This window comes from Mobula hypostoma, chromosome 11, assembly GCF_963921235.1.
Source record: "Mobula hypostoma chromosome 11, sMobHyp1.1, whole genome shotgun sequence".
In the NCBI taxonomy this organism is placed as follows: domain Eukaryota; kingdom Metazoa; phylum Chordata; class Chondrichthyes; order Myliobatiformes; family Myliobatidae; genus Mobula; species Mobula hypostoma.
In genome coordinates, this window is record NC_086107.1 from 93,865,468 (window position 1) to 94,138,658 (window position 273,191).

The 273,191-nt window shown below is 43.4% G+C and overlaps 2 protein-coding genes across 5 annotated transcripts; both read right to left on the reverse strand.

Annotated features, from left to right (window-relative positions):
• Positions 1–18,896: 18,896 nt before the first annotated feature.
• Positions 18,897–122,547, reverse strand: emc10 (ER membrane protein complex subunit 10). 4 transcript variants are annotated; one of them, XM_063062538.1, is made up of 8 exons: positions 122,416–122,516; positions 114,740–114,854; positions 96,188–96,254; positions 92,561–92,673; positions 90,269–90,367; positions 59,854–60,035; positions 53,697–53,790; positions 23,999–24,160 (listed from the first exon to the last, which is right to left on the reverse strand). In XM_063062538.1, exons 2-8 carry the CDS (start codon positions 114,848–114,850, stop codon positions 24,014–24,016), a joined length of 813 nt encoding a protein of 270 aa, XP_062918608.1. In that variant the 5' UTR covers positions 114,851–114,854; positions 122,416–122,516; the 3' UTR covers positions 23,999–24,013. The 4 variants fall into 4 exon arrangements, with proteins under 4 accessions (XP_062918609.1, XP_062918608.1, XP_062918607.1 ...); XM_063062539.1 differs by lacking the exons at positions 23,999–24,160; positions 114,740–114,854 and adding an exon at positions 18,897–19,218 and having other exon boundaries at positions 122,416–122,547; XM_063062537.1 differs by lacking the exon at positions 114,740–114,854 and having other exon boundaries at positions 122,416–122,547.
• Positions 122,548–125,540: 2,993 nt separating this feature from the next.
• Positions 125,541–239,162, reverse strand: mybpc2a (myosin binding protein Ca). The gene is made up of 31 exons (XM_063062541.1): positions 238,979–239,162; positions 221,575–221,838; positions 221,461–221,487; positions 218,027–218,059; positions 207,522–207,599; positions 199,315–199,463; positions 196,573–196,690; positions 195,196–195,238; positions 192,329–192,385; positions 191,447–191,616; positions 189,770–189,902; positions 185,914–186,038; positions 182,447–182,552; positions 178,940–179,106; positions 176,178–176,343; positions 174,459–174,565; positions 172,923–172,952; positions 171,786–171,928; positions 166,017–166,176; positions 164,399–164,503; positions 163,268–163,456; positions 159,933–160,067; positions 157,447–157,614; positions 153,581–153,669; positions 149,121–149,316; positions 142,657–142,796; positions 140,926–141,085; positions 139,333–139,469; positions 134,975–135,161; positions 128,953–128,991; positions 125,541–125,727 (listed from the first exon to the last, which is right to left on the reverse strand). The coding sequence occupies exons 1-30, from the start codon at positions 238,998–239,000 to the stop codon at positions 128,981–128,983; spliced, it is 3,615 nt and encodes a 1,204-aa protein (XP_062918611.1). The 5' UTR covers positions 239,001–239,162; the 3' UTR covers positions 125,541–125,727; positions 128,953–128,980.
• Positions 239,163–273,191: the final 34,029 nt, after the last annotated feature.

Here is a 273,191-nt window from a genome sequence, read left to right on the forward strand (position 1 = left end):
AAGTAATGGATACAGTCCAGCCAATCATGGGTAAAGCCCTTCCCACCATTGAGCACATCGACATGGAGCATTGTTGCAGAAAAGCAGCATCCATCATCAGGGACCCCCATCACCCAGGACATATTCTCTTCTTGCTGCCGCCATCAGGAAGGTACAGGAGCCTCAGGACTCACACCACCAGTTTAGGAACAGTTATTACCCTTCAACCATCAGGCTCTTGAACCAAAGGGGATAACTTCACTCACCCCAACACTGAACTGTTCCCATAGCCCATGGACTCACTTTCAAAGACTCTTCATCTCATGTTCTCGATATTTAATACTTTTTGTCTATTATTATTTTTCTGTGTTTGCATATTTTGTTGTCTTTTAAACACTGTTTGAACTCACTAAATGTACTTTGATAATAAATTTATTTTAAATGTTGAACTTTACAGACTTGTGGTTCTACATTCACAAGGTAAATGAAGACAAATCCAAATTTGTATCCAAATGCAAATTACCAACAACATCATGTTCCTAAGCATAACAAGTACATGCAGCAGCTGCTTAATATCTACGTCCTGTACCTAATAAAGTGGCCACTGTATGTATGTTTGTGGACTCCTGCAGTCGTAGCCCATCTACTTCAACGATCGATGTGTTGTGCGTGCAGGCATGTTCTTCTGCACACCACTGTGGTAACCGTCAACACAAGGAAATCTGCAGATGCTGGAAATTCAAGCAACACACATAAAAAATGCTGCTGGAATGCAGCAGGACAGGCAGCATCTCTAGGAAGAGGTACAGTCGATGTTTTGGGCCGAGACCCTTTGTCAGGACTAACTGAAAGAAGAGATAGTAGGAGATGTGGAAGTGGGAGGGGGAGGAGGAGATCCGAAATGATAGGAGAAGACAGGAGGGGGAGGGATGGAGCCAAGAGCTGGAAAGTTGATTGGCAAAAGGGATACGAGGCTGGAGAAGGGAGAAGATCATGGGACGGGAGGCCAAGGGAGAAAGAAAGGGGGAGGGGAGCCCAGAGGATGGGCAAGGAGTTATAGTGAGAGGGGCAGAGGGAGAAAAAATAGAGGGGGGGGAATTAAATAAATAGATAGATATTTAAATAAATAAATAAGGGATAGGGTACGAAGGGGAGGTGGGGCATAAACAAAAGTTAGAGAAGTCAATGTTCATGTCATCAGGTTGCAGGCTAACCAGACGGAATTAGGTTGGAGGCTACCCAGATGGAACTCTCTTACTATCTCTTCTTTCAGTTAGTCCTGACGAAGGGTCTCAGCCCAAAACGTCGACTGTACCTCTTCCTATAGATGCTGCCTGGCCTGCTGCATTCACCAGCACTTTTTATAACTGTTGTAACCGTGGTTTTTTGAGTTGCTGTCACCTCCTTGTCAACTTGAACCAATCTGGCCATTCTCCTCTGACCTCTCTCATTAAAAAGTGCCCACAGAACTGCTGCTCTCTGGATGTTTTTTTGTTTTTCAAACCATTCTCTGTAAACTCTAGATACTGTTGCGTGTGAAAATCCCAGGAGATCAACAGTTTCTGAAATAATCAAACCACCCCATCTGGCACCAACAATCATTCCACTGTCAAAGTCACTTAGATCACATTTCTTGCCTATTCTGATGTTTGCTCTGAACAACTGAACCTCTGCATGCTTTTAAGCATTGAGCTTCTGCCACATGATTGGCTGATCAGATATTTGCAATAACAAGCAGGTGTACAGGTGTCACTAATATAGTAGCCACTGAGTGTATGCCTTTCAAATCCAAGGACGACAGGAATCATCAGGTGAAGTATGGAAGCAGTTAGACTGTTTTCATCACTTCCCTCACTGTGCTCTTCTTGCTAATGAGGCAAAGTAAAAATTCAAGGGCCTAGATACTGAAACTAATTGTCAATGGAAATTGTCAGTGTTGATCACATGGGTCTGGGAATAACACACTACATTTTCATAGAACCATAGAACCATAGAGGGCGTGGATTGACACGTGGAATTATGATGTTGTAGCAATTAGTGAAACTTGGCTACAGGAGGGGCAGGACTGGCAGCTTAATATTCCAGGGTTCCGATGTTTCAGATGTGATCGAGGCAGAAGAATGAAAGGTGGGGGAGTAGCATTGCTTGTTAGGGAAAATATTACAGCAGTGCTCAGGCAGGACAGATTAGAGGGCTTGTCTACTGAGTCCTTATGGGTGGAGCTGAGAAACAGGAAAGGTATGGCCACATTAGTGGGATTGTATTACAGACCACCCAATAGTCAACGAGACTTGGAAGAGCAAATCTGCAGAGAGATAGCAGGCAACTGCAGGAAACATAAAGTTGTGGTGGTAGGGGATTTTAATTTTCCATACATTGATTGGGACTCCCATACTGTTAGGGGTCTAGATGGTTTAGAGTTTGTAAAATGTGTTCAGGAAAGTTTTCTAAATCAGTATATAGAGGAACCAACTAGAGGGGATGCAATATTGGATCTCCTGTTAGGAAACGAATTAGGGCAAGTGACACAAGTCTGTGTAGGGGAGCACTTTGGTTCCAGTGATCATAACACCATTAGTTTCAATTTGATCATGGACAAGGATAGATCTGGTCCTAGGGTTGAGGTTCTGAACTGGAAGAAGGCCAAATTTGAAGAAATGAGAAAGGATCTAAAAAGCGTGGACTGGGACAGGTTGTTCTCTGGCAAAGATGTGATTGGTAGGTGGGAAGCCTTCAAAGGGGAAATTTTGAGAGTGCAGAGTTTGTATGTTCCTGTCAGGATTAAAGGCAAATTGAATAGGAATAAGGAACCTTGGTTCTCAAGGGATATTGCAACTCTGATAAAGAAGAAGAGGGAGTTGTATGAAATGTATAGGAAACAGGGGGTAAATCAGGTGCTTGAGGAGTATAAGAAGTGCAAGAAAATACTTAAGAAAGAAATCAGGAGGGCAAAAAGAAGACATGAGGTTGCCTTGGCAGTCAAAGTGAAGGATAATCCAAAGAGCTTTTACAAGTATATTAAGAGCAACAGGATTGTAAGGGATAAAATTGGTCCTCTTGAAGATCAGAGTGGTCGGCTTTGTGCGGAACCAAAGGAAATGGGGGAGATCTTAAATAGGTTTTTTGCGTCTGTATTTACTAAGGAAGCTGGCATGAAATCTATGGAATTGAGGGAATCAAGTAGTGAGACCATGGAAACTGTACAGATTGAAAAGGAGGAGGTGCTTGCTGTCTTGAGGAAAATTAAAGTGGATAAATCCCCGGGACCTGACAGAGTGTTCCTTCGGACCTTGAAGGAGACTAGTGTTGAAATTGCGGGGGCCCTGGCAGAAATATTTAAAATGTCGCTGTCTACGGGTGAAGTGCCGGAGGATTGGAGAGTGGCTCATGTTGTTCCGTTGTTTAAAAAAGGATTGAAAAGTAATCCTGGAAATTATAGGCCGGTGAGTTTAACGTCAGTAGTAGGTAAGTTATTGGAGGGAGTACTAAGAGACAGAATCTACAAGCATTTGGATAGACAGGGGCTTATTAGGGAGAGTCAACATGGCTTTGTGCGTGGTAGGTCATGTTTGACCAATCTGTTGGAGTTTTTCGAGGAGGTTACCAGGAAAGTGGATGAAGGGAAGGCAGTGGATATTGTCTACATGGACAAGGCCTTTGACAAGGTCCCACATGGGAGGTTAGTTAGGAAAATTCAGTCGCTAGGTATACATGGAGAGGTGGTAAATTGGATTAGACATTGACTCGATGGAAGAAGCCAGAGAGTGGTGGTAGAGAATTGCTTCTCTGAAGGAGGCCTGTGACTAGTGGTGTGCCACAGGGATCAGTGCTGGGTCCATTGTTATTTGTCATCTATATCAATGATCTGGATGATAATGTGGTAAATTGGATCAGCAAATTTGCTGATGATACAAAGATTGGAGGCGTAGTAGACAGCGAGAAGGGTTTTCAGAGCCTGCAGAGGGACTTGGACCAGCTGGAAAAATGGGCTGAAAAATGGCAGATGGAGTTTAATACTGACAAGTGTGAGGTATTGCACGTTGGAAGGATAAACCAACGTAGAACATACAGGGTTAATGGTAAGGCACTGAGGAGTGCAGTGGAACAGAGGGATCTGGGAATACAGATACAAAATTCCCTAAAAGTGTCGTCACAGGTAGATAGGGTCATAAAGAGAGCTTTTGGTACATTGGCCTTTATTAATCGAAGTATTGAGTATAAGAGCTGGAATGTTATGATGAGGTTGTATAAGGCATTGGTGAGGCCGAATCGGGAGTATTCTGTTCAGTTTTGGTCACCAAATTACAGGAAGGATATAAATAAGGTTGAAAGAGTGCAGAGAAGGTTTACAAGGATGTTGCTGCGACTTGAGAAACTCAGTTACAGAGAAAGGTTGAATAAGTTAGGACTTTATTCCCTGGAGTGTAGAAGAATGAGGGGAGATTTGATAGAGGTATCTAAAATTATGATGGGTATAGACAGAGTGAATGCAAGCAGGCTTTTTCCACTGAGGCAAGGGGAGAAAAAAACCAGAGGACATGGGTTAAGGGCGAGGGGGGAAAAGTTTAAAGGGAACATTAGGGGGGGCTTCTTCACACAGAGAGTGGTGGGAGTATGGAATGAGCTGCCAGACGAGATGGTAAATGCGGGTTCTTTTTTAACATTTAAGAATAAATTAGACAGATACATGGATGGGAGGTGTATGGAGGGATATGGTCCGTGTGCAGGTCAGTAGGACTAGGCAGAAAATGGTTCGGCACAGCCAAGAAGGGCCAAAGGGCCTGTTTCTGTGCTGTAGTTTCTATGGTTCTATGGTTCTGAGCCACCAGGGTATCCCTGCACACAATACAGCTGTACGGCTTGATCGGCAGAGATGTCACTCACTCGGTGTGCCAGCCAGAGAAGTGCTGATTGGGTTGCAATTTTCAGGGGCACTAACCAATAAACCATTTCACCCTCCACTGAGATCATAGCTAATCTTCTGTCTTGATGACGTTTCCCCACTCTATCCCTCAGTTCCCAGAACGATATCCTCGTGCTGCAACGCTGCTAGAGGGCTGACTGTTAAATCGCAGTTCAATTCAGCCACCGTCAGTAAGGAGTTTGCACGTTCTGTTCATGACCGCGTGGGTTTCCTCCCACATTCCAAAGGCGTATAGGTTAGGGTTAGTAAGTTGTGGGCATGCTATACAGGCGCCGGAAATGTGGCAACACTTGCGGCTGTCCAGAAGAAATCCACATTGAATTGATCTGATGCAAAATTATGCATTTCACTGTATGTTTTAACGTACATGTGACAAATAAAGCTAATTTTTCTTTTTATTCCAGAAGATTCAAAAATCACTCATGGTTTTGAACTAATTTAAGAGAATTCCAAAGGTTTGTCACCGCGTGGATGAAGAAACCTGTCCTTCAGTCAGTCCAAAACAACTGACACACACACACACACACACCTGGAGGAACTCGGCAGGTCAGGCAGTATCTATAAAGGAAAATAAGTTGTTGACAATTCGGGCCAAGACCCTTCATCAGGGCAATGAAAGGTTTCTGCCTCAGTCGTCAACTGTTCATTTCCCACTATACATGCTGCCGCCTGACCTGCTGAGTTGTGTATGTGTGTGTGTGTGTGTGTGTGTGTGAGATAACATGCATGATAACAGTCTTTACCTCAAGGTAGGGGATTTAGGGTAAGAGAGGAAAGATTTAAAAAAGATCGGGGGGGGTAACTTCATGGGGATAATGATGAGTAAATGGACAAGCTGCCAGATGAAGTGGTTGAAGCACTTGGATATATATGTGGATGGGAGGGATATGAACCAAATGCAGCAAATTGGATCTAGCTGGTCACCATGGGCTGGATGGGCCAAAAGACCTGTATCACTCTATGACTCGAGTAACATACTGTTTGCTGAGGTACAGAAGCCTGAAGACACACAAAACATGTTTTAGGAACAGCTTCTTCCCCTTTGCCATCAGGTTTCATGAACCCATTCATGCTACCTCACTCTTTGCACTGTTGATTATTGTAAATTATAGTCATTATTTATGTACCGCTGCCACAAAAGCACAAATTTCACGACATATGTCAGTGATATTCAGTTGCCAAGTCATCGGGCATATATAAGGCAGAGGTTGATAGGTTCGTAATTAGTAAGGACATCAAAGGTACAGGGAGAAGGCAGGAGAATGGGAATGAGAGGGATAATAAATAATCTGCCCAGCTCATGGACTATCTGTCCCACTCCCATCAGGGAGGAGGCTACACCAAGACCACCGCACTTTAAAACAGTTACTTCCCCCAAAGCTGAGGGGCTGATCAACACCTGCACCCATTAACCCACCACACAACTACTTTATCATTTCCAGTCAGAGTCACCTTATGTACAGATAATCCTGCAGCCAGCATCAGTTTATGTACATACAGTCCATGTATAAAAGCTAATCTTCTGTATTTATATTTCTTGTGCTCCTTATGCTCATTGTGACATTTTTTCCTGCTGCATCATGTACTGGACAGTGCCAAATGAAAAGATCTTCAATCTTGAAATCAGCCATGATGGAATGGCAGTAAAGGCTCAATGGGCCAAATGGCCTAATTCTGCTCTATGCTTTATGTTGGCTTTCAATGGCTTGTGTATGTGCACACATGGGTTCCTTATAGTTTCAACTTCAAACCCAACATTTAAAAATGACTAGTTTTTGAGTTTATCACTGAGCTTTGTCTGGAGTCCCTGCCACTAAAGCTCATTTCCATTTGCATCAACTGCTCTCTCTCTACTCCCGTGACGGCTCTGTGACACCTTAGACTCTAAATGTCAAAAGAGTATGCACAAAGATAAGACCATAAGAGTTAGGAGCAGAATTAGGCCATTTGGCCCATCAAGTCTTCTCTGCCACTCGATCATGATTTATTTGCCCTCTCATCCCCATTCTCCCGGCTTCTCCCTGTAACCTTCAACACCCTTACTCATTAAGAACCTTAATTATACTCAATGACTTGCCTCCACAATTAATTCCACAGATTCGCCACCCCAGGCTAAAAAAAACCTCATCTCTGCTAATATGATGAATTGATACCGAGGCACTGGGCCTACTTCAGGGATTCTGAGCTAAGGACTCAATTTGGTTTGAAATGCTGTTGCTTGCTCCTATTGTTTGCATGATTTGTGTTCTTTTTTCTCTTACTCTGAACATTGGGGGTTGGTCTTTTTTTAAATTGGGTTCTTTCGAGTTTCTTACTTTTGTGGCTTCCTGTAAGCAGACAAGTATTAAGGTTGTATAATTTATACATTCTTTGAAAATAAATGTACCTTGAATCTTGAATCTTTGAATCTAAAGGGACATCCTTCTATTCTGAGGCTGTACCCTCTGTTCTTAGACTCCCCCACCATTGGAAACACCTCCATGTCCCACTCTATCTAGGCCTTTCAATATTCAGTAGGTTTCAATGAGATCCTCCCTCCCCCTTATTCTTCTAAACACCATAGGGTACAGGCCCCAAAACCATCAAATGCTCCTCATGCATTAAACCTTTCATTCCTGGGTCACAGCGATCTCTGTTCTCTTCTCAGCTGATGTTCATTGCCACAGTATTCTGCAGGGATGCCCAGATCTTCACAATCCGTTTTAGAGTTGGTGCAACCAACACCAGAACTGGTGCCAGCCCAACAATACTGTCATGTAAACACGGCCTCAAGTTGAACTCTGATCCCAGAATTCAGAGAATTAGGCAGTACAGCCACTCTTTCCCTATTGCATGCAGATTAATTTTCCACAAACTTTATTTTTCCAAAGAATGTCCAATTATTTTTTTGAAAGTTACTACTGAAACTGTTCCCTTTTGGGGTCATGCTTTCCAAGCAAAATAGTTTGTTGTGCTAAAGGAAACTTCCTCTTCTCCCCTCGAGTTCTTTCCTAATTATCTTAAATCTGTCGCCTTCAGTTTTCACCCACTCAGTGGAAACAGTTTATTCTTAGTTACTCAAGAGCCAACATAATATTAAACACCCCAAACATTTCACCAATTCAATGCAACACACACAAAATGTGGGACGAACTCAGCAGGTCAGGTACCATCTATGGAGGGGAATAAACAGACCATGTTTCGAGCCGAGATCCTTCATCAGCATGAACATTGATTTCTCCTTCCCCCCTGTTTTTCTCGCCTGTTTTTAAAGCTCTTAATGATCTGGGACCAAGGGTACATAACAGAATTTGTTTCAATTTATAATCCTGCAAGAGCCCTCAGGTCTTCTCCGGCCGGTCTCTTAAATTTAACCAATCTCCTTCAAAAGATAACTGCCAGGTCAACTTTTTTGAACTACACTCCGAAACTGTGCAATTCAGTGCCTAAAACTATAAGAGATGCACTCAGCTGACACTTCTAAACATCTCCTCAAAATCTATATTTAATCTTGCTTTTAACTGACATCGTTTTACTTCTATTTTCAAGCTTGCACTTCATCCCACTGTAAAGCGCTTTGAACTGCATGAAAAGTGTATCAAGCAGTAGTAAATCAAGGCACCTGGTCTTGCTGTGTTGTCTAGATGTTTTGCCACTCATCCAAGAGGCTTCTTCAGTCTAATCCATGGTGAGTGGTTTTCCAGTTTATAAACTCTGTGAGTTGTTTGCAATCCTAACATCTCGACCCGGGCATCTCCACAACAGTTCACACCTCCTTTCATGCAAAGATAAAACTAATGACCCTTTCATTACCTCCACGACTCTTCACAACCCTCATGTGATTGCTATATCTTTAAACAACTCACAGAGTTTATAAGCTAGAACACTACCCAGCATGGATCAGAACCGAAGAAGCCTCTTGGATGAGTGATGAAATGTTTTCTAGATAACACAAGATCAGTTGCCTTCATTTACTACTGCTTGATATTCAATGATCTGGATGACTGAGAACCTTCACAGACGTGTATGAAAAGTGCTCTATAAGTTATTATTATTATTATGACACCTTCACATTATTTGTCCACCTGCATTGCATTTTTTCTATCACTGTAACACTGTCTACTGGATTCAGTTTCTCTTTTCCTGTTTGATGTACTGATGTACTAATGATCTGTATAGATGGTATGCAGACAAAAGCTTTTCACTGTATCTCGGCACATTCAACAAAAAGACAACTACTGTTCTTTCCATTCCTGAAGATAATACATGGATAGAGATTAGCTTTGTACTGCAAAACGTACAGTGAAATGCGTCATTGGTGTCACAACAAACACAGTCCGAGGATGTGCTGCACGCAGTCCACAAGTGCTGCCATGTTTCTGGAGCTATCCACAACTCACTCACCCTAACCTGCACAACTTTGGAAAGTGATAGGAAATCGGAGCACCTTGAAGAAGCCCACGTGGTCACGGGGACAGCGTACAGCAGAAGGAATTGAAACTGTATTGCTGGTGCTGTAATGGCATTATGCTAACTCACTAAGCTACTCTGCTGCCCCTTCATTTCATTTAAATCCACTGTTGAATAAAAAGATCATCAACCATTGAATTCTAGGAGGTGAGGAGAAATTAGTTAAACAAAGGCAGAGTCAGAGATCACACCATTTTCAGGAATCCTTACAGTCTCACTGTGTGCTTTAGCCACACAGCATCCTTTATATCTGACTTCAGTGGGAAAACCACTGAACTTCAGAGTTGGATAATTGTTGGGAGAACAGAAGGTAGAACAAAACAATAAATTTCACAACACATATGACATATGTGATAATAAACCTGATGGGACTAGAATACAAAAGCAAGGATGCAAGGCTGACACTCTTTTTAAAAGCACCAGTGAGGCCTCACTTAGAGTATTATGCACAGCTTTGGGCCCCTATTTAAGAAAGGATATGGTGACATTGGAAAGGGTTTGGAGGAGGTTCACGAGAATGATTCTGAGAAAGTAAGGCTTATCTCATGAGGAATGATTGATGGCTCTGGGCCTTTACTCGCTGAAATTTAGAAGAATGAGGGGGATCTCAATGAAACCTATTGAATGTTGAAAGCCCTAAAACCGAACCCAAGGAAAACCCTTGTAATGAATTAGATTCAAGATTTACCCAATGAGGGTTTAAAGATACGTCCAAATCTCGTAACCAAAATTTCAAATATCGAATATTAATTGCCCAGTAATAAAATCTGAAATTCGGGAGGGCGAGCCCCCACTCCTTTTTAGATTTCTGTAGGTACCTTTTACCTAAACCTAGGATTTTTATTCTGCCAAATATATGAGGAAATTTTTGAATCTACGTTATCAAAAAAAGATTTTGGGATGAAAATTGGAACCGATTGGAATATATACAAAAATTTGGGCAAAATGATCATCTTAATAGCATTAATCCGACCAATCAAAGACAAAGAGATTGGCGACCATTTGGTAAATAAAAGTTTAATCTGATCAATTAAAGGTAAAAAATTAGCTTTAAATAAATCTTTATATTTTTTCGTAATTGTTATCCCTAAATATATAAATGAATTAGTAACCAATTTAAATGGTAAACATCCATAAGTAGGTACATGCTTATTTAAAGGGAATAATTCACTCTTATTAAGATTCAATTTGTAACCAGACAAGTTACTAAATTGAGCTAACAGATCTAAGATAGCAGGAATTGACTTCTCCGGGTTAGAGATGTATAACAACAAATCATCTGCATATAATGATAATTTATGTATTTCGTTTCCACGGGTAATACCAACAATATTTGGCGAGTCATGAATAGCAATTGCTAAAGGTTCAAGAGCAATATTGAATAGTAAAGGACTAAGAGGGCAACCTTGCCTAGTACCACGAAAAAGACGAAAAAAAGGAGATCTATAATTATTTGTACAAACCGAGGCTACCAGGGAGTAATATAACAATTTAATCCAAGATATAAATGTCAAATTAAAATTAAATTTCTCAAGAACATTAAATAAATAAGGCCATTCAACTCTGTCAAAGGCTTTCTCAGCATCTAAAGAGATAATACATTCCGGGGTAGTAAATGAGGGGGTATAAACAATATTCATTAACCTCTTAATATTAAAGGATGAATAGCGATTTTTAATAAATCCGGTTTGATCCATAGAAATAATTTGAGGTAACACCTTCTCCAAACTAGTTGCTAGAATTTTTGGAAAAATTTTAGAGTCTACATTCAGAAGAGATATTGGTCTGTATGATGCACAATCAGTAGGATCTTTATTCTTTTTAAGAATTAAGGAAATAGAGGCTTCATAAAACGATTGTGGTTATTTACCTAAACTGATTGCTTCCTTGAATATTCTAGACAACTTAGAAGAAAGAATGGAGGAAAAAAATTTTTTAAATTCCACTGTAAACCCAGCCGGACCGGGTGCTTTACCGGAATTCAATGATGAGATTGCAGTTATTATTTCTTCCTCTGAAATGGAAGTTTCTAATGATAGGGACTCTTCGGTTGATAATTTCGGAAAACTCAATTTACCTAAAAAATCATGCATGAAATTAGAATCATGAGGAAAATCAGAGTGATATAAAGAGGTATAAAATTCTTGAAAGGTTTGGTTTATCCCAACATGATCAACTGTGAAAGTATCATCCTGTTTGCGAATCTTTGTAATTTGACGTTTAACCGAATCAAATTTCAATTGGTTGGCCAGTAATTTACCTGATTTATCGCTATGAATATAAAAATCACTTCTAGTTCTCATTAATTGATTTTCAATCAAGGATGTTAATAATAAGCTATGTTCCAATTGGAGTTCAACTCTGTGTTTGTACAGCTCCTTACTGGGAGAAATAGCATATTTTTTATCAACTTCTTTAATTTTATCAACCAACAAAAGTATTTCATTGTTAACACGTCTTTTCAAACCGGTCGAATAGGAAATAATCTGACCACGGATATAAGCTTTAAAGGCGTCCCAAACAGTTCCATTGGAAACTTCTTCCGTAGTATTAGTTGAAAAGAAGAAATCAATCTGTTCCTTTATAAATTTGACAAAGTCCTGATCTTAAAGCAAAATAGGGTTAAATCGCCATTGTCTGCTAGTACAAGAGGTGTCCATTAACTTGATGGAAAGTTTCATTGGAGCATGATCTGAAATAACAATACTGTCATAATTACAATCAACTACATATGGAATCAAACGAGAGTCAATCAAGAAATAATCAATTCGGGAAAAAGAATGATGAACATGTGAAAAAAAGGAGAATTCCTTATCATTTGGATGTAGAAATCTCCAAATTTCTGAAATCCCAGAATCCAACATAAAAGAGTTAATAATAGTAGCCGACTTATTCGGTAAAGCCGGACTACCTATGGATCTGTCCAGCATGGGATTCAAACATAAATTAAAATCACCGCCGATTATTAACATATACTCGTTTAAGTTAGGAAAGGAAGTGAATAAGTGTTTAAAAAATTCAGGATAATCCACATTCGGAGCGTAAACATTAACCATAGCGACCTTTTTATTAAAAAGTACCCCAGTAATTAACAGAAATCTGCCATTAGGATCGGAAATAATGTCTTGATGAATAAATGTAATTGAAGGATCAATAAAAATTGAAACGCCTTTAATTTTGGCTTGAGCATTTGAGTGGTATTGTTGTTCTTTCCAAAACTTAAAGAAACATTGATTGTCCTCTTTCCTTACATGAGTCTCTTGTGCAAAAATAATATGAGCATTCAGTCTTTGGAACACTTTGAAAACCTTTTTCCGTTTTATTGGATGGTTTAAACAATTTGTATTCCAAGAGACAAAATTAATAGTATGAGCCATAATTGAGAATTAACCCTTTGGTGAGTAAGGGGTTAACCATAATGTGAGCTCATGAAATCGGAAGAGGAATACATGATTAGAGAGTAACCGGAAATCTCGACACTGCGGACATCTTTGTAGTTCTGAATCAGCCCAATAGAAAAAATTAGAAAAGAAAAAGACTATCCCATCCCCCAACCCCAAGAACCCCGAACTAAGCCAAAGAAGGCTGAAGAAAGCTCTAACTAAAACTAATTCTAACCCCATTTCTGCAGGGGGCAACTCCAAAAATATGTGTTAAATAGGTGACCTCCCAGAGACTAATATATGTAAAAAATAACCAGTATAATAATTAGTCTACATAGTAAAAATTACTAAAATATATGAAATAAAAAAAACTTAGTCAATAAGTGTAATTAGTTATAGACGAGTAAATAAAAAATCGCTTCCAAAAGGAGAAAAAGGATTATGGGAAGAAGAAGCATAAAAACATGGCGTCCCGAAAAAAAAAGGTTATACAAAAAGAAAGACAAGTCGCCATTTTAATTATGCAAAAACCAAAAACAGGAAACATATAACTAAAAATGATCGTCGGATCAGATCATTAATGAAAACGAAAAAGGAAAAGTTAAAACAAAAGGTTAACTAAAGGTTAACTTTTACTTCTTTTAAATTATATAAACAAACGAATAACCCAATAGTTAAGCATACTTTACGTATATGGTTTCAATTCCGAAGATTTTTTGGGTTTAATCGATTTATTCTAGCAAGTCCCATTATATCAAATTTTCTTTTTCAACCTTCCACGATGGATCAAGCTTGCTTTGATTGGAAAACCAAAGGTATAATATCTTTTCGCGATTTATTTTTGGATAATTGTTTTATGTCTTTTGATCAACTCTCTAATAAATATAATTTACCCAGATCTCACTTTTTTAGATATTTACAGATTAGAAACTTTTTAATTACTGTTTCCCCTAATTTTCCACACCCATATCCAACGGACATTTTGGAAAAAAACTTAGATTTAAATCTCTCTCAGAAAAGTGTAATAGCAATTATATATAATATAATTATGAATTTATGTCCTGATGCTTCTAATAAAATTAAAGCTGACTGGGAAAGAGAACTTGAGATTAATATACCGACTGAAAAATGGGAAAAAATTCTTCAGTTGGTGAATTCATCCTCTGTATGTGCTAAACATAGGTTGATACAGTTTAAAGTAGTGCACAGGCCTCATATGTCCAAAGATAAACTATCTCGTTATTACTCTTATATTAATCCTATATGTGACAGATGCCATTTCGAGATAGCTTCTTTAACCCACATGTTTTGGTCATGTCCCTTGTTGGCGAAATATTGGAAAGATATTTTTGATACTATTTCAATGGTCCTAAACATAGACTTACAACCTCATCCAATTACTGCTATCTTTGGACTACCAATGATAGACTTAAATAATTTAACCTCTTCATCACGAAGGATGATTGCATTTCTTACTTTAATGGCTAGAAGGTCCATTTTGTTGAATTGGAAAGAGATTAACCCTCCTAAGGTATTTCATTGGTTTTCACAAACCAATTGGTGTGTTTGAATTTGGAGAAAATTAGAAGTGCAGTTTATGACCCTTCCATTAAGTTTGAAAAAACTTGGAGGCCATTCATTCAGCATTTTCATTTGATGTAATTTGATCATTTCCAAACTTGTTTTATCTCTCTGTACTGTTGTCGGAGGGGAATGGAGTCGTCGACACTAAGGTTTTCTTCTTTTCCATTCTTAAGTTGTTAGTTTTGCCCAAGTCTTTTAGTTTAGTTGATTAATTTTGTTTTTCTTTGGGGATGGGGTTTGTTTCTTTTTTGGTTTTGTTTTTTTTTCTTTTTCATGATTTTTTTTCAGATTTTTTTTTATTTGTATTATCCGTTGTCAGTTCTACATGATTGGGAGCTTTGTTAACTCACACTATTTGATTTCACAATTACTTTTCCTAAGTGTAACAATATATCTCCTACTATTTGTATTATTGCTATGTTTTGTTTCTATACTTCAAAATTAATAAAAAGATTGAAAAAGAAAAGGATGTTGAAAGCCCTAGATAAAATGGATGCGAAGGGGAAGTTTCCTATGGTGGGGATGTCTAGGACCACAGGGCACAACCTCAGAATAGAGGGAAGTCCATTTAGAACAGAGATGAGGAGGAATTTCTTTAGCCAGGGGGTGGTGAATCTGTGGAATTTGTTGCCACAGGTGGTTGTGGAGGCCAGATCATCAGGTGTATTTAAGGCAGTTGTTGATACGTTCTTGATTAGTCAGGGCTTGAAAGGTTATGGGAAGAAGGCAGGAGAATGAGATTGAAAGGAAAATGGATCAGTCATGTGAAATGGCAGGGCAGATTTGGCCTAATTCTGCTCCTATGTCTTGTGGTTTTGTGAATCATATTTTGGGATGAGAGGGAATGTGCATGGAAAATTTGGATTCAGACCCATTTATTTATCACCTGTACATGAAACATACAGTGAAAAGCCTTTTTTGCATTCACAACACAACCCAAGGATGTGCTGGGGGAACCACAATGTTGCCACACATCTTGGTGCCAACACACCACACCCACCATGCTCAGCAGGAAGGTGGCCTCAGCTCTGGTGCTAGTGGATACCGAGGACAGACAAGCTTGCTCAAACACAGCAACATCTTGTGCTATACCGCAGAGGTGCCCAGTTGCTGTGGAACAGGATCCTTACTACCTTTTAAAAGGTATTAAGTCACAGGGTAATTCAGCACAGAAATAGGCCATTCAGCCCATTTGGTCCATGCTGACCTTCTGCCTCATTCCATCAACCTGCATCCAGACCCTAGCCTCACCCGCTTGCCTATCCATACTTCTCTTAAGTGCTGCATTTGAAAGTGTATCTACCACACTTGGTTGTATTTCCAACCACAGTCCATCAGCACAAGACATGATCAAGGTCACCAGCAGCTCAAAGGGAATACTGTCAGCAAAGTCACTTCCTTAGGAAAATTAAGACTTATGTCAGCTCTCCAAACGGTACTTTCCTTAGATGGCAAATTCTCTCTGCATCTGAGAACCATTCAGTCCAGTTCCAGGCAGATGGAAAGGATGAAAGCTTTTGTACCCCTAAAAGCAGGACACACGATCTGTCCAGTAATTGATAAGTATTTAGATGTGAACATCATTAGCAACCTGCCCTGATCCAACGAAACAGATACTACAGCCAAGAAAGCTCACCAGGGGCCTCTACTTCCTCAAAAGGCTAAATATTGAAAATTCACTTTATGTATCACTTGAACATCAGAACATCGAAATATATAGTGGAATGTGTCATTTGTGTCAAAGGCCAACACAATTCAGAAATGTGCTGGGCTACAAGTGTTGTCACGCTTCTGGTGCCAAAATAACCTGCCACAACTCACTAACCCTAAACTGCAAGTCTTTGGAATGTGCCAAGGCAATTTAAGAAAGGGCTAAGAAAATCCGTATGCCCCTGTAGACCCTCAGTAATATTTATTACCGTGCGGTGGAGAGTATATTGATTGGCTGCATCAGGGCTTGCTATGAAAACACCAATGCCCTTGAACAGAAAATCCTACAAAAATATAGTAGATACGGCCCAGTCCATCACAGGTAAAGCCCTCCACACTATTGAGCACATCTACATGGAGCACTGTCACAGGAAAGCAGCATCCATCATCAGGGACCCCCAGCACCCAGGATATGCTCTCTTCTCACTGCTGCCATCAGGAAGGTGGTACAGGAGCCTCAGGACTCACACCTCCAGGTTCAGGAACAGTTATTACCCCTCAACCATCTTCACTTGCCCCATCACTGAACTGTTCCCACAACCTACGGACTCACTTTTAAGGACTACTCATCTCATGTTTTCGATATTTATTGCTTATTTATTTATTTTTCCTTTCTTTTTGAATTGGCATAGTTTGCACACTGGTTGTCTGCTCTGTTGGTGTGGTCTTTCACTGAGTCTATAATGGTAATTGGATTTACTGAGTATGCCCCTAAGTAAATGAACCTGAGGGTTGTATATGGTGACATATGTACTTTGATAATAAATTTACTTCAAACCTTGAAACGTAAATAGAGCAGCCAGATCTTGGAGTCTGAGATCATAGCTCACTACACAGGTTGATCAGGTGGTTAAGAAGGCATATGGCATGCTTACCTTTATTCGTCAAAGCTCTGAGTTCTAGAGACTGGAAGTTGCGCTGTAGCTTTATAAAACTCCAGCTAGGCCACATCTGGAGTATTGCACACAGCTCTGGTATTCCCATTATAGGAACGATGTCGAGGTTTAGCAGGATGTTGCCTGGATTGGGGGCATGTGCTATAATGACAGGTTGGACAAACTTGGGTTCTTTTCTCTGGAGTGACAGTGGCTGAGGGGAGATCAAAAGAGGTGTATAAGAGGTATAGATAGAGTAGACAGACAGTATCATTTTCTCAGGGTTGAAATATCTAATGCCTGAGGACATGCATTTAAGGTGAGGGGGGTAATTTTAAAGGAGATGTTAGAGGCACTTCTTTTTTAATATACACAGTGGTGGGTGTGTGGAATGCGCTGGCTGGGGTGATGGTAGAGACAGATACATTAGGGATTCTTAAGAGATGTTTAGATAGGCACATGAATGTGAGGAAAATGGAAGAATGTGGATATTGTGTAAGTACAAGGGATTAGTTTAGTTGTCCATTTTTTTGGTTCGGCAGAACATTGTGGGCAGGAAGGCCTGTTCCTGTGCTGTACTGTTCCATGTTCTCTGAAAGCTGCCAACATAATCAAGCCCCATGCACCCTAGACAATCTCCTTTCTTCACCCTTCCAAGGGACAGAAGATACAGAAGTGTGAAAACGGGCACCACCAGGATCAAGGACAGCTTCTACTCTCTGTTCTAAGACTCCTGAAGGGATGTCTTGTACAAAAAGATGAACTCTTGAGGTCACAGTTTACTTCATCAAGACGTTGCACTTTATTATCAACCTGCACTGTGCCTGTAACACTATGTTCTGCATTTGTTTATTGCAGTTCCCTTGTACCACCTTGATGTAAACACAAGAGATGCTAGAAATCCAGAATAATACACACAAAATGCCAGATGAACTCAGCAGGTCAGGTAATATCTGTGAAAAAAAAATAAGGAATCAATGTTTCAGGCTAAGACCCTTCAGCAGAAGTCCTGTTGAATGATCTCAGACTGAAACATCAACTCTTTATCCCTTTCCATAGGTGCTGTCTGAGCTGCTGAGTTCCTCCAAAATTGTGTGTGTATGTTACTACCTTGACGTACTTATTGTTTGAAATGACCTGCATGGATGGCATGCAAAACGAGGTTTTTCCACAGTATCTCGGTATAGGTGACGTTAACAAGTCAATTACCAAAGGCCAATGGCATGAACTTCCATACACACTCACTGTCACCAGAGTCACAGTTGTGAAAAGTTTAACTGATTTCTCCCCTTCCTATTCTAATTTACACCCACACCAGAGCTGGTATCTATATTCTGAAGATGTGGAAGGGTTTGAGTCCAATTCTGATAACCAACTTGTTCATACACATCTCCAAAGATATCTCAGAACTTTAAGCTCACCCTAGTTATTGTACATTGCTCATAACAGATAGAAGGTCTGTCTTCTAGAGAGACAATAATATAGATTAATAATCACATCCTGTCAGCAATAAAACTCTAAGTCACAGGAGCAGAATTAGGCCATTTGGCCCATCCAGGCTGCTTCATGGCTCATTTATTATCCCTCTCAGCCCCATTCTCCAGCCTTCTCCCTGTAACCTTTGACATCCTTACTAATCAAGAACCTATCAACCTCCATATTAAATATACTCAATGACTTGGCTTCCACAGTCATCTGTGGTAATGAATTCTACAGATTCACCACTCTCTGGCTACAGAAATTCCTCCTCATCTCTGTTCTAAAGGGACATATTTGATTTCTGAGGCTAATTTCCATTAGGTCAACACACCAACCATCAGAGTTCATTTTACAAATACCCATTATGTTTCAACAGTGACAATACTGGGTTTTCACTCTTTATATCTGAGAATCAGCAAGTGAGGAATAGGATAGAGGTTCACCTTGAACCCATTATCTTACCCTGACCTTGTTTAAACTATAGTACTCTGGTGGCAGCTAGTGGCCGGACCAGAACTCTGCAATAAAGGATCACAAATGAGTGGCAAGTCATTTTATTTTAAATCAACATTATAGCTCAGCTATTCATACTTCATTTTGTTGCCGTGAGTTTTGAATTGTCCAAATCCCGAGAATGTCAAAACCTCTGTCCGGCAAATAATGTGTATTTACAACATGCCACACTCCTCCGAGAAACTGCTGAACTTCCGATGCTTCCTCCCGCCTGCATTTATCACCGTCCACCTCCACCTGAGCCACCACCACCGTTCCCTCCGTTAGGATCCTGTGCTCCCGACATCATCAGGAAAATCACAATTGGAACGATGTACATCCACTGTGAAAAGCAGAGACAGAAAGCAGATCATTTTCAGGCTCACCAGATTATGAAGAGGCATCACATCCTTTCAGTGAGTGAGAGGAAGATCAGATCACTGAGGTAAAATAATGAGCACAGATCTGTCCGGGATTAGACCTGTAGCTAGAGAGAAATGTTGTGCCAGGATGTAGAGCTGGGCTGAGAAGTTCAACATGGATAAGTGTGAAGTGATTCACTCTGGAAGGTCAAATTTGACGCAGAATACGGGGTTAATGACAGGATTCCTAGCAGTGTGGAGGAACAGAGGGATCTTAGACTCCATGCCCATAGATCCCTCAAAGTTGCTGAATAACTCGATAGGGTTAAGAAGCCGTATAGTGTGCCGGCCTTCATTAGTCTGGGGATTAAGTTCAAGAGCTGCAGGGTAATGTTGCAGCTCTATAAAACCCTGGTCAGCCCACACTTGGAATACTGTATTCAGATCTGGTCATTATAGGAAGAATTTGGAAGCTTTAGAGAGGATGCTGAGGAGATTTACAAGGATGCTGCCTAGATTAGAAAATGTCTTATGTCTTATGAGGATAGGTTGAGCAAGCTATCTTATAATAATAATTCACCCCAGGTGAAAATTGCTAATACAAGGGGCACAATTTTCAAGGTAACATACAAAATGCTGTAGGAACACAGCAGGCCAGGCATCATCTATGGAAATCTCTCAAATGATTTCTTGATTTCCATAGATGTCGCCTGACCTGCTGAATTCCCCCAGCATTGTGTGTCTGTGCCTGGATTGAGTATCTGCAGCATATCCTGTATTTATAATTTTAAGATGACTAAAGGGCATCAGAGGTAAGTTTTTTTTTGAAAAAAAAGAGCGGAGAGTATGTAGAAGACGTTGCCCAGGGGTGCAGGGTTGATGATGGTAACAGATACATTAAGGATATTTAAGAGACTCTTGGATGTTAGAAAAATGGAGGGCTATGTGGAAGGGAAGAATTAGATTGATCTTAGAGTAGGTTAAAAGGTCAGCACAATATTATGGAGCAAATAGCCTGTGATGTTCTGAAACCATGGTAGGAGAGAAAGCATGCACATAGTCAAGGTCCATCCTCGTGATTAAGGAATCTGCACGTCCAAAAAGATGCGATTTTGGAAAGAATTTGCATCTCTACGCCCCCCACCCCTTGATAATTGCAGGCACGGTATTTATTTGTGGCTTAACAGAAAAGTGCTGTAGCTTTTAAAAAATGATTTTAAAATGGCTTCCTGCCCACTCGACATGCAAACATCATCGTTCTCCCATTTCACAAGGACCAACGAGAACCCCAGCCATCCTGAAGAAAGAAGCCAGGCATATGTCCAGTTTTCATTCACACCGTGGAAATCTTCAAGAGGCCGTTCCTCAAGAAGGCAGCAATCAAAATCAGAATCAGGTTTATTACCACTTACATATGTGTTGAAATTTGTTGTTTTATGGCAGCAGTGCAGAGCAATACATAAAATTAAATTACTTCAGGATGCAAAAGAAATATATCACCATTCAGGACCCTCACCACCTAGGATGTGACCGCTTCTCATTACTACCATCGAAGTGGAGATACAGGAGCCTGAAGACCCACACTCAATGATTCAGGAACAGCTTCTTCCCCTCCACCATTAGATTTCTCACTGGTCTATAAATCCATGAACACCATTGCATTTTTCCCTAACTTTAGCACTGTTTGCTTTTGTAATTTGTGGTAATCTTATGTCTAAACTATAGCTGCAAAACGAATATCACGTCATAGGTCAGTGAAAATCAATCTGATTCTGATGTACACTGCAGTAAAAAGGGGGAAAAATCTGCAGAGAAGCTGACAACTCGGAAGGAGGACTAATCTGCTTCCTATCCGGCAATGATCCTTCCAGTACATCTGGAGGTACAAGAGACAACAGATGCTGAAAATCCAAAGCAACAAACAAGAAGATTGAGTCACCCACATCTGTGAAGAGAAATTGACAGTTAACATTTCAGGTAGAAACCCTTCATCAGGACTGGAAAGAGGGGAGGCATAATATAAAAAAGGTGTTGGGGGAGGGAGAAAGGAAGAGCTGGCAAGGTGGATCTAGGTGAGTGGGGAGAGGAGTGATAACAGGTGAGGGGGAGTGGAAATGATACAAATAGCTGTGAGGTGACAGGTAGAAATGACAAAGGGCTGAAGAAGATGAAGGATGAGACGAAGGATGCAGATACACCAGGGACCTTTAAGAGTCTCAATTCAGACACATGCGTAAATGAAAAATTAAGGCCTATGTGGGAAGGAAGGGTTAGATTGATGTTGGAGTAAGTAAAAAGAGCCTGTACTTTGCTGTAGTGCTCTATGTGCATCCTAGTACTTGAATGTTCCATATTCTACAAATCTGATAGAAGAGACAAGTGGACCATGGAATAAAGAGATGTGGGAAGGGGAACCAGTGGGAGAGATGTCTGGATGATTGGCGAGTTTTCTTCCCAAAGCACCATAACCCAATATGGCCAGGCATAGGAATGACAAAGAACTGTCTCCCCTCATTCCCCACAGACATCAGAAGCCTAACCGCTTCCACAGACTGTCCCAACAAAGTCGAACATTATCCTCACCAAGTTCTCTCTGAGCAGGAATTATCAGATGGCAATTTGTAGCAGGAGCCCAGATAATTTCTTTCTCCTTTCTCTCATGGTGAGCAACTGCAGAACCGTCACAGATAAGTACTTGTAACACGATCCAAACATGAGTCGGTGATAAGGAAGGCAAGTGCGATGTTAGCAGAGGACTAAAATATAAAAGCAAGTATGTAATACTGAGACTTTATCAGGGATTGGTCAGACTGCACTTTTGAGCCCCTATCTAAGAAATGAGGTACTGGCATTGGAGAGCGACTGGAGGTGGTTCACGAGAATGATCCTAGGAATGAAAGGGTTAATGTATAAAGGGTCTGGGCCTGTATTCAATGCAGTTTAGAAAATTAAGCAGGTATCTCACGGAAAACTATTGAATATTGAAATGCCCAGAAAGAGTGGACGTGGAGAAGATGTTTCCTATAATGGACCAGGAGGCATAGTCTCAGAATAGAAGGACGTCCCTTTAGAACAGAGATGAAGAGGAATTCTAAGCCAGAAGTTTGTGTAGGGAATGTTTTACATAACACCATTAGTTTCAAAGTAATTATGGAAAAGGATAGGTCTGATTCTCTGGTTGAAATTCTAAATTGGAGAAAGGCCAATTTTGATGGTATCAGAAAGCATCTGGCAAGTCTGGATTGGTACAGGTTGTTTTCCGGCAAAGGTGTACTTGGCAAGCAGGAGTCCTTCAAAACCAAAATTTTGAGAGTACAGAGTTTGTATATTCCTGTCAGATTAAAAGGCAAAGATAACAGGCCTAGGGAACCTTGGTTTTCAAGAGATATTGAGGCCCTGGTTAAGAAAAAAAGAGGTACATAGTAAGTATCGGCAGGCAGGAACAAACAAGGTACTTGTGGAGTATAAATAATGCGAGTGAATACTTAAAGGAAATCAGGAGGGCTAAAAGAGGACATGAGGTTGCTCCAGCAGACAAGCTGAAGGAGAATCCTAAGGGTTTCTACAGATACGTTAAAGCAAAAAGATTGCAAGTGACAAAACCAGTCCTCTGGAAGATCAGAGGTAATCTATGGGTAGAGCTAAAAGAGGGGGGAGATCTTAAATGGATTTTTTTGCATCTAATTTATGTGGGAGATGGACACAGAGTCTACAGATATGAGGCAATGCAGCAATGAGGTCATGTTTTTTTTTTACAGAGGACGTGTTTGCAAATTAGGGTGGATGAATTCCTAGGGCCTGACAATGTGTTCCCTCGGACTCCTTGGGAGGCTAGTGCAGAAATTGAAGGAGCTCTAGCAGAGATATTTAAAACATCTTAGCCAGGGGTGAGGTGTTGAATGGTTGTAGGATAGCTAATGTTGTTCTGTTTAAGAAAGGCTTAAGAATAAACCAGGAAATTATAGGCTGGTGAGCTGGACATCAGTAGTGGGAAAGTCTTGGAAGATATTCTAAAGGACTGGATACATAGATATTTAGATAGATGGGGACTGATCAGCAATGGTTAACATGGGTTTATGCATGTTAAGTCATGTCTAACCAATCTTATGAAGTTTTTTAAGGAAGGTTCTGCACAGGAAGTTCGTCAAGGAGGCTCAGTCACTTGGCATTCAAGATGAGGGATAATATATCAGCCATGATGGAATGGTAGAACAGACTCAATGGGCCAAATGGCCCATATCTGCTCCTGTGGACTTTACAGCTCACCGTTGTGCACTTCCACCAGATGTTTCTAACCTTCAGCATCACCACAAACCTATCTTACACCTAGCTGATTCCCTGCAACATCATGAAAGTGATTAGCCAAATTTATTACTGAGGTTGACAAAGGTAATTAGCTGCTTTTTTTTAATATCAGAGATGACATAGTCAATGACCTGAGGATGACATTTCAAGTGTCAGTAGGATAATAGATACAATCCAGAATCAGTCAGGCTCATTTACCAGTTTCACTGGAGAAAGATTTCAAACCAGTGGTTTCACAGGGGCACTCAGGAGTGAGTGTACCATAACTCTTTGTCAGACTCTGTTTCTTTTTAAGAGGTGGCTTGATGACAAAGGCCTTCAAACAATTCACCATCACAAGAAGCCATTTGATTTCCCCTACACTCCATTGCTAATTTATTAGATACACTGCTCATTAATGCAAATAGCTAATCAGCTAAGCATGTGGCAACAACTCTATGCATAAAGACATGCCGACAATGGTCAGGAGGTTCAGTTTTTATTCAGACAAAACATCAGAATAGGGAAGATACGTGATCTGAGTGACTTTTGACCGTAGAATGATTGTTGGTGCCAAACAGCATTGCTGGAGTATCTCAGAAACTGCTGATCTCCTGGGATTTTCATGCACAACGGTCTCTAGAGATTATAAAGAATAGTGTGAGAAACAAGAAAACATCTAGTGAATGATAGTTCTGTGGACGAAAACACTTTGTTAATGTGGAGTCAGAGAAGAATGGCCAGACTAGTTCAAGTTGACAGGAAGGCGACAGTAACTCAAGAACCACGCATTATGAAGGTGGTATGCAGAAGAGCATCTCTGACCATACAACACGTCAAACCTTGAAGTGGATAGACTACAGCAGCAGCAGACCATAAACATATACTCAGTGGCCACTTTGTTAAGTAGCCCCGGTATCTAATAAAGTGGCCACTGAGTATATAGCATTGGCACCGTCGCCATGTGCTAGTGGAAAAATGAGTTTTTAAAGTACACAAAGAACATTTAAAATTAATACATGCAAGATAAAAATGTTAAAGTTTAAAACCACAGGAACATGGGAAAGATCCTGGTCCTCCACAGGTTTATGTTCTCGGCTTCCTACTCTACTCCCTTTACACTCATGACCACCTGGTCAAATTCTGCTAGAACTTCAGTTATAAATTTGTAGATGATATTAGGAAGGAGACAAAGAGCTTAGTGACATGGTGTCATGACAACAAGCTTTCACTCAACGTCAACAAAACAACAGAGCAGGTCATTGACTTCAGAGGGTGGGGTGGGTGGTCAAGTGTACATGCCCTACATCATCAGTGCTGAGGTTCACAGGGTTGAGAGCTTCAAGTTCTTAGATGTAGACATCCCCATCATCCAAACACATTGATGTCGCAGCCAAGAAAGTTCACCAACACCTCTACTTCCTTAGGAGGTCGAAGAAATTGAGCATACCTATCCACATACCAAGATTTATTACCTTGAATGGATCTGTTGTATGATATGATGGTCTCTTGGCCTCACAACCTACCCCTTTATGATCTTGCACTTTATTGTTCACCTGCACAGAACTCTTTCAGTTGCTACTACACTTGTGTTGTTATTGTTTTACTTTATTCTAACTCTATGTAATTATTTGACCTGGGTGAACAGTATGCAAGACAGGCTTTTCAATGCATCTAGGTACACATGACAATAATGAACCAATTTCAATAGCACAGCTTGGTATGGTGATTCCTCTGCCTAAGACCAGAAGAAATTGCAGAGAGTTGTGAACACAGCCCAGACCACCATGAAAAGGAGCACCCCCCCCCCATAGACTCTGATACAATTCCCGCTCCCTTGGGAAAACAGGCAGCATAATCAAGGACTACCTCTTCTACCCACTTCCATCAGGGAAAAGACACAAAAGTTTGATAGCACATATTACTGGGCTTAAGGACGGCTTCTATCCTGCTGTTGTTAAGACTCTTGAATAAACCTCTTATACAATAAGGATGAACTCTTGATCTCTCATTCTGCCTTGAATGGACAAGCCACCTTATTTGTTTCTCTGTATTACGCTTCCTGTTACTGCATTCTGTTTCTTTCTCCTTTCTTTGACCACCTTGATATACTGATGTTTGGAATAATCTGTCTGGATGGCATGCAAACAAAAGCTTTTTGCTGTACCTTGGTACATGGGACAATAATAAACCATTTACCAAGCTTCTAATGGCAATATTTAGAAAATGCAAACACATCATCAACACAACACCAACCAGTCTCCCAGTTCAAGCGAGCACACTAATTGTGACTCTTGTGGCTTTAAAATTAAGATTAGCTTTATTTGTCACATGTATATTGAAGCATACAGTGAAATGTGTCATTTGCATCAAATCAAATCAGTGAGGATGGTGCGGGGCAGCCCACAAGTTTTGACAACCTTCCAGATCCAACATACAGTAATGTGCAAAAAATTTTAGGCATATATAGTATACAGTTAGGGTGCCTAAGACCCTTCAGTCCTGATGAAGGGTCTAGGCCCAAAACACCAACAGTTTACTCTTTTCCATAGATGTTGCCTGACCTGCTAAGTTCCTCCAGCATTTTGTGTGCATTGTTTTGGATTTCTATCATCTGCACATTTTCTCGTGTTTATGCCCAAGACTTTTGCACAGTTCTGTATATTATGTCTTTCCAGTTACTAAATAACATTTAATACTACTGAGCTAATACAAAGTACTCTCATTTCTGTTTCCCAGTCACCTTACTATTTTAATCCAATATACAGTACTGTGCAAAAGCCTTAGGCACCCCAGCTATATGTGTCTAAGACATATGGACAGTACTTAGCATAACCACAACTCACAAACCCTCACTGTATGTCTTTGAACATATTTACACTGGAGCTGTAAAGCATTACACTACCATGCAGCACCAACATGCATTTTAAAATCACAAATCACAACCCCCACAATAAATGTTTACTGGCATATTTATGACATTGTTAACAAATAACAGAGCCCATTCCAAATTCTTGGAGGACTAAAGATCTTCCTCAGCTTTCAAATCCCATCATCTTTTTCTATCAAGTAATTTCAGGGAATAAGAATTCAAGGCCCCCCCCCACCCTCATGTCAAGGTGACCCCTATCATTGTCCTCTGGATTCTTTCACCCATTTCCAAAATGCAGTCAGTCAAGTACCCACTGAGCCTCTTTATTCAGCATTTTGATATCAGTCGGTGGTCAGTCACCTCGAGGCAAGGTCAATCAGATGGTAGGCAGTCACCTTGGCAAGGTCAATCAGTCGATGGTCAGTCACCTTGGCAAGGTCAATCAGTCAGTGATCATTAAGTAGCCAACCAATCCAGAGCAAGGCTGCCTCATAACCCTGTTCATCATTCCCATAGGGAAATGATCCACTGACATAACCTTCAAAGCTTCGTAACTCAGAATGGCTCATAAAGCTCTATAACCAACAGCGTTAAAAATGAAAGGAACACAAGGCCGTATTAATCAAAATATTTTCATTCATCATCTCTCCTGAAGCACCTTGGTGACCATTTACCACGAGTGTTGACACTCGAGCCAGCCTCCTTGATCTTAGTCATAGTCATACTTTATTGATCCCAGGGGATATCTTAAGTAATGTTATAGTTGGGCTCCTCCCTGTTTTTAATTAAAATCCATACGGTATCTTTCAGCAAATAGAAGCCAATCAGCAAACCTTTGTCAAATCCGTCAGGAAGAATACAGGGTTAAGGAGTTATTATGTCAGGCAGTGGAAGGGGGACATACAGATCAGAGCTTCCTTGTACATAAACAATCTTCTACTTGGATTTACAGTTTTCTGATCATTGGTGAGAAATAAGCAGTAAGACAATTCAGAACCGTTTTGCTCACTGCAGTTTTGAGCATGCGGGCCGGAGATGCCAGAAACGGCTGCGAGTGAAAATGAAACAATTTCACTACTTCAACAAGTTAGAAATTATGAAGGTATTGACAATCATCTTGAATGATACAATGAATCTAAAGATTTGGAGGATGCATTGTCTAAAGCATTGTATGAAGACAGTCCATTATCTGCACTAGCTGTCTGTGCTGATTTTGTTCATTTAAAGTCAATCAAAAGAACACAACAGATGAATTTCTCTGTCAATAACTATAAAGAATACAGTTCTATAGTACAGTAAAAGTATTGGTAGCACTCTAATTGTTCTGTTATTTCATTTAAAAACATAAATTGTTACTCAGTTAAACAGAAGTTTGTCTTTTTTAAACCTTTTAACTATTTCCATGAAACTTCGGCTAATTGGGACAGCCACTTAATTGGGCCAAAATGTACTGGTCCCAATATGTCCCAAAGAAACAGAATCCACTGTATATGGTGACATATACATACCTTGATAATAAATTTACTTTGAACTTCCTGGTGGCCACTTCGGTGTCTGGCCCAAGTGCTACATCATGCTGAGGTTCAGCTGTTCACAGAGTTGCTGAGAATGAACCAAGCCTTGTTGGACGTTGCCACACTACCTGTCCCTTGTGGAAAAAAATCCTGTAAAATAGCACCTTTGACCACAAGTCACTCAGGCAATGGTTAGCCAAGAACATCCTAAAGATACTGTGGGAAGACACAATGGGCCTTCCGGGATTGCTCCCTGAGCATCCTGCCTTAATTATTTGCGACAATGCTTCTGCACCAGATTTTGGCAACAAGCACCAAGACCTCACTTGTCTGGTAGGCGAGAGGCACCTACCCATTCCACAACTCCTGCACAGTGGTAAATTCATTTGCAATGCATATAGCTACAGTGTAACTCAGGCAAATGTCCACAACTTTGTGGATTGTGGATTTACCAAAAAAAACCTCAGGAAAAGAATGTAAGGATCCTTGTCAAGAAGCATCATGTTGGATTAGGGTGTTAAATTCATATCTTCCTTGTAATTCCCAATGCTTGCTTATAATTTTTATCTGAACACCTACATACATGCAATTGTTCAGTAAACTTTCTAGTAATTGTAGTATAGCTGACACTGTATTTTCTAGAAACTTCTCAGTTTTTCTGCAGCAGGTGTCACACAACTTGAACCAGGCTATTTCCTAGGTTAATTATTATCACTGAATGTTTTATCTCTAGTCTGAGTATGAGACACGATGACTTCTTTTTCTTTGCTTTCTTTTCTTAGTTCATTTATTTTTTTGTACTTGTAACACTTTGTAATACTTCATAAAACTGCTGTAATCACCAAGTTTTATGCGTCATTCTTGACTTCTGAATAACTGCTAAATATTATAACCACGTCCAACAATTCCAGCAGCAATACAACAGAGGATTCACTGACTGATATGCTGTTCGAAAGAGTGAACTGCTGGAAGGTCATCAACACAGTGAAAAACAATTTTTGATCAGGCCGAAACCTGTTGGTCTTCCAGTGCGGTGAGATGGCCACATGTGAACTGGTACCTTCAGGCTGTAGGAATACATGCTGAGGAATGAACCGAAGTTCAGTGCAGCCAACACATCGTAGGGAAGGACTGTACTCCAAATTCCTGCTGCCACTGGGTACCAAGTGGTTGGATCCTATCTAACAGGCCCACAAACATTTTAAGGCTACACCGTTCAGAGGCCATGAGTGTCACTGCCATGTCATATCCAGAATATAATAGAATGGACAACAGTACAAATGTAAAGAAAGCTATGCAGTTTTTTTTGTGTTTTTATGAATAAAGTTTATCTTTGAAAAAAAATCAAGGATATCTTCAAGAGGTAGTGCCTTAAGAAGGCTGCATCCATCGTTAAGGACCCTGTGTACATTCTCCCTGTGACCAAGTGGGTTTCCTCTGAGTTCCCTAATTGCTCCCACATTCCTAAGACGTACAGGTTAGGGTTAGTAAGCTACAGGCACGTTATGTTGATGCCGAAAGCACAGCGACACTTGCACATTCTCCGACTGTGTTGGTTGTTAACACAAATGACATATTTCACTGTATTTTTCAATGTTTCAATGTACATGTGACAAATAAAGCGAATTTTTCTGTCTCTTTATATAGACCAGTTATAATAAACCTGACTCTGAAAAAAAGGGTAGCAGAAATTATAGATGATCAGTTCTTCTCCGTATCTTTGTCCAAAGGCAGAGAATTCAATGGAAACATCCAAATGCAGGAAAATATGGACCAAAAATCAAACATAGCACCTCCAGTCTCCATGACCTAACAATACCCTTGACACACCCAACCAGAGCTTATTTTAGTGCTTTCAAATGAATGTTGTTAGGATCATCAGATCAAAACCAACTCAACTGAAATCCAGCAAGCTGACAAATGCCTTGAGATACCAGATGTTATTTCTCCCAATTTTAGTTTTGAATACCACTCTGACATTTAAAATGAGTATTGATATTTAAACCCTAACCATCAGCTCAAAGTGGCAGGGTCCATTGACACTGAATCTCCAATAACGAGATCAAGAATCAGAATCAGGTTTTATTATTACCGGCATGAGTCGTGGAATTTGTTAAATTAGCAGCGGCAGTTCAATGCAATACCTAATGTAGAAGAAAATAATAACAAATAAATCAATTACAGTATACATATTGAATAGATTAATAATCGTGCAAAAACAGAAATAATATTTAAAAAGTGAGGTAGTGTTCACGGGTTCAATGTCCATTTAGGAATCGGATGGCAGAGGGGAAGAAGCTGTTCCTCAATTGCTGAGTGTGTGCCTTCAGGCTTCTGTACCTCCTACCTGATGGTAACAGTGAGAAAAGGGCATGCCCTGGGTGCTGGGGGTCCTTAATAATGGACTCTGCCTTTCTGAGACACGAGGGATCATTTTCCCAATGCCACATACTAATACCCTAACCCTCAGGTTAGTTCTTCTTTTGTATTTCTAAAGAATAATAACATTTACATGGACAGAAGGGGTTTTAAGGGATGTGGGTCGTAAGTGGGCAAACAGGTTTAAGATGGGGAGCACCACTGCTGGGCTAAAGGGCCCATTTACATGCAGTATTGCTCTATGACTGTAACACTATTCACAGCCTGAGATGGATCACCACAAAGTTAAACATTACAAATATTTAATTTGTAAAAGTCCACATAATTGCAATTGCTTTCAGGAAGTTATTTTTAACTCAGCTCATCCCTGTTTAAACACCTGATTCCTGCAGATATACAAAGGTCCAGGTGGAAACCATATTTCTCTGTATGCAGCTGAGACATAACCACCAGGAACATGCCGACTCAACTCCTGGTCCGTGGGGAATCTTACTGACTCCAGCAGGGACAGTATGATTAACCTTAGTTCCTATCAGTACAAGTGTGAAATTACCAGCCAGGGGTCTACAGAGTTTCAAGAGCAGAAGATTGGGCTCCCCTTCCAGAGCTGGGTACAGTCTCAGTCAATGCCAAGATGCTAAAAAGTGATTCTCAATATTTCTTAAAGCTAAGTATTAACTTTATTTGTCACATGTACATTAAAACATCAAAACATACAGTGAAATGTGTCATCTTGCATCAAAAAACCACAGTCCGAGGATGTGCTGGGGCAGCCCACAAATGTCACTATGATTCTAAAGCCAATATAGCATGTCCACAACTCAGTAACCCATACACCTTTGGAAAGTTGGTGGAAACAGGAGCACCCGGTTTGTAAGGAGACCATACAAACTCCTTACAGACAGAGGCGGGAATTGAACTCAACACACTGGCACTGTTAAGTGTATACTAACTGTTACACTACTGTGTCGAATTATTTGATCACTTAGCCATTTAGTGCTGCTATGTGCACATGTAGAGGAATGGGGTGATAAAAGTAAAATGCTTGCTTATCACTGTAACAGGCAGGTAAGATAAGTCATAGCTTGAAACTCAAAAGAACATGTCAATTTCTTGATTGTTAACAACAACTCAAGCTGGAGAATGTTATGGAACAGAGGGACCAAGGAATACAAGTGCACAGTTCACGGAAAGCAGCATCACAGGCACAAAGAAAGGAAGATTTAAAGATTAGCTTTATTTGAAACAGAGTGAAATGCTTCATTTACATCAATGAGCAACACAGTCCAAGGGTGTGCTGGCAGCAGTCTGAAAGTGTCGCCGTGCTTCCGATGCCAGTCCTGGCATGCCCACAACGTACTAACCCCTAACCTGTACAGTATGTCTTTGGAATGTGGGAAGAAACTTGAGCACCCTGAGGAAACCCACACAGTCACAGGAAGAACATACAAACTCCGTACTGGGCCGCCAGGTAATAGAGTGGTGAAGGAGGCACATGGCATGCTGGGCTTCATTAGTCAGGGCACTGAGTGAAGTCAGGGAGTTATGTTGCAGTTGTTGAGGCCACACTTGTAACAGTCTGTAAGACTCAGGGGTTCCCCGCCTTCTTTTTTTGCTATGGACCCTTACCATTTACTGAGGAGTCCATGGACCCCAGGTTGGGAAAAACTGGGTAAGTCAATGTCAAATTTATTATCACATGCATGAGCATATGTAGGTACAGGTGCAATGAAAAACTTACTTGCAGCAGCATTCACAAAAAAAACATTGAACATTAAGAAGTTGTGGCCATCCTGGAAAGATGCCATTAAGCTAGAAGGATGTTGTTTGGACTGAGTCACCGGGAGAGCTTGTGTAGACTAGAACTTTCTCCTGGAATGTAGGAAATTGAGAAGTGACACGACAGCAGTGTATGAATCAGAACAGAGTGAAGGCCCATGGTCTCTTTCCCAGAGAGGGGATGCTAAGATTAAGAGAGTATAGGTTTAAGATTAGAGGAAAATTTCAAAGGGACATCAGGGGCAGCTTCTTCACACTGAGATGCTATATTCATTTAGTTGAGATGTCATGCACAATTCCCTCAGTGAATATAAAAGATTCCATGTGACTGTTCAAACGGCAAGTAGTTCTGGTGTCACTCAAATAAAACGACCACTAACTGTTATAAAGCCATAAGACATAGGAACAGAATGGTTATCTGGTGGATTTGAACATTACAGCATGCGGGGCAATTCTTGGTGCACTTAGATCATTATTTTCCTACATTAGTGGTTGCATCAGATAAAGTGACTGTAAATGCTGTATTATCTGTGAAATGCATTAGGATTCACTGAGATCATAAAAAGTGTTACACAAATCCAAGTTCTTTCTCAATAAACACACCACCGTTTGCCCCGCCTGTAAACAATTATGCAAGTGCAAAGAATGTCAATGTTTTTTTTAAACACATGCTTCTTGACAACATTTTTTTCTTCTAAAAACTGAAGTTCAAAATAATTATAAAGGTTTCAGTCTCAAGTCATCCATGCCTTTCTTCAAGAGAGTAATGATGCTCGAACACTCCTGGCAATGTCAGCCAAGATCAAACTTTACTGTAGTGTTGCTGCATGTCATTAGTTTTTATTCAGACCACTTATTTTTGATAGCTGTTTTATTTTTGCTTTTACCCCTCCCGGTGGCACCAATTATTGTTGGAAGTATATACTTCACAAGGGGCAGCTGCCTTCTCCTAGCTCAGTTAGAAAGCTGCTTGTCACATCGAGGGCTGACTATTCCAACCTAGAAGGAATGCTAAATTCTCAAGGGTCAGAAGCAGCAATGGAATTTCTCATTACCCCATCCTGAACCCAAAGGCTGCAAAGGCATGCTGTAGCATTCCCAAACACTGCCTCAGCCAAAATCCTTTAACTCTGCAAAGACAAGGAAGGCACAGGAGTGTAGCAGTTAGAGTAACTCTATCACAGAGCCAGCAACCCGGATTCACTTCTGTTGCTGTTTGTAAAGAGTTTTACGTTGTCCCCGTGGGACCACATGGTATTCCTCCGGGTGCTCTAGTTTCCTCCCACATTTCAAAGACAGAGGTTAGTTGGTTAATTGGAGGTCATCGGGCAGAAGCTCAGGAACCCTACCACCAGGCTTAACAACATTAGTTATTATCCTACAACCACCATGCTCCTGAACTGGCAGGAACAACTTCACACACACAATTCTGAACTGATTTCACAACCTACCGACTCACTTTCAAGGACTCTACAGCTCATGTTCTTGGTATTATTTATATTTTTATTTACACAGGTTGTCTAATTTTGCACATTGGTTGATTGTCAATCTTCATTTATGTATAGATTTTGATAAATTCTATTGTATTATTTTACTTTCATGTAAATGCCTGCAAAAATACGATTCTCATGGGAGTATATGGTGACAGATATGAATTTTGATGATAAATTAGCTTTGACTTGGACAAAGGTGTAATTGGGTGGCACAAGCTCATTGGGTCAGAAGGGCCTGCTACCGTGTTGTATCTCTGAATAAAATTAATTCATAAAATCAAGCATTCTCGCCTGCAAGTTCCACTACTTAGCTCAGAGCTACACAAGCCAATCAGGCAGCTCTTCTTTTATTTCTGGCCTGCAATTTTTTTTCTTTTGAAACAGTAAATTATGCCCTTCCAAGGGGAAATTTTAACTCATATATTCACCAGGAGAGAAACGAGAAAAAAAACATCAGGTACCCTGCAGCTCCATGCCTTTGGAGTATACTGTCAAAAGCTTCCTGGGAATAGGTTAGATAAGAATTCTTAATCTTCCTGAACACCAGCCAGGTGAGCAAACCACAAATCATTCACTCTGAAATTTGAATAAATGAAATACTTTCCCCCAAGCTTGTTGATATCTAACCAGCAGGACAACTACTTTCTCTTATGACAAAGGACAAAAGAAAAGGTTGTTCACAGATAATAGGTAATATTCTACTGAATTAAGAACCCTCACCAAAGGACATGCCCTCTTCTCACCACTAACACAAGACCATAAGAGATAGGAGCAGAATTAAGCCATTTGGCCCATTCAGTTCCCTCCATCATTCTATCATGGCTGGCTGATTTATTATTCTCCTCAACCCCATTCTCCTGCCTTCTCCCCATAATATTTGATGCTCTTACCAATCAATCTCCATTTTGAATATATCCAATGACTTGGCCTCCACAGCCATCTATGGCAATGAATCCCACAGATTCACCACACCCTGGCTACAGTAATTCCTCTTCATCTCCACCATCAGAGGGTAGGTACAGGGGCCTGAAGGTGCACACTCAATATTTTAGGTAAAGCCTCTTCCCCTCTGCCATCAGATTTCTGAATGGTCTAAGAACCAATAAATAGGACCTCATAATTCCCCTTTGTCACCATTTATTTATTTCAGTTCTTCCACTGTAGTAACTTGTTACATTTTGCACTGGACTGCTGCCACAAAACAACAAAGTTCTCAATAAATATCAGTGATAATACAACTCATTCTGACTCGGACTGGACATGGAGGGGATGTTTCCAACAGCGGGAGAATCTGCTGGATTCACCAGAAAGTGGTGAATCTGTGGAATTCACTGCCACAGATGCTGTGGAGGCGAACTCACTGGGTGTACAGCGGATCACGGTTAATTGGACCATGGATTAATCTGGGCAGCCACCTAATTGGGACAACTCTTAAAAACAAACTGAAAAAACAGCTGAGATTCCCTTCACTTATTTGGGACACTACGCTACTCATTTGGGATAGGAGACTGTTACTGCACATTTTCTAACTAATGTCAGTTACGTTGCCATCAGACAATACACTGTGCTTTGAGCGAACAGTTTTCAAATAGCATAACCTCATGTTTGTGTTCAAAAAGCAGTGATTTTTGTCACTGATAGTTGGCAAGAAATAAGCAGTAAGACAATTCAGAAACACGAGGAAATCTGCAGATGCTGGAAATCCAAGGCAACACACACAAAATGCTGGAGCAACCCTCAACAGGTCAGGCAGCATCTGCGGAAAGGAATAATCAGCCTACATTTTGGGCTGAGACCCTTCATCAGGACTGGAACTCTTTTGCTTACTGAGGTTTCAAGCATTGAGGCTGGGAGATGTCAGAAATGGCTGGGAGTGAAAATGAAACGATTTCACTACTTCCAACAAGTTAGGATTCATGAAGAATTTGAAGGTATTGACAATCTTGAATGTTTCAATGAAAATGAAGATTGAGGATGCAATTATCGAAAGCATTGTTTGAAGGCAGTCCATTATCTACACTAGGTGTCTGCACTAATTTTATTCATTTACAATCAAAAGGACATGTCAGTATACACTGAATTAACTTCTCTGTTGATAATTATTAGGAACTAATACACAGTTTTATAGTAGTTATAGTTTTAGTAGTGCTCTAATTTATTTTGTAGGGTATATGGGGTATTCCAGGAGGAGCAGCTCACTCACCTTTGGTTCCCACCTGTGGCTCCGAGTAGCTGCTTGCATGCGACAGCAGCCACACCCTGGTACACTACTTCGACAAGGGGGCTGAAACAGTTGAGGGTAGCCGGCAGCCTCATACCCCGGTGAGATAGGAACACCCATCCTAGCACGCAAAGTCAGCTCTGGAGGACTGGGCAGATGAGCTCTACAGTGAGATCCAACAGCCAGGAAGGCGGTTCTATGAAGATGGCATGATAAGGCACAGAAGGTCCACTACATCCAAGGAAGACCCTAGTTTGTGACACTTGTTCGCATCGCTGCACCAGGACTTCTGAGGTTGAGAGAGTGGAAGTGCCCCAGTGCAATTTTTTTTTCACTTTAAAAACTCTCCTGCACAGGTTTCCAATCATCGTCAGACACAAAGGACATCACCAATTTATTCCGTATTTAATTTAAATACATCAGTTGTTATCCAATTAGATGGTAGTTTATCTTTTTTTTGGCTAATTGGGGCAGCCACTTAATTAGGCCAAAATGTACTAGTCCCAATGTGTCCCAATTAACCGGAACCCACTGCATTCAAAGCAGAGGTTGATAGGTTCTTGATTAGTAAAGGTATCAAAGGTCGGAGTGTGCAGGCAGGAGAAAGGGATTGAGAGGGAATAATAAATCAGCCATGATGGAATGGCAGAGCAGAATCGATGGGCTGAATAGCCTAATTCTGCTCCTATGTCTTGTGGTCTTTTAAGAGTCTGACATTCTCAGGCTGGTGAAATCATCAATGGACATCCCTAAACATTCAGCTTGATTAGAAAAACTTGAATATAAAGCTAGCCTCTTTAAAAGGTGCCCATGAGCTTGTCAAGATAATTGAAAGAATCAAAACAGTTCAATATGGAAGGAAACTTGATATGGTCCACAACCGTCTAATGGCGCACACCAAAATGGTCAACTCCCTGTAGTCTAGAAAAATACTCAGTTGTAACAAAGCACTAAACATCATTGTCAAGATGATCTATACTTCATTGTCTATACTTCTTGCTGTCTGTACAAGATGTCTATATTCCTCAGTAAAGCACCCACTCTGGATATTCTCTCTTCTCCCCGCTCTCATCAGGCAGAAGATACAAAAGCTGAAAGCATCAGGCTCTGATTCTGTCAGAAAGGACAGCTTCTATCCTGCTGTTATAAATTTATTGAATGGTTCCCCTGGTATGGTAAGATGAACTCTTGACCTCACAAATTACCTTGTGATCTTGCACATTACTGTTTACCTGAACTACACGTTTTCTGTAGATGTTACACTTTATTCTTAATTCTTGTTTTACTCTTAATTTATTGTTTTACCTTGTTCTACCTCAATGATTTCATCTGTATGAACAGTATGCAAGGGCAAGCTTTTCACTGTATGTCGGTACATGTGACAATAATTAACCAATTTCAGCTTCAGAATAGGCAATGTATGCTGTCTAATTTTTTGGAGGAGAGAGAAATTGAATATAAAGCAAAAATGTATACAATAATTATAGCGCAAAAGATGGCACTGACCAAAGTTTATACTGGCTGAATACGTCAATCCCAGAGTCCCACACTCCTTCCCCCTTACCTAACCTTTCAAACTCTCTCCTTTCAGTTACTTATCCAGATTTCTTCTGAGTGCTACAGTTGCATCCACCTTCACAACTGCCTCCAGTTCCTAACCATCCACTGCATTAAAATCTGTCTTGTCATTTTAGGATCTTTATACAATTACCTTCCTTCCTAGTTCTTAATCCCTTCGCCAACATTAACAGTTTTTCTTTATCTCCTCTTGTCTAAACTCACATTTATGCCTCAACACACCTCCTTGTAACTTTTTCTGGAGAATAACAGAAGAACCCCAGATTTTCTAATCCATCCATAAAACCCTCAAATAATAGGCAAATCTTTTCTGCACCCCGTCCAAAGCCTTTACAGCTCTAAAATGTGGCAGCGAAAATGAGACATAATACTCCATTGGTGATTGATCCAGTGTTTTCCACAGATTACTACACGGAGTAAACATCATCAGGTTGAAGACTTTAATGAGATTAAAAAATTAACATGTTACAGCAACATTATTATATTTACATCGATTTTTTTCACTACAATATTAACTGGAAAAGTACTTTGAATGAAAATCACTTAAATGTCAGTGGAATTAAAGTTGATCTCATGTCTTTAAGCAACAAGTTTCAACCCAATTATAATAGTCATCAAGATCATTTCCCTGTTTTTTGACTCAAACCCACAAGATGCGTTTCCCCCCCAGCCCTCTCTTCCCACTTTCTATCCTTTTCCGGTGCCTGGTGCCCCTAATTTTGTTAAATAACTCCCTCCTGCCGCTCATTTCTGAAGGGACATTTTTATAATCTGAGGCTCTGTACTCGGTTTCTAGACTCTCCCACTATTCTCTCATTCTCTCCAAGTCCACTCTATCTGGGGTTTTCAATATTCATTCAGTTTCAATGAGATCCCCCTCATTGCTCTAAACTCAAGCAAGTACAGGCCCAGAGCCATCAAGTAATCCTCATACATGAACACTTTAAGTCCCGCAATCATTCTTGTAAACCTCCTTTGGACGTTCTCCTATGCCAGCACTTCCTTTCTTAGATAGGAGGCTTAAACTGCTCACAATACTTCAAAGATGACCTGACTAATCCCTTGTAAAGTCTCAGCAGATTTGTGCCAGCTGCACTCCCACTTGCCTTGCAATGGCGGCCAATTGAACTATAATCAATACTCGTAATGGACTAAATAACTCAGGAACAACAGTTACCTTTAAGGATATCTGAATACTGTCATGGTTTATCCTAAATCCAACCAATTGAGTAATGTCACCGTGAGCCAATGAATGAAGGTATACAAGCTCATGTACTGGGCTAGCTTGTGCCACACTGGAAGCAATTTGAAAAAGAAAATCATTTAAGTGTGCTCGTGTCAAACACATGATTTAAAGTCAAATGATTCTTGGGATTTTATCATTTCTATCATATGAAGCACAGAAATTACATGGAAAAGCAGAAAAGGAAATGAGCACTCAGCCACATCATTTGATGGAGGCTATGGATCCGAGCGGTCTCATCCATCAGAGACAGGACGCTGAACACTTCTTGAGCTAGTTGGTTTAGATCACAGATATATCGAAAAAATTATTTGGCAAGTCCCACACCAGAAACTGTATGCTAGATGGACCTTGAACACTTAAACTTACAAAAATTTGGACTATTACTTCCCAGAAGACTAACCCCTTGGGCCTTATGGTGCAGAACCACAAGTTTCCATGATGCACAATTTAGACTTGGGATGATAGGTTCTTGACTAGTAAGGGCATCAAAAGTTACGGGAGAAGGCACAAGAATATAGTTGAAACGGATAATAAATCACCCATGATGGAACAGACTCGATGGGCTGAATGGTCTAATTCTGCTCCTATGTTTTAGGGTCGAACTGCCTATATATATCCAGCAAGCAAAAAGATTTCTTAATGACAGGAGCTGTTAAAAGAAGCCGTTGACTACAGACTGCAAATGAGTGTCTAGACAGAAGCCACTTTACATGTCATCTTGCTGAAAATTAACGTTTCTAGCCCACAGCTACAGATTGCTGAGAATCAAAAGACAAGGTCCCAACATTTGGTGTAAGGGGAAATAATCATTTGGCCGTCATAAAAACGCGAACAGCACCTTCACTTGCCACTGCACACAATCTCCTGAAGGCAACTGGGAACCACCATTACTTTGCAGACGTCATGCTTGCATTCCTAGTTCTCGAGGTGCTTTGATGGAATTTGTAACCATGAGAAAGATGGCCCCGCCCAGAATTAAATGCCACTGCATGAAAGAAAACAGAGAGAAAGACCAGCTCATCAAATTCACAAATACAAATGGCGCAAAAGATTAGGCAACAGTGAAGCAACATCAACGCGTTGGTTTACGAGAAGCAGCTTTTACAGATGGTCTTTTTCCTTCTCCACCTGCAGTGTGCACAAACTCAAGAACGTTTCAAGCTATTCCATTGTATGCTTTGCAGATCACAATACTTCCAGAAATGCAGAAGACCTATGTGAAACCCACTGCAAAAGTTACCCACATCATTGCATACAGGCCTGCCCATTCTTAACCTTTCCAATAATTTCTTTCTTTGAGTTGTTAAAAATGTAGTATCAGGTACCTTGCACACATGGATGGACCTAGGTAACTGCTGTTGGCAGACTGACTTACTGGGATGCACAGTTCAACCTACATGTACTGCCACTGAATTCATCAAACTGTATTCAGGTAGATTCTCTATCCCACAGAGTATTAAGTTACTAACTGTTCTTTCCTAGATGCTGTTTTAAGAAGCATCTCTGCAGCACTACAGGGCACTGCACAATATGCACAAACTGCAAAAGCTCTCTTGTTCAGGTAGTGAAATAAATTCCATTATCACTTTGCAAGTCATGAGATTCGATCACACGAGTTAGACATCTATTGATAACGTGTCATCACGGCACTAAGATGGTAATATAGCCAAGCTCAACCCCCAAAACCAGATATGATAGCTACAATTTCATCTTCAACAAGATTAACATCCTACTCAAAGTAGCAAGACAGGAATTCAGAAGGGAACATCTGAAATATTCACGTAGCATCACCAGTTGTAACTTTTATGCCGTAGTTCCATATGAAAGTGAATATCAACCATCCATTCACTTCCATAGATGCTGCCTGACCTGCTGAGTTCCTCCAGCACTTTACATGTGTTGCTCTGGATTTCCAGCTTCTGCAAAATTCTTGTGCTTATTAACTATCCACTTTCTTTCCATATTATTCAGACCTTCCAAAATATTTGGCAAAGTTTACTTTTATGGCTATCTCTCTTTTCCAATTAGTGAATCATTTCAAAATATTACTTTCCCACTTAAAATTACAGGCACTCAGAGACAAACCCAAGGCATTCTGAGCAAAACCAGAAGTCCATGAGCCAGTCCTCACTGGAGGATCAGAAGTGGAGAGGATTAGCAACTTTAAATTCCTAGGTGTTATTACTTCATAGGATCTGTACCAGACCCAGCATGTAAGCGCAATTACGAAGGAAGCACGGCAGCACCTCTACTTCCTTAAGAGTTTGAAGCGATTTGGCGTGACATGTAAAACTTTGACAAACTTTATAGATGTGTAGTGGAGGTTATAATGAATGGCTGCATCATAGTGTGGTATGAAACACCAATGAGTTTAAATGGATAATCCTACAAAAAGTAGTGGATATGGCCCCATATATGATGGGTAAAGTCCTCCCAACCACTGAGCACATCTGCATGAAACACTGCGGCAAGAAAGCAGCAAACATCATCAGGGACGCCCACCACCCTGGATGTGGTCTCTTCGGGCCGTCGCCATCAGAAGGTACAGAAGCCTCAGGACTCACACCACCAGGTTCAGGAACAGTTATTACCCCTCAACCATCAGGCTCTTGAACCAAAGGGGATAACTTCACTTACCCCATCTTTGAAATGTTCCCACAACTAATGGACTCACTTTTCAAGGACTCTTCATCTTATGTTCTCAATATTTATTGTTTATTTAATTACATTATTTTTTTTTCATTTTGCATTTGCACAGTTTGTTGTCTTCTGCACTCTAGTTGAACGCCCTGGTTGGATGGTCTTTCATCGATTCTGTTATAGTTATTATTCTATAGATTTGTTGAGTATACCCACAAGAAATGAATCTCAGGGCTATACATGGTGACATATTTGTACTTTATTAATAAAATGTACTTTGAACATTGACAATTCCTTCCTCACCACTAATGCTCCTCGATCCTCCCTAGTTCCTCCAGAAGGTTGTTTGTTGCTTCTGAAATTTGGTAATGTACAGGAATAAATTTGGTAGAACCAAGTCGAGTCAAATAAACAAAACAGGGACATAAAAATTAAACAAAACTGACAGGAAGTGTTAGAACATGTTACAGACTGCTGCTAAGAGGTTATCATTTCAATTGCTGCCACTTGAAGCAGTGCAGTGCATTTCAAAGCACTGGGCCATTTGTTGCCATAATACATGGGCTTAGAAAAAGCTGCACAGGGTTATAGACCCAGCCAGCACATTCATGGGCACTAGACTCGCCTCCATTGAGGATATGTTCAAGAAGTGATACCTCAAGAAGGAGGCATCCATCATTAAACGACTCTCGCCTTCTATGACATGCTCTCTTTTTAATGCTTACAGTACTGTGCTAAAGTCTTAGGCACATAAGGTGCCTCAGACTTTTGCACAGTACTGTTTTGTCAAGGTGGAGCAGAGAGCAAGTTTGTATATATGGCAGAAACAAAGACTATTGGGAATGACAAGGGTGGAGTGCCTCTGGAGGGGCATGGGACAGACAGTAGAGAAGGAGTGCCGGGGTGGAGAGTGTCGGGGTGGCGCGGGTACAGACACACCCAGCCCTGAGACACCAGAAAAGGTCTTTTGATTCCAAACAACTGGTTTATTGATCATTACAGAATGTCTCCCAGGTGCTTCCCACTCCCTCCCCTCTCCCTTCCCCTTTTCCCAACCATGATTCCACTCTCCCTGTTCCCTTCCCACTCTCAGTCCTCAATAGAGACCCATATCAGAATCAGGTTTATCATCACTCACATGTCATGAAATGTGTTTCTTTATTGCGGCGGCAGTACAGTGCAATATATAAAATTACTACAGTACTGTGCAAAAGTCTTAGGCATCGTATATACCCAAGACTTTTGCACAGAACTCTGCATCAAGGTGGTGGTTTAGGAGCCTGAAGACACACACAAATCTTTGGGAATAGCTTCTTCCCTTCTGCCATCAGATTTCTGAATGAGTCCTGTACCCATGAACACCACCTCATTTTATGCTCTATTTTTGTACTACTTAAATTTTTAAATATATTTCTTATTGTGACTTATAGTAATATTTTGTATATTGCACTGTACTGCTGCCGCAAAACAGCAAATTTCACAACATATGTCAGTGATAATAAGCCTGATTCTGATATGCTTATATGGTTCTTATATTATTTCTGGAGTTAACTTGGAATCTGTGGATTGATAATACCAATTCTTTGACTGGTCTATCCTAATCCTAATGATTGAAGATTCAGAATTTTGAAGGAATGGGATATCTACAAACACAAAACACAAAAATACAGTCTCTATTTGGGGATCAACTCAAAGATCTCAAAAAATTACATCACACCGGCTTCCATGAGTTGAGAAAGAAAAGTGTCTGTTTCTAAATTACCTACTTGAGGCTCAGTAGAATATATCGTGGTAAAAGATATCTCAATAAAATTTAATTTTAAACAAAAGGCAAATCGAGAAATGAAGTCCAGCCCACGCGCAGGGCTGAAGGCGTTAGTAGTGCCCGAGGAGGGCTCTTGCCAGACAGGGATGAGCCTACAGCAACTTTACCAGTGAAGATGTTGTATTCCACTCACACTTATCGGTATGTAGTAGTAGCGAACTGCCTACAATATTTTACTCCCTGCACTGGGATTGGAGGAGGGAAGTAAAAAATATAGCAAATGTTAAACTCTGCAGGTTCTGCAGATGTTGGAAATCCAGAGCAACACACACAAAATGCTGATGGAACTCAGCAGAACAGGCAGCATCTATGGAAGGGAACAAACAGTCAACGTTTCAGGTCGAAACCATAAGAGTAGGAACCGAATTAGGCCATTTGACCTATCACGTCTACTCCACCATTCTATCATGGCTGATTTACTTTCCCTCTCAACCCCATTCTTCTGCCTTCCCCCTGTAACCTTTGACACCCTTACTATCATAAGACCCTTCATCAGGACAAAATACATCAGATTTAGTAAATGTGATCTTTCTGCAATGCATAATCAAATAACAATAAGTTTTATATTAGCAGTCCAAGAAAAGGAATAACTGTTGACCAGGGTGATCAGGGCAAGGTTCCTAGACACTTTCCTACTGGTTAACAAATTTCAGGCAACACACATCAAAGTTGCTGGTGAACGCAGCAGGCCAGGCAGCATCTCTAGGAAGAGGTACGGTCGACGTTTCAGGCCGAGACCCTTCGTCAGGAGGGCTGAAACATCGACTGTACCTCTTCCTAGAGATGCTGCCTGGCCTGCTGCGTTCACCAGCAACTTTGACGTGTGTTGCTTGAATTTCCAGCATCCGCAGAATTCCTCGTGTTTGCGGTTAACAAATTTCAGCTTCTTCCAACATCTAAGTAAACAAAAAGCTCAGAGGTTTCCGTTAAACTTTGGTTGAAACGTTGAGAGCACCCCCTCAGATATACCTTAGCATTAAAAAGTCTCTACAGAACCAATCTTTTCCCTCAAGGAAAAAAAATGTTTTTCTCCCAGCTCAAAGAGTCTGGACCATTCTCCAAGGAATCAAAGCAAGGTTTCTGGGTCCAAATAGTCCAGAATATCCAGGAAAAGATAACAGTCAGTATTCAGGTGGAAGAAGTCACTTTGACAACCAGGATGGGCTGCCAATCTCAGTCTATGCTGTTTCTTAACACGGACAGAGCAATTAAATAATCTCATCACTCTTGGGTGGGAAGATAGAGCCAGAGTACCCCAGTCCAAACCATTAACATGTCAATCAGCACTGGAACAGCATGCTTGGATGTAGAGCCAATACTCACTTAGCAGGAGCAAATGCACAAATGGGGTATCAGTAACACAGCACGAACAGACACCTTCAGAAGTAAATGGACAAGCAAAAATCATTCTCTCACCATCTAATATTTAATCAGAAAGATGACTGAAGAAAGCCTCCAATACAAAAACTCCAAAAGCCTAGAGATTAAAACTGAGTGTTATAAAAATAAATAAAGCATGACAATATGATCAGAACTACAACAGTCTCAGGAGAAAACGATTCCTAAAACTTAATGAACTTCACCACTGTGGTTTAACACTTAAATCTACTCTTAAGTGTATTACAGCTTGGAACATATTCTCAGCTGCTGTTTGTGCTCCATTTAATCCCACCACCCAGTGAATACATTAGTTTCTGGTGAGCAGGTCAGGTCACTTTCACAGTAGTAGTCAGCAGTTTGAAACAATTCTCAACTCAGAGTACAGCGAAATCAATGAGCTTTCCCTGCTGACAACTCTTTAAGGACATTGTGCCGTGAATTTGTTTATTTGTGTTGAAGGATTGTGTTCATACAACCTCCTTGGAATTCCTCACTATAACATCAGGATTCTGTTTCCCCTCTTGCCAAGTTTGGCAAATAAGTAAAATTTATAAACCATGAAGATCCATGCTGAGTGACAGTCAATACTTAAGGCTACAAATGGGGCATATTACTGACCAGGGTCCCCGCTCCTGGCCAGAACCAAATTATTCCTGTGGGTAAGCATGTACTCATGGAGTACGGAGATTGGAATATCCTGCTGATAATATGAGGCAGAAACTATATAAAGGTATTCCCCTGCTTTAGTGAATGGGAAAGAAAATGGCTGTGATATATGCATGCTTACCCATGCCAGGAATCAGACAACTGTTTGTTAAACACACACCTTTCACCTAGGTATTAAGAAACATTTAAAGAGCCACAATACCGACATTCAATTCAATCCCAACTACCTTTAGGAAAACTTATACAAGCCAATGGAGACCATGTAAGATAACTCATGCAGGTATTTCATCATAATCTACATTGATTCAGACCTCGTCCCATTACTGGCCTCAAAGACAATCTCACTTTGACAGCATTCTCAAAACACTAATTTCCTTTTTACAGTCATAGAGTCATAGAAAAGTACAACACAGAAACAGGCCCTTTGGCCCATCTAGTCTGTGCCAAAATATTTAAACAGCCTACTCTCATTGACCTGCACCCAGACCTTTTCTCATTGTTACCATCAGGTAGGAGATACCCGAAGGCACTCACTCAGTGATTCAGGAACAGCTTCTTCCCCTCTGCCATCCGATTCCTAAATGGACATTGAAGCTTTGGACACTACCTCACTTTTTTAAAATGTACAGTATTTCTGTTTTTGCACATTTTAAAATCTATTCAATATACGTAATTGATTTATTTGTTTATTATGTTTTATTTTATTTATTATTGTTATTATTTTTTTCTCTCTCTGCTAGATTATATATTGCATGGAACTGCTGCCACTAAGTTAACAAATTTCACGTCACATGCCGGTGGTAATAAACCTGATTCTGACCTAAGCCCTCCACACTCCCATCATCCAGGTACCTATCCAAACTTCTCTTAAATGTTGAAATCAAGCTTGCATGCACCACTTGCGCCAGCAGCTCACTCCACATTCCCATGGTCTTCTGACTGAGGGTTCCCCCATCGTGTTCCCCTTAAGCTTTTCACCTTTCACCCTTAACCTATGACCTCTTGTTCTAGTCTCACCCAACCTCAATGGAAAAAGCCTACTTGCATTTCCCTATCTATACCCCTCAATTCTATCAAATCTCCCCTCAATCTTCTGCATTCCAAGGAATAAAGTCCCAATCTATTCAGTCTTTTCTTATAACTCAGGTCCTTCAGTCCCAGCAACATCCTTGAAAATTTTCTCTGCACTCTTTCAAACTTATTTACATCTTTCCTGCAGGTAGGTGACTAAAACTGCACACAATACTCCAAATTAGGCCTAATCATCTTATACAATTTCAACATAACATCCTATCTTCTGTACTCAACACCTTAATTTATGAAGCCCAATGTACCAAAAGCTTTTCTTAACAACCTTATCCACCTGTGCCACCACTTTCAATGAATTATGGACTTGTATTCCCAGATCCCTTTGTTCAACCGCACTCCTCAGTGTCCTACGTTCACTGTGCAAGACCTATTGTGTTGGTCCTACTGAAGTGCAACACCTCACATTTGTCTGATTAAATTCCATCTGCCATTTTTCAGCCTATTTTTCCAGCTGGTGCAGATTCCATTGCAAGCTCTGATAGTCTTCCACACTTCCCACTACACTCCCAATCTTGCTGTCATCTGCAAATTTGCTGAATCAGTTAACCACATTATCATCCAGATCATTGATACAGATGACAAACAACAACGGACCCAGCACCAAACCCTGCAACACTCTATTAATCACAGGCTTCCAGTCAGAGGCAATCATTTACTACCACCCACTGGCTTCTCCCACGAAGACAATGACTAATCCAATTTACTACCTCATCTTGAATGCTGAGCAACTGAACCTTTTTCACCAATCTCCCATGCGGGACCATGTCAAATGCCTTACTGAAGTCCACGTAGACAACATCCACTGCCTTGCCTTCATCAACTTTCCTGGCAAGTTCCATGAAAAACTAAGATTGGTTGGCAATGATCTTCCACACACAAAGCCAAGCTGACTATCCCTAATCAGTCCATGTCTATCCGAACACTCATATACCCAGTCTCTTAGAATACCTTTCAATAACTTTCTCCACTACTTGCGTCAGGCTTCCTGGCCTATAGCTTCTTGGTTTATTCTTAGTGTCTTTTTTAAGCAACAGAACATCATAAGTTATCCTCCAACCCTGTGGTACCTCACCTGTCGCAAAGGATGATTTAAATATCTCTGCTAGGGCCCTTGCAATTTCTGAACTTGCCTCCCACAGGATCCAAGGGAACACCTTGTCAGGCCCTGGGATCTATCCACCCTAATTGTCCTCAAGACAGTAAACACCTCCTCCTTTGTAATCTATATAGGTCCATGACCTTGCTGCTGTTTTGCCTCACTTCTATAGACTCTGTGTCATTCTGCTGAGTAGATACTGATGCAAAGGATGTATTTATGAGCCAACTAAATAACTTAGCACTTCTGCATTTTCCTGGGAGATTTGGCATGGATGAGAGCAGAGCATAGATACAGCCATCACTGGGAGTGTGCGCTGTGTCAATTCCTAATGGCGGAACACAAACCCGTGGTTGGCTCAATTATTCTGTACCGATTAAAGCACCGAACATGAGTAAAACTGTAAAGGACAAGAGCTGAAATTGAACAGGTGTTCAGCGACGTCTGCTGTGCTCGACAAGTCTCTTCTCACTGCTGCCAGCAGGCGGAAGGGGCAGGAGTCTTGGACTTGTACTGGACGGGCTTCACGTGCATCAGCGCTGAATATGCTCCACGGCTGTGGACTCACTTTCAGGGACTTTGCAGATCATGTTCCCTGTGTTTTTGTTTACTGATTTTTTACCATTTGGGTGATTTGATCAAGGCGCTTCAGCGCTGAACTGACTCTGCAGCTGTGGCCTGCACTCATCAGCACAGAGCTGAACTGATTCTGCGACTGTGGCCTGCAGACTTTGGGCTCCTGGTCCGGCTCAACTTGCCTTAGCGCCTCCATGGCTGTGGACTCACTTTCAGGGACTCTGCAGTTAATGTTATTTGTTTACATGCTTGTTATTTTTCCCCCACACATAGGGTGTTTGATGGTCTTGATGTGTGGGTTTTTTTTTCCCTCCTTTTTTCCTCCTGCAAGATGGATCTCAAGGTTGTATACAGCATACATACTTTGATAATAAATGTACTTTGAACTTTGAATGTACTTTAACCAGTTCTGCCCAATTTTCCAGGGCTCACTGTCATAGCTCGGCGATGCTGGTTTGCTGTAGTTCTGGGCAGCTGCTTGCATCTATAGCAATTGCAAGTCACTAATCCACTTCGTAAGAGCAAAACTTTTCTTTTTTACCCTGCACTCTAATTGGCAAATATCTAGCTCCTAACACTATCAGAGCCACAGAACTGTACAGACCCTTCAGCCAACAATGCTGTGCCGATCTTCTAACCTACTCCAAGGTCTATCTAACCTTCCCTCCCATATCACCCTCTATTTTCTTTTCATCTATATGCCTATCTAAGTCTCTTAAAAGTCCCTGTTATACAGTGCCTTGAAAAAGTTTTCAGCCCACAGAACTATTTTCATATTTTACTGAGTCATTTTCAAAATTTTGAAAATTTAGGGGATTTTGAGCTAATGGACAAAATATTGTCCATACCAAATCAAAAGAAAAATTCCAAAACCTGCCAACAATTTACTAAAAATTAAAAACCAAAATTGAGAGGCTCAAAAAGTGTGCACCCTCTTTGTAATTACTATGCTAATTTTCCTTAGGTGCAATATATGGTATTACCTTACCAACTCACCCAATTTTTGATGTAGGAAATTGGAGGATCATCTGTTTTCAATGAATTGATAAGAATAAATACCCCCTCTGCCTGTGAGGTCCAACAGTATGGTAGATTTTCAACAGACCAAATCAAATAAAGACAAAAGAGCATTCCAGACAAGTCAGGGAAATGATAATATATAAGCACAAATCTAGGGAAGATTATAAGACCATCTCAAAGTCACAGAACATACTTCAGAGCTCAGTGCAGTCCTTCCTGAAAAAGTGGAAAAAATATGAAATCACAGCCACACAGGCTGCCCCTCTAAACTTCAGTCACTGAAGAAGAGGCTACTGTGACACCAACAATTACTCTGAGTAAGCTGCAGAAATCAGTGGTTGCAACAGGAAATGAAGTTTATGGCTCCACAATCTCTAAAGCCTTGCACAAAAACAGGTATTCATGAAAGAGTGGCAAGGAAGAAGTCCTGGCTAAAAAAAAAGTATTTCCTTGCCCGTAAAGACTTTGCAGAGCGTCACTTAGAAAATACCGTAAAGATGTGGAAGAAGGTCTTGTGGTCGGATTAAACTAAAGTGGAACTTTTTGGCCTCAACACTAAGCGGTACATGCGGCGTAAATCTAATACTGCGCATTAGCCAGGTAACACCATCTCTACTACAAAGTATGGTAGAGGGAGCATAATGCTATGGGGATGCTTTTAGCAGCAGGGACTGACAACTGGTCAGGACTGATGGAAAGATAACTACTGCTAAATACAGAGAGATCCTAGATAAAAACTTGCCAGCTTCTGCCAGAAAGCTTAAACTGGAGAGAAAGAAGTTCTTTCAGCAGGACAACAACTCAAAGCACACTCCCAGAGCAACCATGGAGTGGCTTCAAATGAAGAAAACTGATGTCCTTGAGTGGCCTAGTCAGAGTCCTGACCTTAACCTGATCAAAGATTGCTGTCCACCGCAGCTCCCCAACCAACCTGGCAAAACTTGAGTAATTTTGCAAGGAGGAATGGACAAATTGTGCTCCATCACGCTGAGCAAAGTTAATAAGACTTATCCAATAAGACTACTGGCTGTAACAGCTGAGAGAGGTAGTTCAGCTATGTACTTAGCAAGGGGGAAATGAATACTTTTGTACCGCTGACATTTCAGTTTTTGTATTTTTAGTTTTCCATACTTTACAACTTTCCCTGGTGTTTGTGCTCTGTGAAAAAAAGGATTTCCCCTTACAGCACCTCCTAAGTAATATGACAATAATGCCCTCGCACTAACCAGATGAGATCACCAATTCCTCAAATCAGAATTAATACAATATATACATTAACATTGTGCCACTGGACTTGATAGAGGACAAATATTAAGCTTATTGAATCTCAGTGTTCAGAAGATCACAAGCTTGGTTAAGAATGTGCCAAACTCATTAGCAATCAATGCACTTGGCACTTTGTACAATTATTACTTGGATCATTGTACAATTAGACGTATGGAACTAAAAAAGTACTAGATGCTGGAAATCTAAAATAAAAAACAGGAAATACTGAAAATGTTTAACAGTCAGGCAGCATCTGTGTAGAGAGAAACAGCATTAATGTTTCATGTTGAAGAGCCTTCAATAGAACTGTCCTTAAGCGTTATTCCAAAACTAGGGATATGTGTTTAGGGTGAGAAAGAAAAAAATTAAAAGGGACCCGAGGAGCAATTTTCCACACAAAGGATGGTGAGAGCCTGGATTAAGCTGCCAGATGGAGTGGTTGAGATGGATACAGAAGTATTACTGTAGAAGCAATTGGATAGGTACATTGAGGAGAGGAGCCTGAGGAATATGGGCCAAACTAAGGAAAATGGGACGCTGGGTAGACAAGTAGATATGGATTACTGGGTCAAAGGGCCTCTCTCCATGTTGTACCACTCTGTGATTCTATTAATCATTCTCATGCTGCCTGATCTTCTGAGAGTTTCCAGCAGGTCCTGCTTTTAGATTTCCATTTGGATAAAGCTGTCCCTTGATTAAGGGCTAACATGCAGTGCTCACAGATCCATGGTTATCTAGTGACAACTGATAACATATGCTGGTGGGTGGAAAGCAGAGGGGATTCAGAATCAGATTCAACAGTGATGCTTCCAGTATGCTTGTTCCCACTCCAATAATCATAATCATCAATTCATAATTTAAAAGATTTTTCAAAGATCAGTTTTATTTGTCACATACAATATATAAAGTGAAATGCATCATCCGTGTCACATCAAATCAGCGACGGTTGTGCTGGGAGCAGCCTGCAACATCATCACATTTCCACCACTAGCATCGTTGGCTCACAACCCTAACATCTTTGGAATGTGGGAGAAAACCCACACAGTCACAGGGAGAATGCCCATGACTCTTTACAGACAGCAGCAGAAACTGAACCCTGATCTTACAGCTGGTACTGTAAAGCATTATGCTAACCGCTACAAAAACCTTGCAAACCTGTTTTCTCCCACCTTCTTCCCCATCAACCTCTCCCACCGTTCAAAATATATTTTTAATTAACAAGGATCATGAAAAATTATACTTGAAGAATGACTACTTGGACAATGCATTAGAGAAATGCTGAAACGCACAGAACCACTCCAGCATTGAAGAATCAGTATCAAAGTGCAACACTTTACAAACAAGAGAAAGTCTGCAGATGCTGGAAATCCAAGCAACACACACAAAATGCTGTAGGAATTGGGTAGGCCAAGCAGGATCTATGGAAAAGAGTACAGTCGATGTTTTGGGCTGAAAGGTCTCGGCCCGAAACATCGACTGTACTCTTTTCCATAGATGCTGCCTGGCCTGCTGAGTTCCTCCATCATTTTATGTGTGGAACATTTTACTGTATGTTTCGAGTTTATTTTATTTTTTTATTTAGGGATATAGCACAGTAACAGACCCTGTATGAACCCACGACACCCAATTATATATGTGACCAATTAACCTACTAACTCATATGCCTTTGGAATGTCAGAAGAAACTGGAGCACCTGGAGGAAACCCAAGCAGTCACAGGGAGAACATACACACTCCTGACAGACAGCAGCAGGAATTGAACCCAGGTCACTGCTGCTCTAATAATATTACGCTAACCACAATGTACATGTGATAAATAAATCTGAATCTGAGTTCTGAAACAAGGCAAATAGAAAATCAAGAATCAAGAATCTACAATTAATATAAAAAAGCAAACCCAGTACTTAAAACTTTAAGTGCTGCTAATAACTCTTCATAATTTCAGATATTATTATCCAAATGGGGTTGTGGTCACTACAACAAGAGCACCAATCCAGGAATAGGTCCAATTGCTAAAAGCAGCTAAGAGAAGGACTCCAGGTGGAGACAGATTTCCATCAAGCTTCTAGTTTCAGCCACCTGAATAAATGCCAACATCCTGAGAGTCAAAAGAGGTTTCCAGCAGTAATGATAGAAGATGGGCCTATCTATCTACATCTGACTATACTACCAAAGAACTTGCTTAGGGTGATTTTCACCACAATCAGCGCTAAGTCCTGAAGAGAGGACTCATTAAGAAAAAAAGCTATTCAGTTTTCAAAATTCTCTCCCACTCATGTTGACTCCATTCAGATTGTTGGACTGGCCTTCCTATTTTTATTCATAATTTACTTTCTTCCTTTTCCAGTTATCTTCAATTTTATCTGCCTATTAGTCTAAATAGTTACACTTTGCTTAGTATCAAAGAATGCAATTAATTATCTTATCCCAAATGACAATAACACCTTAAGAGATGCCTCAGTCATCAGAAGTATTGCAGCAGCCTTCACAAGTTATAGGAATGTATTATTTTTTTTTAAAGTTCCCCCCCCCCTTTCCTTTGCTATTTCCCTCATTTCTCTCATTTTCTAACTGATGTGTGTCAAGTGTCCTTGGTTATAAAGATGAAGATTGGTTTTATTTGTCACATGCACATTGAAACATACAGTGAAATGCATTGTTTGAGTCAACAACCAACACAGTCCAAGGATAGTGCGGGGGGGTGGCCTGCAAGTATCATCACACTTGTAGCACCAACTCACTAACCCTAACCACAGGTCTTCTTTTAGAATGAAGGAGGAAAGCAGAACACTCAGAAGCCCACACAGTCACAGGGAGAACGCACAAACCCCTTACAGACAAGACAGCAGGAATTGAACCCTGATAAGTGATTGCTGGCGCTACAAAGCATTGCGCTAACCACTGTGCTACCATGCTGCTCTTGGTTAGGCAGAGAGAACAGATAGAATGCAACAACCCAACAAAATTATTAGAATATTTATTCCTCATGTGCATTGTACAAGTATTCAACCTTTGTAACTATGTGACCATGAGTAGAACCACAACCAAGACCTTGCAAGTCAACAGCCAAAATCCAAAGCCCCATTAAACCTCAGCAATCAGGAACTTTGTACTATTTATGATACACTATAAAGTTATACAATCAATCATGGGACCAAGAGAAATGTTACCTTTTTTGTTTAAATATGTGATTGTAGTGTGCTTCAATAAAGGACTAATGGTCTATGGGGTATATTTAGGAAGAAAAAAGATACTGGCCTTTATTTCACCACCAGTTCATAGACCAATTGCTTGATCTGTGCATATATGAATGGTATCACACTCTAACTTTGTTAGATAATAGATATCAAGCATGAATATGTGGTTCTGTATAGGATATTAATTTGTAATATCACGCTAGAATTTTGTTAGAGGAAAGGTACAATAATTCTGCAAAATTAATACATTTCATTTCACCACACTCTATATATATATACACACACACACGCACACGCATATACACCAGTTTATCTGTTTTCTCTGAAGGAACAACTTACGTATTTGGCGATGAATGACTTCTGCTCCTGCGGGTTTTTGGCTTTCTGAGCCTGTTCATGCTCCAGCCGCTCAATAAACGCTGCAGTCTCTGGCCTACAACAGAAGATTCAAGATTTAAGACTGCTTATTGTATTTCTTCAGTGCACAAAGAAACATAAGCATACAGGATTAAGAAACAAAATTAAAGCACAATAAATGTAAAAGGAATCCTAGAAAACACAGTGTACAAGTAACTATATATACACACTGTCTGATTGAATGTACATAGGATGACACTAGGTGATTTGTATGACGTGGAGGAGAGGGGTGTAATGGGGTGGGATAATGGGTAGAGACGTTGCTCAGCTTGGGGAAAGTAACTGTTTTTGAGTCCTGGTGTGGACGCTGTTTAGCCTCTTCCAAGCTTGGCAGTAAAACAATCTGATCCATTCTAATATGGCACAGTAGCGTAGTGGGTAGTGTGACACTTTATGCCAACTGTAAGACTGGGGTTCAGTTCCCATTGCTGTCTGTAAGGAGTTTGTATGTTCTCTCTGCCCTTGTGTGGGTCTTCTCCAGGTGCTCTGGTTTGGTCCCAGATTCCAAAGAAGTATGGTTAAGGATTAGTGAGTTGTGGGCATGCCATGTTGGCACTGGAAGCGAGAGGGTACTTGCAGGTAGCCCCCAGCTCATCCTCACTGATTTGATTTCACTGCATGTTTTGAACATACATGTGACAAACAAAACTAACCTGAAATCTTTAATAATTTAAAGACTATGAACGATGATCAATTGAAAATGTGGCTAACAAAAGAACATTGTCATGGTGTCAAAAGATCAGGCAGGTAGGCAGAGGGGTGGCTCTGTTGGTTAAAAAAAGAAATTAAATCCTTAGAAGAGGTGAAGGAGGATTGAAAGATATAGAATTCTTGTGGGCAGAGTTAAGAAACTGCCAGGGTAAAAAGACACCGATGGAATAATATTCAGGCCTCCAAACAGTAGCCAGGATGTGAGGTACAAATTAAAACAGGAGATGGAAAAGGTATGTGAAAAGGGCAACAGTCATGAGGGATTTTAATATACACTAGATTGGGAAAATCAGGTTGGTGCTTGATCGCAGGGGAAGGAATGTATAGAATGCCTATGAAATGGCTTATTAGAGCAGCGTGTGGTTGAGCCCAGTAGGGAAACGGCAATTCTGGATTGGGTGCCATGTACAGAAACACATTTTATTTGGGAACTTAAGATAAAGGAACCTTTAGGAGACAGTGATCATAATATGATAGCATTTACCCTGTAGATTGAAAAGGAGAAGTTTAAGTCAGATGTATCAGTATTACAGTGGAGTAAAGGGAATTACAGAAGTATGAGAGAGGAGCTGGTCAAAGTTGATGGGAAGGGAACACTGGCAGGGATGATGGCAGAGCAGCAATGGCTGGAGTTTCTGGGAGCAATTCGGAAGGCACAGGATAGATACAGCCCAAAAATGAAGAAGTATTCAAAAGGGAGGATGAGACAACCGTGGTTGACAAGGGAAGTCAGATAAGACAGCATAAAAGCAAAAGAGAGGACATATAATTTACAAAAATTAGTGGGAAGTTAGAAGATTGGAAAGCTCTAAAGAACCAACAGAAGGCAACTAAATAAGCCATGAGGGGGAAAGATGAAATACGAAGGTAAGCTAGCCAATAATACAAAAGAGGATACAAGAAGTTTTTTCAGATATACTATATAAAGTATAAGAGAGGTGCGAGTAGATATTGGACAGCTGGGAAATGATGCTGGAGAGATAGTAATGCAGACAAAGAAATGGTTGTCAAACTTAATAAGTATTTTGCATCAGTCTTTGCTTTGGAAGACACTAGCAGTATGCCAGACGTTCTAGAGTGTCAGAGTGCCAGAGTGCAAAAGAGTGCAGTTGCTATCATTAAGGAGGAGGTGCTTTAAAAGCAGGAAAATTGGAAATGTCACTCCACTCTTTAAGAATGGAGGGAAGCAGGAGAAAGGAAAATATAGGCCAGTCAGCCTGACCTCAGTGGTTGGGAAGATTTTGTAGTCCATTTTTAAGGATGAGGTTTCACAGTACTTGGAAGCACATAAAATAGGCCTAAGTTAGTATGAATTTCTTAAGGGAATTCTTGCCTGAGAGATCTGATAGAATTCTTTGAGGAAATAACAGGCAGGATAGACAAAGGGAAGTCAGTGGATGTTGTTTAATTGAATTTTCAGAAGGCCTTTGACAAGGTGCCGCACACGAGGCTGCTTAACAAGAGCCCATGGTATCACAGGGAAGATACCAGCATGGATAGAAGATTCACTGACTGGCAGAAGGCAACGAGTAGAAACAAAGTGGGCCTTTCCTGGTTGGCTGCAGGCGAATAGCAGTGTTCCACAGGAGTCTGTGTGTGGACCGCTTCTATTCACGTTATATTTAAATGTGTTGTATGACACAATTAATGGCTTTGTGGCTAAGTTTGCGGATAATACGATAAGTAGAGAGGTAGGTGGTGTTGAGGAAGCAGGGGGTCTGCAGATGGATTTAGACAGATTGGGAGAATGGATGAAGAAGTGGCAGATGGAATTGAGTCAGGAAGTGTATGGTTGTGCACTTGGGTAGAAGGAACCAAAAGCGTAGAAAATTCAAAAATCAGAGATACAAGGGGCTTAGCAGCCCCCGTGCAAGATTCCCTAAAAGTTAACTTACAAGTTGGTCCAGTGGTAAGGAAGGTAGATGCAATGTTAGCATTCCTTTTGAGGGGACTCGAATATAAAAGCACTGATGTAATGCTGATGGTTTATAAAACATTGGTCAGACTGCACTTGGGAGTATCGTGAGCAGTTCTGGGCCCCTCATCTAAGAAAAGATGCACTGGATTGGAGATCACCCAAATTAACGAGAGTTATTCTGGGAGTTATTCTCCTTCAACTTGTAGACTTTAGCAATTCAACAGCATAGCCAAATGATTTAGAAGAATGAGAGAGATCTCATTGAAACCATTGAATATTGAAAAGCCTGGATAGAATGCATGTTGAGAGGATGTTTCCTATAGTCAGGGGAGTCTAGGACTAGAAGGCACAGCCTCAGAATAAAAGGACATCCCTTTAGAATAGAGATGAGGAGGAATTTCTTTAGCTAGAGGGTGGTGAATGAGTGTTTGATGGTTCTGGGCCTGCACCTTGGCAAGTTTAGAAGGAGGAGGACATAAATCATTGAAATCTACCAAACATTGAAAGGCGAAATAGAGTGGAATTGGAGAGGATGTTTCCAATAGTGGGAGAGTCTTGGACCAGGGGTCACAGTCTTGGAATAGAAGGATGTCCCTTTAGAATAGGGATGAGGAGGAATTCCTTAGCTAGAGGGTGGTGTATCTGTGGAATTCATTGCCACAGAGCCAAGTCATTTGGGTATATTTAAAGCAGAGGCTGATAGGTTCTTGATTAGTAAGGGTGTCAAAGGTTACAGGGAGAAAGTAGGAGAATGAGATTGAGAGGGAAAGTAAATCAGTCATGATGCAATCAGTTATGGTGGAGTAGACTCAGTGGGCCAATTCACCTAATTCTATTACTATGTCTTATAGTCAAATAGTTTTTAAAATTCAATGAAGGTTTCTGTATCTATCACCCTGAGCTTTAAACCCAAACACCAGACCAAGGTTTTGTCTTTTTCAGCTATGTATTGCTTCAAGTAATTATTTTAAATCTATGTCCCTTGTCTATAGATGGTTTTGCTAAGGAAAATGTCCTTGCCATCTACTCTAAGTCCCTTAATAAATGTTATATACCTCAATTAAATATTCCTTTAGCTTCCTCCAAACCAAAAGCTAAGAAACAATCTAATTACCCGATCTTCTTTGTTGCTAAGGCTCTTCAAACCAGGCAACATCAATAAGTTTCATATTTCCTGTAATGAAGCAATCAATCAGCGCACTGAATCCAGTGAAATCCTATCAGTCCCATTCCACCAACTATTCCTGACACTTTATCCCCTCTGGGATTAACATAGGATTAGCATAAATGGGTTATATATAGTTAGCAAATACTTGGTGGGCCGAAGGACTTATTTCTATTCTCTCTATACAGGTACTACTTCATTAGGAGTTTGAGGAAATTTGGTATGTTGCCACAGACTCTTGCAAATTTCGAAGGTGGAGAGTATTGTGACTGGTTGCATCACCGCCTAGTATGGAACCTCCAATCCACAGCATCACAAGCTGCTGCAGAGGGTAATAAACTCAACCAGTTCCATCACCAACACAACCCTCCCCAATACTGAGGATAGCTCCGTTGAGGATCCAAAGGCAATGCTTCAGGAAGGCAGCAACTATCATTAAGGACCTTCACCATCCCGGACAGGACTTCGTCTCATCACCACCATTTGGTAGGACATACAGCTAACTGAAGACCCACACTCAACATTTTAGGAAGTTTCTTCCCCTCCACCATCATATTTCTGAATGGTCCGTGAACATTACTTTGATATTCCTTTGATATTTGTAACTGAAAGTAATTTTTACATCTTACGCTGTAATACTGCTGCAAGATAACAAATTTCACGACAAGGTGACTGGACAAAAGTATAAGAAAGATGCCAGAGGTAAAGTTATTACACAGAGAGTGATGGGTGTTAGGAACACCTTGCCAGAAGTTATGGTAGAGACAGGTACATTAGGGGCATTTAAGAAACTTGTAGATAGGAACATGGGTGATAAAATAATGGAAGGCTATATAGGAAGGAAGGTTTAGGTTAGAGTAGGTTAAAAGGTGGAACTATATTGTGGGTCTAAGGGCCTGAACAGTGCTGCAGATTACTATGTTCTATACATCAGTGATAATATATCTGATTCTGATCCTAACTACCCCAATTCTCCAATCTAAATGGTCTTAGGAGAGACATTTAATGTACCAGCATGTCTTGGGGTGTGAAAGGAAATCTGAGCATCTCGGGAAACTCATGGGGTAAACCCCAGACAGCAGCCCAAGTGAAAACTGAAACCAGGCTGCTGGAACTGTATAAATTAACTTATCTGCTGTGGCATTATGCTCTCTCTATATTCTTCCTAGGACTAATACTTGGGAAAAAATTCCAAATGGAGTTTAAACTTGGGGGTATCAACCTCATTTACACGCATTCCTCAGTCCAATTCATCGACGCTTAGCATGGGTGACACAGTTGCAAAGCAGGTAGCGTAACGCTTTATAGCACTAGCTGCAAGATCGGGGCTGAATTTCCCCCAACTGCCTGTAAGCACAAAGGGTTTCCTCTGGGTACTCTGCCTGTAAGTGAGTGCTTGGGTTTCCTCTGGGTACTCTGGTTTCCTCTCATCTTCAAAAGATGTACAGATTAAAGTTAGTGAGTTGTGGGCATGCTATGTAAGCATCAGAACCATGGCAACACTTGCGGGCTGCCCCAGGAACAATCCTCGGACCGTGCTGGTTGTTGGCACAAACAATGCATTTTACAGTTCATTTCTGTGTACATGTGACAAATGAAGCTAATCTTCCTTTTTACCTACTCACAGCCTCTCAATCAATTCTCTTTTCCAAGGATATCCAAAATGCAACAGGAACAATTTGTATATTTTTCAGATTCACCCTATAACGTTTTATCTGTGTGATAAAGTTCAACTTGCTGATCACTCTTAACTTCCATATTTTCAATTTTTAACCACCAGACAACTTATTTAGATACAGCCTGAACAGGCCCTTCTGACCCAATGAGCCACATTACCTAGCAACCAGTCATGGGACAACTTAAAATGACCAATTAATCTACTAACCGGTATGTTTTTGGACTGTGGGATGAAACCGGAGCACTGGAAGGAAATTCACACATTCACCGGAAGAGCATACAAACTTTCTTAAAGCAGACACTGTAACAGTGTTGTGCTAACTGCTACACTACTGTGGTACCCTTAACTACCCACTGCCTCCCAATCAATTCTCTTTTCCAAGAACTTCAAAATTGCACCAGAAAGGATTTGCACTTGTTCCAAATTCACGCCATGACATTTAATCTGTGTGAGCAAGTTCAATTTGCTAACCCTGATCACTCTTAACTTCCATATTATCAACTGTTAGTCATCAGACGACTGAAGAATTCACTTTTTCAAGCAATTGATTTGAATCGATACAAGGAAAATAAGCATAAAGAAGCAACACAAACAAAAGAATACTCACGCAGACGCAGGAACGGGTTGCATGAGGTGTACAGTTGTGTTAAATAGTTCTAAATCCACATCTTCCACCTCCGCTCCATTGCAGGACCCGGGGACAGTTACTATGGAAACACCGATTATATTGCCAGACACATCTGTGTTAACAGTGATCACATCAGAGAGGTGAGACTCAACCAGAGAGCACTAAAGAAAGAAAATTAAAATGAAGACAGAGCATAAGCAACTGTGTAGTGGAATAACAAAAGCATCATGAAATGGTTTGTACAGAACATAAACCTCTCACAAAAGCACCTTACATGTGTCACCATGAGGCTGTATATTTGAAGTAAGACATTCAAAGACCACCTTGGGTCTTTTCAATACCATTTAATGCCCACTCTTCTTGCTTCCACCCTCACCATGGATTCACTACTCGAAGCTTTCGAAGCTTTTTGTTACCTCTAAAAACATGGCTGATCTCTGCAGAAATCTACACAGATGTCCTTAGTATCCACACAGTCACATTCTTAAGACAGCAATATCTATAGGAACCAGAAGCCTTGGCCTATTCTGTTTTATTTCCCATACATACAGTCGAGATTAACATACTACTGACCAGACACTGAAAGCTGAACCTCCTGGTGCATATGCCTTAGATCTATACCTACTACTATGTCATCAAAGACTCGAAAAATTTCTACAAATGTACAGTGGAGAGCATTCTGACTGGCTGCATCACCACCTGGCATGAAGGCCCCAATGTACTGGATCAGAAAATGCTGCAGAGGGTTGTAGACTCAACCAGCTCCATCACAGGCCACTAGCCTCCCCACCATTGAGGACATCTTCAATAGTAGTAGGTAGCCATTGATCCCAGGGGATCATGGGTTTGCGCCTCTGGTGGACTGTGTCCTCTCCAGGGCACAAGCCTGGGTGGGAAGATTTGAAGAACCGGCTATTGCCCATGCAGCAGGTTCCCCCTCTCCACGTCACTGACGAAGTCCAAGGGAAGGGCAAGCGCCGATACAGCTTGGCACCGGTGTTGTCGCAGAGGGTGCCAGAGTGAAGTTGTAAACAACATCAAACTGCCTTAGGGACCCCGGCTCTGGATTTCTTCTTTGAGGTTTACTCCCAAAGCCTTTCCCACGGGTGGGCATGGCCGCAAGGCAGCGTCATCACCCAGGACAAGCCCTCTTCTCGTTACTATCATTAGGGAGGAAGTACATGAGATTGAAGACCCACACTCAGTGTTTTGGGAGCAGCTTCTGTCTCTCTGTCATCAGATTTCTGAATACTACCTCACTATTCCTCTTTTCTACATTACACTGTACTGATGCCACAAAATTTCACAAAGCATTTCAGGAATAATAAACCTGATTCTGATTTGGCCCTCTGAGTCCTACACTGTCATCTGGATGAGCTAATTTTGCAGATATCTCCATAACAATCACTCCTGGGGATGGATGCTCCAGGTATCTCCAGGACTAACAAATAGTCAAACACAAGGTCTATTTTTATCGGCTAAAATATTCCCGCCTTACCTTACGCAGTAAAGTAGCATAAAATGGCAGCCAGCAAACCAAAACAGAATCTAACTTGACTATCAGTTAGTAGCTACAAGGAAACCTTGTGCATGCCATTTCAAATCAAAAAGAGCATTTTAAAAACACTATTAAATGTTCACGAGGATGATTTATAGTGCTCATGCAACCATAAAGGAGGAGTTAACAGGTCTCCTTACAGATTGTCTAAGGATGTGTCCCTGAAAATATTATGAGAGCCACTAATTAACAATGATGGAATAAATTATAGTCCGATATGCTTGGTAGAAATATTAATGATATGTACTAGTTTACTTTCCTAGTTTTGTGATATTTGCACATGATGAAAGGCAGAACCACGCAGGAAATCTGAAGCCGAATCTTTGCAGAATCAGTGGAAAGAGCAGATGAGTTAATGATGCAAATCGTCACCCTTTGTTATGACGGTTTTGTTACGAGAGCACAAAGGTTATGAAGGCTTCACACTTAGCGTATTAATCTAATGAGTCTCCCACAGATGTTTTCAAGTCAGCTAAGTATATAAATCATTTTCTTTATGTGGTGTGCTGTTCCACAAGATGAGAAAGATAAAGAGAATAAATCACAGTCCTGTTCTTGCACTGTTTATAAGACATACTTAATTCCAAATATCAATTTTTATCTAATTCTTAAAGTTTACTTTAAATTAGCAGGAACATTAAATAATGTGCATGTATTAAATAAACACTCAAAGTAAATTTATTATCAAAGTACATATATGTCATCATATACTACCTTGAGATTCACTTACTTGCATCCATTTACAGGAAAATAAAGAAATTCAAGAGAATTTACCAAAAACTACACATAAACAAAGACTGACAAATAACTAATTTTCAAAAGACAAATTCTGCAAATAAATAAAAAAGATAGAGAATGCAAGTAATTAAGAGTCCTTGAAAGTGAGTCTGTAGTCCAGCATTGAAGTGAGTGAAGTTATCCACACTGGTTCAGGAGCCTGACGAATTTAGGGTAATATCTGGTGACATGGGCACTAAGGCTTCTGATGGTAATTGTGAGAAGGGAGCATGCTGGAAGTATTGATGATGGACGCTGCTTTCTTGTGACAGACTGTGTAAAGAGGATTTCTTCTATCATTCAACACATATTGTAACTGATGAATATTAATGCAATAAAAGTCAGATGCTGGGCTTTCGAGTACCATTTCCATGGCTTTTGAAGAACACCACAGAAACCACATATGGTTCACTCAGCTATCTGATGTCAGTTAAAATGAGGACATCTAATCATGACAGTCAAGAGCTTTACAGTTCCTCACTGCCCACAAACCAGAACTTCAGCCACTTGGCCAAAGTGCAAGCCTCAAGTGTAAATTGCTTTAAAGGTTCAGTCGAAACCTTATCTTGCATACAGATCAATTTATTACACCGTGCACTGAGAGCTTCAGCAATGGCAAGAGGCTCATCAGGCCCAACAAGCCCACACCACCCAATTACACCTATGTGACAATTACCCTACTAACTCACTGGTTTTTGGAACCCAGGTGATCTTAAATTCCCACCGCTGTCTGTACAGAGATCAGTGGCAATTTAACCCAGGCTGCTGATGCTGTTATAGTGTTATGCTAAACACTGCGCTACTACTTCCTTTCTTTTCAAATCTTTTCATTGTATATATAGGAAAAATAACATGAGTACATCGAAGTAACAACACTTACAATGCCTCATAAAAAACCCACCATCTTAAAGATTGAAAACAAAATTTTGTGATTAACAAAAAAACCTACTGAGCAGAAAAGTGAGAAAAAAAAAGAGAACCCATTAGGTGTACAACCCCGGAGCCATGCGTCATACAAAAAGCTTCTAAAAATAAACATCAAACCGCCAGCAAGAAAAGAAAATATACTAAAAAATTTACAATTAGATCGTGGAAAAATTATATCAATTAACTCAAATGATAATAACAAGCAAATGAGCCCCATCTTTTCTCAAAATCAAATATAGGTTCAAAGGTTCGACTTCTAATTTTCTCCAAACTAAGACATAGCATCACTTGAGAGAACCATTGTGACAAAGTGGGAGCTGATATATCCTTCCACTTCAACAAAATGACCCCCCTAGCTATCAATGTAACAAATGCAATAACATGTTGGCCAGACACAGAAATACCATGAATATTTTGAGGAACTATTCCAAAAAGCACAGTTAATTTACTAGGTTGTAAATTAATTTTAAGTGCTTTAGAAATTGTTAAGAAAACCGACTTCCAGAACTGTTCCAATACAGAACAAGACCAAAACATATGTGTCAGTGTAGCTATCTCAGTTTTACATCTATCATAATGACTATCAACATTAGGAAAGATTTTAGAAAGTCTCTCCTTTTTCAAATGATAACGATGTACAATTTTAAATTGAATCACTGAATAGCTAGCACAAATTGAAGAAGAGTTAACCAACTTCAAAATCCGCATCCAATCCTCCGTCATAAAAGTCAAATTAAGTTCCTTTTCCCAATCTTGTTTAATCTTAGACAAAGGATGTTTATCCCATTGTAATAGTAAATTATAAATTCTTCCAATAAAACCCCTAATCAAAGGATTCATACTCGTAATAGTATCTAACAGGTCAGCCTCCGATATGTAAGGGAAATTGCTTAAATATTTTTATAAAAAATATTGTAAAAAACACTGCGCTACTACTAATAACAGAATGCAGAAAAAAGTGTTAATTACAGAGAAAGTGTACTGAAGGTAAACAATAAGGTGCAAAGTCATCTTATCCAACCACCTTGGACATTCCATCCAAGCCCAGAGTTCACAAACATAAGTGCTTATTTTCCTGTAAATGCCTGCAAGAAAATGAATCTCAAGATAGTATGTGGCGATATATACATACTTTGATAATATATTTACTTTCGACTTCTGAACTTCAATCCTGCGCTTCACCTTGCTTTCCTGACTTTACCCCAGATCTCTAGATATTTAAAAATCTATTAAGCATAATCTAAGACACCATACGTCAAAATGTCAGCACTGCAGAAAAAGAACAATGGCAGCGGACCAATTACGGAACTGATTCCAAGATGCGAGTTAGACCAGGGACAGATTTTCTGAAGAAATGAAAAGACCAGCAACCTGATCTTTGACAGAGAAGGTGACCACATCAGAAAAAGGTGATGGCATCCAGTAAGGACTGCAAGGACAGCTCCAATATCTGGATTCAATATGTAGTCCAACGTCTTCACTACTAATATGGCAGTCTGGAAATGATATATAGTAAGAAAATACAAGATGCAGTCTGTGAAACATGTGGTAAGCTAAATATATCTGGATGGTAAACAGAATTGTAATTACATCACCCTAGAGGGGCAAGGGAGACATGCTGCTCTAATCAAATAACATCTTTGGAGACTATGTCCCCTATATATCAGATTTCAGAAACAATTCATCTCTCATTGCATCACTAGAGCTCACGTATGCTCCAAGCCAGAGCCAAAGAACATGGAAACAAGCCATTTGGCCCACCACATCTATGCTGACCAGTAGGTAAGCAACTATAATAATCACATCGCCTTTGCACTTGACGTGCAGACTTCTATAGTGGCACACACAAAATGTTGGAGGAACTCAGCAGCTCAGGCAACATCAACAGAGAGGAATAAACAGTCGACATATCAGGCCGAGATCTTTTTCACACGGTGCATGTGGCAAGGTATACAAACAATAACAGATTACATGTTTACCTTACACATCAATGACAGCGAGACCTTCCTTCCTGAAAGACTGAACGCCTTCTGCGTATGATTTGACACAATGAATGATGTTCAAACTTAATTATCATTCAACCCTAGATCAATAACCATGAAAACAGCCAAACAAAACAGCGTTCTTCCAGGCCATCAAGGAAAGCAGCCCCTCACCCCACAACGAACAGGCACCCTGTCTGGCTGCAGCTAAGGTGAAGCTGATTCTAGCCACACAAAGCTGCAGGGCCAGACAATATATCCATACGGGTGCTGAAGGATCGTGCAGCCAAGCAAACAGTGGTCTCAACAGTCCTCTTTAACATATCTTTGCAACAAGTCCACTGTCCCTGTAGGCTTCAAGGCAGGCACCATCATTCTAGTGCCCAAAGGAACCATGGTAACTGGCCTAAACGATTACAACCTAAAACACACAAAATGCTGGAAGAAATCAGCAGATCAGGCAGCAACTATGGAAATGAATAAACAGACAATGTTTTGGGCTGAGACCTTCATCAGGACTGGAAAGAAGGGGGAAGATGTCAGAATAGGAAGGTGGGGGGAGGGGAAGGGGTCAAGCTAGAAGGTGATAGGTGAGGTCAGGTGGGTAGGGGAGGGGAGATGAACTAAGAAGCTGGGAGGTGACAGGTGGAAAAAGCAAAGAGCTGAAGAAGGAATCTGATAGGAAAGGAGAGTAGAGCATGGGAAAAAGGGAAGGAGGAGGAGCACCGGCGGAGGTGATAGGCAGTTGGGACCTGAATGGGAATGGAAAAACAGAAAAGGAGGCAATTCAAAGCAACTTTATTATCAAAGAATATATATATGTCACCATATACAACCCCAAGATTTATTTACTTGCGGGCATACACAGTAAATGGAAGAGACAATAGAATCAATGAAAGACTGCACCCAACAGGATGGACGAACATAATGTGCAAAAGACAACACTGTGCAAATACAGTGAAAAATAGAGAAAAAGGAAAAAAAAAGATAGCTAAGTGAGCATAAACATCGAGAACATGAGATGAAGAATCCTTGAAAGAGAGATCATAGGTAATGGAAACAGCTCAGTGATGGGGCAAGTGAAGTTATCCCCTTTGGTTCAAGAACTTGACTGTTGAGGGGTAATAACTATTCCTGAACCTGGTGGTATGAGTCCTGAGGCTCCTGTACCTTCCTGATGGCAGCAACGAGAAGAGAGCATAATCTGGGTGTTGGGGGTTCTTGATAATGGATGCTGATATCCTGTGATAACACTCAGTGTAGATGTGCTCAATGGTGGAGAAGGAGAATGGTGGGGCTGGAGGGGGGATAAATTTCCGGAACTTAGACAAATCCATGTTCATTCCATTAGGTTAGAGGCTACCCAGATGGAATATGAGGAGTTGCTCTTCCAACCTGAGTTTGACCTCATCATGGCAATAGAGGGGTCCACGGACAGACAAGTCAGAAAGGAAATAGGAATATAGCCTTCTATACCTAAGTGATTCAAGGGCTCGTCTGAACATTTCTTAACTGCTGTCAATGGCTCTGCTACCACCAGTGTCTGATAATGTGTTCCAGATACTCATCTGTCTCTGGTGAAGGTTTGCCCCCTTATATCCACTCTGTATCACTTCCCCCTTTCCCTGAATCCCCTTAACTCTCTCTGATATAAAGGAAGGTTTACTGCAGTCTACTTATCTATAGTCTTCAATCATGTCCCCTCTTAACCTCCTCCGCTCCAGGGAAAGCAGACATAACATCTACAGTCTCTCCTCAGAACTGAAACCCCAGCAGACCACCTCTGTAAACTTGCAAGTGGAACAAGTGCTACAACTGTCCCTACACCTGCTCCCTCACTACCATTCAGGGCCTCAAACAGTCCTTCCAGATGAGGCGACACTTCACCTGAGCGTCTGTTGGGGTCATTAATTGCATCCGGTGCTTCCAATGTGGTCTCCTTTATATCAGTTAGACCCAACGTAGATTGGGAGATTACTACACCGAACACTTATGCTCCATCCGCCAGATAAAGCAGGATCTCCCAGTGGCCACCCATTTTAATTCCACTTCCCATTCCCATTCTGACTATGTCAATCCATGGTCTCCTCTACTGTTGCAGTGAGGCCACACTCAGGTTGAAGGAGCAACCCCTTACATTCTGTCTGGGTTGCCTCCAGCTTGATGGCATGAACATTGATTTCTCAAGCTTCCAGTAATGACCACCCCTTCCCACCACCCCCCCTCTCCATTCCCCATCCCCTTCTCCCTCTCCTACCTCATCTCCTTGTTTATACTCTCTGGTGCTCCTCCCCCTTTTCTTGCCTGCTCTCCTATTAGGTTCCCCCTTCTCCAGCCCTGTATCTCTTTCACCAACCTACTTCCCAGTTCTTTACTTCAGCCCTCCCCCATCTCGGCTTCACCCATCACGTGTTTCTTCCTCCCCTCCCCCCAGCTCCTACTCTGACTCATCTTTTTTCCTCCAGTCCTGAGGAAGGGTCTGGACCGGAAATGTCGACTGTACTCCTCTCCATAGATGCTGCCTGGTCTGCTGAGTTCCTCCAGCATTTTGTGTGTGCTGCTTGGATTTCCAGCATCTGCAGATTTTCTCTTATCTGTATTCTCCCTCACAACTTTCCTATAATTTGCAGCAACCAGAACTGCACACAATGCTCTAGTTGAGATCTGACTGATACCTGATGCATAAGACACTCCCATTATTCATTTCTGCACCTTCAACTCTTTTCCAGAATCCATCATGAGGCACAAATACAACTCTCCAGTGTCCCATCCAAGTTACTACTCCTGAAAGGAACTCAAACCGGTTGTCAGCAGTATTCTCCAAAAGTGATTCCAACAGAGCAAAGATCCTACCAGCTGATGCCCACACAATTGCACTTTCCACAAGTGACCACTAGATAGCAATCACGAGTAGCAATGGAGACAGCTCAGGCAGAGATCTTTCTTCAGAGTGAAACATAAAGAAGCAACCTCTATTAGCTTTATTTGTCACATGTACATCAAAACATTTAGCCTAAAGCATCATTTGCATCAAATCAAACCAGCCAGGATTGTACTGGGCAGCTCTCAAATGTGGCCATGCTTCCAGCGCCAACAAAGCATGCTCACAACCCAATGACCCTAATCCAGGAGTTCCTAGTTTTTGAAAGGTGGGAGGAAATGGGAACACCTAGAAGAATCCCACACAGTCACGGTTAGAACATTCAAACTCCTTACTGACAGCAACAGGAACTGAACCCTAATCACTGATGTAAACACGAGGAAATCTGCAGACGCTGGAAATTCAAGCAAACCACACACAAAATGCTGACGTCCTGAAACGTCAACTGTACTTCTTCCTATAGATGCTGCCTGGCCTGCTGCGTTCCACCGGCATTTCGTGTGTGTTGCCTAATCACTGATGTTGTTAATCACTGCACCAACAGCTACTGTACTGCTGTTTCTGAGGGAAAACACAAGCAATCTGACAAGCCCGATCTACAGATGGCACAATAATAGCGTTACCCTAACCCCTATGCAACCGTGCCGCCATTGTTGAAACAAGAGATTTTCTATCTGGCACTACGCTGCTGGTTTATGCTGGGGGAATGGAAAGGAATCCAGGTTACAGATTCAGAGCATAAACTCTAAATGAAAAACTGCTGAATGGAATATTTGCAGAACTATGGCTATATACTTTAAAAGGAACTCAAAATGTATTTCAAGGGAAAAATAAAGCTATTAATTCATCTCCATTTTTGGTGTAAAGAATTTGCTCCATCACATAGATGTGCTCAATGGTGGGGAAGGCTTTACCCGTGATAGTCAGTCATAGTCATACTTTATTGATCCCGGGGGAAAGTGGTTTTCGTTACAGTTGCACCATAAATAATAAATAGTAATAGAACCATAAATAGATAAATAGTAATATGTATGGTCTAGGCTGTATCCACTACCTTTTGTAGGATTTTCCATTCAAGAGCATTGGAGTTTCCATACCAGGCTGTGATGCAGCCAGTCAATATTCTCTCCACCACACATCTATAGAAGTTTGACAAAGTTCACAAGCAACAGAGAAGATTCACCATAGTCAGACACTACTCTTTAACTGCCTTCTCAGCCACCAACTGATTTAGTTAAGGTGGGGCCATGAATTCATACTGTTGTTTGTCCATTAATCACTCCTCCATCTATACGAGGGTATTTCATATAGTATTTTATTTAGTATCTTATCAAATGTTTTTTGGGTATCCACACATAGTACAACCTGTCACGCAGTCATAAATCAAAGAATACCACAGTATAGAAACAGGCCCTTCAGCCCATCTAGGTCATGCTGAACTATTAATCTGTCTAGTCCCATTGACTTGCACCCATACAATAGCCCTCCATACCCTTCCCATCTATGTACCTCTCCGAGCTTCTTTTAAATGGTGCAATGAAAGCCACATCCACCAATTCCCCTGGCAGCTTGTTCCACACTCTTACCACCCTGTGAGTGAAGAAGCTCCCCCCTCATGTTACCCTTAAACATTTCACCTTTCACCCCTAACCCAAGGCCTCTAGTTCCAGTCTCACCCAACCTCAGTGGAAAGTAGCTGCTTGCATTTGCCTCATCTATACCCCTACTGATTTTGCATACCTCTATCTAATTTCATTTCATTCTCCTGTGCTCTGGGGAATAAAGTCTTAACCTATTTAAGCTTTCCCTCAAAGTACTAGAATGATTGTAGCTGCCTTGAAGTCTACAGGGACAGTGGATGGTTGTAAAGATATTAAAGATGACTGTTAAAATCTCTGTTACCTTGGTCCTCAAGTCCTGGCAACATTCTTGTAAATTTTCTTTGCACCCTTTCAATCTTATTGATATCTTTCCTGTAGGTATGTAACCAGAGCTGGACACAGTACTGCAAATTAAGCCTCACCAACTTATTATACAACTTCAACATAATATTCAAATATATCTTGTACAATTTATTAAACATGATGTTCTCTTAATAAAAATATTGCTGACTTCATCTAGTTACATATTTTCAGTGACCTGTCACTACAGCCTGTCGATATATCCACCAACATCTATACAGAGTTTGCCTCTCTCTCCTTCCTTAAATAGCAATGTGATATACACTTTCTAATCTGCTGGAATTACTGCAGAATCCAAGGAATTTTCAAGATCACCAGTTACACATCCACTATCCCCTCAGCGACCTTTAACTGAATCATTTTAGGCCATTATGTCCAGAGAATTCCTCAGGTTTCTTTACTGATACTAAGTAATTCTGCCCATTCTTGTTTTACCGTTTTACTGCACTGGTCCTCTACAGTGAAGATGGAAAATACTTAATGCTTCTGTTTCAATAACGTCATCCATCTTGATCTCCATACAATGCAGAGTTATGTTTTTTATTTCTATCCTTTCTACAGAGCTGTACTAACTCTTACTTTATTTAATATCACTTGTTACTTTACTGCTTGGGTGGCGGGGTGGAGATATATCTCTACCAAAGGCAGAGGTGTAGTACCTGCTTAGCCTCCCTGATCAGGGTCATGTGAAGCCATAGGAGCAGGTGCTGGGTGGTCGTATGAGCAGCTGGTGCATGTCATAAGTCCTGGTTATGCAACCACTGACACCAGGCAGACAATCTCTCAAGAGTATTGATAATGGCTGGGGTCACCCATCTTGTATAGACACTGTCCATAAGGCAACAATGGTAAACCACTTCTGTAGAAAACTCTGCCAAGAACAATCGTGGTCATAGACCATGACCACCCACATCATACAACGCGACATAGAATGATGATAATGATGGTGATGATGACTTTACTTCCATAATCATTTTCTCCATTACTTTTTGTTGGTTAATCATTGTTATTTACCATACTCCCAATTCTTTAGCTTATGATTTGTTTTACTCCGCCATCAACATCACAAGAATCAAAAACAGGTTTATCATCACTGACATATGTCATTAAATTTGTTATTTTGCGGCAGCAGTACAGTGCAACACATAAGAAAGGACCAAAAATCAGAATGCATTAAAATACTATATATATTGGATTCCAGTTAATTGGGACATTTTGGCCCAATTAAACAGCTACCCAAATTAGCCAAAATCTCATAGAAATAGTTGAAAAGGTATAAAAAAGACAAACTACCATTTAATTGAGTAACAAATTATGTATTTAAACTAAACATAGAACAAATTAGAACACTACCAATGTTACTACAGTACTATAAAACTATGACGTAGCTCCTAATAGTTAAAAACGGAGGAATTCATCCAGTGTACGCTGCCATGAATAGGGTGCTCATTTACCAGACACTCAGCTCTCACCTGTGGCTCCAAGTAGTTGTTTGCAAGTGACAGCATCGGCAGCCCAAAACACCATCTTAAAAGAAGGGCTAAACCAGGTGAGGATAGTCGGCAGGCCTCAAACCCGAGTAAGATAGGGACATGCCTGTCCTAGCATTTGAAGTCAGCTCTGGCGAACTGAGCCGCTAAGATCAACAGTGAGATCCAACAACCAGGAAAGAGATTCTGTTGCTTCGTGAAGAACAAAGGGCATGATAAGGCACAAAAAAAAGGTCATGGCTATCCAATGCAACCAAGGAATGCCACAGTTTTGGACAACTACTCATATCACTGGATCTGAACTTCCAAGGTCGAAAGAGCGGAATTGTCCCGGTACGACTTTTCCACTTCAAAATCTCTCCTGCACAGGTTTCACCTTCATGGCCGGATACGATGGACCAACAACACGTTGTCTTGTTCTTTTGATTCATTGTACAATGCTTCATACAGCGTTTTTGACGATTACATCCTCCAAATCTTCATTTTCATTATAACATTCAAGGTGATTGTCAATATCTTCAAGTTCTTCGTAGTTCATAACTTGTTGAAGTAGTGAAATTGTTTCATTTTCACTCCAAGCCGTTTCTGGCATATCCAAGTCTGAATGCTTGAAACCACAGTGAGCAGAACAGTTCCAAAATGTCATACTACTTGTTTCTCACCAACTATCAGTAACAAAAGTCACTGCTTTTTGAACAAACACATGGAACTGACCCTATTTGAAAAATGTTCGCTCTAAGCTCAACGCAGTGTTTAACAGCACACGAATGTACATGACTGACGCTAATTAGAAACTTCAACAACAGTCTCCTGTCCCAATTAAGTGACAGTCTCCCAAATAAAAGGGAATCTCAGCTATTTTCTCAATTAGATTGTGTTTTTTTTAAGGGTTGTCCCAAATAAGTGACTGCCCCAATTAAGTTGTACCGCTGTTTAAAAAGAGTGCAAAAAGGGAGGTGGTGCTCATTGACCGTTAACAAATCTGATAGCAGAGGGGAAAAACCTGTTCCCAAAACACTGAGTCTGGTTTTAAGCTTCTATACCTCCTCCCTGATGGCAGCAATGAAAAGAGGGCATGTCCTGGATGGTAAGGGTCCTTAATGATGGATGCTGCCTACTTGAGGCATCACTCCTTGAAGATGTTCTCGATGATGAGGAGGCTAACATCTATGATGGAGCTGGCTAAATTTACAACTCTGCTGCATTTTCTGATCCTGTGCAGTGACAGGCCCCTCCATACCAGACAGTGATGCAACCAGTCAGAATGCTCTCCACAGTACATCTGTAGAAAATTTGCTGGAACCTTTGGTCACATATCAAATTTCCTCAAACTCCTAATGAAATACAGCCTCAGCTTTAAATTTAATATCCTTCTCAGCTAGTCTTGGAAGTATTACTTTTCTCATGGGGTTTCCATTTCTCAATGAAATATACTTCCTTTACTAAACTCTGGGGCATGGCAACCATCAATACCTGAGCTTGTGCCGCAGTCAAGAATGGCTAATTAGCAAAAAAAAAGCCAAGATTTTTGATTTCTGTTGCCTGACCCTCCACTTGAATTTACTCACAAAACCATATAGGATGATACAGCAGGTGCAAGCAAAGCTGCTCATTAACATCTTGGCAATTCTCTTCATTTGTATTGCATTTTGTAAATTAGACCTTTATAAAATATAATTACAGTTGCCAATTTACAAAAGTCACCAATGTTTTCGTCTGATAATGATTCAAAAGGGTATTTGTCATAATCTATACTTCAGCAGGGACGAGAGGATAATAACACACACAAAATTCTGGGCAAATTCAGCAAGTCAGGCAGCATCTACGGAGAGGAATAAACAGTCAACATCTTGGGTCGATACACTGGAATGGAAGGGGACAGCAGCCAAAATAAGAAGGTAGGGAGGGTGTGGGGAGGAGTACAAGCTGGCGTGTGATAGGTGATACCAGGTGAGAAAGAAGGTGGATGGATGGGGGCGGGGGGGGGTGATATTAAGTAAGAAGCTAGCCGGTGGTAGGTGGAAAAGGTAAAGCACAGAAGGAGGAATCTGACTCGGCATGGGGATGGGAACCGAAGTGATTGGATTGAGAACGGGGCAGTTGGTATACAAATACGTGCAGTGCGTATTGTGACTGTGAAGAAGGACAGGCAGATGACAGGGCAAATTTGCAAACAGTGGGATGAGATGGAATGCAATATGGAAGCAAAATTGAAAAAGGTGATGAAAACAGGACTGAAGGTGCTATATTTTAATGCAGGTAGTATACAGAATAAAGTAGATGATCTTACAGTGCAGTTTGTGATTAACAAATTTGAAATCACTGAGTTGTGGTTGAAATAAGATCATCTTTTGGAGCTTAACATCCAAAGATACACAGTATCGAAAGGACAGGCAGGTAGGCAGAGGGACAGGCAGTTCTGCTGGTAAAAAATGAAATCAAATTCTTAAGAGAGAGAGGTGACATAGAGTTGAAAGATGTAAAATCCTTGTGGGTAGAGTTAAGAAACTGCAAGGGTAAAAAGACCCCGATGAGAGTTATATACAGGCCTCCAAACAATAGCCAGGATGCAGGGTACACATTACAATGGGAAATAGAAAAGGCATCTAAAAAGAACAATGTTACAATAGTCATGGGGGATTCAAATAGGCCAGTAAATTGGGAAAATCAGGTTGGAGGTGGATCCCGAGAGAGATTTTGTAGAATTCCAACTAAATGCTTTTTTAGACAACCTTGTGTTTGAGCCCACGAGGGAAAGGCAGTTCTGGATTGGGTATTGTGTAATGAAACAGATTTGACTAAGAAGTCTAAGGTATAGGAACCCTTTGGAGGCAGTGATCATATGAAAGAATTCACCACATATTGAGATGGAGAAGCTAATGACAGATGTATCAGTATTACAGTGGAGTAAAGGGAATTATAGAGGCATGTGAGAAAAGCTGGCCAAAGTTGATGGGAAGAAGACAAAAGCAAGGTAGTCCTTCCTTTCTTCATAAATTGATAAGAGGAGAATGAATTCCATTCTTTTTTCTTTCTGTATTATACATTCTATATCAAATTTATACTTTGTAGATCAACACCATGTGAGATTCTGATATTGTTTATTTTACCTTCTTTATCTACTGTTACTGACATACATATCAGAGATATTCTCCTCGTGCTTGTATACCCACTTTTTTTTAAATCAATAAAAAGATTGAAAAAAAGAAAGGAAGAAGACAAAAGCAGGGATGACAGCAGAACAGCATGGCTGGAGTTTCTGGAAGCAATTCGAACAGCACACGATAGATACATCCCAAAGAAATATTCCAAAGGGAAGAAAAAGCAACCATGACTGGCACGAGAAGTCAAAAACAACAGAAAAGCAAAAGAGAGGGCATATCATATAGCAAAAATTAATGGGAAATAAGAGAATTGGGAAGCTTTTAAAAACCAATAGAAGGCAATTAAAAAGCCATAAAGAGAGAAAAGATGAAATATCAAGGTAAGCTAGCCAATAAAATAAAAGAGGACACCAAAAGTGTTTTTCAAATATATGAAGAGTAAAAGAGAGACCTTAAACTTCTTAGACCACTAGAAAATGATGGAGTGTTAGTAACGGTAGACGAACTTAATAAGCCTTTTATGTAAGTCTTCACTATGGAAGACATCAGCAGTATTACTAAGGATGAGATTTTGGGGTACTTGGAGGGACGTGATAAAAACAGGCTAAAATCCTACTCTGAATGACAGAATTGATGATTTTCTAGTCAAGTTTGCGGACGATACAAAGATAACTGGAAGGGTAGGTAGTATTGAGGAAGCAGGTAGGCTGCAGAAGGACTTGGACACGTTAGAATGGGCAAAGAAGGGGCAGATGGAATATAGTGTAGGGAAGAATATGGTCATACACTTTTGTAGAAGGAATAAAGGCATAGAATATTTCCTAAACGGAGAAAATTCAAAAATCTGAGATGCAGAGTGATTTGGGAGTCCTTGTACAGGTTTCTCTAAAGGTTAATTTCCAGGAGGAGTTGGTGGTGAGGAAGGCAAATGTAATGTTGCCATTCATTTTGAAAGACTAGAATACAAAAGCAAGGATGTAATACTGAGGCTTTAAGGCATTGGTTAGACCACACATGCAGTATTGTGAAGAGTTTTGGGCCCCTAATCTAAGAAAAGATGTGCCATCATTAGAGAGGAAATGATTCCAGGAATGAGTTAACATATGAGGAATGTTTAATTGCTCTGGGCCCCTGTACTTGCTGGGGGTATCTCACTGAAACCTACCAAATATTGAAAGACCTAAATTGAGTTGATAGGCAGACAATGTTTATATAGTGGGGGAGTCTAGGACCAGAAGGCACAACCTCAGATTACAAGGGCACCCATTTAGAACAGTGATGGGGAGGAATTCCTTTAGCCAGAGTGGTGAATCTGTGAAATTCACAATGGAGGCCAAGTCATTGGATATACTTAAAGTGAAGGTTGATAGGTTCTTGATTAGTTGGGGCACAAAAGCTTATGGGGAGAAGGCATGAGAATGGGGTTAAGAGGGATAATAAATCAGCCACAATGGAATGGTAGAGCAGACTCAAATGGCTGAAGTACATACCTAGTTATGCTCCCACGTCTTGTAATCTAGGATCTTATGGACCATGGGAGAAAGGGAAGGAGGGAAACCAGAGGCGAGTGATATGCAGGTGGGGATAAGGGGTAAGATGGGAGCCAGAATGGGGAACAAAAAAAAACAGAGAAAGGGAGAGGGAGATATTACCAGAAGCAAGAGAAATAGGTGAGATTAATATTTGAGAGGGTAAAGGTTAAAAATTCCTTGCATAGTTCATAAGTGGTATTTTCGATATACCTGAATTTTGTAATCAGGTACACAGGGAAAGGTAAAGTTACACCTGGGCCAGAGAGAAAGGGAGAGAAAAATCAGCCTGGAAACCAGTGAAAACAGCTGCCCAGAAAACCCAACTGAAGACCTAAATACAGTATTTCGATACCATTCCTTCTCTACACTAAGAGTAACCTGTAATACCAGTTCACAATATTCACTGCCTGCTGTCGGTTGTTAACTCCCAATATAAAACAAAATAATTATTCATATAATTAAACATTTTGGGCACTGTTCAGCCACCTTTAAATGTCTACAGCATGCGAATAACATGTTTACTTTATGTTTTTCTTGCGAATGCTGCTTATCTGATTCTGTGTGCCTGTGATGCTCCTCCAAGTTAGTTTTTCATTGCACTTGTGCATTTGACAATAAACTCGACTTTAACTTGTCTGTTTGATATAGTTGATATATATATGAAGATAACAATGAAATGACTAATGTGAAAACATATATAAAAGCTCATATATATGAGATTAAAATTTAAAAATAAAAGATTAACTTTTTTGGCATATGTACATAAACATTGAAACATACAGTGAAATGCAATGCCCACATCAACAAGTCTAGCCATGCTTCTGGTACCAACATAGCATGCCCACAACTTACTAATCCTAACCCAAGAGTCTTTGGAATGTGGAAGAAAGCCCACATGGTGACAGGAAGTACGAACAAACTCCTTATAGACAGCCACAGGAACTGAACTCCGATCACTGGCACTGTAAAGCGTTATGCTAACCACTAGCTTAAATATAGTAAGACATCCAATAAGCTGACTGATATATAACTGTACAAACATAATAAACAAGCAAATTTCAAATGCAAAACCTACTGATGTTATATTGTGTCCACCTACTGCATCTCCACAGACTATTTGCATTGCATCTTTAGCCTTGCTATTATGTTCTTTAAATAACCACATTACCTATCAAATTCTGGACCAACTTGTCAGTCTTAATTATTTTCTCTTATGATTTTTCTCTCCTTTCAACTGTCCATGTAACCTTTTAACTGTATATATGTGCCTTAACCTGGACTGAGATATGCTGTTAGTGATACTGTACATCGCCAGCAGTGCATAGGGATAAACAGTTTTTTAAAATAAGACCATTAGGGGGAGTCACGTGGGTGCCGGGCAAGATGGCTGCACGTTAGCAGATCTCCGACAACCCACCATGAAATTCTATTAATTAGAGCATATTTATCCTGCTTTGTCTGGATACAGCTGTATTGCAGTTAAAAACTGTTCATTTTTTTTCACTAAAAGGGCTAATAACAACTTTGAGAGATAATTCTGTACGATGCCGTAGACCTAAGAGCACTACAGCGAGCCACGTGGCTACAAGACAGAGGCCACAATCTGAAGTTCAAACCATGCTAACGACACAGACGGACCAAGGCTCCAACATGGAGAATTTACTGGCTGAAGTTAGTCGTATGAGTTCCACTCTACTCGTGGTAGCTGTTGATGTATCTATGATTAAGGAAATGACAACGGAGTTGAAGAACTCCGTCAATGCCATTCAGGAGAGGTTGACAGAAACCAAGGGCCACCTCTCTAGTGTGGAGGACACCACTGTGCAACTGGTGGGTGCCAGCGAGCAGAATAATAAATGCTTGCACCTGTTGTGGAACCACGTCAAGGAGCTTGAGAACTGGAGCGGACGTAACAACGTCAGGCTGATCAGTCTAAGGGAGGGTGCAGAAACAGGCAGTCTGATTTAATGTGTGTAAAGAATCATGTCCAAAGGATTTGGCATCGAACTGAACACAGAGTTTGAGATTGAGAGGGCGCATCTGGCCTCCGCTCCCAGGCCAGGCAAGGATCCCATTCCGCCCCCCCACCGCCACCCCAGGCTGGTCCTAATGTGATTCTCGCGCTCTTCGGCCAGAGAGGAAGTGCTACAATTGGCCAAAGCAAAGAGAGGAGTTGAGTGGGAGGGATGCAAAGTTTCCTTCTTTCCAGATATGTCCAGAGAATTGGCTGAAAAATGGAGAGCATTTACTATGGCTTGGAAAATGCTGCAAAAAGTCAACATGAGGTACACACTTGCTTATCCAGCAGTTCTACGCTTCACGTGAAAAGGAAAGAACAAGTTCTTTACTACTGCTGCAGAAGCAGAGAAATTCATTCAGAAAAACTGTGGCACTGGCATTGACTGAAAGACAGGATTTGATCACAGTAATAGGTGGAGATAACTTTTTACGTATAACAGAGTGGGTGGGGAGCTGGATGAAGTGGTCTGATTAGGCTGAGGCTTGCTAGCTGGCACAGCACTTTGCGGACCATATCATGTGTCTTTTTCTTTTCTGTTTCTTTGTGGAGCTTATCCTGCCTGTTTGTTTTTATTTGTTAGTTAATCTGGCAGGAATATATTATTTATATGTTTTTGGGTTATGTTGGTTGTTTACTTGTTGTTTGAGAGCGCAGTATTTGCAGTGTTTTTTGGTAATAATTGAGCACGGGGATAGAGTACAGCAGGGTTTTTTTTTGGACTATTTTTTTGGAGTTATTGCATTCCAGAATCAGCCATCCGGGAAAATGTATATTTTTGCACATATGTACATGAAGTTTAGGACATGAAAATGGTTAATTTCATATCATAGAATATTAATGGGTGTGGAAACCCAATCAAGAGGAAAAAGATATTATCATACCTTAAAGGTAAACAAATTGATGTTGCATTTGTCCAGGAAACACATTTTAAAGATGTTGAAGCACTGAAATTTAGAAGAGATTGGGTGGGCCAGGTATTCTATTCATCACTTAATAGCAAACAAAATGGGACAACGATTTTAATTAACCAAAAACTTAATTTTGTATTGCTTGAAGAATTTAAAGACAAGGCAGGCAGGATAATTTGTATAGATGCACTTATTAATGGGGTGAAAGTAGTACTTTGTAACATATATGCATCTAATAAGGAAGACCCAGACTTTCTTAGCAAGGTGAACGAAATTTTAGGCACCAAGGAAGAAAAATAATTTTAGCAGTAGACTTTAACCAAGTAATGGACCCTGTTATTGATAAAAGCAAATTACAGACATCACCAGTACCCAGGGACAGGGCTGCCTTACCTCAATTTATTGAGGATATCGGTCTGGTGGACATATGGCGATTGGTGAATCCATCCAGAAAAGAATATACATTTTTCTCTCATCGACATAAATCCTACTCTAGAATATATTTTTTTCTAATATCCAACTCCATTGTTGAACAGGTGATAGACTGTAAAATTGGCCGATAGCATTATCAGACCATGCACCCGTTGGAATTCAAATTGATTTAAATACTGAAAGAGGAAGGAGGGGAATGAATACTATGCTGTTAAAAGATGAGGATTTCAGTGATAAGCTGGCTGAGGATCTGACTTCGTTTTTTGAATTGAACGCAGGGACCACAGTAAAGCTGTCCTCGGTATGGGAGGCATCCAAGGTGTATATAAGAGGAAAATTAATAGCACAAACATCTAAAAGGGAGAAAGAAAGTATGGAGCAAATAAAAAATCTGGAGGCAGAAATAACCACATTGGAAAAGGTTTTAGCAAGACAATATACCAATGATTTTTACAAAGATCTGTGGAATTTGAAATTCCAGCTAAATAACATATAACAAAGAAGCAGAATATGCATTATTTAGATTAAAAACAAGTTTCTACGAAGGTGGTGACAAAGCTGGTAAGCTGCTGTCACGATATTTAAGGCAGCAGAATATGAATAGTGTTATACCTGTAATTAAGAAAGGGGATACATTAGTGTCATCATCTAAAGAAATAAATGAAGTCTTTCGACAGTTCTATGAACATCTATATGCATCACCGTTTAACCATGACCAGGAGCTGAATCAGTTTTTTGCTAACATAAAATTGCCTACATTATCCCCACAACAAGCTGAGTCCTTGGATGCCCCAGTCACTGAGGATGAGGTCAGACGAGCTATTGTGGCTATGAAAATGGGGAAATCTCCAGGTATGGGTGGCTTCCCAGTTGAATATTATAAGAAATTTCTGGACATATTGGCTCCTATTCTAATAAAAATCTATTCAGAAGCACTTAATTTGGAATCTTTACCGAATACATTTAATGAAGCATTAATATCGTTGATCCCAAAAAAAGGCAGGGAGGCAACAGATCCTTCCAATTATAGGCCTATAAGCTTAATTAATGTGGACTGTAAGATACTGACTAAAATACTGGCTTTGCGATTAGAGAAAGTATTGCCATCTATAATTAATACTGACTAGGTTGGCTTCATTAAAGGCAGATCCTCAACTGACAATTTAAGGAGATTACTGCACTTAATATGGCAGAACTCCCCAAGTAGTATCCCAGTTACTGCCATCTCCCTGGACGCCGAAAAGGCCTTTGACAGGGTTGAATGGAGATTTTTAACCACAGCCTTGTCATTCTTTGGGTTTCGCTCTATCTTTAAATAATGGATTAGAATTTTGTATAAAAAGCCTAAGGTTGCACTTATTACAAATGGTATCATATCCCCATTTTTCAACATCTCACGGGGTACACGCCAAGGCTGCCCCCTCCCCCCACTGTTATTTACGATTTTTTTGGAACCACTGGCAATCATGATTAGAGCAGATCCAAATGTCAGAGTGAAGGGAGCATAAGCTGATGCTATAGGCTGACGATAGTTTATTACTGATTCGGGACCCTTCTAACTCCTTACCCCCACTAATGAAAACAATTCAATTATACTCTGAGGTATCTCATTATAAAATCAACTGCAATAAATCTGAGGCTATGCCAATGTCAAAATTGTGTTTTTCAAACTCAGTATCTAATTTCAGATGGGTGCCAGTTGGAATGAAGTATCAAGGGGTCAAACTTAGTCAGAATTTGGATGAAATAATTACTTTAAATTATGACCCATTATTGAGTAAGATAAGAAATAATCTGGATAAGTGGGGGGCACTGAGACTGTCACTCTGGGATAAAATCAATGTAGTTAAAATGGTCATTGCACCTAGTTTAACTATCTTTCTATGATGCTTCCTTTAAATATATCAGATTTGATCTACAAGCAGTACAACAAAATTATCAGGGATTTTCTATGGGATAAGAAGAAGCCCAGAATTAATATGAGTAAGATGTGTATGTTCAGGGACATGGGTGGACTCAGTCTACCAGATGTCAGGGCATATAAATTATCCTTTGATCACTTTGGAAAAATAAAGGTATTAATTCTTTTTTGGATTTATTTAAAGATAGATTGATGTCTTTTGAACAATTAATTGATAAATATTCTCTTTCATACTCACACTTTCTGCAATACCTTCAAGTTAGATATCTTTTACAAAAATATTTAAGTAATTTTCCTTAAATATTGGAGGCTGTCCTGTTAGATACTATTATGAGTACAAATCCTTCAATCAAGGGTTCTATTGGAAGAATTTATAATTTATTATTACAGTGGATAAGCGTCCTTTATCTACGATTAAACAGGATTGGGAAAAGGAACTCAATTTGACTTTTATGATGGAGGATTGGATGCGGATTTTGAAGTTGGTTAACTCTTCTTCAATTTGTGCTAGCCATTCATTGATTCAATTTAAAATTGTACATCGTTATCATTTGAAAAAGGAGAGACTTTCTAAAATCTTTCCTAATGTTGATAGTCATTATGATAGATGTAAAACTGAGATAGCTACACTGACACATATGTTTTGGTCTTGTTCTATATTGGAACAGTTCTGGAAGTCGGTTTTCTTAACAATTTCTAAAGCACTTAAAATTAATCTACAACCTAATAAATTAACTGTGCTTTTTGGAATAATTCCTCAAAATATTCATGGTATTTCTGTGTCTGACCAACATGTTATTACATTTGTTACATTGATTGCTAGGAGGGTCATTTTGTTGAAGTGGAAGGATATATCAGCTCCCACTTTGTCACAATGGTTCTCCCAAGTGATGCTATGTCTTAGTTTGGAGAAAATTAGAAGTCGAACCTTTGAACCTATATTTGATTTTGAGAAAAGATGGGGCTCATTTGCTTGTTATTATCATTGGAGCTAATTGATAGATTTTTTCCACGATCTAATTGTAAATTTTTTGGTATATTTTCTTTTCTTGCTGGCGGTTTGATGTTTATTTTTAGAAGCTTTTTATATGACGCATGGCTCCGGGGTTGTACACCGAATGGGTTCTTTTTTTTCCCCTCACTATTCTGCTTAGTAGGTTTGTTCTGTTATCACCAATTTTTTTTTTCAATCTTTAAGATAATGTCTTTTTTGAGATATTGTAAGTGTTGTTACTTCAAAGTACGAGTGTTATTTCTTTTGTATAACAATAAAAAGATTTGAAAAGAAATTATCCTTTGAAATGACCAAGTTAGCTAAACATTGGGACAGGGCTGATGTTGACTTAGATTGGGTAATTATAGAACAGAGCCTGGCTGCACCACATTCTCCCCTTAACATCCTCTCACAACATGTGGAAAACAAGACCAATCTAAATCCTATACTATTTCACTCAAGGAGTATGTGGAGTACAATTCATAAAGCTTGTAGAATGTCACATTTAAACCAGTTATACTCCTCGCTCTGGAATAACCCTGAGATACGCATTGGAAAAAGAATGGTGTATTGGAAAGAATGGAAGATTGAAGGTGTAAATACAATACGTGATCTCTATGAGAATGGGATTTTTATGTCATATGTGGATTTGCAGAGGAAATACAACCTTGTAGATAAAGGAAATTTTTGGAAGTATTTGCAAATAAGACATTGCGTTAGTAGCATACTCAAGAACGATGACCCACAAAGTAACTCTTTAACTGAATACTTTACATTACCACAGGAAATTCATAAAGTATCAGCGTTTTATAAAATGTTCAAGCATTCTGTGGGTGAATCGTGTAACAATCTCAAAGCAGTATGGCAGAAGGATCTTGAAAGTGATATTGAAGATAATGAGTAGTCTGATATTTTATCAAATGTGGGTAGACATATTAGGGAAGCGAGAGGGAAAATTATTCAATATAAGATTATTCAATATACAGATATTATTGAACACCAACTAGACTCCACAAAATGGGGATTGTTGATAATAATTTATGCTGGAAATGTAAAAATGAGGTGGGCACATATTTTCACATGACTTGAGAGTGTTCCATGGTTCGTCCATTTTGGTGTAAAGTTCTTGATCTGTTGGGGAACTGGTCGGGTTCCACACTGCCCTTGTGCCCACGGCTTTGTCTCCTGGGTGAAAGGACAATGATACCTAATGTAAACAATGACAAGTTCACTATTTTAAAGGTGGGTCTCATCACAGCTGAAAGAATTATATTGCAAAACTGGAAAAAACCCAGATGTCCCACTGTGAAGGAATGGACTACGGAAATGATTAAGATTTCATTATAAGAACACATGTTGGGAAGAATTAACAGTGAGGGAAAAGTGCAAGATGCGTGGGATCAATTTTGGTTGTATGTTAATTTAAACAAATTAGAACTTCTTTATGTTTCTAAGTTGTACTTGTTTTCCTGTCATGGGATGGCTGTGTAAATATGCTGTACTCTATCTGCTCTATAACATGCTCTGCCACTTTGTAAAACAAGAATAAATAATAATAAAAATTTGAATTACAAAAAAAAAAGACCATTAGACATGGGAACAAATTAGGCCATTCAGCCCTTCAAGTATGCTCCACCATCCATCATGGCTGATGTATAATCCCTCTCAACTCCATTCTCTTGCCTTCTCCCCATAACGTTGACACCTTTACTAAATCAAGAACTGAACAGCCTCTGCTTTAAATTTACCCCCTCCATTGCCATCTGTGGCAATGAATTCCAGACTCACCAACCTCTAGCTAAAGAAACTATTTGTGTTGCCATAATTTCACGGATAAGAACTATGAACTACGTATGTTAGACGTGAGTGCTGGCCAAAGTCAAAGTCCCATCTTCAAATCACTCACCACTAAGGTTTAGTCCTATCTGTGAACCTTTTCAGTTCCTGCTCCAAATCTCCAAATTTGTGGCATCAAAGCTGAAGAATTCATGATAATGGAACAATGATGTGTCCCACTGCAGATTAGTGTGGATAACTTCACTCACCTCAACTCTGAAATGATTCTGCAATCTACAGACTCACTTTCAAGAACTCTTTAAGCTCATGTTCTCAGTATTATTTATGTTTTCCACACAATTTGTCTTCTTTTACACATTGGTTGCTTGTCAGTCTTTGTGCACATGTAGCGTTTCATTAATTCTATTCTATTTTTTTATTTTCCTGTAAATGCCTGCAAGAAAATGTATCTCAGGGTAGTATCTAGTGACACATAGCTTGATAATACATGTTCTTTGATTTTATTTCTCAAGTGCCAAACAAATTGACTTTGAAGCCACTGACTGTTTCCATCTTGCAAGCAGCAAATTCTTGCCCTTACCTATTTTAAGTTTTAAAAAAGGTTTCTGTCATATTTTAGCTGAAAATTTAAATCTATGCCCCCCTCCCCCTATCCTAAACTATCTGCTAATGGAAACAACATCCTTGCATTTATACCACCAAAATTTTGAACACTTGTCAATTCTCCTATCAAGTCTCTTGCTCCAAGGAGAACACCAGCTAGCCCAAAGTAATCTTATAGCAGAACTGCCTCACTGCCCATCTAATAGACCCCCCTGCAGCGCCAGAGCATACACATCCTTCTTAAAGTGCAGTTACCAGAAATGGGCACTTTGCACATAACTGTTGTCTTGGTTGAACTTCGTGGCTTTTGCATTCCTGCCTCTACTCACCAATCCCAGGACCTCCTTTGCTTCACTAGATCAATAGAGGAATACAATTTCTAAGGAACAGCACCAATCTTCATTCACTCCCCACAGACATGATCAAGACAGAGATTAATAAATTATATGTTTGTGACAGACCATCAACAGATTCTTAAGATACAATGGAAATCAAGGCATATAGTATTTGCATGTGAAAGTGGAATTGAGGTATCAGATCAGTCAAGGGGCTGAATGATTTACTCCCACTAATTCCTATAGTCCCACTAATTTCAGCTCTGGTTGCCTCGTTATGATAATAATAACCTATATAGAGAGAACTTTTCATATAGAGGATCTACAATGGGATAAAGTACAAACATGAAAATAAAAGACAAAAAGAAGTTAGTTAAAATCAAGCAACACACATCAAAGTTGCTGGTGAACGCAGTAGGCCAAGCAGCATTTGTAGGAAGAGGTGCAGTCGACGTTTCAGGCCGAGACCCTTCGTCAGGACTAACTGAAGGAAGAGTGAGTAAGGGATTTGAAAGTTGGAGGGGGAGGGGGAGATCCAAAATGATAGAAGACAGAAGGGGGAGGGATAGAGCCAAGAGCTGGACAGGTGATAGGCAAAAGGGGATACGATGGGATCATGGGACAGGAAGTCCGGGAAGAAAGACAAGGGCGGGGGGAACCCAGAGGATGGGCAAGAGGTATATTCAGAGGGACAGAGGGAGAAAAAGGAGAGTGAGAGAAAGAATGTGTGCATAAAAATAAGTAACAGATGGGGTACGAGGGGGAGGTGGGACATTAGCGGAAGTTAGAGAAGTCAATGTTCATGCCATCAGGTTGGAGGCTACCCAGACGGAATATAAGGTGTTGTTCCTCCAACCTGAGTGTGGCTTCATCTTTACAGTAGAGGAGGCCGTGGATAGACATGTCAGAATGGGAATGGGATGTGGAATTAAAATGTGTGGCCACTGGGAGATCCTGCTTTCTCTGGCGGACAGAGCGCAGATGTTCAGTAAAGCGGTCTCCCAGTCTGCGTCGGGTCTCGCCAATATATAAAAGGCCACATCGGGAGCACCGGACGCAGTATATCACCCCAGTCGACTCACAGGTGAAGTGTTGCCTCACCTGGAAGGACTGTCTGGGGCCCTGAATGGTAGTAAGGGAGGAAGTATAAGGGCATGTGTAGCACTTGTTCCGCTTACACGGATAAGTGCCGGGAGGGAGATCAGTGGGGAGGGATGGGGGGGACGAATGGACAAGGGAGTTGTGTAGGGAGCGATCCCTGCGGAATGCAGAGAGAGGGGGGGAGGGAAAGATGTGCTTAGTGGTGGGATCCCGTTGGAGGTGGCGGAAGTTACGGAGAATAATATGTTGGACCTGGAGGCTGGTGGGGTGGTAGGTGAGGACCAGGGGAACCCTATTCCTAGTGGGGTCGCGGGAGGATGGAGTGAGAGCAGATGTACATGAAATGGGGGAGATGCGTTTAAGAGCAGAGTTGATAGTGGAGGAAGGGAAGCCCCTTTCTTTAAAAAAGGAAGATATCTCCCTCGTCCTAGAATGAAAAGCCTCATCCTGAGAGCAGATGCGGCGGAGACGGAGGAATTGCGAGAAGGGGATGGCGTTTTTGCAACAGACAGGGTGAGAAGAGGAATAGTCCAGATAGCTGTGAGAGTCAGTAGGCTTATAGTAGACATCAGTGGATAAGCTGTCTCCAGAGACAGAGACAGAAACAGAAAGATCTAGAAAGGGGAGGGAGGGGTCGGAAATGGACCAGGTAAACTTGAGGGCAGGGTGAAAGTCGGAGGCAAAGTTAATAAAGTCAACGAGTTCTGCATGCGTGCAGGAAGCAGCGCCAATGCAGTCGTCGATGTAGCAAAGGAAAAGTGGGGGACAGATACCAGAATAGGCACGGAACATAGATTGTTCCACAAACCCAACAAAAAGGCAGGCATAGCTAGGACCCATACGGGTGCCCATAGCTACACCTTTAGTTTGGAGGAAGTGGGAGGAGCCAAAGGAGAAATTATTAAGAGTAAGGACTAATTCCGCTAGACGGAGCAGAATGGTGGTAGAGGGGAACTGATTAGGTCTGGAATCCAAAAAGAAGCGTAGAGCTTTGAGACCTTCCTGATGGGGGATGGAAGTATATAAGGACTGGACATCCATGGTGAAAATAAAGCGGTGGGGGCCAGGGAACTTAAAATCATTGAAAAGTTTAAGAGCGTGAGAAGTGTCACGAACATAGGTCGGAAAGAATTGAACAAGAGGTGATAAAACAGTGTCGAGGTATGCAGAAATGAGTTCGGTGGGGCAGGAGCAAGCTGAGACAATAGGTTGGCCAGGACAGGCAAGGTTGTGGATCTTGGGTAGGAGGTAGAAACGGGAAGTGCGGGGTGTGGGAACTATAAGGTTGGTAGCAGTGGATGGGAGATCCCCTGAGCGGATAAAGTCGGTGATGGTGTGGGAGACAATGGCCTGGTGCTCCTTAGTGGGGTCATGATCGAGGGGTAAATAAGAGGAGGTATCCGCGAGTTGTCGCTGTGCCTCAGCAAGGTAGAGGTCAGTACACCAGACTACAACAGCACCCCCCTTATCGGCGGGTTTAATAATAAGGTTAGGATTAGTGCGGAGGGAGTGGAGAGCAGAGCGTTCCAAAGGAGTGAGGTTGGAATGGGGACAAGGTGCGGTGAAGTCGAGACGGTTGATGTCCCATCGGCAGTTAGCGATTAAGAGATCCAGAGCAGGCAGAAGACTAGAGTGGGGTGTCCATGAAGAAGAGGAGGGTTGAAGACGGGAGAAGGGGTTATCGGTGGGGGTGGAAGAGTCCTTGCCGAAGAAGTAGGCTCGGAGACGGAGACGGCGGAAGAAAAGTTCCGCATCGTGGCGAACACGGAACTCGCTGAGGTGTGGGCGAAGGGGGACAAAGGTGAGGCCCTTACTGAGGACAGAGCGTTCTGCCTCCGACAGTTGAGGGTCGGAGGGGATGGTAAAGACCCGACACGGATGAGAGCTGGGATCAGAGGCGGGAGGAGGGAGGCTGAGGGTGTCAATGGAGAGGGGAGGGTTGGGGTGAGAGGAAGATGGAGCCTCTGAGGGCCCAGGAGTTGACGGTGGGATCTGAGGAAGAAGGGGCTGTGGAGTGGTGGTGGGGGAAGGGGAGACGGAAGTCACAACAGCAGCACATAAAGACCCGGCCTGGAGTTCAAGGCTGGCGTCGCAGTTGGTGGTTGCGCAATCGCTGTGAAGGTGTCCATGGTCGTTGCTGGAGTCCGGGTTTTGAATATGTCCATGGTCGTTGCTGGAGTCCGGGTTTTGAATAGTTAAAATCAAAATTAAATAAATAAGTTTTGAGCTGGCGTATAAAAGTGCCAACTGAGTCTGCATCCCTTATTGTTTTAGGTACTGAAATCCACAGTTTAGTTCAAAAAAGCTGACTTGCCAATTATCTTTTGAGGGAGATTGCTTAGATTTAAGGCAGAAGTTGTTCTGAGTGCTCGGACAGTACTATAAAATGAAAGGGATTCTGTGATGTACTCTAGTCCCAGGCCATGGAGAGCTTTAAAAAAAACATGCAAGAGAATTTTAAAATTAATTCTAACAGATCTTAGAAGCCAATGCAAAGTAGCTAGTACTGGAGTAATATGCTCCCCCCATCCTAGTTTTAGTAGTCTAGCAACAGTATTCTTATAGGAACGATGTTGAGCTTTAGAGAGGACACAGAGGAGATTTACCAAGATGCTGCCTGTATTGGAGAGCATGTCTTACAAGGATGGGTTGAGTGAGCTAGGGCTTTTCTCTTTGCAATGGAGGATGACAGGTGATTTAACAGAGGAGTACAAAATGATAACAGGTATTGAGTGGATAGCCAGAGACTTTTCCCCAGGGCGGGAATGGCTAATATGAGGCGATGTAATTTTAAGGTGGTTGGAGGAAAGCAAAGAGTGGATGTCAGAGGCAAATTTCTTTTTGTTACACAGAAAGTGGTGAGTGCGTAGAATGTTCTGCCAGAAGTGGTGGTACTGGCAGATACATTAAGTGCATTTAAGAAACTCATAGGTAGGCACATGGATGAAAAATGGAGGAGGGAAGGGTTAGATTGATCTTAGAGTAGGTTAAAAGGTTGGCACAACATTGTGAGCTAAAGTTACCTGTATTGCATTGTCATATTTTATGCTCTTATACACTGTCCATTAATTCTCCAATTAAAGGAGATGGACAGATTTACCAATATTCTCGCAGAATTGCAAGAGACACAAGAGAAGCAGATGCTATAATCGGGAGCAACAAACAATCCGCTGGAGGAATGCAACAGGTTGAGCAGCATCAGTACGGGGCAGAGGTTCAAGAAATTATGGAAGTTTCAGATCATAATTAGTAGATTTAAACCTAAAAGATAATTTTTTTTAAAAAAACAAATGGTTAGCTACTGAGCCTACTTTAGAATAGAGGTGCGGAGAAATTTCTTTAACCACTGGGTGGTGAATCAGTGGAATTCATTGCCACAGACGGCTGTCAAGGCCAACTCATTGGGTATATTCAAAGCAGAGGTTGATAGGTTCCTGATCAGTAAGGGTATCAAAGGTTATAGAGAGAAGGAAAGAGAATGGAGTTGAGAGGGATAATAAATCAGTCAAATACCTAATTCTGCTTCCATGTCTTACTGATGTAGTGCAATAAAATTTCACCGTTGTTGAGTCAAGGGTACTAATACCGTAAACACAGCTAGAGGAATCCAACCAGAAACTCACCAAGTAAATCAGAGTTTTCTGTGACCACAGCCATCTTTCCACACTCAATGTTCTCCTTTTATGCTACCACTTCCCACCCTGACCCACACCAACTAAAATAATTTGTCAAGGATTGACACAAAATGTGCTCAACATAATGACAGTTAGTCAAATTTCTCCTTGTATTACGGTGCTTAAAGCAAAGGGTGATGAGAGCTTCACTGAACTGAATGTTCACTGATTGTTAATGCAAATGACGCTATTCACTGTATGTTCCGATGTACACGTGATAAATAATCTTGAATATTGATCTTGAAACTACCATGTACAATGGAAGTTGCTTCTGAAATAAGTTTCAGATGCCAGGTCACAATACAACTAGACCAAAAGATTTATTACAATGTTCTGAAATATTCTGCAAACACTCTTTGGGTGAATTTGTAGCTCATGTAATTTTATTGATGCCTACCACTCGAACAAAGGATGATACATAATCCAAGGTGGAGCTCTCACTGCCTGGCTTCCTTGGGATTCTAATTCGGTACAACCCGTCTGTACTAGCCATATCCTGCAGAATGAAAGACATACAAATGTTAAAAGATAAGAAGATTAGCTTTATTATCACATGTATATCGAAATATACTTTGTTTGTGTCAAAGACCAACACAGTCTGAGATGTGCTGAGAGTTGCCATGTTTCCTGCAACAGCATAGCAAACCTATAAGTTACTAACCCTAACCCATACGTCTTTGGAATATGGGAGAAAGTCAGAGCACCCAGAGGAAATGCACATGCCACAAGGAGAATGCACAAACCCCTGACAGATAACAGAATGAACTGAACCCCAATTTTACAGCTGACACTACAAGGTGTTATGCTAACTGCTAAGCTACTGTGTAATCATTGGCAAATGATATCCAAGTTAAAAACTTGATTAATGAAAACACTTTTGGAATTGTTAGGTGGTACTCCTTCCATTGTTCTTGTAGTATGTCCCAATGCAGAATTCCTGTTCTCAATGCATCCCAAGCGCTCCTCTTCCACTTTGGGCAGATTCTCAGGGGACAATAGAATCGTCTTCATAGAAGCTCCAAGCACATCTTTGAATCATTCTGCTTGCCCACTAATCTCCTCCCACTACAAGGTTCAGAATAGATGAGGCACAAGAGACCACAGAAGCTGGAATCAGGAGCAACAATTAATCTCCTGGAGAAAGTCAGTGGGTTGAGCAGCATCTGCAGAAGGAAATGTCAACGTTTCAGGATAAAGCCCTGCATCAGGACTGAGACTGGCAAGGGGTATAAAATGACAGAGAGGTAGTGTTAAAGTAGGTCTGTCCATGGCCTCCTCTAGTACTATGACGAGGCCAAACTCAAGGCAAAGGAGCAACACTCATATTCTGTCTGGGTAACCTCCAACCTGATGGCATGAGGACCAATTTCTTTTATCTTCTGATAATTTCTCCCTGCTCCCTCCTTTTTTATTCCCTCTCACCTCTTCTCCTCAGCTCCCTCTAGTTCTGCTCCTCCTTCCCTTTCTTTCATAGTTCATTCTCCTGTCCTACCAGATTCCTTCTTCTTCAGCCTTTACCCCTTCCACCTATTCCCTCACAGCTTCTCACTTCATCACCCCCTCCACCAAACCACCTTCTCCCACACCTGGTCTCACCTATGGCCCTGTACTCCATCCCTTCTCCCCATCTTTTTAATCTGGCTTGTTCTCCCTTCCTTTCTGGTCTTGATGAAAAGTCATGGCCTGAAACGTTGTAAGTTTATTCCTCTCCAAGGATTCTGCCAGACTTGCTGAGTTCCTCCAGCATTTTGTACGCGGTGCTAAAACAGGTGATCTTTTCAGGAGGCTGGCTTTGGGCATGCAAATAACACGGCAAAGCCAATGAGTTTAACTAGGACCTCATCACTGGTAAATGCAAAACTATAATATGCTTACCTTATTCACTTGATCATACCATCAATACCAACATCAAACCTACAAACATCTGTAACTTTGTGAACTTTAACTTGGAAGGCCAAATGTATAATTACCGAAAAGCATAAAGCTTTGTAAATGTAAACAAAGATCACCTAGCCATTAAATAAAATTCTAGACTGAGTATACTGAGCAAACAATCAACATAACAGTGTTTAACATATTCGTCACGTCCAGAAACTACCTTTTGCATAATATACCCACAAAATCATGACCAGATATAGAGAAGTTAACATGGATAACAAAATTATTTTCCATGCATCTTTATTGCTCTTTAAGAAAACTATTATCAATGGAGTTCAATTCTGGCATCATCTGGTAGGAGCTTGTTATGTTTTCTTCATGACCAGTGTGGGTTTCCTCCCAGTGCTCCAGTTTCTTTTCACAGTCCAAAGGTATACCCATTAGTAAATTGTCCTGTGATTATTCTAGGGTTAAATGGGCAACACAGCTTGTTGGTCTGGAAGAGCCTGTCCTAGATTGTATTTCCACATAAACAAAAAAAAAATAGGTACATATAGCTCGATGATAATTAGTCGCCTAGCAATTTCTGGGCTCAGTTATACTACTTAATGTGCATAGTCACAACATGTTAACTTACTAACTAAAGGTTTTAGTAATGCTTGACACTATGATAGCAATAAAAAAAAATTTAAAAGCTAATCAATAACTTGTAGGGAAAATAAAGAAAAGTTAAGGCTAAAGAAAACAAAATGCATATTTGCTTATTTGAAGCTACTTCTCTTCAAGAATCCAAGGACTTGGTATTACTTACTCTGAGTTTGATCCTTTCATCCTCTGTCAGTTGCATCTGGTTTAGAGTGAGGACATTTTCACGGCCTGGTCTCCATAGAAATGAACCTCTTTTTTTATATTGCACGCTATCATCTACAATGAAAAGATAAATCTTTATTGCTCTGTGATGATCTATAAACAAAGGGTATCTGAATTTATTGACTTCAAAATATTGCTCTTGGATTCTGAACAGCAACGATAAAAATGTTGGCTGAAACTTCCCCCATCCAATGACTGCTCTCACAACAGAGGACAAAGCTCACTCATCATAAACCACTAATGCAATCACACAGTAATAAGAGGCCACTTCAAGTATTGAGTCCATACCAGCTCTTTCAAAGAGCAATTGTTAGCACCACTGTCTGTTCTTCCCACATTTTGGCAAATTATTTCCCATTCAAAGATAGAGATTAGCTTTATTTGTCACAAGTACATTGAAACATACAGTGAAGTATGTCTTTTTGTCACTGACCTACACAGTCTGAGGGTGGCTGCAAAGTGCCGCCATGCTTCCAGCACTAATAGCATGCTCACAACTTACAAACCCGGACAAACACGTGGGTCTTTCGAACGTGGGAGGAAACCCACTCGGGCACAGGGTTAACGTACAAACTTCTTACAGACAGCAGCAGGAATGGGACCCATGATCACAATCACGATCACTCTCACTGTAAAGCATTGCGCTACCTGCTATATTACCCCTACTAATACACATATTAATGCAATTTCTTATCATGGCAACTACTGAATCACGTCCATTAGATACAGTGGTGTTAGAAAGTTTATGAACCCTGTAGAATTTTCTCTATTTCTGCATAAATATCATCTAAAATGTAATCAGATCTTCACATGTCTTAAACTAGATAAAGAGAACCCAATTAAATAAATAACACAAAAAACATTGTACTTGCTCATTTATTTATTGAGAAAAATGATCCAATATTATATGTATTTATTGGGAAAAGTATGTGAACCTTTGCTTTCAGTAACTGGAGTGACCCCTTGTACAGCAGTAACTTCAACCAAACGTTTCCATTGACTGTTGATCAGACCTGCACATCAGCTTGGAGGAATTTTAGGCCATTCCTCCTTACAAAACTGCTTCAACTCTGAGATGTTGGTGGGCTTCCTTGCATGAACTGCTTGCTTCAGGTCCTTCCACAACATTTCTATAGGATTAAGGTCAGGACTTTGACTTGGCCATTCCAAAACACAAATTTTTTTCTTTTTAAACCATTCCGTCCATTGTTGATTTACTCTTGTCTTTCAGATCATTGTCTTGTTTCATTATCCAACTTTGATTAAGCTTCAGGTGACAGACTGCTATGCCTGGCGTTCTTGATATAATTTTGAATTCATTGTTCCCTTAACGATTGCAAGCTGCCCAGGCCCTGAGGCAGCAAAGCAGCCCCAAACCATGATGCTCCTTCCACCATGCTTCACACTTGGGATGAGGTTTGGGTGTTGGTGTGCAGTGCCCTTTTTCCTCCAAACACAGGAATGTGCATTTCTACCAAAAGGTTCAACTCTTGTCTCATCTGTGTACAGAACATTGTCCCAGAAGTGTTGTAAAACATCCAGGTGGTCTTTTGCAAACTTGAGACGTGCAGCAATTTTTTTTGGACAGCAGTGGTTTCCTCCGTGGTGTACTTCCATGAACACCACTCTTGTTCAGTGTTTTTCTTATAGTGGACACATGAACAGTCTTTAGCACGTTCTAGAGATTTCTGCGGGAGTTTTGCTGTTACCCTTGGGTTCTTTTTCACCTCATTAAGCTTTACACATTGAGCTCTTGGTGTGATCTTTGCAGGACGCCCACTCCTAGGGAGAGTAGAAACAGTACTGTTTCCTCCATTTGTAGACAATTTCTCTTAATGTGGACTGATGAACACTCAGGTCTTTGGAAATCCTTTTGTAGCCTTTTTCAGCTTCATGCATCTCTGCAATTCTTCTTTTAAGGTCCTCTGAAAGTTGACTTGATCAAGGCATATTGTACATAAACAGATCTTTCTTGAGAAGAGCAGGCTCTGTCAGTAACCTGACTATGTGTGTCTTTTTTTAAGGACAGGACACCTCTACACCCCACACCTCCAATCTCATCTCATTGATTAGAACACCTGACTCCAAATAGCTTATGTAGAAGGCATTACGCCAGAGGTTCTCAAACTTTTTCTAACAAATACATGTAATATTAAATCATTTGTCTCAATAAAAAAAATGAACAGGTATAACTTTTTGTGTTACTTATTTAATTGGGTTCACTTTATCTAGTTTTAGGACTTACATGAAGATCTGGTCACATTTTAGGTCATATTTAAGCAGAAATATAGAAAATTCTACAGCATTCACAAACCTTCTAGCACCACTGTAATACTGCCCAAACCTAACCAAATGCAGAATTATTTTTTAAATCCTTCAGGTTACGCCTTTCTTTCATCAATAACTTTAAGTTTGTGTTCCTTATGACATCTTCAGTCAAAGGAATGTTTGATACAGCAGTTTTTAGTGTATGAAGCTGCCAGAAGATGAGGATATTGATATTGGTTTGGTTTATTGTTTTCAAATATACCAAGATACAGTGAAATCTTATCTTGCATACTGTTCACACAGATCAGAGCATTACACAGTGTGCTTCAGCTAGAATAAGGTAAAACAGTAACAATGCAAAATGAAGTGTAAAAGCTATCAAAAAAGTGCAGTGTAGGTAAATGATAAGGTACAAGATCATAACGAGGTAGACTGTGAGGTCAAGGGTCCCTTGCATCATACAAGAAGTCCATTCAAGAGGCTGATGACAGTGGGATAGCAGCTGCTCTCGAGCATGGTGGTATGTGCATTCAGGGTTTTGTATCTTCTGCCCAATGGCAGAGGGGAGAAGAGAAAATATCTGCAGTGATTGGGGTATTTGATTATGCTGGCTGCTTTACTGAGGCAGCAAGAAGTTTAGATAGAGCCATAGAGGCGAGACGGGCGTCCGAGATGTGCTGACCTGTGTCTACAGTTTCTTGCAGACATGTGCAGTACAGTTGCCATACCAAGTTGTTATTGATCCAGACAGAACGCTTTCTATGATGTATTGATAAAAGCTGGTAAGAGTAAACAGGGACATGGCAAATTTCTTTAGCCTCCCAAGGTAGCAGACATGTTGGTGACTAACACGAGAGAGTCTGCAGATGGTGGAAATCCAAAACAACACACACAAAAAGCTGGAGGAACTCAGCAGGTCAGGCAGCATCTATGGAAATAAACAATCGACATTTGGGGCTGAGACCCTTCTTTGTGACTGAGGAGGAAGGGGGAAGATGCCAGAATAAAAAGGTGGGGAGAGGGGAAAGGAGACTAGCTGGAAGGAGATAGGTGAAGCCAGGTGGGTGGGAAAGGTCAAGGGCTGGAGAAGAAGGAATCTGTTGGTGAGCTTTCTTGGCTGCAAAATCAATACGGTTGGAGTAGGAAGGGCTATTGGAGGTGTTCACACCTAGGAACATGATGCTCTCAACCTCAATAGCATTCCATAGTATCCACTGTAATGACCTTAACCAAAAATTGTAACTACCATTACCCCATATTCATTACTGAAGGTCAATTCTCACCTGTGTTATAAACTTACCAAATTCAAATGAGTGCTCAAGCAGTATAGACACTCCTGCAATTTCAGAATCTACAACATCTCCAGGCTGAAAGAGAAGGAAAATAAATTAGTATGTATGCACTGGTGCAATACTGTACAAGAGATCATTCCCCCACTGTCTGTTCGGACACACCACCAGGGGCCATCAGACAGGTCAGAACCAAAGTGGCCAAACAACTCTAGAGCACAGCTTCTCAAAATCGATGCATGATAAATTAAATCTGAGTGAAAGCAAGGTTCTAAAAAGCAATAGATAAGCACCAGCAGGCATCAAATGGGCATTAATCCTACATTTTAACATTATGGGTAAAAAAAAAGTCTGCTAAGCTCTGGTCTTCTTGAAATTGATTCATTCTGTTCCAGTTTTTCTTCAAGCACTGACAATAGATACGCAGTCAGACTTTTTTTATTGGAAAAGATTATAGAAAAATACATTCAATCCAAAATATTTCATGTATTAATTATTTATTTTTACTTGGAAGAAGCTGGAGACTATGAAACACTATGTTGAGATTATAAACACAAAAGATTTTGCAGATTGGAAGTTTCGTTGATCACCGAGCTTGGGAAAATGTTTACAGACATTTCGGCTACAATCGAGAAGCCATTGTCAGTGCGGAGTTGGACCATCAACCGCACACTAATAATGGCTTCTCGATTGGAGCTGAAACTTCTGCAAACATTTTGCCAAGCTCGGCGATAAACTAAACTTCCAAAGAGCCAACCTGAGTTTTCCAGTTCTGCAGAAACTGGAAATTCAGAGCAACACACAAAATGTTGGAGGAACTCAACAGGTCGGGCAGCATCTACGTAGGGGAATAAACTGTTGAAGTTTCCGGCCAAGACCCATCATCGGGACTGGAATGGAAGGGAGAAGGAGCCTGCTGTCTGACCTGCTGAGTTCCTCCAGCATATTGTGTGTTTTGCATTAAGTTGAGTTCTTTGGAGTTAAGGAGAGAGAAAAAAAATGATTAACAAACAATGTCTTTACAGGTACTGGTTACCAGTTCCACTCAACACCCACATTCAGTTACACTAACTCCAATACAATGATTTATAAATGTGATTCCAAAGGATTCACAGAATTACAGAAATTTATACAACAGTTGAGCATTTGGCCTATCTTACTGATGTCAGCTGTAAGTGGAGCTAAGTAGGCTATCTCAACTTCACAGTACATTACCATAAAGCTGTTCAAATACTTAAGTACAGTGAGGATTTTTGCTTCAACTATCCTTTCAGCCAGATGCAACCACAGATCAAGTAAAAAGCTTGTTTTCTTCATTCTAACCCTAAGCCTTCTACGAATTAAATTAAATCTTAATTCCCTAGTTATTGATCGCTGTCATAGAGATTTACAGAACAGAAACAGGCCCCTCAGCCCATCTAGTCCACCACAAACTGTTATTCTATCTCGTCCCAGCGACCTGCATCTGGACCATAGCCCTCCATACCCCTCTCCATCCATGTGCTTATCCAAACAACTCTTAAAAGCTGAAATCGCATCCATATCCATCATCTCCACACTTGCACCACCCTTTGAGAGAAAACATTTCTCCTCAGGTTCCCCTTAAATATTTCAACTTTCACCCTTAACCTATGACTTTTAGTGCTAGCACCCAATCTCAGAGGAAAAAGCATGCTTGTATTTACCTATTTATACCCTCATAAGGAAATAAATTCATAAAACCCCATCTCAACCTTTCACAGCTTTATGCAGCTCAATGAAATTTACCCTCAATCTCCCTCATTCAAAAGAAACCCAAGTCTGTATCCTCAATTGTAATTCACCAGTCCTAGCACTATCACATCATTCTCACTGGTGTCCTGCATGGCTTTAACATTCAGCTGAGGGAGAGAACACAAAGGCTGCGATAAGGGTAAACGTTTCAGGAGCCTTTGCAAACACCTCTTCTATACGAACCATCACCTTCAGGAATCAATGAGCTCGGACTCCCAAAGTTTGGCTGTTCATCCAGAGATCATTGAAGCAGCTTATAGCACTGAAGTGGGCCTTTCAGTCCACCTTCACCATGCCAACCAAGATGTCCATCTGCAGCAATCCTATTGACAGCAATAGACTCAGGCCCTTCTACACCTTTCCTTATTTAAATACACAGGTCTCCTCTAAATTACTCCTCTCTCACCTTAAACCTGCGCCCTCTAGTCCTAGACTCTCTTACCCTGTATAAAGATTCTGACAATCTATCCCCTTCACAATCTTATAACCCTTACCTCATATATCCCAGTAGAAATAAGATACCAGCCTATGCAATCTCTTATAAGCATAACCTTCCATTCCCAGTGAATCTCTTTTGCACTCTCCATATTACTACCTCAATGTGGCAACCAGAACTGCTTGCAACACTCCAAATGCATTCTGAACAATGTTGCAGTTGTACAAAGCACAAAGCCCTAACTCTGATACTCAATTCCTCAGTTTATGACAGCATGCATACCACAAGCCTTCTTCACCATCCCATTCACCTGTTCAGTATTTTCAGGGAACTATCAATTTGTACTACAAGATGTCTCTGTACATCAATGGCTCCCAAGCTCCTGCCATTCATTCTATTTGTCCTACCAGAATTTGTTTTCCAAAGTGAATTGCTTCACACTTGTCTGGAATAAATTCCACATTCCACCAGTCCACCCAACTTTCCAGCTGATCTGTGTCCCACTACATCCTTAAGCAACCTTCTTTATTATCTACAACTCCAGCAATTTCCATGTCATCTGAAATTTACTCACCATATCCCCCATGTCTCACCCAAGTCACTTACAATAAAAGATCCCAGTACCAATCCCTGAGATGTATCATTTGTTAAAGATTGGCTGTCAGAAAAGCTGAATAAGTTAAGCCCATGTTCCAAAGTTATTGACCACTACCCATCCACCACTACCCTTTGCCTTCTATCAACCAACCAACTTCAGATCCGTTTTGGCAATACGTCTCGGATCCCTTATACATTAACTTTCTGGACCCGTCTAAGATGCAGCTCCTAACCAAATGCCTTACCATGCAAACCACATTTACTGCTCTACCTTCAATCTTCTAAGTTAACTCCTCAAAAACTCGGATTTGTGAGACAAGATCTCCCCTACACAAAACCATGCCCGACTCCTCCCAATCAGTCCCTGCCATTGCAAGCCAACATGAATTCTGTTCTTAATATCCTATCATTAATATATATTCCTTGGCCTAGTTTGCTCTCCCTAGTTATCTCACACTCACAAGACCAAGTTATATTTGCCTTTTTAAAAACCTACCCCCTTTAATTCATTCATTATTTAAGGCTTCTTTTCATTGACTACAGCTCTGCCTTTAATACCATCATTCCAAATAAACTGATTCCTAAGCTCCGGAACCTGGGCCTTAGCACTCAGATCTGCAGCTGGATCTTCAACTTCCTCACAGACAGGACCCAGGCTGTAAAAATAGGAGACAAGCTCTCCTCTACAATCACTCTGAGCACCAGTGCCCCACAAGGCTGTGTACTCAGCCCCCTGCTGTACTCACTGTACACTCATGCTTGTGTAGCCAAGTTTCTATCAAACTCAATATATAAGTTTGCTGATGACACCACAATTGTAGGCCGTATCTTGGGTAATGATGAGTTTGAGTAGAGAATGGAAATTAAGAACCTGGTGGCATGGTGCTAAGACAATAACCTATCCCTCAACTTCAGCAAGACGAAGGAATTGGTTGTTGACTTCAGAAGGAGTAGCGGACCGCACGTACATCAGTGGTGCGCAAGTGGAACAGGTCAAAAGCTTTAAGTTCCTCAGGGTCAATATCACAAATGACCTGACTTGGTCCAACCAAGCAGAGTCCACTGCCAAGAAGGCCCACCAGCACCTTTACTTCCTGAGAAAGCTAAAGAAATTTGGCCCGTCCCCTAAAACCCTCACTAATTTTTATAGATGCACCGTAGAAAGCATCACAACCTGGTATGGAAGTTGTCCTGTCCAAGACCGGAAGAAGCTGCAGAAGATCATGAACACAGCCCAGCATATCACACAAACTAATCTTCTGTCCTTGGACTCACTTTACACCGCACGCTGTCAGAGCAGTGCTGCCAGGATAATCAAGGACACGACCCACCCAGCCAACACACTTTTCGTCCCTCTTCCCTCCGGGAGAAGGCTCAGGAGCTTGAAGACTCGTACGGTCAGATTTGGGAACAGCTTCTTTCCAACTGTGATAAGACTGCTGAACGGATCCTGACCCAGACCTGGGCCGTACCCTCCAAATATCCGGACCCGCCTCTCGGTTTTTTTGGCACTACCTTACTTTCCCTTTTCTATTTTCTATTTATGATTTATAATTTAAATTGTTATTATTTACTATTGATTTGTACTCCAGAGAGCGCGTAACGCAGAATCAAGTATCGCTGTGATGATTGTACGTTCTAGTATCAATTGTTTGGCGACAATGAAGTATATTTACAAGTTCGCTTTCTTCCCAATGATCAAGCACCATCAATTTTAATATAATCACCAAATATTTAATCTACACCTCAAAAAACGATACTAAGTCCAGCTCCACTGTATCTCCTTTTTAGTATTACACATTATTCTCTATAACAGAGCCAAATTTAATCCAGCTTGCCATTTTCTGCTAGTTTTCACTTTCCTGATCAATCTACCATTTGTCAAATTCATGGATCAAAGCTATTTCCCTCATCAATCACCCTTGCTACTTCACAAAAGTTCAATCAAGCTAGAATTTTCCTTTAATAGATCCATGTCAATTGTCTTTGGCCATTAACTTATCCTGATGAAGGATCTCAGACTGAAACATTGACTCTTTATTCCCTTCCATAAATACTGCCTGACTTGCTGAGTTCCTCCAGTATTTTGTGTCTGTGTGCTCAATATCTACAGAATTTCATATATCTACAATGATACCTGGTTTTGATTTATGCTAGTCTCCAGAATTATTCCAATAATTCACCTTTTGTGAATGTCAGCTTGTAGTTACTCAGTCTACCCTTTATTGAAACCACTTCAGTGTTGTAATCCCCTACCACCACACCACAGTCACTACACACACACACACACACACACACAGTAGTTCACAGTAACAAAGATGACTATCTCCCCCACTGTTTTAGTTCAAGTAGAGGATGCTCAAGGGCAGAATTGATAAAACTCTCTTTTCACTCTTGCACAGTAATAATAGACATACTTTTCTTCTTCGAACATGGAAACACATTGATTAAGAAATTAGGAGAGATGATCCACAGTACCATGGGAAAAGGGCAAAAAGCTTCAAACCCACTTCATATCTCATTGACAGAGCATGTTAAGTCCCAACTTCAGAACTGCCGTAAAAAAAAATTTACATCAATTACTTAGGAAATACAGTTATCATGCAGAAAATGTGACATTAAACCTAAGGACTGAATCCCACCAGTAGCAATAACCAAGTAATAAACCACAAGAAATTTTGCCGATGCTGGAGATCCAGTACAACGCATGTAAAATGTTAGAGGAACTCAGCGAGTCAGGCAGCATCTATGGAGAGAAATAAACTGTTGATGTGTCAGGCTGAGATCCTTCATCATGACTGGAAAGGAAGACCCTTCATCTGTCTCGGCCTAAAATGTCAACAGTTCATTCCTCTCCATAGAATGACCAAGTTAGTTTTGTATAGTGCTACTGGTTGAAGGATAAACATTCCTAGGGCACTGAGAAAAATTCTCCAGCTGCTTCTCAAAATAACATTAATGGATCTTGAAATCCATTCAATACAGCAAACCTTGCCACAAATAGTGGATCACTTTCATTCTGTCCTGAAGTATCCAACTAAACTTTACACTCAAGTCTATGGAGTTGAGCGTGAATCCATGATGTTCAGGCATAGATTGAAAGCAGCTGTCACCAAGATAAACCCAATGCTGAATAATAAGATTTAAAGATGGATCTCTAGCCCGAAGACAAACTGTAATCATTAACCCAATCAGTGATGCAGGATGTTAAGCACAAATGCTGTAGATTAGCTTTATAAAGATAAGATTTGAAGATTAGCTTTATTTGTCATGTGTACATTGAAACATACAGCAAAATGTATCATTTTTTTTTGCGTCGACAGCCAATACAATCCGAGAATTGTGCTGGGAGCAGTCCACAAGCAACACCACACTTCAGACGCCATCACAGTATGCCCACAACTCAACAACTCTAACCTGTAGGTCTCCAGAATGTGGGAGGAGACCAGGGCGCCAGGATGAAACCCACACAGTCACAGGGAGTATGTACAAACTCCTTCCTAACAGCAGCGGGAATCAAACTTCAACTGGTGATCACTGGCATTGTAAGGCGATTACACTAACAGCTATGCTACCCCATGCAATAGTTTACAAGTATTCTTTCAATAAATGCATTTGAACTGCCAGTCAACCAATAAAGCCTGATGAGAAACTTAGTGATCAATTAAAAAGATTATAGAGGATATATTTTCAGCACCAATATTAAAATATAAAGCCCATGAGCAATTACCCTTGTGGTGATTTACTGCCATGTTAAAGTGGCCTTGTACCAGAAGTGATTACTCATTGTGAATCAAACAGTTTGCTCTTTATATTCACAGCTACATTTGTTTTGAGAAAAATGTTTTTGGAATGAAGCGAAATTGGAAAAATTCTGCCCATTTCAAGATAGGCCCAAATCTCAACAGGACAGAGCAGTACTCTCTCAAAGAGATTATATCTGTCACTAATGCAGATTTATTGGATGAAAGTACGCAGTATATCACAGGATGACTGCACAAAGTATGCTAAGACAGAAATGTGCAGGTTTTCTGGAAGCAAATGTAATACTTAATTTTATTTATGCCTTATTCTTAAGCACTTTTTGTAATCTGTGACAAAATCATTTCAGATGGTTCTAATTATGTATTCTGCCTCAAAGATCACCATGCCTTGGATTACGGTAATGAGAAGATGAAAAACTGACATTCTCAAGGACTTATGAGGTTCACATACAGTTATCTTTAAGAGAAGAACCTTTAAGAGATGATCATATTGAAAGGTCAAGCAATGATTTGGGCTGCCTCAGCTCAGTACAATTGTTTCAATTTATTCATTTATCACAACATGGAATTCACTGGCAAAGCTGGCGTGTATTTTTCATTTCTAATTACCCTGGGGAAACTAGCGGCAAGTTACTTTTTAAACCATTGTCATTTTTTCTTCTGAAGGCACTCTCACAATTTGACATTACTTTTCATTTCCCCCCTATCCAAACAGCAGGAAGAGAAATAACTATAATGCACAACAGTGCATGCAGAGGCAATGGTCTTCTGAGGCTGAGGTTCAAGTGGCTGCCAGAAGAGATTTTAAAGAGTTTCTCCACACCTAACAACCAGCACATTAAGGAATCCAGCTTCCCCTCCAAAAAATTAAAGATTAGCTTAACTTGTCACATGCAGTGAAATGTATCATCTGTGTCAATGACCAACAGTCCAAGGATTGCTCTGAGGGCAACATACAAGGGAGTCAGTCTACGCCAGCTTAATCAAAGACCCTTCACAGCTCAGACCATCTCTCATTCCCCTCTACCCTTCAGGCAAAAGATACAACAACCTGAAAGCGTCTATCATTAGACTCCAGGATAGCTTCCATCCTGCTCTTCTAATCTCATTGAACAGTCCCCTAGTATGCCAAGATCGACTCTTGACCTCAGTTAACCTCGTCATGACCCTTGCACCTTATTACCTGCACTGTTCTTTCTCTATAACTATAAAACTTAATTCTGCATTCTATTATTGCTTGTCTCTGTATTACCTCAATGAACTGTTGTAATGAAATGATCTGTATGGATGGTATGCAAGACAAGTTTTTCACTGCACCTCAAAACATGTGAAAATAATAAAACAATCAGCTAATTCTATATATATACACCAAGAAGATAACATTCAGACTTTGGGTGAATCATCTACAAGATGATTCAAGCTGTGCTGTGCCCTAAACCGCAAATTATTCCAACCCAATGCTAATTAATAAACCAGTTTTGATCATTTTCTAATACCTCTTGTAGATTAAAATGCTTGTGTGAATAAAATATTACTGGCAGAGATATAAAAATTAGAACATATCTATGAAGAAAATAGATAGCTTCGATGTCAAACTATCAAATAGATACAAAATCCAGAAACAAATTGAGTAATGTCTAACACAGGCATTTCCTAAGCTTTCATGATATCCAAAAATTAGCACTCATCTCTCCTCTTTGTACAGTCACAGAAGAACAGGCCCGACCAGTCCAAGCCAACCATGGCTGCCAGAAGCTATTTGAGGCACACACCATTGGGAGCATTTAATAGGTAGTGGGAGCTTATCCCCCATTACCACTCCCAGCTACAACAATATATAACAATAAGGTATATGAGCATAATTAGGCTATTTGAACCCATCAAGTCTGCTCCATATTTCATGGCTGATCCATTTTCCCTCTCAGGCCCAATCTCCTACCTTCTTCCCATGTTCCTTCATGCCCTGATTAATCAAGAATTTATCAACCTCTGCCTTAAATATACCTGATGACTTGGCTTCCACAGCTGCCTGTGGCAATGAATTCCACAGATTCACCACCCTCTGGCTGAAGAAATTCTTCCTCATCTCCATTCTAAAAAGATGACCCTCTATTCTGAGGCTGTGTCCTCTGGTCTTAAGATACCCCCACCATAGGTAACATCCTCCCCACTTCCACTCTATCAAGACCTTTCGACATTTGATGGATTTCAATGAGATACTCATTCTTCTGAATTCCACTACACAGAGATTCAGAGCCATCAAATGCTCCTCATACAACAAGTCTTTCAATGCCAAAATCATTTTCATGAACCTGCTTTGAACCTTTCCAATGTCAGGACATCCTTCCCTGCATAAGGCACACAAAACAGCTCATAATACTCCAAATGAGGCCTCCACCCGTGCTTTATAAATCTTCAACATTTCATCCTTGTTTTTATAATCTAGTCCTCTTAAAATGAACGCTAACATTGCATTTGCCTTCCTCACCACAGACTCAACCTGCAAATTAACCTTTAGGGATTCCTGCACAATGACTCCCAAATCCCTTTGCAACTCAGATTTTTGAATTTTCTCTCCATTTAGAAAATAGTCTATTCTTTTATTTCTTCTACCAAAGTGCATGACCATACACTTCCTGACACTGTATTCCATCTGCCATTTCTTTGCCCATTCTCCTAATCTGTCTAAGTCCTTCTGTAGCCTCTCTACTTCCTCAAAACTACTGCCCCGCCACTTAACTTTGTATTATCCGCAAACTTGGCCACAAAGCCACCAATTCCATCACCAAAATCATTGACATATAACATAAAAAGTAGTCCCAACAGATACTCTTGTGGAACACCACTAGTCACCAACAGCAAACCAGAAAAGGGTCCCTTTATTCCCACTCTTTGCCTCCTGCCAATCAGCCAATGCTCTATTCATGCTAATATCTTTCCTGTAATATCATGGGCTCTTAACTTGTTAAGCAGCCTCATGTGTAGCACCTTGTCAAAGGCCTTCAGAAAATCTAAGTACACAACATCCACCAATTCTCCTTTGTCTATCCTGCTTGTTATTTCTTCAAGGAATTCCAAAAGATTTGTCAGGCAAGATTTTCCCTTAAGGAAACCATGCTGACTAGGGCCTAATTTATCATGTGCCCCAAAACCACACTTTTAACAATTGACTCCAGCATCTTCCCAACCACCGAGGTCAGAGTAACCATAATTTCCTCTCTTCTGCCTCTCTCCCTTCTTGAAGAGTGGAGTGACATTTGCAAATTTCCAGTCCCCGGAACCATGCCAGAATCAATTGATTCTTGAAAGATCATTACTAATGCCTCCACAATCTCTTCAGCCACCTCTTTCCAAACCCTAGGGTGTATATCATCTGATCCAGATGACTTATCTACCTTCAGACCTTTCAGTTTCCCAAGCACCTTCACACACTTCTGCCCCTGACTCTCAAACTTCCAGCATACTGCCAGTGTCTTCCACTATGAAGACTGATGCAAAATACTTATTCAGTTTGTCTGGGGACTTCCGGTAGCGCTCATGGAGTGAAGTCGCGTTCTTGACTCGCTCCATTACCTCTGAGTTTTTTTTCTTATGATCAGCTATATTTTAATTAACCATTAAGGCATCAACTTTTACAATACTTTGAAATAAAGTGGGCTCTCCGATAACTGGATGCGTTTAAGGTCTGCTATGTCTAAGAATGGGAAAAACGGGAAGGATGGCAAACCTCCGGTTAAACCGAAAGGTATTGATTTCCCTCCGACTGAACCACCGGTGACTTTGAAAGCTATATCGGAGTTAATTCAAAGGGAAATTTCAACCTCTGTTACGGAGCTGATTCGTGCGGAAATTTCAATTAATTTCCAGAAAATTGCCGATTCAATCGATAAGATACAAACATCTATTACGGAACATCAGTCGGCTATACCTGATCTTCAAAAATCCACGCAACAAAGTGAGCTTAAGATGGGGAAAATCGAAGAAACAATTAATGTAATGAAGAAGAAACTTGACTTTCTGACCTTTAAAAACTCTGACTTAGAATCTAGAATGCGACGGCAGAATCTACGAATGATTGGGGTGCGTGAAGCTGTTGAATCTGATAACCCTATGAAGTATTTTTCTCAACTTTTAAAAGATGCATTTCCTACTGTATTTCCTGACCAACCACCGTTATTGGATCGTGTTCACAGAGTTCCATCATACTAGCCTAGGTCAGATAAACCTAGACATGTCATTTTACGGTTTCATTACTTTCAAGACAAGGAGAAACTGTTTCGATTCGTTCGATCTAAAGGTTTCATTGATTTTTTGGATCTTAAGTTCCGATTCGTGGAAGATTTCAGTAAACCAATCCGGGATCAACGGGTTCGTTACAGATCTGTGATGTCGGAACTCTACAAGATGGATTTAAGACCAGCGCTTCTTTACCCTGCACATTTAAGGATTCGTACGTTGGATGGAGCCCTCCGTTTTTTTGACTCTCTATCGGATGCCCAGAGTTATCTGGATCAATTTTCACCTTCAACATCCTAATTGTAATTTTTTAACTATCTCCGTTGATCGGAGGCTGTGAATTTGTCGGTCTTAATTTTTTTTTGCCCTATTTGGGCAGAAAAGTTTATTTTTGATTACTTAATATGGTTGCTAAACTTTCTTTTTAACTGCGTCATTTCTTTCTTTTTCCCAGGGGATTCTGGGTGGTTACTTCCTTATTGTCATTTTACATATTTCCTTTGTGGCCTTAAATTTTGTAGTTTTTTTTTAAATCTATTTTGTTTTGTAGGTTTTTATAACTAGTTTATGTTAATAATCTTATTTTTTTTTGTTGTTTTGTTTATTCATGGGTCTGGGGTTTATTGCGGTTTTTTTATATATTTTCTGGCTCTTATTCTGTTATGTGTTTATTTTAATTGAGTTATCTTTTTTTTATTCTTTTACTGTTTTATAATCAGCTGATCTTTTTTATATTTACACTCTTTTTTTAGGGAGCGTATACCGGAAGTCATGGGGGTAGTTTTAGTGCTTGCTTCTTTCGGGCTTGTCTGCGTTAGATTTAGCCTTGGGGTCATGGGGTGGGGGTGGTGGGAGGTGGAGGGAGGGAACGTTTTAGTTTTTTTCTTCTTGGGCTATATACATTATTGAAGTATTGGTTGCGTTCTTCTTCCCGGTATCTCTTGTATGTTCTGTTCCCTCTCCGGGTTCGTGGGTCGAGCCTATTGTCAATCCCCCTTGTTGTGGGTTGACTTTAGGGTTTATGGAGTCTATTATTAATTTTGTCTCCTGGAATACTAATGGTCTTAATCATCCTATTAAAAGGAAAAAAGTTTTTAAAGTGTTCCGGAGACTTAAAGCACAAATTTTATTCTTACAAGAGACCTATGTGCGGAGGGGGGACAGACTATATTTTTTTAAATTCTGGAAGGGATAAAAGTTTCATTCGAACTCCAATACTAAGATTTGAGGCGTCTCTATTTTTATAGACTCCTCAGTTACTTTTATACAACATGATATTATTTCTGATCCGAATGGTAGATTTCTATTGGTTAGTGGTTTACTATTTAATAAAAAAGTAGTTTTGGTTAATGTTTATGCTCCTAATATGGACTGTCCGGAATTTTATAAATCATTATTTAATCAGTTTCCGAATTTGAATGAGTTTTCATTGATCTGGGGCGGAGATCTTAATACCTGTTTGTCTCCAGCTTGGGACCGTTCGGCTCCTTTACGGACCTTACCTAATAAATCTGCAACTTTGATTAATTCATTCCTTTCTGATTCTGGGTCGACGGACATTTGGCGCTTTTTGCATCCTCAGGAAAAAGATTTTTCTTTTTTTTCCACATGTTCATCATTCCTATTCAAGAATTGATTATTTCTTTATTGATTCTCGTCTTATTTCCTCTGTGATTATGACTCTATAACCATTTCGGATCATGCTCCACTTAAGCTTTCTATTAAAATTCTGGCCAATATACAAAATAATAGACAATGGCGTTTTAATTCGCTGTTGCTTCAGGACTCAGACTTTGTTAACTTTATGAATGAACAGACTGATCTTTTTTTCACAATTAACCATACAGAGGATATTTCTGTTAACACTCTTTGGGACACTTTCAAAGCTTATATTCGTGGTCAGATTATCTCGTATTCTGCTGCTTTGAGGAAGAAGCAGAAGCAGGAGGAGTTGGTAATTGTGGGCAAGATTAAGGAAATTGATAAGAAATATGTTATAGCTCCTTCTGAGGAGTTATATAAACAAAGAACTGAACTTCAAATGGAACACAGTTTATTACTCTCGTCCTCGATTGTAAACCAATTAAAGAAAACAAGAAGTGAATTTTATGTACACAGTGACAAAATTGGCAAACTGTTGGCTAATCAATTGAAGTCTAATTATGCTAAATCTCAAATTAATCAGATTTATAACCAAAATGATCGACTGATACTTGATCATGTGGGGATTAATCAAACCTTCTGTGAATTTTACTCTTCCTTATATCAATCAGAGTCTCCTCGAGATTCTAAATATATGAATGATTTTTTAGATAATTTAGACTTCCCTGAGATTTCACAGGATATGGCTTCTATGTTAGATACTCCCATTACCATGGATGAGATTAAGAATGTTATTTTCTCTATGAATTTGGGGAAAGCTCCTGGCCCTGATGGGTTTACCGTAGAATTTTATAAATGTTTTGCTCCTTCATTAATCCCTTGGCTCTGTAGGGTTTTTGAGGCTTCATTGAAACTTGGTAAACTTCCTGAATCTTTTAATAGAGCGTCAATTTCTTTAATATTAAAGAAGGATAAAGATCCTGCTCAATGTGCATCTTATAGACCAATATCTTTATTAAATGTTGATTCTAAAGTTTTTTCTAAGTTATTAGCAAATAGATTAGAAAAAGTACTTCCCTCTATTATTTCGGAAGACCAAACGGGTTTTATTAAAGGTCGTTACTCTTTTTATAATATTCGTACACTGTTAAATATCGTTTATACTCCCTCACAAAATGTTCCTGAGTGTGTTATCTCTTTAGATGCCGAGAAAGCTTTTGATAGAGTAGAATGGCCTTATTTATTTAAGGTGCTTGAAATGTTTAATTTTAGCTCGAAATTTATATCCTGGATTAAACTCTTATATTATTCTCCTGTGGCCTCGGTCCGTACTAACTCTTTAAGTTCACCTTTTTTCCCTCTTTTTCGAGGTACTCGACAAGGTTGTCCTCTTAGTCCCTTATTATTTGATATTGCATTAGAACCTCTTGCAATTGCCATTCGAGAATCTCCAAATATTACTGGGATAACTCGGGGCTTAAAGTCCCATAAATTATCACTCTATGTTGATGATTTACTTTTATATATTTCTAATCCTCAAAAATCCATCCCGGCTGTTTTAGAGTTATTAGCACAATTTGGTCTTTTTTCAGGTTATAAATTAAATCTTAGTAAGAGTGAACTCTTTCCGATTAATAAACAACTTCCCTTATATTATAAATTTCCATTTAAATTGATTAATAATTATTTTTCATATCTTGGGATTAAAATTACTTGTAAATACAAAGATTTATTTAAGACTAACTTTTTACCATTAATAGACCATATTACTCAACTTTCATCTAAATGGTTTCCTTTATATTTAACTTTGATTGGTCGTATTAATGCAGTTAAGATGTTTTTTTTGCCAAAATTTTTATATATGTTTCAGGCATTACCAATCTTTGTTCCAAAATCTTTTTTTGACAAAGTTGACTCTAAAATTTCTTCATTTATTTGGCAGAATAAAAACCCGAGACTGGGTAAAATACATTTACAGAAAGCTAAGAGAGATGGAGGCTTAGCATTACCTAACTTTAGATTTTATTATTGGGCAATTAATATTCGACATATGAAATTCTGGTTACTGGACCAGGATATACTATCCATTCCTAAATGGGTAGTATTGGAATTACAATCTGTTCAGGGTTTTACACTTGGCTCTATTTTAGGTTCCTCTCTTCCTTTTGATTGGAAACGCCTTAAACAGGTGTCTAACCCGATAGTTAAATATATCTTGCGTATTTGGTTTCAATTCAGAAAATTTTTTGATCTTAATCAATTTGGGTTAGCGATTCCTATTTTAGGTAACATATTTTTTCCTCCCTCTTTTACGGATCGTGCTTTTCAAACTTGGAAGACTAAGGGTATTTCACGGTTTTTGGATTTATTTTTAGATGGTTCCCTTATGTCTTTTGAACAATTATCTAATAAATATAACTTATCAAGAATACATTTTTTTAGATATCTACAAGTTAGAAATTTCCTAAGTACTATACTTTCTTCCTTTCCAATGCTTCCTCCTACATACATTTTAGATACTATAATCAACCTTAATCCATGTCAGAAAGGTGCATCGGCTATGATTTATAATATTATTATGAAACTTAGGAAAGCTCCATTTGATAAGATTAGGGTCGATTGGGAACAGGAATTGGGGTTTACCATTTCCGTGGATGACTGGGGGCAGATTTTACAATTAGTCAATACTTCCTCTATCTGTGCTAAACATTCCCTAATTCAATTTAAAGTTGTTCCTAGAGCACATATGTCCAAAGATAAGTTAGCGCGCTTTTATTCTCATATTAATCCTTTTTGTGATATATGTCCGGGGCAGATAGCCTCTCTGACTCATATGTTTTGGTCTTGCCCTACTTTGGAAACTTTTTGGAGAGACATTTTAATATTATCTCCAAGGTATTGAATATAGATATCTCTCCTCACCATATTACTGCTATCTTTGGACTACCTAAAATTTCCAGTAATCTCTCCCCTTCAGCCCGTAGAATGATTGCATTTCTTACTTTAATGGCGAAAAGATGTATCTTACAACATTGGAAAGAGCTTAATGCTCCAACTACCTTTTTTTGGTTTTCTCAGACGATATTATGCTTGAATCTGGAGAAAATTAGAAGCAATCTTTATGACTCCTCATTTAAATTTGAACAGACTTGGAGATATTTTATTCAATATTTTCATTTAATGTAATATATACCCTTCTTGTTTTTTTTTACTGTTTTTAATGGAGGTCGGGATTGAGGACGTGATTTTAAGTTTAACTCTGTTTGGTTTCAAGTTAGCCCATTGCTTTGCTTTGCTTTTAGTTAGTTGCACGGTGGGTTTTTTTTTGGGGGGGGGGTTTCCTTTTCTCTATTGATATATATATAAAATTAGTATACTATTATGTTACCTTGGTATGTTATGTTTAAATTACATTGTTTGTAGTATCTTTTTTGTATTAATATCTTCTGTAATTTTATTATATTCTAACAGTGTATTAGTGTCTACATGGCTTACCTTTTTGTATACTTATTTAATATAAAGATTTAAAAAGAAAAAGTTTGTCTGCCATTTCCTTGTTCCCCCATTACTACCTCTCCAGTATCGTTTTCCACTTTTCTGATGTCAACTCTCTTTTACACTTTATATATCTGAAGAAACTTTTAGTATCCTCTTTTCTATTATTGGCTAGCTTTCCTTCATATTCTATCTTTTCCTTCCTTATGACTTTTTTGTTGCCTTCTGTTGGCTTTTAAAAGTTTCCTAATCTTCTAACTTCCCACTAATTTTTGCTCTATTATATACTCACTCTTTGGCTTTTATGTTGGCTTTAACTTCTCTTGTCAGCCACAGTTGTGTCATCCTACCTTCAGAATACTACTTTGGGATGTATATATCCTATACCTTACGAATTACTCCCAGAAATTCCAGCCATTGTTGCTCTGCTGTCATCCATGCTAATGTTCCTTTCCAATCAATTTTGGCCAGCTCCTCTCTCATGCTTCTGTAATTCCTTTTGCTCCATTGTAATACTGATATATCTGGCTTTAGCTTCTCCTTCTCAAATTGCAGGGTTAACTCTATCATATAATGATTACTGGCCCCAAGGGTTCCTTTACCTTAAACTTTCTTATCAAGTTGGGTTCATTGCGCAACACCCAATCTAGAATAGCTGATCCCCTAGTGGGCTCAACCACTAGCTGCTCTAAAAAGCCATCTCATAGGCATTCTAGAAATCCAGCACCAACTCGATTTTCCCAGTATACCTGCATATTGAAATCCCCCATGACTATCATAACATTGCCCTTTTGACATACATTTTCTATCTCCCATTGTAATTTGTAGACCACATCTTTACTACCATTTAGGGGGTCTGTATATAACATTTCAATCTACTGGTAAGTTTAATAACTACTGTAATTTCAAAGTAGTGATGAGCGTACCGTAAACTGTATTTTGAGATATCTGTAACAACTATAAGGTGATATGAAAATATTTGTGATTTATATTAGTGACTAAGTCACAGGTACCGTTAATATTACTATGGTTTGTTGCCTACATTCATAATTGAAGGAAATTATATTTTTTTCCCCATCCAAGATCATGGACCCCCGAAATCTATCCATGGACCTCCAAGGGGTCAATAACCTCAGATAAAGAAGCAGTCTTGAAGGATAGTGAACTGAGGAATTAGAAAGGAATCTGTATTTAAATTTAAATGAGTGTGGAATTAATACACTGTAGATAATCAAGATGGCAGTAAGTTGCAATTCCTCTCAAAGTCATGGCTCAGACTTGGTTATTTTTAAGTTTGTAGGGATGGTTTTGGGAACAAGGCAGCAGATAGGAGTCAAGTTTAAGAGTTTCGGGACAAGGATGTGAGGAGTCAAAGGTCAGATTACAGTTTTGTGATGTGGATGGGTGACAAAGGACATCCATAGATGACAGGTTGTCCCAGGTCAGTGGGTCCCAGGATAGGATTGGATGATTGTGTGAGCAGAAGGCATGAAAGCCTAGAGTTCGAGGTCCCGTCATCGGCTAGTCCAGGAGTTGATAACAAAGATTGGTCAATCTGAAGTCCAGAAGTCAAAGCCCAATGGCTGAAGCCTGAAGAATGAAGACCTGTCCTGAGGTTGGAGGACTGTCCTCTCTCCCACACACTTGGAAAGGGTCTTTTTTGGCTTTTGTTTTGTTGCTTGTTGTATTCTATTTTGTGTTCTGAGTTGTTCTGCCAAGCGTTATAGACGTGCTAAGTTGGGACCAGAGTGTATGGCAATACATGCAGGCTATCTCCAGCATATCCTTAAATTGTGTTGGTTGTTGACGCAAATGACGCATTTCACTGTATGTTTCGCTATACATCAGATAAATAAATGAATTTGATGCATGATGGTTGGCATTAACATGGTGGGCCACAGGGCACACTTCTATGCTCTTTAACTCCATGACTAATAACATGACTCTCTAAAATTAGTAAATGCTCTTAGACATGAGACTCCAGAATGAAGAGACAGTCGCCATCATACTGCAAATACAGAAAACCAAAGTCAATTCTCTGGTTTGAATTTTTATTTCATTTCTGTTCAACCAAACTATTACTTCAATTCAACATTACACTCACGGTATGTCCCAATAGCATTAATGTTGTTTTTCAGCTTCTGACTAGCAAGTCAGTGATATTTCCAAAGATGAATGGGCTTGAAACTTGGCCTGAGATGAGAAAGTTTGAGATTGACTGCTTGACATTTACAACTTAAGCAATTAAACAGTCTTTTAATCAAACAGAGATACCACATCAGACGATTTTTAATGAAAGCAAATATAAAATAGATATAAAATATGACAAATGTGGTGGTTTCAAAGTTCCTGTTCCAGTGACATGAAAGCAATCTAGCAGCCACTTTAACCAATACTCAAATCTTCTTCCATTCCTATCTACTCCTGTCTGTTATTGACACGCAATTCACACTGAATAACCAAACAACTAAATCAAAAATCCAAAGATCAATGTTAAAAATAACATGTTGTGCTGATATATCATGTAAGTTATTAACTTTTGAACACCAGGAAGACTGGAAGAGCTTTAGCTTTGTGAATAATTCAAGTGTACTTGAACTCCCAGTTCCACCTATTACAAAATCCAATACTATAAAGATTTAAAGATTTTTTTAAATTACCTTCAATTGACACAGGTACATCAAAACTTTGAAACAGTGAAATGCATCATTTTGCATCAATCGCCAACGAAATCCAAGGACGTGCTGGGGGCTGCCCTTAAGCATCACCATGTTTCTGATAAAGTATGTAAAACGGGTTAACACTTCGTTAAACAATAGCAGCCTGTTTTTCTGAGGCTACGTCCATACTAGGCCGGATAAATCTGTAACCGAAGCTTTTTCTCTTCGTTTTGACCCTCCGTCCACACTGAAATGGCATTTTCCTCCCTTGAAAACGGAGCTTTTCAGAAACGCTCTCCAGAGTGAATAAATCTGAAAAAGCCTAATACGGGGTAACCGGCTATTTTTAAAACGCTGTCATGACGTGCCGGAACAGATGGATGTGGCAGCGCGGCATTTCCTTGTTTTCTTGAACGCAACCTCCCAACACCACAACAACAATGGCGGACAGCTTCATGCATGTGTTGTTTACTTTACTGTCTATGTTAATAGCTTGTTTGGAGTTAAACATAGCCATCTACCACGTACAGGCAGCATATCTACGTACAAAAAGGCGTCCTTTGTGCTCACAGTTGCTGTGCAATGGATCTGCACAACGTCAACGCCGTTATCAATCGTACAAAGACCGGCAGTTTTGGAGATGACCCGGCCGAACCAGTGTGTGGTGGGAACGGAAATAGAACACCACCTCCATTTCGGTTGCTTTCTGTAGACGTGTCCTGTGCATGCCCAGTAGGAGAAGATTTGCCCAAATACCCGTTTTAATGTGGACAGAGGTATTTTCAAAAACGTCTAGTGTGAACGCCTATCGTTTTTACGCAAAACCAGTGTTTTCAAAATTATCCGGTCTAGTGTGGACATAGCCTGAGAGAAACCGCTGACAATCAACATGTGCTAATTTTGTTATTCAATGCTAAGCATTATTTCTTCTTGAAGGTAGCTAGCTAGCTACGGTTTCAGGATGCTTATCTCCATGTGCACTCATGCATAGAAATAAGACAACTCCAGCCTGTTGGTGTATGTTCTGTCCATTATGCCTGTTCTGTAATTTGACCTTCGGTACTGTCAAGCAATAGATAAGTCCGACTCCAGCTGGGTATGTGTGGGAGGGTACCTGAATGACTATATCTCTTCTGTAAGGGGAATTGTGAGTTAGTTGGTAAATCGGGCAGGAACAGTCACAGACAGACTGTTCCCATTTGAGCGACTAACTGAGCAAGCCCCGGATGCTTTGAATAAAGAGTTTGTACTTATACGGTCTCTGAGTGACTTATCCAGATTCAACTTCCACATTTCCAGTACCAACATAGCATGCCCACAACTTACTAACCCTAACCTGTATGTCTTTGGAATGAGGGAGGAAATCGAAGCACCCAGAGGAAACCCATCTGGTCACAGGGAGAACGCACAACCTCCTTACAGACAATGGCGGGAACTAAACACTGAATGGTGATGGTTAGTGTTAAAAAGCGTTGCATCAACTGCCACACTACCATGCTGTACCCCCACCAGGCTTTATTTTATATTGCCCAAGTTTAATTTTAGTAACTTCCACTCAGTACAGTCCATAAGAGGTGACTTAGCCAACAAGTATCCTTTGACTACAGATGGTATGTGCAGCACTTGCTGCTCATTGGTGTTGCGTAAAGATTCAGAAGACAGCAAATAGTTATGGTATTGCAATAAAAACAGAAAATGCTCAAAACACTAAGCAAATTAGGTACCATGCATGACAGTAAGCTCCAATAAAACATCAAGTCGAAGGTTAACTCTGATCCTCGCTACATTAATAGCACCCCATTTACATAGTATTTCCAATGGTTTGTGTTTTCCTTTCACATTTCCAGGATCTACAATGTTCTATATGCACACATGCTGTTTCTACATGTAAACCATAAGTCATGGTAGCAGAATTAGACCATTTGGCCTATTATGTCTGCCCTACCATTTGATCATGGGGATTTTTTTTTAATCCCTTAACCCATTCTCCTCCCTTCTCCCCATAACCCAGAGCCATCAAACACGCCTCACATGTTAACTCTTTCATTCCCGGAATCATTTGCATGGAACCTCCTCGGGATCCTTTCCAATGCCAGCACAGTTGCTCTGATAAGGGGTTCAAACCCTTCCTCTAATTCAGGCTACCCAAACAGGATAAGAAAGAGTGGAACTTGAAAACTTGAAAAAAATAACTATTTTAGTTGAACTGAAAGATGTAATCCCCAACTATTTTAACTTAATGTCTCATTTTTCTTTTTTTTAAAAATGTCCCCATTAGAAAACAGATAAACTTAAATCAAGAGTATGATCTTGCTGCTGTGACATGCCAATAACATTTAATCACAATGTGAAAATCCCTGAATGACGAGATGCACTGAGCAAGGTCACTCCGATAATCTACAATTCTGTTTTGCATATGAAAATCAATTGATTAAATAGAATCAAAGAACAAAGTGACATAGGGATATCCATTCCGTATAGCCTGTTCATGTCTATTTTCTTTAAAATACCAGAATTCTTCTCTTAAAACAATCACATTTTGAAGGTTATTACTGAACATCCTTCCAGTTAACTCAAGGCAATGATGTGTAATAACAAAGCCATAGATGGGAGTGTGAAGACAACTCATCTTGCCTCTAGTTCATTTTCCATTTACAATTACTTTTTATCAATGTCCACAGATCCTGATCCTTCTGCAAATGGAAATAATTTACACTTATTCACCCTCTCAAAATATTTCAGGCTTTGGAATGTGAAACTTTTTTATTTAAAAACAAGCCACACTGTTCTAATGTTGATCTGCATCTTTGATATAAAACCACAAGACATAGGAGCATAATTAGCCTGCTCAGCCATTCCATCACAGCTGGTTTATTATCCCTCTCACCTGCCTTCTTCCTGTAACCTTTGATGTCCTGAGTAAGAGAGAACCTATCAACCTTCACCTTAAATATACCCAATGACTTGGCCTCTGCAGCTGTCCGTGACAATGAATTCCAAGATTCACCACCCTCTGACTAAAAAAATTCCTCATCTCTGTTCTAAATGGATGACCATTCTGAGGCTGTGCCCTCTAATCCTAGACTCCCCCACCACAGGAAATATCCTCTTTACATACACTCAATCCAAGTCTTTCACTATTCAATAGGTTTTGATGAGATCCCCACTCATTCTTCTAAACTTGAACCAGCCCAGAGCCATCAAATGCTCCTCATCTATTAACCGTTTCATTCCCAGAATCATTCTTGTTAAACTCCTGTGCACCCTCTCCAATGCCACCACATCTTTTCTTAGGTAAGGACCCAAAACTGCTCACAATACTCCAAGTACAGTCTGACCAATGCCTTATACGCCTCATCCTTGTTCTTATAGTCTAAATTTCACACAGTGAATGCTACCATTGCATTTGCCTTCCTCACCACCGACTCAACCTGCAAGTTAATTATAGGGAATCCTGCAAAAAGACTTCCAAGACCCTTTGCACCTCTGATATTTGAATTTTCGCCCCGTTTACAAAATACTCTATGCCTTTATTCCTTCTACCAAAGTGCATAACCATTCCATTCCCTACTACACTATATTTCATCTGCTATTTTTTGCCCTTTCTCCCCAAGCCCTTCTGCAGACTCCCTGCTTCCTCAATACTGGCTGTCCCTCCACCTATCTTTATATTGTCAGCAAACCTGGTCATAAAACCATCAATTCCTAGATCCAAATCATTGACATGTAATGTGAAAAGAAGCGGCCCCAACACCAATCCTGTGGAACACCACTAGTCACCAGCAGCCAACCAGGATAGGCCGCCCCATTATTCCCACTCTTTGCCTCCTACCAGTCAGCCAATCTTCTATCCACACTAATATCTTTCCTGCAATACCATGGATTCTTAACTTGTTAAGTAGTCTCCAAAGCAGCACCTTGCCATTCCAGAATCCAGTGATCCTTGAAAAATAATTACTAATGCGGGAACAATCTCTTCAGCTACCTCTTTCGTCCACCTGGTCCAGATGACTTACCTACTTTCAGACCTTTCAGCCTCCCAAGCACCTTCTCTGTAGTAATAGCAATTACACTCACTTCTGTCCCCTGACACTCTCGAATTTCTGGCATTCTGCTAGTGTCTTCCATAGTGAGGACTTATTAAGTCCATCGGCCATTTCTTTGTCTCCCATTACTACCTCTCCAGCATCACTTTCTAGTGATCCAATATTCACTCTCACCTCTCTTTTATTCTTTAGATAGCTGAAAAAAACTTCTGGTATGCTTTTTCATATTATTGGCTAGCTTACCTTTGTATTTAATCTTTTCTCTCATTATGGCTTCTTTACCTGCCTTCTGTTGTTTTTTTTTAAAAAAGCTTCCCAATCCTCTACCTTCCCACTAATTTTTCTGATTTATATGCCCACTCTTTTGCTTCTTTGTCAGACATTGTTACCTTATCCTACTTCATCTTTGGGATGTGTTTGTCTTGAACCTTCCAAATTGCTCCCAGAAACTCCAGCCATTGCTGTTCTGCCGTCATCCCGACTATTGTCCCTCCCAATCAACTGTGGGCAGATTCTTTCTCATGTCTCTGTATTTACATTTACTCCACTGTAATACTGTTGCATCTAACTTTATCTTCTCCCTTTCAAACTGCAGGGTGAATTCTATTATATTATGATCACTGTCTTCTAAGTGTTCCTTTACCTTAAGCTCCCTAATCAAATCTAACCAGCAACTTTGATGTGTGTTGCTTGAATTTCCAGCATCTGCAGAATTCCTGTTGTTTGCTAATCAAATCTAGTTCATTACACAACACCCAATCTAGAACTGCCTTTTTCATAGTGGGCTCAACCATTCTGTAGGCATTCTACAAATTCCCACTTGGGATCCAGCACCAACTTGATTTTCCCAATTCTCTTACTAGCTCTTCTTTCAGTTAGTCCTGACGAATGGTCTCCGCCCGAAACATCGACTGTACCTTTTCCTAGAGATGCTGCCTGGCCTGCTGCGTTCACCAGCAACTTTTATGTGTGTTGCTTGAAATTCCAGCATCTGCAGAATTCCTCGTGTTTGATTTTCCCAATCTACCTGTATATTGAAATCCCCCATTACTATTGTAACATTGCTCTTTTCAAACATGCCTTTCTGTTGTGCAGATGTCTGTATATAATTCCAATTAGGCACACTTTACCTTGTAGTTTCTTAACTCTACCCACAAGGATTCTATATATTCCAATCCCATCTCACCTCTTTATAAGGATTTGATTTGTTTTTCAACTAATAGAGCCACCCTACCTCCTCTGCCTTTCCAGAAAATATGTATCCTTGGAGGTTGAGCTCCCAACTATAATCCAGTAAATAAATATCATTATCATTCTAGAAATTGCCCTCTCCCTTGATATCTTCACAAAGAATGGTACACTTCAATAGAAAAAAACGCAAACAACAGGAATTCTGCAGATGCTGGAAATTCAAGCAACACACATCAAAGTTGCTGGTGAACGCAGCAGGCCAGGCAGCATCTATAGGAAGAGGCGCAGTCGACGTTTCAGGCCGAGACCCTTCGTCAGGTCCTGACGAAGGGTCTCGGCCTGAAACGTCGACTGCGCCTCTTCCTATAGATGCTGCCTGGCCTGCTGCGTTCACCAGCAACTTTGATGTGTGTTGCTTACACTTCAATAGAGTTTTTTTTTAAATTTAGAGACACAATAAAATCACAGCCCCTTCTGGCCCAATGTATCCATGCTGCTCAATTACACCCAAGTGACAAATTAACATACTGACCCATACACCTTTGGAATGTGGGAGGGAACCCGAGCACCCGGAGGAAACATACATGGTCACAGTGAGAACATAGAAATGCCTTACAGACAGAGACAGCTGTGAACCCAGGGTGCTGGCGCTGTAGAAGTGTTACGCTAATCACTATACCACTGCGCTGCTCTGATCAGGGAAGAATACTACAGCGGCACTTAGAGAGGACATTGTAAAGGGCTCATCTGGTGATGCAACATGAGAGCTCAGGAACAAGGAGACACAATCACTACAACGGGACTATACTACAAGCCTCCCATAAGTCTGTATTGATAAGAGAGACAGAGATGCAAGCAAATTATGGAAAGACGTAAAAGCAATATGGCAGTCACCATTTTTTAACCTTAATATCCCCAATATTGACTAGGCCTCTCTCTCCAGACGTCAGAACTTTCTTTTAGAACACAGGGATTGGTAGTGCCTGAAGTGGTAAAAGCTGATACGTTAGGAGCATTTAAGGAAATCTTAAATACACTCAGTGAATATTTCATTAGCTACCTCCTGTGTCAAATAAAATGGCCACAGTGCAAGTTTGTGATCTTCTGCTGCTGTAACCATCCACTTCAAGATTCGAAGTGTTGTGCATTCAGAGACTCTCATCTGCACACCACTGTTGTAACGCATGGTTATTTGAGTTACTGTCACCTTCTTGTTAACTTGAACCAGTCTGGTCATTAGCCTTCAACCCCTCTCACTAACAAGATGTATTCACCCAAAGAATTACCACTCACTGAATGGTTTTTTTTTTTGTTTTTTTGCACCATTCTCTTTAATTTTTAGAGACTATTGTCGGTGAAAATCCCAGGAGGTCAGCATTTTCTGAGATACTCAATCACCCTGTCTCGCACCAACAATTATTCCACAAAGTCATTTAGGTCACTTTTCTTCCTCATTCTGATGTTTGGTCTGAACAACAACTGAATCTCTTGATCATGTCTGCATGCTTTTACGCATCGAGTAGCTGCCACGTGATTGGCTAATGAGATATTTGCATTGATGAGGTGTACAGGTGTAAATCAAGTGGCCACTGCGTGCAGGTACAAGGATAAAAGAAAAAAATGGAGGGTTGGGGGCTGTGTGGGAGGAAAGGGTTAGATTGATTGTGGATAGGTTAAAAGGTTGGCACAATGTCATGGGCTCGGGATGTACTGTATTATTCTATGTTCTGTGTTATGCCTGATTAACTTGACCACCTTTTTTTTTAATGACAAAGATGACTGATTAGGTCAGGGCAGTGGAAGTCATACCCACAGACTTAAGACTTCAAAAACTTTCCTTCATCATGGGCTGATCCAAAAGATTAAGACATATGGGATTCACGGAGACTTGGCAGACGGGATTCACAACTGGCTTGGCTGGAGAAGACAATATAGGTAGTGGTGGAAGGGTGTTCTTCTAACTCAAGCTCCAAGACCAGTGATGTTCCTCAATGACCTGTGTTGTTTATGTAATGTTTTAAATAAAAATGTAAATGGCTGATTCGTAAGTTTGTAGAGAATACAGTAATTAACAGTGTTGTGAATGGTGCAAAGGGTTCGTAAAAGACTCTGCAAGATACAGACCAGCTGGGAAAGTGGGCAGAGAGAAAACGACAAACGTAATTTAATCTGGACAGTGCGAGTTGTTTCTCTTTGGAAGGTCAATTGTGAAAGTAAGTTTGCCATTGTACATATGACAATAAACTTGTTTTGAGCCGCGTGTGGAGGGCACAGTACCCGGGACAGAGACAGCACCGCGCCTTTACCTGCAGCCTCTGCCTGTGTCAACTGCCTCACCTCCCGGCTGTCCCATTCCCCCCGGCCTCGGTCCCCGCGCCTCCGCTCTTCCTCCTCCCCACCCCGCCTCGGCGCCCCCAGGACCGGACTCTCCTCACTCACCCGCCGGGTGTTGCAGAGCCCGACGCCCAACAGCGCCAACAGCAAGAAGCCGCCCCGGACAACCATCCGTTCCATCACCGGGCAATTACAGCCCCGCGGCATCACGGGATTCTGGCTGACTATGGCAGAGGGCATGACGGGACATAGGAGGACCTTCTCCCTGGGAAGGAGTGGTGTTGAACGATGTTGGGGGCCCTAAATCAGCATATTCCGTCCCCCGTGATTGAAATATACACATCTCAGTTCTTCTTGTCACCCCCAACTCTTAAGTCATAGTCATGGTTATTGTCGTATGTACAGGTGCAATGAAAAACTTGCAGCAGCAGTCACAAAAAATATAAACATATTCATTTTTTTTCCAAGAAGGAACTATTAAAAGAAAAATAAATTTTAGTGCAGAGTGCAATTCCTCAGCACAGGTGCACCCATGAGGGAGGGAGGACGGGTGTGTGGGTGTATACCTATGATTGTGTGGCTAAGTACAACTCCAAAACCGTATGCCAGTTGACTGATGACACCACTTGTCATGTATTGAATTGGTAAGGTCAGTTAACGCAGTTTGACACTTGTCAAGTACGGTGAAGTACTTTGACAAACTTCTAATGATGTACAGTGGAGAGTTTCCTAACTTGTTGCATCAGAACCCTAGGTACAGAAAAGTCTACAGATAGTGAGGGATACAGCCCAGACAATCACAGGAAAAGACCTTTCCACCACTGAGCACATTAACATGACACAAGAAAGCAGCATCTATTATCAAAGACCCCTCACATCTAGGCTATGCTCTCTTCTTTCTACTACCCTTATGTGAGTGTAAGACTGAACCTTGCCACCGGGAATGAAAAAAGGATGGTTAGAATCAGGTATTTATAGTGTTTTAACAAATAAATAAAACAAAAAGGCATATAATTAGACAGATTTTAAAAAGTATTTGTGGTGGATGTTCCAAACACTCATTTCCTTTGGAGATAATGAGCTCTAACACTTTTGATTTTTGATACACTGATTGGACACTTTTAGTGGCTGACACGGGGCGAGATAAGCAACTGCTACATACTTGTTCTTGTAGAAACGTGGCTCCAGAACAACATCCACGCTCTATCAATCTTCAGGCCACGCCATTCAGGGTCTTGTGCTAATAATTATTCTGCGACTGTATGTGCTATCGTAAGTACATGTGAGCGTGTGACCGTATGCACTGTGTTTTGCACCTTGGCCCCGGAGAAACATTGTTTTTTTAGCTGTATATGTGTGCAAGATTGAATGACAATTAAACTTGAACTTGAACCATAAAAATCAGTGTGTGTGTGGTATAAAGGAGATTCAGCTTGTCACTGAACATTCGTACAAACTTCTACAGATGTACTGCTGGTCTGGTATGGCAACTCAAAAGTAAGAAGCTGCAGAAAGCAGTGGAATCAGCCCGGTACGTCACACCCACCATCATCAGTAGCATCTATGTGAGGCAGTGATTCAGGAAGACAGCATCTACCATTACCAAGCCAGAGACTTGGCTTCAATTCCCACCGCTGTCTGTAAGAAGTTCGTATGTACTCCCTGTGACTGCTTGGACTTCCTCCAGATGCTCCAGTTTCCTCCCACATTCCAAAGGCGTCTGGGTTAGTTGGTCATTTTGGGTGCAATTGGCAGGCACGGTCTTATTGGGCTGGAAAGACCTGTTACTGTGCTGCATTTCTAAATAAATAAGATGCCCATCATCCCAGCCATGCCATCTTCCAACAATCAACTTAAAATTATGCCCCCTTATATTAGTCATCATGTGTGGCGCGTAGCCAAGTGGTTAGGGCATTGGACTAGCGATCTGATGGTCGTGGGTTCAAGCCTCAGCCGGGGCAGCGTGTGTGTCCTTGAGCAAGGCACTTAACCACACAATGCTCCAGTCTACCCAACTGAGAATGGGTACCGGCAAAAATGTGGGGGTTAACCTCGTGAAAGACTGGCGTCCTATCCGGGGGGGGGGAGTCTCGTACTCTCAGTCACTTCAAGCCACGGAAACCGAGATAAGCACCGGCCTGATGGGCCACAAGGCTCGGGACAGACTTTAATCTTTAATAATATTAGTCATTCCCACCCAACTGAACAGTCAGATCATTCCAACAAAAATAAGCAAATGGTTGAGACGGGTACAATAGTATCACTTAAAAGGATTTGGACAGGAAACCTGGAAGGGCAGAGCTTGAAGGGATATGGGCCAAACGCAGGAAAATGGTATCCATGGTTGGCATGGACTACTCGGGCCGAAGGGCCTGCATCCATACTGTGCTGCTCTGTGATAAGATAAGAAGATGATAAGAGATATCGATCGAGTGGACAGCCAAAGACTCTTCCCAGAACGAAAATGGCTAACACCAGGGAGCAAAAATTTTAAGATGTCAGGATGAAAGTATCCACTAAGAGGACCACAACCTTCTCGTGGTTTGGAGGTTTGCGTGCCTCAATGACCCAGAGACTTTAGGCTTTAGCTCTTGGCAGGGTCACCCATGCCAAACAGGTCAAAGGGTAGAGGACTAAGAGTGGTGTACTGGTCCTCCAGGTTTGGGGGTTCAGCTCAGGGCTAACAACCTTAACTGGGAAAACTAAATTGTTATGGAAACAGCAATGAAGAATCCTTCTCCATCTGAGTGTGATGGTATTCCTGAGTCTCCACCTGGGACTTGCATGACTGACAGTAGTGAAAACCGAGAGGAAGCTTCTGACGTGATGAAGGAAGCCCTGAACACCGCCAGAGATGGAGGATCTTCATTGCTGCCCTAAACACCTGTGGCATAACAGTCAGTAAATAAGGATAAAAGTAAAGGGGGAATGTCACAGGCACTTTTTTTTATATATACAGGGAGTGGTGAGTGTGTGGAGGACTAGTGGTAGAGTCAGATACATTCAGAGCGTTTAAGAAACTCTTAGAAGATAGAAAAATGGAGAACTATGTGGGAGGGAAGGGATAGAATGATCTTGGAGTTGTAAAGTCGGCACAACATCGTGGGCTGAAAGGCCTGTACTGTGCTGTTTCTATGACACTGTGATGTCAATAGAATTGCCTTGCCACCAACCAGATAAGATACATGCTCAGAGACTGTATTTTCCAAAGATAGAATTAAACAAAAATATCAGTGTGTAATTGTTTTATTTTCCCTGAAAATATATATGGGCGACATGAAACAGCATTGTACTTCTGTCGTTACACAGATGAGAGTCGGTGCATCTGCTTCAGGGGGAAGGTTGCCGTTACTCCCACAATCCTTTGCTGCCACAAGAAGACCGTTGCCATGCATTGGAAAACTGAACTGAAGCTACCTGTGGGTCATAAGGCGAGAGGTCAGATCAGATCAGCTTGAGAGAACACACATATATTCCTTGTAATTGTTGAGAACTGGAGTGTAGGAGAATGAGGGAAAATTTGATCGAGATATAGAAAATTATGAGGGGTATAGATAGGGTAAATGCAAGCAGACTTTTTCCACTGAGGTTGGATGAGACTAGAACTAGAGGTCATAGGTTAAGGGTGAAAAGTGAACTATCTAAGGGGAACATGAGGGGGAACTTCTTCACTCAGAGGGTGGTGAGATTGTAGAACAAGGTGCCTGTGGAAGTGGTGGATGCGGGTTAAATTTAAGAGAAGTTTGGAAAAGTACATGGATGGGAGGCGTATGGAGGGCTGTGGTCTAGGTGTGAGTCAATGGGACTAGGCAGAATAACAGTTCAGCATGGGCTAGATGGGCTGGGTGGAGGAATCTGATAGGAGAGGAGAGAGGACCATGGGAGAAAGGGAATGAGGAGGGGCACCAGAGAGAGGTAATGGGCAGGTCCGGAGAAGAAAAGAAGAAAGAAGGGAGCCAGGATAGGGAATAGAAAAATCAGTTATAGAGGACCCTTACCACTACCAAAATCCCAAAGTGCTTGATAGACAGTTAATCAGATAAAAATAGCCATCGATTCAAAGACGGAGATATTAGGACTATCGGCAAGAAGGTGGATATTAAGGAATGCTTTGGAAGAAGAAATGGAAGGCTGGAGGCATTTGAGGAGGGAATATCAGAACTTAGAGCTTGGATGGGTGAAGGGGTGGTGGGCAACAGTGAGACACAGTGGGTCTGAGCATTAGCGTAACAATTAACAGCGCCAGCTTTAAGTCAGGGGTTCAATTCCCATCGCTGTCTGTAAGGGGTTTGTCTGCTCTCCCCATGACTGCGTGGGTTTTTTCCCGATGCTCCGGTTCGATCCCGCGTTCCAAAGACGTACGGGTTAGTTGTGGTCGTGCCACGTTGGCACCGGAAGCATGGCGACAGAGAAAGTGGCTCACCTGAGGACTGAGAGAAATTCAGAGTTCAGCAGAGGAGGACAAAGGGCTTAATTAGGAAGGGGAAAAAAGACTATGAGAGAAAACTGGCAGGGAACATAAAAACTGACTGTAAAAGCTTTTATAGATATGTAAAAAGGAAAAGACTAGTAAAGACAAATGTAGGTCCCCTACAGACAGAAACAGGTGAATTGATTATGGGGAGCAAGGACATGGCAGACCAATTGAATAATTACTTTGGTTCTGTCTTCACTAAGGAGGACATAAATAATCTTCCAGAAATAGTAGGGGACAGAGGGTCCAGTGAGATGGAGGAACTGAGCAAAATACATGTTAGTAGGGAAGTGGTGTTAGGTAAATTGAAGGGATTAAAGGCAGATAAATCCCCAGGGCCAGATGGTCTGCATCCCAGAGTGCTTAAGGAAGTAGCCCAAGAAATAGTGGATGCATTCGAGATAATTTTTCAAAACTCGTTAGATTCTTGACTAGTTCCTGAGGATTGGAGGGTGGCTAATGTAACCCCACTTTTTAAAAAAGGAGGGAGAGAGAAACCGGGGAATTATAGACCGGTTAGCCTAACGTCAGTGGTGGGGAAACTGCTGGAGTCAGTTATCAAAGATGTGATAACAGCACATTTGGAAAGCGGTGAAATGATCGGACAAAGTCAGCATGGATTGTGAAAGGAAAATCATGTCTGACGAATCTCATAGAATTTTTTGAGGATGTAACTAGTAGAGTGGATAGGGGAGAATCAGTGGATGTGGTATATTTGGATTTTCAAAAGGCTTTTGACAAGGTCCCACACAGGAGATTAGTGTGCAAACTTAAAGCACACGGTATTGGGGGTAAGGTATTGATGTGGATAGAGAATTGGTTAGCAGACAGGAAGCAAAGAGTGCGAATAAACGGGACCTTTTCAGAATGGCAGGCAGTGACTAGTGGGGTACCGCAAGGCTCAGTGCTGGGACCCCAGTTGTTTACAATATATATTAATGACTTGGATGAGGGAATTAAATGCAGCATCTCCAAGTTTGCGGATGACACGAAGCTGGGCGGCAGTGTTAGCTGTGAGGAGGATGCTAAGAGGATGCAGGGTGACTTGGATAGGTTGGGTGAGTGGGCAAGTTCATGGCAGATGCAATTTAATGTGGATAAATGTGAAGTTATCCACTTTGGTGGCAGAAATAGGAAAACAGATTATTATCTGAATGGTGGCCAATTAGGAAAAGGGGAGGTGCAACGAGACCTGGGTGTCATTATACACCAGTCATTGAAAGTGGGCATGCAGGTACAGCAGGCGGTGAAAAAGGCGAATGGTATGCTGGCACTTATAGCGAGAGGATTCGAGTACAGGAGCAGGGAGGTACTACTGCAGTTGTACAAGGCCTTGGTGAGACCACACCTGGAGTATTGTGTGCAGTTTTGGTCCCCTAATCTGAGGAAAGACATCCTTGCCATAGAGGGAGTACAAAGGAGGTTCACCAGATTGCTTTCTGGGATGGCAGGACTTTCATATGAAGAAAGACTGGATGAACTAGGCTTGTACTCGTTGGAATTTAGAAGATTGAGGGGGGATCTGATTGAAACATATAAAATCCTAAAGGAATTGGACAGGCTAGATGCAGGAAGATTGTTCCCGATGTTGGGGAAGTCCAGAACGAGGGGTCACAGTTTGAGGATAAAGGGGAAGCCTTTTAGGACTGAGATTAGGAAAAACTTCTTCACACAGAGAGTGGTGAATCTGTGGAATTCTCTGCCACAGGAAACAGTTGAGGCCGGTTCATTGGCTATACTTAAGAGGTAGTTAGATATGGCCCTTGTGGCTACGGGGATCAGGGGGTATGGAGGGAAGGCTAGTGCAGGGTTCTGAGTTGGATGATCAGCCATGATCATAATAAATGGCGGTGCAGGCTTGAAGGGCTGAATGGCCTACTCCTGCACCTATTTTCTATGTTTCTATGACACTTGCAGGCTGCCCCCAGCACATCCTCTACCCAAATGGCGCATTCCACTCTACGTTTTCATGTACATGTGATGAATAATGCTAATCGTTCTTTATATATGGGTGGGTAAATGGGACTGGTTCAGAGAGGCATCTTGGTCAACATGGATGAGTTGGGCCAAAGTGTTTGGTTCTGTTTGGCCCACAGCTCTACATCACAAAAAGAGTGAGGAAAATGTGATCGGGTGAACATGGGACGGTGCATAAAATCTTCACTTACCAAGCCGTTGCAATGCACAGAAAGCACCTTACTGGGGAACTGGAAGAGAATCAGAGACAGAAAACACAAATATTAGAAGTGTTTTTGGTCATTGTGAACTTCTTCTGTCCTATTCCAAGAGCACAGATCAAATTTAAGATCAGAGGCCGGAGTTTAAAAGAGGCAGCTTCTTCACCGCCAGAAGTAGTGGCTGAGGTGGGCATATCAGCAACATATAAGCACCGTCTAGTTAGACAGGAGAGGCTTAGAGGGCTCTGGGCCAAACGCGAGCACATGGGACAAGTTTAGATGGGAGCCGTTCAGTTCATTCAGCACGGAGAGGTTGGGCCAAAGTACTTATTTCCAAGTTGTATGCCTCTATGACTCTAAGTTCAAAGATTCAGAGGTTCAAGCTGCATTTATAATAGAAGCATGCATACAGAGTGCCACTGCGAGATTCACCCTTCGGCTGGCAGCCATAAAACAAGGAAATACCATGGAACCCGTTCAGGAAAACATCAAGTATCCAATGCACGAAAAAAGAAGAAATTAATCGAATGGCAAAAAGTGAGCAAACATTAAATGTCAAACCAGGAGTCCAGGAGTATTCAGTTTACTTCAGTTCGGTGTTGTGCTGCTAGCCGGCTGCAGGACACGGGGCAAAGCATTCTTCGCTGAGGTGCCTCACACCATATCAATCACCCTGATCAAACCCCTCAATAACAGCAGAGAAAAAACAGTAACCAGAATCCAGGAACACATGCGACATAGACCCCAAATTCCCCCCCCCCCAAAACAAGTACACAGCCTCTCTGATCAATCCATGCAATATGGATCCCAAGACTCCTGCACTTTCCTCGGACAGCAGCTAACGAGAGTGAGAGGAAGGCAGGCAGGCAGCAGCGAACATCCTCCACTCTCGTCCTCATCGACTTCAACCTTGCCTGACGCCTCAACTGAAGAAAAGCAGTGGAGTCCATTATGGGCTCGCACCCTCGATGCCTCAGTCAGAGCGAAGCAATGGAGTTGATCGTGATCCCTGTTGCCAGGCCGCGCACTCCACTCCAAACCTCACCGTTTTCCCTCGGAGACAGAAAAGCGCCAGATCTCCCAATCAGCCCGAAAACACACCATCAAATTACAAATCACAGGTTCCAGTCACACGCAGCTTTGTCATAGAATCACAAAGAAGAAGAAGTGAAAGAGAAATTTTTTGAACTACCTGCAGGACATTGGTCGCTTTGTTCACGGGCGCCATCTTGAACATGAATAGTTTACTTTGAAAGCTGAGTTTATTGTCACTACATACTGTATGTATGGTACACTGAGGTACAGGCATCACAGACAGGAGCAAGGCCTTAATCCAAAAATAAAAACCACTATCAGAGGAAAGTCCATGGTCATGCAAGAAGTGGTCCGTAATGTCCTGTTGCTGAGGTATCGTTAGGGTTGTGCAGGTCAGTTCAAGAATCTGATGGTTGAAGGGTAGTAGCTGTTCCTGAACCTGGTGTGGTAGGACTTTGGGTTTCTGTACCTCCTGCCTGACAGTGGCAGTGAGAAGAAGGCATGAGCCAGACGAGTACAGGTGCCATATTCTTAATATGGTGGCTTGTGTAGATGTTATCAGTGAGATCTTCCTGCCTGAACCCCTCTGATACCGGATCACTGCCTTAATCCCCACAGGACTGGTACGGAATGGGTTGTCCTGGTATGGAAACACCAACGCCCAAAAGCAGAAAAGCCTATAAAAATGGTGGATGCAGCCCAGTCCATCACCATTCATCACGTTCATGAGGAGCAATGCCCCAAGAGAGCAGCATCCATCATCAAGGGCCCCCACCACCCAGCCCATGCTCCCTTCCTCCTACAGGCATCAGGAGGAACAGGAGGTTGAGCGGATTATCGGCACCCAAATGCCCACCATTGAGAACATCTATCATAAACGCTGCCTGGGCACAGCGAAAAACATTATCAAGGATGCATCTCACTCTAACCATAGACTTTTTACTCTCCTCCCATCCAGTAAGTGCTACAGGAGCCTCCGCTCCTGCACTAGCAGGTACGGGAAGAGCTTCTTCCCTGAGGCTGTGACCCTGCTGACCCTCACATCACAGCGCTAAGCAGTATTGCACCCATATTGTACTGTCTCAGTACTTTTATATTTGTGTGCTGTAGCACTTACTTTTTATTCAGCTATTTTGTAAATAACACTATTCTTTGCATTTCTGGTTAGATGCTAACTGCATTTCATTGGCTTTATATCTGTACTCGGCACAATGACGATAAAGTTGAATCTAATCTAATCTAATCTAATTTATTATCCTGAACATTTATTACCCTTCAACCATCAGATTCCTGAACCAGCATGGATAACGAATAATTTAGAGATACAGCACAGAACAGGCCCTTCCAACGCTTCAAGCCACTCCACCCAACAACCCACAAGTTAACCCTAAGCCCAAGCACAGGACAATTTATAATGACCAATTAACTTACTAACCAGTATGTCTTTGGACTGTGGGAGGAAACCAGAGCACCTGGAGGAAACCCACGCACACACAGGAAGGAACGTACAAACTTGCTTACAGAAGATGCCAGAATTTCCAGGGTGGGGTTGAAGCGCTCAGCAGAGGATGGTGCCTGGAGAGGCAGTGTGGGAGGGCTGGTCAGAGGCTCGAAGTTTTCGGACGGAGTCAGAGTCGGCTGCGGTCGGGTGCTTCCAATGGTGCTGCATCGCAAGTTTGCGGCGCTTGGAGGTTCATGGCGGGGAGAATTTCTCCCTTCTGCCGCCTGCGTGAGATGATGAGGCTATCGGGACTTTGAGTCTTTTTTTTACCGTGCCCATGGTCTGCTCTTTATCAAATTACGGTATTGCTTTGCACTGTTGTAACTATATGTTATAATTATGTGGTTTTGTCAGTTTTAGTCTTGGTTTGTCCTGTGTTTCTTGTGCTATCATTCTGGAGGAACGTTGTATCATTTTTTAATGCATGCATTTCTAAATGACAATAAACGAGGACTGAGTGTCCTCATAATCTAATCTAATTGAACTCCAAACTTCGACAGCCCGAGCTGTAATGCCGCCGCACTAACCGCTACGTGCACTCACCTCAACTCTGAACCATTTCAGCCGTGACTCTTCAACTCAAGTCCTTGGTATTACTTATTATTACAAGTTGGGCACCCCTCATCTGAAAACCTCCAAAATCCAAAATTTTTTTGAGCGCTGGCATGACATTACAAATGGAAAATTCCACAAGGTGCTGCGAAGGTTCGCAGGCACTGGGCATGTCTCCGAACAGCACAGGCAGTTCTAAAGAGTGACCTCACATAACCTGAGTGGGGCCCTGTTGGCGACAGTTTGTCTTCAGCAGTCATCAGAGCCAGACCTTCGTGCATCACTCACAGTGATTACCATGTGGTTTGCGCTTGTTCTCCGCTCATTGCTGTGAAGATATTGTTGAAAATGTCACAAAAGCTTGCAGTTTCCCCTACAGGTAATAGTGAAAAGAAAAAGAGGAAACATTTTGTCGCGATGTTTATCTATAACACAGAAAGTCAAGTTGTTGGGCAAACTTGACAGCAGTGTAAGTGTGAAGCATCTGACAGAGGGGCATGTTGTTGGAACAACCACCATCTACAACCTGAAGAAACAGAAGGACAAACCGTTGAAGTTCTATGCTGAAAGTAATGAACAGAAGTTAATGAAAAATAGGAAAAAACAGCATAAAGCAAAAAGTGAAGATCTCGAACGTGTATTGAAAGAGTGGATTCGTCAGCGTCGGAGTGAACATGCCACTTAACAGTACGCTGATCATGAAACAAGCAAAGATCTATCACGACGAACTGAAAATTGAAGGCAAGTTTGAATATTCAGCAGGCTGGTTGCTGAAATTTGAGAAAAAGCACACATTAAGTTTTTAAAGATTTCTAGTGACAAAGCATCTGCTGATCACAAAGCAGCGGGGAAATTGAAGGTCTAGAGCAGCAAGCATTCATAACAGAACAAAAAAGCATGTAATTTAAAATCAAAGAAAGATCGCTATGACAAAAACCATTGTTAATGAGGCAGGTGACACTGGAGGAAACATTTTAAAATGTCATCCAGCGCAGCGCCTCCTCATCCTGACAGCATCCTCTTCCAGGTCCCTCAGCCACTTCTGATATTCCTCCTCACAATGATGTCAACGATGATGTACCTGCTCCATCAGGTTTCTCAGAACTGATGTACTTGCAGTGTTTGGAGCTGCACTTACCTTCTTTTGTAAGCGAAGAACACCACGATTTTTTGGTACTTACAAAGCATATTATTTTTGCATGAAATCTGAATTTCATCTCCACCTAAAATCCAATGTTTGAGTGCAACATGACCAGCATCATTACAGCGTTAAAAGTAAAATGTTGGCTCCCCCCCCCCCACAGTTTTCATGACATTTGCTTGTAATTAAATTTAATCCTTTGTTTTTATGTCCCACTTGGTGGCGCAATAATATCAGCGCCGGACTCTGGAGCGAAGGTTCCCAAGTTCGAATCCTAGTCAGGTTGAGCAACTCGAGCTAGCAACTCGGCCTCGTAAAAACAAGAATAGCTTGCTACGGAAACACCGTCACGACGGTGCCCCGATAACTCCACTGCCAAGTTAAGGGCTATTCTTCTTCTTCTTCTTCTTCGTTTTTATACTTTCCATAAACCCTAGGAAAATGCAAATCCAGTGTACTGTAAACTTTAATCAAAACACAGCATCGTAGGTGGAGACTGAAAGCCTGCTGACTCCCGATGCTGTTGTGCTGCTTTTGTTATCCAGCACACATTATACTCACGGCATGTAATCACTTTTACTGTACATATATGTATTGAACAAGTGTAAGGCTTTCCGGTAGCATATAAATTCAGAATTGGGAATGATGGCAATGCCAAGCAGCCACTAGTTAGTCCACCTAGGTGGCCGAGGTAGTGATAGCTTGCCTTTCTGATGATTCAATGTGCATGTTATTGTTTCGTGCACAAATTTACTATATAAAAATACCTTCAGGCTGTACGTGTAAGCTGGATACGTCATATAATGGATTTTGCATTTAGACTTGGTCCCATCCCCAAGTTATCTCATTACATTGATGCCAATATTCCAAAATCCAAACCCGAAATACTTCTAGCCCCAAGCATTTTGGATAAGGGGGGCTCAAACCTGTATTGTTATTAATATTAATATTATAATTTATTTGCACAGTTGCCTCCTTTTGCACATTGGTTTCTTGTCGGTCTTTGTTTGAATAGTTTTTTTTCATTGATTCTATTGTATTTCTTTATTCTACTGTGAATGCCTGTAAGAAAATCAATCTCAAGATACTATGTCGTGACATATACAGTGAATTCTAGTTAATTAAGCCATCAAATAATTAGGGCAGCTGCTTATTTGGGATAATTTGGAAAAACTAAGCGAGAAAGTAGCAGGGATTCCATACATTTATATGGGACACTATGCCGCTTAATTGGGACATGAGGTTGTTGCCAAATAGTTTCTAACTAGCATTGATTGTGTGCAATTGCGTGGCCTCTAGACCTTACACCATGCTAAGAACAAACAGTTTTTAAATAGCATCAGTTGCATGTGTGTTCAAAAAGCAGTGATTTTGTCACCGAGAGTTGGTGAGACATAAGCAGTAAGACAATTCAGAACTGTTTTGCTCACTGCAGCTTTAAATATTCAGGCTTCAAGATGCCAGATATGGCTGTGAGTGAAAATCAGATGATTTCACAACCCAAAACAAGTGAGGAGCTATGAGGAATTTGAAGGTATCGACAGTTACCTTGAATGTTACAATGAAAATGAAGATTTTGAAGATGCAATCATTGAAAGCTTTGTATAAAGGCAGTCCATTATCAGCACTGGGTGTTTAATTGGGCCAAAATGTGCTGGTCCCGAAATGTCCAAATTAACCAGAATCCACTGTATATACTTTCATATTTAAATTTCCTTTGAACTTTGAACTGTATTTATCCAATGGAGCTAATAGAGAACAGCAACGAGAGAAACTATTCGTACCTCTCACTTCAAGTTTGCATTCCACTTCATCTTCTCCCAGTTCGTTGACGGCCTTGCAAGTGTAGTTTCCACCATCAAAGGAACTAGGTTTGCGGATTTGAAGCGTCAGGACACCTTGGTTGTGTTTCATCAGGAATTTTGGGTCATCTCCAATCACCATCTTGTTCTTCATCCAGATAATCTTCGGCTGCATTGAGGAAAGTGAGTTGTGAAGACAGATCTAACAAAGCGAAGGAGTAGGCAGCAAGGCAGGATGGGAAGAAGGAACCACGGCAACCAATCAACCAACCAACCAGGCCCCTTTCATAGCCTCACACCACCCAAATATTTCCCTGCCAGTCCTGCATCCCTTCTCCCATTGGCCCAGTATATACTCAGTGGCCATTTTACTGGGTGCGGGACGTGCTGGGGAGGCTAGTGCCCGTGATGGAGCTGGGTGTGTTTGCAACTTTCTGCTGCTTTTTCCAATCCTGTGCTGTGCAGCCCTTTACCAGATGGTGACGCAACCAGTTAGAATGCTGTCCATGATACATCCGTAGAAACTCGCGAGAGTCTCTGGTGACATACCAAGTCTCCTCAAACTCCGGAGGAAATATAGCCACTGTCATGCCTTCTTTGTAACTGTATTGATATGCTGGGCCCAGGATAGATCTTCATAAATGTTGACACCCAGGAAGTGGAATCTGCTCACCCTTTCCACTGCCGATCCTTTGATCAGAGACTGGTGTGTGTGTTCCCTCAACTTCTTCTACCTGAAATCCACAATCAACACTTCTGACCTCTCATTAACAAGCCATTTTCACCCACAGAACTGCCACTCACTGAATGTCGCACCATTCTCTGTAAACTCTAGAAACTGTTCTGCGTGAAGATCCCAGGAGATCAGCAGTTTCTGAGATACTCAAACCACCCCATCTGACACCAACAATCAAGGTCACTTAGATCACATTTCTTCCCCATTCTGATGCTTGGTCTGAACAACAACTGAACCCCTTGACCACGTTTGCATGTTTTTATGCATTGAGTTGCTGCCACGGGATTGGCTGATTAGATTGGCGTTAACGAGCTGGAGTACTGGTGTTCCTAATAAAATGGTGACTGAGTGTAGTATTCTCAGTTCACCTACTCCAATCTTCCCAAGTGCACCAGCCCCATTGACCAGCACCTGGACCACAGTCCTCCATAACTCTCCCATCCATTTACTTATCCAATCTTCTCTTAAATGTTGCAATCAAACACCACATCCACCACTTCCACTGGCACTCCCTTCCACACTCGTGCCACCCTTCTAGTGAAGAAGTTCGCCCTCAGGTTCCCCTAAAATATTTCACTTTTCACCCTTGGCCTTTGACCTCCAGTTCTAGTTTTGCCCCAACCTTGGTGGATAAAGTCTGCTTGCATTTACCCTTATACCCCTCATAATGTTGTATACCTCTATTAGATCACCCCTCATTCCCTTACATTCCAAGGAATAAAGTCCTTAACCTTTTCAACTTTTCCCTCTAACTCAGGTGTCAAGTCTGAGCAGTAAATTTTCTCTATACTCTTTCAAGTTTATTGATATCTTCATACATCCTGATGGTAGAAAAAGAGACCTTGTGGCCCATTGAGTCTATCCTAGCCCATTCCCTATACTTCTGCCACCCACCTACACAACAGGGGCAAATTACAGAGGCGAATGGATCTACTAACCATGCGTCTGAGAGAAAACCAGGGGTCCTAAGAGAAACTCGCATGGTCAGAGGGAAAAGGAGAAGACGGGTGAGGGAGAGGGACAGTGGGCGTGATGTGAGATGCTAGGAGGTGATGTGTCTCTATTAAAGAGCCCTCTCCCTCACCTGTCTATCACCTGGATTCACCTCCCACCTGCCAGTCCCTGCTCCAGCCCTCCGTGCTTCCCGCGGCACGGTAGCGTAGTGGATGGTGTAACGCTTTACAGCACCAGCAACCCGGGTTAAGTTTCCTCTGCTGGGCGCAAGGAGTGTCTATGTTCTCCCCGTGACGGTGTGGGTTTCCTCCCACTTTCCAAAGATATATGGATTAGGGTTTGTAAGTTGCGGGCATACTATGTTGGCAACGGAAGCATGGCGACACTTGCGGCTGCCCCCAGCACATCCTTGGACTGTGCTGGTCATTGATGCAAATGACACATTTCACTATACGTTTCGATGTACAGGTGACAAATAAAGTTGATCTTTCTCTTCTTTCTTTCACCTATTTATACCATCCATCTCCCAACTTTCTTTTCAAAGACGTATTGGTCAGTGGGTTATTTGGTCACATGGGTGTAATTGGGCGGTGCGGGCTCGATGGGTCAGAAGGGGCTGGTACCTAAATAAAATAAAAACTCCAATTGCTGGAAATACTCAGCATGTCAGTCAAGATCAAAGTAAGGCAGGTCAAGGTTTCAGGTCCGAACTGGGAAGGAGGCAGAAGAGGTTGACTAAGACTGGGGCAAGGGGGTTGTCTCTGATAGGGTAAACCTGGGAGTGACCATGGGGATAAACTATAAACAGGGTTCTCTGGTCCGTAAGTGAAAGGGAGCAGTTAGCGAGCGAGAACACGGACGAGTGAATGTGGAAGGTGGTGAAATGCGGAGCAGTAACCTTCCTGTGTGCTCACAGCAGATGGACGGGTCAAGAGGAAGAATGTTGTGCCGTGAATGAGTGCTGGGGCTTCCAAAATACATTTACAGAGACAGTAAATTGGCCCCCTGAAATTCTTAGATACTCCATCAACCTGCAAATTCTTTTCCAAGTCCATAAAAAAATAAGACACAGGAGCAGAATTAGGCTACTTGGCCTATCGAGTTGGCTCCACCATTCCATCATGGCTGATTTATTAACCCACTCAACCCCATTATCCTGGCTTCTCCCCGTAATCTTTGACACCCTTACTAATCAAGAACCTATCAACCTCCGCTTTAAATATACCCAGCGACTTGGCCTCCACAGCTGTCTGTGGTAGTGAATTCCACAGACTCTCCACCCTCCAGCTAAAGAAATTCCTACTCATCTCTGTTCTAAAGGTATATCCTTATATTCTGAGGGTGGACTCCCTCACTATTGGAAACATCCTCTCAAAGCCCACTCTATCTAGGCTTTTTAATATTCAATAGGTTTCAAAGATATTATGCATCCAACATTGTCCTGAAATCTACTTACCTCTGTTCCTTTTCCATTGCAAGATCTTAGAGCTCCTTCCCCAACAGCACTGTAGGAACACCCTCACCACACAACCTCAGCAACTCAGGAAGGTGACAAATCTCAGAAAAGAAAGTTGGCCTTTCCTTAGCCCGGCCGTATCCACAGATCACAAGGAGTGCAACAGTCGGATGGCCTAATTCCGCTCTTGTGTCTTATGGTCTCACTAACGCGTGATTCTCAGACAAGAGGGCATAGTTTCACGATAAGGGGCCAAAAAAGGTAGAAATTTTCTTCCTGCAGAGTACTGAAACTCTGGAACTCTCCACTCCAGAGAGGCACGGAAACAATATAATCAGAAATAGTTAAAGAGGAGGTAGATTCATTTTCAGAACATTGGAGAATTGAGGACTACAGGGACCAGACACAGAGATGGTTCAGCCATGGTTGTATTGGAATGATCGGGGGGGGGTGGGAGGAGGCCTAATGGACCAAGAGGGCTACTCCTGCTCCTATTGAATTGTGTTCTGGTGAAAATACAGGAAGGAATTTAATACAAATGACTCTGCACAATAGGAGTATGCAGAAGCATGCTTAAACCAATATGTTTTACACTAAAGGCTGATTTATACTTCTGCGTCAAATCGACACCATAGGTACGGCGTAGCCACGAACCCTACACAGAGCCCACGCAGATCCCTACGCCGTAGCCTGACGCGCACCTCTCCCAAAAATGTAACAACGCGTTGCGGCAACACAGACCACAACAACAGTGATTGGTCCGCTTGGTAGCATCGCATTTCCTCCTACGCTGCAATAGCTTCCCATTGGGCGACTGAAGGGCAGGGAAGGAACTCTGGCTGCAATGCTTTCCATAAAGCTTTACAGACCTCCGAAATTATGGAGGACACATTTCGCTTTTATGAAAAAAGACGCTCGCTTTAAACTTGTTTACCCCGAGAAAGACTACCATGACCATGAAGCCTTGCGCGGGCAGGTGTGCGGGCATGCAGAGTGACGCAGACACACCAACGCTCAAGTATAAATGCTCGCAACGCTCATAGGCCACTTGCGTACGTTACGGCGTCCATCTGACGCAGAAGTATAAATCAGCCTTAAGACTCTCTTTACATGGGGCTCATTTTAACTGGTCCGTTAAACATGCCTTTTGGACTATTGCAGAGGCGGTATTGTTAGAATAAATAAGGTACTCACCTTGGGAAAGCCTCGAACCGAGCAGCTCAGCTTCGTCGTGTAACCTGCTACAACTGAACGATCCAGCAGAGGCTGGGTGAACTTGGGCGCGTGGCTAAAATCGTGCTCCTTGTACTCCGGCCTTATGTAGCTCTTGGCTGTGCCGCAAAATAGGAGAGAGTTAGGATCCAACTAGATATGTTTTTTTCACGCTCTCCAGTACTTTTCCACTCGCTGGGTGCCTGCTGCAGGGCTGGAAGTGGACGCTAACTCACAACACTAGGGTGGCACGGTAGCGTAACAGTTAACATAATGCTATTACAGCCCCAGTGATCAGGAATCATTTCCTGCCACTGTCTGAATTGAACAGAGTAGAACAGAACGTTATTGTCTTTGCTCAAAACAGTGAGATTTTGCTGCTACTCTTACAATACATGCGGGACGGCTTAACTTAAAAAACAACGTCCCATATTTACATGCAACAAGAGCCTTTCATAGTCCATAACTCTCAAAGGCGATTACCAAGCCAGGGTCTAACATTATTCAGCTGCACAGCAGCCCTTGGGTAGAAGCTGTTTTTAAGCCTTACTATCTTGACTAATAATCCCATTGATGTGGGCACGTGGCCAAGTGGTTAAGGCATTGGACTAGCGACCTGAAGGTCGTGAGTTCGAGCCCCAGCCAAGGCAATGTGTTGTGTCCTTGAGCAAGGCACTTAATCACACATTGCTCTGCGACGACACTGGTGCCAAGCTGTATGGGTCCCAATGCCCTTCCCTTGGACAACATCGGTGTTGTGGAGAGGGGAGACTTGCAGCATGGGCAACTGCTGGTCTTCCATACAACCTTGCCCAGGCCTGCGCCCTGGAGAGTGAAGACTTTCCAGGCGCAGATCCATGGTCTTGCAAGACTAACGGATATCTTTATTATCTTGACTAATATGTTACTATATCTCCAACCAGGTGGCAGGAGATGAAACAGACAGCATCTGGGATGGGATGAGTCTTTAACGATGCACTGAGAGTTGTAGATTGTCTCCCGGTCCGGTAGTTCAGTAGTTCAGTCCCATTGATGAGCTGAGCCATCCTAATCACCTCTCCCCATTTCCTCCCACTTTCCAAAGATGTACGGGTAGTGTTTTAAATTTAATATTTCAGCAATATTTGCGTAATCATGTTTATATATTGTTTGTTTAAGCATTCTCATTCATTTAAATAATTCATTATGGGTTATATGTAAAAAGACTTGAAGCGTATGCGTCATGATGCTACCACACGATATGTGGGCGCCTCGCTTAAAGTAAACCCAAGGTTTTACTCACATTTCAGACTCCTGTGTCGTCCTTTGTTTAATGTTTTGAAGTTACAGGACAGGGCAGGTCTGGGTTAGTAAGTTGCGGGCCTGCTGTGCTGGCACCGTTGGCATGGCAACACTCGCAAGCTGTTCCTCCCCCCCCCCAGTGCATCCTTGGACTGTGTTGGTTGTTGACGTAAAACAATGCATTTCACTGTATGTTTCGATGTACAAGTGACAAGTAAAGCCGATCTTTCTATCTTTAAATCCATGCAATTCATTATGGTGGTCAGCTACCAGAGGGACAACCGTGACACTTACATTCTTTCTGGATGAAGGCCGTGTCCTTTGAGACGCGGGGGCTATCACTCAGGCCACAGATATTCTCACTGAAGACACGGAAGTAATACTCATTACCCATGATGAGATCAGAGATGGTGCAGCCGGTTTTACGATTGTGCTCGTACACCGTGAACCATTCCTAAACGCAAAGGGTGGAAATATTTTTACTGTTTGTGCAAACCATCAGACCTGAAAAGGAGTTCAAAGTTCACTCAAGGTTTCCCCTCGACTGATTCACCTGTGATCTTCTTGAACAGATCTTGTGGACATTAAAGATGAGCTTTTGATCTCTCAGTATACCTCGCCATGTCCTTTACCCTTTACTGTCTACCTGCACTGAACTCTCTCCGTTACTGTAACATCCATACCTTTATGCGTTGAGTTGCTGCCACATGATTGGCTGATTAGATATTTGCATTAGAGAGCAGGTGTACCTAATAAAGTGACTGTTCCGTGTATATTCTGCACTCTGCAACTGTTTTCACTCTTGTACCAACTGATGTACCTGCAGCTCAGCACATTTCAGAAACTAGCCGCCCCTCTAACACTTCCTGCTACCACAGTAAAGCAGCCAGCATATTCAAAGACCCCACCCTCCCCAGACATTCGCTCTTCTCTCCTTTCCCATCGGGCAGAAGATACAAAAGCCCGAAAGCACATCCCACCAGGCTTTAGGACTGCTTCTAACCCACTGTTATAACACAATAGAACACAACAGTTTGATAAGCTGGACGATTGACTTCACAATCTACTTTGTCATGGGCTTGCAACTTAACGTCTGCCAGCACTGCACTTTCTCTGTAAGTGCAACAGTTTATTCTGCATTCTTTCACTGTTTTCCCTTGTGCTACCTTGATACAATGATATGATGAAATGATCTATCTAGAGGCCATGCAAAGCTAAGTTCTCCACCATATCTCGGTACATATAACAATTACAAACCAGTTTCCCAATTAGACCCATAGGGTTATACAGCACAGACACAGGCCCCGTAGCCAGACTGGCCCCTGCCACAGAGCAACACACACTAAAAAGCTAAAGGAACTCAACAGGTCAGTCAGCATCTATGGAGAGAATAAGCAGTTGACATTTTGATCCAAGACCCTTGCCCTGTGCCTTATTCTGATTGTCGAAAGCCATTTCCATTGTGATTGGTTAGTTTAGAAGCTGCAGCTGCTTTTCCCATTGGATAGAAGCCTGGTGCCCAGTTTCAAATATCCTGAGTATATAAAATTGTACATGGAAGGGGATTTCTCTCTTGGGAAGTTATGCTCTGCGCGCACTTTCAACCAAGTATGTTTGTTGAGTATTCCACTTTGTAGTGTCTGTAGCTTGGGGAACATGAATGTTTGATTGAATTTTTACTGTTTGTAAATAAATGGTTAATATATCTATTTGAAATCAGTGCATTTCCTGTCTCACTTGCCTAGACCCGCGGATCTGATTCAACATTACAACCCTTCATCGGGACATCTGTGTATCACTGCGTCTTTGTGCAGACAAGTGTCTGTGTCCTTGGGTTTGCGTGTCTGACTGTGTCAGTGTGTGCATGTGTATTATGACTGTTTGTTCTTCTCCGTAGATGCCACCTGACCTGCTGAGTTTCTCCAGCATTTTGTGAGTGTTGCTCTGGATTTCCAGCATCTGTCGATTCTCTTGTGTTTAAGCCATGGCTGTAATGGATGGCCATTCCCGGTACCCCAGACTCACCATGGTTTTCTTGTCAGCTTTCTGAATGGTATAGCCAATGATTTCAGAGTTTCCATCATCCTTTGGTGGTTTCCACTCTATGCCAGCATTGAATCCCCAGACATCTGTGATCTTCAGGGACTCCGGCGGTCCTGGCTTCTCTGAAATAATTTATGCAAAAGGGAATTCAAGGAAAAACTGCAGGCTGCTTCCGGGAATTAAATCTAAATTTCAAAGTGAAATTATTATCAAAGTATGTACAGTATGCGTCACCATGTACTACCTTGAGATTCATTTTCGTGCAGGCATTTGCAAGAAAATAAAGAAATACTATACAATTTATGAAAAACTCTACATAAACAAACCCTGACAAACAGCCAAGGTGCAAAAGAAGACAAATTGTGCAGATAATAAAAAAGTGAATAAATAATACTGAGAACATGAGTTGGTGAGTCCCTTGAGAGTGAGTGTGTGGGTTGTGGAATCAGTTCAGAGTTGTGGTGTGTGAAGTTCTCCACACCAGCTCAGCAGACTTAAGGTTGTAGGCTAAGGGCTGTTCCTGAAACTGGTGGCTCATTGTTGAATTAAAGCTGGCAAGCATGATGATCATCATATGGCCATTAGTGAGAAATCCCTCTACTTTCTACCATAACTCCTTTCATTGCATGTCTGACAAAGTACGAAAAGCCAAAGGTCATGATAAAACAGGTTGATGAGGTTAATGAGGCCAAGTTAGGAGTAACACACATCAAAGTTGCTGGTGAACGCAGCAGGCCAGGCAGCATCTCTAGGAAGAGGTATGGTCCATGTTTCGGGCCGAGACCCTTCGTCAGGACTAACTGAAAGAAGAGCTAGTAAGAGATTTGAATGTGGGAGGGGGAGGGGGAGATCCAAAATGATAGGAGAGGACAGGAGGGGGAGGGATGGAGCCAAGAGCTGGACAGGTGATTGGCAATTTGGATATGAGAGGATCATGGGACAGGAGGCCCAAGGAGAAAGAAAAGGGGGAGGAGGGGAAAACCCAGAGGATGGGCAAGGGGTATAGTGAGAGGGGCAGAGGGAGAAAAAGAAGTGTATTGCTTGAATTTCCAGCATCTGCAGAATTCCTCGTGCTTCCAAGTTAGGAGTATTGTGTGCAATTTTAATCACCTACCTACTGAAAAGTATTAAGAAGATTCAAAGAGTACAGATAAAATTGACAAGGATGTTGCCAGGACTCGAGGACCTGAGTTCTAGGGAAAGGCTGACTGGGTTAGGAATTTACTCCCTGGAGCTCAGGAGAATGAGTGGAGATTTGATAGAGGTGTATAAAATTATGAGTGGGATAGAGTACAGTAAGGTGGGTGAGACTAGAGCCAGAAGTCATGGGTTAACGGTGAAAAGTGAAATATCTAAAGGGACCTGAGGGGGAACTTCTTCATTCAGAGGATGGTGTGAGTGTGGAACAAGTTACAAGTGGATGTAACGGATATGGAGCCACACACATACAACTAGATCTTACTAGCTCTTCTTTCAGTTAGTCCTGACGAAGGGTCTCGGCCCGAAACGTCGACTGTACCTCTTCTTCGAGATGCTGCCTGACCTGCTGCATTCACCAGCAACTTTGATATGTGTTGCTTGAAATTCCAGCATCTGCAGATTTCCTCGTGTTTGCGTAACAGATATGGGTTCATTTTCAACCTTTAAGGGAAGTTTGAGCAAAATGGGAGGTGTATGGACAGCTATGGTCCAGTGGTTGATGGGACGAGGGAGATTAATACTTTAGCATGTACTGTTTCCATGATGGACAATGCATTCCTGAGGTACCTCCTTCCCTCCGCTAACCTGCAGGTCACCCTGGGCAATGTGCAGCATGAGACCAGGTGCTGGACGGTCGTATGAGCAGCTGGTGCATATCCCAAGTCCTGGTTATGTTTGTGTTGTTGTTGTTGTTGGATGCTTGAATTTGGATGCATTAGTCTACTTTTTTCTTAGCCGTTGGGTGGTACGTCTGTAGGATTCATTGTTACAGACAGCTGTGGAGAGCAAGTCATTGGGTATATTTAAAGTGGAGGTTGATTAGTCAGGACATCAGAAGGTGATGGGTAGAAGGCAGGAGAATAGGATTGAAGGGGATAATATATCAGCCATGATGGAATGGGAGAAAGGATTTGATGGGCTGACTGGCCTAATTTCTCCCCTATGTCTATCTGAAAGTCCCCATTGTCAGGTCATCTTCACTCATGTCTGCATCCTTCCTGATGGATTCAGCCAAAGGCTCTATACAACACCCGTACAAGACAGGGGAGAGAGGACAACCTTTTGTGACTCTTGTTCTTGCCAGGAAATTCAAGCATCCAACAACAACACCTGCTGGAGACGGAGCAGCAAATTCTAAAATGACAAGCAACTGTAACACAACCAGTCACCTGATCCATCATCCTCATCTGCTGTGCCAGTAAATCATCCTCTGGCCTTTTATGAATTTGACCTTTGGTGTTTAGATATCGTATAGATATGTATAGGTCACATTTTGCAAGGGTTATTGGAAATTGGGACTTGTCCTTTAAAGATCTTTGAATTACTCTGAAATATCCTTATAGGGAAAAGGAGGAGGTTCCTTTAAATGAAGATCTCACACCCCAGGCATTCTCTCCTCTCCCCCCTCCCATCAGATAGAAGATACAAAAGCCTGAAAGCACATACCACCAGGTCTTTCATTGGTGTTGTGAGCTGAACTTTACACATTGGGCTCAGTGCACAGGGAGGGGATGGAATTACTGACAAATTTCTGTAAGGTTATCTTGACAGAAAGAACATCAGAAGCCTGGCATCAGCCACGTTCTCTCGCGGGAGACAACGTGCTTACTGGAGACAGGGATTGTACAATTTTAACAGATGTGTGAATCAAAGAGTTTCTGCTCTAGAGACAGAATCTTATCTCAGATTTTAAGTAACAAGTCATTACAGATCAAAGAAACATTCTGATCCCTAAGATCTTTTACTTCCAAGTTTAAAGATTAAAGATTAGCTTTATTTGTCACATGTACATCGAAACATACAGGGAAACGTGTCGTAGGCGTCAAACCAAATCAACGGGGATTGAGCTTGGCAGACCGCAAATGATGCCAGGCTTCCAGTGCCAACATAGCATGCCTGTTACGCTAATCCATACATCTCTGAAATTTGTGAGGATACCGGAGCACCCTGATGAAACACAAGAGTGTCTTCCAAGAGGAGGTAGAGAGCTGGAGAAATATAGGGTGGAAATTCAGAGCTTAGAGCTTGGACAGCTGAAGTGTCCGTGTGGTAACGTACAAACTCCTTACAGTCAGCAGTGGTAACTGAACCCCAACCTTATAGCTGGCACTGTAAAGCACTGCACTGGCTGGTACCCTACCAAGCTATTCCACTTCAGACCACAAGACCATAGGCTACAGGAGCAGAATTAGACCATTTGGCCCATCAAATCTGGTCCACCATTTCATCATGACCGGTTCATTTTCCCTTGCAGCCCCAATCTCCTGCCTTCTCTCCATATCCCTTCAGTCCTGACCAATCAAGAACCTATCAACCTCTGCCTGAAGTATACGTAAAAACTTGGCCTCTCTGGCCGAATGTGGCAACAAATTCCACAGGTTCACCACTCTCTGGCTAAAGAAATTCCTCCTCATCTTCATTCAGAAAAGACACCACTCTATTCTGAGGCTGTGTCCTCTGGTCCTAGACTCTCCCACCACAGGAAACATCCCCTCTACATCCACTCTATTGAGGCCTTTCAATATTCGATAGGTTTCAACTATGTCACCCCTCATTCTTCTGATTTCCAGTGAATAGAGGTCCAGTGACATCAAACGCTCTTCATATGACATACCGTTCAATCCTGGAATCATTTCCATGAACCTCCTTTGTGCTCTCTCCAGTGTCAGCATTTCATTTCTGAGATGAGGGGCCCAAAACAGCTCACAGTACTCCAATACTGTTGTCCAACCAATCTTCAGCTGTCCAACCTCTCTCTGAAATCCCTCCCTATATCTCCCATCTCCTATTCCAAGTCACTCGGAACATTGTAAGCAGTTTTGGGTCCCTTATCTAAGAAAGGAGGTGATGGCATTGAAGAGAGTCTCGAGTAGGTTCACAAAAATGATCCTGGGCACAAAAAGCTTAACATTTGAGAAGTGTTTGATGGCTCTGGGCCTGTACTTGCTGAAGTTTAGAAGAATGAGGGAGGACCTCATTGAAACCTATTAAATATTGAAAGGTCTAGATAGAGTGGATGTGAAAAGGATGATTAATACTGAAGGAGTCTAGGACCAGAGGGCACAGCCTCAGAATACAAGCACATCCCTTCTGAACAGAGATGAGGAGGAATTTCTTTAGCTGGAGGGTAGTGAATCTGTGCCCAAGTCATTGGGTGTATTTAAAGCAGAGGTTGATAGGTTGTTGATTAGGCAGGATGTCAAAATTATAGGAAAAAGTTAGGTGCATCCTTTTGAAATGGAGATGAGGAAGAATTTCTTTAGCCAGCGAGTGGCAAATCTGTGGAATTCATAGCCAGAGATAGTGGTGGTGGTTAAGTCTTTATGTATATTTAAGGCAGAGATTGATAGATTTTTGACTGGCCAGGGCATGAAGGGATTCAGAGAGAAGGCAGGAGACTGGGTCTGAGAGGAAATGGGAGAGCAGACTCAATGGGCCAAATGGCCTAGCTCTCCTCCTATATCTTATGGTCTTACAGAAAGTGTGGTTGAGAGGGATAATAAATCAGCCATGATAGAATGGCAGAGCAGGCTCATTGGGCTGAAAGGCCTAATTCTGCTTCTATGTCCTACACTCCTTAAAATCTTCCTTCTGGTCAAGTGTACCTATATTCCCATCTTCAAATCAGTGTCTATTTTTATCTGATGAATTGCCTCTCTAGCATCTTGGGGTGTTGACTAAGATGAGGGTCCTGAGTAAATACAAGTGGTTATTATTATTCCACAAGAAATGCAAAGGTGTCCTTGGCAAGTGTGGAGTGCGGGAGCTTTAACAGAGATCGGCATGCAGAAATTATGTCAACTTTACATAAGCCACAGGTTTTGCGGCCTTGGGCAGTGAGTGTGTTGTCAGACACTGAAATAGCTCCAATTTTACTTAATCAACATTCCGCACATTTGATCCCTCCCTTTGGGTCTGGCTGTCCTTAAATCAATCCAGAGTTTTACATTCAATTACTTCATGTAAACAAATCCCTCCTGGCACCAATGTTCTGTCTTTGCCCTTTCAATTAAAGAGTCCTTGTGTCCTTAATAGAAGGTTAAATTTCCTCAAATACCTGACCTGCCCTCACATCTACCGCAGTTTTATTCCTTTCCAGAACATTTCACTTTTATCGGAACAGATCCAAGCCCAGAACAGTATTGTCAGTGATTGGGGTTCATTTCCCACTGCTGTCTACAAGGAGTTCGTATGTTCTCTCCATGATCTTGTGGACTTTCCCAGGGTGCTCTGATTCCTTTCCATGTTCCAAAGATGTGCGGGTTTGGGTTAATAAGTTGTGGACGTACTATGTCGACACCAGAAGCATGGCGCCAATTACAGGCTGCCCACAGCACATCCTCAGACTGCGCTGATAGTTGACGCAAAAATGTCTGGATGTTTCAACATACATGTGACAAATCTTTCATCTGTTTTCAAAAAAAAGGTCCTCATAAAAAATCAGCTCAAACATTTGATCTAGATTCTCTAATGCACCAAGTTCCTGACACAGCCACAACAAATAGGTGAGGAATAACTGAGGCTTCCCCAAGTAGAAGGGAGGGTCATCCCAGAACACCTGAATGTGTTCTTCACGTAGTTCCACACCTCTCCCTCTTCAAAACACTTCTCCATCCTCACCAACTCCCATTCGATCCCAGCCAGGGAACATTGGCTCCCAGATGGGAGCATTGCTTATATAAAATTGCTCTGCCAGCTTTTAGACCCCGCGACATCCACAGTCTTCATCATCTTCACATTCCCTGCTAATCTCCAGTCTTCATCACTTCAGGTTTGAAAGCAGATACGACAGTGGTGTGTAAGAGGCATTTAGACAGATAAATGAACATGCAGGGACTGGAGGGATATGAATCATATACAGGCAGTTACTGTAGATTCAGTTTAATTGGGCTGGCACAGACACCGGAATTGGCACCGATACTGTGCTCCAACTGTGCTGTACTCCTCAATGTTTTCATATTGCCCTGAATGGCCTAATTCTGCTCCTATGTCTTATGGTCTTACGGAACTGAAATAATATAATAAAGAAGTTAATTCTCTGTATGGGGTAGAGAGTCATGAAGTATCAACCACTCTGGTTTGTTGGTGGACTCACACAGATCTGCCCCTCCATCCCTTTATTTATGTGGGTTCAGAACCCAGTTAGGTGACAGGTCTCCAATTGCCAGTACTCCCACTATTGAACCTGGAAGGTCCCCCCATTGCGTTCCATAACAAACCGCTCCTGCCCAGTCGGAGGTACTCACCAACAACCCGAATTTTGATATTCGCCTTGTCAACGAGGCCTTCAATCTGGACGCTGAGCTCGTAGGTCCCCGAGTGGGCGCGCTCTGCGTGCCGGATGAAGAGGATAGTGTCCACGTCGCTGTTGCGGATGCTGATCTGGCTGGAGTCCAGTGGCTGCCCTTCCTTCAACCATGTGACCACAGGTCGCGGCTTCCCCTGGGGAGGTTCAAAGTTCAAAGGTTAATATAATTCAGGCAGTGAAGTTGCTGGAGTTCAGAAGAATGAGGGGGATCTCATTGAAACCAATGGATATTGAAAAGCTTAGACAGAGTTGGGGAGTCCAGGACTTCAGAAGACTAGAATGTTCCTTTGGGACAGACATGAGGAGGAATTCTTTAACCAGAGGGTGGTGGATCTGTGGAATTCATTGCCACAGATGGCAGTGGAGGACAAGCCTCTGGGTGTATTTAAGGCAGAGGTTTTTGCTCAGCAAGGGTGTCAAAAGTTACAAAAAGAAAGCAGGAGAATGGGGTTGAGAGGGAAAATATGGAACAGAATGTGGAGAAGACTCGATGGGCTGAATGGCCTAATTCTGCTCCTTTATCTCATGATCTTATGAATGGGCTCAACTAACAAGGAACTATTTTGTTCCCCTAACCCAGTCCATCAGGAAAAACAGCCACCTCTCCACTGACACTGCTTCAGGAAAGCAGCCAGCACAATCAAGGACTTCTCCTACCCCTGACGTCCACCTCGATTGTTTAGAAGTTTATTGTCAGCAATAAAATTCCTTGCTCATGCGAAGCTCGCAGAGTAAACAGTAAACATGGTGATAAAAATACAAACAACAGTTTTGCAGGCTGCACCAGAGAGATCATCTAACCCCAGTGCATCATTGCTTGGTCTGGTAAAAGACCACAAGAAATTTCAGAAGGTTGTGGACAGAGGTCAGTTCATCACAAAGAGCAGCCTTCCCCTCGTGTCTCTGTCTGCTCTTTGAGCTGTCTCAGCAGAGCAGCTACGTAATCAAGAATCCCAGATATTCTCTCTTCTTCTCCTCTCCCATTGGGCAGAAGATGCAAAACCTTGAGAATATGTACCACCAAACTCAAAGGACAGCTTCTACCCCATTTTGATCGGACTCTTGTGTGACAAAGATGAACTCTTGATCTCCCAGTCTACCTCCCTATGGCCCTCGCACCTCGATTGTCTGCCTGCACTGCACTTTCCACAGTACCTGGACCAAACTACAAGAACAAGGACAGTTAGGCTGGAAAACAGCTTCTTCCCTCAGGCTGTGAGACTCCTAAACACCCTGCTACCACCCAGTCCTCATTGTTTATGACAGCGTCAGTAGCAGTAAAACTGTTGTGCATTTAACTTTATGATACGTGCAGTTAGGTACATCTACAGAAAACCTTTACTATCTGTTAATATTACTTTATGTGTTATTTGTAATATACGTTCTGTGTTTTACACCTTGATCCCTCAGGAACACTGTTTTCAACTGCACGGTTGATTGATAATAAACTTGAACTTGAACAATAGCTTTACTAATCAAACTATCTTTCCTTCAGCCCCCATTGTCTCATGGTAGAGTTACACCCGGACAGGTGCGGCATTGTACCGCTGCACATTTAACTTTATGTCCAAATGTACATCTGCAGAGTATTTTCATTTTCTTTTTTTCACTTATTTAGAAAAACTATTATTGTTGTGTTAATATTATTTAATGTCCTCTTCCTTTCCTGAAGCCCATCACCCCTACTGGGGCATAGGCTGCCGACAGCAGCTCGTCAGAGTCCCCTGCCCTGGGCCAGTCTTTCAAGGTGAAGCCCACTGAAGGTCCTGCCTCCTCCTGGGATGAGGTCTCTGCAGCTTCAGTTGGTGTTTCTGTACCGCTGAGCTTTCATAGGATGGGGTTGCTAGCTCTATGCCTCAGCCTCCTCCTTCCCAGCTGGGCTAGGGAACCGTTCATACTTAATGTGCTGTATGTGGAATATGTTCTGTGTTTAGCACCTTGGTCCCAGAGGGTCATTGTTTCATTTAGCTATATACCTCTGTACAGTTGAATGACAATCAACTTGAATGTTCTCAGTAACTGGAACAGCATTCTGCTTTCTTTTTACTACATTTTTGCTTATTTATTTATTATTATTTCTTTCCTTCTATATTTGCAGTTTGTGTCTTTTGCATATTGGTTGAACGCCCAAGTTGATGCAGTCTTTCATTGATTCTATAATGGTTATTATTCTATTATGGATGCCCACAAGAACATGAATCTTGGGGTTGTACATGGTGACATATATGTACTTTGATAATAAATTTACTTTGAACTTTGATGTACTGATGTATGGAATGATCTGTATGGATGGTACACAAAGTTTTTCATTGACGATAACAAACTAGTTAGCAATTACTGCTCAGTTTTCCTGTCCTGATCCAGACTGGGTTAAGCTGGCATTGTTAAATCTAGCCTCTCATCCGAATGACATAAAGTGAAAGCTTAAGCAACTGCAGCTGGAGGAGGCATCTTGGCTCCTGTGGACCTCTCCAATACTGGATGAGGACATGGTTGATCTTCTACAAAACTGCTGTTTACCATCCCTCTGCCCATTTCCTTAACGCCCAATGTCAATCTCACTTTTTCCACAACTGACGACTGAGTGATATTTTTGGGTTGACCATCAACCTCCACAAAGCACTACCGTGAAGTGCTCCAAAGATTCGTCAGCTTCTGCACGAAGAAATTCCTCCCCATTTCAAGCTTAAATGGCCCACCCTCCATTTTGAAACTGTGACTCTCCAGAAGTGGAGTCTTTTTGAGAGGGTGCTGGAGAGGTTCACCAGGATGATGCCTGGATTAGAGGGCATGTGCTATCAGGAGAAGTCGGGAGTATTCTCTGCAGCAGTAGAAACTGGGGTTAAGATTATAAGATTATGAGAGGCACAAGTAGAATAGATAGCTAGTATCCTTTTCACAGGGTTAAAATGTCTAATATTTGAGGAACGCACACAAAATGCTGGAAGAACTCTGCAGGCCAGGCAGCATCAATGGAAAAGATTTAACAGTCGATGTTTCAGCCCAAGACCCTTTATTCGGACTGGGAAAAAAAAGATGAGAAGTTAGAGCAGGGATTCCAATTTTTTTTATATATCATGGGCCAATACCATTAAGCAAGGGGTCTGTGGACCCGAGGTTGGGAAACCCTGAAGTAGAGCAAGAAGGTGAGGCGGAGGGGAGGAAGAAGTACAATGTAGGAGGTGATAGGTGAAACCGGGAGAGGGGAGGGGTGAAGTAAAGTGCTGGGAAGTTGATAAGTGAAAGAGAAAAAGGGCTGGAGAAGGGGGAATCGGATAGGAGAGGGTTGAAGACCATGGGAGAAAGGGAAGGGAGAGGAGCACCAGGGGGAGGTGATGGGCAGGTAAGGAGATGAGGTGAGAGAGGGAAACAGGAATGGGAATGGAGAAGGGCAATTGCCATAAGGTCATGCCATCAGGTTGGAGGGTGCCCATAAACTTTCCATAGATGCTGCCTGGCCTGCTGAGTTCCTCCAGCATTTTGTGTGTGTTCCAGCATCTGCAGATTTTTTCATCTCAATATGAGAGGGTCTGCATTTATGAAGGGAGGGGATAAGTCTAAAGGAAATGGGTGGGACAAGTTCTTTACACAAAGAGGGTGAGTGACTGGAATGCGCTGCCGGGGTGGTGGTAGATACGACAGAGATGTTTAAGAGGTTCTTAGACAGGTGCATGGATGTGCGGAGAATGGATGGACATGGACACTGTGTAGGTAGAAGGGTTTAGGTTAATTAGTTCGGCACAGCATTGTGGGTTGAAGGGCCTTTTCCTGTGTGGTACTATTCTATGTTCTAATACATTCCCAGGATCATTGCCAGGAAAACCACCTTGCTCTGGAAGGTGACTGTTCTTTGCCCTGAGCCTTCCCTCCCTTTGAGAGCATGTCAGAGGCATGGGACCTCCACTCCCTACAGCCCACTCACCATGCAGACCTCAGTACCCCACACAAGGATACGGAGAGTGGATGAGACCCGGGCAAGTCTGGGCTGTGCTGGGCCAGAGCCAGCACGATCAGTCCAAAGTGATCATCGGTCTTCACATCAGCAAGGTCTTCGCCAGCTTCAGTGATGTAAAGGAGTTTACAATGATAGACCGTTCTCAGACACACACACACGAACATAGACACACACAGATGCACAAGAACACACACACACACACACACACACACACACACACACACACAGTTTGTTGACTCTTGAACCCTGGTTATTTGTCAGTCCTGTTGGGTGCGGTCTTTCATTGCTTCTATTGTGTTTTTGGGGTTTACTGTGTACGCCTGCAAGAAAACGAACCTCAGGGGTGTATGTGGTGACATGTACGCACATTGATACTAAATTTACTTTGAATTTTGAACATAGACACACAGACAAACACACAAGCTCACGCACAGATTACCCACCTGGAATGGGATCATAATATTTATTTGCTCACCCACTTTCTTAATGAGCGTGTGTCTCAGTACCCGCGGCAGCCAGATCTTGGGATGCTCTACAGAGTAAAACAAAAACAAATGAGGAGGGGTCAGCAATTCTGAGCAGCAACAGCTCAGTCCGGCCAGCAACACCATCGGTGATCAGACAGAACTCAAGCTTAACCAAAATCTCCACCCTCCACTGCCCAGTGGAGTCTCTCTCATCACTTGGTTCTCATTTTGCCTCCTGCAACTATCCTGTCGCTTCTAACATTCATTATTAACACTGCCAGTTCGGTGGGTTAGCGCGCACTCAGAAAATCGTGAGTTCGCGCTCCACTCCCAGTGTAATACTGAGGAATGCCACACTGGCTGAGGCTCCAGCCTTCAGATTAGACATTCGACTGAGACCTTTCCAGCTGGAAGACCATAAGATATAGGAGCAGAATTAGATCATTCAACCCATCGAGTCTGCTCCGCCATTTGATCGTGGCCGAACCATTTCCCTCTCAGGCCCATTCTCCTACTTTCTCGCTGTAACCTTTCACGGCCTGACTTATCAAGAATCTACCAGCCTCCACTCAATGATACACTCAATGACCTGGCCTCCACAGCCGCCAGTACCAACAAATTCCACAGATTCGCCACCCATTGGCTACAGAATTTCCCTCCCATCTCCATTCTAAATGGATATCCCTCATCTGTTCTGAGGTTATGCCCTCTTGTCCTAGACTGCTCCACGATAGGAAACATTGTCTCCACATCCACTCTATCTAGGCCTTTCAGCATTCAATAGGTTTCAATGAGATCCCCCTTCATTCTCCTAAATTCCAGTGAGTTCAGGCCCAGAGCCATCAAACACTCCTCATATGATAAGCCTTTCAATCCCAGAATCATTTTCGTGAACCTCCTTTGAACCCTCTCCACGTCAGCACATCCTTTCTTAGATAAGGGGTCCAAAACTGCTCACAATACTCCAAGTGAGGCCTCAAGACTAGAACGGGTGTAACGCTGAGGCTTTATAAGTGACTGGTCCAACCACGCTTATTGTATTGTGAGCAGTTTTGGACGCCACATCAGATGTGCTAGCATTGGAGAGGATCCAGGGGAGCTTTATGAGAATGATCCGAGAATGAAAGGGTTAACGTATAAAAGGAGCATTTGATGGCTCTGGTGCCTGCACTCACTGGAGTTACGAAGATTGATCAGAATCAGAATCAAGTTTAATATCACCAGCATATGTCATGAAATATATGCCATGAAATGCGAGGGGAACTCATTGAAACCTAACAAAAACTGAAAGGCTTAAATGAAGGGGATGTGGAGAGGATGTTTCCAATAGTGTTCACCACTATTGGAAACACCCACTGGGGGGGGGGGGAACGGTCTAAGATCTGTGGGCACAGCCTCAGAATAGAAGAACGTCCCTTTCGGAACAGAGATGAGGAAGAGTTCCCTTTGCCAGAGGGTGGTGAATCTGTGGAATTCATTGCCACAGATGGCTGTGAAGGCCAAGTCATTGGGTGTATTTAATTGGAGGTTAATAGGTTCTTGATTAGTAAGGGTGTCAAAGGTTACAGGGAGAAGGCAGGAGTACAGAGTTGAGAGGGAAAATAAATCAACCATGATTGAACGGCAGAGCAGACTCATTGGAGGTTGGCACTGGGTCCACCACTTTTCACATTATATGTTAATGATCTGGACAAAAGAATTGATGGCTTTGCAGCCAAGTTTGCAGATGATATGTAGATAGGTGGAGGGGTAGGTAGTGTTGAGGAAGCAGGGAGACGGTAGAAGCACTGGAATAGATTGGCTGAATGGGCCAAGAAGTGGCAGATGGAATACAGTGTAGGAAAGTCTGTGGTCATGCACTTTGGTGGAAGGAATAAAGGCGTAGACTATTTTTAAAAAGGGGAGCAAATTCAAAAATCAGGGGGTGAAAAGGAACTTCGGAGTCCTAGTGCAGGATCCCTTAAAGGTTAACTTGTGATTGTGCCGGGATGAGGAAGACAAATGCAACGTTAGCATCCATTTCAAGATGGTTAGATCCTTCGGAGTTCGCTGTCCAGGATGGTGTCGGTGGCAAGGCAGAGGTATAAGGATGAAGAGTCTCAGCCCAAAACATCAACTCTTTATTCCTTCTCCATAGATGCTGCCTGATTTGCTGAGTTTCTTCACGTTTAGTGTGCGTCGCAGACACCAAGATAATTAGCAAGTCACCAAAAGCAGATTTTTAAAATCTTTTTCAGTGATTCCACCAGCATACATCCAAGGCAGAGACATGGGAGTATGTTATGGATCATGGAGCAGGTTGAGGGGCTTTCTAGACGGCAGCACTTGCGTTTGGAGAGAGATGGTCTAAAGGAGATGTGTGGGACTAGGTTTTTTCTGCTCCCCACTCAGTGAGGAGCAGGTGCCTGAAACGGGCTGCCAAGGGAGAGTGGCGGAGGCCAATGTGATCTTCGTGTCGAAGAGACTGTCAGACACATGATTAGACGGGGAGTAGAGGTGACTTTTATGAGGGATTTGGACAGGCAGATCAACAGGGACGGAAGGGATTATAAACCATGTGCAGACAGAAGGGAGTAATCAGACTGGCATCAAGTTCAGAAATGGCATGGTAGGTCAAAGGCCCTGTTCCTGTGCGGTCATATTCCATGATCTTATCAGCTTACACCTAGTGTACCACACCACACAAATGTAACCTTGCCAATAATGTAAAAGCCAATCCCAAAATTTTTTTTCAGATATAACTATAAATAAAAGGGGAGGAGAAGATGGCGGCGCGATGCAGCGCACGCGCCCGCTCTGAATTGATATCGTATTTGTTAAATAGGGATCGTGCACAATCCTGATTTGATGGAGACGGACATGAGAAGCACGGAGGAACATCTGGAGAAACTTCTGAAGTGCCTGCTTCACTGCCGTTGCTACTGTGCGATCGAGAATCTCAGGAGGGGAAGGCCCCAAATCCTCAGCTTTGCCTATTGCCTGTTGCTGGGGCCGGGTCGAAGCGCTCGGCAGAGATGGTGCTCGGTGCTCGGTGTCGGAGGGTTGGTCAGAGGCTCGAAGTTTTCGGACAGACTTGGAGTCGGACTGTGGTCGGGTGCTTCCAGGATGCTGCATCGGCAAGTTTGTGGTGCAGGAAGCTCATGGCAGGGAGAGTTTTTCTTCCTTCTACCATCTGCATGAGATGATGGGACTTTTGAGAGACTTTGTGACTTTTTTTACCATGCCCATGGTCTGTTCTTCTATCAAATTACAGTATTGTTTGCACTGTTGTAACTATATGTTATAATTATGTTGTTTTTGTCAGTTTTTTTTAGTCTTGGTTTGTCTTGTGTTTCTGTGATATCATTCTGGAGGAACAAATTGTATCATTTCTTAATGCATGCATTACTAAATGACAATAAAAGAGGACTGCATGTCCTCATAATCTAATCTAATCTAATCTAAAATATAGAAATAAATATATATATATATGGGGTTGAATATATATGGGAATGAACAGGGTTGACAGGAATAATAAATCAGCCATAATGGAATGGCGAAGCAAACTCGATGGTCTGAATGGCCCCATTCTTCTCCTTTGCCTAATGGTCATACGGTCCCCTCACACAGCCGCCCCGTGTACCAACTACAGCGCACGTCAACGACCAGCTGAGTACCCTCCTGCCGCAGCTCCCACGGGACCACCCCCGCCAGCCCGCAGGGTTAGAGCCACACGTGCATGGGGTGTGGCGCCACCCACGAGCTCTGGCCCAGAACGCACGCCCCTCTTGGCTTTGGATGAGTCCTTGGCTCCAGGTAACGGAGGCGCCCTGCCCGGCTGTTTCTCTGCAAACACCACTTACGGACAATCTCGCGGATGGTCACCGGCTGAGACAGCAAAGCCGGCGGACTCTTTCCAGCGATGTTCACCGCCCGCACACGGAAGAAGATTTTCTCCCCTGTAGGAAGGTCCTTGACTGTGTAACTCAGGCGCTCCACCAATTCCGTGTTGGCGGCAATCCACACATCGGCTGCAGAGAAGCACAAGGTCCAAGATGAAAGTTTATCAGTTTACTGTCAGATGCACCAGGGTGCAGTGAAATTCCTTGCTTAGAGTGAATGATATAAGACATTGGTATAAGATGGCTTAAGACATAGGAGCAGAATTAGTCCACTTGACCCATCAGGTGCTCCGCTATTCCACCATAACGGATTTAATTTCTCTCTCAACCTCATTCTCCAGTCTTCCCTCTGAACGTTTGGCTTTCTTACGAATCAAGAACCCATCAAGCTCTGCCTTAAATATACTAAATATTGGTGATAAAAAACAACAAAACTTTTACAGATGCATCATAGAGAACATCCTATCTGGATGCATAACTTTATTTGTTTATTTACAGGACGTCGGGGTCACCAGCTATGCCAGCATTTATTGCCCATCCCTAATTGTCCTTGAGAAGGTGGTGATGAACTGCCTTCTTGAACCACTGCAGTCCCTGAGGTGTAGGTACACCCACAGTGCTGTTAGGGAGAGACTTCCATGATCTTGACCCAGCGACAATGAAGGAACGCCGATATGTTTCCAAGTCAGGGTGGTGAGTGACTTGGAGGGGGATTTCCAAGTGGTGGTGTTCCCAAGTATCTGCTGTTCTCACCATTCTAGCTGGTAGTGCTTGTGGGTCTGGATGGTGCTGCCTTAGGAACATTGGCGTGTTGTTGCAGTGCATCTTGGAGATAGTACACACTGCTGCAACTGTTCATCGATGGTGGAGGGACTGGATTCTTGTGGAAGGAGTACCAATCAAGTGGGCTGCCTTGTACTGGATGCTGTCAAACTTCTTGAGTGTTGATCGAGCTGCACTCATCCAGGTGAGTGGCGAGTATTTCATTACACTCCTGACCTGAGCCTTGGAGATGGTGGACAGGCTGTGGGGAGTCAGGAGGTGAGTTACACACCACTGGATTCCTAGCCTCTGGCCTGCTCTCATAGCCGTGGTGTTTGTATGGCTAGACCAGTTCAGTTTGCTATCAATGGTAACCCCCAGGATGCTGGATTATACTGTAAAATTATTTTTCCTTCAGTTTAGCTCTCCTACGCTTGCTTGTATTTTTACATAATTATTGAGTAAATTTTTTTATGAGACCAAGCTTGCCTGCATCATAGGACACAATGATCTGGGGTGAAGATACTTCTCTACCAAAGGAGGTGTAAGGTGGTTCTTCCCTCCGCTAGCCTGCAGGTCACCCTTGGGCAAGATGTAGCACCTGCCTAGCCCCCTGATCAGGGTCACGTGAAGCCACGGAAGCAGATGGTGGATGGTCGTACGAGCAGCCGGTGCACATCACAAGTCCTGGTTATGCGACCACTGACGCCAGGCAGACAGTTTCTGAAGAGTACTGACAGTGGCTGGAGTCACCTGTCTTGTAAAGACACTGCCCAGAAGAGGCAATGGGATGACAAACCACTTCTGTAGGAAAATTATATATGTCTGGGATTCCTGATGATATTGGCTGCTTTTCAGAAGCAGTGGGAAGTATAGAGGGGTTGCCGAGAAGATTTACTAGAATGCTGCCTGGATTAGACAGCATGTCTTATGAGGACGGGATGAGCGAGCGAGGGCTTTTCTCTAGGAGAATGAGAGGCAACTTGACCGAGGTGGTACAAAATGATACGAGGTATGAGTGGACAGCCAAAGAGTAAACAAAGACTGACAAACATCTAATATACAAAAGAACACAAATAATGCAAATATAAATATATAGATAAATAGATACATACAAACAACCTAAGCACATGAGTTGCAGGATCCTCGAAATTGGGTCAGTAAGTTGCAGAGTAGCACACAGAAAATGCTGGAGGAACTCTGCAGGTCAGGCAGCATCTGTGGAGAGGACTAAACAGTCGATCCTCTCAGCCAAAACGTTGACTGTTTATTCCTTTCCATAGCTGCTGCCCGGCCTGCTGTGTTCCTCCAGCATTTTGTACGTATTACTCTGGATTTCCAGCATCTGCAAAAACCTCTTGTTTTTCTGTAGGTTGCAGAATCAGTTCGGAGTTGAAGTGAGTGAAGATTTCCACGCTGGTTCAGGAGCCTGATGGTTTGAAAGGTAATAACTGGTTGTGTGTGTTATAATTACAGGAAAAATGCAGCATAGATACACAATAATGTGCAAGGGCCACAACGAGGTAGACTGGGGGGGATAAGGAGTTCATCTTTTAGCATATCAGAGTCTGATAACGGGGAGATTGAAGCTGCCCTTGAACTTGGTGGTTTGTGTTTTCAAGGATGAATTAATTTCAGGAGCTCGGCTCTGATTTAATGGAACAAATCAGTAGTTTGGTACTTACAGCCTTCCTTTGCATATTCAATCAGGTATCCGTCCAGCCCACCAGGACCGACCTTCTCCGGCATTCTCCACTTTAGCGTGGTGGTGGTGTCAGTCACATCCTCGACCACCAAGTGCGTTGGCTCACTGGTGGTGCCTTAAGACAGGGAACAGATACTTAGTGCCCGATTCACTGTGGTCACTTGCCATGGGCATCAAGCCATGGGACATATATTCATATCACGAAAACCAATTTTCCCCAGGATCAATAGAGTATGACTATGACTATTATATAGAACACAGAACAGTATAGGCCCTTCGGCCCACAATAGGGTTGCCAACTGACCCGTATTAGCCAGGACATCCCATATATTGGGCTAAATTGGTTTGTCCCATACGGGACTGCCCTTGTCCCGTATTTCCCCCGCTAAGGTAGAGCGTTCCTATGAAACCATTCATAAGCCGAAATGGCATAAAGCGAAGAAGCAATTACCATTAATTTAATTGGGAAAATTTTTTGAGTGTTCCCAGACCCAAAAAATAGCCTACCAAATCATACCAAATAACACATAAAACCTAAAATAACACTAACATATAGTAAAAGCAGGAATGATGTGATAAATACACAGCCTATATAAAGTAGAAATAAAATGTATGTACAGTGTAGTTTCACTTAACAGAATTGGGAAGATTAAGCCAAAACCAATTTGTAGAAAAAAATCGGCAAGTACATGCATACGCACATCATGTATGTGCACATCACGCATGCGCACACAGGTGCCCGCGCAAGGTTTCATGGACATGGTAGTCTTTCTCGGGGTAAACACAAGTGTCCCGTATTTGACTGCTACTTTTGTCCTTTATTTGGAAATGAAAAAGTTGGCAACCCTAGCCCACAATGTTCTGCTAACCTAGATATATCTACTCCACTATCAATCTAGCCCTTCTCTCCTATACAGCCCATGAACTATCAATTTTTCTACCATCCATGTGCCTAGCTATGAGTCCTGTAAGGCCCCTAATATACTTGCCCCTACCGCCACCTCCAGCACTCATGCACCCTTCACTCTCTCCTTAAAAAAAACCTCCTTCTGACATCCCCCCCACCATACTTTTCTCCGTTCAACTTAACAGAATGTCCTCTGGTCCAAGCAATACTGTACGATACAGGCCCTTCAGCCCATGGTGATAACCTAGCTCATCCCAATTTTCCGCATTCGGCCCTTATCCCTCATATGTCTTTCTTAAATGTTACTATTATACCTGCCCCAACCACTTCATCTGGTAGCTTGTCCCACATACTCACCACCTTCTGCCTCTCAGATCCCTTCTAAACCCTTCCCCTCTCACTCTAACCTAATACCCTCTAATATTGGACTCCCCTACCCCGGGGAAGGCTGTGACCAAGCACCTTATCAATGCCTCTCATATTTTTAAACATTTCTAAAAGATCACACCTACGTTTCAAGGAATAAAGAGCAAGCCTGGCCGACCTCTAACTCAGGCCCCCTAGTCCTGGTGACATTCTTGCAGGGGTGCAGTGCTAGCTGGAGCACACCGGAGCGCGTCCGGCACATCTTTAAGAAGAAAGCCGAAATAAACAAGCTAATTAATTAGGTGCCACCCAGGGTGATTTGAGTATCTCAGAAACTGCTGATCTCCTGGGATTTTTACGCACAACAGACTCTGGAGCTTACAAAGAATGGTGCTGAAAACAAAAAAACATCCAGTGAGTGGCTGTTCTGTGAGAGAAAAAATCTTGTTAAATCAATTGGTGGATTTTTTTGTTTGTTTTCAGCATCATTCTTTGTAAACTCCAGAGCCTGTTGTGCATAAAAATCCCAGAAGATCAGCAGTTTCTGACATACTCAAATCACCCTGGGCGGCACCTAATTAAATAGCTTGTTTATTTCGGCTTTTCTCTAAAACATGTGCCGGATGCGCTCCAGTGCGCTCTGGCTAGCACTGCACCCCTGCATTCCTGTAAACCTCTCTGCCCTCTTTCCAGTTTAACCATGCCATTCCTGCATCAGGATGACCAGACTGTGCACAGCACTACAAGTGTGGCCACTCAATGCCTTACAGTGTCTGTCCTTATACAGGATGACCGGAACTCTACACGGTACTCCAAAAGTGCATCCTCACAAACGACTTGTGCAACTGCAACATGATCTCCTAGCTGCTGTACTCACTTGGTGCCAACAGTGGCCCAAAGCCACAACTCATGAACTCCGCCAGAATGAAAACTCTTCCTGAACCACATAGAAGTTGTTCCACTTCATCACCAGATGCAGCCACAAAGAGACTGCAGATGCAGGAATCTAGAGCAGCAGACACATCCTGATACGGAGTTCCACAGAACACACAACAGTACGGCACTGTACAGGTCCTTCAGCTCACTGGCCTGTTAACCTACATTCACATCAATCTAACCCATCCCTCCCACATAGCCCTCCATTTTTCTTTCATCCATGTGCCTACCCAAGAGCCTCTGAAATGTCGCTAATGTATCTGTCTCTACCACCTCCCCAGGCTAAGAACTTCTTAAATGTCCCTAATGTATCTGTCTCTACCACCCTCCCAGGATAAGAACTTCTTAAATGTCCTTAATGTATCTGCTCCTACCACCTCTCCAGGATAAGAACTTCTTAAATGTCCTTAATGTATCTGTCTCTACCACCTCCCCAGGCAGGGTGTTCCATGCACCCACCACTCTCTGCGTATAAATCGTATCTCTGTCATCTCCCCTATACTTTCCTCCAACCACCTTAAAATTGTGCCCTCTTGTATTAGCCATTTCTGCCCTGTGAAAAAGGTGCTGGCTGTCCACTCTACTTACAGCTCTTCCCATGTTATACACCTCTATCAAGTTGCCTCTCATCCTCCTTAGCTCCAGAGAGAAAAGACCCAGCTCACTCAACCTTTCCTCATAAATCATGCTCTCTATTCTAGGCAGAACCCAGGTATTTTCCTCTGCACCCTCTCTAAAGTGCCCACATCCTTCCTATAACGAGGCAACCAGATCTGAGCACAATATTCCAAGTGTCATCTGACCAGAGTTTTATAGAGCTGCAACATTTTGTTACGGCTCTTAAACTCAATCCCCTGAATAATGAGGGCCAACACACCATATGCCTTCTTAACCACCCTATCAATTTGTGCGGTTACCTTCACACTGTTCCTCCACACTGCTAAGAAACCCGCCATTAACCCTGTACTCTTCCTTCAAGTTCAACCTTCCAAAGTTTCTCACTTCACACTTTTCTTGATTAAATTACGTCCACCACTTCCTATAAGACATTTGTTTGCCCCATCAGACACAGCCAGCCACCACTGAGATTCCAGCCCTTCACTCACCAATGGGCATGAATGGCCTTGAAGAAATACTTGGCGGAGAGATACCGATCCCGTTCATGGCAAACACTCGCATCTCATACAGACAACCCTCTATCATCCGCGTGGCCGTGAAGGTCAGCTCTTCCAAGGGATCGAAGTTTAACTTCATCCATCTCGAGCTGGTCTTCTTTTTCCTTTCCAGTAAGTAACCTGCAGGAGGAGAAAAGGAAGAAAAAATGTCCCTTTGAGGCTGGGGAGGATTTATGTCACGATGCCTCTCCCTTGCCCTCCCTGTAGAGCAATAAGATGGACCACTTGCTATGAAAGCTGGAGACCCTCCTCCCTTAGAAAATGGAGAGGCTCCTGTGTACCCATAAAGCTCGTGGGAATCTTTCTTTGACCAGTAAAGAGAAAGATAGAGAGATAAAGATTGGCTTTATTTGTCACATGCTCAAAGTTCAAAGTACATTTACTATCCATAAGACATAGGAGCAGAATTAGGCCATTTGGCCCATCGAGTCTGCTCTGCAAAGTATGTATACTATTTACAACCTTCAGATTTGTCCTCTTACAGACAGCCACGAAACAAAGAAACCCATGCAACCCATTAAAAAGACCATCAAGCACCCAAAAATAAAAGTACTTTTTGTTGAGTTCACTCAACAATAAAAAGTAAGCAAATAACATTCAAAACTAAAGTTATACCCACCACCCTCTGTATGAAAAAGGTGCTCCTCTGGTCCCTTTTAAGTCTTTCCCCTTTCACCCCAAATACCTGCCACTTCTTTTGGACCCCCCCCCCCACTCTGGGCAAAAGACTATTACCATCCACTTCATCTGTGCCTCCCATAATGTTAAACACTTCTATATAACCACACAAGCCTGTTCAACCTTTAGCTGATGATAGTTTACTGGTCATCCATCTGCACAGCCCCACCATCAGACCTGGTTACTGGTTAGAAAACTAATCATTGCAGAAATGGGTGCTTTATCTTCAGCTGTCTTTTCCATTGCTGGGAGACATCCCAAGGCCTTGCTCATCAAAGTGCACAAAGGCAATTGCTCGCAACTTATAGTCCACTGAAGGAAGGCAATTCCTAGCAACTTCCCAGTTCTTCATTGAAGTGGCGGGAACCTGGGCCACGTCTGTACCTGTAACGGGCTGACCACCATCGTACTTCGGAGCGTCCCATGTTGCTGTGCACCAGTCGTCTCCAATGCCAGTGATCCTGACGTTCTCAGGAGGATCGGGGATATCTGCAACAGAAAGGTATAATGCAGGAGGCCACGCACACACCAGTGGAAAATCATAAATGTTAAAGATTACCTTTGTTTGTCACAGGTACATCAAAACATACAGTGAAATGCTCACGTCAACAACCAACACAGTCCGAGGCTGTGCTGGAGGTAGCCCGCAAGTCTCGCCACACCTCTGGCGCCAATGCAGCGTGCCCACAACTTACTAACCCTACATGTACACCTTTGAAATGTGGGAGGGAACTGGAGCATCCGGAAGAAACCCATGTGGTCACGGGGAGACAGACGTACAAACTTCTTACAGACAGTGGTGGGAATTGAACCCTGATCTCATAGCTGGCTCTGTAAGGCGTTATGCTGAACGCTACTCGACTGTGCTGCCCCAAGAGCCCCGGATCACAACTGGGTAGAAGATACAGTACTGTGCAAAACTCTTAGGCACATATATATAGTTAGGGTGCTTAAGGCTTTTGCACAGTATTGTAGTAATTTTATGTATTGCACGGTACTGTTGCCGCAAAGAAAACACAAATTTCAAATAAACCCGATTCTGATATGGGTCTCTAACGTGGACTGAGAGCGGGAAGGGGGTAGGGAGAGGGGAGAGAGCAGAAAGCACCAGAGAAATATTCTGTTTTGGAATCAAATGACCTTGCTGGTGTCTCAGAGCTGGGTGTATCTGTACCTGGCATTTCCCCCCTACCAACTGCCCCACATCCCTCCCACCACTCCCAGCATCATTTGCTCCCGACAGATTTACAAAGTCACTCTCCACTCCACATTGACCAACAGTAGTGTGCAAAAGTCTTAGGCACCCTAGCTATATATGTATAGCTAAAACTTTTACAAAGTAATGCAGGTCGGCACAGATTATTTTATTTTTATTTAAAGACACAGAACAGTAACAGGCCCTTCTGGACCAATGAGCTGCCCCAATTACACCCATGTGACCAATTAACCTCTTCACCCATCCATCTTTGTAATGTGGGAGGAAACCAGAGCACCCAGAGGAAACCCACATGGTCATGGGGAAAATGTACGAACTGCTCTCAGAAAGCAGTAGGAATTAATCCGGAGTCACTAGTACTGTAATAGGGGTACAGTAACCACTATCCCATGGTGCTGCCCCTGGTTATTATCCTCACTGGAATAGATTTCAAAGCCCTGTTAACAGCCACATCCATGAGTCAGCATTGTGTTCTTGGGTTAAAGATAGTTACCGATTCATTTTAACAATCGCATACAAGCCAGGCATAGGACAAGATGCAGAGGAGGGCTGGCTCGTGGTTTAACCTCAGAGATTGCCAATGAAACAAATTTGTCAACAGTGGGAGTAATTAATAACCCTTTATGAGTGGAAAACTCTCAATTTTCATTCCAAAATTATCCTCCTGCTTCCAAAAAAACAAGCAAGAAATGGTTTGATTTGCTGGTCAATTTCACCCGTTTCCCTACCAGACATCGCAGCTTTTCGCCAAACCGACCCCGCCCCCTCGTGGTTGACAAGACGTACCAACAACTTTGAGGTAGAGGGTAGCTTTATCTTCGCCTGCTGGGTTCTTGACCAAAATGTTGTACTTTGCCTCGTCCTCCCTCAGGGCTCCTTCCAAGATAAAGCTGCTATGGTTCTCCTTGGTCTCAATACGGCAGCGTCCGTCTGTCTCTGTGAATTCCTGGGTGGAGATTAGGGAGAGGTTTACTTCAAATTCGGAATCTCGCAAACAGGTTTGTCATCACTGTCTAATATGGAACCACAGGAACAAGGAGTCACAGAGTTGGAGAGTCATAGAACATAGACATGGTCTTATGTTATACATACTTCAGCCCACAATATTGTGCTGATCTTTTAATTTATTCTAAGATCAGTCTAACCCTTCCCTTCTACTAGCCCTCCATTTTTCTACCATCCATGTGCCTATATGCTCCCGATGTATCTGCCTCTACCACCACCCCTGGCAGGGTATATAGAGTAACACAACACAGAATGAGGCCCTTCGGCCCAACTGGTGTATGCTGACCACAACCTCCTCTCTGCCGGTTGTGGTTGCCTGTGTTGAGCTCATAACCAAGCCCCTCCCCTCCATGTACCTCTCCAAATGCCGGCTTAAATGTTGTAATTCTACATGAAGCAAACTTTGTTACCAAGGGCAAGGTTACTGTCCATTACAAAACGAATCAATAAATAGTCCCCTCGATAGTGTAGCGGTTAGCACAAGAAGACCACAACCTCATCGTAGGATTTGGAGGCTTGCATGCCTCAGTGACCCAGAGAGCTACACTGGCTGGAGACAAGGCCTTGCACTTTGGCTCTTGGTAGGGTCACCCATGCCAAACAGGTCAAAGGGTAGAGGCCAGACTAAGAGTGGTCCACCGGTCCTCCAGGTTCGGGGGTTCAGCTCAGGGCTAACAACCCTGACTGGTAATATAAAATACTTACGGAAACAGAAATGGAGAATTCTTCTAATTTGAGTGCGACAGTATTCCTGAGTCTCCACCTGGGACTTGCATGACTGACAGTAGTGAAAACCGAGAGGAAGCTACTGACATGATGAAGGAAGCCCTGAACACCACCAGAGACGGAGGACCTTCATCGTTGCCCTAAACGCCAGCGGCGTATCGGGTAGTGAGCAAGTAAAGCTTGGGGCATCGGACTTCGGGGATCAATTCCAGCTGCTCGGTAAGAAAGTTTCTACGTTCTTCCTGTGCGTGTGTTTCCTTCCACAGTCCAAAGACGTATCGGTTAGTAGGTTAGTCAGTCATTGCAAATTGTCCTGTGATTAGGTTAGGGTTAAATCGGTGGTTTGCTGGGCTGAGAGGCTCGCTGGGCCGGAATGATCTATTCTGCACTGTATTTCGGAATAAGTAAATAATAGTGACAGAAGGGAACGACCGGGTAGTGTTCATAGGCCCATGGACCATTCAGAAATCTGATTGCGGAGGCAAAGAAGCTGATCCTGAACTGGTGAGTGTGGGTCTTCAGTCTCCTGTACCTCCTCCCTGATCCAGACCATATCCTCATTGTTGCAGGAGACTTCAATCATGCTTTTCGTTGTGTTGGCTTTATTTTGTTTATCTTTGATTGTGGTCTTTATGCTAATTGTGTGTTTTTTTTAAATGCTGCATTGGATCCGGAGTAACAATCACGTTGTTCTCCTTTATATTCGCGTACTGAAGAATGGCAATAAATGAGTGGTGAGTGCTCGTGGACGCTGCATTCTTGAGCCAATTGTGGCCCCTTGAAGATGTCCTCGATGCCGGGAAGGGCTGCGCCCATGATGAAGCTGGCTGTGACTACAACTATTCTCTATAGTTCAGTAGTCCAACTTAACATCAGAGAATTGTATACAATAAACACCCTGAAATTCTTTTTCTTCACAGGCATCCACGAAAGACAGAAGTGTGCCCCAAAGAATGAGCGACAGTTAAAACATAAGAGCCCCAAATACCCTTCCCTCCACTCCCTGTTACTCCGCTGTAGTGTGATTGACAGCGTCCGGTCACCAGCTCAGTCGCACTGTGCCACGGTGTTCGGGCACTACAGATTAAAACTTGCTCTTGGGACCTGGCTGGTGCCAGACCACAGAAACTGTCACCCATCACCTTGTTCTGAGCGAGAGAACTGTTGTTTTGAAGTGCAGACTGATTAGGGCACGTAAGGATTCCAAGAAACGTCAGTAACCCAGTTTTAGAGATGCTGCTGGTTGAGACTACAAAAACTACTTCGGTACGTTAACAGATTAGCACAGATCGCAGTTAACGTTGGATCTTAGTTAAACCTCATTTAGAATTCAAAGTTCAAAGTTCAAAGTAAATTTCCTATCGAAGTAATGTACATGTCACTATATACCACCCCGAGATTCATTTTCTTGCGAGCATTCACGGTACAACAAAGAAATACAATAAAATCAACAAAGGGGGGGGTCGTTGCTCGCTGCCGCTTACGCGCCGGGGGGGGAGCTGGGGAGGCACTTTGGAGTTCTCACGTTTAACTGTCGTTCGTTTTTTGGGGTATGTCTCTGTTTTTGTGGATGTTTGCAAAGAATAAGCATTTCAGGATGTATATTGTATACATTTCTGTGACATTAAATTTGACCTTTGAAATGCAAAACACTTTCAAACGACCAATGTGCAAAAGAAGACAAACTGTGCAAATAGAAAAAAACTAAGAATAATAAACGACAACATGAGGTGTTCAGTCCTTGAAAGGAAGCCCATCAGTTGTGGAATCAGCTCAGTGTTAAGGTGACATTATCCACTCACCTTAAATTGGCTTCTTCCCCTTCACCATCAGATTTCTGAATTGTCCATGAACACTACCTCACTGTTCCTTTTCTTTCTGCACTGTACCCACAAAATAATAAATTAGTTTACTGGTACAGATCTGTATTGCAGATTGAAAACCCATTGGACCGCGGAAGTGCTGGACAGCAGAATGCAGACTGCAGAGTTACCGAACCTCGCATGGAAACCTTCAGTCCAGCTCGTCCAATTTGAAAGAGTGCAGAGAAAATTTACAAGGATGTTGCTGGGACTTGAGGACCTGAGTTATGGGGAAAGGCTGAAGAGTGCGATGTCACCGGTAAATAAGGTCGTAGAGAGAGGTTTTTGGCACATAAATCAAAGTACTGAGTACAGGAGTTGGGATGTTATGTTGAAGTTGTATAGGACGTTGGAAAGGCCAGATTTGGAGTACTGTCAGCAGGCCAGGCAGCATCTATTTAAAAGAATATTGTCGACTTTCAGGCCAAAACCCTTCAGCAGGACTGAAACATCAGCAGAGTTTTGGCCCGAAACGTCGACTGTACTCTTTTCCATAGATGCTGCCTGGCCTGCTGAGTCCCTCCAGCATTTTGTGTGTGCTGCTTGGACTTCCAGCATCTGCAGATTCTCTCTCGTTTGAGATTGGGTTCGGTTAGAACCTAAAGTTATAGCTTAAAGGTGAATGGTAAATTATTTAAGGAAACCTTTGGGAGAACATCTTCACTCAGGAGCTGGTGCGAGGGTGGAATAAGCTTCCGGTGGAAATGGTGGACGTGGGTTTAATTTCAACACTTAAGAGAAATTTGGATAAGTGCTTGGCTGAGAGGGGTATGAAGGACCCTGGTCCAAGTGCAGGTCAATGATTCTAGGAAGATGAACAGTTTAGCATGGATTAGTTGGGCCAAAGGGCCCATTTGTGCTGTAGCACTCTAGGACTCGATGAATACAGATACTATTTGTGGAAATATTATATTCGGTTTCAATCATTTAACTGAGTTAAGGTGGCAGACCAGAACTTTCAAAAGTCTTGTCGGAAATGGCCAAGAGTTGATTCAGACATGGTTACAAAACTACTTTTGGCTGACCAGCTCAAATTTCTTTCTCTTCCCCTTGATGCACATTATAAACTTTGAGGGAAGTTCCACTCGCATTGCAGGCTTGGAGATTTCCCCGATCAGCCTGATGCAGCCACAGTGGTCAGTCAGGAGAATCCCCAGGGTAAGTCCCAGCGCGCTGCAATCTCGATGGCACTGCAGCGTGGTGGATAGCCTTCAACTTTGCGGCACCTGTGGTCGGGCTTCAAATCCCATCACTGCCTGTAAGGAGTCTGTACATTCTCCCCGAAACCACGTGGGTTTCCTCCCAGTGCTCTGGTTCCCTCCCACATTCCAAAGGCGTATGGGTTAGGGCATGCGATGTCGGAGCTGGAAGCGTGGCGTCACTTGCGGGCTGTCCCCGGTGACTGTGTTGAAACCACACGTTTCACCGTATGTTTCGATGTACCTGTGACAAATAAAGCTAATCTTTAGATCCTTAATCTTTGAAAATTGGCCCTTCAGTTGTGCCAGACAGGGCCATCCTAGGCCTACAAGTGGTATGAACAGTGGTCCATTCTGGACAAGCTGATTCGTGTGGTAGCAACTCCAGCTCCGTGTTACTAGCCCTCGGATTTGAGTCCCTCTTTAACGTCCCGAGCAGAGACGGTGATCTATTGGGAAGAATGTGTTTAAGCAAGACAGGCAGCATCTATGGAGGGGAATAAATTGTCGACGTTTTGAGCCATTATCAGTTAAGGAAGGAAAGGGGGAAGAAGCTGGGGGAAGGGACGGAGTACAAGCTGGCAGGTGATAAGGTGAGTCCAGGTGAGGGGGGAAGTTGGGACAGTGGGGAAGAGGGGTGAAGTAAGAAGCTGGGATGTGATAGGTGGAAGAGGTAACGGTTGCAGGAGAAGGAATCTGATAGGAGAGGAGAGTGGACTGTGAGAGAAAGGGAAAGGGGGTGGGGCACCAGAGGGAGATGATGGGCGGGCGAGAAGAGAAGAGATAAAGGGGGAGCCATAATGGGAAATGGAAGAGGAGAGAAGGAGGAGGGGAGAGAAATTAGCAGAGGTTAGAGAAATGAATCCCCACCCTAATGAGGTTTTTTTGTTCTCCCTCCCAGCTCGGATGAAGGGTCTCTGACCTGTAACGCTGACTCTGCTTTTCTTCCCGCTGATGCCGCCAGACCTGCTGAGGGTTTCCAGCATTGTCAGTTTTAAACACGAGGGATCCTGCCAATGCTGGAAATCCAGAGCAACACACACAAGATGCTGGAGGAACTCAGCGGGTCAGACAGCATCTACGGAGAAAAATAAACAGTCAGCATTTCGGGCAGAGGCACTTCAAGTCAAGTCAAGTCACTTTTCATTGACATTTCAACCATAACTGCTGGTACAGAACACAGTAAAAATGAGACAACCTTTTCCAGGACCATGGTGCTACATGAAACAATACAAAAACTACACTGAACTACGTAAGAAAAAACACAAAAACTACGCTAGACTACAGACCTACCCAGGCCTACATAAAGTGCACAAAACAGTGCAGGCACTACAATAAATAATAAACAGGACAATAGGCACAGTAGAGGGCAGTAGGTTGGTGTCAGTCCAGGCTCTGGGTATTGAGGAGTCTGATGGCTTGGGGGAAGAAACTGTTACATAGTCTAGTCGTGAGAGTCCGAATACTTTGGTGCCTTTTTCCAGATGGCAGGAGGGAGAAGAGTTTGTATGAAGGGTGCATGGGGCCCTTCATAATGCTGTTTGCTTTACGGATGCAGCGTGTGGTGTAAATGTCTCTAATGGCGGGGAGAGAGACCCCGATGATCTCCTCATCACAACATCATCCGGACTTTGGGAAAAGACCCTTCATCAGAACATCTGGATGTTAAGACCTTTCACCAGGACATTATCAGGACTTTGGGCAAAAACCCTTCATCAGGACATTTGGACAATAAGACCTTTCATCAGGAGCAGACTACCTACCTGGTCAGACTTGAACCAGGTAACCACCGGACGAGGTTCACCACTGGCATCAACGTCCAGCCTCAGCTTGTTACCTGCTACCACGATGATGGTGTTCTGGGAAACCACGCTGCCCGTGCAGTCAAGGTGGATCTTGGGGGGCTCTGTGTCGGACAGGAAATAAATTTAGAAGTCACCGGAAAGAGAGAATGTGAGACAGAAGAGAGGCGACCACTCGGTGGGATAGGGGGGTGTGAGGTGGAAGGGGAGTGAAAGAAAGCCAAGTAGGAGACAGGAGAGTAGGAGAAGGAAAGGGGGAGGGAGAAAAGGCAGGTGAGAGAGAGAGAGAGAGAGGAAAAGGGGAGTTAGTGAGTGAGTGAGAGAGGAGCAGAGAGAGAGTGAGAGGGGGAGCAGAGAGAGTGTGACTGAGAAAGAGAGAGTGATGGGGGGGAGAGAGAGGGACCGAGTGAGTGAGAGAGAAGGGGCAGAGATAGAGGGATGGAGAGAGAGACAGGACTGAGAGGAGAGAGTGAGTGAGAGAGAGGGGAGTAAGAGGAGAGGAGCGAGTGAGTGACAGAGAGGGAGAAGAGAGGAGAAGGGGATAGAGAGGAGCAGAGCGAGTGACAGAGAGGGAGTAAGAGAGTGAGTGAGTAAGCATGAGGGGAGGAGAGAGAGTGGAGAAATAGGAGATGAAGGGGAGAGAGGGAAGAGAAGGAAAGAGAGGAAGAGAGAGGAAGTGGAAGAGCGAGAAAAGGTCAGCACAGACACACGGAGCCAAATGCCTGTTTCTGTACTGTATATCTCTATCAGTAAACCGCTGAAAAGGAAAGGGGAGAGAGAAGGGTGAAAGTGAAAGAAACCATGATTCTCCTGTGTAATGACAGGATACAGAGAAGAGAAAGAGATGGGAGAAAGAGGAAGGAACGTCAAGGGAGATGCACACGAGGGGAGGTGAGTGATGGCGGGCAAGGGACGGACACCATGAAGAGAGACATCAGGAGGCAACCAACAGGAATACATATACAAGTATCAGATAAGCAGAATAGAGGTCTTGTTGCACCAGATAGAACAATTTGCATCTTTTTCAAATTAAAACTGCAAACCCAAAGTTTAAAACAAAGGATTTCAGCACCAGATTTAAAAATATTCAAACCTTACCTTGCCGGGGGACGTAGTCAATTTTAATCTCTGGAAAAGAGGAGAGTAAAACAAAATGGTCAGATAGTGGAAGGAACAGGGATTATTACAAGGAATGTTAGGGAAAAGATAAGGCTATTCTGACCACTAAGCCTGTTCTATCACTGAATGAGATTTATGACATGGGGCATGACTGCATCCACTTGCCTCAGTTCCAGATCCCTTGGTGAACAAATATCATCAATCCCAATTTCAAACTGGGCCAGGGCCTCGTGACCGCAGTGGGATGATGTTCCACACCAACCAGCTTTTGCGCAAAGTGGTTTTCCAAAAGCCCAGGTTTTATTGTAACATTACATCCCATTGTGTTGGATTTCTACAATAACTGGACTTCTCTCTATAACCTTACCTAACAATTCTTTTCTCTCTGTAACCTTCCCTACCAATTCTTTTTTCTCTATAACTTTACCTAACAATTCTTTTCTCTCAATAACCCTATCTATCAGTTCTTTTCTCTCTAACCTTCCCTATCAGTTCTTTTCTCTCTATAATCTTACCTATCAGTTCTCCACCAGAGTCATTTTGAGATGGTTGAACTTGATTAAGTAAGCATTTATTGCCCTTGGACAGAGAGGCTAGCTGGGCCATTCCAGTTCAATGTCAACTATACCACAGGGGACTTGAAGCCATAACTAAGCCACATCAGGAGATTGAAAGGACATTATTTCTGAATTGACTACTTTGACTCAATTACAGCCCATTATATTCAGTGAGTATTAAACCATAATACTGAACATTCTGCACATACCTAATTAAGAATCCCGTACAATCTTCATACATTATATTCTTGTTATATTATTTATCACATTATTAATAATTTTATTAATAAATTATACTATGTATTGCATAACGTCTTGTATGTATCAATATATTGCATACATAAAAGTATATAATTGTATATTATATCTCTATAATATTACATATTTATCATGCATCAATCCAGTTGTGGAAATATTAGATATTCACAATTACAATCCCATAAAGACAACATGAATTAATGTGGACAATGAAAATTACATATACCAATTACATATACCCATTACATATATCTATTACATATACCCATTACATTATTTTTTTTGTGTGCCATACTCTGCCAGAGCCTCGGCAATCACTTTTCAAGTTGTCTTGGAGGAAAGATTCTGTGAGTGGTCCCCCACAGCACAGTCTTTTTTTTTTACGAGGCCGAGTTGCGAGCTCGACACTCAACCTAGCACGGATGGAAAGCGTGCCCGGGAGTGGCCCAACTGGGTTCGAACTCGGGAACCTTCGCTCCGGAGTCCGGCGCTGATGTCACTGTGCCACCAGCCAGCCAGCCATTACATATACCCATTACATATACTCATTACATATACCCATTACTTATACCCATTACATATACTCATTACATATACCCATTACATATTACATATATCCATTACATGTACCCAATTACAATCCCATGTAGACTGTGTGAGTGAATGTGGACAAAGGAAATTGTGAGAGTGATCCGCCTACCCAGGAAGTTGAGCTTGGCAGAAAGAGAGAGAGCGTAACCATCTGGAATAAAGGTGTAATCAGCTTCATCTTCTGGAGTGACACTGTCGATGACCAATTTATGAATCCTGGAGATGGGAAAAATCCGAGTCAGAGTGAATAATACAGTACCTGAGATCGAGTGGTGAAAGAGAAGTCACAGAGAGGCACTGATCCACAAACCCACAGCTCCTACTACCTCACGCATGCTTGTCAAATCCACGTGGCACTTTGTACTTGCCCAGTATGTGAGCTCTCTGCCTGGCTAGTGGGTGTCACATATGGGCAGTCAATCCAAGCTTAGCTGACAACAGTCACCAACTGAGACGAGTACGGCCACTGCTCTGCCCAAGACCACAAGAAATTGTAGAGACTGACAGACGCAGCTCAGTCCATCACAAAAAAAAGGACACCAATTATGCTTCCATTGCCTAGAATCAAAGACCCACCACAACCCAGTTGCTCTCTCTTCTCCCTCTCTCCTGTCAGGAACAGATACAAAAAGCTTAAGAACACATAACACAACTTTACGGTCTCTGTCTCCACTTTACACCGCCTAAGTAAAGCGGCCAAACATGATGAAAGACCTCCCCCACCCCCAATCCACCCACCATGGGATTTCTCTCTTCTCTCTCCCATCGGGCAGAAGATACAAAAGCTTGAAAGCTCATACCACCAGGCTCAAGTACAGCTTCTATCCCACTGTTATAAGACTCTTGAATGGACCTCGAACAAAATAGGAGCTCTTGATCTCTCAACCTACCTTGCATCTTACTGTCGGCACTGTGTTATTTATTTACTTACTGAGATACCGCGTAGAACAGGCCCTTCTGGCCCTTTGCGCTGCACCGGCAAGCAATCCCCCGAATTAACCCTCGCCTAATCACAGGACAACTTACAATGACCAAGTAACCTATCAACTCGCATGTCTTAGGACTGTGGGAGGAAACAGGGGCACCCGGAGGAAACCCACGCGGTCACAGGGAGGACGTACAGGCAGTAGCAGGAATTGAACCCAGGTCGCCGGGACGGTAAAGCGTTGTGCTAACCACTACACCACCGTGCCACTGTAACATAATGCTTTGCCTGTAACTTCATTCTGCATTCTTCGCACTACCACAATATGCTGCTGAGATGAAATGACCTGCCAGGGCAACATGCAAAGCTATTTTTTTTACTGTATCTCAGTACATGAGGCACTAATAAAACAACTTACCAATATATATAGTACAGAAGTATCCCTCTGGCCTACTGTGTCAAACATGATGGTGAATTAAACTAATTAAACTAAATTAAACTACCTGTATTTGATCCCTCTCTCTCCAATCCCCATATATTCACATGTTTCTCTAACAACTTCTTAATCACCACAATTGTATTTGCTTCCATTTATCTGTTGTAATGATTTGGATTTTTAGAAGCACCACCCCCCCCCCGCGACCTCAGTGGGATTTGAACCCTTAACATCGAATATTACAGCACAACGATGCTTTGCCGAACTTTTAACCTACTCTTAGCAACCTAACCCTTCTCTCCCACATAACCCTCCATTTTTCTACCACACATGTGCCTATCTAAGAGCTTCTTAAATCCGTCTGGACCTACCACCAGCTCTGGCAGCGCGTTCCACACACCCACCGCTCTCTGAGTGAAACAAAATTCCGGCAAGAATGCAGAGATTGCCACTGGTGGCGAACTTACCGGCCGACATGAGTGATGTGGATGCGTTTACTGGGAATCACCTCCACTCCGTTCTTCAGCCACTTGCCTTTCACCTTCTCGTCAGACACCTCACACATGAAGACAGCCTGCTCCTGGGCTTTCAATGTGAGGTCGGCGAAGCTCTGCAGTACCTTCAGGACCTTGTCTAAAGATTGAAGAGAGATTACCTTCATTGGTCACTCATGGTCATGGCGAGAACGTTTAAGCTCCTTACGGACAGCGACGGGAAGTGAACCCGGATCGCTGGTGCGTTAAAACGGTAAGCTAGCCTCTGTTCTACTGTGCAACCAGACAAAAGTACACAGGCTTGCTCCACCTACAGCCCTCTATAAAGAAAAAGCATTCACTTTTACTCATCCTGTCGAGGGGTATGAGAGAGGCTGTAAAGAGATACAGTGCAGAAACAGGCCCTTCAGCCCATTGAGCCCAGACTATCACTCATTGACATTAATTCTGCATTCACCCCACTTTATTGTGCCCAGAATCTACATACCAATTAACCCACAAACCTGCACGCCTTTGGGATGTGCAAAGAAATCCATACAGGAAGAACGTGCGAACTCTACAGGGACAGCACCCAAGGCCAGGATCGAACCGGGATCTCTGGAGCCGTGAAGCAGCAGCAGCCACCGGCTGCTCCACTATACTCTGGCCATCAGACCCGATGTGCAAATCAGTCAGCCCACAGAGGAGATTATGTCTTTTCTCACTGCTGTGGTTTGACTTGGTGGAAGCAGGTGTATTATCAACGGAGTTACATAAGACCATAAGACCACAAGATGTAGGAGCAGGAGTAGGCTATTCGGCCCATTGAGTCTGTTCCACCATTCAATCAAGGCTGAACCAATTCCTCCAGTCTTCCCCACTCTCCTGCTTTCACCCCATACCCTTTGATGCCCTGGCTAAACAAGATCCTATCTATCTCTGCCTTAAATACACCCAATGACTTGGCCTCCACAGCCGCTCGTGGCAACAAATTCCTCAGAGATGCCACCCTCTGACTAAAGTAATTTCTCCCCATCTCTGTTCTAAATGAACGTCCTTCAATCCTGAAGTCGTGCCCTCTTGTCCTGGACTCCCCTACCATGGGAAATAACTTTGCCATATCTAATCGGAGTACTTATTGGGAGTTCTTTATATTCAGAAGATCAGATCCTCGGGCATAGATAGTCCACAATCTAAATTAGAATGTGCTTAAACATACGCTACGGTAGTGTGGCGGTTCGTGCGACACTATTACAGCTCGGGGCGCCAAAGTTCAGAGTTCAATTCCGGTGTCCGCTGTAAAGAGTCTGTACGTACTCTGGGAGAACATGTAGGTTTCCCATGGGTGCTCCGGTTTCCCCCCCCACGGTCAAAAGACGTTGCGGATAGTACGTTAATTAGTCATTCTAGATTGTCCTGTGATTGAGGATGGGGTTGCTGAGTGGTGGGGTGGAAGGGTTTGTCCTGCATTGCATCTCAAAATAATATCAAATGATTGATACCTGGGAGGGAATTAGAAGCTCGAATCTACTCAGGTGATTAACACTAGCACTTAGGAATGAGTTACAGGCTAGAATCTGATCCAGGGTTCGGATGGTTAATACGAAAGGGTTGGGCTGGTTAATGCTGAGGACAAGTGCTTGGGAGTGAGTTACACTCTGCAGTCTAACCAGGAGGTTCAAATGGTTGATGTTAATAACAAGGGCTTGGAAGTTAGTTACAGCCTGGAATCTGTCTACATGGTTGAAATGATTTAAAACTACCACTGAGTGCTTGGGAGTGAGTTATAGGCTGGAATCTAATGGACGATTTCAGGTGGTTAATGTGACAAAGAAGTGCCTGGGAGTAGGTTACAAACTGGGATCTAATCACGCCTCTCGGGTTATTTATGTGTAGACAATGGAATGTGCAGTAGAGTTACAGATAGGGCCATATTAGCACTGGTCTGAGTGCTCTGAAGATCATAAGAGAAAGGAGTGGAATTAGATCATTTGGCCCCTCGAGTCTGTTCCCCCATACCACCATGGCTGAGTTACTATCCCTCTCAACACCATTCTCTGCCTTTTCCCCATAACCTTTGACACCTTTACCAATCAAGGACCTATCAACCTCCACTTTAGATATACCCAATGACCTGGCCTCCACAGTCATCTGTGGCAATCGATTCCACAGACTTACCATCCTCTGGATGAAGAAATTCCTCCTCATCTCTGTTCTAAAGGGACGTACTTCTATTCTGAGGCTGTGGCCTCTGGGTCCTAGGCTCTCCCACTAATGGAAGCATCCTCTTCCATGTCCACTCTATCTAGGCCTTTCAATACTTGATAGGTTTCAATGACATACCCCACCCCAATTCTTCTAAACTCCAGCGAGTACAGACCCAGAGTAATTAAAAACTTCTCATATATAAACACACTCATTCTCGCAAGCCTCCTCTGGACCCTTTCCATTGACAGCCTATCCTTTCTTAGAAGAGGGGCCAAAACTGCTGACAATACTCGAAGCACAGTCTGATCAATGTCTCTTATTAATAATTTGTGGTACCAATGGAAACTACCTTCCCAAAATGTCCTCTTAATTTTGAACCTTCTATAAATCCCTAATTCACCAGCCCGAGGAAAAAGGTGTTTTTGAGTTTGTGATCCATGATTTGTTAAATGAAGGAACCAGCAGGAATGAACCAAGTAAATGAGGTGTACAAATTTCCCTTCCTGTGGTCCAGACCCCCGGCTGCCCAATGTTTAATTTTCCCATACCTTCCACGATCAGATCAGCCTCAGATTCGCCCCCATTGGTCTTGATCTTGTAGCGGCCACAGTGCTCTTTGGTGGCCTCGTTGATGATCAGGGTGTGCTTCTTCCCGTCCTTCTTCATGCGATATTTCAGGGCATCTTCTCGAGTCAGATCAACTCCGTCCTTCGACCTACAAAAAGCGACCAAGCAAGAAAAGAGGAGAGTTATGGGTTTTGGAAAGGCCATATACCCCTATTCACCACATCCCTCCCAAACTGCTTCCCACTCCCTTTGACCAATATGTTTCACTTGTCCCTATGTAACTTGGTTCCAAATTGGTTTATTAATGTCACGTACCACGATCCAGTGAAAAAGTTTCATAGCCACAAAACTACACTCAGTGGCCACTTTATTTGGTACGGGAGTGGAACTCAGTGTGATCTTCTGCTGCTGTAGCCCATCCACTTCAATGTTGTGTGTTCTGAGATGATGTTCTGCGCACAGCCGTTGTAACGCATGGTTATTGAGTTGCTGTCAGCTTGAACCAGTCTGGCCATTCTCCTCTGATCTTGCTCATTAACAAGGCATTTTCACCCACTCAATTTATTTTTGGTTTTCGCGCCATTCTTTTGCAAATTCGACAGGCATACAAATCCCAGGAGATCAGCAATTTCTGAGATACTGAAACCACCCCATCTAACAGCACTTTACAGTACCAGTGATCAGGGTTCAATTCCTGCGCTGCCTGTAAGGAGTTTGTTCATCCTCCCCGTGACTGCCTGGGTTTCCTCCAGAAGCTCTGGTTTCCTCCCACAGTCCAAAGACGTACCAGTTGGTTGGTAACTTGGTCATTGTAAATTGTCCCGTGATTAGGCTAGGATTAAGTAGGGAGACAGCTGGGCGGCGCAGCTCAAAAGGCCAAAAGGGACTATTCTGCACTGTAAGTCAATAAATACCAGTAATAATTCCATGGTCAACATCAATTAGATCACATTTCTTCCCCATTCTGATGTTTGGTCTCAGCAACAACTCAACCTCTTGACCATGTCTGCATGCTTTTATACATTGATTGGCTGATTAGATATTTGCATTACTGAGCAGGTGTTCAAGTGTATTTCATGAGATAGCCACTAAGTGTATATTACTAACCTTGTCATTAATAATTCTGGTATAATTCATGTTCTTTCTTTGTGAGTGCTGCTTATCTGACACTCTGTGCCTGTGAAGCTGCAGCACGTAAGCTTTTCATTGCTTCTTTGCCCATGTGGACACTATGCAGTACTGTACAGAAGTCTTAGGCACATATCTATAGACAGGGTGCCTAACACTTTTGCATAGTACTGTAGTAATTGTATGCATTGCACTGTAATGCTACCACAGAAAAGTAAACAAATTTCACGACCTATGCGAGTGATGATAAACCTGATTCTGATTTGGGTCTCTGTTGTGGACTGAGAGTGGGAAGGGGGCAGGGAGAGGGGAATCACGGTTGGGAAAAGGGGAAGGGAGAGCGAAGCACCAGAGAGACATTCTGTAATGATCAATAAACCAGTTGTTTGGAATCAAATGACTTTGCCTGGTATCTCAGGGCTGGGTGTGTCTGCACCTGCACCAACCCCCACCTGCCCTTGGCACTCCTTCTCTGCCATCTGTCCTTCTGTGGCACTCCACCCTCACCAATCCCAACATTCTTTGCTCCCGCCAGATTTACAAACTCACTCTCCACTCCACATTGACAAATACAATACTGTACAAAAGTCTTAGGCACCCTAGCTACGCAGTATGTATCATGTTCCATAGTCTTTCACTTTCCTCTTTTAATTCACCATTTTATTGATTCCTGTATGTTGTGTGCATTTGAAATGGCTATATCTATTAAGTAATTTGCTCTTGCTTGTTTAAGCTGTAATATTATATCAAGACCGGACAGTTATTATGGATCATCCTGTCTGTAATAATGGATCAGTCATAATATAATTTGTAGGGCCCTGACTCGAAGACCAGATCAGGCTTGTATTTATAGTAAGGAATGGTGCCTTTTTTTAAGATTGTATCTTAAAGCAGGATTTTGGTGAATGATGTTTGCCTCTTGACTGGGCCTGTATAAGTAATCAGATTGAGTTAGATTGCTACAGGATCATGTAATATTATAATTCAAAAAAGTACTGTACTATTATTATTTTGTTTCTCTGCGCTAAATTTGTGTCTCTGTGGTTACTGTTCCTCCAACTCATATGGAAGCTTTCCCTTCATTATGACACAAAACCTGTCTATACTTCTTGTTGCCTCGGTTAGTAGTCAGCAGGATCAAAGACCCCACCCACTTCAGACACTTTCCCTTCTCTCCCCTCTCATTGGGCAGAAAATATGTTGCTTGAAAGAACACACACCAGGCTCAGGGACAATTTCTACCCCACTAAAACGATTCACAGTCCTCTACTACAATAAAATTGACTTGACTCACAATCTATCTTGTTTTGACCTTGCTCTTTAACATTTACCTGCACTGCATTTTCTCTGTAACTGTAGTTTATTCTGCATTGGTACATTGTTTTACCTTGTTCCAGCTCAATGCATTGTGCTAATGATCTGATCTGAATGAACAGTATGCAAGTCAAGCTTTTCTCTGTATCTCGGTACGTGTCCCTAATAAATCAATTACCAATACTTCTACTCAATTGCCCATGACTTTCTCTGTGCAGTACTGGTCCCTCTTGCGTGCAGTCACAGATGATTAGATTAGATTAGATTATGAGGACACGCAGTCCTCTTTTATTGTCATTTAGTAATGCATGCATTAAGAAATGATACTATGTTCCTCCAGTATGATATCACAGAAACACAGGACAAACCAAGACTGAAAAACTGACAAAAACCACATAATTATAACATATAGTTACAACAGTGCAAAGCAATACCATAATTTGATAAAGAGCAGACCATGGACACGGTAAAAAAAAGTCTCAAAGTCCCGATAGCCTCATCATCTCACGCAGACGGTAGAAGGGAGAAAACCTCTCCCTGCCATGAACCTCCAGTGCTGCAAACTTGCCAATGCAGCACCCTGGAAACACCCGACCACAGCCAACTCTTGAGTCCATCCAAAAACTTCGAGCCTCCGACCAGCCCTCCGACACCGAGCACCGAGTACCATCTCTACCGAGCGCTTTGACCCCGGCCCCAGCAACAGGCAATAGGCAAAGCCGAGGATTTGGGGCCTTCCCCTCCGGAGATTCTCAATCGCACAGTAGCAGCAGCAGCGCAGCAGGCATTTCAGAATTTTCTCCAGATGTTCTTCCGTGCTTCTCACGTCCATCTCCATCAAATCAGGATTGTGCACAGTACCTACTTAACAAATACCGATATCATTTCGGAGCGGCCATGCGCGCTGCGTCACACTGCCGTCTTCTCCTCCCCTCCATAGATGATACTGCAAACCCTGACACTATGACCCCCGCACCCCCCCAACTGCCCCTCCCACCAACACACCACCCCAGGATGGCAAGCAGAGAGAAAGAAAGCTCCCTTACCAGACAACCACAGCTCCGTCTTCTGACACCTCACATTCAAACTCAACCCGGTCATCCACGTACACATGCTGGTCGTCCAGGGGCACGACGACGGTGACAGGCGGTTCTGAGAGAGAAACAGTGTTTACAGAGGGCACTGGGATCTCAGCTTCCGTCTCCGGGAACTGAAGAACCAAGCTGAGCAGCAAGGGAAAGGCATTTAAAGTTTCTTTAAAAAATCTTTAACAGACAGCACCTTAAGGACCCTCACTATCTGTCAAGTTGAAGGAGCAACACCTCATATTCTGTCTGACTAGCCTCCAACCTGCTGGCATGAAAACCAACATCTCAAACTTCCAGTAATCTCTCCCCCCTCCCTCCCTCTCTCTTGTTTCATTCACCAATCTTGTTCCCCTCTCTCCCCTTCCCTCTCCTCCCCTGTCCATGTCGTCCCACTGGTGCCCTTGTCCCTTCCTTTTCTTCCTTGGTCTACTTTCCCCTCCTATCAAATGTGTTCTTCTTCAGCCCTTTACCTCTTCCACCTATCACCTCCCAGTTTCTCACTTCATCCCCCTCCTCCACCCATCCACCTTCACCACCATGCCCCAAACCTGGTCTCACCTATCACCTACCAGCTTGTACTCCTCGTCCTCCTCCCCCCAACTTCACTTCTGGCTTCTGCCCCATTTCTTTCCAGACTCTGAAGGGTCTCGGCCTGAAACAACAAATATTTATACCCCTCCGTAGATGCTGCTTGACCTGCTGTGTTCCTCCAGCATTTTATGTGTGTTGCCTGCCACGGCCGACCGTCCAATTCACCACCCACTCTCAATTTCTCTCCACAATCCTCAATTCCTTAAGCATTACACCTTCTTCCTGACTTCCTCAGCTGACATCCACTGGCCTCCATCCCATTTTTAATCAACAGTCTGAGATTCTAGGACCAGAGGGCACAGCCTCAGAATAAAAGGACGTCCCCTTACAACAGAGATGAGGAGGAACTTCTTTATCCAGAGGCTGGTGAATCTGTGGAATTTATTGCACGGACACCTGTAGAAGCCAAGTCACTGGGTATATTTAATGCGGAGTTTGATAGGTTCTTGATTAGTAAGGGTGTCAAAGGTTATGGGTGAAGGCAGGAGAATGGGGTTGAGAGGGATAATAAATCAGCCATGATGGAATGGCAGAGCAGACTCGATGGGCCAAATGGCCTAATTCTGCTCCTTTGTCTGATGGCCACCCCATTTCCTTTTCCCATTTTGCCCATCTCTTCCGATATTAAATTTCCAGCCCTTGTCACCTTGCAAGCACCTCTCTGTAAGGTCATTTTGATCATGACCTTTAATATGCCCACCATTGCCTCATTCCAAAGCTTGCGTGCATTCTCAGTTTTGTTCTTTCACCATTTATTCCTGCCGTGTCACGAACGGGGGGACACTGGCTCAGTTGTGTGCACTTTCCCTTCCTGACGCACTCACTACCCACATCATGATTGGCCTGACTTTCTTTTCCTTAGCTTCCCACAAAGGAGACAGAGCGTGGCCACTTGTTTCGATCTGCTCTCAGCAGATCTATTCATTATGAGGTCGACTGACAGTGATTTATTGAATAGACCTTGTCAACCAAAGCCAAATCTTCCTTCTGAGGTCTCGTCCCAGTCAAGCATTTCAGTAAAAAGCAGAGCAGTGTGCTGGCTTTCATTAGTCAAGGGACTGCTTTGAAGAACTGCACGGTAATGTTGCAGCTCTAAAAAAATCTTGATTGGACCAAAATTGGAATATTGTGTTCGGTTCTGGTCACCTCATTATAGGAAGGATGTGGAAGATTTAGAGAGGGTGCAGAGGAGATTTACAAGGATGCTGCCTGGATTAAAGAGCATGTCTAATGAGGATAGTCCAAGTAAGCTTGGGCTTTCTTCTTGAGAGGTGAATTGACAGAAGTGTGCTAGATGACACGAGGCACAGATCAGGTGGCTATCCAGAGACTCTTTCCCAGGGCAGAAATGGCTAATACAAGGGGGCATAATTTTAAGGTGATTGGAGGGAAGTATGGGGGGGGGGACATCAGTAGTTTTACTTTACATGGAGATTTTATAGGCGCTGGAAAGTGGTGGTGGTAGAGGCAGATACATGAGGGACATTTAAGAGACTCCTAGATAGGACAATAGAACAACGGAGGGCTATGTGAGGGAGAAGAGTTAGACAGATGTTAGAATAGGTTAAAAGATCTGCACACCATCATGGGCTGAATGGTCTGTACTGGGCTGTAATGTCCTTCGTTCTTCCTGTTAATTATAATCATTCTATTCTTAAACCTCAATTCTACCACTCTAGGAATTACTGACAATATTCTCCTAAACTGGTTTACAGGTCTAGCCATCTTCTAACCACCTGAAGGGACCGACCTCCATCACGAAAGCCAACCTCCCCTCCGCTGGCCTGGGGAAGCAGCCAACCTAATCCTGTCCCACACCGGCCATCCTCTCTTTTCTCCCCCGCCATTGGGAAGAAGACACAAAAGCTTCAGAGCACATACCAGCAGACCCAAGGGCAACTTCTACCTGCCGTTGGAAGACTCCTGAATGGATCTCTGATAGGCTAAAAGACCGTCTCTTGATCTCCCAGTTTGCTTCATAATGACACTCGCACCTTACTGTCCCTCTGCACTACACTTTCTCTGTAACTGTAACACTACAACCCGCATTCTCTTACTGTTTTCCCATGTGCTAACTCAATCAATTACCAAGCACCTCCCCAAAACCTGACAGTCCAAGCCCTACTGCAGGGCATTCGTTTAAAATGAGGTGGGGGGGGGTATGTTTAAAGATGAGCAGGGCAGTTTGATTTTTAAACACATAAAGTGGTAGGTGTCTGGAGTGTGTTGCCAGGAGTGATGGAACACAGAACATCGAACAGTACCACACAGTATACGGCCCACCATGTTGTATCAGCCAATATAAACCTACTCCACAATCAATCTTGCAATTCCCTCCGACACAGCCCATCATCATCATCATCAATATGTGCCATGTCATATGACATCATCATTATGTGCCATGTCATATGACCATAAGACATGGAAGCAGAATTAGGCCATTTGGCCCATCGAGTTTGCTCTGCCATTCCATCATGGCTGACTTATTATCCCTCTCAACCCCTTTCTCCTGCCTTCTCCCCGTAACTTTTGACATCTTTACTAATCAAGAAGCTGTCAACCTCTACTTTAAATATACCCAAAGACTTAGCCTCCACAGCCGCTGTGACAATGACTTCCACAGATTCACCATCCTCTGGTTGAATTAGTTCAGCACAGCTCTACGGGCTGAACAGCCTGTCCCTGTGCTGCAGAGTTCTACGTCTGGAACACTGCTCGAGTTCTCAGACTCTGACTGTTATGTGGAGAACTGGTGACAGTTCTACCTGCCCACCGCTCACAAAGCGCCTCCCACCAGCCCCGGCTACTGAAGATTACAATGAAGCTTCACTAACCCCTTACAAAAAGCTCAGCGGTACACTTATCTTCTCCGATAATGCACTCGTATTCTGCGTCGTCAGCCAGGGTGCAGTTCTTGATGGTCAGAACTCTCTTCAGCCCGATAACCTCAAAGATGTACCTGTCGACGGCAGGAAAAGAGCAAGTGAGGAAATGTGCGAAGAATCAGAATTAGAATCATGTTGTACATCATGAAATTTGTTGGGTTTTGGCAGCAGTACATTAAAATTATGATAAATTTAGAGTTATATAACTCTATGATTTTAAATTATAATGAAAATGAATAGAAAATAAATACATATAAATATATAAAAATAGAAAATATAAAAATAAAATGTTAAAATTTCTATGATCTGTATACAATACCATGCAAATTTCTTTGGCACATGTATCGTATATAGCGAGAGTGCCCTAAGACTTTTGCACAGAACTGTAGTAATTTTATGTTTTGAACTATACTGCTGCCACTAAAAGAAAATAAATTCATAGCATATGTGAGTGATGATAAACCTGATTCTGATATGGTTCTCTATTGTGGACTGAGAGTGGAAATGGGGAAGGGAGAGAGAAGGGAGCGGGAAGCACCTGAGAGACATTCTGTAATGATCAATTAAACAATTGCTTGGAATCAAATGACCTTGCCTGGTGTCTCGGGGCTGGGTGTGTCTGCACTTGCGCCAACCAGCCCTGGCGCTCCTTCTCTGCCACCCGTCCCACACGCCTCCCATAGCACTCCAGCCTCGCCACTCCCAGTATCCTTTTCTTCCTCCAAATTTACAAACTTGCTCTCCACTCCACGTTGACAAATACAGTACTGTGCAAAGGTCTTGGGCACCCTAGCTGTATATATATGCCTTAGACTTTTGCAGAGTACTATTTATATATATTCTAATAAAAAATCAGTAAATTATATGTATATAGTCCATTCAGAAACCTGATGGAAGAGAAGAAGTTGCTCCTGAAACATTGTGTGTGTCCCCTCAGGCTTCTGTACCTCCTACCTGATGGTGTTACCACATGATGTCAAGACGATGTCTAAATTGGATGCCTCAGTGAGACAACAGGTAGATCCCATGCCTCATAATAACCCAGGTTGAAGCCCAACCTCCAGTGCTGTCTGCGTGGAGTCTGCAAGTTTTCGCCGAGACCGTGCAGATCTCCCCCCACACCCCCCCCCCGGTTTCCCCCCACATCTCAACGATGTGAAAGTTGGTGGTTTAATTGGCTGCTGTAACTTGCCCCTTGGGTGTGGGTTGAGGGGTGGAATCTGGGAAGAAGGGATGGGGATGTGATTACGGGTAAATAACTGGGGGATCAGGACTAATGGGATTGCTCTGATAGCCCCACAGATTCAATGGGCTGAATGGCCTCCCTACATTTTGGAGGTGTGAAATATGAGAGAGAAGAATCACTGAACTGAATACGCTCAGTCCTTTTGCCAAGGTTGGGGAACCAAGAACCGGCGGGCATAGGTAGAGATTGAAAGGGGATCCATGGGGCGACTTTTTCACCCAGCAAACAGTCAGAGAGTGGAACAAGCTGCCAGAGAAAGGTGCTTAAAACAGGTACAATAGCAATATTTAAAAAACACTTGGATAGGAACATGGAGAGGAAGGGTTTCAAGGGATATGGGCCAAATGTGGGCAAGTGGGACCGGCTTAGATGGTCAGCATGGATCAGAGGGGCCGAAGGGTCTGTTTCTGTGGTGCATTACTCAATGACTTCAGACAAATGGATGTTTATGAGACCATAAGGTACAGGAGCAGAATTAGGCAACAGTATGAGGAACAGAAACTATGGCTGGGAAGACTGAAGGCCGAGGTTATGTTTGGAACAAAATGGAAGGAGACAGGTTTAGGATTGAAGGCCGAGGTTATGTTGGGAACAAAATGGAAGGAGACAGGTTTAGGATTGAAGGCCGAGGTTATGTTGGGAACAAAATGGAAGGAGACAGGTTTAGGAGGGGCAAACAATCTTCTTGGGGAAGTCAGCGGATAAAGGAGGAAAGGTATTGTTAATATTTTGGGTGAAAAGCGTTCAGTTCTGAACAAAACCATTAACCCTCTATCCCCCAACAAATGCCACTCAACCCACTGAGTTCCTCCAGCAGATTGTGCGTTGTTCCAATTTCCAGCATCAAGTTCAGGATCTAGTCTATCATCACTTCAATCATATCACATATACCGCCAAACAAAACAACGTTCCTCCAGACCAAGGTGCTCAAAACAATACATGTAACTCACACACACAACATGAAGTAATATTACCACAAAGAAATTAACAATCATAGGTACAGTTGTCAACAGTATAACTGGGGCTTCATGGTGAGACCTGGGTGGGAATAGGGAGTCCAGTAGTCTCATAGTGTCACAACCGTGGATTCAGCGGTGCAGTAGATACTGCAATTGCACTTGTGAATTTGCACATGTCAGCTAATTATTATTTAATCGTAATAGTATTTAACTCTATACTTGTCCTCGTAGTGCTTGTCGAGACTTGGACAGAGCACAGCAACGCTTCGCTGCCTGTTTGCGTTCGGCCTTGCCTGAGAAAGTGGACTGTCGAATCAACTGACTCTGAAGACGAGCGGTATTCGTTTAATGTTTAGATTTTCTTTTCAGCCACAGTGTAGGCTTCGTTTCTCATTTGAGAATTTTAGTTAACAGCCCTATTTGGCCTAGGGTTTATTGTTTATTTTCCCTTTAACACTGTTCACATTGAAGTTTGTGAACTATTGACCTGCTTCAGTGTCTCTCACGCCGCACTTGGGCCATATCCGAACCTGGTAACACATGGCCTGGGAGAAGAAGCCGTTTCCCATCCTAACAGTCCTTATCCTAATGCTATCATACCTCGCACCTGATGGTAGAAGATCTAAGAGATTGTTGGATGGATGAGAGAGATCCTTGAGAATGCTAACACAGCGCTCCTGGTAATTAGCTCGGGTGGGTGGAAGACAGACCCCCCCACCCCCCTTGATTATCTCAGTAGTCCTCACAGTCCTTTGTAGGGTCTAGCAGTAATCTGCAGTATCTTGTACCCCATGTGTAGGAGGGAGTTGGGCTGCTGGTTGGGTTCTGAAACTGGAATTTTGTGACTGCCACGACAGTGAAGGTAGAACCATTCCTGCTGAATCTTAATAATCAGGTCAAAAATTCAGAATCCCAAGCAAAATGCAAAAATTTGTACAAGTAAGGATTCAAAAGGCTGTAGACACTGGGATCTGGATTAACAAATATACCTCTGGAGGAACTCAGCTCAGCAGGTAGCATCTATGGAGGGAAATGGACAGTCAAAACATTTCCAGATGAAGGGTCATGGCCAGAGACATTGACTAGCCATTTCCCACCACAGATGCTGCCTGACCTGCTGAACTCCTCTAGGATCGTGCCTGTTGATACAATGTGTTGGACCTTGTGAAGGGCATTATTTCACCACCTGGTGGTAGAGGTCTGCCAATGCAGTGACAGGGAAAGGTCGACATAGGAGTTTCCATTATAGAGTCATTGAGCAAAAAAACAGGCCCTTTGGCCCATCTAGTTCATGCCAAGCTGTTATTCTGTCTAGTCCCATCGGCTTGCACCTGCACCATAGTGTTCCACACCCTTTTCATCCATGTATTTATCCAAATTACTGTTAAATGTTGAAATCGAACCCACATCCGCCACTTCCTCCAGCAGCTCATTCCACACTCTCACCACCGGCAGAGCGAAGAAGTCCCCAACTACCAGGAAATCCCGACACGAAAATCTGAACCATCGGCAACAGAGTTAGAATTTTAACAGGGTGCTGATGAAGATCTGGGCTATCACAGCAGATAATCATCTCCAGAGCACTGTCACGCCAACGTACCTGCCACTTGGCCGGATTTCCTTTCCATTCTTCAACCACTTCACCTCCAGGTTGGGCCCTGCTATCTCCACCATCATTCGGATTTTGTTGCCTTTGTCCACCTGGTACTGACTCTCCAGCCTCTTGGCGAAAGCTGGATGGCGTCAACGAAAGAGAAAGAACAGAAATAAAATAACTAACAGGTAATCAGTTCTGCAAGCATTTTTGTAAACTAGGCACAAAAAGACGAAGTACGAGGTCAATGGCAGGATTAATAGGAACAGAGGAACGTTGCGGGGTTCACTTCCATAGATCCCTCAAGTTGCCAAGCAACCTGGTTGTTAAGGAGGTGTATGGTTGGGCCGGCTGGTGGCGCAACGACATCGGCGCCGGACCCAGGAGCGGAGGTTCCTGGGTTCAAAACTAGTCAGGTCCACCCCCGAGCACGCTTTCCATCCGTGCTGGGTTGAGTGTCAAGACCGCAACTCGACCTTGTAAAACAAAGGGAAAATACTGTGAAGATGTCTGTGTGAGGAGTAGCACGCCACACCGTCTCTCTCTCGCTCAGCGCCTTGGAAAAAAAAGCCATGAAAAATCCACCACCACGGATGCACGCAGGCACACGCAGACGCAGACGCACAGACTCGCACGCACGCAGGCACACACCAAAAAAAAAGAAGGCGTATGGTGCGCTGGCCTTCATTAGTAGGGGGATTGGGATCAAGAGCAGCAAGATAATGTTTTAGTAATTTAGACATACAACGCGAAATTGGCTCTTCCGGTCCAATGATCCACTCTGCCCAACAACCTACCTACTTAACACTAGCCTGATCACAGGACAGTATACAACGACTGATTAGCCTACTAACTGGTGCGCCTTTGGACTGTGGGAGGAAACCAGAGGACCTGGAGGAAACCCACGCAGTCACACGGGGAGAACGTGCAAACTCCACGCAGGTGGCGGCAGAATGGAACTCCAAACTCCGAAACACCCCAAACCATGATAATGTCGCGCTAACTGCTACGCTACCACAGCGCCCCTATCGGCAGCTCCATAAAGCTCAGGTTAGACCACACTTGGGAGTATTGCATTCAGTTCTGGTCGCCTCATGATAGGAAGGATGTGGAAGCTTTAAGAGTGTGCAGAGAGGATATTTTGTTTCCATACACTCAGAGTCACAGAACAATACCACACAGAAAACAGGCCCTTCAGCCATGCTGATGAAGAGCAAGTCCCATTTACCAGTGTTTGGCCCATATTCCTCCAAATCCTTTTCTACCTAATTAGTTATCCAAATGTCTTTTAAATGTTGTACTTCCCTCAACCGGTTCCTCTGGCAGCTCATTCCATATATTCAGCACCCTCTGAGTGAAGACTTGCCCCTCATATTTTTGTTAAATCTTTCCTCTCTCACCTTCAGCCTATGCTCTCTAGATCTCAGTTCCCTTCCCTGGGAAAACGAGTGTGAGTGAGTGTGTGTGTGTGTGTGTGTGTGTGTGTGTGTGTGTGTACAGAGTGTACATGTGTAGCTGTGTTGGCCCCCAAATAATGCAGTCCCCCCCCCCACCCTCCAACGATGTAGCCCTCCTCTGCCCCCGAGCAACGTGGCCCTCCTCTGCCCCGAACGACGCAGCCCCCACTCTGCCACCAAATGATGCAGCCCTCCCCCACTTCTCCAAGGGTGAAGATTCACTCACCGTCACTCTTCTTCTGCACCTTCTTCTTCTTCTTCAGTCTCTTCAACATGCCCCGAAGGTCAGTGATACCATACTGGAAGGCGATTTTCTCGTAGTCACACGGCTTGGCATTCTTCAGGATTTCCCAAACATCAACCTCTTCCTTTGAAGGAGCCTCAGTTTTGGCCTCTCTGGTTTAAAAGTGACAAAAGCTGGTGAAGTAAATCAGTCTCTCTCTCTCTCTCTCTACTTCCCTCCTTCCCTCTTTCTCTCTCTCTCCCCTTCCCTCCTTCTCTATCTCTCTCTCTCTACTTCCCTCCTTCCCTCTCTCTCCTTCCCTCCTTCCTTCTCTCTCCTTCCCTCCTTCCCTCTTTCTCTCTCTCTCCCCCCTTCCCTCCTTCTCTCTCCTTCTCTCTCCCTCTCATCACAAAAGACTGCAGACACTGGAATCTGGATCAACGAAAAACAAGATGAGGAACTTAGTGGGTCTGGCTGCATCTGTGGAAGGAAGTTCATTTTTCAGTCAATTGAGTTGAGGGATGTCAACCCAAAACATAGACTATTCTTTTTCCAGTCATTTTAAGAGAGAAGGTCCAATTACGAGTTGTTTCTCCTTAAGCTCCTCTTGTCTCTTTATCTGGCTCAGCATCGAAGTGCGTATAAGAATTCGATCACAGCACAGAGCCAAGCCCATTGGCCCAGGGCGTCTGTGCTGAACACGGTGAACACATTAACATCATGCTTTACAGCACCAGTGATCAGTAAAAGAACCCTTAGGGGAAAGTGATCATAATATGATCAAATTCTCCCTGAATGAGGACTGTGGTGGGTTAGTGGGTGGAGGTTTTGATCAGCCTTACTGCTTGGGGAAAGCACCTGTGTTTGTGACTACCTATCACCTACCTTTTCTTTAGAAGTCCACTGAAATCCAGCTCGCCTGCGTCCTCTTTGGTCTCTCCCCTGCAAGTGAAAGGAGCAAAGGTTCAGCCAACAGTCTACATCATCCCTGACGCAACGGAATGTGGAAATCTGGAGCAGCGCGCACAAAACGCTGGCGGAACTCAGCAGGTCAGGCAGAGGCAGAATCAGGTTTACTATCACTGGCGTGTGTGGTGGAATGTGTTGGTTTGCAGTAGCAGTATAGGTGATGTATAGAACAATTACGATAAGAAATATGAACAAAATAAATAAGTAGTGTCAGAAGTGGATTAATGTTCACGAGTTCATGAACCGTACAGAAATCCGATGGTGGAGGGGAAGAAGCTGTTCCTGAAACGTGAGCGTGTGTCTTCAGGCTCCTGGCTGGTAGTAATGAGAAGAGGGTCCTCAAGGATGGATACTGTCTTCTTGAGGCTTTGCCTTTTGAAGACGCCCTCAATTCTATGGAGACTAGTGCCCACGATGGAGCTGGCAGAACCTAGAATCCTCTGCAGCTTTTTTCGATCCTGTGCAGTGCGCCCCCCGCCCCCCAAAGCCAGACACTGATGTAACCAGTCTCCACGATACATCCATGGAGATTTTCTAGAATCTTTAGTGACATACCAGATCTCCTCAAACTCCAAATTAAATCTGTGCAGCATCTGTGGAGGGAAAGGGGCAGTGGTCGTTTCAATCCTGATGAAGGGTCTCGGCTTGAAACGTCGACCTCTTTTACCTCCACAGATGCCACCCATCTTCCTTGGTCACCTCACCAGCTCTGCCATCCCTCCAAAGCTCGCCATCTTAATCCAAAGGTGCCAATTCTTTCTTACCCTGAAGTAATGGAAAACACATAACAGGAGGCAGGCCATACCGTCCCAGAAATCTGCTGCTACACTCCTGGGTCTTAATCTAGAGGCCCACCTGAGTGCATTCCCTCCGTCTCCAAAGATCTCTTGACCTCAGCTTCAGACATACTCAGCGACTGAATATTCACAGAGAGTTTAAAGGTTTACAGAGAATGAGGTGAGAATTTTTTTAAAATGAGCTGAAGGTGGGACCAGTGCAGAGGAGTAGCAGATGGTCAGCACGGATTTAATGGGTCAAAGGGCCTCTTTCAGTCCTGTGTCTCTCTACGGCGGAAGGAGTTTGAATATTCTTGAGGCAGAGAGCAATAGGAGGCTGAGTGCAGGGATAGATGCTTGCCAGGGGCAGAGAGGGGTGGCCATCGCCCGGTCCGTCACAGGCACACACTCCCCACCACTGAAAGTATCTACAGGAGCTGCTGCGTAGAGAGGGAGCATCTGTCACCAAGGATCCCCACCCTCCGGGTCAGGCCATCTTTTCGCTGCTACCATGGGGCAGGAGGTACAGAAGCCTGAAGACCCACAAGACCTGGTTCAGGGAAGTATACAGAACAACAGTAGCAACAGAACACTACGGACGCCTCTTGCACTACCATGGACTTGTCCCTGAAGGTCTGCTTTTGCACTAAAGCATTGTCTTAAACACCTTTTGTCACTATCTTGTGAAGCTTATGTCTATGTTGCGTAGTTTATGTCTGTACCCACATGGCTGCGAAACAGGTGTTTCATTGTCCCCGAACCTCACCATACATGTGCACGTGACTAAGAACTTGACTTGAATCTGATCAGCCGTGATTTTATTAGCCGGTTTAGCAGGTTGAGGGGCAGAGATAAGGCTCTGCTGTGTAATGAACTGAGCTCGAGGCTGTGCGCCTGCTCCGGGCTTCGTGTCTATGGACTCACTTTCATTCTGAATGCTGTCTGCTTGCCTTTATCATTTGCACGGATTGTGCCTTTTCCCCCTCTCTCTGCGCATTGGATGTCTGTCGGTCTGTTTCTATAACAGGTTCTTGCTTTGAGGCTGCCTGCAAGCAGACAAATCTCAAGGCTGTATAACTTACACATTCTTTTGATAATTAATGCACTTCGAACTTTGAACTTTGATCGTTAAGTGCATCGCTCCCAGTTCATATGTAGGCACCTGGTATCAATGGGCGGCACGGCAGCCTATCGGCTATTGTAACGTTTTACGGCACCAGCGGCCCAGGTTCAATTCCCGCCGCTGTCTGTAAGGAGTTTGTATGTTCTCCCCATGACCACGTGGGTTTCTTCCAGGTGCTCCACTTTCCACCCACATTCCAAAGACGTACAGGTTAGGATTAGTAAACTGTGGGCATGACATGTTGGCGCTAGGAGCATGGCAACAGTTGTGGGCTGCCCCCCTCCCCTCCCAGCACACTCTCGGGCTGTGTCGGTCATTGTCGCAATGGCCCATCTCACTGTATGTTTTGATGTTTTAACGTCATCATCATCATGTGCTGTGTCACATGACATAGGCGATCATGGTCTATCCATGGCCATGATTGTTCTTGGCAAACTTATTTACAGAAGTGGTTTGCCATTGCCTTCTTCTGGGCAGTGTCTTTACAAGACAGGTGGCTCCAGCCATTATCGATACTCTTCAGAGTTTGTCTGCCCAACTTCAGTGGTCACACAACCAGGACTTGTGATGTGTACCGTCTGCTCATACAGCCATCTGCCACCTGCTCCTATGGCTTCACAAGACTCTGATCAGGGGGCCAAGGAGGTGCCAAGAGTGTCCTGCAGTCTAGCGGAAGGAAGGAGCGCCTTACCACTCCCTTGGTAGAGACATTTCTCCACCCTGTCACCCATGTGACAAATAAAGCTAATCCAATTTTGAAAGGGGCAGGAGACAGTGAGATTGCCAAGGTCATCTAACTTGTGCCTTTTAGGGGAGGGCAGCCACCCATCGAACCAGACACAGGCTGCGGACTGAGAAAACACAGAGAGCTCAGAGGTACTCACGTCCGTTTGAATGCTGTCAGGAGATGGCCAGTCTCTTCTGCAACTGTGGAGAGATTAGCGAGAACTTAGAGAAGCAGCAGGTCAGAGACAAGCAGCGCGTAGTTATAAAGGGCGGATTTGAAACTAATTGAATCTAGGCAGGAAGCACGGAGGGCAGTGGCTATAGATGGGTCTTAGAAGGAGATGGAAACAGATTCACTGCTAATAAAATGTTTCAGAGACCCAAGTCAAGAGGGAAGCAGCTTTTACTCTGGAGATTAAAGATCAAGGATCAACTTTTTTCACCATGTACATGTATTAGGAGTTTGCTGTGGTGTGTTGGCACGACAAGAAAGAAAAATAACATTTAACAATTATAGAGAATAGAGAATCATACATAAAATAAAGTTAGAGGTTAAAGTACAGAAATGTTATAAAATGTGCATTACACACAAATACCACCATGTATTTACAATGATAAACAGCTTTATAAAAAGTGGTTTACAGTCTTTACATTGCAGTGACTGAAGCTATGTAGGAGAGAAGGGTTAGTGTGGGTTGAAAGATCAGCCCAACATCAATGGGCTGAAGGGCCTGTAGTGCTCTGGAATGTTCTACGTTCTATGAAGGGCTTAAATAGAAAACAGTGAATTGAACAAGCAAATCCGATTGCTGCTTTAATTTACACTGCAGTATTAGGTCAGCGCGTAAGTGACTGAAAAGTCATTTTAGATTAGGGGTAAAGTGTGCAAAGGAGGGTCAGAAACAGACCCTGTTCAGGAACAGAGAAGAGTGCTTCAGGAAGAGAAGGAGGGTTTCTTTCGGGGCTGGGAGTGAATTCAAAGGGACCAAATGGCATCTTCGACATCTATCTGTAAACCTCAACATTGGGGATGGGGGTTCCTCGTCGATCAGGGAGAAGACCTGACTGGGCACAAACTCGTCCCGGAGGCACGAGGGATAGCAGGTGCCGGAATTTGAGGCAGCACACAACATGGTGGAGGAACTCAGCAGGCCAGGGAGCATCTGTGGGAAGGAAATGGACAGTCTACCTACCAGGTTGAGACCCTGCCTCTGGACTCATCTCTTAGATGAGGGAGAGAGAAAGTGTGTGCATGTACGTGTGTGTTTTAGCATCTGCAGAGTAGCTGTAGAGACAACAGTTAGGTCAGACTAAGAGATAATAATAACCACTGGGGCTGGGGTCCTGGAAAAGCCCCAAATACCTACTGCGACACAAGATATTCTGCAGATGCTGGGAACCTTGAGCAAACCACACAAAATGCAAGAGGAACTCAGCAAGTCAGGCACCTTTCATAGATGTTGCCCAGGTATCTCCTGCTGGGAGACCCAGAGACCAAGGGAACCAGAGGGCATCATCCACGATAACGTTCTTACCTTCAACGTTCAGGTCGAACGCCACACTGTCAAACTGATCTTTCGAGGTCACCTCGCACCTGTAACTACCTGCACATATCTTGTCAGCTTTCGTGATCTTCATCTCGTACGTGTAGACCTGCGGAGAGGGAGCTGTTACTTGCACTGGTCCCGGCTGCACGCCCTCCTCCCCGCCGGCTCTCGGGCTGAGACCTCCTGCCTTTCTTCCCAGCACCACCCAGGGCTCCGAACCTCGCAAGTAAGTTCGACCATTTATTTCCCTGTGTAAGGGCAGCACATTAGCGTAAAGCTGGTACCGTACCAGCAATCACCGTCCAGGGTGGCAACGCTGACAGGCTGTCCAGCACAATTCTCAGGGATTACATTTGGCGCAAACAATGCATTTAATAATAGGTTTTGATGTAACATAGAAACATAGAAATCTACAGCACATTACAGGCCCTTCGGCCCACAATGTTGTGCCGACCATGTAAACTACTCTAGAAACTGCCTAGAATTTCCCTAGCGCATAGACCTCTATTGTTCTAAGCTCCATGTACCTGTCTAAGAGTCTCTTGAAAGACCTTATTGTATCCACCTCTACCACCTTTGCTGGCAGTACCTTCCATGCACCCACCACTCTCTGTGTGAAAAACTTACCTCTGACATCCCCCCATCTCAGCGGGAGGAGAAGATGGTGGCGTGCCTACGTGTGCGCAGCCCTCCAGTGAAAAATGATATCGTATCTGTTAAATAGGGGCCGTGGACAATTCTGATTTGATGGAGAATGGGCGTGAAAGCACAGAGGAACATCTGGAGAAATTTCTGAAACGCCTGTTCACTGCTGTCATTATTGTGTGGTCAGGAATCTTTCGACGGGTAGGCCTCAAAATCCCCGGCCTTGCCTGCTTTTGGCGACTGAGAAGGAGGTCGAATTGTTCGGACAGAGATGGCGCTCAGTACTCGCTGTCGGAGAGCTGATCAGAGCTCGAAGTTTTCGGATGACTGAGAGTCGGATTGTGGTCGGCATGGCAGGGAGAGTTTTTCTTCCTTCTCCCGTCTGCGTGAGATGTGGGACATTTGAGAAACTTTGAACTTTACTGTGCTCATGGACTTCTTCATCAAGTTATGGTATTGTGCACTGTTGTAACTATATGTTATAATTATGTGGTTTTGTCAGTTTTTTCAGTCTTGGTCTGTCCTGTGTTTTGTGATATCACACCGGAGGAAGTAATGTATCATTTCTTAATGCATGCATTACTAAATGACAATAAAAGAGGACTACATATCTTCATAATCTAAATACTTCCAAGCACCTTAAAACTATGCCTCCTCGTGTTAGCCATTTCAGCCCTGGGGAAAAGCCTCTGGCTGTCCACATGATCAATGCCTCTCATCATCTTATACACCTTTATCAGTCACCGCTCATCCTCCGCCGCTCCAAGGAGCGAAGGCCAAGTTCACTCGACCTGTTCTCATAAGGCATGCTCCCCAATCCAGGCAACGTCCTTGTGAATCTCCTATCATGTACATGTGATAGATAAAACTAGTCTTTCTTTCTTCCTTCCTTTTCTTTGTAGCACCTGTGATCACCGGCACCAGCCGAGCCGCCTTCTCCAATGTATATAGAGAAAGGTGCCAGAAAAGGGCCAGTAACATCATGAAGGATCCCACCCACCCTGCTCAGGGACTGCTCGTCCCACTCCCATCAGGGAGGAGGCTACGTAGCATCCACGCCAGGACCACCAGACTCAAAAACAGCTACTTTCCCCAAGCAGTAAGGCTGATCTACACCTCCACCACTACTTTATTATTTCCCGCCAGTCACCTTATCTATAGCCTGGCGTCACTTTATGGACATACAATTGATCTATGTGGATGGGTTATCTTATGTATTTTCTTATTGTTGATTTTTATTAATGTTATTGACTTGTTTATCTTTTGTGGGGTTTTTTTGTGCTGAATCAGATCTGGAGTAACAATTATTTTGTTCTTACAGGCAATGACGCTAAACAACCTTGAATGGCGGATTATTGATCTGGGTTCAATTCCAGCACTACCTGCAAGGAGTTTGTATATTCTCCCCGCGAACCGTATGGTTTCCCTCCAGGTGCTCCGGTTTCCTCGGCTACCTCCATCTCTCCAACACAAGGAGAAAGTATCTCAGACCCACGTGCTCAATCCTTCTCAGAATTCCCGTCTCTCAGGAACATTCATTCTCATTTGTCTATCCAGCAAGGCCACTAACCCCCAGAAAGGCTAACTCTTCCTGTCGGGAGAGAGGGGTGCCGACACAAAGGGACAAAGCACCCCTCCTTGTCCTGTGACTTCAACACATCAGCACACGGCCTCAAGCGAGGTCATTCTGTGCAGAGACCCCAGACTCGCGTTTGCCTTTTTGCCAGATTGCTCGCTGAACTGGTTGAGCATCAAGCTTTTCTTAAATGTTTGGCCCATATCCCTCTAAATCCATCCCATGGATCAGTGCAACTCTCTTTCAAATGTTGCTATGGAATCATGGAGCACTACAGCACAGAAACAGGCTCTTTGGGCAAGCTAGGCCATCACATACTGTTATTCTGCTTGGTCTCATCTACTGCAACTGGATCATAGCCCTCCCATCCCTTGTACATCCAAGCATCTCTTAAACATTGAAATCAAACCCACATCCACCACTTCTGCTGGTAGCTTGTTCCATCCTCTGGTTGAAGAAGCTTCCCCCCCACTCACCCCCAAGATTCTGCGCAGAGGCCCCAGCCTCACCTTTGCATTGCTGTCGAATTCCTCCCTGAACTGGTAGACCATCCCGGCCTTGCTCTTCAGATCCAACCATTTGCCCTTGAACCACTTGATGGACGGCTTCTTCAAAAGGCTGGAGGAGTCCACCTTGGCCAAGAACGTGACGGCTTCACCTGTCAACCAAAAGACAAGAGCTGCCTCAGTCCACACCGCTGTTATTGCCATTGCTTGGGGTACAGAGAAAGGGGGTAGAAGTTCAGAGGAGATAATAGGAGGACCTTCTTCACCCAGAGTGGTGAGTACCCAGAATGCACTACCATAGAGAGCGGTGGAAGCAGAGTTGCTGTCAGCAGTTGAGAATTATCTACACAGGGCACTTGAATCATCCCGGCACATGATCCTGGAGATTTCAGCATGGGATCTGGGAATACAGACCCATAATTCCTTGGAAGTGGCGTCACAGGTAAATAGGGTCATAAAGAAAGCTTTTGGCACATTGGCCTTCATAAATCAATGTATCGAGTACAGGAGATAGGATGTTATGCTGAAGTTGTATAAAATGTTGGTGAGGCCTAACTTGGAGCATTCTGTGCAGTTCTGGTAACCACGTACAGGAAAGATGCAAATAAGGTTGAAAGAGTGCAGAGAAAACGTACAATGATGTTGCTGGGACTCGAGGGCCTGAGTTATAGGGAAAGGCTGAATAGGTTAGGGTTTTATTCCCTGGAGTGAAGGATAATGTGGGGAGATTTGATAGAGGTTAAACAAAATTATAAGGGGTATAGATGGGTAAATACAAGCAGGCTTTTCGCACTGATGTTGAGTGGGACTAGAACTAGAGGTCATAGGATAAAGGTGAAAGGTGAAATATTTAAAGGGAACTTGAGGGGAAACGCCTTCACTCAGAGGAGGTGAGAGTGCGGAACGAGCTGCCAGTGGAAGTGGTGAATGTGGATTCGATTTCAACATTTAAGAGAAGTTTGGACAAGTACATGGATGAGAGGGGTATGGTCCAGGTTCAGGTCAACGGGACGAGGCAGAGTAGCAGTTCAACATGGACTAGATAGGCCGAAGGGCCTGTATCTGTGCTGAAGTGCTCTATGACTCTATAGGAATAATGCAGATGGATACCCTTGGTATGGCATCCAAATGGTGGGCCAAATGGCCGATTCCTAAGTTGTACTATGTATCAATCCTCTAGCACTATGTATCCTCTAAATTTGGTAGTGAATGAGTGGAGTCCGAGGGTCCTTCAGAGACTCAGGGCTTTACTTTCTCCATCTCAGCCTCTCATGTGGTCTCATCATCAAAACTTTCCCAAAACCCACCCCCACTATCTCCACTGCCTGCCCCATCATCACAGCTCTAAAACAATGTCCTCATCCATGCCTTTTCACCCCCAAGTTTCTCTGCTCCAAACTCCATCCTATCTTCCTACGGTGGCCATAGGGTTTAGTCAAACCTCATGGATGGTGCAGTCATCCCGACTGGACACACACTGCACGTGTATATTGTTTGGGTGCCTAAGGCTTTCGGACAGTACTGTATTTGTCAACGTGGAGCGAAGAGCGAGTTCGTAAATCTGGCGAGAGCAGAGGATGTTGGAATGGTGAGGGTGCCGCGGCAGGGGTGTGGGACAGGTGGCAGAGAAGGAGGGCCAGTGGCGGGATTTAGCGGGGTGCAGACACACCCAGCCCTGAGAGACACCAGGCAAGGTTATTTGATTCCAAACAATTGGTTTATTGATCATTACAGAATGTCTCTCTGGTACTTCCCACTCCCTCCCCTCTCCCTTCCCCTTTTCCCAGCCATGATTCCCCTCTCCCTGTCCCCTTCCCACTCTCAGTCCACAATAGAGACCCAGATCAGAATCAGGTTTATTACCACTCACATATGTCATTATTTTTGTTTTGCAGGAGCAGTACAGTGCAATACATAAAATTCCTACAGTACTGTCCTAGCTAGTCTTTTGCACAATACTGTATAAGAGTGGTTATTGTCTGTAAACATCAAGCAAGTGCAAGCTCGGAACCTGATTAAGGAGATGTGAAAAGATGCCTACTCTGCAGTCACCACTGCTCGTTTTCGAGGCCTCATTAGCACATTGGGCTGTTTCCGTGGTAACAGAGATAACCAGAGCCTTTGGTTCAGGAGGGGAAGGAGATCCATGTAGGAGGTACTCCTCTAGAGTTGGTGATGTCAGAAGTCACCAATCAGCTGCTGCTCTTCACCTGATTGGCTCACTGGGCAAGAGGCTCGGCATTGGTGAAATAGTAACCGGGAAACTTCGATGTAACATCCAATAGTTCAGCAGGAGGGGGAGGAGATAGCCAAGATGGCCCAGATATCACAGTACAGGCTGTTCAGCCCACAATGTTGCACTAATCTCTTAACCTACTCTTAAGATTATTCTCACTCTTCCCTGCCACATTTTCTTTCATCTATCTGCCTGTTAAGTATTGCTAGTGCATCTGCCTCTACCACCACGCCAGCTTATTGTTTCATACACCAACCACTCTCTGCGTTAAAAAACAAACCTCTGACATCCCCCTACTTTCCTCCAACGACCTTAAAATTATACCCTTTTATATTAGCCATTTCCACCTGGGAGAAAGGTCTCTAGCTGTCCACTCTATATATGCCTTTTATCATCTTGTACACCTCTAACTAGTCATCTCTCATCCACCTTTGCTCCAAAGAGGAAAGTCCTAACTTGCTCAACCTATCCTCACAGGACATGCTCTCTAATCTAGGCAGCATCCTGGTAAATCTCCTCTGCACCCTCTCTAAAGCCTCTGCATCCCTTCTGTATGGGGCACGAAACCACTGCCCAAAGAGCGGCTACTCCTGTGATCTTCAATGAGACATGATCTCTAATCCAGGCAGCGGCGCGGCCTCTCCGATGATGAATATCTGTATTTGTCAATTAGGAGGCCGTGCACAATTCTGATTTGATGGAGATGGACGTGAGAGCACGGAGGAACATCTGGTGAAACTTCTGAAATGCCTGCTTCGCTGCCACTGCTACTGTGTGATCCGAAATCTCCAGAGGGGAAGGCCCCAAATCCTCGGCTTTGCCTGTTGCTTGGCGGCCGGGGCCGGGGTCGAAGCGCTCGGCAGAGACGGTGCTCAGTCCTTGGTGTCGGAGAGCTCGTCGGAGGCTCGAAGTTTTCGGACAGACTCAGAGTCGGACTGTGGTCAGATGCTTCCAGGATGCTTCACCGGCAAGTTTGCGGTGCTGGAAGCTCATGGCAGGAAGAGTTTCTTCCTTCTACCGTCTGCGTGAGATGATGGGCTATCGGGACTTTGAGACTTTTTTTTTAACCATACCCATGGTCTGTTCTTATCAAATTATGGTATTGCTTGGCACTGTTGTAACTATATGTTATAATTATATGGTTTTTGTCAGTTTTAATCTTGGTCTGTCTTGTGTTTCTGTGATATCATACCAGAGGAACGTTGTATCATTTTTTAATGCATGCATTTCCAAATGACAATAATGAGTGTCCTTGTAATCTAATCTAATCTAATCTAATCTAATCCTGGTAAATCTCTTCTGCACCCTCTCTAAAGCCTCCGCATCCCTCCTGTATTGGGGCACGATACCACTGTCAGGAGAGTTGCTGCTCCTATGAACTCCAATAAGACATGCTCTCTAATCCAGGCAGCATCCTGGTAAACCTCCTCTCAACCCTCTCTAAATCTTCCACATCCTTCCTATAATGAATGCAATATTCCAAGTATGGTCTAACCAAAGGGAAAAGCCCAAGCCCACCCAGACTAATCTTGTGGAAAACACTGGCAGAACAAAAAGGAGGAAGGTGGGTTCTGGAGACAAGATCTAACCCTCTACTGCAGGTGTTCCCAACCTGGGGTTCACAGACCCCTTGGTTAATGGTAAGGTGCATGCCATAAAAAAGTTAGGAACACCTGCTCCACTGGGATTTGGGACAACACAAGAATGCAGGCCCAACGCTCGCTAGGAGATTCCCTGGGCTGACCACACAACGTCAAGTAGCACACTGTTCAAACTGCGAGTGATTGTAGTTCTTCTTCAGCATTAGTATTTCAAGCAAAGCTGCAATGAGGCAATTCAAAATCCTGGGAAAACCCTGCGGGGTCAGGCAGCATCTGTGGAAGGAAATGGACACAGATGTCGCAGGCTGAGACCTTTCATCTGATCTCACCTCTTAGTTGAAGACCTCATTGGGCCAGATGAAGGGTCTCATCCCTTTAGAACAGAGATAAGAGAAAATTATTTAGCTGGAGAGTGGTGAATCTGTGGAATTCATTGCCATAGATGGCTGTGGAGGCCCAGTCATTAGGTGCATTTAAAGTGGAAGTTGACAGGCTCTTGATTAATAATAGCGTCAAAGGCAGGAGAAGGGACTGAAAGGAAAGATAAATCTGCCATGATTGAATGGTGGAGCAGACTTGATAGGCCAAGTGGCCTAATTCTACTCCAATGCCTTGAAACAAAGCTAAGACGAGGCCACAGAAAACAGTGGAGGAACTTGGTGGGTCAGGCAGTATCTGTGGCGGGACGTTTCAGGTCGAGACCCTTCATCTGGAATGATGAATTCCTCATCTAACAGGTGTGTCCAGATGAAGGGTCTCAACCCAAAATATCATCCTCTATAGATGCTACCTGACCTGCTGAGTGCCTCCAGCATCCTGTAGGTTTATTCAGAGCTAACACATACATCATTCCCCAACTGACACCGGTGTGTCTCAATTCCTCACACCACCTCATCCAGACCAATGCACTCACTGACCGACACTGTCCTCTCTCACTTCCTCATATTCATTCCATTTCATCCTGTCTCCTAATCCCTCCAAATTCCTGCTCTTCCCTCTCAACTAACCACGAAGGCACCCAGCTTCCAATCCCTCTTCTTTACTATGGCCATGAAGGAATTCCAATATGGAAGAAAACGTCTAAGTGGAATAAGCCAAGGGAAGTGGAAGTAGGCACATCGAGTGTCTTTGTCCTTGCCACGTGGAGGTGGCCATTTTGTGAAACTGCTTTGCAACCTCCATTTGGTGGGCTGTCTTGTGAACAAGTTTTGCGCAAGAATAGCTGGATCAAAGTGGACACATTTGACAATCGCGGCTGTCTATGGACCTTACTGATAATCTGCTGAACTAGAGATAATTTCCAAACAAAGGAGACTGTTTGAGAGATGTTTGTTGGTAAGAGGGAATTTACAGGTTTATGAATAAGAGCAGTCTGTGTCTGACCTGAGTTACCCAACCCTAGTGACTGGTTGGTCCGACCTGATTCAGAACAAAGAGATCATTAATTACAGGTTGTTACTTGCAAGAAGGGCAATAAAATGGCGCTGCCTTAAGGTTGATTCATACTTGTACGTCAAATGTATGCCGTAGGTACGGCGTAGCCGCGTACCCTACGCTGTACTCTACGCCAAAGCCTATGCCGTATCCTAACGTGCACCTCTCCCAAAACGTAACTGTGTGTCGTGGCGACGCAGACCGAAACAACTGTGATTGGTCCGCTTGGTAGCATTGCATTTCCTCCTACGCTGCAATAGCTTCCCATTGGGCGACTGAAGGGCAGGGAAGGAACTCTGGCTGCAATCCCTTCCATAAAGCTTTACAGACCTCCGAAATTATGGAGGACCCTGTGCTTGATGCCAGTTTGTAGCTAGCTGCTACAGCCTGTTGACTTCCACCTGAAGCTAAAACTCAAATGGTTATTGCCGGTCTCTGAGTACTGTATACTGTGCATACACTGATGCGAAATAAATGGTTGGAGACGATGAACCAAATCGTCAAATCTACCTGCCGACATCCGAAAATATTTGAAGTGCATTTCCTCGTCCATGTCCCTCAGTGGCCGGACAAGCACAGGAAATTCACCCTCCTTTAGTTTCAGTCACCATTGTTTGAAGTTTGAGTTTCTTCGTGTACAGTTTCAACACAAAGAAACTCAACACAGTGGCATAGAAACCCCACCGCCATCTAGCGTTTTGGCGGTGAATTACAGACACACCAATGCACAAGCATAGATGCTCACAACGGCATAGCCCACTTGCGTAGGCTGCGGCGTAAGCTAGTACGCACAAGTATAAATCAGCCTTTACACCAGAGCCAATGGAAAGCTGACACACATTAGCCAGAGAGGCCAGAGCCAACTAGATTGAAACACAACATTTTTTTATCTGATAAAGAAAGAAAATTAGAATGAAGGGGCTTCAAATCCAAGGCAGCAAGAACTCCAGAGACTACTGTAACTATCACAAGGAAGACCCCTATACATGGGGGTCTTTCTTGTGATATTTAGTCTCTGAAGAAGGATCAATTGTTTAGCCAACAGGAGATCCCCTATTTCAAAGTATAATCAATGGTTCAATTTAATATCAGAGAATGTATACAGTATACAACCTGAAATTCTTACTCTTCACAGACATAGAAACATAGAAACATAGAAAATAGGTGCAGGAGTAGGCCATTTGGCCCTTCGAGCCTGCACCGCCATTCAGTATGATCATGGCTGATCATCCAACTCAGAACCCTGCACCAGCCTTCCCTCCATACCCCCTGATCCCTTTAGCCGCAAGGACCATATCTAACTCCCTCTTAAATAGAGCCAATGAACTGGCCTCAACTGTTTCCTGTGGCAGAGAATTCCACAGATTCATCACTCTCTGTGTGAAGAAGTTTTTCCTCATCTCGGTCCTAAGAGGCTTCCCCTCTATCCTCAAACTGTGACCCCTCGTTCTGGACTTCCCCAATATCGGGAACAATCTTCCTGCATCTATACATCCACGAAACAGAAGATAACCCCAAAGAATGAATGACAGGAAAAAATGTTGGACCCCTAAGGCCCCCACCCTCCCAAGCACAAGCATCTAGATCTCCCCCCACCACCCACCAAGCAAGCAACAGCAAAGCCCCCCAAAGACCCCTTGATCTGCAGTCTAGCAAAAAAAACTACAGTTCATACCCTAGCACTATAAATTCAGTGTTATAAATTGGAGAAATGCTCTGAGCGAGTATTGGAGCAGAGGGCGCAGTGGAATTCATGATTTAAGTTGATGGCCTGGGGTCAACACAGTTACACTGATATTTCTGCAGAGAAAATAAAATTCAGTCTTTGAATTGATTAAGAGTTGCATAGTGAATTGCCTAATCTAGATCAGATGGCGGGGGTGGGGGAGTCAGATCTTGTTTTTATATAACATTCAGTGGTTACCATATAGATTTTTCCTATTGTTTTAGTAGGGTTTGTGCTCGTATCTCTGAATCAATGATCAGCCTAATCCAATAACTTAACCGCCACACCATCTCTACCCACCTTAAGCTCTCAACTATTAAGACAAGTACAGTTTTGTGCAAGAGTCTTGGGCCTGTATAGACAGCTAGGGTGCCTAAGCTGTTTGCACAGTACTGTATTTGTCAATGTGAAGCAGGGAGTGAACTTGTCAATCCGGCAAGAGCAAAAGACGTTGGGAATAGCGAGAGTGGAGCCCCATGGGAGCAGTGTTGGACAGGTGGCAGAGGAGAAGTGCCCAGGGGTAGGATATGGGTGCAGACACCAGGCAATGTTATTTGAGTTCAAACAATTGGGTTATTGATCATTACAGAATGTTTCTCTGGTGCTTCCCACTCCTTCCACTCTCCCCTTCCCTTTTCCCAACTGTGATTCCCCTCTCCCTTCCCCTTTTCCTAACCATGATTCCTCCCTCGCTGCCCCCTTCCCACTCTCAGTCCACAATAGAGACCCATATCAGAATCAGATTTATCATCACTCATATACATCATGAAATTTGTTTTTTTTTGTGGCAGCAGTACAGTGCAATACATAAAATTACTACAGTACTGTGCAAAAGTCATAGGCACTCTGTCTATTTATATGTGCACAGTAATGTACATCAACCAAACCTTGTCCCTTATCGTGCACTATTTTCGGGGGCAGAGATCAACATTAAGTTCTTCCTGACTTTCTAAAAAACATAGAATACTACAGCGCACAATGTCGTGTCAAACTTTAAACCTACTCTAAGAATAATCAAAGCCCTCTTTCCTACAGAGCCCTCCTGAATGATCTGGCTGTAAGTTTAGGACACAGCGTATACATCACTGTGGATTTCCCTCCCACCAGCAGAAGGCATTGCACCCTACACCCTCCTCCAAACCCCCTGCATAAGCTAACCGCTAACCGCTAACCTCTAACTCCATGAGTTGTTCAACTTCCTCGGCAGACTCACCAGCAATCACATTCTTTGTTTCGGGCTTTACAATGAAGAGACCAGTGAGTTGTTGGTGGGCATCCTCAGGGGCCGTATCTGTAAAGAACAAAATATTTCAGGTGCTTTAGAATTAAGTCTGGGAACTTTGTATGTACATAATTTAACACAGTCCGCTGAATTAACCCTCTGAAAGTCATAATACACCGTTTACAAAAGAAAACTAGATAAGTATCAATAAATATTGTCAGCAAACCCGTACTCTTGCTTTTGGTCTCCTTCGGGTTAAGCTACAGATCAGGAAGGTCAAAGGTAGGGGTTAGCGCCATCTGAGGTCACATTGGAAACATACAGGTCCTGAAGAAGGGTCTCGGCCTGAAATGTTGACTGTTTCTTCCTTTCCATAGATGCTGCCTGACCTACTGAGTTAACTAGCATTGTGTGTGTTGATTGGGATGATAGGATAGGCTTGGAATCAAGGATCAACTTTATTCGCCACAGACATTTACACGTATAAATGTGTGTCTGAGTGTACTGGAGGCTGAAGAAGACGGCCTGTCTTGGGGTCAGAGGATTGTGTCTGTACGTAGGTGGGATGGAGGGGCGGGACGGGACATGCTTTGTCTCTGTTGTTTTGCTGCTTGCTGTGTTCTGCATTGTTCTGCCGAGCACTGTGGGCTTGCAATGTTGGTTGGCACCGGAATGTGTGCAGGCCATCCCCAGCTCAGGTGTGTTGGTTGTTAGCGCAAACAACACATTTCACTGTACATTTTGGCGTACGCATGATAAATAAATTCTAACTTTGATTCTTGAATCTTGAGTGTATTAGGAACTTGCTGTGGTTTGTCGGTCAGGGTGCAACATTGAAAACTGGCTGATCAGATTAACAGCCTGGGGAAAGAAACTTCTAAATTTGGTTAGATAATAGAGCTGAGGTTTAGGTGTAGGTTAAATTTGGTTTTAGATAATTGTATAAAGTAAGGTCTCAGAGTTTTTGTGATCAACAATCTGTTCACCAATGGGCAGATGATAAAATGGTAATTGAGTTAAATGTCAAATACCAAATGGCACAGAGGGTAGGGCCACTGCCTCACAGAACTAGAGACGCGGGTTTGATCCTGACCTCTGGCGCTGGCTGTGTGCACGTTCTCCCTGCGACCCCCGTGGGTTTCCACCAAGTGCTCTGGAATCCTCCCACAACCCAATGAAGTACTAGCTGATAGGTAAATTGGCCACAGCAAATTATCTCGGGAGCAGAGGAGACTTGGTGGGTATAGGGAGAATGAGATGGGATATTTATATTCAATACCGAATATCAAAAAGCCCAGAAAGAGTGGACGTGGAGAGAAGTTTGTAGAAGAAAAATACTTTTTGTTAATATGCCAGTGTTGGAGGCCATTGGCCAAACATGAGGCTTAGCGGTTAGCATAACGTTCTATAGCACCGGCTGTAAGATCAAGGTTAAATTCACACCGCTGTCCGCAAGGAGTTTGTACGTTCTCCCCATGACCACTTGGGTTTCCTCCGAGTGCTCTGGTTTCCTCCCACATTCCAGAGACGTACGGTTGGGGTTCGTGAGTTATGGGCATGCTATATTGTCGCCACATGCATGGCGACACTCATCAGCTGCACCCAGCACCTTATTAAGACTTTACTCCCTGAGATGTACAAACGTAGAATGAGAGGGAGACCTGGCAGAGCTGTATAAAATCAGGAGGAGCATACACAGGTTGAATACACACAGTCTTTTTCCCAGGGAAGGGGATTCGAAAACCAGAGGGCGAAAATCTAAAAGGGACCCAAGAAGCAACTTCTTCACACAGAGGGTGGACCATATATGGAATAAACTGCCAGAGGAACATACATTTAAAAAGATACTTGGACGCGTACATGGATAGGAAAGTTTTAGAGCAGAGGTTCCCAGCCCTGTTAATGCCATAGACCCCTACCACTAACCGAGGACACGCCAAGTTGGGAACCCCTGGTTTAGGGGGATTTTGGACCAAAGGCAAGCAAATCAAGTTAAGTTAGACCGGCTTCTTGGTTGGGATGGATGAGTTGGGCTGTATGACTCTGTGAGTCGACCAGGGTATATACGTGGGCAGCACTGTGGTGTCGCAGTTAACCTAGCGCTTTGTCGCGCCGGCTGTAAGATCAGGGTTTGATTCCCGCCACTGCCTGCATGGGGGTTTGTACGTTCTCCCCGTGACTGTGTAGGTTTCTTCCGGATGCTCCGGTTTCCTCCCACGTTCCAAAGGCGTACGGGTAAGGGTGAGCAGTAGTAGTGCGGTCACTCGAGTCGAGTACGATGTTCTCCTATAAGGGGTCATCTGTCTGTGGGTCTTCAGGTCAAGGCCACACATTCTGGCGCAGCGTGGGCCTGTGATTAGTGGTTGCTCAGAAGGGTTTGCGAGTTGCGGGCACACTATGTCGGCGCCGGGCTGCCCTGCTGATTCGACTTGGCGCTGACAACACATTTCACTGCATGTCGCGATGTAGGTGTGGCAAATAAAGGTAATCTTTTATTTGTCTGAGCCCTCTCTTACCCATTTTACGCTGCGTGGAGAGCTTCACGCCGGCCCAGTTGTCACGTAGCTGATGAAGGCCATTTAAATGTAAATGGAAAGATTATGCAAATCCCTTCTCTCCCGTATGAACTGGGAATGAGCAGCAAATAACAATGTCACTGCACTGAGATGAATTGCCCCGTATTATATGGTGAAACTCAAGTGTAACCTGTCTCCTGCTCAAATCTATTCAGATTCTCTATTACGCTGGGAAGCAGCCCGAAAACAGAGCAATTGAAGCAGTATGAGAGATCTGAACACTTGGGTCATATTTTAAATACCTCTCTCTATGCCTTAATTCACAGCAAAATCTATTCAGCAGGCTCTGTGGAGATTGCATCGAGTTGCCCTTTCAAAGGTAAATGATTCCAGTGTAATGACAGCATGGTGCTGGGTAAAGCAGGGCAAAGTAAAACAGAATATCTTTGGCAGTCAGAAAGAAAGTCTACTCTGCCACTTCTCACCCACCCACTTGAGTCTAAAAGTTATTTATCATCAACGACACCCCCCCCACCGCCCACCAACCGGAGCTACGCCGCCTTCTCGCAGCTCCCACCGGGCAGGGGGTCGAAGCCCGACGTCCCCACACCACCAGGTTCAAGAACAGCGACTTCCCTTCGGCCACTGGGTTCTGCAAACCCTAAACTCTGCAGTTTAGTAAATGTGACCACTCCGGCCACTCGGCACGAAAGTGGGCTCTGCTTTCTTTCTTGTGAAAGCTGCGTCCCCTTATAAATTTTATACATTCCTTGTAAACGCTGCTTATCTGATGCTCTGTGTCTGTGAAGCTGCTGCAGGGAGGTTTTTTTTTAATATATTGCACCCACACAGACACATACGTGTGCACATGACAATAAATTCAGCTTTAAACACTTATTCTCAAACCGACCAGAAAATCCCCAAACACCACCTCGGACTAGCAAACTATGGGCTGGAGGAAGGCAGCAGCAGACGTACAAGCCAAATAGAAGATCCCTCAGGAGCAAAAGGCGTCTTTTAACAAGGGGAAGGGGATGGGTGCAGAACAGTAGAACAGTACAGCACAGGAACAGGCCTTTCAGCCCACAATGTGGGCTAGTCGGGCAGCACTGATGGAAGGGAATAAACAGTCAATGTTTCGGGCTGAGTTCCTCCAGCAATTCAGAATCAGAATCAGGTTTAATATCACTGGCATATGTCACGAGACGTAACATGACATATAATTGCCCAGGCCTGTGCCCTGGAGAGTGAAGACTTTCCAGGCGCAGATCCATGGTCTCGCAAGACTAACGGATGCCGTTTCTATGTCATGAAATGTCTTGCTTAGCAGCAGTACATTGCTTTAGTTAAAAAAAAACACTTTAAGCTACACTAAGAAATATAGATATGTATGTAAATGAAATTTAACTACTTAACCCGATGAGATCAGAATCGGGTTTAATATCACTGATATGTCGTGAATTATGTTGTTTTGCGATGGCAATACATAAAAACTATAAATTACAATATAAATATACGCATATTTAAAAATTCAGTAAGTAGTGCAAAAAGAGACGAAAGTAGTAATGCAGTGTTCATTCAGAAATCTGATGGGGGGAAGGGGAAATAGATGCTCCAGAATCATTGAGTGTGGGTCTTCAGGCTCCTGTATCTCCTTCTTGATGGTTGCAATGAGACGAGGGCATGACCTGGGTGATGGGTGGATGCCAGCTTTCTGAGGCGTCGCCTTTTGAAGGTTCTCGATGCTGGGGAGGCCATGCCGGAGATGGCTGAGTTTGCAACTCTCTGCAGCTCCTCCTGGCCCTGTGCAGGGGCCCTTCCATACCAGACGGTGATGCAACCAGTTACTCAAGATTTCCAGCATCTGCAGAATCTCTTACGTTTATCAGCAACGTGGGCATTGGTCCAGATTGTGGGTGATTTAGTGAGACCGAACTGCGGTGCTGAAAGCAGACAGGACTGTCTCACCGGCTGCTGGTCATGAGATCCGGACGGCCAGCATGTTACTGGAACTGGCAGAAACCAAGTTCTGTGCAGACTGAACACTTGCAGACGTGCGTGGACGAAGAAAGCCAAAGTTACCTAACAGTTGGAAGACCCCAAAGGGTTTCATTCAGGGATTCCACTGTATTATAGTGTGAGATCACCAACCTACGTTCCTCAATGTCCCATAGACAAAATGGGACAAGAAGCCCAACATGTTCTGGGCAAGCACGATGTGTAATCACGACAGTAATGCGGAAGGGCAATCCCTGAAGGAATTATCATGAGCAAAACATTAAGCTCCAGACAGTGGCTAAGCCTCTTAGACCATAAACCATAAGATTCAAGATTGTTTAATGTCATTTCCCATACATAAGCATAAGGAGATCAGGAGACTAAGGAGGAAATAATAAGGCAGACGTACAGTACTGTGCAAAAGTCTTAGACACATATATATAGCTCAGGTGCCTAAGACTTTTGCACGGTACTGTATTTGTCAACGTGGAGCGGGAGCAAGTGTGTAAATCTGGCAGGAGGATAGGCTGTTAGGAATGCCGAGGGTGGGGTGCCATGGCATGGGTGTGGGGCAAGTGCCAGGGGCGGGAGGGGGATGGCGCGGGTGCAGACACACCAGGCAGGGTCACTTGATTCCAATCATTTGGTTTATCGATCATTACAGAATGCCTCTCTGGTGCTTCCCGCTCCCTCCTCTCTCCCTTCCCCTTTTCCCAACCATGATTCCCCTCTCGCTGCCCCCTTCCCACTCTCCGTCCACAATAGGGACCCTTATCAGAATCAGGTTGTCATCACTCACATGTGTCATGAAATTTGTTTTTTAGCAGCGGTACAGTGCAATACATAAAATTATTACAGTACTGTGCAAAAGTCTTAGGCACCCCAGCTAATATATATATCTCAGATTCTTGCCCAGCTGCTATATATATATCTAAGACTTTTGCACAGTACTGTAGGAACAGAATTATGCCATTTGGCCCATCATGTCTATTCCACCATTTTATCATGGTTGATTTATTATCCCTCTTGACACCGTTCTTGCCTTCTCCCCATATATACATAACGTGACATATAATGTGAAAAGAAATTATCCCAACAAGCCTAGCAGAACACCACTAGTTATCGGCAACCAACCAGGAAAGGCCCCCTTTATTCCCAATCTTTACCTCCTGCCAGTCAGCCAGTCTTCTTTCCAAACTAGTATCTGTCTTGAACTACCGAGGGCTCTTATCTTGCTTCACAGCCTCATCTGCATCATCTTGTCAAAGGCCTTTTACAGGAAACAGTGGTGTGTCTGAGTCTGAGGGTGGACACAAACTGTTCGGGGAGAAGGATGGAGACTCTCCTCAAGTTAGGAATCTTGCAAACACCTTCAAACTTCCAAACTTTCAGAGGCACAGTTCAAGACTATCAAATACTGAGCACCTCTCTCCATATGGGACTGTCCCACCAGGCCATTCCAGGGGATCTACATCGACTTGCTGTTGTTGGTGGACCGCCACTGAGCATGGACTGAGGTAAAATGTGTAGGGTCACATACCACCACCAAACGGACTCTGGAAAAACTTCAGGTCCTGAGGATAGTGCATCAAAAAATGGTCTGCAATTTCAGCCATTTCAATCTGAACAATTTCATAATGAAATGGAATCACCTAGTGCTTCACACGCCCTCGTCATCAGGTCTCATACAGAGAAGTCTAGAAGTCAGTGAATGAACAAAATAGACAATGGGCTCCAGATCAAATCTTACAAACAAAGTCCTGGTGTCCTTCTGAGCCACAGGTCGAAATCTCGTTCCACTACTGAGTACACTAGTTAACCTTTGAGTCTTTCATGATCATGACATCAGAACAGACACCAAAATGTTAGTGTACAAAGCAGTGGTAATCCCAACGCTCCTGTAGGCATCAGAAACCTGGACAACATACCAACGACATCTGAAGGCACTTGAAAATTTCCATCAACGCTGTCTTCGAAACATCTTAAGTATTATTGGGAAGATAGAAGAACCAAAGTCAGCGTGCTAAATGAAGCAAAAACAACAAGCATTGAAGCCTACGTCATCAAGAACCAACTAAGGTGGAGCGGTCATGTTGTTCGGATGAAAGACGAATGCCTGCCGAAACAAATCTTCTACTTCCAGTTTAAAGAAGGCAAACGTAAAAGAGGCGGACAACAGAAGAGATCCAAAGACATCTTGAAAGCCAATATGAAGAAATGTAACATCGACATCAACAACTGGGAAACCAATACCCAGGACAGGAAACTCTGGCAAGCCATCATCCGAGAAGGAACAGCAACTTTTGAAGCCAACAGATGTGCAGAATTAGAAGAAAAGAGAAAAAAATGGAAAGAGAGGCAGCAACAACCAAAGCCCGATCTGCCATCTGGAACTACCTGTCCTGAATGCAGAAGAACTTTCAAAGCCAAGATTGGACTCATAAGCCACTTGAGAGCCCGTAAGTAGATCAACAGAACGAAGACCATCATCCTCAACCTCGAGGGATAGCCACGACGACGACACTAGTTAAACTACTTTCTCTCCAAGAAAATTTCTACAGATGTAGCATGTAGAAGTTCTGACTGGTTACATCACCAATGCACAAGACTGGAAAAAAAACTTCCAAGGATTGTAGACTCATCTAGTTCCACCATGGGCACCAGCCTCCCCAACACTGAAGACATTTTGAAAGGATGGTGTCCCAAGAAGGTGGCATGCATCACTGAAGACCCTCGACATTTGGGACATGCCCTCGTCTCATTATTACCACCAGGGAGGAGGGACAGAAGCTCAGGGACACACACTGAACATTTTAGGAACAATTTCTACCCTTCCACTATCAGATTTCTGAATGGGCGATGAACCCATGAGCACTCCTCACTATTTAGTCTCTTTTCGCATTAATTTATTTTATTTTTAATCTTTTATTAAATATTCCGTATTTTAACATAAATATATATTATTTTGCTACTGCATAACAACAAATTTCACAACATGCCAGTGATAATAAACCTGTTTCTGATTGTCTTTTAAAGGTGGGGACGGAGGGAACGTCGACTCAGACCATGAGAGGCCTGCGTCCAGCATTTTCATGCCTTACGAGGCGCAGATTGGAAGGCTGTTTGGGGCGCCACTCCTCGCACTGACACTAGAGCAATGTGTGGTTAAGTGCCTTGCTCAAGGACACAAACACGCTGCCACAGCTGAGGCTCAAACTAGCGAGCCTGAGATCACTAGACAAATGCCTTAACCACTTGGCCACGTGCCCAACACAATAAATATTACTTAGTGTGATTTTGGTCCATACTGGTGTTGTTGATAGTGTAGAAGGCAAGTATTGGAGAGCACGCCTCAGTGAGGAAAAGCTGAGCGAGCTACAGTTTTTCCCTTTGGAGTGACGGAAGATGAGGAGTGACTTGATGGAGGTGTACAAGACGGTAAGGAGACATAGAAAGAAAAGACAGCTAGCAACCTTCTCCGCCACTGTTCCCCCCCCCCCCAACAACCCCCGGGTGGCATGGCCAATAGAGAGGGTGTAATTTTACTGTGATTGGAGAAAAGTACGGGGGGATGTTGGAGCTTTTTGTTTGACACAGAGAGTGGCGGGTGCGTGGAGTGGTGGTCGCAGAGGCAGATACACTGGGGACATTTAAGAAGCCCTTCAATAGGTACATGGTTGATGGAAAAATGGAGGACTATGTAGGAGAAAAGAGTTCGATTGATCTTGGAATGAGTTAAAAGGTCGGCACAACATTATGGGCTGAAGAGTCTGTACTGTGCTGTAGTGTTCTATGTTCTATGAAACACTGCATCAGGATATGTTCGTTGCTCTGGATTCCAGTGTATGTAGTCACTATATTCTACGTTCCATATCATATGTTTCACTGCACACCTGTCTGCTGCCTGAAAGGTCCTCAATGAAATATCCACCCCTTTCAGATCTCGCCAATATTCTCTGTACACCATATGAACTGAAAGCTCACAAAAGGTACAGACCCAACAGCTGGTAGCCATGGGGTTGACTTTGACTTGGGGTGACTGCGTTGGATCAGACTGCTGGTACTGCTCGCTCCCAATAGAGAGGCTTGGCAATGAAGTCAATGACATAGGAAAGATCTACTTCAGGAAGGATGTGGAAGTTCTGAAGAGGATGCAGAAGCAGTTTACCAGGATTAGATTAGATTCGCTTTATTCTATTATTTAGTACAGTATCAGGCCCTTCTGGCCCAACGAGCCAGCACCGCCCACTACACCCATGTGACCAATCAACCGGTACATCCTTGGAATGTGAGAGGAAACCAGAGCACTTGAAGGAATTCCATGCGGTCACGTGGAGAACATACAAACTCCTTACAGACAACGGCAGGAATTAAACTCTGGCCACAGATTGCTGGCTGACGCTGCAGAAAAGCATTACAATTATCACTACACCACCTCACCACCCCACTACACCACCACGCTTTCCAGAGCACTGTCTGGATTAGAGGGCAGGGGTTCTAACAAGTGGCTGGCCAAACTTCAGCTGTTTTCAGTGGAGTACCGGAGACTGACCTCCAGGAGGACCACAACCTCGTCGTAGGGTTTGGAGGCTTGTGTGTCTCAATGACCCGGAGAGCTACGTTGGCTGGAGTCAGGACTTTATGCTTTGGTTCTTGGTAGGGCCACCCACCCATGCCAAACAGGTCAAAGGGTAGAGGCCAGACTAGGAGTGGTCCACTGGTCCTCCAGTTTCGGGGGTTCAGCTCAGGGCTAACAACCTTGACTGTTACGGAAACGGCAATGAAGAATCCTTCTACATCTGAGTACGACGGTATTCCTGAGTTTCCACCCGGGACTTGCATGACTGACAGTAGTGAAAACCGAGAGAAAGCTACTGACACGATGAAGGAAGCCCTGAACACCACCAGAGACGAAGGACCTTCATTGCTGCCCGAAACACCAGCAGTGTATTGAGCAGTAGTTCAGTAAGTAACGGAGACTGAGGAGAGACCTGATAGAAGTTTGTAAGATTGAGAAGTACATACCGGACAGCCAGCAACTTTTCCCCAGGGTCAATTGTCTAATATTATAGGGCACACGCTTAAAGTGAGAGGGGGCAAGTTCAAAGGAGATGTGCAGGGTAAGTTTTTTTTACACATAGAGTGGTCGGAGCTGGAATGTGCTCCCAGAGGTGGTGGTAGAGACAAGTACAGCAGAGACACTTAACAGGCTCTCAGACGGGCACATGGATGTGTAGAGAATGGAGGAATATGGATCGTGTGCAGGCAGAAATGATGAGGGTAACTGGGCTTCATTAGTGAAATTACTTTGACATATGGCAGGCTGAAAGGCCTATTCGTGGATGTACCATTCTAAACCCACTTCTGTTGTCAACACCAGGCACATGCCAGCCAACACCAGGCACATGCCAGCCATCACCAGGCACATGCCAGCCATCACCAGGCATGTGCCAGCCAACACCAGGCACACCAGGTACGTGCCAGCCATCACCCACCACTTGGACTCATCTCTGGCATGGCCGCTGCGAGAAATCACATTGTCCAGTGACAAAACAGAGTGAACAGTATGCTGTGTTGGTCCAAAAACAAATGTTTCCACCAATATATTGAAAAAGTTGCAGAGAAAGAGCTGGTATTCAGGGGTTTAGAAGACTTTCTAATCGCACTCAATATAAAAGTTCATGAAGGGAATCTATGTGATCAACCCAAGTCTAGTCCAACAAGCTCTTCCCACCCCTGTTCCCTCAACATTCGGGTATCATCAGAGAATCATGCAGCAGAGGTGAAGACCACTTCAAAGTAAAATCAGCAGGAATTTCCAAAGGTCAGTTGGATAGATATCTGAAATTGGATTAACTGCAGAGGAAAGTGGAGATGTTTTGAAGGGCTGACATGGAAATGATGGGTAGATTGCCCCCCAACCCCCGCTGCACGATTCTCTAGTCTTGTAATCAATGGAGAAAAATGAATCCAAATGCTTACCATCTTCAGGGAGTTCAGTGGACTCTTCTGCAGCTTTAAAACAAAGGAAAGTGTTAAATACAGTCAATAATTAATGAACATTCAAGAAACATCAAAGACAATTTCTTACATCCAGAAAGGGAAAAGGTTTCATCTGTTGAATTTAGAAGGGGAAATTAACGGAATTATAAAGTATCTTTGTTCCAACTAGTTTAGCAATATTTTATTTTTCTCTGGGACTGACTACCCAGTCACAATCCAGAAGCATCCCAAGAAAGCATGCACCTTTGCTCCATCCACAACAAGCAGGACTTCCCGGTAGTCAGCCATTTTAATTCCAATCCCCATTCCCATTCCGACATGCTGGTCCATTGCCACGATGAGGCCTTCCTCAGGTTGGAGGAGCAACGTCCCATATCCCGCCCGGGCAGCCTCCAACCTGATGGCATGTTTATCGATTTCTCTAACTTCTGGTAAGTGCTCCCCCTTCCCCCTTCTCTCTTTTCTATTCACCATTCTGGAGTCCCTCTTGCTACTTCTCTTCTCCTCCACTACCCATCACCTCCTTCCCCTTCTCCCCATGTCTACTCTCCTGTCCTATCAGATTCTTTCTTCTTCAGCCCTTTACCTCTTCCACCTATCACCTCCCAGCTTCCCATTACAGCACCCTTCCCCCACCCATCCACCTTCCCCCTCACCTGGTCTCAGTTATCACCTGTCAGTTCTCCTCCCCCCCCCACCTTTTTATTCTGTCTTCTGTCCACCTTCCTTTCCAGTCCTGATGAAGGGTACCAGTCTGAAACATCAATTCTTTATTCATTTCAATAGATGCTGCGGCATTTTGTGTGTGTTACCATACTCCAAAAGTCAGGAGTGACTGTCAACTCTGAATGGTAGCGCATTCATGACGATTGCTGCCATTACACAATGTCCCGCCTCTCTAGCTTCCCCCCCACCAATACACCCCAGTGATTGATCAGGAGGGGACAGGATTCACACAGAGACCACACTCCAGTCCCAAATGTCCACAGGGGAAACCTTGTGGGAAGAATCCATCGACACTGCCCTAGGCAATAAGCAGCTACTCAGGGAAAATACCCATGCCATCCATCTGGATAACTGACGCACGTCCCCCGTGTTCAGTCATCTTGTCTGCATTGACATAACATATGTTCAATTGACAAGCCTTCAGGACTCAAACTGTTATCGTAGTCTTCCATTCCAAAGATCTGGTTAATATTTCTAGAGAGATTTGGTGAGAAATTTCAAAGCAACTTTCTCTCTTCTGTCTTTTAAATATCCTTAGAATTACCATGACCTTAAAAACCTTAAGCAGCTAACATAATCAAAGATACCACCCACCTTGGCTACTCTCTCTTCTCCACACCCATCCCTCAGGCAGAAGATACAAAAGCCTGAAAGTATGTAACATCAATATATATAACCATATAACAATTACAGCACGGAAACAGGCCATCTGCGCCCTTCTGGTCCGTGCCGAACTCTTACTCAAGTTCAATAGATCCATTTAATATCAGAGAATGTATACTATATACAACCTGAAATTCTTACTCTTTGCAGACATCCTCAAAACAGAAGAAAAAACCCAAGAGTTAACGCCAGAGAAAACATAAGAGCCCCCAAGCCCCCTGCCCCCTCCTCCCACGTACAAACAGCAGCAAGTAGCTTCAACCCTCCCAACTCCACCCACCCCCCTTCTAGCATAAAGCATCATCATTCCCACCACCCAGCATGCAAGCAACACCAAAGTCTCCAAAGAGAGACCATGGTTGACAGTCCATCAAAAACTAACTGTTCACTCCTTCCACAGGGACAGGGGAGATCGCAGTCGCTACTTTGATGTTACGGTCAGTCTGAAGCGTTGCTTTTTATTTCCGGTTCTTTAATTCAAGAATCGGCAAATTGATTACCGAGTGCAGAGCCCTCCTACAGCCACTCTCGCCGTCTTCCATGTTCCGGCACCCGCTGCGCTTCAGTACGCAACACCGGCGAGATTTCGCGTCCACAGGGGCCGGACAAGCCCCGAAGGTGCCTGACTTCAGGCCTAACCAGGACGTGGTAAAACGCAATCGATCAGGTTCAAGGACAACTTGTATTCCACTGATATAAGACTATAGAATAGTTCCCTAGTACAATAAAATAGACTCTTGATCTTACAATCTACCTTGTCTACCTACAAGAACTTTCTCTCTAACTAAAACTTTCTTCGGCATTACTTTTCCCTCGTACTACCTCAATGTATTGTTGTAATGAAGTGGTCTGTATGGATGTCATGTAATACTGTTTTCACTGTACCTCGGTATGTGACAATAATAGACCAATTAAAGTCCCAATACTTTTGCCATTAACTTTTTTTTAAGCCATGTTAAGGTCAAACTGTTCTCGAATAATCCTAGGATGTCTTTGGGTCAGCTTTCCTTGTGGGATTCTGTTAGTTGATCTAACAATCAATAACCCTGTTGAACACAGTTGAGGTCTGTGTGATTCAGAAGACCAACTCCTCATAGCAGAGACAGAGACATTGGGAATTGTGAAGGATCCTTCTTGGTGGTGTCCCATTTGCATAAGAATATAGGCAATTATGTGCAGGTAATATCTCATCATCATGCTCTGCCATTGAATGAGATCTTGGCTATCTTCTGCCCACTGGCCAGAACATTCCACCATGTCACCATAGCCAATGTTATGGCCACACCAACACTGAACATACACAATGACTGAGTAATCAGAGGCACAGATCTCCCTAGATTTAGCATCATCTGCAAAACACTTCCCATTGCCTCGACAAAGCAACCCAACATATTCAAGGACCCCTCCCGTTCCCCTCACCTCTATTGTGTGGAAGAGATAAAAGCTTGTGAACATGTGCCATCTGGCTCAAGTACAGCTTCTTTTCTACTGCTATCTGCCTCTTGAATGGATCTTTCACACACTAAAAAATAAACTCTTCATTTCCCAATCTACCTGTATTGGTCTAGAGCTGGGGTTCCCAACCTAGCGTCACGGACCCCTTGCTAAATGGTGTTGGTCCATGGCATTAAAAAGTTGGGAACCCCGGGTCTAGAGTGACACACACAAAATACTGGTCAGGCAACATCTATGAAAAGGAACAAAGAGTCGACGTTTCGAGCCTAGACCCTTCACCAGGACAATTGTGTTTACTTGTCTGCCTGCTCAGCACTTTCTCTGTAACAATATATTCTGTCCTCCTTTCTACTGTCTCGATGTACTTACGTAAGGACTGATCTGACAGGATGGTGTACAAACAAATCTCTTCACTATTTCTCAGTACATCCCAATTCCAATTTGTTTCCAACTATTCCCAAAGATGAGAATCAACCAGTCTTGCAAAATCTGGTATCCAAAGCTTTCTCAAAATCATGAAGTGTTGTGTTTCAGTAGGAAAAGAAAGGCAAGCAGAGCAAAGGTCTTACCAGGGGCTGCTACAGGCTTGGTCTTCGCTGCAATGGAAAAACATGATTAATGAACAGATAATACTTTCCTCTGGTCAATCCAAGGCAGAGGCTCAAACCAGAATGTTTACAAACCAGGTTCCTTCACTTGCAGCTCAAATTTCTCCTTGGCAGTGCCCAACACCGCCATGTAGACCGAGTCATCCTGTTTGTTCAGGTCGTTGATGACCAGCGTGTGCTTCTTGCCCTCGACCTTGATGGTGTACTTGGGGCCGGCTACGAGGTCCTTCCCGCCCTTCTGCCATTTCACCTTCACGTTGGGCTTGTCCACCTCGGCCACAAACTCCGCTTTCCCTCCGGGTGCCCCCGTCTGGCTCTGGGGCTTCTTAGTGAAGCCAGCTGGTTGGGGGGAGAAGGAAAAGTCAGAAGTCTCACCAGTGTGGGAAGCGACGGAGAGGAGGCGTGAGCGGGAAGAGAGCAAAGCAAGACAGCAGCATCATATACTAAAGGTGAACCCTTGATCTCGCAATCTAGCTGCATTTCAGCTGTAACACGACACACAGTGGCCACTTTATTAGGTACAGGAGTGGAATCCAGTTGGTCTGTTGGTGCTGTAGCCTATTCACTGCAAGCTTCAACATGTTATGCATTCAGAGATACTCTTCTGCACACTGCAGTTGTAACACATCGTTACCGTTAGCTTCTTGACAGCTTGAACCAGTCTGGCCATTCTACTCTGACCTCTCTCATTAACAAGGCATTTTCGCCCACAGAACCACCACTCACTGGATGCTTTTTGTTTATTGCACCATTCTCTGTAAACCCTAGAGACTGTTGTGCATAAAAATCTCAGAAGATCAGCAGTTTCTGAGATACTCAAACCACCCCATCTGGCACCAACATTCATTCCACAGTCAAAGTCACTTAGACTAAATTTCTTCCCCACTCTGATGTTTGGTCTGAGCAACAACTGAACCTCTTGACCATGTCTGCATGCTTTAATGCATTGAGTTTTTCCACATGATTAGCCAATTAGATACGAGGGGTGATTGATAAGTTTGTGGCCTAAGTTAGAAAGAGTCAATTTTAGAAAACCTAGCGCATTTATTTTTCAACATAGTCCCCTCCTACATGTACACACTTAGTCCAGCGGTCGTGGAGCATACGATCCCTTCTTTGTAGAAGTGGTCCACAGCAGGGGTGATTGATAAGTTTGTGGCCTAAGGTAGAAGAAGATGAGTTATTAAATTCAAACTTTCTGCATTATCACTCAAAGAGTTGAACTGCATGTGCATGGGGCAAGAGCGTCTTGGACCTCCAGGTGGTCCACGGCAGGGGTGGTTGATAAGTTCGTGGCCTAAGGTAGAAGGAGATGAGTTATACAGCTCTCGTTACATACACGTGCAGTTCAACTCTGAGTGAAAATAGAAAGTCTGAAGTTTCTCCTCATCTGCTTCTACTTTAGGCCATGAACTCATCAATCACCCCTGCTGTGGACCACTTCTGGAGGTCCAAGACGCCGACTTCTACAAAGAAGGGATCCGTATGCTCCACGACCGCTGGACTAAGTGTGTAAATGTAGGAAAAATAAATGTGCCAGGTTTTCTAAAATTGACTCCTTTTACCTTAGGCCATGAACTTATCAATCACCCCTCGTACTTGCATTAACGATCAGCTGTACAGATGTATCTAATAAAGTGAGTGAGTGTAGTATTCTCTGTAGTTTTCCAATGACCTGCTTTGATGAACTGACGAGTGGAATGATCTGCCTTGGTGACAGACGAACAAAAGCTTTTCACTGCGTCTTGGTGTAAGTCACATTGTAAACTAATTCCAATTCTAATTCCAAATCTTTTCTATCTAATCCCAGGGAATGATACACGCAGACGATACAAAGACAGGTGGAGGGGCACTACTGGGGAAGCAGGGAATCAGCAGAAGGATTTGGTCAGATTCGGAGAATGCAGTCTCACCCCTCGCTCTCGTCTCCCTACCCTCCTTTGCCTCCCTATCTCTCTGCTCTCTACACCCTCCCTCTCTGCTCCATATTCTCTCTTTTTCGTCCTGAATTTTGCACTCTCTCCCTCTCTTCCCTCCCTCCTTCTCTCCCCTTCTGTCTTCTTTCCCTACCCTTTCACCGTCTCCCTTACCTCTCACCACCCATCCCCTCTCCTCCCCTTCCTCCTTCACTCTCTCACTTTCTCTCCCCACCCCCTCTCCCGGCACTCCCTCTCTCCTCCATCCTCACTCTCTCCCCCCGTTTCCTTCTCCCTTTCTCCTCCCCGCCCTCCCCTCACCTCTAAATTTCACCCACTCCACACCTTCCCTCTCTCCTCCATCCTCACTCTGACCCTACTTCCTTCTCCCTCGCTCTCTCTTCTCCCCATCCTCCTTCTCCTTCACTCTTCCCTCTCTCCTCCACCCTCCTTCTCCTTCCCCTTTCACTCCCTTCCTCTCCTCTCCCCATCCACCCTCTCCTTCCCCAGTCCTCTTCTCATTAGGAGGGAGGAGAAGATGGCGGCGCGACGCAGCGCGCACGGCCACTTCGGTGGTAATGTCCGTTATCTGTCAAGTAGGGGACTGTGCACAATTCTGATTTGATGGAGACGGACGTGAGAGTACGGAGGAACATCTGGAAAACTTCTGAAATGCCCGCTTTGCTGCCGCTGCTACTGTGTGGTAACCGGAATCTCCAGAGCAGAAGGCCCCGAAATCCTCGGCTTTGCGTGTTTCAGCGGCTGGGGCGCGCTCGAAGGCGCTCGGCAGAGGATGGCGCTTGGGAGGCTATATCGGAGAGGCTGGTTGGAAGCTCGAAGTTTTCGGACGGACGGACTCAGTGTCGGCTGTGGTCAGTTGCTTCCAAGGCATCGGCAAGTTAACGGTGCCTGGAGGTTTATGGTAGGGAGTTTCTCCCTTTTGCCGCCTGCTATCGGGGACTCGGGAGTCAATCGACTCGGGGACTTTTGAGACTTTATCTACCATGCCCGTGGTTTGTTCTTCATCAAATTATGGCATTGCTTTGCACTGCTGTAACTATGTGTTATAATTATGTGGTTCTGTCAGTGTTAGTCTTTGGTCTGTCCTGTTTTCTGTGATATCACTCTGGAGAAACATTGTATCATTTCTTAATGCATGTATGCATTTCTAAATAATAAGAGAGGACTGAGTGTTCTCATAATCTAATCTAAAGTATCACGCTCTCCCTCTCCCACCCTCTCTCTCACATTCCCCTTTAATTCTTTCCCTCCCCTCCCTCTAACCCCTCCTCCTCCTCTCACTCTCTCCCTTTCTCTTCCTCTGCTCTCTCCGCCCCCTCATTCTCCCTCCCCTCTCCCTCTAGAGTCACCTCGTGCCCAGGTCAGTTTCAGCCATCACTGAGGATATATTGCTGTGACCCAGACGAGGATCAGAAATGGAGTCCGGCTGTCAACTGTGAGCTATCGAGGAGCGAGAACCTATGATTTACGTTCCCTGGTGGATTCTATCTGCAAAGTGCGTCCTTACTTCAGGCACAGATCTCCATCAACCAAAGGGCAGAGCCAAGTAAAGAACAGATGGCAGCAATCTGGGTACAGTACGTGATTGTTTTTCACTCTGTCTACCCAGAGCACGGGACAGCAGCAACAACTTGTTAGTGGCTAATGGCTCTCCTCCCTGGCCAGGAATTTCGCCGCTAACGGTACCTCCTGGGATAAATGCTGTCTCAAGCAGAGAGAAATTTGAGTCCCAAACACAAAATACCCTGAAGTTCTGTCTCGCTCTGATCCAAGCCAAACAGAATCAATAAACACAAGAGATTTCTGTGGGTGCTGGAAATCTGGAGAAACACGCACAAAATGCTGGGAGAACTCGGCAGGTCAGGCAGCATCCATGGAGAGAAATAAACAGTTGACGTTTTGGGCTGAGACCCTTCATCAGGATTAGCCTCAGCTCGAAATGTCTATTGTCTATTCCAGCCCATAGATACTGCCTGACTGCTGCGTTGCTCCAGCAGTTTTTGTGTGATGCTCTAGGTTTGCTGTGTCTGCACAATCTCTCATGTTAAACCCGTGCCCTCTAGTTTTGGACACCTCTACCCTGGGCAAAGACTGTGATCATTCACCCTTCTGAGTTTATAACCAGTCTGTAAGGTCACCCCTCACAGTTCTTTGTTTTGGGGAAACTGCCCCAGCCTTTCCAAGTCAAATTGACTTCTAAAGATTCCTGGAGTAACTGGGTCATACAACACAGAAACAGGCCATTCAGCCCATTGAACCTGTGCTGACCATCAGACATCCATTTACACTAATCCATTTTATTCTCCCCCATTCCAATCAAATCACCCCAATTCCACCCTTCGCCCATGCACTAGGGGCAATTTACCGACTGGTATCAGATTAGTTTTATTTGTCACATGTACGTCGAACATACAGTGAAATGCAACGTTAGCATCACATTAAATCAGCGAGGATGGTGCTGGGCCACGTTTCAACGTAACATGCCTGAAAATTTACGAACCTGAAACGTGCATCTTTGGAACGTGGGAGGAAGCCCACGCAGTCACAGGGAGAGCGTGCGAACACCACACGGACAGTGCCTGAGCTCAGGATCAAATCCAGATCTTTGGATTCTGTAAGGAAGCTGCTCTGCCCCCTTGTGGTGGTGGTTCAGATGTTCAGCTGCTGGGCGAGTGACTCTGAGCCTGCCCGAACCAAGGTTCGCATCCCAACATGGCCGATTTGATATTTAATTTTTTTTTTAAGTCTAACAAACCAGTCATCAAAAACGATTACCTCAATGCCGAGTAGGCTTTGTTGTAAAAACCCACCCCGTTCCCTCATGATCTTCAATGGAGAGATCTGCTGTTCTTCCCTGTGGGTCAGCCCACCCAGAGACATGAGCTTGTATCGTACCACAGCTGATTGGGTATTTAGTATTTTCTTCAACAAACCAGCCATCAAATGGATGACCTCAACGTTTTTGGGATATAGGTGCACCCAGGGGAGCACACGCAGTCACGGGGAGAGTGTGCAAACGCCACATAGACAGTGCCTGAGGTCAGGATCGAACCTGAGTCTCTGGAGCTTTGAGGCAGTGGTTTTACCCACCACTCCACTGATTCCAGATCTCCCTCAGGCAGTCCATCCTAGAAACCCTTTGCCTCTTGCACAGCACATCTCCAGGCCTGGCAGTCTGCCTCACGATCTGCAAACAGTTATTAAAAACCTTCAACAGCAGATTAGTTAAGTTGCAGAAAGGAAGTGTGGAAGTGGGAAGTCATTTGGAATAAGACATCTCCCGGTATCCAGTTAACATTCTGGAAATTTCTGATCCAGATGGCAATGTGACTGAAGCAAACGATAGCCCTGTGGCCCATAAGGCTTTAATTATAGAACAAAGGCATGCAAAGTGCCTTATTAGTAGTCGAGGACCTTCCATGTACTCCATAATTAGGACTCTATCTGGGAAACACAAAGATCATAAAATAGATGGGGATCTTGTAAAAGAAAGGAAATTTTTCCTACAACACACATAAAAATTGCTGGTGAACTCAGCAGGCCAGGCAGCATCTATAGGAAGAGGTACAGTCGATGTTTCGGGCCAATTTTTCCTAAACACTTATGGAATGAACGTACTGGGTTCCAGAAATCTTGCCACGAAAGGATATCGACAGACCCGTACAAGCCCCAATTCCAACCATCACATCTGAACCCATCACTTGGATTACCCCCCATAGTCGTGGGGTAATGCAGAGTGAAACAGGCCCTTCAGCCCAATGTTTGGCCCATAGCCTTCTAAACCTTTCCAGTCCATGCACATGTCCAGTTGTTAGTCTGTCTACCTTAACCACTTCAATCTGGTGGCTTATTCCACATAGGTACCACCCTCTTTGTGAAAAATTTGTCCCTCAAGTTCCTCTTGAGGGGCAACAATTGGCAGATCAAAAGAAAACTGTTCAACCCCTTTAACCTGTACCAAAATAGAATTTTAAAAATGGTTGATTCATGAACTAAATCCACTTCTACCTGTCTTTTCTACATATCCCTTAATATCACCCAACGTGAGACACATAGCACCCAACTATATAACATTGGGAATGGGTTGGCTCTGGTTGGATGCATACTGCAGTGACTCCATGCTTAGTACTGTATTGGGGTGAAGAGGGCTTGTTTTGGATCCATTCTTCGTTGCCAAACAGATCAAAAACATGATTAAAATTGTTACCTTTACAGCAGAGGGCAAGTGCATGTCCACAGGCTCAGGTCTGCTATGATTGGCCGTTATTGGATGAGAATGGATTGGGATTGGCTGTCAATGGGTGAGAATAGGTTGGGATTGGCCGTGGCTAAGCTTGATTGAATTGGGATTGGCCTTGCTTGGGTTAGATTGGATTGGGACTGGCCATGGTTGGGTTGGATTGAATTGGGATTGGTCCTGATTGGGTTGGATTGTATTGGGATTGGCCATGGTTGAGTTGGGACTGCTCATGGTATGGTTGGATTAGCTGTTATCAGGGTAGGGGTGGAATGGGTTAAATTGGGATTGGCTGATATTGGATCGGCTACAGATTGGTTAATGTCAGGACTGAGCTGGTTGCAGACTGGCCAAATTTGTTGTCAGACCTTAATTCTATTCCAAGTGGGCCTCTATCCCTTAATACTTCCATCAACATCAGGTTCGCAATTAACTGTTGACCATTCGTGGAAGAGAGTACTTAACGTCTACCAACCTGGTTATAGTGGATACGTGGTTTCCATCTGCACTCCTGAAGGACTGGCTCTATTAATTAGAATTTTTTATTTATTTATCTATTCATCAGTCTTTCTACCTACCTACCTATTATTTATTGAGATCTAGCGTGGAATAGGCCCTTCCAGCCTTTTGAGCCACACCCCGCCCCCAACAATCCCCCATAATCGTAGCATAATCACAGGACAATTTACAGTTAACCTACCAACCGGTACGTCTTCAGAATATGGGAGGAAACCGGAGCACCTGGGGAAACCCATGTGATCACAGAGAGAATGTACAAAACCCCTTGTAGGCAGTGGCAGGAAAAAGAACGCTGGTCACCTGTACTGTAAGGCATTGTGCTAACCATTATGTTACCATGCCGTAATTTCTAGTCCAGGCTCAATAACCAGTATAAATTGCTTCTCTCTGTCTATCTTGTCAGCTCTACTTCATATCCTGAGGGTTTCAAACAAATTTCATGGATATGAGAAGTTTAAAGGGATATAAAAAATGATAGAAAAATGGAGGGCTATGTGGGAGGGAAGGTTTAGATTGATCCTAGAGTAAGTCAAAAGGTAGGGCAACATGGGCCAACGGGCCTACGCTGTTTTGTGATGTTCTACGTCCTACATCGCAAATGCAGGCCAGTGGGACTAGCTCAGGAAGGCAGCTGGTTGGCATGGACAAGAAGTGTCGCAGGGTCCAACTGTATCCATGCTATATAACTCTCCGACAAATCATTCCTTATCCACCAGACCCCAGGGAATGCTACCCCCGGTTGTTAAACCTCTTGAAGTTTAAATTTGGGATCAAGGTATCATTTCTGGAAAAAAATGTGAACTACTCTGTCTGGAATCGAAGTATCCACAGCAAATGAAGTTTGCTTCAGCAGTACAGTGTAATACATTTAAAAAAACTATAAATTACAGTAGAAGTATATTCATTTAAAATAAGTCATGCAAAAAGAGAGCAAAAGTAATGAGGTCATGTTCGTTAGTTGGTTCGTTGTCCATTCAGAAATCTGACCGGGGAGGGGGAGAAGTCGATCCTAAAACGTTGAGTGTGTGGCTTCAGGCTCCTGTAGCTCCTCCCTGATGGTAGTGATGAGAAGAGGGCATGTCCTGGGTGGTGGGGGTCCTTAAGTACGGTTGCAAAAGTTAGATTTATTCATCACACACAATACTGTGCAAACGTCTTAGGGTGCCTAAGACTTTTGCACAGTACTGTAGTAAATTTATGTATTGCTCTGTACTGCTGCCACAAAAAACAAAATTTCATGGCATATGTGAGTGATGATAAACCTGATTCTGATTTGGGTCTCTGTCGTGGACTGAGAGTGGAAAGGGGGCAGGGAGAGGGGAATTATGATTGGGAAAAGAGGGAAGGGAGAGGGGAGGGAGTGGGAAGCACCAGAAAGACATTCTGTAATGATCAATAAACCAATTGTTCAGAATCAAATAACCTTGCCTGATGTCTCTGGGCTGGGTTTGTCTGCACTTGTGCCACACCCCGCCCCGGCACTCCTTCTCTGCCACCTGTCCCACACCCCTCCCGTGATGCTCCACCCTCACCACTCCCAGTATCCTTTGCTCCCGCCAGATTTACAAGCACGCTGTCTACTCCACATTGACAAATACAGTACCGTGCAAAGGTCTTAGTCACATAAGCTAGGTTGCTTAAGACTCTTCTACAGTACTGTACATATCGAAACACAGATTGAAATGTGTCTAGCCATAGCTTGGTGAGAGTGATTGAGAAAGACTTGGAAGGTGCTATGAAGCCTTTAGATTGAGTATCTAATCTTTCCTTCTATATTTCACATCCAGGTTAGGATTTGTTTACACATCCCGAGCTAACCTTGCAAAGTAAGGACACCTCAGAGAATGTTGAAATGTTGCCCACTCTGGCAGGGCTGGTACCACATCCTGGACACACCAGGGAGGGACGGTAGATCTCCTCCACTGAAGATCATGGGAAAATGGGATGGGGTTTTAACAAGGAAACCTACTTGGTGTTGAGGTCACTGTTTTTGATGACAGTTTTGTTCGAGATAAAAAAAAGTTAAATACATCAGCCATTGTGGGGCGTTAACTCGGGTCACTGGATTGTTTGGGCAAGCTCGGAGTCACTCACCCAGCAACTTATCATCTGCTCTGCCACCACACCACGACCTGAGCAACTTCCTCAAAGCTCCAGTGACCCAGCTTCAAACCTAACCTTAGATGCTGTCTGTGTGGAGTTTGCATGCTCTCGCCAAAACTCCATGTGCTTCCTTGGGCTACACACATTTCCTTCCATGGACTGTGCGTAGGTATAATGTGGGGAGAGGTGATGAGAACAGGCCGATGGGGGGGTGGAAGTGAATGAAACAGGATTAGTGTTGATAGGAGTAGGTGAATGGAGTAGGTTAGGGTTAGGGTTAGGGTTAGGGTTCACCTACTCCTATCAACACTAATCCTGTTTCATTCACTTCCACCCCCCCATCGGCCTGTTCTCATCACCTCTCCCCACATTATACCTACGCACAGTCCATGGAAGGAAATGTGTGTAGCCCAGGGAAGCACATGGAGTTTTGGCGAGAGCATGCAAACTCCACACAGATACTCACTCAATGGGTCGAAGGGCCTGATTCCCAGCTGTATAATTTTATAAAACCACTCCAATGTGCATGAGGTGACAGAGATTCTTCAGAAACCCGTCCAGTGTGAAGTATTACACGTCACGTCACACCTAAACACGTAATTTTCCTAACTCCCGTCAGTCTGACATTCCCTGGCCTGGAATATCCAACAAGAGATCAAGGAATTCTTTGTGCACAATACTCAGAACAGGACCACCAAGAGATTCTGCAGATGCTGAGAGCAAGAAACACAAGATGCTGGAGGAACTCAGTGAGTCAGGCAGCATCTATGGAGAGGAATAAGCTGTCAATGTTCTGGGCTGAGACCCTTCCTCAGGACTGGAAAGGAAGGAGGAAGACACCAGAATACAATGGTGGGGGGAAGGGAAGGAATATCAGCTGGCAGGTGAAAGGTGAGACCAGGTGAGGGGAAGGTGGGTGGGTGGGGGAAGGGGGTATGAAGTAAGAAGCTGGGGGGTGATAAGTAGAAAAGGCAAAGGGCTAAAGAAGAGATCTGATAGGAATGTGAACCCCGGGAGAAGGGGAAGGAGGAGGGGCACAGAGGGAGGTTGAAGGGGTGAACAGGGAGCCAGACTGCAGATTGATGAAAGAAAGAGCTGGGGGAGAAATTACTGGAAGTTAAAGAAATCGATGTTCGTGCTATCAGGTTGCGACCCAGATGGAATACGAGGTTCTGCTCCTCCTTGCTGAGTGTGGCCTCATCGTGGTAGTAGAGGAGCCCCCCGACTGACATGTCGGAATGGGAATGAGGAGTAGAATTAAGATGGTTGGCCTCCGGGAAGTCCTGCCTATTGCAGACACTGCAAAGAAGCTTGACAATACTTCCTCCATTCCACATCAAATATCAGAGAGTAGGGGGGACAGCACCAGGAGCACCGGATAGAGCAGGTGACCCCGGCGGTATATTGCCACTGTGTTAATAACAGCAGCACTCTCACTGGGTGTACCATGAAGTCCCCTGATGAGGGCTTTGCCAGTGTCCTAGGCCGCGGACCGGTACCAGGCCGCGAGGGAACGATATGAGTCAGCTGCACCTTTCCTCATTCCCTGTCACGCACTGTTGAACTTGAATATAAGGTTGCCAACTGTCCCGTATTAGCCGGAACATCCCGTATATTGGGCTCAATTGGTCTGTCCCATACGGGACCGCCCTTGTCCCGTATTTCCCCCGCTAAGGTAGAGCGTTCCTATGAAACCTTTCGTGCCCAAATGGCGTGAAGCGAAGAAGCAATTACCATTAATTTATATGGGAAAAATTTTTGAGCGTTCCCAGACCCAAAAAATAACCTACCAAATCATACCAAATAACACATAAAACCGAAAATAAATAACACTAACATATAGTGAAAGCCGCAATGATATGATAAATACACAGCCTATATAAAGTAGAAATAATGTATGTACAGTCTAGTCAGGAAGATGAAGGCAAAATCGATTTGTTGGGGGAAAATATCGGCACGTACGCGCATGTGCACATTACATGCGCACGTACACCCACGCGCACACAGGTGCCCACGCAAGGCTTCATGGTCATGTAGTCTTTCTTGGGGTAAACACAAGTGTCCCGGGATTTGACTGCTACTTTTGTCCCTTATTTGGGAGTGAGAAAGTTGGCAACCCTAACTGTAAAAGACATGTTGAGGTGAGTTTAACCCTACTTGGACATCACCCTGCCACCCCCTGGTTGGCCAGTCCGCAAGAATATTGTCAATATTAAACCGGTCCACGGTGCAAAAAAGGTTGGGGACCCCTGTCCTAGGTTGCTACACTGCTAACTACTGAGGGAGGTGCACCACTAACAGAAAGGGCATCTGTATCCCTACAGTAGTCTTAATGGATAACGGAATGCCAATACAGCACCAGCGGCCCAAGATCAATTCCCACAGCCGTCTGTAAGGAGTTTGTATGCTTTCCCTGTGACCGTGTCGGTTTCCTCCGGGTGCTCCTGTTACCTCCCACATTCCAAAGGCGTTAGTAAGTTGCAGGCATGCTATTTTGATGCGAAACTTGCAGGCTGCCCCCAGAACAACCTCAGACTGTGTTGGTTGTTGACAATACATTTCATCATATGTTTTGATGTTCCAAGGTTCATGTAACAAACAGGCTAATCTTTTCACCTTTAGAAATAAAGATAAACTTAGACATATAAATAGAACAACGCGACCAACGGCAACGACCATCTAACAATTCACGAAACTACCTCTTTTATTTCTTTCAAGTATGTTTCTACTAGGATTGGAACCTGTGATTTACATTTTGATGGGCCGATTGAACAATGTGACACTCTGCTGCCCCTGAGGGAGTTCGGTGAGGTTTGGAGTGGATTGCAAGGCACCAAGGACCCTGGAGACGAGGTGCGAGCCGGTCATCAACTCCACTTCTCGCCGATCACACGGATTAAAGTTTCAAGCAAGATTGAAATCAACAAAGAAAGGCGAGTAGGCATTCAGTGCCTTTGTGTGTGTGTGTCTGTCTGTCTGTCTGTCTCTCTCCCTCTCTCTCTCTCTCTCTATATATATATATATATAAAAAATTTAAAGGCATCCATTAGTCTTACGAGACCATGGATCTGCGCCTGGAAAATCTTCACTCTCCAGGGCGCAGGCCTGGGCAAGGTTGTATGGAAGACCGGTAGTTGCCCATGCTGCAAGTCTCCCCTCTCCACGCCACTGATGTTGTCCAAGGGAAGGGCATTAGGACCCATACAGCTTGGCACCGGTGTCGTCGCAGAGCAATGTGTGGTTAAGTGCCTTGCTCAAGGAAACAACACACTGCCTCGGCTGGGGCTCGAACTCACGACCTTCAGGTCACGAGTCCAATGCCTTAACCACTTGGCCACGTGCCCCCCCACACACACACACACACACACACACACACACACACACACACACACACACACACATATATATGTATATGGTGGTGGCAACCCCGTCATCCGTTAGTCTCGCGAGACCATGGATCTGCGCCTGGAAAGTCTTGCTTCAGTCTGTGTTGGTAGAGCAGCGTCTGTTGTGGCTGTAGAGGCCCACACGGGAGTGACAGTCTCGGCTGCAGCGACTGCACTTGAAGGCGCTGTCCTCCATTGTTGTCTTGGTGCTGTTTTTCCGACGAGTGCGCTTTTCTTCAGCAGCAAGTCTCAGCTTCTCTTCTCCTCTTTTTAGACCTCTGCGTAGTTCCAGTCTCCAGTGTATCTCTCTCTCTCTCACACACACACACACACACACTCAGTGCTGCCAGAGTCTTAGGTTTTGGGCAAGGTTTATGGACCGGACTCATTTTTCGAGGACTCCACATCTCCTGTTATATGTGTTTCTGGTTACTCTCCTTTTTATTGCTACCCTGCACCATTTTGATCGGGCTGGGCTGGCTCTGTGGCTCTGTGGCTCTGCACAGGCTCTGCTTCAAGGACTCAGTGGTTTGAGGGTAGAGGCAAGCAGAGGAGGATGGGAGAGAGGCAGAGGAGGAGACAGAAGGGGAGAGAAAAAGAGAGGCAGAGGCGAAAAGGGAAAGACTGGGCAGCAGGGAGGTGGGCACAGAAACAGAGACCGAGAGAAAGCGGTCGGCAGAAAGATGAGCAAAGAGAAGCAGAAAGTTTACTTGCACAGGGAGAGACAAGAAAAGCCACCCTTGAGACTGTCAGAGGAACGTGGAGAGGGGCAGCCAAAAACTGTGACCTGTGTCTAAGGTCACGGCAAGGCAGGTGTAGAGGGAGAGGAGCTGTGTGCTTGAACTGTCCATGTAACGGAGAAAGGCATAACAGATGGGAATTTAGATGTTGAACATGCTATTCATGGTGCAGAGTTTTGTCCTGAATCTTGTTCGTTGGTCTATTTGCCAAGGACCGAGCAGATTGTGGTCACCACTGCTGGTCTGCTGGATGAAGTACACCAGGTAGTCTGGCAGGTATGGTATCTGTGGTCACTCCTTTTAGGGAAAAGCAGAGTCTGCTTGCACTCCCCTCTCCCCACCACCCCCCCCCCACGCCACCCCCCCGTTGGACTCAAGCCTGCTCAATAAGATGAAATGAGACCCTGCCGAAATCTGCAACCACCCCTCAGCCAGGAAACCTAACACGCCAGCACACGGGTTTCGAAATAGTTGGGAGGCTGTTTTAAGACACCTTCCACACCAGGCGTTATTTTCAGCCAGCTCCTTCTGATATCTTGCTGCCCGTGTTAACCCCTTGGTGGGGAGGCTGGGGGAGAGGGGAGCAGGGTTTTGGATCCCCGGACTAAAATTGGAGAACCGAGGCATTTCCTTCCGACACAGGGCTGATCGGTTTTCTCTGGTACTTGACGCACAGGGCTGGGTCATAAAGTCACAGACCATTCGGCCCATCTAGATTGTGCTGAACTATTAATGTGCCCAGGCTAGGGTTAATAAAAAAGGGGGCAACCTGCTGAACTATGCATTAGAAATAAGTGCATTTTCCCTCCCCCTCCCTCTTCTATTCTCTGGCCTCTTACCTCTTCTCAACTGCCTGTCACCTCCTCCTTCCCTTTCTCTTGTGGTCCACTTTCCTCTCCTATCAGATTCTTTCCTCTCCAGCCCTTTACTCTTCCAACTCACCTGGCTTCACCTGTCACCTTCCCGCTATCCTCCTTCCTCCCACCCACCCCCCACCTTTTTATTCTGTCGTCTTCCTTCTTCCTTTCCCTGTCCTGGAGAAGGGTCTCGGGCCAAAACATCAACTGTTTATGCAGTTCCATAGATGCTGCCTGGCCTGCTGAGCTCCTCCAGCATTTTGTGTGTGTGCTGCTGACTCTCCACCCTATCTGGGTCTCCCGTCATCTTAACAGGAGAACCTCCATCAGGTCTCCTGTCAGCCCAACACTCCAGGGAAGACAACCCAAGTTTGTCCAACCGCTCCTTACAGCACATGCTCTCTAGACTAGGCAGCATCCTAGTGAATCCCTTCTGCACAGCCGCCCCCCCCGTCCCATCCTTCCTGTAACGGGCGACCAGAACTACGTGTAACTACTGAAACACAGAAAAACACAGCAGCCAATTTGTACATGGTGAAGTATGAGCACACACTGGGCCAGTGATACTGTGAATACTGGCAAGGATCCCAAGGTTACCCTGTTCACCTACGTAGTGTCATGGGATCAGTATGTGGGACTGAGAAAGCTATTAGGAGGATTGAAAGGTCACGCCATAAATGGTAAAAGTTCAACAAGAAGTGGGAAGATGAAATAACTTTTTATAGCCAGTCGCTAAGATGTGGCATGTTGCATTCCACGTGGCTGGTGAAATGATATTGGGCATATACTGTATGTGACCAAAAATTTCCCTTCTACAGTAAGAGGCAAACTCAAAGACATCCAGGTCCGTGGTTGGGATAACCACAGCAAAGGCCAAAGATAAGCCTGAGAGCAAGGTGCGTCATGACGACCGCAAAAAGGCACCAACCCACATCTAAATTCAAAGTAATTTTGTTATCAGCCCATGTATATGTCACCATATACCACCCTGGGGTTCATTCAGGACATTCACAGTAGAACAGAGAACTACAATAGAATTAGTGAAAAACACTGATAAACAACCAAAGTGCAAAAGAAATCAGATAGTGCAAATAGAAAAAAAATGTACATAAATAGATAGATAGATAGGTTGCTAGGTAGGTAGGTGGATAGATTGATTGATAAGTGGTGGAAGGGTAGATAGGTAGGTATATAGGTAGGTAGGGAGACAGACAGATAGATACTGTATACAGATAAGGACAGATGGGCAGATTGATACTACTGAGAACAGAGTCCTTGAAAGTGAGTCCATAGACTGTGGGCATCCTCGGCTCCAGAAACTCCCTGGTGATGTCACTCATTGGCACGAGTTTCCTAGCGAGCTTGCAAAACCTTTCCCGCTGCATTGTTAACACGGTTGAGTTGAAACATACCTCGGAGGGGAACAGGGAGGTCATATTAGGGAACCGTCTGGTGGTGGGGGATTCAGAATTCCAGTTTCTGTATCACACACATACATCGAAACACACAGTAAGATGTGTCACTTGCATTAACAACCAACACGCCCACGCTACGCTGCTGGGGGCAGCCCGCAGTTGTCGCCACGCCTTCCGGGGCTCATGTGGCAAGAAGTCCTGTGACCTACAAAGAGGGTCGACTGGGTCTCAGTTATTCATTATACAAGACCATAGATCACAGCAGTGGTCACATCTCATAAAAGCAGCCTACTGGTGGCAAAGGTCCTTGGGTCTGAGGTTACGGAAAGCCTGTGGTACTTGAGGATGGGTTCGATTCCTGAAAGTACTGATATTATCTTTCCCCTTTTCAGAACCGCTGGGCACCATCACATTACTCAGCAGCTCTGTCTGAGCACCTTCACTCCTTATAGAAGGGGAATTAGTCATGGCCAAGGCTGATACTTAATACCTCAACCTGACAGTTTTGTGCCTCATCAGCAATTGGGGACAAGAATAAACTCGGGTCCCACAGCGTAAACTTTAACTTTAAAAGAAAAGTTCTCTCTGCTCAATCCTCACAACGTTCCCTTTTGAGTTCTGGAATGGCTCCTTAGCACAACAAGGTGGAACATTGACCTCACAAAGTGCCTCGTTGTGACCTTGCACCCTTATTGTTTGCCTGCTCTGCACTTTCTCCACAGCTGTTACACTTTATTCTGCATTGTCATTGTTTGACCTTGTACGACCTCAATGCAACCTTTGTAATGAATTGATCTGTATGGATAGTACACTCAGTGACCTCTTAATCATGTATGCCCCGTTCCACGGAGAGCATGTTCATGGTCTTCTGCTGCTGTCACCCATCCACTTCAAGGTTCAACTTGTTGTACATTCAGAGATGGCTTTCTGCACGCCACCATTACTATCGCCTTCCTGCCAGCTTGAACCAGGCTGGCCTTTCTCCTCTGACCTCTCTCATCACAAAACTGCTTCTTACTGGATTTTTTTTCTCTGTTTTTCACACCACTCTGTAAACGTTAGGGACTGCAGTGCACGAAAATCCCAGGAGATCGGCAGTTTATGAGATACTCAAACCACCCCGTCTGGCACCAACAATCACTCCACGGTCAAAGTCGCTCAGATCAAATTTCTTCCCCATTCTGATGTTTGGTCTGAACAACAACTGAACCTCTTGACCATGAGTGCATGCTTTAATGCATTGAGTTGCTGCCACATGATTGGCTAATGAAATATTTGCATTAACGAGCAGGTGTACAGGTGTAAGAGGCCACTGTGTGTATATGGATGGTACAAGACAAGTTTTCCACTGTCCCTTGGTATATGAGACAACAATAAACCAATTTACCAATTTCACCATCAGATTAACACAAAAAAAATCTGGAATTATATTCTTACTTAGAAATCTTCCTAACTTGCTGATGAAGGGTTTCAACCCAAAATGTCAACTGTTTATTCTTCTCTATAGATGCTGTTTGACTTCCCAATTTCCTCCAGCATTTTGTGTTTGTTGCTCAGGATTTCCAGCACCTGCAGAATTCCTTGACCCCTTGTTTTCTTACACAGGACAGACCAGCATCAAATACTAACGCAACACAGAAATTATCTTGCAGCCAGGTTTATGAGATGGGGCAGTGCAAAGGGGCACTGCGTGAAAATCAAGGTACTCGCAGATGCTGGAAACTCGAAGTAAAATCAGGTAATGTAAGAAACACTCAGCAGGTCAGGCAGCATATGTGGAGAAATTCAACTGTTCAGGTTGAAGACCATATTTTAGGGCTGGGCACAACAGAGGGAGAGAAAGAAAACTGTTCCTTTCTCTCTCAGTTCTGATCGGGAACATGAACTGTTTCTGTCTCCAGAGCATTTGCAAGGGAACCGCTTTCCCAAACAGCGCCGATTCTGCCGGGTCATTTCCACCCCCCACCAATATTCACCCCTCTGAAAACTCTCCAGTGGATCTCCTTCCAGTCAAAAAGGCGACGCCAAACGCGCCCTCCACCCATTCGCGCTCCCAATGCAGTCTACAATCTCACCCCTCGCTTCTCTGCTGAATCCAAGTGCTTTGAGTTTAAAACGGGCAAAAGGCATCCTCGAGTAATTTTGCTTTCCCGCTACAAAAAAAAACGAACTTGCATCGCCCAAAAAATGTTTAATTTGTGAGTGTAAATCAGAGTTCATGGGAGATAAACTGATCCTTTGGTCTGCGGCGGTTAATGTGAAGGAGGGAGGCTGCGAGTCCCTACCTGGTTTCTTCGGCTCCGGCATCTGTCCCTCCCGAGAGTCCCGCTCCCACTGTGCGGTGCGCTGTCGCTGAGGCGCCGGGAGATAAGGTGCTCCCCGCCAGAGAGAGGCTCCCGGACACTTGATACCTCGGCTGGGCGCTGGCAGAGGGCAGGGCGGCCGTCTCTCGGGAGAGGGGCCAGCGGGGAGCGATCAGCGCCAAGCAACCTGCTAGACTGGGTCAGGGACTGGGACAGGGTCAGGGAGGGGAGGGGAGGGGAGGAAAGAAAGGGAGGTGGCTTTAGAGAAGGAGGGAGGAAGAAGCGGGGAGGTGAGTCCGCGATTTGGGAGAAAGGAGAGAGGGGAATATGAGAAAGAGGGAAGGAGGGAGAGAGCGGGGTGGAGGGCGAAGGAGAGAGGAATGGAGGGAGGGAAGGAGACAGGGAAGGATGGAGGAAAGATGAGAAAATGTGGGAGATCAGACAACAGGGAGTAAGAGGGAAGGAGAAGGGGAATGAGAGAGAGAGAGAGAGGGGGAAGGTAAGCGAGAGGGGGAGATGGGAGGTAAAGAGAGGGAAGGAGGAAGGAGGGAGGGAGGGATGGAAGGAGAGAGGGAGGGGGTAAAGTGAGAGAGAATGGGGGACAGAAGGAGAAGGAAGGAGAGAAGTGAGAGGGAAGGAAGGAGAGAAGAAGAGAGGAGGAAGGAACAAGAGAGAGATGGAGGAAGGGAAGGTAAAGGAGAAAGAGGGAGGGGAAGGCTGAGGAGGGAGGAAAGGGTGAGGGAGGGAGGATGAGAGTGAGAGAAGATGGCAGTAGAAAGATATGGAGGGAAAGTTGTGAGGGGAAGAGAGAGAGGGTGGGAGGAAGGATGAAAGGGTGGAGAAGAGGGGATGAGTGAAAATAGAAAATTTGGAATGAAATGTGAAGATGAAAAAAGGGGAAGGAGAGAGGAAGGGGATGGTGGGAAGGAGGGGCACGGAAAAAGAGGAGGGAGGGAGGGGCAGAGAAGTGTCAGAGCTCTGGGATAGTGGATGCGGAAAGGATGATTCCTATCATAGGAGTGTCTAATACACAGCCTAAAATAGAGGGGTGTCCTTTTAGAATGGGTCTGTGGAATTCGTTACTACCGGCTGCTGTGGAGGCCAAGTCTTTATGTGTATTTAAGGTAGAGGTTGATACATTCTTGATTGGTCAGGGCATGAAGAGATACAGGTGGAAGGCAGGAGATTGGGGCTGAGAGGAAAAATAGATCAGCCATGATGAAATGGTGGAGTAGACTCGATGGGCCAAATGGCCTAATTCTGCTCCAATATCGTATGTTCTTATGGGATAAATTGTGATGGGGGAGGTGACCAAGGGAAGTGAGAGTGTGCTAGATGGATGGAAATACAGAGAATAACAACATATTCTGCATTGTGTTATTGCTTTACCCTTGTTCTTCCTCAATGTAGTGATTACCTACCTGGATGGTACACAAAACAAAATTACTCTCTGTGTACATGTGACAATAATAAACCATTTGCCACTTACAAGGGTGGGAATCACTTGCTCCAATTACGATGGGCCATGAAGAGATCAATAGGTTCAATTTAATGTCAGAGAAATGTGTACAATATACATCCTGAAATTCTTTTTCTTCGCAAACATGCACGAAAACTGAGGAGTGCCCCAAAGAAAGAATGACAGTTAAATGTTAGAACCCGTTTGAAATGCAGTGCATCATCACTAGTTGCATCTCCGTCTTGGTGCTACTGCACAAGATTGGAAAAAGCTGCAGAGGGTTCTAAACTCAGTCAGCTCCACCACGGACACTAGCCTCCCCACCTTTGAGGACATCTGCAATAGACAGTCCCTCAAGAAGGCAGCATCCATCATTAAGGATCCTCACCTGGCATGAACCCTGCAGGCCTCTGTGATGAGCCATAGAGTGTTGGGCTTCTAGGTTTCCAAAGAATCTGCATTTACTGATTGTTAACTAGAGTTGTTAAGCCCTTGCGTTCTCTGTTTAATCTTGTCAAGTTTATCGTGACTGGCGCGGGTTTTCCGCATTCTGTGATTACGTAAAGCGGCCTACCAACTAGCGCTCATGTGGGACCCTCGTGTGGAGATTGATTTGTCTCATGGTGTCACTCAGTTCTGCCATTGATGTTTTGTGTAAACTCTTGTTTACGTCTCTACATGGGAGTCTGCCATTCCTCCACACTTGGGTTCAGTCGTTGCCACTCACCAAGACAGAAGGACCCCCATGGTCAATGGACCCAGTGCAGCACCTTCTGAGTGCAGATGTTGCCCCTGGAGATTCCCCTTAAATATTTCCTCTTCCACTCTCAGCCTATGACCTCTAGTTTCCTTCTCACCCAGCCTACGGGGGGGGCATGGTAGCACGGTGGTTAGTGCAACGCTCTTACAGCCCAAGCAACCCAGGTTCAATTCCCACCTCTGCCTGTGTGGAGTTTGTACGTTCTCCCCGTGACCGCCTGGGTTTCCTTCGGGTGCTCGGTTTTCCTCCCACATTCCAAACGTACTTTATACTTTATTGTCGCCAAACAATTGATACTAGAGCGTACAATCATCACAGCGATATTTGATTCCGCGCTTCCCGCTCCCTGGAGTACAAATCGATAGTAAATATTAAAAATTTAAATTATAAATCATAAATAGAAAATAGAAAAATGGAAAGTTAGGTAGTGCAAAAAAACTGAGAGGCAGGTCCGGATATTTGGAGGGTGCGGCCCAGATCCAGGTCAGGATCCGTTCAGCAGTCTTATCACAGTTGGAAAGAAGCTGTTCCCAAATCTGGCCATACAAGTCTTCAAGCTCCTGAGCCTTTTCCCGGAGGGAAGAGGGACAAAAAGTGTGTTGGCTGGGTGGGTCGTGTCCTTGATTATCCTGGGAGCACTGCTCCGACAGCGTGGAGTGTAAAGTGAGTCCAAGGACGGAAGATTGGTTTGTGTGATGTGCTGCACCGTGTTCACGATCTTCTGCAGCTTCTTCCGGTCTTGGACAGGACAACTTCCATACCAGGTTGTGATGCACCCTGGGAGAATGCTTTCTACAGTGCATCTATAAAAATTAGTGGGGGGTTTAGGGGACAGGCCAAATTTCTTTAGTTTTCTCAGGAAGTAAAGGCACTGGTAGGCCTTCTTGGCAGTGGACTCTGCTTGTATGGCATGTTCGGGTTAGTAGGTTATTTGGTCACACGGGTGTGATTGGACGATGTGGGCTTTCTGGACTGCAAGGGCCTGTTACTGTGCCGTATCTCTAAATAAAATGACATAAATACGTTGCAGTTCATTTTTCACCCTATTGGAAGCCTATGCCTTTTGCCCGATGCATTTGTCATCCATCTTTCCATCTCCACGTGTCTCTATTTATTTTTGACCATAACACTCAGGCCATTCAGCCCAACAAATCTCTCCACCATTCTATCACGGCTGATTTATTATTCCTTTCAACCCCATTCTCCTGCCTTTTCCCTGTAATCTTTGACACCCTGTCCATCAGAGGACTGACCTTAAAATACTACTACTGGTTTATAAAGCACTGAATGCTCTCGGGTCAAAATACATCTCCAATCTCTTGCTGCTTTTTGGACCTTCCTGAGCTCTCACTTCACCTGGGGCGAGTCTGCTTACCGTCCCCAGGGTCAAAACTAAACATGGTGAAGCAGCTTTTAGTTACAATGCTCCACATATCTGGAATAACCTTCCAGAGGATCTGAAGTCTGCCCCAACTTTAAGCTCCTTTAAATCGAGGCTTAAAACTTTCCTTTCCACTGTAGCTTTTAATTAGAATCTCCCGCACTGCAACTTCTATTTCTTTATTTTTATGTGTGATTTCATTCTCTTTATATTGTCTGAAATTTGAGGTTTGAATTTTATATCTTGTTTTATATAAAATAGTGAACTGCCTTGTGTTTGAAAAGTGTTATACAAATAAGCTTGCCCTTACTAATCAAGAACCTATCAATTTCCACTTTAAATGCTCCCAAAGACTTGGCCTCCACAGCTATGTGTGGCAATGAATTCCACAAATTCACAGCCCTCAGGCTAAAGAAATTCTTCCTCATCTCTGTTCTAAGTGAACGTCCGTCTCTTCTGATGCTGTACCCTCTGGTCCTAGACTCCCCCATTATAGGAAATATCCTTTCCACGTCTATTCTATTATATCATCATCATCATTATGAGCCATGTCCTATGACATCATCATTATGTGCCGTGTCACCTGAGATGGATGATCATGGTCTGTCCATGACCATGACTGTTCTTGGCAAATTTTTCTACAGAAGTAACTTGCCATTGCCTTCTTCTGGACAGTGTCCTTACAAGACAGGTGACTCCAGCCATTATCAATACTCTTTGGAGACTCTTTGCTTGGTGTCAGTCATGGCTTAACCAGGACTTGTGATAGGGACCAGCTGCTCATACAGCCATTCACCACCTGCTCCCGTAGCTTCACATGACCCAGATGATAAGCAGGCGCTACACATTGACCTGCAGGCTGGTGGAGGGAAGGAGCACTTTACATCTCTCTATCTAGGCCTTTCAATATTTGATAGATTTCTCCTGCTTTCTCCCTGTAACCTCTGACACCCTTACCAATCAAGAATCTATCAGCCGCCATTTTAAATATACCCAATGACTTGGCCTCCACAGCCATCTGTGGCAATGAATTCCACAGATTCATTGCCTTGAATCATTAAAGTGCAATATAACCGCAAGTCCCTTCCACTAAATAATAATTTGGATTTGATCCAAGGTGTCCCTGACCCTGGCACCCAGGAAGGAACATGCCATCCAGGAATCTCATTCTCGTTCACAGAGTCTCCTGTCTGTTCCCCTAAACACTGAATCCTCTATTATCACAGCTCTCATCTTCTCCCTCCTTCCCTTCAAAAGCACAGAGCCAGGCCCAGTGCCAGAGAATTGAGTTGACTTTATTTCTTACGTCTTTCATATACGTATGGAGTAAAAATCTTTACATTACATCTCCATCTGAATGTGCAATGTGCTAATTATACTAATTGGTAATAAATAGTATGTACAGTAAGATATACAACGGAACAGTCAATATAGCTTAGAAATAAAATTGTGTCAGCGTGAATTAATCAGTCTGATGGCCGGTGGAAGAAGCTGTCTCTGAGCCTATTGGTCCTGGCTTTAATGCTGCGGTACCGTTTCCCGGATGGTAGCAGATGGAACAGTTTGTGGTTGGACTGACTCAGGTCCCAATGATCCTTCAGGCCCTTTTTATACACCTGTCTCTGTAAATGTCCTGAATAGTGGGGAGTTCACATCTACAGATGTGCTGGGCTGTCTACACCACTCTCTACAGAGTCCTGCGATTGAGGGAAGTACAGTTCCCATATCAGGCAGTGATGCAGCCAGTCAGGATGCTCTCAACTGTGCCCTTATAGAAAGTTCTTAGGGCTTGTGGGCCCATACCAAACTTCTTCAACCATCTGAGGTGAAAGAAGCACTGTTGTGCCTTTTTCACCACACAGCCAGTACGTGCAAACCACGAGAGATCCTCGGTGATGTTTATGCCGAGGAACTTAAAGTTGTTCACCTCTCAACTCCAGATCCATTGATGTCAATAGGAGTGAGCCGGTCTCCATTCCTCCTGTAGTCCACAACCAACTCCTTTGTTTTTGCGACGTTGAGGGAGAGGTTGTTTTCTTGACACCACTGTGTCAGGTGAATCATTAAAGTGCGATCACAAGTCCCTGTAAATGACTGAGACAAGATAAGGGAATCCAGGATAAAGAAGCTCACCCCAGCCACCAACTAGATCATGGATTTAACATTCCTATACAGAACCCGGATCCATCCCGAAAGGCAAGCATTATCATCGATCTCAAGTTTATCATGGACTCGCAGGGTCACAGCTCAATTGGTCTGAAGTCACAAGTCCAGACTGACTTAATCCTATCTCCCCTCAGCCCAAAGGCCACTGACAGGGGCTTGCTAGAGTCTCATGTCCTGGGCCAGTCTTTCAAATTGTCCCCGGGTGTAGCCCACCTTCTTGGTGTAACCCTTCCTCTCCCAGGATGAGGCCTTTGGAACTTCTACTGGTGTTTCTGTAGCTCTGGGCTTTTACAGGATGGGGTTGCTAGCCCACACCCAGCCTTGCTCCTTTCACAGCCAGGCTTGACGTCCATGGTGGAACTACAAATCCAGACTAAGTAGGCAGGTTATTTTCCCCCAGAAAATCCTCACATCCTTCCCAGTAAATCCTCTTTGATTTGATTCAATATGACACAAACGATGAATTTCAATGTGCGTTTTGATGTTTCAATGTATATGTGACAAATAACGCTATTTTTAAAATTCATTGGTGACTTTTACAACAAAATGACGGCTGTGGTACCTGAGAATTCCAGGATTTATTTAATCATTTGAAATTGCATCCCCCTGTGCTACCAAAGAATTTGTACTTACGTCAACAATCAACAGCCCAGGTACTTGATACTGAAAGGCAATTTAACCAGTACTACTTAACTCCTGATATGTGCAGTCATTCCACAGGTGACTCATATCAGTTTTTAATCGTTGCATGTTCTCTTATCAATTTTTACAGAAAGAATTCAGTCTGGGTGCACGATGGCTCGGTACGGCAACTGTTCTGCCCGTGATTGCAAGAGATTGCAGAGAGTCGTGGGCACTGCTCAGGGCATCACAGGAACCAGCCTCCTCTCCCTGGGCTCTGTCTACACTTCTTTCTGATTCAGCAAAATCAAAGACCTCAGACATTCTCTTGTCTCCCCCACTTCCACAGGCAGAAGATGCGAAAGCTTTGCCACGACCACAAGAAATTGCAGAGCGTTGTGGACACAGCTCTGCACACTACACAGATACCAATCGCCCCTCTGCGGACTCTGTCTATACTTGTCGCTATCTGGGCAAAGCACCCAACTTAATCGAAGATCCTCCCCATCCAGGACAATAGACAACAGACAATAGGTGCAGGAGTAGGCCATTCGGCCCTTCGAGCCAGCACCACCATTCACTGTGATCATGGCTGATCATCCATAATCAGTACCCTGTTCCTACCTTCTCCCCATAACCCTTGACTCCGCTATCTTTAAGAGCTCTATCTAACTCTTTCTTGAGAGAATCCAGAGAATTGGCCTCCACTGCCTTCTGAGACAGAGCATTCCACAGATCCACAACCCTCTGTGTGAAAAGGTTTTTCCTCAACTCCGTTCTAAATTGTCTACCCCTTATTCTTAAACTGTGGCCTTTGGCTCTGGGCTCCCCCAACGTCGGGAACATGTTTCCTGCCTCTAGCGTGTCAAATCCCTTAATAATCTTATATGTTTCAATCTGATCCCCTCTCATCCTTCTAAATTACAGTGTATACAAGCCCAGTCGCTCCAATCTTTCAACATATGACATTCCTGCCATCCCTGGAATTAACCCAGTGAACCTACGCTGCACTCCCTCCATAGCAAGAATGTCTCAATCTCTCTTCTCCCTCTTTGAAAGCAAGGACAGAAGATAGCCTGAGAGCCCATAGCACCAGGCTCTAAAACAGGTTCTGTGTCACTGCTATCTTGAATAGACATCTCATATGAACAGTACAGCACAGTACAGGCCCTTCAGCCCACCAATTTGTGCTGACCCTTTAAGCTACTTCAAGATCAATCTAACATAGCCCTCCATTTTTCTTTCATCCATGTGCCTATCTAAGGGTCTCGTAAACGTCCCTAAAAAAAACTGTCTCTACCACCCCCCCACATGTATTAAAAAAAACGGTCTCTGACCTCCCCCTATACTTTCCTACAATCACCTTAAAAATATGTCCACTTGTATTAGCCAATGATCCCCCAGGGAAAAAAAGCTGGCTGTCCACTCTATGCCCTCATTATCTTACACACCTCTGATCAAAAAGTTACAGAACCTGGGCCTCTGTACCTCCACCTGCATCTGGATCCTTGACTTCCTAACCAGAAGACCACAATCTGTGCTGATTGGAAATTAAATCTCTAGCTCACTGACAATCAATACTGGCACTCCACAGGGGTGTGTGCTTAGCCCATTACTCTACTCTCTCTACACCCATGACTGTGTGCCCAGGTGCAGCTCAAACATCATCTATAAACTTGCCAATGATACAACCATAGTAGGCAGATTTTCAGGTGGAGACGAGAGGGCGTACAGGAGTGAGATATACCAGCTAGTTGAGTGGTGTCGCAGCAACAAGCTCGCACTCAATGTCAGTAAGACGAGAGAGGGGATTGTGGACCAGGAAGGGTAAGACAAAGGAACACAAACCAACCCTCATGGAGGGATCAGAAGTGGAGAGAGTGGGCAATTTCAAGTTCCTGGGTGCAAAGATCCCTGAGGTCCTAATCTGGTTGCAACAACTTTGATGCAGCTATAAAGAAGGCAAGACAGTGGCTATTTCATTAGCAGTTTGAAGAGATTTGGTTTGTCAACTAAAACACTCGAAAACTTCTACAAATGTACCATGAAGAGCGTTCTTACTGGCTGCATCACTGTCTGGTATGGGGCAGGAGGATTGGCTACTGCACAAGGTTGAGATAAGTTACAGAAACTTGTAAAACTAGTCAGCTCTATCATGGGTACCAGCCCCTGTAGAATCCAAGACATCTTGAAGGAGTGGTGCCTTAAGAAGGCGGTGTCTATCATTAAGGACCCCCACCACCCAGGACATGCCCTCTTCACACTCTGTATCTCATCGGGAAGGAGGTACAGAAACCTCACTACTTTTTTATTTTGCACTACTGATTTTAACTTAGCTACTTAATATATACATACTTAATATAACAAATTTTTCTCTATATTTATTTATCATGTATTTCATTGTACTGCTGCCGTAAAGTTTCATGACATATGCCGGTGATATTAAATGGGATTCTAACTCAATCAAGAACCTCCCATCCCCTTCACTCCAAAGAGAAAAGCCTGAGCTCGCTCAACCTTTTCTCATAAGATACATTCTCTAATCCAATCAGCATCCTGATAAATCTCCTCTGCACCCTCTCTAAAGTTTTCACATCCTTCCTATAATGAGGTGACAAGAACTGAAGTCAAGTCAAGTCACTTTTTATTGTCATTTCGACCATGACTGCTGGTACAGTACACAGTAAAAACGAGACAACGTTTTTCAGGACCATGATGCTACATGAACAATACAAAAACTACACTGAACTACGTAAAACAACACAGAACTACACTAGACTACAGACCTACCCAGGACTGCATAAAGTGCACAAAACAGTGCAGGCACTACAATAAATAATAAACAAGAGAATAGGCACAGTAGAGGGCAGTAGGTTGGTGTCAGTCCAGGCTCTGGGTATTGTGGAGTCTGATGGCTTGGGGGAAGAAACTGTTACATAGTCTGGTCGTGTGAGCCCGAATACTTCGGTGCCTTTTGCCAGATGGCAGGAGGGAGAAGAGTTCGTATGAGGGGTGTGTGGGGTCCTTCATAATGCTGTTTGCTTTACGGATGCAGTGTGTGGTGTAAATGTCTCTAATGGTGGGAAGAGAGACCCCGATGATCTTCTCAGCTGACCTCACTATCCGCTGCAGGGTCTTGTGACCTTCCAAGTGTGGACTAACCAGGGTTTTATAGAACTACAACATTATCTTGCAGCTCTTGATCTCAGTTCCCTGACTAATGAAGGCCAGCACCCTAGATGTATTTTTCACCACCCTATCAACTTGTGCAGCAACTCTGAGGGATCTATGGATGTGCAGCCTAAGATCTCTCTGTTCCTCCACACTGCTGAGAACCCTGCCATTTACCCGGCACTTTTCCTTCAAGTTCAACCTTCCAAAGTGAATCACTTCACACATTTTCAGTTTAAACTTCATCTGTTTCTTCTCAGCCCAGCTCTGCATCCTACCAATGCACCATTATAACCTACGGCAATCTTCTACGCTATCCACAACACCAACAACCTTCATGTCCTCCGCATACTTACTAAACCACACTTCCACTTCTCATTCAAGTCACGTATAAAAGTCACAGAGAGCAGGGGTCCCTGCAGAATCCTCTGGTATAATTCCTGTGGCTAGTGAGGATTTCACAGATCTTTGCTAATGTTGCAGCAATCTCACAGAATATTCCACCGGCCCAGCGGACTCATCTATCTTAAAGTTTTTCAGAAGTTCCAGCACCTCCTATTTCTTAATGCCAACATGCTCCAGCCTATCAGCTTGTTCTGTGCTGATCGCACATTCATCAAGGTCTTTCTCAGTGGGGAAACTGAATCAAAGTATTCATTAAGGACCTCCCTTACCTCCTCTGACCCCAGGCTCACTCTCCTATCACAGCTCGGTCCTCCCCTCACGCTCACCGTCCTCCTGTTCTTCACGTACATGTAGAATGCTTTGGGATTTTCCTTAATCCCACTCATGTCCCTTCCTAGCTCTCCTAAATCCCTTCTTAAGCTCCTTCCCGACTACGTCATAACTCTCAAAGCCTCTCTGGTCAACCATGGTCCCTTCACTTTACAATCTTCTCCCTGCCTCAGTGGGACCAATTTATCCAGAACCCCATGGAAGAATTCCCGAAACAACCTCCACATTTCCATCTAAAAACTCAAACACGAGGAATTCTGCAGATGCTGGAAATTCAAGCAACACACATCAAAGTTGCTGGTGAACGCAACAGGCCAGGCAGCATCTCTAGGAAGAGGTACAGTCGACGTTTCAGGCCGAGACCCTTCGTCAGGACTAACTGAAGGAAGAGCTAGTAAGAGATTTAAAAGTGGGAGGGGGAGGGGGAGATCCAAAATGATAGGAGAAGACAGGAGGGGGAGGGATGGAGCCAAGAGCTGGACAGGTGATTGGCAGAAGGGATATGAGAGGATCATGGGACAGGAGGTCCGGGAAGAAAGACAAGGGGGGGGGAACCCAGAGGATGGGCAAGGGGTATAGTCAGAGGGACAGAGGGAGAAAAAGGAGAGAAATAGAAAGAATGTGAGTATATAATGAATAAATAACAGATGGGGTACGAGGGGGAGGTGGGGCACTAGCGGAAGTTAGAGAAGTCAATGTTCATGCCATCAGGTTGGAAGCTACCCAGATGGAATATAAGGTGTTGTTCCTCCAACCTGCGTGTGGCTTCATCTTTACAGTAGAGGAATTAAAATGTGAACACCTATGCTCTGTCCGCCAGAGAAAGCAGGATCTCCCAGTGGCCACACATTTTAATTCCACATCCCATTCCCATTCTGACATGTCTATCCACGGCCTCTTCTACTGTAAAGATGAAGCCACACTCAAGTTGGAGGAACAACACCTTATATTCCATCTGGGTAGCCTCCAACCTGATGGCATGAACATTGACTTCTCTAACTTCCGTAAATGCCCCTCCTCCCCCTCGTACCCCATCCGTTATTTATTTATATACACACTTTCTTTTTCTCTCTCCTTTTTCCCCCTCTGTCCCTCTGACTATACCCCTTGCCCATCCTCTGGGCTTCCCCCCCCCCTTTTCCTTCTCCCTGGGCCTCCTGTCCCATGATCCTCTCATATCCCTTCTGCCAATCACCTGTCCAGCTCTTGGCTCCATCCCTCCCCCTCCTGTCTTCTCCTATCATTTTGGATCTCCCCCTCCCCCTCCCACTTTCAAATCTCTTACTAGCTCTTCTTTCAGTTTGTCCTGATGAAGGATCTTGGCCCGAAACATCGACTCTACCTCTTCCTAGAGATGCTGCCTGGCCTGCTGTGTTCACCAGCAACTTTGATGTGTGTTGCCCACATTTCCATTATGTATTTTCCTAAGAACATGGGTTCCCGGTTTACCTACCTAGTACTATCAAAGGTTCAATTTAATGTCAGAGAAATGTATACAATATACATCCTGAAATGGTTTTTCTTCGCAAAATGCATCATGATTTCTTCACATCATGATTTTCCCTGATTAAATACTTCCCCATACTGTCTGCTCCTATCCCTGTCCAATGGCTGCCCTAAAGCTCAGGGACTGTAGTCACTGTCTCCAAAATGCTCACCCACTGAGAGATCTGATATCTGACCTGGTTCAACGTCTAGTAGCACATCCAGTACCAGACCCTCTACAGTTTGCCTACCAACCTCAGGTGGGAGAGGATGATGCCATCATCTACCTGTTGCAGGGAGTTCACTCTCATTTGGATGACACTGGTGGCATTGTGAGAATCACGTTTTTTTGATTTCTCTAGTACCTTCAATACAATCCAGCCATTTCTTCTGAGAGTGAAGCTGCAAAGGATGGACGTAGATAAACCCACTAGTTCCTGGATTGCTGACTACCTGACAGATAGACCCCAGTTTGTACGGCTGGGTAGTTGTCTGTCTGAGATGGAGGTGAGTGGCACTGGAGCCCCACAAGGGATTGTCCTGTCTCTGTTTCTGTTCATATGTACGCCTCAGGCTTTCAGCACAAACCTGAGTCTAGTCACTTGCAGAAGTTCTCAGATGACTCTGCAGTGGTTGGGTATGTCAGAAATGGGCAAGAGTCGGAGTACAGAGGACTGGTGGACAAGTTGGTGGAGTGGTGCAGCCAAAACCTGAATGTGGCCAAAACCAGGGAGATGATGATTGATAGAGGATCTCTATACGTTCTTGGAGAAGAAGTTACAGTGGTGGGAGAGTACAAATAGTTGGATGTTTACCTCAACAACAGATTTATTATTATTAGTGGTAGTAGTAGTAATAGTAGAAGTAGTATTAATAGTAGTTGTAGTGGTAGTAGTAATAGTAGCAATAGTAGTGGTAATAATAGTAGTAGTAATAGTAGCAACAGTAGTGGTAGTAGTGGTAATAATAGTAGTAGTAGTAGTAATAGTAGTAGTAGTAGTAGTAGTAATAGTAGTAGTAGTATGGTCTCATCTTTAGTCAGTCTTGTCAGAAATCCTTCCTGGACACACCTTACAAATTCTGCCCCATCTAAACCTCTTACACTACGAGGTGCCAATCAATAATGGGGAAGTTGAAATCACCTGTGACAACAATTCTGTTATTTTTGCCCCTTTCTGAAATGCGGCTCCCAACGTGTACCTTAGTGGTAAAGAACGAACTTTAGATTTCCCGGCCTATCTTGTGTGGCCCCTTGCACTTCATTTGTCTATCTTCTCTGCAATTCCTCTGTTACTGTACCCACCACATTCTGCATTCTGTTTTCTTTTTACTGCTTCGATGTACGTACTGAAGTCTGGAATGATCTGACCGGCTAGCATGCAAGCAAGCTACTTCACTGAATTGGTATCCAATATCCACGCAGGGACTTGAATGAGGATTTGCTTCTAGTCGGCCCATGGCAGTGCCTATACTTCATTAGGAGTCCGAGAAGACTAGGTTCCTCAGACTCCACAGGCTCTAGCAGAAGTCTACAGGTGTACCATGGAGAGCTTTCAGACTGGCTGCACCACTGTCTGGTAGCTGAGGGACCAGTGCACAGGTTCGGTAAAAGCTGCAAAGGGTTGTAATCTCATCCAGCTCCATCATGGGCACCAGCCTCCCCTGCATCAACACCATCTTCAGGAGGCAGTGCCACAAGAAACTGGCATCAGTCATGAAGGACTCCCACTACCCAGGACACACCCTCTTCTCATTGTTGCCTTCAAGGATGAGGTCCAGGAGCCTGAAGATGCACACTGAGCACTTTAGGAACATCCTCCCCTCTGCTCTCAGATTTATGAATGGTCCATGAACCCATGAACACTACCTCCTTATCTTGCCCCATTTTTGTCCTACCTATTTACCTATTGTTTATTTCTTATTGTAAATTATAGTGATTTTTACATTTTGCACTGTATTGCTGCTGCAAAACAACAGATTTCAGGTCACATCAGCGATAATAAACCTGATTCTGATTCTGATCCGATTTAAACGGATTTAACTCGGGCAGCCCATGTCATAGTTTTCAAATCCTAACCACGTTCTGCCTTCTCCATTCTTATTACTGTCTCAGTGCTCTTACGTACAGCACTATGCAAAAGTCTTGGGAACGTATATATAGCTGGGGTGGCTGAGACTTGCACAGTGCTGTAGTGATTTTATGTATTGCTCTGTTCTGTTGCCACAAGAAAAAAACAAATTTCATGACACATGTAAGTGATGATAAACCTGATTCTGATGTGGGTCTCTATTGTGGACTGAGAGTGGGAAGGGGGCAGGGAGAGGGGAATCACGGTTGGGAAAAGGGGAAGGGAGAGGAGAGGGAGCGGGAAGCACCAGAGAGACATTCGGTAATGATCAATAAACCAATTGTTTGCAATCAGATAGCCTTGCCTGGTGTCTGCACCTGCACCACCACCCCCCTGGCCCTGGCACTCCATCTCTGCCAGCTACCCCTTAGTGCCCCACCCTCCCCATTCCCGATATCCTTTGCTCCCGCCAGATTTACAAACTTGCTCTCCACTCCACAATGGCAAATATAGTACTGTGCGAAAGTCTTAGGCACCATATTCATGTCCCTAAGAGTTTTGTCGCATGGCCAAGTGGTTAAGGCATCGGTCTAGTGATCTGAAGGTCGCTGTCCTTGAGCAAGGCACTTAACCACACATTGCTCTGCGATGACACTGGTGCCAAGCTGTATGGATCCTAATGCCCTTCCCTTGGACAACATTGGTGGCGTGGAGAGGGGAAACTTGCAGCATGGGCAACTGCCAGTCTTCCATACAACCTTGCCCAGGCCTGCGTCCTGGAAACCTTCCAAGGCGCAAATCCATGGTCTCACGAGAGTAACGGATGCCCAAAAAGAGTTTTGCACAGTACTGTATGGCACAATCAGTCTGGATAGCACATAAACAAAGGCTGTTCATTGTGGTGTTGTACACTAATACTTAATACCCCTGTCTGTCATTAATCTATACTCAGTGGTCACTTTACTAGCTAGGCCTGTACACCTGCTCATTAATGTAAATATCTAATCAACCAATCAAGTGGCAGCAACTCAATGCATAAAAGCACGCTGACATGGTCAAGAGGTTCAAGTTAAGAGCCCAAGGTATTACAGGAAAGATACTAGCATGATAGAGCATTGGCTGATTGGCGGGAAGCAGAGTGGGAATAAAGGGTTGGCTGCTGGTAACTCGAGGTGTTCCAAAGGGGTCTGTGTTGGGACCAATACTATTTACATTATATTTCAATGATTTCGATGACGGAATTGATGGCTTTGTGGCCAAGTTTATGGTTGATATGAAGATAGGTGGGAGGGCACTTAGTTTAGAGGAAGCAGAGAGACTACAGGAGACAGATTAGGAGACTGGGCAAAGAAGTGGCAGATGGAATACAGTGTCGAGAAGTGTATGGTCATGTACTTTGGTAGAAGAAATGAAAGGGTTAGCTATTTCCTAAATGGAGTGAAAAATTCTTCAAAACCTGAGGTGCAAAGGGACCTTGGCGTCCTTGTGCAAGATTCACTAAAGGTAAATTTGTAGGTTTGTTGGGTGGAGAGGAAAGCAAATGCAATGCTAGCAGTCATTTCAGGAGGACTAGAATATAACAGCAAGGATATAAGTCTTGAAGCACTGATGAGACCTCACTTGGACTATTGTTAGTAGTTTTTGGGCCTCTTATCTAAGAAGGGATGTGTTGACATTGGAGAAGGTTCAAAGGAGGTTCGCGAAAATGATTCCAGGATTGAGAAGCTTGACATATCAAGAGTGTTTGATGGCTCTGGGCCTGTATTCACTAGAATTCAGAAGAATGAGGGGTGACCTTATTGAAACCCATTGAATGTTGAAAGGGCTCAGTAGAGTGGAGGTAGAGAGCATGCTTCCTATGTTTCCTGTGGTCTAAGACCAGAGGACACAGCCTCAGAATAGAGGGGTGTCCTTTTAGAATGGAGAGGAAGAGGAATTTCTTCAGCCAGAGAACGGCAAATCTGTGGAATTCTTTGCCACAGGCGTCATTGGGTATATTTAAGGCAGAGGCTGATAGATTCTTGATTGGTCAGGGCATAAAGGGATATGGGGAGAAGGCAGGAGTTTGGGGCTGAGAGGGCAAATGGATCAACCACGATGAAATGGCGGAGCAGATTTGATGGGCCAAATGGCCTAATTCTGCTCCTATATCTTATGGTCTTATAGGTTCATTTGTTGTTCGGACCAAACATTAGAATGGGGAAGAAATGTGATCAAAGTGTAGAATGATTGTTGATGGAGTATCTCAGAAACTGCTGATTCCTGGAATTTTCACACACAACAGTCGTAAAGTTTGCAGCAAATGGTGCAAAAAAAACAAAAAAAAAAATCCAGTGAGTGGTAGTTCTGTGGGTGAAAAGACCTTGTTAATGAGAGAGGTCAGAGGAGAGTACCTAATAAAGTGTCCTCTGACTGTACGGCAGGCTCAGTTAGAAACCTCAGGAAGGAACACTCGTTCCTTGATACTTAAAGGAGATTTTTGATTCCCGAAAAATATTTTATGGAACTAAGTTTTATAAATTTGAGTGAAAGGTGTTCTGGCATTTATGTGAAGAGTTGGGAGCTTTGGTGAAAAAGTGTACATCAGAGACACTTTACAGATAGTATTATAGTGAAAACTGATGAACAGAACGTTCTTAAATCAAGTATTTACTGTGTTGGTCACAGAATAAGCATGTGGTCATCAGATTGACTTCAGAGCTAGAAGCATTAAATTATGAGGACAGATTTCATATAATAAGCCAGTGTCCCCAGGGCATAGGAGGTTAAGAGATTATCTTGTTATGGTCTGATTAAAATGATTTAAATGGATGGATATAGAGAAATGATATTCTTAATTATGGAGAATTTTAAACAGGGTGTTCTGGCATAATGCCAAAAGATAGAGTTACCAGAGATTGCAAATCTACCCCAGGGGGATGAAGTGTTGGAATCCACTGCAAATATCAACAGTCTGTTATGCACTTGGTGGCTTTATTAGGTTCAAGAGAGGAACCCGGTCATGGTCTTCTACTGCCGTAGCCCGTCCACTTCAAGGTTCAATGTGTGGTTCAGTGTGAATGTGTGGTTGTTTGAGATGGCGTCATTCTCCTGCCAGCTTGAACCTGCCTGGCCATTCTCCTCTGACCTCTCTCATTAACAAGGCCACAGGACTGCCAAGCGGCAGATGATTTTTTTTTGTTTGTTTCTCACACCACTTTCTGTAAACTCTAGAGACTGCAGTGCGTGAAAATCCCAGGAGATCAGCAGTTTCTGAGATACTCAAACCACCCCGTCTGGCACCAACAATCAATTCACGGTCAAAGTCACATTCCCTCCCCGTTCCATGTCTGCTCTGAACAACAACTGAACCTCTTGACCCTGTCCACATGTTTATATGCTGCCAGATGATTGGCTGATTAGATACTTGCATTAACGAGCCGGTGTATTGAGGTACCTAATAAAGTGGCCACTGAGCGTAGCTCACTTTAACATCACGGTGATGGACAGCCGGGGTACATTGATCTGAAATCTGCCCTTCCAGGTACAGCCCCGAAGAACACAATTCCTGCTTAACATAACCTTTCCTCGCAGCTGCTTTTGTTTAAATTGTTTCCGACAGTGAAGCATGCTTTGGCAGTGCAGAGTGCCTGCTGGGAACACGTGTTGAGAATTTGTATGTGCGGTTCAGGCTGTGCTGAGAGGAGAGTCTTCCTTCAACATCGTACAGCTGCCAGGCCACTGATCCCGGCACAGCAGGAGAGACGGTCTCCATTGTGCCACGGAGAGGGACAGCGCCACCCCATGGCCTGATGAGTAAATGGCCACAGCAGCAAGTGCTCATTCCCATCCTGTGCTGCGGTACATTGGTAAATCGGCTTATTATTGTCACAAGTTTTAATTTGATTTAGAGGTACAGGTTGGTAACGGGCCCTTCGAGTCCACCCATGTGACCTACTCGCCCGTACGTCTTTGGAATGTGGGAGGAAACCGGAGCACCCGGAGGAAACCCACCACAGGGAGGAACGCACAAACACCTTACTGACAGCAGCGGGAATTGAAACCAGGCTCCTGGCACTAAAACAGCTAACCGTGCCGATACCAAGGCTCGGTGAATAACTTCGTTTTGCCCATACAGATTGTTTCGTCACATCCGTGCATTGATGTAGCGCAGGGGGAAAACAAAACCGGAAAGCAGATCGAAGTGCTACAGCTACAGAGAAAGTCGAGCACAGGCAGCCAATAAGGTGCAAGGCCATAAAGACGTAGATTATGCAATCAAGGGGACATCTTATTGTTCAATTGTCTTTTCAAAGCTGAATGATTGCGTTATTTGTTTTTTTGCTCGTGGGAGGTTGGTGTTCTTGATACCGCTTGCCCGATTTGTTTTTTGCGCGTGGTGGGCGTGGTTTGATGGGTTTTTTTCTGTGAGGGGGTTCCATGGTTTTCTTCGTTTCGTGGCTGTCTGTGGAGAAGGCTTGTATACTGCAAGCAAACTTTGATAATAAATGTACTTTGGCCTTTGATTGCATGTGTCTTCAGGTTTGTGTGAAGAGGGGAGAAGAGAGAATGTTGGGGATGGGTGTTGGCTGCTTTACTGAGGTAGAGAGAAGTGTAGACAGAGTCTGTGGAAGGGAGGTTGGTTTTTGCGATATGCTGAGCTGTGTCCACAACTCTCTGCGGTCTCTTACTATACCATGCCGTGATGCATCTAGATAGGACGCTTTCTGAGGTGTGTTGATAAAAATTGGTGATAGTCAATGGGAACATGCCAAATTTCTGTAGCCTCCTGTGGTATGCCCTCAATGGTACCGCTGTACCAGGATACTGACGGACTTTTACCGCTGTATCATTGAGAGCATACTCGCCAACTGCATCTCAGTGTGGTATGGCATTTGTCCCGTATCGGACTGCAAAGCACTCCAGCGTGTGGTGAAAACTGTCCAGTAGATTATCGGCACCCAATTGCCCACCATTGAGAATATCTACCGTAAACGCTGCCTGGGCAGGGCGAAAAGCATTATCAGGGATGCATCTCACCCTAACCATAGACTTTTTACTCTCCTCCCATCCGGTATGCGCTACAGGAGCCTCCGCTCCCGCACCAGCAGGCACAGGAAGAGCTTCTTCCCTGAGGATGTGACCCTGCTGAACCTCACATCACAGCGCTAAGCAGTATTGCACTCATATTGTACTGTCTCAGTACTTTTATATTTGTGTGCTGTAGCACTTACTTTTTATTCGCAGTTATTTTGTTAATAACACTATTCTTTGCATTTCTGGTTAGATGCTAACTGCATTTCATTGGCTTTGTATCTGTACTCAGCACAACGACAATAAAGTTGAATCTAATCTAACCTAATCTAATTAGAGGCAATGGTGAGCTTTCTTGGCCATTCTGTCTATGTGGTTGGATCAGGACACCGCGAAACTTGAAGTTCTCAGCAGCAGCCTTGATGTAAACAGGATTGTGTGCCCACAGTTAACAGAAGGGGTGGAGATGAGGAATAGTTTCAGTAGTTCAGGAGAAAAGAGATGGAGGAAAATTACCCAGCATTCCCACTCTCATTAGGTAAGTGTGATTGTGTGTGCGTGTGTAAGAAAGAGAGAGAGACTGTATGTGTATGTATGCATGTGACATGTGTATGTGCATGTATCCATGTCTGTTTATGTGTTGAAGGGCATTGAGGGCCTCCGTCAGTCAGCATTGACCACGGATATTGTGTCTTAGCTGTCTAGATACGAAAGCCTGGGCAGTACGATATGGAGACGAAGCTCCCCCTCTCCACACATCTGATAAGCCCAAAGGAACGTCAGGGACCGATACAGTTAGGTATCAGCAGCATTGCAGGAGCTGCCAGTCAACATCGAGCTGCTTTAGGGACTCCTAGCTCTGGATTTTTCCCTCATGGTTTACTCCCAAAGCCTTTCCCATGAGTGAGTATAGCTGCAAGACAGCAGAGGTTTGAGATCAGAGTTTTCCTTCTCCTAGATGAGCTGCCAACCATGGCTGACGAGCCCCATCTGCCTGAAGTGACTGGTTTTAAGGTGCCAGTAACCCGCCTTTGTCCCCTCTCCTGTCAGTAGAAATGGTTCAACCAGGCTTAGTAGCTAAGCCACACGTGAAGGCCAGCAGCTGGACTTGGTTGTCAGAGGCTGTTTGAGGTGCACATCATTAGGAACATTTAATAGGTCGTGGGAGCTTGTCCCCATTACCACCCCCAGCTATAACAACCTTAAGAACCTTTATGTGTGGGGTATGTGATATCAAGTCGAGTTTATTGTTATCTGTACAAGTACACGTATGCACAAGTGCAAAGAAAAACATACTTGACGTAGCATCACCGACATAGAGCATGAGATATGCAGCATTCACAAAAACATAATCTATAAATACATTTTGCAAGAAGGAAAATGATTAGAACAAAAGAAAGAAGTCTATTTTAGTGCAAAGAGGTCATAGTGTTGTTAAGCTGTGATCATTTACCGCGGCCTGGCAGCACGGTAGCATAACGCCAGCGCGGCAGTATGACAGCTGAGGGCGCCAGAGTTTAGAATTCAATTCCGACATCGTCTGTGCGCCCTCCCTGTGGAATATGGGGGTTTTCTCCAGACGCCCCGGTTTCCTCCCACAGCCCAAAGATGTACTGGTTAGTAGGTTAATTGATCATTGTAAATTGTCCTGTGATTAGGCTAGGGTTAAATCGGGAGTACCTGGACATTGCAGCTCGAGGGGCCGAAGGGCCTTGTGCATGCTGTGCCCCAATAAAGAAATAAATAGGGTTGTGCTGGTTGATTCAAGAACTGGATGGTTGAAGGGAAGGAGCTAGTCACGTCACAGACACATCCTTCTCTACAAGAGGTGCTGCCTCGTGAAGGCAACATCCGTCATCAAGATCCCCACCATCTGGGCCTTGCCATCTTCTCACAGCTCCCATCGGGCAGGAGGTACAGAAACCTGAAGTCCCACACCACCAGGTTCAGGAACAGACACAGCCCTTGAACGATCTGACACTTGTGTTCTTTCTTGTAGAAAGTGGGTATGGTTTAAGTTTAATTTGTTTCCCTTGTGAACTCTGCTTATCTGGCGCTCTGTGACTACGATGCTGCTGCAAGTCAGTCTTTCACTGCACATTACATAGACTTGTGCAGATGGCGATAAACTTCACTTTGATGGCTTCAGGCAGTGTCTCGTATAGATATTTCTGAAGGGGAGAGATGTGCCTTTGATGTGCTGGGCAGAATCCAGTATTCTCTGCAGCTTCTTACATTCTAGCACATTCAAATTGCCGTACTAGGCCGCGACGCAACCCATCAGGACACTCTCAACAGTACTCTATAGAAGTCTGCTCGAGTGTCCGGTAACAAGTTGAACCTCCTTAATTGCCGAAGAAATTAGAGATACTGGTATGCCTTTGTTGTCGGTGCATTCTGTGTGTCACTGTACATGTGATGTCTGTGTGACATATGAGTAGTGTAGCATGTGATTTTGAGTCACGAAGCCTACTTGTTTTTGGGGGTATGTGTCATAGGACTGCCATAGGAGCAGAATTAGGCCATTCGGCCCATCGAACCTGCTCTCCCATTGCATCATGGCTGATTAGTTTTTTATTTATTGAAGAATAGGCTCTTCCGGCCCTTTGAACCGCGCCACCCAACAATCCCGATTTAACCCTAACCTGATCATGGGACAATTCACAATGACCATTAACCTAGCAACCGGTATGGTTGGTAGGTTAATTGTGAGACTGTGGGAGGAAACTGGAGCACCTGGAGGAAACCCAAGCTGTCATGGGGGTATGTACAAACTCCTATTTATGATCCCTCTCAACCCTGTTTTCCTGCCTTCTCCCCTTAACAGTTGTGTATTTAATATTTCAATAATATTTGAGTAATCTTGTGTGTATATATAGTTTAAGCATTCTTGTTTGTTTAAATAATTAATCGCAGGTTATTTGTAAAAAATGCTTTAATTGCATGCGTCATCATGCCTTGCTTAAAGTAAACTAAAAGTGAGATCCACATTTCGGACTCCTGTGTCATCCTTTAATTAGTTTAATGTTCTGAAGTTACAAAACAGATCTTTGGCAATGAGGCATTTTTAAAATGACCCCGAGACAGCTACCAAGCTGTTAGAGTGCAGCAAGATTTTCAGAATCTTAAAAAACGCAGCAAGGAAGGGTCAAGTTAAAAGCAGTGCAGTACATATTCTTTGGAAGGGAAGACAATAGAGTTTTTAAAAAAGTCAATTAACAGAAGAATTCACGAGTTCGTGAAGAATAAGTGCCGGGTGATAGTAATCATAAAGCAGAAATGGCTGGATACATCAGAAGGATTGACACATTTGATTACACAATAGGTAATTGGATTTTATATACTGAGCAAATTCAACATTATTTTGAAGCAAATGGAATAGCGAATGTGAAGTGAGTGCTAATTTTGCTGAGTGCATTGGTTGGTGCAACTGTAACGAACCCAATTTCCCTCGGGATCAATAAAGTATGACTATAACTATGACTAAAGGTATACAGTTTGTTTCAAGGTTTGGCTCCAATCAAACCAGCTGAAATGAGCTTTGCTGCTATTGTAAGAGTGGTGCAGGAACACTTAGAACTGAAACCATTGTTGATTGCAGAATGCTTTAATTTTCATGAGCAGAATAAAATAAAATAGGGGAGTCCATTTCAGTGTACATGACTGAATTGAAGAGATTATCTGAGCATTGTCAGTTCAATAATGGTCATAATATTACACTAAGAGATTGTGCACGCCATGTGTGTTCTGTATGTCATTCCTGTGGTTATGTCTGCACACAGGCCGATTGGGCATACGTGTAAATGCCTGCATGTACAGGCTCCATGTGTGTGGAAGTGCAGGCCTCCAAACTTTCACATGTATCTGTGTAAGTCTGTGTATGAGCCTGTGTTAATGGCATTGGGATTGAGTGCTGCTACAACGTCTTCCTCAGCCAAATAGTCTCGAATGGACGAATGGAATGCCTTCCAATGGGAATGACTCATGAGGCGGGAGCAAAGGGTGCTGAGAGGGAGAGGGAGTGTCTGTGGTGGGAAATGGACAGTTAACATTTCAAGTCAATACCCTCTATCTAAATTGAAAAATAGAGGGGAGGTACCGTGAAGGGTGTCGACTATCTCCTAACTCGATCCCTGATCTCTAAATTGAAAGGGATTAGCTTTACTTGTCCCATGTGCATTGGGAGTCCTTTGCAGGATTCCCTAAAGGTTAACTTGCAGGCTGACTCAGTGGTAAGGGAGGCAAGTGCAATGTTAGCATTCATTTCAGGAGGACTAGAATATAAAAGCAAGGACGTAATGCTGAGGCTTTATAAGGCACTGCTGAGGCCTCACTTGGAGTATCGCGAGCAGTTTTCGGCTCCTTGTTTAAGAACGGATGTGCTGACATTGGAGAGGGTTCAGAGGAGGTTCACGAAAATGATTCCGGGAATGAAGGCATAGCGTATGAGGAGTGATTGATGACTGTGGGCCTTTACTCATTAGGAGAATGAGGTAGGATCTCATTGGATCCTATTGAATCATGAAAAGCCTAGATAGAGTGGATGTGGAGAGGATGTCTCCTGTAGAGGGGGAGTCCAGGACAAGAGGGCACAGCCTCAGAATAGAGGGACATCACTTTAGAACAGAGATGAGGAGAAATTTCAGGGGGTGATTAACCTGTGGAATTTGTTGCCACAGGTGGCTGTGGAGGCCAGGTCACTGGGTGTATTTAAGGTGGAGGTTGATAGGTTCTTGATTAGTCAGGGTGTGAATGGTTACAGGGAAAAGGCAGGAGAATGAGGTTGAGAGGTCTTATGGAAACATACAGTTCTTTGTGTCAACACCCAACACAGTCTGAGGGTGTGCTGCTGGCAGTCTGGAAGTGTCACCGTGCTTCTGGCACCACCATAGCACGCCCACAACTCACTAACCCTAACCTGTAGCTCTTTGGAATGTGGGAGGAAATCAAAGCACTCTGAGGAAACCCATGTGGTCACAAGGAGAACGTATAAACTCCTTACAGACAGTGGTGGGAATTGAACCCTGATCAGTGATCGTTGTCACTGTAAAGCATTGCACTAACCACTACACTATTAGATTAGATTCAACTTTATTGTCATTGTGCCGAGTACAGATACAAAGCCAATGAAATGCATTTAGCATCTGACCAGAAATGCAAAGAATAGTGTTATTTACAAAATTACTGCAAATAAAAGAAGTGCTACAGCACACAAATATAAAAGTACTGAGACAGTACAATATGGGTGCAATACTGCTTAGCACTGTGATGAGAGGTTCAGCAGGGTCACAGCCTCAGGGAAGAAGCTCTTCCTGTGCCTGCTGGTGCAGGAGTGGAGGCTCCTGTAGCATCAACCGGATGGGAGGAGAGTAAAAAGTCCATGGTTAGGGTGAGATGCATCCCTGATAATGCTTTTCACCCTGCCCAGGCAGCGTTTATGGTAGATGTTCTCAATGGTGGGCAATTGGGTGCATATAATCCGCTGGGCAGTTTTCACCACACGCTGGAGTGCTTTGCGGTCCGATATGGGACAATTGCCATACCACACTGAGATGCAGTTGGTGAGTATGCTCTCAATGGTACAGGGGTAAAAGTCCATCAGTATCCTGGGACAGAGGTGAGCTTTCTTCATGCTCCGTAGGAAATAAAGGGTCTTGTGCTGCCCTTGTGAAAGATTACCAGTCAGTACCCAGTACCAAACCCTGTGCAATATCTCCCTCTGCTGAACTCAACTGAAACAGACCTGCCTCACTGTAAGGGGAAAAGATTAGGGTTCAAAGGTCAATGTATATGCCACTATATACTAACTTGAGATTTATTTTCTTGCAGGCATGTACAAGAAAAATTTTTTTAAATATACGAATAGCTATAAATGACAAAGACTGACCAACAACCAATCTGCAAAATAAGACACATCATGAAAATAATAAAAAAGATAAATAAATAATACTGAGACCATGAGTGTAATGTCCTGGTTAAGATCTCTACTGCTGTGCTGTGAGGTATTTATATTTTAGCAGTTTTTTGCAAACGCAGTGTGTCCTGCTAGTAGGCTTAATAGACTAGTGTTTTGGCTTTGGCTGAAGATAAGAAACCATTCGTCCAACCTGGAATGTTGTGTCAGCCAATCAGGTATGTTTTGGTAATGTGTTGTAACTTTTTGCCTGGTGGGATGTCACGAAACACCCGAGAGAGCTGGGCAGGATCAGAATTCTGAAGGACAGTAGTCTGGTTTGGTGCCTTTTGCCGCAGGATGCCACTCGAAGGAGAGACCCCATTGCAAGAAGCAGTTTGTGCAGGTGAACGGCTCCAAGCAGGAAGTGCCAACACTCCTGAGAGAGCCAGTTCATTCAAGATGGTCTTTGAGGGAAGTTTAAACTGTGGCTAGTTTCTTTTGCGCAGTGCGTGAGTAAAGCAATACAGCTAACTACTCCAGAAACGAGCTCCAACATTTATGTGCACATTGGACTGGTTTACGTGTAATGGGCCCTTTTATTTTTCTTTTTGGGGTCAGAATCCATAGGACACTCAAAGCTGCTGTGCAGGTTGACTCTGTGGTTAAGAAGGCATGTGGTGCTTTTACCTTCATCAACCGTGGGTTTGAGTTTAAGAGCCAAGAGGTAACGTTACAGCTATATAGGACCCTGGTGTCACGTGTGCAGCAACAATGGATATGAAATTGAGTCAGGTTATATAAACAAACAACGATATTTATTAACCTCTGCTCAAAACATCGAAAGGTAAACAAACGACTAACTTAACCAGAAGTTAACAGGAGACTATATCAAGCAAACAGTCAAACTTATAAACTGTTCTTAAAGAGTTCTCATCCAGGCACAGACTTAAAGTGGTAAGTTCAAAAGTCCATGTGATTTGTACAGTCATTAAGGAGTGACTTCCCCGAAACAACGATTTCTTCGAAGCAATGACGAATCTGTCGTTCTCAGCCAAGAGATGCCTTGTCCAAAGGAATCACGAAGAAATAAAGGAGCTGACCTTTTGACTGGAGGGTGGTCACTGCAGAAACCTTCCCGCCCTGGCAGGGGTTTTACTCAAACGTGCACGCCACAATTCCCAAACCAAGATGAAAAACGCCGATCATTCCCAAGAAGCTGAACGACATTAACTCTACCCAATCCTTTGCTCGGATAACTGTGGTAATGTCTTCACTCTCCGATTCTGGACTGTAAAGATAAACAAAAGTGCAAAAACAAAAACTGGCAGCAATTTTCAAAACTGCCGGCACAACGTTACACTAAAAATAAAAATGAGAACTGCAACACTGTGGCGGGCTTTCTCTTTTATACCATGCCATCATGTGACATCACATCACCCCATTATCATAAGACCATTACATCATGCTCACAAGTTATGTAACACTGGTCAGACCCCACTTGGAATACTGTGCTCAGTTCTGGTCACCTCACTACAGGAAGGGTGTGGAAACCATAGAAAGGGTGCAGAGGAGATTTACAAGGATGTTGCCTGGATTGGGGAGCATGCCTGATGAGAATAATTGAGTGAACTCGGCCTTTTCTCCTTGGAGCAGCGGAGGATGAGAGGTGACCTGATAGAGGTGTATAAGATAATGAGAGGCATTGATCATGTGCATAGTCAGAGGCTTTTTCCCAGGGCTGAAATGGCTAGCATGAGAGGGCACAGATTTAAGGTGCTTGGAAGTAGGGACAGAGGAGATGTCAGGGGTAAGTTTTTTACACACAGTGGTGAGTGCGTGGAATGGGCTGCCGGCGACGGTGGTGGAGGCGGATACGATTGGGTCTTTTAAGAGACTCCTGGATAGGTACATGGAGCTTATAAAACTAGAGGGCTATGGGTAACCCTAGATTATTTCTAAGTAAGTACATGTTTGGCACAGCATTGTGGGCCGAAGGGCCTGAATTGTGCTGTAGGTTTTCTATGTTTCTATGTTCTATTGGACTGGTTTAACTGTGATGGGCCCTTTTATTTTTCTTTTCTTTTTCTGTTAACTGTTTATTAAAGTTGAAATATTGGTAAATATATTTCCTTTGTAATTTTATGCTGGTGTACGATCTTTTAATTTTCCGGCAAATGATATCTTTGCATGGACAGTATCTACACAGCATTCATTACAATTCACATCCCTCCCCAAAACATCCCAACAAACATCCCAACTTCCCTGTTTGGTTCAACCCAAATCATACCAGCCCTAGATGTGTGTTGCTTATGGAAGGTGGCTGAGTCACGTGGTTTTTTAGCAGAATTAGTTAATGAGCTAAGTTTGTGGACGAGCCCCAGTAAGAGGGTTACATGAGTTGTGGAGCCCTTGAAAGTGAATTTATAGGTTGTGGAGATAGTTCAGCATTAATATGAGTGCAGTTGTCCGCACTGTATCAGGAGCCTGCTAATTGCAAGGTAATAACCATTCCTGAACCCAGTGGTGTGAAACCTAAGGCTCCTGTACCTCCTTCCTAATGTTAGCAGTGAGAAGGGAGCACGGCCTTGATGGCGGTCATCTTTGATAACGGATGCCGCTTTCTTGTGGCAGCGCTCCTTGTAAATGTGGTATGGATTGTGAGCTTCTGAAGCTCACTTCCTTACAGAAGAGTATTCCAAGCGCGTATGACTTCCAAGAGAAAAAAAAAACACGTCGTTTGTGTCTTAGATGCCAGGGCCTTATTTCGAACAGCAATCCCCGGACTGTGATTCTCCCACCTTCAGAAGCAGCAGCAGTACATCGCAATACGTAAAACATTACAGTAAGTTGCAATGAGAAAAACACAAGCAGTGCGAAGGGAGAGCAAATGATGAGACATTGCCAGTTTAGAAACCTAATGGCAGAGGGGAAGAAGTTGTTCCTAAAGTGTTGAGTGTGGGTCTTCACCCTCCTGTACCTCCATCCTGAAAGTAGTAATGAGAAGGGAGGGCATGTCCTGGACTGGGAGGGTCCTTATTGATGGGTGCCCCCTTTAGAAGGCATCGCCTTTTGAAGATGCCCTTGATGGTGTGGAGGGTTGTGTCCATGATGGAACTGGTTGAGTTAACGACTCCCTGCATCTTTTGCCAATCCTTTTGGAAAGATTGTCCAAATTCTCCCCATCAAATCCCTCAGGATCTTATATGCTTCACACAAGCTTTCTCTCACTTTCTAAACTCCAATGCATATGGGTCCTTCCTTGTAAGATAATCCAACCCTTAAAGATATTCACCTAGTAAGCCTTCTCTGAATTGCCTTCAGTTCATTTACATCCTCCCTTGAATAAGGAGACCACTTGTGTACAGAGTTCACCCATTGTGGGCTCACTACTGCCCCATATAACTGAACCATAACCTCTCACCTTCTGCGTCCAGTCCAATAATACTCTTACCGCCACCAAGGCCTGACTAAACCTACCGTACTCACCCTCCACCAAATTCACCATGTTCCCACCATCCCTGCATCTCACACACCAATCCCACCCATTCATTCTGCAGTCCCTCCAGGTTTATAATTTTAGACCATAATATAGAGAAGCTGAATTAGGCCATTTGGCCCATCAAGTCTGCTCCACCAATTCATCATGGCTGTTATATTATTCTCTCTTAACCCTATCCTCCTGCCTTCACCCTGTAACCTTTGATACCTTTCGAATCAAGAACCTATCAATCTCTGCTTTAAATGTACCCAATGACCTGGCCTCCTTAGCCATCTGTGGCAAAGAATTCCACAGGTTCACCACCTTCTGGCTAAAGAAAGTCCTCCTTGTCTCAGTTCTAAATGAACATCTCTCTATTCTGAACTGTGCCCTCTGGTCTGTACGCAGTGTCTTGTTCAAGTTCAAGTTTGCTGCCATTCAATTGTACACATGTACACAGCTTCCTCTGGGATCAAGGTACAAAACACAGTATATGTATCACATACAGCACATAAAGTAATATTAACAGATAAAAAAACTATTCTGTAGTTATTCAAGTTGATTTAAAGTGCACATATGACATATGGCTAAATATACACCATTATTACTCTTACTGGCACTGTCATAAATAAAGTTTACTGAGTAACAAGGTGTTCGGAAGTCTCACAGCCCAGGGGAAGAAGCTGTTACCCAGCCCCACAGTCCTTGTCCTTATACTGTGGTATCTCCTGCCTGGTGGTAGGAGGTCAAAGAGATTGAGGGACAGGTTAGAGGGTTCCCTGACCACACTGAGGTCTCTGCTCCTGCGGTGCTTTGGTGTATGTCCTGGATGGAGGGCAAGAGAGACCCCAGTGATTCTCTCAGCACTCCTCACAGGGTCTTGTGGTCAGATGTCTTGAAATTTCCATACCAGGTGCTGGTCAGGACATTCTCAATGGCGCTCTGGTAGGATGTGCTTAGAATTGAGGTGGGGAGCCTCATTCACCTCAATCTCCTCAGGAGGTGGAGGTGCTGCTCTGCTTTCTTGACTATGGAGGTGGTGTAGAGGAACCAGGTGAGATCGTCCATGATGTGCACTCTAAGATACTTGATGCTTCTGACTCTCACCGTGGAGGAACCATTGATCTGCAGTAGGGAGAGGTCAACCTGCACCTTCCTGAAGTCCACAATCATCTCTTTAGTCTTGTCCATATTGAGACATATATTCTGACTTTGACACAAAATATTGGTTTGATTTCTCCGCAACTTCTTTACTTCCTGATATGATATCTCCTTCAACTGTAAGGGACAATCACTAACTTTTGCTAATCCATCAAACATTCCTCATATATTAACCCTTTCATCTGCAGAATCATTCTCATTAGCATCCTCCTCTGGAAACAATCCCATTGATTCCATTACAGGCGATTCCTAATCACCCATACAGTGGGAAGCTCTCACTGACTTCCTTTATCATTTCTAAATTTATATCTCCATGAAAATAGTTCCTGATGTCTTCACTGTTTCCCGTGGTTTCTTCCCCTTCTGTACCTCACTTGCCTGTTTTCCAGCATTCCGAAAGCAGGAATCTAAGGGAAGGAGGGAAATAAAGGAGTGACTTGAGAGGAAGAGGGTGTAGGGTTAAGTGATGGGGGTAATGTGGGGAAGGGTGGGGCAGAGGGGAAGGTGGATAGACAGAGGGTAGTAGAGATGGTGGAGGTTGGAGGGAAAGGAGAAACAACAAGAGCTTAGAGGGCAGAACAGCAATGGGAGACGTGAAAGGGTCACTCCGTCTGCCGCAAAAGGTGCCACCCATATCAATTCAACTTCCCTTTCTGGCATACACATGCCCATCATGGCCTCCTCCACTGCCACGACGATGAAGCCAAACTCAATTTGGAGGAGCAACATCTCCTATTCCTTCTGGGTAGCCTCCAACCTGATGGCGTGAACATCAATTTCTCTAACTTCCAATAATTTCTCCCCTTTCCTCCTTCTCTCTTTTTCCATTCCCCTTTCTGGTTCCCCCTTCACCCCCTTCCTTCTCCCTACCTGTCCATTACTTCCCTCTGGTGCCCCTCCTCCTTCCCTTTATTCCCTGGTCAACTCCTATCAGATTGCTCTTTCTTCTTCAGTCCTTTACCTTTTCCACCTATCACCTCCCTGCTTCCTACACCCACCTACCTTCCCCCTCACCTGATCTCACCTATCTCAGGCCAGTTTGTACTCTTCCGCCTCTCACCACCTTCTTATTCTAGTTTCCTATCCAGTCCTGATGAGGGGTCTCAGCCTGAAACATCAACTGTTTATTCCTTGATTAGTTAAGAAAGAACTAAGAAAGTTGTCTCTCCTGCACAAAGATTGTGGACTTCAGGAAGGAGAAGTCAGGAGAACACACACTAGCTCTCAGCAGTGGAAAGGATGAGAGCTTCAAGTTCCTGGGTGTCAAGATATCTGAAGATCTATCCTGGGCCCAACAATGATGCAATTACGAAGAAGACATGCCAGTGATTATATTTCATTAAGGGTTTAGGAAGATTTGGCATATCAACAAGGACACTAGCAAGTTTCTACAAGTGTTCTATGGAGAGCATTCTGGCTGTTTGTATCATAGTCTGGTATGGAGGCTCCAATGCACAGGATTCGAAAAGGCTACAGAGGGTTGTAGACTCAGCTAGCTTCACTATGGGCATTAGCCTCCCCATTATTAAGGACATCTTCAAAAGGCAGTCCTTCAAGAGGTCAGCATCCATTATTAAGGATCCTCACCATCTGGGACATTGGCCAGCTGGTGGCATAGTGGCATCAGCGCCAGACTTCGGAGCGAAGGCTCCCGAGTTCAAACCCAGCCAGCTCCCCAGGCACGCCTTCCATCCATGCTGGGTTGAGCGTCAAGCTAGCAACTCGGCCTCGTAAAAAAGAAATTGCCTGCTACAGAGACATCAACAGCAATAAGTTGACGGCCTATGCTCTCTCATGAGGTTAAAAGGCAATTTCCTTCCTTTTTTTTCCATCCGGGACGTGCTCTCTTCTCATTACTGCCATCAGGTAGGAGGTACCTGAAGACACCTACTCAATGTTTGAGGAACAGAATCTTCTCCGCTGCTATGGCGCAGTAGTGTAGTGGTTAGCACCACACTTTACAGTACCAGTGACCCGGGTTCAATTCCCACCGCTGCCTATAAGAAGTTTGTACGTTCTCCCCGTAAACACTTGGTTTGTTCCACTTTGCCCCCACAGTCCAAAGATGTACCAGTTGGTAGGTTAATTGGTCATTGTAAATTGTCCCATGATTAGGCTCGGGTTAACTTAGGGGTTGCTGGGTGCTGCACTGTATCTCAATACATAAATAAATAAGAGATTTCTGATTGACCCATGAACTCTACCTCACTATTTGCTATCTTTTTGCAGTACTTATACTTTTTTTTATATATTTCCCATTTTAATTTATAGTAATTTTCTTACATCTTGCTCTGTACTGCTACTGCTAAACAAATTTCACAATATATGTCGGTGATAATAGACCTGATTCTAAGCCGGAGTTTCAAGTCCACTGCTCTTGAGGAGACAGCTGCTAGTCTAATCCTTGCTGGAGAGGATTAAACCAGCCTCTAACTCCTTGAGAACTGTGTGCTTCCTGACGATCTGCACCAGGAAACTGTGATCCTTGCCAAGTTTAGTCTAGGCAGCTCTGTAACTCTCTCTCTGGGATGTTCCATTTATGGGAATAATCCTGAGAATGAAAGGGTTCATGTACAAGCAACATTTGATGGCTCTGGTCCTGTACCTGCTGGAGTTTAGAAGAATCGGGCCAAATGTCGAAAAGCCAAGACAGAGGAGACGTGGAGCAGATGTTTCCAGTAGTGAGAGAGTCTAGAAACAGAGGGCAGAGCCTCAGAATAGAAGGAACAGAGATGAGGAGAAATTTCTCTAGCCCAAGGGTGGTGAATCTGTGGAATTCATTGCCTCAGTTGGCTGTGGAAGCCAAGTCATTGGGTATAGTTAAAGCGGAGGTTGATAGGTTCTTGATTAGTCAGGGCATCAAATGTTATGGAGAGATGGTATGAGAAGGGTTTGAGAGGGAAAATGTCAGCTATGATTGAGTAGCAGAGCAGATTCAATGGGGCAACGGCCTAATTCTGCTCCTATGTCTTATAGTCTAAAGGTCTTCCCCAGGACACGTGCCGAGGCAGGTATTAAGGGTTGCTGGAGATTACCAACTCAGTGAAATGTGAGCTCTGGTCTGCCCGAAACCTGTTGGTCATGCAGCGTAAGGAGACATCCATAGGCGAACCAATGAGCACACTCCAGGGTCCATTCAGAGAAATGCACTAAAACTCAGTGCAGCCAGTGTAAAGGCTCCTCAGGGAAGGACCACAGGCCCTGTCTAGGTCAACTTGCAGGTTCAGTTGGTGGTAAGGAGGGCAAATGCAATGTTAGCATTCATCATTCATTCCAAGAGGACTAGAACATAAAAGCAAGGATGTAATGCTGAGGCTTTATTAGGCATTGTTCAGTCCGCACTTGGGAGTATTGTGTACAATTCTGGGCACCTTATCTAAGAAAGGATGTGCTGGCATTGGAGAGGCTCCAGACGAGGTTCATGAGAATGATTCCAGGAATGAAAGGGTTAACATATGAGGAGCATTTGATGGCTCCGAGCCTGTACTCACTTGAGTTTAGAAGAATGGGGGTGGGGGCAGAATCTCATTGCAACCTATCAAATATTGATAGGCCTAGATAGAATGGATGTGGAGAGGATGTTTCCTGTAGTGGGGAAATCTCGGACCAGAGGGATCAGAAAAGAGGGACATCCATTTGGTACAGAGATGAGGAGGAATGTCTTTAGCCAAAGAGTGATGAATCTGTGGAATTAATTGCCGCAGGTGGCTGTGGATGATAAGTCATTGAGTATACTTAAAGCAGAGGTTGATAGGTTCTTGATTAGTCAGGGCATCAAAGTTTATGGGGAGAAGGCAGGAGAATGGGGTTGAGGGATAATGAATCAGCCATGATGGAATAGCAGAGCAGACTCGATGGACTGAATGTCCTCATTCTGCCCCTATGCCGCATGTCTTATGGTCTAAGAGTACATCTTAATTCAAGGAAGAACAAGGAATGGTGTGGACATGTTGTAAGTATCGATTTGAAGTTATGATAAACATAGGACAAGGCATGTCACATTGTCCACTGAGTTCCTCCAGCTTTTTGCGTGTTGTTAACGATTACAATTACTGTGTATTTTAGAAATAAATATAATTTGATGAAAATTTATTAAAATACAAGTTACAAACTTTTATTTCATGCAGTTTGTGTAAAGAAAATTCAAGTCACTGTGGTATTTAGGATACAGTTGGAAGTGATATGTGAATGCCATAGAGTCACAGAGCACAGAAACAGGCCCTTCAGCCCATCTCATCCGTGCTGGCCAAGATGTTTATCCAAGATAATCCCATCTGCCTGTGTTTAGCCCATAACCCTCGAAACCGTTCCCATCCAGATGTCTTTTAATTGAAATACCCACCTCTGGCAGCGCATTCCATACACCCACCACCCTCTGTGTGAAAAAATTCCCTTTTAAATCTTTCCCCTCCCACCTTAAACCCGTGCACTCTGGTTTGACCCTCCACTACCCCGGGGGTGGGGGGGGGTCAAAGAGTGTGACCGTTCACCCTATCTCTGCCCCTCGCGGTTTTATAAAGTCGCCCGTCAGTCTTCTTCGCGCCAGTCCCAGCCTATCCAGCCTCTCATGATAACTCAAGCCCTCCAGTCCTGGTAGCATCCTCCTGAACTTCTACTGCACCCTTTGCCTGCTGCTTTGCTGCTATCCTGAATGACACTCATTAAAATTTATTGAACCTCCATTAAAATTTATTTTGGGGAAAAAATAGAGAAGTGTCAATAAATTCCCATTGCTTTCCCAGCGTTAAGTGTGTAAATTGGTTGATACAGTAGAACTGCCGATTCGCAGCTACAGATACC

What these genes read in the sequence shown, in the direction of transcription:
- mybpc2a (XM_063062541.1), bottom strand. Translation starts at nt 239,000, where the DNA reads ATGCCGGAGCCGAAGAAACCAG. An exon ending in GCCGGAGCCGAAGAAACCAG is followed by an intron (nt 221,839 to 238,978) that starts GTAGGGACTCGC and finishes CCCCCCAACCAG; the next exon opens with CTGGCTTCACTAAGAAGCCC. An exon ending in AGTGGACTTCTAAAGAAAAG is followed by an intron (nt 191,617 to 192,328) that starts GTAGGTGATAGG and finishes CTTTTAAACCAG; the next exon opens with AGAGGCCAAAACTGAGGCTC.
- emc10 (XM_063062538.1), bottom strand. Translation starts at nt 114,850, where the DNA reads ATGGTGATGCTTAAGGGCAGCCCCCAGCACGTCCTTGGATTTCGTTGG. An exon ending in TGTACCTGTGTCAATTGAAG is followed by an intron (nt 96,255 to 114,739) that starts GTAATTTAAAAA and finishes CTTCTCTTTCAG; the next exon opens with CCTGGAGATGTTGTAGATTC. An exon ending in CAACCCGTTCCTGCGTCTGC is followed by an intron (nt 53,791 to 59,853) that starts GTGAGTATTCTT and finishes CTTCTGTTGTAG; the next exon opens with GCCAGAGACTGCAGCGTTTA.